General features: G+C 51.5%; 5 protein-coding genes and 1 long non-coding RNA gene across 12 annotated transcripts in view; all 6 read left to right on the top strand.

The window, feature by feature from the left end:
* Positions 1–39893, top strand: part of TARS3 (threonyl-tRNA synthetase 3) — a 43481-nt gene extending 3588 nt beyond the window's left edge. For 2 of the 3 annotated variants that reach the window (XM_037053759.1, XM_037053758.1), the window contains exons 4-19: positions 5687–5810; positions 8959–9080; positions 10742–10859; positions 13252–13316; positions 14730–14808; positions 15824–15970; positions 17058–17156; positions 23333–23499; positions 25622–25784; positions 29243–29380; positions 31453–31530; positions 31615–31715; positions 34584–34688; positions 36548–36620; positions 37307–37421; positions 38785–39893. In XM_037053759.1, coding sequence (XP_036909654.1) covers positions 5687–5810; positions 8959–9080; positions 10742–10859; positions 13252–13316; positions 14730–14808; positions 15824–15970; positions 17058–17156; positions 23333–23499; positions 25622–25784; positions 29243–29380; positions 31453–31530; positions 31615–31715; positions 34584–34688; positions 36548–36620; positions 37307–37421; positions 38785–38933 — 1843 coding nt within the window. In that variant the 3' untranslated portion in view covers positions 38934–39893. Of the gene's footprint in view, positions 1–5686; positions 5811–8958; positions 9081–10741; positions 10860–13251; positions 13317–14729; positions 14809–15823; positions 15971–17057; positions 17157–23332; positions 23500–25621; positions 25785–29242; positions 29381–31452; positions 31531–31614; positions 31716–34583; positions 34689–36547; positions 36621–37306; positions 37422–38784 lie in introns of those variants that run through there. The other variant, XR_005067529.1, reaches the window with a different exon arrangement.
* A 991-nt stretch (positions 39894–40884) lies between these two features.
* On the top strand, positions 40885–51705 carry TM2D3 (TM2 domain containing 3). Of its 2 annotated transcripts, XM_037053756.1 has the most exons (6): positions 40885–41010; positions 41471–41563; positions 43089–43246; positions 46907–47081; positions 48755–48830; positions 50953–51705. In XM_037053756.1, the coding sequence occupies exons 1-6, from the start codon at positions 40920–40922 to the stop codon at positions 51116–51118; spliced, it is 759 nt and encodes a 252-aa protein (XP_036909651.1). In that variant the 5' UTR covers positions 40885–40919; the 3' UTR covers positions 51119–51705. The 2 variants fall into 2 exon arrangements, with proteins under 2 accessions (XP_036909651.1, XP_036909652.1); XM_037053757.1 differs by lacking the exon at positions 41471–41563.
* Positions 51706–111477: 59772 nt separating this feature from the next.
* Positions 111478–243442, top strand: PCSK6 (proprotein convertase subtilisin/kexin type 6). Of its 3 annotated transcripts, XM_037053751.1 has the most exons (22): positions 111478–111768; positions 150353–150457; positions 158580–158690; positions 159216–159359; positions 161321–161397; positions 163586–163674; positions 184904–185076; positions 189977–190189; positions 193210–193310; positions 197508–197611; positions 199224–199341; positions 205755–205943; positions 208203–208339; positions 224624–224803; positions 224974–225015; positions 230041–230140; positions 231202–231398; positions 232846–232933; positions 236342–236445; positions 239539–239668; positions 240851–240960; positions 241992–243442. In XM_037053751.1, exons 1-22 carry the CDS (start codon positions 111493–111495, stop codon positions 242087–242089), a joined length of 2886 nt encoding a protein of 961 aa, XP_036909646.1. In that variant the 5' UTR covers positions 111478–111492; the 3' UTR covers positions 242090–243442. The 3 variants fall into 3 exon arrangements, with proteins under 3 accessions (XP_036909646.1, XP_036909648.1, XP_036909647.1); XM_037053753.1 differs by lacking the exon at positions 224974–225015 and having other exon boundaries at positions 230038–230140; XM_037053752.1 differs by lacking the exon at positions 224974–225015 and having other exon boundaries at positions 224624–224806.
* A 3789-nt stretch (positions 243443–247231) lies between these two features.
* Positions 247232–257363, top strand: SNRPA1 (small nuclear ribonucleoprotein polypeptide A'). 2 transcript variants are annotated; one of them, XM_037053755.1, is made up of 9 exons: positions 247234–247398; positions 249106–249253; positions 250169–250247; positions 252392–252438; positions 252880–252982; positions 253809–253888; positions 254297–254372; positions 254988–255081; positions 257094–257244. In XM_037053755.1, the coding sequence occupies exons 1-9, from the start codon at positions 247317–247319 to the stop codon at positions 257150–257152; spliced, it is 768 nt and encodes a 255-aa protein (XP_036909650.1). In that variant the 5' UTR covers positions 247234–247316; the 3' UTR covers positions 257153–257244. The 2 variants fall into 2 exon arrangements, with proteins under 2 accessions (XP_036909649.1, XP_036909650.1); XM_037053754.1 differs by lacking the exon at positions 254988–255081 and having other exon boundaries at positions 247232–247398; positions 257094–257363.
* A 3909-nt stretch (positions 257364–261272) lies between these two features.
* Positions 261273–267098, top strand: SELENOS (selenoprotein S). The gene is made up of 6 exons (XM_037053749.1): positions 261273–261406; positions 261866–262000; positions 264994–265100; positions 266228–266317; positions 266399–266477; positions 266905–267098. The coding sequence occupies exons 1-6, from the start codon at positions 261331–261333 to the stop codon at positions 266982–266984; spliced, it is 567 nt and encodes a 188-aa protein (XP_036909644.1). The 5' UTR covers positions 261273–261330; the 3' UTR covers positions 266985–267098.
* Positions 267099–267468: 370 nt separating this feature from the next.
* On the top strand, positions 267469–281487 carry LOC118992030 (uncharacterized). Its single transcript, XR_005067528.1, has 3 exons — positions 267469–267741; positions 280991–280995; positions 281477–281487. It is a non-coding gene; the product is annotated as an uncharacterized LOC118992030 (long non-coding RNA).
* The last annotated feature ends 732 nt before the right edge of the window (positions 281488–282219 follow it).

The raw sequence follows: 282219 nt of genomic DNA, 5'->3' as shown, positions 1-282219 counted from the left end.
GAGTGGGCATAGCAGTGGTCATCATTTTACTCTCAGACAGCAGAATTCTGGACCAAAATCATAGAATGGGATATCAAGGCTTATTTTAAGAATAGAGGAACATTATAACCTACTCTGATTATCTGTCACAAACCTTTATGAATTAAACAGTGTAGCATCAGATAAGAAACCCAAAGCAGTGGACTTTATTGTGCTTTTCCGAGTTGACAGATCAAACAAGCCAAACTTAAGATTATGCCTGTTTGAACAATAACACTGTAGAATAGACTTGGGGACCACTCACCAGTGGTCTCTGACTTGGGAGGGTCACCCCAAGATCTCTGTGCTCTGCAGGTAGAGATGGTACTTGTCTCTCAGCTCCTGCGGTCAGGCTTTCTGCTCCTCAGAATCTTTTTTTTTTTAGATTTTATTTACTTATCTTTAGAGGGGAAGGGAAAGAGAAAGGGAGAGAATATCAATGTATGGTTGCCTCTCGTTTGTCCCCTGCTCTGGGAACTGGCCCGCAACCCAGGCATGTGCCCTGACCGGGAATCAAACCGTGATCCTCTGGTTCACAAGCCCACGCTCAGTCCACCGTGCTACACTAGCCAGGGTGCTCCTCAGAATCTTAATAAAATGCAGAAACATACAGTTCACATCCTGTGAGGAAAATGAAATTGGGCACGTACTCAGTAACCAGATGAAATGATAGCAAAACAAATAGTAAAACTTGGACATTGAAAAAAAGCCTCCTCAAAATAACTGAGGTGGAAGGAAATAAAAACAAGTACAGGATTCTTAGGAAATACTTCTAATGAGGAGAATACATGTCCAGACGCTTGGACCGTATCCAAAGTGGTCATCAGACACAGATTTGTAGTGCAGAAGGCTTTTTATTTTAGAATAAAAAAGACTAAAAAGAAACAGACTAAGAATTCAACTCAGAGAAAGAACCACTTAAGGAGGAAACTCTAGGGAACAGTATTAACTGAAAAACAAGTGGCATAAATAAGGATCCAGTGTGGTGGCCGGATATAAAATAAAGTTTAGAAATAATAGCTTTATTCCAGTTTGCTGCTTGCCCCCTTGGCTAACTGAGAGTTGGTTGCACAGGTGATTATCCGTGCTCTGGGGGCACGCAGGCCGTGCCAAGTGTAACACGAGAGGTTGGAACCCTGTAGTTAAGGTTTGTCTGTGTCTAGGGGGAAAGCTGTGTTCCACCCATGGACTCACCAGCAGGCAGGAGGAAGAGCCGCTGAGTGATAATGGTGCTTTGAGGCCAAGGTCCCATAGTGGTGCACTTGAATTTCGACTTCCATCCTGTTAGCCCACCTTTAGTCATGTGGCCACCCCCAGCTGTAGGAGAGAATGGCACTGTGGCTCTTGCTGGGCAGCCAGCCACATGTTCAGCTAAAGCATCCTCACCATGGAAGAGAGGAAGGGTGGTTTAGGGGACCACCTCTGCCGCAGTGTGCCCCTCTGTCATCCAGAGACCTGTGAGCACACATCTTTCCTCATCCCACACCCTCGTTCCCCAACCAAGTGAGGCAAACAACTCCAGGTCCCACCAGCTGAAAGCCCTGAATTTTCAAGTGATGTGCACAGCGCCCCCATCAGGCTGGCTCCTTACACTTCGGCAACAAATACACTAACAGAGAAGGCTGCTCACGCCACACATGTATACACAGTGCTGGAACAATCACAGGGCAATCGCTGTGAAAGTGTCTCTCTGGAAAAAAGAAGGGGAAGTGCAGCGGACAGTGGTGTGCAGAAGCCATCGGGTCCTGCTGGCAGCGACTGTGACGCCCCAGCCTGGCAGTAGGTAGCACCTGTGTCAGTGTAGCCACCGGGCCGCTCTTTGTTCTGCAGGAGCAGCACTCCTGTCCAGTCCCCCGTGGGGCCTGCTTTTGCTCTTTGCCAGGTTCGTAGCTGTGCCTAATGCTTGACTGCCACATCTGTGGGGCAGTCTGCCCACCCGGAGGCTGCACAGTTTGCATGGCCCCATTCCTGCTGGTGCATTCCTGGGGGCTGAGGCCCCTTTAAGGATCCAGCAGTCAGAGGCGTAAGAAGCTGGGCGTGTAGCTTGTCCAGCCACACAGTTCTCACGAGGAGTTAGCTGTGGTAGGCTTCTGGTCTGGTGGCTTCTGATCAGTTCCAGGGAAGGATATCTCACGAACAGAGTTCTCCCAGACAAAGACTCTTCTCCCTTTCATCCCCTGGCTTTTGTACTTGGCTCACTCCTCTCTCTCTCCCCCTCTCTCTCTCTCTCTCTCTCTCTCACTCTCAATGTAATGGACGGAGATCATAGGAAATAAGAGGCTGTGGGAGGGCGGGACCCTCACTCCAATCCTCGGAGTCAGACCAGCCCTGTTGTCTCACTGTGTGCGGGGCCTTTGAGAAGGGCTGTCCGTGCCTGTCCCTCCTGCTGTTTGGGACCGAAGACTGTTCTTCCAGTCTCTTACAGCTTCACATTTCTGCATTTTTAGTTCAGATGATCGGCCATAGGTGGAGGGCGCCTCCCTTGTGGAAGCCCCATCCCTTCCATCTCTGCTCGCAAACTGGGCAAGTCTCGCCTGAGCTTGCCTCACTTGGGTGGTATTTTGCCAAAAGCCATAATGGTTACCCAGTGTGCTCCAGCATCCTGCCTCTCCACGGCTGCTGCTTCGTGTGTGGCGGGTATGTACGCACATCAGTTTGCGTGTGGCTTTGGTCCAGTAGTTTGTGAGGCCATAGCCACAGTTATTGGCTGTCCACATCTTCATATCTCTGTCCTGAAAACCCACCCCCAGTCTGCTAGGCCAGGGTCACAGGTTTTGTTTCTGTCACTCTGTATTGGTGTATTGGTGTATTGGTGAATTGGTGAATTGGTGAAGATACAGGCTAAGCTGCTGCATCAAAGAGTCCCCGAAACTCAGGGCTCAAATATGGTCAAAGTTCCTCCATAGCTGTCTGGAGGTGCGGGGACAGGGTTGTCAGGACCACACTTGTCCATATCGTTGTCTGAGGACCTACACTTCTCCCATCTGGTTGCTGAGCCGCCTGATACAGCGCTGCCCTCGTCTGCATGGTCCAAAGGGAAAAAATGATCAAGACTCAAAGAGCGCGTGTGTTCAGGCCCCAGAAGGTGGTGGGAGGTTGAGCTGCCCTCTGCTGGCTTAAGGCTGAGACCCAGAAGTGCCGCACACCCCTGCTGCCTTGTCCATCGCCTCCAGACGCAGTCACACAGCCACGTGTCGCTGCAAGGAGACCCCCTTCCTGTTGAGGGAGAATGGATCCGAGGAACCCTTAGCGGTCGGTCACTCCATTAATAACAGTATTGAACGTCCATTCAGTTCTTCTTGTGAGTGTGCCTTATTTAGCCCTCAGAATAAAGGTACGGGGAAGACCCGTAATCCCCATTTTACAGACGTGAAGAACGAGCCTGGAGAAGCCGAGGAAATTATTCAGTGTTTAAACCCAGCCTGGCCTGCCTTTCCTTAAACACAGCCCTACTCCGCTGCCCACGTTAGATATTCAGAAGAAAACATCGCATGTGAAGACGGCCCGATTGAGTAGTGCCTAAGAGTATGAGAGCATAGAGGAAAGGTACCCTTGCACTTTTCCTGGTAGGAAAATTTAGCAACGTATTCTGACAAAAGCCATTAAAAGTGCGTTTCCCTTGGCCCAGCAGTTTTACTTCTAGAATTTTTCCTGAAAAAAATTAGATAACTAACATGTATGTTCAAGAATGTCCACTGCAACATTATTTGTTGTTTAAAAAAAAACCCCACAAAGATATAACCAAAATGCCCAGCAGTGGTGGGTTTATCAAGCAAGTCATTGTCCTGCAGTTATGTAGCATGTTTTAGAAGTCTGTTGACTGTTAGGGAAAAGGTGGCTTATTTTAAGTTTAAGAACTAGGTTCCCTAATCAACAAAAGAAAAAAGCAAACAAAATATAACCAGAAACATTGAAATTAAGAACAATCTAACAATAACCAGAGGGGAGGGGAGACAGAACAGTGGGGACAAGGTTTTCAGGAACTACTGTAAAGGACACGGGGACAAAACCAGAGGGGAGGGAGGGAGGTGGGTTTGGATGGGGTCGGGGGGAGTGGTGGGGAGAAAATGCAGACAACAGTAATTGAACAACAATAAAGTAATTAAAATTAAAACATTATAAAAAAGTATGATGCGGAGACCCTGGCTGGCTGGATCTGTGTGTCATGGCTGTGAGAGACAAATTCACAGGGACTAAAGTCCTGTGGAGAAAAGGGATGGCAGGGCTGCTTTCCGAGGGAGAGAGCACCCGACCTTCGCCTGGACAGACTTTTATAGCTTTTCTGGGTTCATTACATCAAGGATGGTCCTCATTTACTATGCACAGGTTCCCTGTAGGTGATTACCTTTTACAGATAACAAAGGAGAGGATGTTGCTAATTACTTCAAAGAGAAGGATGTTGCAGATCAAGGGGAAAAGTGATTGAACTGGTTACTTACGTTCCATCCTTGGGAGGGTTAGCACAGATTTTAGGAAGTACTTTAGAGATACGCAGTAAACATTTTCTGCCTCAATTCAGGGTGAGGGAGTTATAGCAAAAGCAAGTCTCATAGCAGCCTAGGTGCAATGCAGCCCTATTCCCCACGAGAGAACCTATCCGTGGGTGTGGGTCCTGTGTGCCAGACCTCGCTCCTCACTGGCCTTTCTGAGTGGGGGCCAGTCTGCATTTCCCATGCTACTCGGAATAGTCCCCTATAGAAGTAGGTTCCCAAATAATACATAGAACGATACTGCTGAAAATGAATTTGTATTGGTATACGTAATTGACCAAAAGTTATAGAAGGACGTACAACAAGTGGGCATACAGTCGTTTCTGGGTGGAGGGGTTGAGGATGCTGTTCTTTTCTTTGTTCTTTTCTGTGCTTTCCAGATTTCTTAATGCATTAATTTTGTCCATTTTTAAACAGTAACTTTATTTAAAAGATACACACAAAAAAGTTTAACACCTCAATCGGAAATAGACAAAGGACATGGGCAGCTTGTAAAAGTAAAACTGGCCAGTAAACACTTCCTTGAGTTAATCAAATAAGTCATATTAAGACAATTTCCAACATGACATTGGCAACGATTTAAAAAATCTGCTGAGACGCGTGGCAGTGGTACACTCAGTCGGCTCAGAAACCTTTCAAACGCATGTGTCCTTTGACCTAGCGATTCCACGTCCGCGGGCTTGTCCCAGAAAACAGTCACAGAGGCCACAGAGCTGTGGTGTCTGTGCAGCAATGGAAGCTTTTGTAACGAATACACTGCTTCCTGGCTATACTGTAGCCTGTTTGCTGGCCCAGCTGGGAAAGAGTGGGTGCTAAAATTTCCATGGCAACTATGCTTTTTAAAAAGTGTGTAAGAGTGTGTGTGTGTGTGTGTAAAGGAGGAGTGGGGTATACCAAAATGTTATGAGTACTTATCTCTGGGTGAGAAGATGTGATTTGTTTTATTCTCTCTCTCTCTGTTTTCCAAGTTCTCTATGGCGAAGGCATATTCCTGTAGTACTTAAAATAAATGTTACAAAATAAGCTGATCTGTCCCAGTAGTTCGTGTTGGTACTTTCTATCTGCTTAAAAAGTAAAAGAAAAGAAACAAGCCCCTAGGAGTTATTTTAATCCTTTGTTACAGCAAATCATTATAGCCCAGAATAAGGTTAACTGCCGAGTGCCTTTTCTCTCACTAGTCAGGAACTGGCTGAAAGCACAGTAATAGCCAAGGTCAACGGTGAATTGTGGGACTTGGACCGTCCGCTGGAAGGGGACTGCACTCTAGAGCTGCTGACGTTTGATGAGGAGGAAGCTCAAGCTGTAAGTATGGGACACCTAGGCACCAAGCTTGGGCTGTTTTTGTTGTGAATAACATGTACAGAGCCCCTGTCTCAGTCAAGAATGGTGGGTTTGTGGCCCTGTAAGGTTTAAAATGTGTACATTGCTGTTCCATAGTATTTAATAAGTATTTATGGAATGAATATGCACAAATACATATATACCAGGTTTTTCAAGTAGCTTTTATTTATCATGTCTCAAGATAATTTTTTCCTTAAGTTAGAATGCTATATTATTAAATCAATGTGTATTTGAAATGGATTTAAATAGACTCTTAAAAATGGATCTACTGTATAGTTTAATATATGTAGGAGAATGGAAAAAATGATCAAGACTCAAATATCCTTGAATTACTTGTAATGGTCTAAAATAGATTCCACATTTTCATGGAGATCTCTGGTAAACATTGCCAGCTTAACCTGGGGTTCTCCCTTCAGGTGGTCCATGATCTGCGTAAGCCTAACCTGTGATTAGCTGAAGTTAAATGAACTATGATGCTCATGCTAAATTTCTTAATTTATTAATCCAAATTATAAGAATGATGTTATCATTACTTTTCTCTTTAAAACATGCAAAGCATAACCAATAATACATTATTAACAAAGCCACTTTCAAAAGTGATTCAGAAGTAGCTTGTATGTATTATTTTTTCTCAGTGATCCTTAGCAGCCGTCACCTAACTACATCCCAGATGTTGTCAAATGTTATCTGTTCCCTCAGTCAGCTGACCAGTATCCCAGGCACTGGGTGTGGGTGCTGGACCCTGTGGGGCCCCAGTAGACAAAGTGTGGAGCCCCACCTGGGGGTGGTTACACCCGGGGGAGGAGGTAGCAAACAGGATAACAAACAACCAGGTACTTTCAGAGAGTGACAGTTTTTGGAGAGAGTCCAGTAGGAGCTGGAACAGAGCAGGGGTGACAACTACTCTTGACCCTCTCCGAGGGCATCAGCCAGCCTTGCACTTGGCGGTGCTGGCCCACTCCTGGCTTGCCCAGGCCACTGCTCCATGCCCTCCTGCCCTCATTTTAATGGTGGCTCCTGAACTCTTTGGATCTGTCAGGTGTTTGATGGTGGGGGGATGGGGAACTCTGCCAAACCTCACGTTCCAGGGAGGCGCTGGCGTCTTTGGAGTTCTTTTCCTCTTTGCACTCAGTGACACTGTGAAAAATTCAGCGACATCATGAAAAACTCAGTGACACCGTGAAAAAGAAAACACTGCTTCTCACGGGGAGTCTCCAGAGGGAGCACCAGCACGCCCCCCCACCTGCCGTGACTCTGGCAGGGCGCCTGGTTCCCCGTTGTGGGGCTTCCATGAATACGTGTGGCCGTCAGTGACAGGGACAGTAAACCGAGCCCCTGGTGGGCATTGTCTCCTTAAGTCCCAGGTACCCTGGCAGAGATTTGAAAAATCTGCATTTTACAGTTGAAGCCATTGGGCCGTAGAATGGTTAAGTCGCTTCTCCAAGGCCCCGATGCTTCTGTGAGTGGAATTTAGCAACAGAGATTTTGTTGCTGCTGCTGGATTCTGTTTTCGTTGTGATGGGCCTGTTAGCAAGATTTTGACCATCAACCAAGTGATGAATATTGAGTGCATGTCCATGAGAGAGAAACCCTAGAGGAAAACAAACCAAGAAAGCCTAAATCTCCAAAGTGATGAATGAATGGCTTTGTAAAAGCATTTTCTGCTTTACTGAAAAATTCGTGTCTCTTGTATAGCAGACTCTTAGACTTTCATTTTAAGAGGTGACCCCATTTATAAGAATATTTAATGCATAATGCATTGTATGAAAGAAGTACTTCAGCCCTCTAGATAAATTCACGTACAAAATTGCAGCAAAAAATATTCCTGTAAGATTGATAAAGACGCACACGAGAAACAGGGGGTGTTTTATACAGTGATACAGCTTTCAAGTTTTATATAGAATAAGTATTCCCTTTTGTACTGTTCAGTGACAGACTACACGCGGGCACGTTTGACTTTAAACCTTCCGTGAAATCCCAGCGGCCATCAGTGTCACGGAGCTCTGATCTGCTCGAGGAAGCAGAAGATACGTACCTGGAAGTATAGACAACAAACACAAACTTACGTGAGAGCCGAAGCTGCCACTTCTGCGATGTGTGTGCGGTCATGGTCCGGGGCCTCTCCCCATGGGCAATGGCCAGAGCCTGGGCGCCCCCTCTGTTTTCTATGACGCCCCCATCTCCTCTCCCATCTGCATACTTTCTTAGCCAAGTTGACAGTTAAACATTGCCTTCTTTTAATGTTTCTCTGTGGCAGACCTCTTGTTCTTTCTGTCTTCTTGCTGGCTTTTTCTTCTCCACCCACCTCCCAACGTTAGGAACTCCGCGGTGCTCAGCACCAGCCCCTTTCCATCCTTCTACTCCTGTCCTGAGCTGTCACGTCCCCTTGTCTCAGCTCTTCTCTCTGTAGCGACACAGCCCTCTGTTTCTTGTACATTGCTCCCCACAGGGTATCTCCACCTATACCTTGTATAAGAAGTGTCACTTCAGGCCCTGGCTGGTATAGCTCAGTGGATTGAGTGTGGGCCTATGAACCAAAGGATTGTGGTTCGATTCCCTGTCAGGGCACACGCCTGGGTTGTGGGCCAGTTCCCAGCAGGGGACACACAAGAGGCAACCATACATTGATATTTCTCTCCCTCTCGCCTTCCCTTCCCATCTAAAGATAAATAAATAACATTTTTTTAAAAAGTGTCAGTTCGGTGGGGTTAAAATAAACTTTCAACTGCAGACTCCAGGCCCTCAGCCCAGGACCCTGGAGACCGTGTGTGACCACTCCCTGCCTCTCAGTCCCAGCCTCTGGTTCCTCGAGCCACCATTGCTGTCACAATGCCGACCAGGCCTGTCCACCTGTGTCCCTGCGGGCAGCATCTCCGTTCCACCAGAGACAAGCAGGCAGATGGTCCTGGTGGCCTCGCAGGGAGGGCTTAGAAAAACAGTCTCTTCTCCGTGGGCAACAGAGGTCCGTTTCTTTCCAAACAGACACAGCCCTGTGTCCTGTTGTCCATCCCCTTAAAAACACAGCCGCTTGCTAACTCGTTCTGCGAGCCCTTTCCCATGCTCTCGCTGTGACAGCCGGCGGCCTGTGCCCTGTGTCCTGTGTCCGCAGGTGTACTGGCACTCCAGTGCCCACGTCCTCGGGGAGGCCATGGAGCTGTACTACGGAGGCCACTTGTGTTACGGTCCACCCATCGAGAATGGATTTTATTATGACATGTTCATCGAAGACAGGTAACGCCCCTGAATAGTCCCTTCTGAACACACGTGTTTTTAGCTCCGTGTTTTATAGTGGTTCTCTGTTAGCTTAGTGACTGTGTATGTTCCCTAATACAATTATAGATTGGTTAATCGTTTTGAAAAACCAATTTTAATGTATTTAGAGTCAAGGGTGGCTTCTCAAATGTTTTTTTCTTTTCCTAGCAGGAAGTGATATGCTCTTTATCTAATCTGGGACTTGATAGAGTGGGGTACCAGTGAAGACCAGAATCTCAAGGTTAACCCCTAGGAAGGAGCTCAGGCTTTCTCCGTGATAACTGAGGGCGCTGTCCGCCTTGGGCAGACACCTCCCACGGGGGAATGTCAGGTGGGGCGGTTCACGGAGGCCTCACCTTCCGCAGATCGTGCTCAGGTGCCTCAGCATCAGAGCCCCTCCTTCCCCAGATTCCTCATAGGTAGCTCTTGGGGCACTGCCCGCAGCCAGAACTGAAGTCTGGGGGTCCTTTCAGTCCCTCTGCTCCCCGCCACCCCAGCACCCAGGCCGCAGTCCAGTTCTGCCAATTGGATCTTCTGAATAGTTGCCCCCACCCGCCTCTCCTTCTCTCTCCTCCTGCCTTCACGTACAGCCAGAACGTCTCTTGCCTGGACAACTAACAGTACATTTCGCCTCTCCCTTTCACCTCCATGCTGTTCAGCTCATCTCCCCAAGCGAGCCTTTAATCCTCTGTAGCTCCTTGTGACAGGCTCCTGTAGCGTCATCTCCTGTCACCACCACCCCAGGACTCATTCCACAAAACCTTGACTGCCTACTGTGTGCTCAGTGCTTGGTGCTGATGATGGAGCAGTGGGCAGATCAGTGTGTGCTGGAGGAGCCTACAGCCTGGTGGGGGAGACAGACAGTAAACTGACAGTCACCTCCCACCAGGTGGTGACGCGCGCTGTAATGTGAAGGACAACACCCCAGGGGTGGGCAGGTCCATGTGCCAGTCCATGTGCTGTGGCAGACAGGTGGCTGGGACACAGGACGTGACGCTTAAGCAGGGCCAGGACAAGGGAGGGAGTGAGCTCTTGAGGCTTTGGGGGGATATTTATGGGCCTCTGGGGAAAGAACATTCCAGGGCTCTGTGAGACAGCCCAAGTGTGGAGACGTGTGTGGCTTGTTTGAGGAGCGCCTGGGAAACCAGTGTGGCCGGCAGGGCTGAGCGTAAAACGGGATGAGTGAGAGAGCAGGTCAGTCGAGGCCTGGCAGGAGCCGATTGCCCCTGTGGGCTTCCTGCCCCTCACCTCACCCTCACTCTCACCGAGCTGCCTCCCACCCCAGACCCCACGGTCAGTGAGTGCGGGGACGTGGTGAGCACTGGAGACCACGCTTTTCCATTTGTACCAGATAGAACCGTGTGAAGGGTGACAAAGACGGTGCAGACGTGCAGGCCCCGCTGCAGACACCGAGGGCAGACGTTCCCTCTACTCACGCCCCTCTCCCTCTCCGAGAAATGGGAGTGCTGCCTTTGGCTGAGTGTTTTTGCCTTTCTGAAGTCCTGGTGCCCTAAACTCCAACTCCCTCCATCAAGGAAGCGCATCAGTGAGGGGTAGAGGCTGCAGGGCCAGGGTCCACGCAGCGGAGCCCGCCTGGTGTCTGAGGGTCGGTGGTGATTCTTGCCCGCTCTGCGTTTCAGAGCCGTGTCCAGCACAGAGCTGTCAGCACTGGAGGCCCTCTGTAAGGCGATCATCGGGGAGAAGCAGCCCTTCGAGAGGCTGGAAGTCAGCAAGGACATCCTCCTGGAAATGTTCAAGGTCATCTCCGGGAGCTGTTTGCAATCAGGAAACTTGGGGCTGGGAATATTAAAAATAATCAACATAGACATTTTTTTTGCAGATAATTGGCTGTTGCGCATCATATTGTTCCAAATAGTTGGTTGTCACCAGTCACTTGAAGTGTATTTTGTCATTATTTCTTGAAATTTTCAATGCAGGTGTAGAGAAGTAAAGGGCCAGATGAATAGTTTTCATGTGTGTGTTCATAAATTGGGGTAATTCTGGCCATTGTTACTATTTGGACTCCTGAATTCAATGACATTTAAATACCATGTAAATTTTTTGCTTTTTTTTCCTTGAAGATTTTCATTTTAGTTTTTCTTTTTCTTTGTTACATTTTAGTCTAGTGTAACCTGTGTAAAACTTCAACTTTTTTTTAATATTGTTTTGACCAATGTACTTAATATATTCTTTTTTGTGTAAATATAGTCTTAATTTTATCTTTTAAATCATACGTATCAGAGAAGTCACGGAATTTGAAAGCACAGTATTGTTAGTTTTGTGGGCTTGAATTAAAAAAATAGATTTTAGCTCTGGCTGGTGTAGCTCAGTGGGTTGAGCATCAGCCTGTGAACAGAAGGGTCGCCAGTTCAATTCCCAGTCAGGGCACAGGACTGGGATGTGGGCCAGGTCTCCAGTAGGGGGCGCATGAGAGGCAACCACACATTGATGTTTCTGTTCCTCTCTTTCTTCCTCCCTTCCCCTCTCTCTAAAAATAAATAAATCTTTTAAAAAAATAAAGAAAGAAATAAATAGATTTGGGGTTTGGTAAAAGCGATAACTACTCTTGTGTGTGTGTGTGTGGTAAAATATCCAAAATATACAATTTACCATTTTAACCAATTTTAAGTGTGCCATTCTGTGGCATTAAGTACATTCACACTGTTGTTCCACCATCTCCACCATGCACCTCCAGAGCCATTTTATCTTCCCCAGCTGAGACCCTAAACCCACCAAACACTAACTTTCCATTTTTTCACCTTCTCTTTTTGTCTCTATGAATTTTACTACGCTGAGAAGCTCGTATAAGTGGAATTGTAGAATATTTCTTATTTTTGTGGCTGGCTGTTTTACTCAGCTCCAGGTCCTCGAGGTTCACCCACATTGTAGCACCTGTCAGAACTTTTTCCTTTTTTAAGGCTGAGTAATAATTCCATCGATGTGTAAAACCACATTTTGCTTATTCATTTGTTAGTGGGCACCCGGGTGGCTCCCACCCTTTTCGTGTTGTGAAAAATGTTGCTGTAAACGTGGTGTACAAGTATCTGTTCAAGTCCCCGCTTTCTGTTCCTTTGGGTATATGCCCAGATATGCAATTGCTGAATTATATACAGATTCTGTTTTCTGTTTTGGGCAAACGTACTGCTTGCCGCAGCGCCGCGCCATTCCGCACTCCCACCGGCAGTGCACAGGGGTTCGGTCTCTCCGCATACTTGCCAATACTTTCTGTTTCTTTGTTTGTTTGCCAGTAGCCTTCCTAATGGGTGTGATGTACGGAGTATCTCATTGTGATTTTCCTCGGCGTCTCTGTAATGCCTACTGACGTTAAACATCTCTTCTTGTGCTTACTGACCGTTTACATACCTTGTTTGGGGAAGTGTCTGTTCAAGCCCTTCTCCCATTTTGAAATGGATGATGGTTTTTTGTTGCCGAGTTGCAGTTCTTTATGTATTTTGGATATTAGTTCTATATTAGATATGTTAGCATTTTTCTCCCATTCTCTCGGTTGGCAACTAAACTCAGTCAAACCTTTGCAAAGAAAAATGTTTGGATTTGAACATACCAGTATGAAACAGTTGAGTCCTGCAAATCTATTTTTTTTTCTTCCCAACAACTACCTTCTCTAGGTAGGTTTTTAATATAAGGTGCTGGCACCATGGTAATAGTGATGAAAGCAACAGAGAAAGGAAAAGTATCTGCTCACTGTTTAAATGGAATGATGGGATCATTTAATATGAACTTTGCTCTTATACAAATTAATAATGTAGCTGTTTCCACAGAATTGTATGTATTTCATGTAGTTAAAATTGGAATCTTCTAGAACACTGATGTGCAAATAGAAATATAATGTGACCCACAAATCTGAGCCACATGCATAATCTTAAATTTCCTGGTAGCCCATTTTAAAAGTAAAAGAAAGGTGAAATTGATTTCTATAACATTTTATTTAACCCAATATTATCAAAATATCACTTTAACATGTAACCGACATAAAAAAATAACAATACAGTTCTGGGCTGTGAACTCTTCGTATCCCCGGAACTTGGCACCTAAGACAGAATAAACACCCATTCAGTGTTTGTTGAAAAAGTAAATTTTTTTCCACTTAAACATTTTATGTGATAATATGTAAATCTATTTTTCTTTGCAGTACAACAAATTTAAATGCCGCATTTTGAATGAGAAGGTTAACACTCCAACTACCACCATTTACAGGTAAAGTGTGCATGAATGTTAAAGCTGCTCAGTGTATAAATTTTTTAAAGATGTTATTTATTATTTAAAAATGACTTAGGCTTTGGGGTAAAAAAAAGATGTTATTTATTTATTTTTAGAGAGAGGGGAAGGGAGGGAGAAAAAGAGGGAAACATCAATGTGTGGTTGTCTCTCACTCACCCCCTACTGAGGACCTGGCCTGCAACTGAGGCTTGTGCCATGACTGGGAATTGAACCAGCGATCCTTTGGTTCTCAGGCCGGTGCTCCATACACTGAGCCCCACCAGCTAGGGCTCAGTGTGTAAATTTTAAAACTGCTCACTTGAAGGTGTTAGCAGGACAAGCAGTTTATCTTCAGTTGGCTGTTTATTTGTAAATTTGCGTATTGATATACTACTTTAGTTAGGGGCTCTGAAATGTTATCACCAATGAGAAGTTATTTTCTCATTTGTATTCATCAGAATGATACTGAAACCCAAATTTTACTGAGTGTTAGCTGTTACACAGCATCTTGTTCTCTGTGGGTGAGTGAGAGAGTGTTCAGCCAGTGCCTTACATTTTGGGGGGCTGTTAAGAAAAGACTTCCTGTTTCAGCCCCCTACATTCTCACTGAGGTGGCACTAGGAGCTGGTAGGGGCCGCCTCCCCACACAGGGGCTCTCTGCCTCTTGCTATACTTACACCCCACTGCCCCACACCAAAAGCATCAGCCTTCCTGTGTTAGTGGGATGTTCACAGTGAAACTAACGGGAAGTGATGGGAAGCAAAGGCGAAGCAATGATACAAAGAGGCAAGTGAAAGCAGCGCCGCCGTGCCTGGGCTCTGGTCAACACTGGGCTCCTGAGCCCCTTTACATTCATCCACTTTTTCAGCTGCCTTGCAGGTTTGCCTCCCCCCTTCTGTGAGCTCAGGCCGTGTGGTTGCTGCTGTGAGCTGAGTCCGGGGTTCGCACTGGGGTTCACTCTCACGTTGTACATGTTGTGGGTTTGGCGAAGTGTGTTCTTAAGCTGAGGTGTCGAGTTGATGCACATTGTGTACATTTCAGGTGACTTTGGTTTTGGACGGGAGCAGAGAGCAGGGAAGTGGAGTTTTGATTATGCAACAACGGGTGGCTTTTAAGAGCCTGGGGACGTTATAGTTCAAAGTGGTGTCTCTGTATGGTTTTCTTTTTCCAGAAGAATCTGTAGCTTCTGAGTTTGGATAAAGGGAAAAGACTGACATCTGAGGCTAGATGAATTGTCTCTTTCCTATACAATAAATTAAAACTTAATTTAAGCTGCCCCTAAATGAAAAATTGCCCCACAATATACAATCAGGTGAAATCCTTCACTAAAACATATAAGAATGTGGTTCATAATGGGTAATCTGGAAAACCGTAACTGTGTGTGAGCGTGTCTTCACTGTTCCATTATAGGTGCGGTTCTCTAATTGACCTGTGTAAAGGCCCCCACGTGAGACACACTGGAAAAATTAAAACCATAAAAATTTTCAAGGTAAGGACTTACTACTTTTAATATAGCAAACTTAAGGTGAACTAAATAATTAGGGATTTCAATCATATCTTTTATAATGTGAACATCATGTTATTTTAGAAAACACTTTATTATTTGATTTTTACTTGGGCTCCTAAAAATAGTTTTTCAAACAATTTTGATAATTAGGATATTACATATAACATTTTAAAAAAGATTTTATCCAGTTTATTTTCAGAGAGAGAGGAAGGGAGAGAGAAAGAGAGGAAGAGAAACATCCATGTGTGATTGCCTCTCATGCGCCCCCTACTGGGGACCTGGCCCACAGCCCAGGCCTATGCCCTGACTGGGAATCAAACCAGCAACCCCTTGGTTCACAGGCCAGCATTCAGTTCACTGAGCCACACCAGCCACGGCATGTAGAGCCTTTGATTATCATTTAATCTGACCTTAAGTGTTATAATGCATTTCTTTTTTTATATGCTATTGTGGTTTTCTTGAATCACCCTAATGTGAGCAAGAACATTTATCTGCACGTAGAATATGCACTGTAGGAAAAAGCCAAAGCCAAAGCCAAAGGGCGCACGGTGGCAGAATGGAGAAAACATTGCCCTGGGAATCAAGAGGCATGAGGCTGACTTGTCCTGACCTTGACTTTCTCCCACATACATGAACGAATGCTGACGGCAGCTGTCGTTAACCATGAGCTGTGGCCCCGCACGGCCGAGCTTCCCTTCCTGTCTGCCCTTCCTCCACTGCCCCCCTCGAGGCCGTCAAGGCTGCTGTGCAGCCTTCCGTTCTTGCCGCCGTCTCTCACTCTTCATTCCGAGAACCCACCGCAGGCTCTCTCCCTAACTGACCGCTGCAATTGGACTGGGAAGGAGTCATTAGAACCAGTTCAGGCTCCTTTCCCACACATAAAAAGTCACTGTTAAGGAAGCTGTGCTGATGCTATATTGGAAAATGTGTACATATTTAAGACTGATTTGATAACAGGATGTCAGGTATGCTCAGTGAGATACGGTTTGATGTTTAGAATTCCTCCACGTACTGGGAGGGCAATCCTGAAATGGAAACCCTGCAGCGGATCTATGGGATTTCCTTTCCCGATAACAAGAGGATGAAAACTTGGGAAAAGTTGCAAGAGGAAGCCAAGAGCCGAGACCACAGGAAAATCGGGAAGGTAGGCCAGGCACCCCAAACCCTGCTGAGATACCATATGCCTCTGTTGGTTTACGATGATGTCTCCAAACTGAATTGTTTGAAAAATAATATTTCTTCTCCCATCTTCTATTTTGTTGGCACTCAGAGTTTGTTGTTGAGTTCTTTCCTGCTAACGCCGATGCCGTCTGACCTCTTTCCTTCCTGTGTCTTTTATCAGACTTAAACCATTACCCCCTTCTCTCATTCGTATATCATTTGTATCATGATATAAAAAATAACGTTTTTAAGGGTTTTATTTAGTTATTTTTAGAGAGGGGAAGGGAAGGAGAAAAAGAGGGAGAGAAACATTAATGTGGGGTTGCTTCTCGAGTCCCCTGCCAGGGGCCTGACCCACAAACCAGGCACGTGCCCTGACTGGGAATCGAACCAGCAACACTTTAGTTCGCAGGCTGGTGTTCAATCCACTGAGCCACACCAGCCAGGGCAAATGACATTGTTTTTCGAAACGTGTGAATACTTTGAGAACATGCTGTGTATTTGGGAGGCAGAGCAGAAGGAAAGAATGAGATTTGAAAGCAGGAAGACCTGGGTTTTAACCTCAGTCCTGCCACTGCTGAGTTGTGTCCTGTGATGGGCTGGCAGTCCCTGGTGGAATTCCACATGCCCATGTCTTGCTGAGTAGCCTGCCTGGTGGAAGAGAGGAGGACACTGGAGATGGTGGCCGCGTGGACTGGGCTCTCAGTATGTGGGGGTTGTGGTCATGGTCACCATTACTGAGAGTCCTCCTCCAGCATTGGACCTTTCTCATCTTTTTGTAATGTTTTCTCCCCACGAGACCCACCCTCCCAGATGCCAAGGAAGAAAGTAGCAGTGAATATAAGGGGAAATAAAAGCTAAGGGCAAAGCTTAGTAGCCATTAGTATGGATTGCAGTTTTCCACGTGCTATTACGTATAGTTAGAGAGAAGTATTGAGGACTTGGGGATGTCAATTATTAGAAAATGGAAATGATAGCTGAGTATATGTTTTACTTGTAGCATATCAAGTGCACAGTAAATATTAAGCACGGACAGTGAAGTTTGAAATCCAGTTATTGTTTTATTCTAGGATCAGGAACTTTTCTTTTTCCATGATCTGAGTCCTGGAAGCTGTTTTTTCCTGCCCAGAGGAGCCTTCATTTATAACACACTCATGGATTTCATGCGCGTAAGTTAATTGTGGAAGGATTTTATTCTTATTCAAGTGCATTTTGCGTTTCCGTTTTCTCTCATAGTAAAATAAAATGGTCAGCCGTTTCCATTAACTTTATTTTAGTAGCATTCAGAATTTTGAGCCTAACAGAGAAATACCAGATTGTACCTTTTCATAAAAACATTGAGATGAATTGTATTTTCCCCAAATTACGTGCGTTCTTGGACTTTATTAAATGCCTCTGTTATGCATGTAAGTTTCTAGGGCATGTACAATGCAAAGGTAAGCAGTAGACAGACACAGCGTGGGGCTCCTCGTGAAAGAGGAGAGGGGAGGGGGTCCTACCCACCTCAGAGTGCTGACCCTTCTCAGAGTGCGGGCCATGGAGCACCCCTGCTCCGGCCCTGTCTGGGCTGGTCCGGAGCAAAGAGTGAGAAGACAGCTCTGGAAAATACTAGCCTGTAGGCCAAGTTCATAGATTAGTAAGTCTCTGGTAGGACTGTGTGCTGTAGATACTGTTCAGATGTGATCCATCTGAACTACTAGGGTTACGTTTCCTTGCTTTTTAAAAAAAGATTCTATTTATTTATTTTGAGAGAGAAGGGAAGGGAGGGAGAAAGAGAGGGAGGAAGAAATGTCAATCTGAGAGAGAAATGTTGATCGATTACCTGTCACACGCGCCCTTACTGGGGACCAAACCTGAACCCAGGCCTGTACCCCGACCAGGAATCGAACCTGAGACCTCTTGGTTTTTGAGATGGTGCCCAACACCCTGAGCCACACCATCAAGGCTACATTTCCTTTCTTGTGCTCCTCTTGTCTGTCTCACAATCAGTGACCACCTAAACTTTTCACTGACCCCGCTTTCTAAGTGCCCGTCTCTGATTCATCCTTGCCTTCCTGTCCGGGCTCCTGAAACTCCTCGTGACGCCTTCTGCTGGTTTGGGTAATCTCTCAGTAATTTTTCCCCAAATTTGATCTTCTCACCGCAGAATTACGTCTTAAGACGTCTTTTCGCCACCATCCTGGCTTCTCCCCCCATCTCTTTTCTGTGTTGATTCTCTTCTTTCCTGGTCCCTCTTCTTGCTTCTCTTTCTCACTCGGGAAAGCACTTTACGTGCTGGTTCCTCCCTGAGTCACCCGTCTCTTCCCCTTCCTCTTCTCTTCTCTTCGACGCCCTGGGAAGCTGCGCTGTGTGGACTCTCCCCCCAGGCTCGTATCTTCCACAGGAGTTGGCCGATATGAAACCACAGTAGATCAGAGAGCAGAGCGGTGAGACTTGGAGAATCACTGAACATCATCAGAGACTCGAGCAGGTGGCAATGATGCACCGTCTCTGCTGGAAAGTCAGCGTAGCCCCCAGCACCTTGAACTCTAGGTGGGGGTGGAGTGTGTGGAAAGCAGACAGAAGCCTCCGTTGGCGGCCTTCAAGGGGTCTCTTCTCTCTTATAGATGCAGGACAGACATGGCTGATGGTCAGGCCCAAGGTCTGATCGCATGAGTTGCGGAGGTGTGCGGCCATTTAAGTCCACAGCCCCCAAGGTCTCTTACGCTAAGGTAAGGGTACAGGTAGGCAGGACGGGGCCCTGAGTCTTGGAATGAGAATATTTGGCAGACAGAGATGAGGCTGATAACTCTGAACTCCCAGATACCCTTGTCTGAAAAAATTGGCCCTTCTGTGCAAAACACACACACAGACACAAACGTTGTAGAGACGTGAACTGTTTCTTTCCTTGGCTTTCTGTTATGTGGTCTCGCCTCTTCCCATATGTAGTAATTTGTTATTAATATGCTGGGTGTTGTGTATAGAAATAACTAGAGATGCTCTTAGGTCAAAAAATGCAGGAAGGTTAGCATTCAGTTCTGTTCCCCCTGGGCTCTGGTTCTGCCCTTTGAATACCCTTTTCTTCTTAGAGGAAGTGGCCCAGGCACATCCCAAGTGGCTTTCTCGGCGTTCTCAGCACAGGGCTTCTGTGTGAGTATCAGCTTCCATTTTACTTGGATAAGCACCAAGGAGCGTGATCTTGGCGTCACAAGGTGAACTTGAGTTTCCAGGAAAATGCCAGCAGCCTTCTAAAGGGACTGTTCTTTCCTATTCCCACCAGCAGTGCGGCAGGGCTCCTTCGGGGAAGCTCCCCAGCCACACCATTTCACTTGCTGGAGTCTTGTCTGCCCGACACGTGGCTGCCCGGCTGGGACTGTGGGGCGGAGGGAACCATAGCTCCCCTCGAGCTTCCACTCGTAACCCACAGGGAGAGTGTTCGCCTCCTGCTCCCACACCTTCGGATTCAATGCCTTTCCAAAGCGAACTTGTCTTTGTTTTTTTTTAAATATATTTTATTGATTATACCATTACAGTTGTTCTGTTCCCCCCCTTCATTCCCTTCCACCCGCACACTCCCTCCCCCACCATTCTCCCCCCCCCTTAGTTTATAACCACGTGTCTCAAGTTCTTTAGATTCTATATTTCCCCCACTATTCTCGCCCTCCCCCCTATCTATTTTCTACCTACCATCTATGCTATTTTCTGTGCCTTCTCCCCCCTTCTCCTCCTCCCACCGCCCTGTGTTAGTGTTCGCTCATGGCGTCCAGCGTGGGGTTGTTGGCCAGCAGCCCACCATCCAGGAAGCGCCCAATAGGCCGGAAGTAGGTGGGGGCTGCCCCGCTGCTCCGGGCTGCCTGCCACACCAGCTGCTCTGGGGGTGGGGGAAGAGGGTGNGATGGGTACTCCTTTGTAGGTGACTGTCCCCTTATCCCTTGCTGCTTCTAGGATTCTCTCCTTCATTTTAGTCTTGGCTAATGTAATTATGATGTGCCTTGGTGTGTTCCTTCTTGGGTCCAACTTCTTTGGGACTCTCTGAGCTTCCTGGATTTCCTGGAAGTCTATTTCCTTTGCCAGACTGGGGAAGTTCTCCTTTATTATTTGTTCAAGTAAGTTTTCCACTCGTGGCTGTTTCTTTCCCCCTTCTGGTACCCCTATAATCCGGATGTTGGAACGTTTAAAGATGTCTTGGAGGTTCCTAAGCCTCTCCTCATTTTTTTGAATTCTCATTTCTTCATTCCTTTCTGGTCAGATGTTTCATTCTTCCTTCTGGTCCATTCCATTGATTTGAGTCCCAGTTTCCTTTCCATCGCTATTGGTTTCCTGGACATTTCCCTTCATTTCAATTAGTTTAGCCTTCATATGTTCCTCTAATTTGTGACTATAATCAACCAGTTCTGTGAGCATCCTGATAAACAGTGTCTTGAATTGTGTTTCTGAGAGGCTGGCAATTTCTCGGTCGCTGAGAATTATCGACTCTGGGACTTTGAGTTCTTCTTGTGCCATCTTTTGGGCTGTTCGTGCCTGTTCCGTAGCAGGATTGGAGCCCTAAGGTGTTCACTAGAGCAGGGTAACTCAGTCGCTGGGTTGTGACGTTGTATGTGGGGGCGGGGTCAAAGAGGAACAATTGTGTCCCGTTTGCCGCCTGCCGCTGTGTCCCCCACCGGCACTGCAGCCACCACCGTCACCAGACCCATGCGTTTCATTCCACTGCACTCGAATGTGCCACCGCCGTCAGCCCTCCACCACTGGGTTTGTCCCCTGGGGCCTGCGTGGTCCGTCTCACTGTGCGCAAATGTGCGACCGAGGTCAGTCTGCCCCACACCCCAGCTGGTTCCAGGCTGCCTGCACACCTAGGTCGGGGGATCTGTCCTGCCCGACCCTGCTCCGCTGCTGGCTCCGCCTCTCTTACTGTCCCCGTTGAACAGTTAGATGTAGTCGGACTTCCGTATAATTCCGTTTTCTGGTCTTTGGTTGTGTCCTTGTTCTCCAAACCTTTGTTGTATTCAAACTTGGCTGTGGGAGAAGGCACAGTGTTTCCACCTATGCCTCCATCTTGGCGGAAGTCCACATCCCAAAGCGAACTTGTCTTTGAAGATGTTTAGTATCTCAAAACCTTGACCTTCTGTGCAGGGACGATCCTGACAGGTGAGCTCAAGGGTTTAACTGAAGAGCGTCTGGTGAAGGAAGTATTTACAGAGGCGCGGGCCTGGTCAAGGTACCTCACAGGGGGTGTCCTGTACCTAGCGGTCACCAACCCAGGTCTCCCTCCCCCTTGGCCAGAGGAGGTAAGAAAGAATCATGTTGCCCGAACCCCGGGAGAGCTTGAAGCTGTGGGAGAGGCCACTTAACAGAAACTGTAAGAACTCACAGGCAGAATAAACCCAAAGCGAGGAAGGAGTGGGGGAGGGGCATAAATATCCTGACTTCTCTCTTCTGCCCCCCTCTGGATGCTTTTAGAACCTCTCATTGGTCAAACGCAACCAGACGTCAGAAGGCAGGGAAGCCTGGTGGTATCATCCGTAGAAATCATCTTGTGGGGACACAGCAGGGCACAGAGGACAGAAAAGCGGGTCACTACAGGGCAGGATAGGAGGTGGCCAATGAAAGGAACCAGCACAGCCCACCCCTTTGGTCACTCAGAGTCAGCTTTTGTCCTTTGCTTGGAGGAAGACATTTGTTTGTTCACCCAAAGTCCTGTCAGCCAATGTGTCACCATGTGGGGTGAGGTCAGCTCAATGCCATTGGAAACCTAAGTTGCGACATTAGCCACCACCGTGCTCTTTGTCTCAGCAGGCAGGAAAGAATATTTAATGCAGCGGGTCTAGCCTCAGCCTGTGGAAATGGATGCGAGTGGGCAAATCAGCGCCGCTGCCTCCCACCGCCCACTCCACATGCCCCTCTCCCTGCCAGCAACTCGGACGGACAGGGCTTTCCCTGGCGGGTCTGCTAGTTTCTCGGGCTGTCTAACAAAGTAATGGTACAACTGAGTGGCCCTGAGTCCCAGGGAGGTATCATTTTGCAGTTCTAAGGGCCAGATGTGGGGAATGAAGAGCCACACCCCGTCTGAAACCCAGAGGGGAATCAGTCCCTCTTTGCGAGTTTTTTGAGAGGGGTGGGAGGTCAGCCACGGTTGGTGCGCCCTGGCTTGTCAGGGCCTCGCTCCAGGCTTCTGCCTTCACACGGCCTTCTCCTCACTTCTCATGTGTCTTCACATCATCTTTCCTCCACATGTGTCATCTGTTTCTCTCTCTCTCTCCAAATTTCCTCTTTCTGTAGGGACACTGGTCCCCTTGGAGCGAGACCCATCTAACGACCTCCTCTTAACTCAGTCACCTCGCCAAAGCCTCTGTTTGCAAGCAAGGCCCCATTCTGAGGTCCTGTGGACTGGGACTCCAGCCTATCTTTTTGGGAGGGATACAATTCAACCCCTAATAGTGGGAGACCCACATCTTCTTCCCAAAGGATCCAAATTGTCAGTGATCCATCCTGGTGAGGGTTGCGAGGGTTCATGGAAATGCCTGAGCCCCACCCCCACCCCCCGCATTCCGGATGGGGGTCCTCGTCACTCCATTGTAACAGCGCACTGTCTGTCCTGTAACGGGGGTCCGTCATCCTGGCCAGGAGCAGAAGTCATTCTCTGCCTGTTGGTTCAGTAGTATAGGGGCCCCCAACCCCAAATGGGCTCAGCTTCCAACAGAGGTATGTCTGATTTTTTTTTGTTGTTGTTCCTTTGTTTGTAAAAGCATTCTTTCCTTGGCACCAAGGCACATTATTGAGAGATTCTAAAGCTTTAGAGATAAAGAAAGTAATATTCTAAAAGTTTCCAGAGAGAGAAAAAGCCAAAGACATAGTACTGGGTATCAGAATGGCAATTAAATTTTCAGTGAAAACCTAAAAAACAGAAGACAGGACCAGTGCCTTAAAAATGCGGGCCCTAGGAGCGCTGTCAGCCAGAGTCGGCCTGTTTCCCCATCCGCCTTCAGTTGCAGTCTCCCAGCTCTGCCAAGGCGGCGGTTCTGCTTTCCGGATTCAGGAATATGTCACCTTCCTCTCCTCTGCTTTTCTCTTTGGCCCTGTAGACATAGGCTTTTATAAATATTTCCATTACTAATTTCCAGAGAATTCAAGCATTCTATATTGTGTACTGTTGCACAGTGTAAAATAAATATACCTAACGTGAACATTCTACTGAGCATGCGCTAACCCTTCTTTCATGATGCTGGAAGTACCTGAAGCTGAGGGCACAGTCATCATAAATGGGTAGGAAATCGCCCTGAGTTTCAAAACCCGGCTCTCGGCGTGACTTTGCCTGGCTCTGTGGTCTGCCCTGGCAGGTATGGCGAACTTCAAGTGCGTTTTCTTGCAGGAGGAGTATCACCGCCGTCACTTCACGGAAGTGCTGTCCCCCACCATGTACAACAGCAAGCTCTGGGAAGTCTCGGGCCACTGGCAGCATTACCGTGAGAACATGTTCTCCTTCGATGTGGAGAAAGACACCTTCGCCCTGAAGCCCATGAACTGCCCAGGGCACTGGTGAGCACTGAATGTCACGCAGACCTTTGCACGGGAGCGCAGAGCCCGCTCCATCACAACGAACTTTCAGTGTTGTTAGGCGTTTTGGCTTGGGGAGCCAAGCGATTCCTTTAACCTGAAGGATGTTGGTTACTAGCCGTCTTTGCCAAGTTATTTCACTCCGGAGAATGAGTTTACTGTTTAAGAAATGATTGATCTTTGGCAGGTGTTAGCTGGAAAGCATTTAATTTTTTGTGCTCCTTAGAGATAATATTATGTACCCATCCTTTTTTTGTTTTAATTTTTTTTTATTGATTTATTTTAGAGAGAGGAGAAGGGAGGGAGAAAGAGGAGAGAAACATCATTATGTGGTTGCCCCTCGCACGCCCCCTACTGGGGGCCTGACCCACAACCCAGGCATGTGCCCTGACTGGGAATCAAACCAGCGACCCTTTGGTTTGCAGTCCAGTGCTCAATCCACTGAGCTACACCAGCTAGGACTATGTATGAATTTTTATAAATTATTACAGTTTTTCTGTTCATAGTCATAACACACTTCAAGTACATACATTTGCCAAACATTTTGTTCTCACATGTTGTTTGGATTGATTATAATAAGACCAGTGAGGTTGTAATGAATGGGCAACTGGGTTTCATCGATTCCAGATAACGTTTCCTCCGTCATTTCGACATCTTTGAAATTGAGATGCACCTACAATCGGCACATCCTAGCACTATGTCGTAATTTAATGAATGTGTTATTTTTATTCTTAGTGGTACGTAAGTAATGGCTCATCTTTCACTCAGCATTGTCTTAGACTCTGTGCAAGAATGTAATTATCATAAAGTTGGTATGCAAATTAAGCTTATAAGACACCCAGCTGGGTGTGAACAGACACAATTCTCCACACCAGAAACTAACTGTGTTTATTATAAAAGAGGAAAAGTCTCAAGGCAACAACCTAGGCTCCCACCTCAAGATCTAGGGGGCAAAAAGGCAAAAGAAACCCAAGACAATATGAAATCTGTAAATACCTCCAAAGAAGCTGTCCATTTCATCTAGGTCATTAAATTTATTGGCATAAAGTTGTTCATAGTAAGTTGGCTTTAGAAGGTACCTATTAAAACAAACCTCTGAACACTGAAGAAAACTTTGTCCTTTTGAGTAAATACTGAAAGAAGTTTAGCTTTATGCTGGCAGCATGTAAAGAATATATATGTACCTTTAGTTGCATGAAAATTGGCAGGTAAATAGTCTATAACCTGTCTTTTTAGTGCATGGTTGCCTCTCATGCGTCCTCTGCTGGGAACTGGCCTGCAACCCAGGCATGTGCCCTGACTGGGAATCGAACCGCGATCCTCTGGTTTGCAGGCCCACGCTCAATCCACTTAGCTACCAGCCAGGGCTTTATAACCTGTCTTTTTAAATGGGAGATGCAGGTCTGTTTAGCGCTTTGCATCCTCTAAAACACGCGTTAACTCAGTTTCCCACGAGGTGCCATTTGCAGCTGTAGCCTGTGATCTCAGCCCTAATTATGAGGAAGGCTGAGGGGAAGAAGAGAACGTAACTTTGTATTTTTATGCCTCTGAAAGTCACATATCAGTGGCTTGGTAGGGAGGGGACACAGGAGCCGCCGGAGTGATTTCTGCAGAAGAGAAGCCATGAACTTGACAGAGAGCCTTAGCCATAGTGCTTGGTGCTAGAAACACAGGGGATGAAGGCAGCCCACTCCCTCAGGGAGCAGAGTGGGGCAGGGACAGGTGTATAGAGAGCCAGTTTTTAAAAAGTAAGACCGATGTCAAAATAGTGGCCTGTTCCAGGTCCCCTTGGAGCTTGAGGGAAGCCTAGCCAGCCCTGTCTGGGGAAGGCCTCACTCACAAAGCAGCCCTTGAAATGAATTGTAAAGGGTGAGTGGAAATTCAATGGGGGAATGGCAGTAGGGGTTTCTGGTTCTTAGGACACTGTAGTGATGCAAGTTCAAGGTTCAGTGATTCATAGGAGAAGAAATGTTCCTAAAACTTGTGATCAGGGTAAAGGGTTTACAGATCTCGAGGCGTAACTGTAATTTGTTAATATTTTTACATAGTTATTTAATCTTTCCCATGCTAAGTGAAAGCTGTGTGTTTATTGCCTCTTCTCTAGCCTGATGTTTGCCCATCGTCCGCGGTCTTGGAGGGAAATGCCTGTTAGATTTGCCGATTTTGGAGTTCTTCACAGGAATGAACTGTCGGGAACTCTGAGTGGCTTGACCCGAGTCAGACGCTTCCAGCAGGATGACGCACACATCTTCTGCACGGTGGAGCAGGTGAACAGCCTTCGGTGCTGGGAGGCGTGGTCGGCACAGATTCCGTGCCTTGCTTCGGTCTCTGAGTCTTAGAGTGTCTCTCAGTCTCTCAGAGTCACTGTGAAATAAGAAGTTTGGTCTGGTCTCCGAGGCCTCATTCAGCTCTGCCACTCTGTCCCTCTCTAACTTGGATCCACAGATTAGTAATCTCTTCACGTGATACTTACTGTTTTTCTTACAAGCTTACTCCAGTTTTATTCACTTAAATGCATTCAGTCTAATATCTCAAGGACTTTGGATGTTTTTGTTTTTCAATATTGTGTAGAAATTAGACTTTACTTTTTTGCAGGTTTTCACATTAATTCAAATTTAAAATGTCACGTGAAGGGCCACTATCCAATAATTTGACCTAATCAACAATTATGGAATGCTCCAACCAATAACAGAGTACACATCCTTTGAATGTGCACAGAGAGCAGTTACTAAGACAGACAATATTCCACCCTGGCTGGTGTAGCTCAGTGGATTGAGTGTGGGCCTGTGAACCACACGATCACGGTTCGATTCCCAGTCAGGGCACATGCAGGGGTTGTGGGCCAGTTCCCAGCAAGGGATGCATAAGAGGCAACAATACATTGATATTTCTCTCCCTCTCTCCTTCTTTTCCCCTCCAAAGATAAGTAAATAAAATCTTTTAGAAAATATAGACAATATTCTGGGCCATAAAACAAGGCTGAATGAATTTAAAAGGATTCAGCGCATACAAAGTGTGTTTTCTGGCCACAGTGGAATTAAATTAGAAGTCAATAACAGAGAGTTAACTGGAAAATCCCCAAATATTTGGTGAGTAAATAACACACTTCTAAACAACCCATGTGTCCAAGAAGAAATCAAAAGAGAAATTGGAAAACATTACATGCTAAATGAAGGGGAGCGGAAAGATAGCACATCCAGATTTGTGGGTGTCATTAACATGGTCCTGCACAGACGTGTGTAGCGCTGCATTCCTACACTTGGACAGAAGAGTGTTCCAAATCAGAACCTAAGCTTCCACTTAATAAACTAAAAATACAAGAGCAAATTACATTAGAAGTAAGCAGAAGGAAGAAAATAATAACACCAGAAATAATGAAATCGAAAAAAGAAAAACAATATGCATTATCAGTAGAAAAACAAAAATTGATTCACTGAGACCGACAACATGCATAAACCTTTAATCAGACTGATCCGAGAAAAAAGAAAAGACATGAATTAAAAACATGAGGAATGAGAGAAGTGAGATCACTAGATAATCTATAAATATTGAAAGGATAATAAGCCCATACTATGAACAACTTTATGCCAATAAATTTAATGACCTAGATGAACTGGACAGCTTCTTTGGAGGTATTTACAGATTTCATATTGTCTTGGGTTTCTTTTGCCTTTTTGCCCCCTAGATCGTGAGATGGGAGCCTAGGTTGTTGCCTTGAGACTTTTCCTCTTTTATAATAAACACAGTTAGTGCTGTATCGTTAGCGTTTAGCACTGCTTTTGCTCCATGGCTTTTAATACGTTGTATTCTTATTTTCACTCTGCTCAGTGTATTTTCTCTTTAATTTCTCTTGCGATTTCCTCTTGAACCCATGGCTTATTTAGAAGTGTGTGTTCAGTTTCCAAGCATTTGGATATTTTCGTTTTAGCTTTCTGTTATTGATTTCTAGTTGAATTCCACTGCGGTAGAAAAAAACACTTTGTATGACTTCAACTTATAAAAATTTGGTCGAAGTATGTTTAGTGGCCCAGGATGCAGCCCACTTTGGTGTGCATGTTTTGTGGGCCCTTGAACAGCCGTGCGTTCTGCTGTTGTCAGGTGGAGTGTTTTCTTTTTTAAATTAATTAATTTATTTTTAGAGAGGGGAAGGGAGGGAGAGAGGGAGAGAAACATCAGTGTGTAGTTGCCTCTCATGCACCCCTTAATGGGGACCTGGCCCACAACCCAGGCATGTGCCCTGACTAGGAATTGAACCAGTGACCCTTTGGTTCGCAGACCATTGCTCAACCCACTGAGCCACACCAGCCAGGGCCGGGTGGATTGTTTTCTAAGTGACATTGAGAGCCTGGAGGTCAATGGGGATACGGGGTTCGCTCGTCTCCTCACTGGTTTTCTGTCTAGTTGTCCCATCAATTGGTGAGAGAAGGGTGATGAGGTCTCCACCTACACTGTGGATCTGTCTGTTTCCCCTTTCAATTCTATCCTTTCCTTCTGCCTGTATTTTGCAGCTCTGACATCGCAGGGCACAAGGTCTGCATGCAGAAGCCAATCATACTTCCTTCTTCTAGCAGTGAGCGCAGGGATGAAGAAATTAAAAATGCAGTGTCATTCATCATCACTTGAGATAAAAGTAATACTTAGGTGGAAATCTAACAAAATATGCAAAGGACTTACGTGATGCAAGCTGCGACATGCTGATGGAAGAAGCCCAAGCACCCTCTCTGTAGCCATTTCCGGAACTGGCTCCTCTTTCGCTTCCCACGCCACTTCTCCCTCCTCCTGGGGCCCCGGGCTCGCCCCGGTGGCCTTCACTTTTCACCCCTGTCCAGTTCATCACCAGCCCTATCGATAGCTCTCCCTAGACATGTGACTAATTCCTGAATAATTTTATGCATTCCTGTATGCCCCACATCCAGCACAGGGCTTAAGGGGGGTGATCACTGTCACTCAGTCACTGAAAGGACAGCTGACCTGCAAACGCATCAGATTCCCTCCATTTCCGATGCTTCTCACTGGTTCAGGCCACCATCACCGCGCATCTGAAATCCCACCAGCTTCGTTATGGGCCGCTCTCCTACCCTTGCCGATCCATTTCCCACACTCCGAAAGGACAAGTTGGGTCATGTTAGTCTCCTTAAAAAAACCCCACTGATTCTCCCATTGCTCTCAGGCTAAAAAGCGCAGACTTTACCCTGGCTTCAAAGGCAGTTTTCTCTGGCTCCCACCTGCCTCCTGCCTGGTCACTTCCCACTGCCCCCTTGCTGTCCCCCTTTTCCATCACACAGGGCTGAGCCCCAGGGCAGCTCCCCGTGGCTTCCCTGTCCTCTGAGCCCTTACACTCAGCATAACGCCCCGCCCCCTGCCCCGGAGCACCTGCCCTTGCTCTGTGTGGGGGACCGTGCCCTGCCCTCCTGCTGCAGCTTGGCGGCCACTTCCTCTGGGCAGGCGCCCTTCCCCCTTTGAGTGGCACTGTCAGGGTGAGGTGCCCTCCTTTGCCTGCTTCCTTGTCCACCCCCAGCACTGGACTGGGGCCCCTGGTGGCTTATGCATGCCTGGCACAGTGTGGGACACACAAGTAAGGATGGATGGACAACCCACACCATGCCATTAACTGTATCCACAGTGAGAATGGGCTTTATATCTATTTGATGTGAATGATTTTTTAATGCCATAATGTATTTTCTTTGGTGTCCTATTTAAAATATTTTCTTTGCTCCTATTTCAGATTGAAGAGGAAATAAAGGGCTGTTTGCAGTTTTTGCAATCTGTATACTCCACCTTTGGCTTCTCCTTCCAGTTGAACTTGTCCACGAGGCCTGAAAACTTCTTAGGAGAGATGGCTCTGTGGGATGAAGCTGAAAAGGTAGGAGGGACAAAGTGCTTCCCCTCCATATTTGTGACCAGGGACAGCGCCCGAGTGTCCTCAGTCAGCTTGTGTGAAGATGCAGTGGCATTCTGAATGGAAGCTCTGGGGTAAAGACACCAGTTGTAGAATGTGGTGACCTAGTTCTCTTCATGATAACGCCAGTACCATACATTTGTTTCACACTTTAAAGATTATATCAAGGTTTGCTTATACTCTTTTTTTAAAGGATTTTATTTATTTATTTTTAGACAGAGAAGAAGGGAGGGAGAAAGAGAGGGAGAGAAACATCAGTGTGTAGTTGCCTCTTGTGTGCCCCCTACTGGGGACCTGGCCCATAACCCAGGCATGTACCATGACTGGGAATTGAACCAGTGACCCTTCGCAGGCTGGCACTCAATCCACTAAGCTGCATGAGCCAGCGCTATTTATACTCTTTTCAGTGCCAGTCACCAATGATAACCAGTGTCATTGTTTTTAAAGAAACACTCTGGCTCCTTCTTCAGCAGCTCTGGTCTGTCCTGTCCCCCTAGAACCAGTGTAAATCCCTCAGCTCCCTGGAGCTGCATTAGCCCCACGGTTAGCCCTACCCCAAGCCTCCCCTGCGCCCCACCTTTGCAGAGTTGTGACGACTCATTAAGATCCCTAAGAACACTACAGCCACATAGCCACACCGGTCCAAGCAAATCAAAATGTCTGAGCCCAGCTCACACACACTCGAGGCCTCCAGTGCTGTTGGGGGCCAAAGCCTTGGTGTACCTGGGGAAGGAGGACAGACAGACAGCAGAGGAGGAATGAGCCCTTGATCTCTCCTTCACCAGGTGCCAGGCAGTATCCGCGGCCAAGGCCTGCGAAGTGGGTGGTTCAGGCTCCCCTCATACCTGCGCTTGCTGCCCCCTCACCCACCTAAACCAAGAGCTGTCTTAGCCTTCCCTGGCTACCCCTTTGGGGCTTGCTATCCCTGTGTCCTCAGAGGCCCCGTGACAAGCAGTGACCTCTGCTTATGCTCTTCCCCCAAACCTGGCCACTGTGGGGCCTTTAATTCCCTGAGAGCCCCCAGGTTCTTTCCATGACTGAGGTGTCTGTCATCGCAGGACTTAATGTCCCTGCGAACACGTGTACATGTCTCCTCTTCTTTCAGAGACAGAGTAAAGGGAGGATGTGCATCCATAGTGGTGGCCTTTGCTGTTCCTAAGCAGGAGGGAGGCTGCTTTCCCGGGCCCTGAGCCAAGGCCAGCTCCCAGCCCACCTTGACTGAGGTCCCTGGGACCCCAGGAGTCTGTGTGCTCCAACTCTGCTTCCGCCCAAGACACCACCACTGTCGGACTTCCCGTCGGGCCCTTGGCAGGGATGGCAGGGATTTGCATGGTGTTTTGGATGGCGTATCAGTGTTCTGGCCAGGGATGAGCGTCCCAAAGACTCTGTATTCATAGGGAGTAGCAGCAGATTCAAAGACCCTTTTATTCTGAATACTTCCGTGTACACCAGCCACCTTCAGGCACAAGCATCTTCAGAAAGCTTAACTGAAAAGAACGTATGTGGCTTAGGCCGAAGACCAGAGTGGGCCTCCTGCTCCCTCACCCTATCAGTCCCCCTCCCCATCTATGTGAGCAGAGGCGGAGGAAATGCAAGAGAGGCGCCCCACCCCCTTGGTTTTCTCATCCACCTAAAACAGAGCAGAGGTGGCAGCAAGATCAAGTATTTCTTGCCTTTGATGTGAGGAGGGCAACCGACAAGAGCTGTCTGGGAACTGTCACAGCAGGTGGGGGCTGAGAAGCCGGGCCTGCCTTGGCCCAAGGGCCGCATCGTCCCTCCGGAGCAGTTTAGTAAAGTATCTCCTTTTCCCACCAATGACAGTGTGTTTCCTGAAAGCAACTACCATCTTAATCATCTTTATGTAGTCGTCACTCAGTCGTTTACTGAATGCAAAAGGTGCTCACTAAATATATGTTAAGCTAAACTAGAATGTAGTTAAGATTTGTAAGAGCTCCCTTTTCTGAGCCAGTGACAAAAGAGATCAAACGTAGGCAGCAGTGGGTGTTTTCAACGTTCTCCTCTTTTTTAAAAAACAGCAACTGCAGAAGAGCCTCATGGACTTTGGAAAACCCTGGAAGGTGAACCCTGGGGATGGAGCCTTTTATGGCCCTAAAGTAAGTAGACCATCTGCTTCAAAAAGAGCACAGTTTAAGAGAAAAACGGCAACCGTGTCTAAGCCAATGTCACTAACTTTGCAGATTGATATAAAAATCAAGGACGCCATCGGCAGGTCGCATCAATGCGCTACCATCCAGCTGGACTTCCAACTGCCTATTCGATTTAACCTCACCTACGTTAGGTGAGTGGCTAGACGCCACACGTGGTGCGGAACTCATACCTGCCCCTGTCCCAGTTGAGTTTTGAGTCCGTTGTGTGTTCCACATACAAGCCCTTCGATGTGTACATGATGTGCAAATCTGTTCTCCTCATCTGTGGCTCCTTTATTTTTTTTTTCATTTTTTATAGTGCCTTCACGTTCCCTTTAAAAGTTTTTTATTTCAACGATGTCTAGTTTACATAGTTTTTCTTGTATGTACGGATCATGTGTTTGGCTCATGACTACAAACGCTTTGCCTAAGCACAGGTAATGAGGATTGCTTCAACCCTTTATCTTAGAAGTTTCCAAGTATTAAGCTCCAGGCTTCGATCTAAGGTCCATTTTGAGCTAACACTTGTCTGAGGTGAGAAGTTTAGGTCGGCATTCATGGGTGCCATCGAGATGCCCGATGGTCCTGTGTCCAATCACTGGTCGTAGAGGGCAGCCCTTCTTCACCGACTTGCCGCTGTGCCCTTACCAAGAACTGATGGGAATTTCTGCGGGTCTCTTCCTAGGTTTGCAGTTCTGTGTCACTGATCCACTGATACCGTTTTGTGAGCGTACCGTGCTGTTTTGAATACTGTAGCTTTATAGTCAGTCTTAAGATGCGGTGATACGAATCCTTTGTGCTTTTATAGAATTGTTCTTCTTCTTCCTTTNCATGGGTGCCATCGAGATGCCCGACGGTCCTGTGTCCAATCACTGGTCGTTGAGGGCAGCCCTTCTTCACCGACTTGCCGCTTTGCCCTTACCAAGAACTGATGGGAATTTCTGCGGGTCTCTTCCTAGGTTTGCAGTTCTGTGTCACTGATCCACTGATACCGTTTTGTGAGCGTACCGTGCTGTTTTGAATACTGTAGCTTTATAGTCAGTCTTAAGATGCGGTGATACGAATCCTTTGTGCTTTTATAGAATTGTTCTTCTTCTTCCTTTGCTTTTTTTTAAAGACTTTATTTATTTATCTTGAGAGAGGAAGAGAAGGAGAGAAGGAGAGTAGTATCAATGTATGGTTGCCTCTCGTGAGTCCCCTGCTGGGAACTGGCCTGCAACCCAGGCATGTGCCCCGACTGGGAATCGAACCGTGATCGTGTGGTTCGCAGGACCGCGCTCAATCCACTGAGCTACACCAGCCAGGGCCTTCCTTTGCTTTTAACCGATCTACAACAGCTCCTGGTGGGAATTTTTATTGGAATTTAATCGAATCTAGCAGTCAGTTTGGATAGATTTTAGCTAACTATATTTGCATCTTCCAATCCATGAACTTTTTAAATTTCTTTGATCAGTTTTTATAGATTTCAACATACAAGTCCTCCGTACATGTCTCGTTAGATTGATACCTAAGTATTTCATGTGGAGGAAGCAACTGTCCATCGTACTGTATTTTTAACTTCGGCAGTCATGTGTTCGCTGCTGCTGTTGCAATATACAACTGATGTTTGTATGTTGGCGTTGCATTCTGAGACTTTGCTGAACTTACTAGTTCCTAGGAGGTTTGGGGGAGGGGTGTTTTTTGGTCCTTATAATATTTTGAGGATTTTCTATGTAGACAGGTAAGCCATCTGTGAATAGGGATGTTTATTTCTTGTCTCTATGCCTCTTACTGCCTTCTCTTGCCCGTAGCCCTGGCTAGACCTTCCAGTGTCGTGTCGAATGAGCTGGATGAGAGCGGACATGGTTACCTTGTTCCCGATCTTAGGAAAACAGACAGGTGCTCACACCTGAGTACGGCGTTACCTGCAGGTCTTTGTTCACGCTGTGTGTCAGGTTGAGGCAGTCCTCCTCTCCCCCAGCCTTCCTGAGGGTTTTTGAAATCATGACCGGGTGTTGAATTTTGTCACATTCTTTTACTGCGTCTATTGCTATGACCGTGTGTTTTCTTCTCTGGCCTGTTCATCCATTGGGTCACACTGAGGATACTGCGCCTTGCATTGCTGGGGTGAAGTCGCACTTGGCCACGCACTGTCTGGATGCATAGTGGACTCAGTCTCCTGGCAGCTGGTTGAGAACTTTTGCGTGTGTGTTCACGGGGGATATTGGTTTGGAGTTTTCTTGTCTTTGTCTGGTTTTAGTGTCTGGATGATGCTGGCCTCATAAAATGAGTTGGGAACTGGTCCCCTCTCTCCTGTTTCTGGAAGGGATTGGCGCTGTTGGGTAGAAGGAGCTTCTGTCTGCATGTGCTGTTTGGAATTCTGGAAGGAAGATTCGACTCTTCTTCACGTTTGTTTTTATATTTATTTCTATTAGTATAGGCTTGTGAATATTAATTTCATACTTTGGGTTATAATAAAATACAACATTTTAAAGTTTTTCTCACCCAAATCCTGCCAGCCTTTGCCACTGGTAGTTCTTTTGCGTTGACTCCTGGGTCCCTTTTATATGCTCCACCCTTTCCCTTTCTTTGTTTAGAGTAAAAATTAGCATGCCTTCGCTCACTGGCACTGTAAGATGCCCCAGGCTCACAGGCATTCCTCCCCCCCCAGCTTTTGAGTCAGCCATTTTTTTTTTGTTTATTGATTTTAGAGAGAGAGGAAGGGAGAGAAAGAAACAGAGAGAGAAACAGTGATAAGTTGTTGTTCCACTTACTGATGCAGTCATTGGTTGATTCTTGTATGTGCCCTGACTGGGGGCCGAACCCACAACCTTGGTGTATTGGGACGACGTTCCAACCAACTGAGCTACCCAGCCAGGGCAGAAAAATTTACTTTTAATAAAGATCACATGGTACGCTGAAAGATTTAAGAGGAAGCCATTGCTTTACATAGTTTAGGAAAATAACTCTTTAAAGTAAGAAGATAAAGTCCTTCCTGAATCTGAAGAAAACACTGCAATGTGTAATTTTTATTTTTTCAGCAAGGAAGGGGATGATAAGAAGAACCCCGTGATCATTCATCGGGCCATTTTGGGCTCCGTGGAAAGAATGATGGCCATTCTGTCAGAAAACTATGGGGGGAAATGGTAAGTGATGTGGAAAAGAAAATCCATGTGTCTTTTTCTTAAAACTCATGCCTAAGAGATCAAATTAGTCAAATATGAAAAATTTGGGGGCTCCTGCCTTATACTTAGCAAGGGTCCAAACAGCAAGTAAAAAAATCTGTGACACACCAGCCTGCGAACCGAAGAGTCGCACGTTCGATTCCCAGTCAGGGCACGTGCCTGGGTTGCCGACCAAATCAGGCCCCCAGAACGGGGAACGTGAAAGGCAACCACACACTGATGTTTCCCTTTCTTTCTCCCTCTCTTCCCCTCTCTCTAAAAAGCAATAAAACAAAATAAAATCTTGCTACAGCTGCCAAACCAGAAAACAAGGGTAGGGAGGCACCAAACGCTCCCTCACCTCTGGGGAGCCAGCAGCGTTGTAGCCTCATCTTCTCCCATGTCCAGCCGCACAGTAGCTGCCTGGGAAACCCGAGGCCCGCGCTCCCAGGGTCCCGCCTCTCACCCACCTGCCCTCCCACCTTCAACCCATGTTGTTACCTCTTGGGGTACCAGGTGACCTTTGACCTTAGAGGAAACCCTAGTTCACAAGTGGCCCTGAACAGCACGTTGGCACAAATCCAGAGAGAACTGCTGCGTCGCCTGGCCCCTTTCAGGGATGAAGGGGGGAAGGCCAATGCCTGGAAGTGCAGGAGTTTGAGGGGTGTATCTTGCCGTCCGCTTGGCCTGGAGGGGAAGTGGCCGAGTGTGGAGGGATGCTGGAGCTCGGGCTCCGGTTGTTGCTGTGGCTACAAGGTCAGAGACTGGGAAGTAACTGGACTGGAAAATAGAGGACAAGTAGGTTTGTGGGAGAGGAATGGGGATGACGGCTCAGAATGGGCCACGAGTGGGTGGTATTGCCCACCCAGCAGCCCCCACTGAGAGGACGGTTTCCGTACTGCAGTGCCAGAGGCTGATTCTGTAATGGGCAGCTCCTCTCTCCCCCTAGTGGGCGCTCAGTGACCGACGACCAGTATGGCCCTCAGGGCAAGCATTATGCACTCAGCAACTCGGACCCCACCCAGTTCCACCGCTAGGCCCCTCCTGAAGGCTCCATGTGCCTTCATGTGTGATCGCCCCGATCCCTAACGTGCTACCATAACCCTGAGGGACAGCCACCTCTCCTGTGGCTGGTTAATGACTTTGTGTCCCTTTCGCCGTGTGAGGGCCAGTGACGTGTCCTCACTGGAAAAGACACCCACTCTGATTCCCTTTGATCTTCCTCTCTGCCACGCCTCCGCCAGGGCCCCACACAGATTCCACTGAGCCGCGCCCCTCTCAGAAGCACATGGTCCTTGTGACTGGGGAGATGATTTTGTAGCAAAAGGAGGGCACCGGGCTAACATGGTGGGGTTCACCAGAGTGCTTATGGGGCGATTAGCCTTCCCCCCCAGCTGCCAGCCCTGTCTTCCCTCCCCTTCCTAGCAAAATGCCCAGTTTCCCCTTTTGTCCACTCTATAGCCTTTTGCCTCTTAATGTAATCTGGTTTACTCCCACACTACTCTGTGGAAGCTGCTTTCTTATAGGCCTTACTTACTTTATTTATTTTTTTAAATATTTTATTTATTTATCTTTAGAGGGGAAGGGAACGAGAAAAGGAGAGAAGGAGAGAAATATCAATGTATGGTTGCCTCCCGTGAGTCCCCTGCTGGGGACCAGCCTGCAACCCAGGCATGTGCCCTGACTGGGAATCAAACCGTGATCCTTCGGTTCGAAGGCCCGTGCTCAATCCACTGAGCTACACCACCAGGGTAGGCCTTACTTTAAATAAATCTTGGGTTATTTTTTAATCATGTAATAAATGGTCATTCTGAGAAGATGTATTTTTACATATTTTTCAGGCCTTTCTGGCTGTCTCCTCGTCAAGTGATGGTCATCCCCGTGGGGCCAACTTGTGAAAAATACGCACTTCAGGTAAAATCAGATAAAGTACATAATCATCCTGGCACCTAGTGTGGGAAGGATATTGACTTGAAATGCATTCGTGCCTTGAAGCACAGCCCCCCTGACACGTGCACTCAGCAGCCGTATTTCCAGCGATTGGGAGTACCACCTGAGTCATGCCTGTATGCTGTGTCAGAACTACTGCCTTTCCTAATGCTTTTGAGAAATTGGTATTTTAAAATTTCTCACATTTATTTTTTTCCATGTGGCTCTATCAGGGAAAAATATTTATATTATCTATTGCAGTGTAACAAATGACCCCAAAACTTAGCAGCTTAGAACAACAAACATCTATTGGCTCAGAGTTTCTGGAAGTCAGAATCCGGGAGCAGCTTGGCTGCGTGGTCCTGGCTCAGGGTGCCCCTGAGGCTGCAGGGGCTGCCAGCTGCCTGGGCCGCAGCCCCCAGGCGCACTCCCATCTTGGAGGCCCCCGCAGAGGTGGCCTGAGCGTCCTCCCCACGTGGCAGCTGAGTGATCTGCCAGAGCGAGTAATCTGAAGGAGCTGGGGGATGAAGGTGCTTTCTTGTCTCAGGGGTGACTTGCTCTCACCCCCACCCGTCTCTGTGGTCACGCAGACCCAGCTGGTACAAGGTGGAGGGAACGACACCAGGGGTGGCTGCCATAATGTAACAGTGCGGCATTTTTTGTCCTTGTAGGTATCCCATGCCTTTTTTGAAGAAGGATTCATGGCCGACGTGGATTTAGATCACAGTTGTACGCTAAATAAGAAAATCCGAAATGCACAGCTGGCTCAGTATAACTTTATTTTGGGTAATTTAAATTTATATCTCTCCTCCTAAATGCTTACTGTTGGCACTTTAATTCCAAAAGCAGAAATAAAGAATATGGGGTGACTGACTATCTGATTATACCATATCAGTTTAAGTGTTGAATTACACAAGATTCCATGGTGGGAAGGCTGGCAATCCAGACTCTGAATTACTGACCCATGAAGCAGAGCACGTGTGGTCTGGGAAAGGCTGTCCCTCAGCACGCTTTGCTCTTTTCTGAAGGAAGAGTTCGAAGGTTTCCCAGGTATTGGTCTAACAATACCAGCACAAATTAATATCTCGGATGAACAATGGAAAAAATATGAAAATGATCTCATCAGTTGAATTATACTCTTCACATTTCAGCTATATTCCAGGCTGAAAAATCTTCTTTGCTTTTCTGGTTTACTAGAAATCTTGAGGATTAAACTAATGCATGGACAAGGGTCCAGCTTTACGATGATCCAAAGAAAAGAATCAAGTGAAAAAAAATGTCCTGTAGGCACATGACTAATTGAATGCAGAAACTAAAATTTTGACTTTAAAAATGATTTGAAATCAAGGGAAATTGATACTGATATGCCTGCAGGCATGAGATTAGCTCCTGTAAGTTGAAAGTTTCTGTAGAAGGCAAAGTAAACATGCATTGAATTTTCCTGTCAACAATTTGTCATCAAAAGGGTTTGACCCTGTAGTAGGCTTGGTGATGGTCCGATCAGGCTTCTGGTGGTGACAGATATTTCATACAGCTCAGACGAAGATGGAACTTACTGGGTGGGCACTGGAGTGTCCATTCACACAGAATGTAGAATTAAAGAGCCAAACCACTGGAAGAGTAATGGACAGAGGTGCGCAAACTCTTACCAGGACTCTCTCTTCCTGTTTCTGGTCCCTGCTCTGGTTCTGCTCTGGTTCATTGTGTTTCTCTTGGATTTTTACTTTATTCCCCTCACTTGATGATCAATTTCTTCCTTCCGGATGGCAAGGAACATGGTGGCAGATTCCTTTGTCATCTCACAATATGGATCACTAGAGAGAACACATTTTTTTTTTTAAGCTACATTGCAGAAAACTCTGGTTGGCTGGTGGGGCCACCCCTTGATGTACCAGGGGGTGGAGTCAGGGTGTCCATAAGAGCTCCCTGCCGCCCATGTGCACCCCAAGACCACAGTATACCATAGTAGTTCTCTCAAGTGGATGAGAAATGGGATTAGAAGCCAGTCCTTCCCTCAAGAAACTAATGGCCATCAGATAGATGTTTAGTGATTAATGAATACTGAAGAAACACTAAGAAAGATACCTGTCATGTGACTACTCAGTATTTCATAAATTGTTGACCTAAAATGTTATTCCCTTTTTCACAGTGGTTGGAGAAAAGGAAAAAGCAAATGATGCTGTAAATGTTCGAACAAGAGACAACAAAATTCATGGAGAGATTTCACTCACTTCTGCCATTGACAAACTGAAGAATCTCAAGAAGTCACGTACTCTTAATGCCGAGGAAGAATTTTGAAGTCCTTCCTTGTACCCACTTCTGTGTAACCCTGTTTTGATCCCTGAAAATGCTTTTTTCTTAATGGCTGTTAGTCCCTCTTCTGGGAACTTTAGGCCTGCTGACAGTTAGTTCCCTGTTGGGTGCAGTGAGACAAGAGACAGTGAATGCGTAGCTGATATGGATAGAATTTAATTCCGTAATGTGTTTGAGAACGATAAGAGGACAAGCTTGGGAAGTGTTTAATTCCCGAAGTGTCTTGAGAAACTTAAATGGGAAAAGGTTATTCACTGAAAAAGGGAAGTATTAGGAAATGAGGATTATGAGATGTTATTGCTAAGGTGTGTGATTTTTCAAAAGATAAGTTTCAAATTTAAGTCTGCAAAGCTTTTTGGAATATGGCAGGAAATCTTATTTCCTAATAACATGTTGTCAGTTGTTTTACCAAAGTTCACACTGAAACTTTATCTCCAAAATTGGAATCATTACTTAATTTGTTTTAACTAAGCAAGAGTCACAAAAGAAGAAGCCGTACTCAATATTGGATTATTGACAAAGGACTCAGCTCTTATTCAGCATCGTACAATCTACTGTAGTTTGCACTATAATTTAAGAGTCGCCGTTTTAATGATTCTAATGAACAATTAAGCCTTGTTCATCTTTAGAAAATACAAATTTCCGAATAAAATGCATCCTGGTGTTTCAGCTATGGGTTTATACCAAAATATCTGCCTCCCTATAGTTAAATTACCTTTTTGATGCGAAAATGACAGTCCACCGCTCTGTACACTCAAATGGATTTCTGGTTTTAATTAAGAGGACTACCTCCCTGCTCAGAACAGAATTAACAGGCTTTATGCCAATAGAGATTTAGCTGTCCATCATTAGTAGTAGTTTGTGTTTATATGGCTATGTGCTATGAAAGCAAAATAAATTTAGGACATGTTCTCTCAACACATATATCATTTAGATTCTTGAACAGTTAGTAAATAAAACAGCATTACATATCAGACCTTGTAGTGCTATAAGGTACAAACTATGTAACTTTCAAGCTAATATTTATTGAGGCCAAGCACTACTTGATATCGTCACTTTTTTCATTCACCAAACGGGCTAGTGAAGGAGTGGGGAATCAGAAGTCGCTCCACTCCTTAACGCCCTGCCCCCGTGATCTTGTGAGAGGTGGGGAGAACATGTCCATCGCTCAGGACGAAGAATGCTGCTAGAAACAATTGCAGACTTTTGTGTGAGTGTGCAGGAAGCCTGTGAAATGGGGTGCGTCTCCCCTCCCCACGGTTGGTCTTTAGGAGGAGGTCCCATGCTTGGACCCTCACTTTACAGCAGGGTTCTTGCCCCAGTGCCCAGGAGCCTGAAGACCCGCCGGCTATACTTAATGTCTGGTCTCTCCCGGTCTTAGATGAACTTTTGTAAGTAGCGTGTCCAAAAGGAGGCGGCCAGCGGAACCAGGGCAGGCTGCGGGGAGATGGGAACTAGGCACTGACTGGGCCAGCCCCGGACTTCAGGGCCACCTAGTACGCCTGGAAGATGCTTCCCACATAGTTTGGGCCAGTTTCTTCATATGTAAACAAGACCATTTTGGTATGAAATGTCATCAAAATCTTCGCACAAGACCTAGCACATTGTAGCGGTTTTTCTTCAAACATACATTATCTAGCCACTTGTAAATGGGGGCCAACTCTCCAATTTGCCCGTCTCTGTTTTCAGTCACTTCAGGTGTGCATCTCTAGCCGTGGAAGGCTGAGGTGAGCGCCACGTCCCGGGGCGTGGGCAGCGCTTGGAAACACAGCAACCAGGGTACGTCCCGGGGGCCCATCCGCACCCCAGCTCCTGGTGAGCTTCCCGACCGATGCCGCAAAGCGCTTGCGCCCTGGGTTTCCGGGGTACTAGGGGGCGGAAAATGTGCCTGGCTCCGCCCCGCTCCTTCGGGCACCTCCGCCCCTCGGAAGAACTCCAGCCCGCCGCCCGGAAGTGCATAGCGCCGGCAAGATGGCGGCTGAGGCTGGCCCTTTGGGGGCTGTGGCCCGCCTCTGCCGTGTGCTTCTCTTCCTCTCACAGTTCTATATCTTGTCAGGTGGTGGTGAGTTCAAGGCCGGGAGCCACGCCGGGTCTGGCTGGGTGGCAGGGGTTCCCGGGACCTGCAGGAAGCGTCCAAGAGGCTGGACGCTGTGAGCCGGGCGGAGGGGTGGCAGGGCGGTGCAGCTCAAGTCCGGCGCGTCTTGGTCGCGGGTCTGGGGCTGTCCCTCCACGCGGGTACACTGGAGCTGCAAGTTTAGCTACGGAGTCCAGGGGCTGCGGGTTCGGGGTGGGCGGGACGCCATGCTTTGTTCCCTAGTTACCCGGGATATCGACCCCTATCGATAACTTGGACACCCGGAGTATCCAAGTGGGTGTCGACTCTGTGGGCATTCCATTCTTCGGTTTTGGGGGCGGTGGAGCTGTGAGATTCTCACAAGTAGTCATTGCGTGGTGTCGATCCTGCTTGTTAAGCACACGCCAAGATGTTCATGTCCCAGGATAACATGTTTCTCTAATTGTAGGATCCTTAAATTTAGAGCATTCGCAGCCGCTGGCTCAGTCAATAAGGGACCCGGGCCCAACACGTACTTTCACAGTAGTTTCCAGGGCAGCAGGTACTAGACGTTTTCTATTCTAGTAAATGTGTACTTCTATCTAGTGGGTTAGCCCTCTCTTTTTTGGATTAAGGTTTTTTTTTAGTGTATGAAATTACTTTACATTTTTTGAATAGTTTATTTATTGTTACATGAACTAAGAGCAGAGAGGTATCTTCCGTAGGCAGTTGCTATTTTCGATACCTTTTGACAGTCCCACATTCTTCATTTCCATCTTTGTATTTCTATTATTTTTTCACTCCATCAAGGTAATAACCCTCAATCAGTACTTCTTTCCCTTCAGGAAATTTCTTCTACTTCTCAACCTTTGTTCCTGATGTTGGGGATTAAAGGTACCCTCAAGGCCATTTGGAATGGAAGGATCACAGAGGGACAGGTGGAGCCTTGGAATCTAGGTCCTGTTGTGCTCCTGGGAGTTTGAACAAATTATTCACACATTTGGGCTTTGGTTTTCTCACCTAGTTAAGGTGCTAGGGTTTTCCTGTCCCTCTGGGTCATCTTGGCTTTGTGATTATAAGTGTTCATCTTCCAGGTTCAATAGTCACAGGAACAAAAGAAAAGGAAAATGGTATTTTCTAGCGTTGCCCACCTGCTACAATGACTTAAAGACAGACCGGTTTACAATGCTTATTAGTATGTTTTGGTAAATTTAACATTTGTTTCTACAGCTTCATCCCTTTAGAGGTATTTGGTGGATTGTAATTTGAATGCAAGAGGCAAGGAGACAGCAGTGTACTTGAATTTAAAACATAGATTTTTTTATAGTGGAAGTGCAAGAATTTTTCTACCCTTTTGGACCTTTCTGAAAGTTTCTCAGAGCAAAACAAAAAGCTTCTCGTCCTCCTAAGAATACTTGCAATTTTGATTTTCTCAACTGATGGAAATACATTGTACTCCTGACTAGGTTGGCTGGGGACAAAACCTGCAACCCCTTGAACAGGTTGTTAACATAGGACACTATTTTGAACTTTTGGTAGTATAAAACTGTAAATGCAATTAGCAAATTACGGCTTATTGAATGGGCAGTGTGGAGTAATGGCGGCAAGTAAAGTTCAAGGGTCACTGGGTTCATTTCCAAATTAGGGAGTTCAAGTGAAAAGAACATCCAATTGGAAACTTGAGAGGCTGGGATTCTTGTTCCAGTTTGCCGCTCCTGCTGTGATCTTGAACAAACCCCATCATCCCTAAGTCTTAGTTTTTTCATCTGGTAGCATGGTAGATTTTTTGAGGCCCTAATTTACACCTAGCATTAGATATACACTATATATATATAATAGCACCTTTGAGTGTCCTGGTCATTTGGGGACAGCCGTTAAATGCTTTTTCCTCAGCTGCAGAGCTCTCCATGATGTCCACTCGCTGGTGCAGAGCTCTGTCCGAGCAGCGGGCGTGCGGCTCCAGCTCTGCTGTTGCTATTCCAGCGTCGTATCTCCTTGTTAGTGATCATACCCTCTGTGTATCTTAGAAAATTGTTTCTTTTTGTTCAGTATTATAAGAGAACGAGCTTCTCTCTCACTTCTCGCAGAGAGCACCGACATCCCCCCTTACATGATGAAGTGCCCCAGCAACGGTTTGTGCAGCAGACTCCCCGCAGACTGCATAGAGTGCAAGACGAACTCCTCCTGCGTCTATGGGAAGCCCGCCGCTTTCGACTGCACGGTCAAGCCGTTCGTTACCTGTGTTGTGAGTACCGCACCTTAACTTACTCTAAACCCCCTGGTAAACCTGGAGTTATCGGGAGCGCCTAGACTTGAGTGGGGGGGTGGGGATTCTGAAAGAAAGCGCCTGCATTTTATAAGTAATATTTTAGGATTCAAGTCAACTCTGTCCAAATACTGGAGCTTCCATTTCCAAGTGAGCTTTGGTCACAAGGGTTGAGATGGGAATTTTTTGGTGTATGGAGAAATCCAAGCAACTCAGCCTTCCTACACAAAGTCAGACATGGCAAAAGCTCGAGTGTATGGACTTTCCCTTTAGAGACGACCCTGCCGCAATCATCCTGCCTACGTCCCACCTCTGATGCTTTGGTGGAGAGGAAGGAGTGTGGGATGGCTTCCGTGATTGGCGTTTCTGACAGAGGGCCCTAGGAACGCCTGCTTTGGAGCTGCTCACCTTGGGTTCCTGGTGGAATAGCGGGCTCTGCAGGCAGCCCCCTCCTGATGGATGGGAACAGCCCAGGGAGACGTGGGCACCATGCTTTCCAGGTGGCTGTTGCACACGTGTTGAGTGAGGGCCCTGTCGGAGCACCTGTGTGAGGCAGATAGCAGTGAGTGATGGAGTCGTGTTTCCCTCGTGGCCCTGCCAGGCCAGGCCATGGGGTTTATTAATCTCTCTTGTTCCATGAGGAAAGGGGCCCAGAATGGTTTTTTCTGGTGTCTTCGTAGAACTCTCTTTTGGGGAAATGGTTGAGGAAGAAAAGTTTCCATACCGTGTCTTTTGCAGATTTGCTCTGACCAGCAACTCTAGTGTTTCCTTTGCCTATAAGAGCAAGGTCCCCCCACCCCTCCCATATTTTTTGGAACATGATCCACAAAGGCCTGGGTTGGAAAGTTCTCTCTGCCCCCAGGCCTTTGCTATAACTCTGCTGAAGTCTAGGATCAGAGGAGGGAGTGTGGAGGCTTCGCTCCAAAGAGGAAATGCTATTTCATGGGGTCAGTGTCCAAATGCAGTGTTTATGAACTTAAGGGTTTACTGTTTCCATATATTGATGTTACCCTTTGGTGCGCACTGTAACATCACACTAATTGCCAGGCAGGCTTCACGACCACCCAGGAATTACCAGGCCATCTTTGTAGCTGTGGCTTAAATAGACTTTTCTCCCCACCAGCCTAATGGCTAAACCCGTTGGAAGGCGTTTGCAGTGATGTGTGTTGTGAGACTGGCACTTGGAGGCACTTAGTGGAAATGGGAGAACTTGCTGCCTGAGGGGAAGGTTTCCAGAAATAGCTTCCTTTGTTATTTGCCTCAGCGTCTTTGACATTCGTCTCCCCAAACTGGCTATTGAGCAAGACAGGGTGCTCAGTTTCTTCCTTCTATAGGTGTTGCAAGCACTGGCTGTTTCTTTTAGTGGGAAATGGCAGAGGAGAAGACAAATAACAAAAGGTTGAGAGATGACAGGGTTTAGGGGGGTTTCTGAACTCCCAGGTCAAGGTCCCTGGTCGGAGTCCCTGCCCTGGGCTGCGATGGGCCCCAGATTGGATTCTTCCTCTCTAGCAGGTGCCCATCCTCGGGGGTGGGATTTGAATTCTGCCGCAGGAGAGTCTGGTGGATGTGCCTCCTTCAGAAAGGACAGCAGTGGAATATGTGAATTGAACGTCAAGGGCCAGAGGTCCCAGGACTGCTGTTGACAGGTGACCTGGGACAAGCCGAGCTTTCTTATGTGTCACGTGGCAGTCTCTAGGGTCCCTCTCAGTGAACGAGTTAGCCTTTCAGGAAGAAACAATCCACGGCCGTCACGTGCACACACGCAGATGCTCTCTCCCTCGTGCTGCACTTGGGCCCCTGTCCTCACCTCCCTCTCACTTTGAACTTCAGAATAACAGAAAGTAGTAAACTTTCCACTCCTTCTCCATGCACACTGCTGGGGACTCACAGACCAGGGGGCTCTCCCCCAGGGGACACCAGTCAAGGGCATATTGTATAAGGACCTTGTTACGTGTATAGGAGACATAAACGTGGAGATCTTGCAGCCCCTTCTGTGTCAGAGTGCTGCTGTTCCAGTGATAGTGGCTGATACCTGGCCAGTCGACGTCAGCTGGAACCGAGCTCGGCAGGACGGGTGCTCTGTGTGATTGCTAGTGTGCCCGCAGCAGGTGCAGTGCCTTCGGATGGGTCTGCATTTGTAGGCTGTGTCACAGAGGGGAGGTACCAGATCTTTTTCCTCTAGACAGGCTTTTGACAAGGGTTCTAGACAATGGGTCTGTGCTTCTCCGTGGTAAGAAGAAGGATTCTGTAAATGTTGGACTGCTTGGGTAGCTATTAGGAAGAACGTGGAATCCCTGTCTTGTCCAAAATAAATTACAGATAGGTCAAATAGTTAATGTGGAAAAAAATGAAGCTGCAAAGTACTAGAGCAAGCATGAGCTATGTCTTGTTTTAAATGTCAGGATAGGGCCCTGGCTGGTGTGGCTCAGTGAATTGAGTGTCGGCCTACAAACCAAAGGGTTGCTGGTTCGATTCCTAATTAAGGTACATGCCTGGGTTGCAGGCCAGGTCTCCAGTGGGGGGCGTGTGAGAGGCAACCCCCATTGATGTTTCTTTCCTTCTCCTTCTCTCTTTCTTCCCCCTCTAAAAATAAATAAATAAAGTCTTAAAAATTTTTCAGGGTAGAGAATATTTTTCTAAGCATAAAATAAAATTTAGAAGCCATAAAAGGAAGGAGATATTAGTAAAAACTAGAGATTTCTGCATGATCTAAAGAAGCGTAAAGGCAGAAGATAGAAGATGTACAAGGAGAAAGTACTTCTAACCTTCACAAATAATGCACTAATGCCTACAATATAAAAAGATTTCCTAGGAGCCAGTGAGAAAAGATGACAGTTCTCTAGAAAAACAGTGTTGAGACATGAGCACGTGGTTCATAAAAAGGAAGTGCAAATGGACTTCCAGCCCATGAAAAAAAATGTTTACTCTCTCATAATGAAAGGGACGAATGATGTGTTTTTTACCTGTTAGACTGGCCAAAAAAACAGAAGGTTTATGACACTGAGTTTGTGAGGGCGGAAGTGACACATCTCATTAGTTTGTGGGCAGAGGGGCTATTTGTGATTCTCTGGCTTTATAGAAGAAACTTAATTTTGTCCTGTACAAATGTACGAATGCTCTTCCAAAAAGATTTAAATTTTTTATTGTTGTTTTTAGAGCAGATAGGAGGGAGAAAGAGGGACAGAAACATCAGTGTATGGTTGCCTCTCATACGCCCCCTACTGGGAACCTGGCCCACAACCCAGGCATGTGCCCTGAGTGGGAATCAAACCAGCGACTCTTGAGTTAGCGGGCTGACACTCAATCCACTGAGCTGTACCAGCCAGGGCAGAAAGTACACGTGCTTAATGTTAGGTAATAATATTACAAATTTAGCAAGGTACAAGTGATAGCCTAATACCACCCTAAAATAACCTTTGTGATTTTGATATGAATTCCTAGAGGTATTTTTTTCCTTGGGTATCCATTTTCAGGTATAAATTCTTATGAGTATAGGATCACTCATTTGTTTCACATGTGTAATGGTTTGGTACCCATTTCCATGCCACTGCCTGCCAGATCATGAAGTATGTTTCAGGCTTGTGCCGTGTGAGCTGCCACTCACTGCAGCGGATGAGTACTGTGTCCTTTGCTCCATAGGATCAGGACTTCAGGTCCCAAAAGAACTTCGTCCTCAACATGACCTGCAGGTTCTGCTGGCAGCTCCCCGAAACCGAGTACGAGTGCTCCAACTCCACTGCCTGCATGACGGTGTCCTGTCCCCGGCAGCGCTACGCCGCCAACTGCACCGTGCGGGACCACGTGCACTGCCTGGGTGAGCCCCGCCGACTGGGCGGTTGGGCAGCGAGGCGGTTTATTGTCCGAGCTCGCTCACGGGGCTAGAGTCAGAAAGTCAAGAATTAAGTTTAAATTACGTCGTCAGGAGCGTTTATCAGCACTTTGTAGTTATGCCAAACCTCCATCATAAACTCAGTGACCGAAAAAAAATCCAGAAAATTTGCAGTGTGCTTATCGTTTCAAATGTTATATTAGGTAAAATGAAAAATCCGTCAGGTGTAAAGCCTGGCAGACTGTAATTGACTTTCACCTGCGTAATGACTAACACAGCGCTTTTCTTACGTCCTTCAGAGGTACCTGCCCTTTTGAATTGTGTTCTCATCCCACTTCTCTTTAAGTTACGGGGCTCTGTCACATTTGTGTCACCAATGTAGGATGATGTGTTACTCAGTGGTGCATGCTGGAGAATTGTATACAGTACTATCGAGTGTAGGGTTTTCGGGGACTTGCTCTTTCCCTCTCAGCATTCTGGCTCTAGGATCCATCCATTCACCTTCACTTACTTTTTTTTTTTAACTTCTCAATAATGATCATTTGTAAGAGTGTGTCACTGTTCATTCATTCTCCCGTGTGTTTGGATTAGTCGTATTTTTTGTTCTTACAGGTGGTGGGACTGGCTGCATGCACATGGGCAAGAGCTGGTCTGGCTCGTGCCGTCTGTCCGACATGCGTCATTTTCCAGACGGTTCCTCAACTCACACCCCACCGACTGCATAGCTCTTCCCGACGACCATACTTGCAGTCCCTGTTTCGTCTGTTTCTTAAAGGTTCTGCGGCATTCTTTTATATGTTGGATGCTAACATTTTGACATTCCTAAAATCCTCTTCCCAGTTTTTGTATTTTTTTTCCACTTTGTTTTTGGTATCTTTTGAAGATCAGAACTTGAACTTTGAACTGGTCAAAGGTTATTAATATTTCCTAGTTAGCCCCTTTTGGTTGTAAGAAATTTTTTCTTACTCCAGGCTCATGGAAATACTTTCTTGTCTTTTCTTTTTAAAGCTGTGAGTCGAGCCTTTCACACCTAGGGGTCTGTGATGCACCCGCAGCAGGCTGTGTCTCTGGGGTGAGGCGGGTCCGGGCTCCCTTTCTTCCCACACAGACGGCCATTTGTCTTGGGACCCTTTGCTCTGTGGATGTGCTTCCGTGCGTGTGGTCTGGGGTCCCTCCTGACTGCCTGACTCAGCAGCACGCTGGCGTCTTCACCCTCCTGCTTCCAGTCTGAGAGCTGGCAGGGCATTCCCCCGTCTCATGCTGCAGCCTTTACCTAACCGGTTTCCACATTCGGTCTCTGTTTTCACCCTCCACTCCAGGGAACATTGTTGTAAACAGGGTGTGCTTCGTAGATTTTTAATTACAAGGCCACTAGTTACAGTGAAGTCTCTGTGTCTGAGTATCTTTTTCAAGATTTTTGTTTGTTTATATTTAGAGAGAGGAGGAGGGAGAAAGAGGAGGAGAGAAACATCAATGTGTGGTCGCCTATAGCATGCCCCTCACTAGGGACCTGGCCTGCAACCAGGCATGCACCCCAACCGGGAATTGAACCTTTCGTTTGCAGGCCTGTACTCAGTCCCCTGAGCCACATCAACTGGGGCTGTGGAAGAATATTTTCACACCCACGTTTCTACTAGAGTGTTTTCCCTGTTTTAAAGGTAACCGGACTTTCCCGAAAATGCTGTACTGCAATTGGACCGGAGGTTATAAGTGGTCTACGGCCCTGGCTCTGAGGTGAGCTTTGTTACTGAGTAGCTAACGGTGCCGTGTGGATTTTGACGGGATGAGTGGCATCTTCCAGATGTTGGGCTCAGGCGAGCTCCTCCTCCACTCAGATCCTACCATGCGTCCGACAGACCCGAGGACACATAGCTGTGGGAGTCCTTAGGTAATCAGACCAGTACCTTCGTGGGGTTTAATGGCAGGAAGTTGGCTTTTCTCCGGAGAAGCCTGCCCATGGCTTAACTGAGTCATGATTACAGATCGTTAGAACCAGTCTGAGTTTCCCATTCTGAACATACCGTGAATCAGAAAATACTGTGTACTACTTAAAGTTCCGTGTTTTGCTGTGTATGATGCGTACCCACGGTTTTGTGCGCATTATGCACAGGGTTGTTACACCCATGGCGTGTAGTCATTATACACATGTATAGTGCACACCCTTATTTTCCCCTTAAAAATTTGGCCAAAAAAAGTGCATTATACACAGCAAAATATGGCAGGTAGATTTGTGATGTATATTTAAATTTTAGTAACTTTTTTATTTTAAAAAATAATACATTATAATACTAAACCCTGGAAAAAGTGAAAATGACCAAGAGACACATTAAAAGTCACCTAGAATTCCACCATCGAGAAATAATTATGGACTTAGAATTTTTACCTAGAAATGTGCTTGGACTTTTTTAACTTTTCAACAGTTTGGGGAGGGGAATTGTGCCCGTTTTTCCCAGGAGAGGGAAGCACAGGACAGGAGCTGGCGAAGCGGCTTCCTGACTAAAAGGCTGTGCCATCCACGGTGGAAGGGGTGGACTCAGAGTCCGAGGCCCCGTGGCCTGCAGCGTGCCCCGGGACAGGGCTTCTCAGCCTCGTCACTGTTGGCACTGGGGCCAAGGGATTCTTTGTTGGGGGGCGCACCCTGTGCACAGTAGGATGTGTAGCAGCATCTGCAGACTCGCCTTACTAGACGCCAGTAGCTTCTCCCCTGCAGGTATGGCCGGGTGTCCCCTTGTGAAGAATCTCTGTGTTGGGGCTCGGGGTGGGATAAGGAGACAGCTGCCTGGTGTAACTGGGAAGGAAAAGTGGAATCCAAGATGGGAGGTGACAGACAGTGACAACGTGATTTCATGACTGGCCACCTTCCTGGTCAGCCATGGTTCAGATGGACACTGACCATTTTTTTTAAATAAACTCTTTATTTTGGAATAATTTTAGACTTAGAACTGACAAAAATAGAGAGTTCCTGTCTGTCCCTCACCCAGTTTCCCCCACGTTGCTGACCTCTTAAAGGGCCACAGTACAGTTAACCACTGGCTTTCAAAAAGTAAGAATAGTTTGCCACCCAGGACTCATCATTGTTTCTTTCGGAATCTTCTGTGAACGTGCTAGTGCCCGGGGTTTGCTCCAGGCACTGCAGGTGCAGTGCGGGGGAAGGGATGCGCCAGGGCCAGCCGAGTGGTGATGTTGGAGCTGGCTCATGGGCCCTGTTCTCTTTACTTTTATGTGTTCTGAAGTTTCCCATCACAAAAGTTTAAAAGAAATCCAATGAGAAGTTACCCAAACAGCGTTAGATCTTAGCATTGGAAGGAACCTTAAAAGTCATTTATTCCTGACACTAAATTTTTGGACATGAGGCACTGAGGCAGTCCGCCAGTTTGACCTGGGGCGGCCTGATGCAGGGGCTGCCTTGTGATGCCTGCTCCTGCTCTGCTCGGAATTTGTCTCAGGGATGGGCCATGTTCAAGGTTAAAATGCAAGAGAGCTGTTACTCTTCTTTAAAAGAGAAACCTTAGCTTTCAGTCCAGCTAAAGAGTGTTCATTTACTTTTTACATTTAAAAAGTCTCCTTGCCCATGACTACAGTGGACCCTTGGACAACACTGAGGTCAGGGCACTGACCACCAGCACAGTTGAAAATCTGCATGTCACTTAAAGTTGTACCTTTGTGTACGGGGACCCCCACCAGGGATTGGAAATACGCATTTGGTGCTGTGACATGTGAAATAATCCTTGTCTCCTAACAGAGTTAGGGTCATTTGAGAGCCTTTCCGCGGTGTGACTGAGCAGTGTCACGGGGTCACCCCAGTGTGGGCGGTCAGGGGGTGCCTGGTGGATTCCAGTCCTGTTTGGTGTTACAGCATCACCCTCGGCGGGTTTGGAGCAGACCGCTTCTACCTGGGCCAGTGGAGAGAAGGCCTCGGCAAGCTCTTCAGCTTCGGCGGCCTGGGCATATGGACGCTGATAGACGTGCTGCTGATCGGGGTCGGCTACGTGGGCCCAGCGGACGGCTCTCTCTACATTTAGCTGCGGTCGTGCGCTTCAGAGAGGAGCAGTGCTGGGAGAATGTCCTTCTGCCTGTAGGGATTGATGTGCCGTGAGTGATACATTTGTGCGTTTTTAATGTACAGCATCTGTACTTTGCCTGCCTTGATGAAGGTCAAATTAAAAAACAAAAAGCAAAACTCTGAATGATGCTAATCTGGAATTTTGTTTTATTTGCCTTAAATGTATTTTTTTTCTGTGAAAAAATGGAAACTTAAACTAGAGGCACAAACTCTTTGAAAATTGATGTCATTCTTTTGACTTTAGTTTTATGTCACTTAAGTGTCTCCCTTGGATCTCAGCCTGGGTGTGGCCTAGCTCGAAAGCTTCCCAGCTGTGCCGCTGCCGGTGCAGAAGGTGGGCAGTGTGTTTAGCCTCCAGCTAAATAAACTTACCCACCTGCACTCGCTGCTCTGTGAGTCTTGCAGTGTCAAGTACGTAGTCTGGTCGTTATATGTGATTTTAAAGTAAACTGTCGTGTCTAGCTGCTGTGGTTTGAATTTTATTAGTAATATAAAAGGTTGTAAGAACACTGAAGAGTGAATAAAATTATAACTTGCTTTAAGAAACATCATAGACTTGTTTTCTGTGTTTAAAGATAATCTCGAGCAAGCGTAACAGCTGTTATTAAGGGTAAAGGGTTTATTTTTTAGGGCAGGACTCTGTGCTGACAGAGGCACACGTTGGCCCTCACAACATGGGGTTAGAGCGCCGATCCCCAAGTCATCGAAACCCACGTGTGAGTGAAGTCAGTGCCGTGGATGCAGGGGTTCCCAGCGTGGGCCTAACGTCCAGCTGACCTTGAACAGCACAAGTTTGAGCTGCGTGGTTTTACAATCTGCGCAGATGTGAACCTGCTGAGTCCAGGCCTTTGCTCAACAGTGTGCTGTGTTCAGAGCTGGCTGGTTCGTGGACATGCTGGGAAGTGTTCCATGGGTTTTGGTGTGAGGAGTGTTATTGAGTCTCTAGATCCTTTTTTGGAAAGAAAAAACATTATTAACCCAAAAAGGCTTTTGCAGAGGTTCCCCTTAAAACATGACAACGCTTAGCATTTTCCTCTCAAATTGGGCATCTGTTAATAGAGGATTTAACCAGCCTATCAGATATAGAAGCTATAAGGTACTTTTTTGAGAATATTTTCATAAATCTCATGGAGCAAAACCACACTTTCGTCACCTGATTACTAATTACAGTTTACCTGAAAGGGGACTTGATACCTTGCCGTTTGGGATCTGCTGAGATCGTTCAATATAGCTGAGTAGCAGTTCCAGCTCTGGCCACTAGGTGGCGCGTCCCCTTTACGTTGCTTTCCCATTATGTTTCCACACAGCCAATTCCGAAGTGCTTTTCCTCAGAGGGTGAGCAGGGCACCTGGCATGCCAGCGCTTCCGGCTGGGAGTAGCCCGGTTTGCAGGGCCCTCTCTTCTCTAGGGCAAACGCTTTCTTATCCTGCACGGGTACGTGACACTTGGTGCGGCAGGCATTGCTTTTGACGTGGACCTGTTCCTGCAAGGAAGCAGCCCCTTTGCTGCCTTTAGCAAAGTTTTCTCTGGACTCTGCTCCGTAGTTAGCCCTACGCAGAAGAGAGCCTGCGGCATGGCCCCACAGAGCTAGCGCTCGAGGAGGAGCCCGGGCAGCCGAGGGAGCTACTGGCTGTGCTCATGGAGGAAACAGATAGCAGCCTTGACAACCTACTGCCTTAATTGGGGCTTTGGGGTCTGAGTGCAATACTGAAGCCCCAGCGTTTGGAAGGAGAAAGCCAAAAGATTCTGAATCTGAGAAAGGAATGAGTGCATGAATTTGTTCCCCATTCCTAAGAACCCTTCACGAGGGGACACCAGCCTTTGAGATGTAAAGGGTGTGAGCGAATCAAGGATGCTTGCTGTTGAGGATTTGATGGAGCTGGTGGCCTCGGAGATTTCCAAATACCGTTCAAACGAATTTATAAATGATGAACTCCCACATGAGCCCCTAAGAGAAACAGTATTTAAGGACACCAGAAGGTGCATGTGATCTTTCTAGCAAACTCCATGGGCCTCTGCAGGCAGCAGAATGTCATGTGTGGGTCTGACCTTTGGGCTCCGTTCCTGTGAGCTATTAGCTCTGACAGGGGGCTGTTCACTAGGGGACTCTTCACCGGTGGGGGAGCGTGTCAGGCCCCAGCCTCCCTGGATCTGGAAATTCAGAATTGGTCGCTATAACGTACAATACGTCATTACTTCATCCTCAGAATCTGTGCCTTGCTTTGTCTGTGCTGTTCCACTTGCCCCGGTAATTCCTCCTGGGTTGGCGCGGTATTGTTTATTTCTAGCCCCCCTGCCCCCAGCATCCCCAGCGCACTGTCTCGTACACGGTGGCTCATCTATTTGCTGAGCGAGTTAATGTCATGGTGTCTTGGAAGGACGGAAGCACTCGAGTGGAACTCTGGGAGCACAGCAGAGGTGGCTGCAGGGATGTAATACAAAGAAATTGTCTTCAAGTCAGCATGGGCCGCAGCGCTGTGTCCATCGGATTCCCGCAAATTGCTGAGTAGCAACTCTGGTTCACCGTGCTTAGAAAAAGAGATTCTTAAAAGATCTTACGCTTCAAGGTGTAAAAATGCCTTCTCTATGCCACACAGCTTGGCTTCCCTGTACATTTTAAAAATACTTTTTGCTGGAATTGCATTTGTTTTTGGCACGGTATCCGCTGAGCATCCTACAAGGGATTTTGATTCACTCACAGCGATGGGTAGAAAGCAGACTGCGGCAGCTTTTCAAATGCGGTAGGAGAGCTTAAAGTGAGGGTTTCATTCACTCCCCTTAACCTTCCCCTCTGGCCAGGCCATAGCCGACGACAGCACCTTCGACAGTGAAGAGTTGCAGGGACGTTAGAAGGCATGTGAGTTCATGTTATAGGCAAATTTGGTATAAACTCAGATTTGAAGAATTGGAATTGTGTTCTATCACTTTTATGCAAACTAAGGAAGCTTTGATTGACACACTCACATGTAACTAAGGCTCCATGAGAGCAAAACTGGTTCACTGCAATAGCCCAGCTCTGAGAGCCCTGCCTGGCACACAGTAGCCATTTATTGAATGAATGAATGAATGAATGAATGAATGAATGATGGGGACTCTCCAGGCCTGAGCTAAACACCTAAAAGTACAGCTGGGAGTTTTGGGGTAAAATGGTAGAATACGGCTGAATCAAATCTTCCTTTCCAGATACTTAATAACATGAACCTAATATAGTCAAAATTGGCACCTCCTTCCCCCTCAAAGCAAACAAGAAAACTGAGCAGCAAACATGGAAAACGACCATCAAATGCCAAAAACATCCAAACATGGTAAGAGAAGAAAAATAGTGCTTGGGTGTGCAAGGCTATTCCTGGCAAATCAGCAAAATCCAGGAAAAACCCAGGAGCCCTCAGTGGCAAGAGAAACACAAGCAACTGGGAAAGGGCGTAGCTTCGTGCTTTCTGCAGGGGAAGAGGCCAGCGGACAGCAGCACCGATTCTTTGATGACATGTGTGGGAGGGGGAGGGCGGCCCCATGCTGAACCAGAAAAAGGGTCCAAAGCCCAGGATGACCCCCATGTGTTATGAGATCCACTCCCTAACCAGGGAAGGATGCGTTAGTTGTCATCGGGGGAAAATCTCAGTAAGGAGGCCAGATATTCTCGAAAAGATAGTCACATCTGAGTTCTTCCCTGCCTCATCCTTGGCTCTCAGGCTACTGAACATTGAATAGAACACAAAATGCAAATTTCAGACTGCTCAAGAGAGAAAAAAACAAATAGGAGGGTTATTCCCATGACTCTCACAAAGTTGCCCACACTGCACAGAACACAAAACATGGTACTTTGCACCCCCTAGAACAACTATGATAAAATGACGGGTGACAGCAAGCATCAGTGAGGAGGTGGAGAACTTGGGGCCCTTGCCCGGTAACATTCCTTGTTCTGAAGTCCACTTAGTCTGATGATAGTGTAGCCCCACTTTTGCTTTATGACTGTTTGCTTGGTATATCTTTTCCACCCTTCAGTTTTTTAAATCCTCACCTGAGGACATGCTCTTGATTTTTAGAGAGAGAGGGAGGGAAGAAGAGAGGTAGAGAACCATCAACGTGAGAGAGAACATTTATCGGTTGCCTCTGGACCGTGTGCCTCTGGTACAGTCCCTGACCAAGACTGAACCCATAACCTAGGCGTGTGTCCTGACTGGGGATCGAACCCATGACCTTTCAGTTTACAGGATGATGCTCCAACCATCTGAGCCACACCAGCCAGGGTTCTATGCTTTTAATTTTATAACCCTCTGTGTATTTATATTTAGACTGAATTTATTTTAGACGGCATATATTGGGCCTTGGTTTCTTATCTAATTTGATCATCTCTGTCTCTTCATTGGGAATTTTTCATTATTTACATTTAACGTCACTAGTGCTGTAGTTGGATTTAAATCTACTATCTTGTTAGTGGTTTTCTATATGTTGTATCTCTTCCTGTTCTTTTTCCTTTTTTCCTGCCTCCTTTAGGGTTAGTTGAATATTTAAAATGATTTTCAGTCATTTTTCTTCAGAAACTTTCAGCCCCACACCTTTTCCTTTCTTCTGAGTCTCAAATGATACAAATGTTAGATTTTGTTTTAAAATATTTTATTTGTTTATTTTTAGAGAGAGGGGAAGGGAAGGAGAAAAAGTGGGAGAGAAACGTCAATGTGTGGTTGCCTCTGATGTGCCTTCTGCTGGGGACCTGGCCTGCAACCCAGGCATGTGCCCTGACTGGAAATCGAGCCGGGGACCCATTGCTTCACAGGCCTGTGCTCAATCCACTGAGCTACACCAGCCAGGGCCAAATGTTAGATTTTTTATGTTAGTGTCCCACAGTTTCCTGATACACAATTTTTTTTTCGTTCTTTTTTCTCAGTCGTTCAGATTGGAAATGTCTATTGATTTCGCCTTGAGTTCACTGATTCTTTCCTCCTTTCCTCTCTCACCTCCAACTAACTATTATTGAGCCTGTCCACTGAGTTTTCAATGTCAATTCTTATGCTTTTAGTTATATTAGCTTCCCTTTGGTTCTTTTTTATCTTCCACTTATTTGCTGAGAGTTTAAAAATTATTTACTTATTTTTAGAGAAAGGGGAAGGGAGAGAGGGAGAGAAACATCAATGTGCGGTTGCCCCTCATGCGCTCCCTACTGGGGACCTGGCCTACAATCCAGGCATGTGCCCTGACTGGGAATCGAACCAGTCACCCTTTTCGCAGGTCCACGCTCAATCCACTGAGCCATACCGGTCACAGCAAAATTTTTAATTGTTTGAAGAGTATTCATCATTGCTCAGGGAAGCGTTTTTATGATTGCTGCTTTCAAATTCTGGTCAATCCATCACCTGAGTCACCGCACTGTTGGGGGATTGGCTTGTCTTTTCTCATTCAAGTTGTGGTTGCCCTAGTTCTTGGTATGACAACTGTTTTATTTATTTATTATTATTGTTGTTGTTATTAATTTTATCCTGGGCATTCGGGGTATTGTGTAGTGAGACCTGCTTGATCTTTTTTCTCCTTTTTAAATCCTTCTGTTCAGGAGTATTGTGCAGGTCTGTGTTATGTTAGCCCTGTGTGGGGAGGGATTTGGTGCCCCTCTCTGAGCGTCCTTGCCTTTTGCTTCGTGGGAGGCGTGGGTCCAGGGAAGGGGTGGGGCTTCGCATCTGTCCTCCAACCACAGCTGGTCTCTTCCGGCACATGCGCAGGCCTGTCCCTCCCCACTCCCGCGGCTGGTCCTGCTTTTTCTCTTCCGAGCTCTCAAGAGATCTCGTGAGTGCGCGCTGACTCCCTGCATCTCGATCCCTTGGCTATTCCCAACTTGCATCCTGGCCCACAGTTGACCTCTAATGATTCGCTAAAAAGCTCGCTGGCGCCTTCCTACCTCTCAGTGGCCACGTGTTTCTCCTAGTCCCTGCCAAAGGGCAGATAGGTTGTGTGTGGAGCCCTTCTCCGCAGAGGGTCTGCTTCTTCTTCGGAATTCAGCTTATGTGGCTACCCTGCAACCTCGCGTCCCTGGCAGACCCAGGGAAAATGATAGCTTTTCTCACTGTTCCGTGCAGCTTTCTACATCCTACATAGAAGCAGAAATGCGACATTTTAAATCACAATTACCAACTCACTTTCATTTGCCTGCTGCCATCCATCAAGAACATTACATGAACTTTTTTTCCAAATGACTTTAGAGTCTTCCAGACATATTTAAAAGCATAAAAGCAAAAAAGCTGTGAATGATCATCTTCTCATTTTGTAACCTAGTAACCAAGGTCATAAAGGAACATCACAGTTAAAGGTCTTGCCTTTGAAAAAAACGGAAGAGTCAACACATAATCAGAAAGTTAACATTTTTCTCTTTCCTTTGGAAGTTCTTGGATTAGCTTTCAAATGTGCATTCTGAGCCCTCTCCAACTGATTAGAGCGGCATCTGCTGTGGATTTTAAGAGACCAGAGAGTCTGATTTCTTTTTCCTGTGTGTTAGGTCTGTCTGTCTGGCCTTGTTAGTTCTGCAGCGTGGACGTAAAGAGAGAACGTTTTTGTGGTTACTCGTGTTCTGATGGCTGTGTAACAGACCACCTCAAAACTTAGTGGCATGAAATAATCCCTCTTTTCACAAGACGCTATGGGTCAGAAATTTAGACAGGGCACAGTAGGATGGGTTGTTCTTGGTGTGTAATGCCTGTGGTCACAGCTGGAAGACTCAGAGGACAGGGGCCAGAATCACCTGAAGGCTCCCCATGAGCCTCTCCATTGTGGTCTCCCTGCACCGGTCAGCTTGGGCTTCCACACAACATGGCGGTTGGCTGCCTGGGAGCGGCCCATTCTCACCTCGCTCCGGAAGTCATGCAGCGTCACCTCTACCGCAATCTACTAATCAAATCCGTTACAAAGGCCCAGTCAAGTTCAGGGGCAATGGACATGAGCTCTATCTCTCCGTGGGAGAGTAGGAAGATTCAGGAAGAGCATATAACACTAGAAACATTGCAGTGGCCACTTTTAGAAAACAGTCTACAGTTCATCTCCAAAGTCCTTCAAGAGATGGTGAAAGAGGGAATGGAGGGGAAAAGGAGACTCGAGGGAGGTGACTGCAATGTCCCTTGGAGCCCCTTCAGCGCACCCCAGAACTTTCTAGTTCCTGTGTCCTTAAGGCTAGGATGGGGCAGTTTTGAATTATTCTTTGGTTTGCAATATTCACGAGTGTCCTGTTAAAAAGTTTCTATACTTTGTGTTTTTAAGGATCTGTCAGGCCTGTATCTCTTTTAGGGTCATGGCAATTAGCTTTTTAAGAAGCTTTGCATGTCCTGGCCCCACTGCACGTGGGCTGGTGGAAGGAGGTCGGAAAAGCCCAGAATGTATCTACTGAGCACAAGTCGGAATTCATCCGTCACTCAGCTTTTTCCTTTCTGACCCGGGATTTGGGGAACCTTCTCTGCCGACGATGTGAGAATTCAAACTGAGTTTGGAGATCTCTTCGTGGCAAGCGAAGAGTGTTCAGGATTTCTTTTTCTGATCGTGTCCAGATGCCCAGCAAAATAGTAACCCTGTCCTGTGTCAGAAGTTACCCTAAGTGGCCACTTGAACCTGAAGTCGTCCCTGGTGAAATAAGGTCATATACATGAGTTAGATGTGTAACGTGGAAACAGGGAGTAAGCAGGCCTTTGGCCTGGTGGGGCGCAGACTCGGACCGGGGCGATCCCCCAGAAACTGTGGTGCCTGGGGGAACAGTGCGGCTGCAGCCCCTTGTCCCCAGAGCCCGCCCGGAGCCGGCTGTGCTCAACCGCGAAGCCTAGAGCCCTGCTCTTCTCTGCCTGTCTGCACCTGGGGCGTCGCTCATCTGTGAGAACTCTACAGGGGGAACTCGGCCATCACCCTGGCAGCCGGCTCCAGGGGGCACTGGCTGCATCTCTACCCACCCTCTCCCTGGAGGCAGCGTCTTACAGACGAAGAGCCTTCATTCACTTAAAGGGCTTTAGAGAAATATTCGGAGCTCAGACTCCGAGGCACACTTGTCATTGCAGGCACAGAGGCCTCCAATGGATGGTGACTCAAGGGGTGTCCGATGCGCACACGATCACCAAGTCAGGGGCTCGGTCTGCGGACCCAGAGTCTCCACTCACTCCTGGTGACCTAAGACTACCAGGAACACATCCTTTTCGGGAAAAGGTAAGCATATTCGCTGACTGCAGGGAAGGAGGAACTGCGTTCCTGATGCCTCTGAACCGTCCATGGTCCTGACACTTCGAGTTGCTGTAACTGTGCAGTAACTGCACGGGATTGTCGGCCGGCCGTGGGTTCTGATGCTCTGAGGACAGCCACAGCCTCTGCTCCTTGGGCAAAGCCGGCCTCGGCCATGCCGCTGGGTCTTCTGAGCTGCCGGCCGTGGCCACGCCTCCTCTTCCCCTGGGTCCCCAGCCCTGGGTCTTAATGCTGTTTTCTGCAGGTACACACCCCCGTTACCCGGGAGCTTGTGCTTTTCCCTCTCTCTCCGCCTTCCAGCTGCCCGTGTGTACCTCCTTTTGTCTGATATCCCGAGGAGGGGTTCTGGGTGTTGGGCTTTTTGGCCTGGACCCTGGGAAGCACTACGCCTGAAAAGGAGTTCCCCGTTCCTTCCTTACTCCGGCTGGAACGGGGAGGCAGCGGCCCCCACGACAGAGCCACTCACGGAGACCTGCAGGGCAGAAAGGTCCCCCCAGCTCTGCCCTCACGCATGGCCACACCTAGAGGCCACTGCCATTCCCAGCTGTCATGCCCCGGTGTCTGTTGGAGAGGGGACCAGGGGTGTCCTGGGTGCGCAAGGAATCCTTCAAGGAAGGAAGTAACTGAGCTCATTTTTTATCTAATAAATAATCACTTTGTGAACAGATAAGGAAGCCAGACAGTTAAAAGTCACTGCTGGTTTGTGGCACTCATGTGGGAGGCCACAGGTGGCAGACACGGTCCAGTGGACCTTGTCACTCTGCCCCCGATGGGACAGACGTGGTGGGACAGTGGGCCTGACGAGGAGGCTGGCAGCAAGCTGGTGACAAGCTTAGTCTCCAGAGCTCTGGACACATCAGCATGACCTTTGTCCATTCACGGCTTCAGTTTCTTCATCTGTAAAATGGGGGCATTATTAGTTGTTATGTCACTGGGTTGATGTGGGCACCGAATGAGACAATTTCTGTAAATCACCATAATACACCATCTCCTCTTACACATGTACTTATCACCGCTCTAATTTACACACAAAACCGTGAGCTTTGTGTTTTAGTGCTCTCCGTGGCAGCGGCTTGCACCTGTTCTCAGCAGCTTGTCACCTGGGGGTAACAGTCACCCCAGTGTTTGGGCTTCAGCTCTGCAGCTCCGGGCACTCAGTTCAAACACCAAAGCCGCTAACAGGGAAGCAGGGGCTGGACACCCAACCCAGGAGACTTGCAGAGAAGGAACAATGTTCAACGCTGGGGACGGTGGCCTGCCCACTGTGACAGGCTGCCTGGTGGGCAGGGGTCCGGACACAGGGTGGCGAGTCGGTGGCCCTCGAGCCGTTCAGGCAATAGGGCTGACCAGTAACTCTAAGAGGTGGGGGGTCTCGAGGGCCCCGGTGTGAAGATGGTGCCAGCGCTCAAAGGTCCGCCCCCACAACTCAGACCTGCTGCCAGGGTGCGCTGGGTTCTGACCCCCAACTCCCTGGGGTTACGAGATGAGTGCGTGTTCCAGTTTCCCTGAACCCCGACTCCTGCCCTCTGCCCCCCTTCTTCAGACTCTAAGTTTATTGGCTGGTGATGCCATTGATTATGTGTCAGCTCAGCCCAAGCATTTCAGTGGGTGATCATGGTGTTAACCTGGGCCATTTCACTGTAATCGATCCCCATGGGCCTTGTAAGTTGCCCCAGCCACGAGCTGGGTGGGAGGCCCTGAGATGCGGGGACCTGGGGCTGCTTCCTCTCGGGACCTCCTGGTCACGCTTCCTGCTGACGCCCTTCTGATGGCGGCCCGTGGGGCAACCCCTGTCCCGCAGGCAGGCCACAAGGTGCCGGAGGAAAAGGAAACTGCGCTTGGAACGCTGTGGTTAAGGACGAAATTGTTTCTGATGCGGCGTTAATTTGTGAGTCTGAGTGATCGCAGTTATCTGGGCAAATTAGATTCCGGCGTTTCCTGCCAGGGCTGGATTAATGAGACGTCACCTCGGTGAACTCCCTCTTTCATCAAGATCGCCTTGATGGTGTATAATCTGCGCCCGATGGACCCACGGTGCTCACAGCCGTTTATCTTGCAATTAGCACGTCTGTCTGTTTCTACAAATCACCAGTCCTCTTGTGGGCACGGGATTAGAGGCCACTGCCTCACCCTGTGTCATCCCTGAAACACACTCACACACTCAGTCACACACACTCACACTCACCACGCAACTCCCAGGTTGTGAGTTACATGTTATTATGTCTGCCTCGTAGTGACGGAGGGAGCGCACCAGTCTACGGTCGTGGTGTGCCCGCGCCGGCCACACACACTCCTTTTCCAGACCCTAATCGCCATGTGGACGCTGACAATGACGGAAGTTCACAAAGGGCAGGGAAGGAGCGGGCGGCATGTGGAGAAAGCCTTTAAATGAGAGCCGGTCGATGACGGGAGCGAGGTTCTGGTGTTCTTTTCTGAGTGGGTTGACATGACTTAAGGACACTCTGGTATCACACATGGGACATCTGATCCCATACTCTGACGGTAACTGGACAGGAATGGGGCCACCGAGTCTTGCCCAGGGGGGCTCTGGGAGGCACTTGCTGCACTGGGGTCCCCAGCTCACGTCTTTCTGTCAGGTGAGTGTCCCATGTGAGCCACGTCCTGCTCCTGTCCCGTGTCATCACTCAAAAACTTCCAGCGAGGAAGAGGCAGACAGCTGACGGACAATATTAGATTCGTTTCAGGTGTACAATGTCGTGGGTAGACATGGTAACTTCCCAAGTGACCCCCCCCCCAGTAAGTCTAGCCCCATCTGACACCATATACAGTTATCACGAGATTACTGACTACACTGACTTGTGAGACCAACACAAGGAGCAGGTGTGTGCCACCTGCCTGTGACTTAGAGATGCTTTGTAGATGCAAAGGGGGATGCAGGGCCAGCCACGTGGGTGGGGGACTGTGGACCAGGCTCCTTGGACACGGATGCATGTGTCCCGGGCCATCCTGCCTGTCAGTGGGAAGCTTTCTTGGACTGGGTCAGACTTCAGGAGCTGTTTGTGTGGGGGGAAGAGGTAACCGGAAGGAGGGATCTTTGGTGGAGGTCTGGGACAAAGGAGTGTAGAGCCCACGGGTGGAAATGAGCAAGTGAGGGAGAGAATGGGGGATGGGGAGAGGCCTGGTGGGTGTGGCTGATGAGGGTGTTGGAGTCATCGGGAAGAGCCTCTTCTGAAAGACCTGCCTCTGGGCACGTGTTTTGAGTTTGCCAGAGGAGCCAAGGCCTCCTTGCCTTGACCTGGGGTGCTGGCCTGGGCAAGAAGGCAGGCGTAGAGAAGGAATGAGCCTGTGGGTGACAGTCTGCTGGGGCAGGAAGGGAAGGACAGCGGGCTGGAGGAGACGGTCACGGTCATCTGCCCGGTGCCCTGGGGGCTGGATCCTGGGCCAGGGGAACCGCTGCCACTCATCCGTCCCTGTCGGCTCTTTGGTTCTTTGAGGTGCTCAGCATTGCCTCACACATTTATGTCCTCGAGTCACTCTTTGGGGACTTCCAGGTGGCACCTCGATCCTAGGGGACGTTGGTCCTCTGCACACTGCCCCATGAGGCTGTTCCTCATGCTGACCCCCACCCCTCATTGTCCCCGGAGCTGCAGTGAAGGGCCCCAAAGCAGAGCACAGTCCCGTTCTGTTGTTAGCATGGGCCCCAGGTGTCCAGGAGGCCCGGGGCCTTGCCCCAGCCTGTCCGTGAGGAGGGAGAGAGGGGACTCTCTCCCCAAACCTGCCCCTCGGGGAGAGCTCTCAGGGCTCCCCGTCAACACTCGGCATTGCCCCAGAAGGCCTCAGGAGAAGGCTTTTACCTGGGGGGGACTGTCCGCTCTGGATTTTCTTACACAGACTTTGGTCCCCAGAAGGGTAGCAAAGGCAGGTCTTCTGGCCTGGCTGTGTTTCGTTTTCTCTCAGCGAAGGCCACGCTGTCTGATGGCGGCCCACACAGACGCGCCGCCCTCTGGGCTTACCATGCCCTTTGCATCTCTTCCTCTGGCTGTTCACTGATATTCTTTAATATCCTTTGTGGTCTAGTAAGTGGTTTTCCTACATTTTGCGAGTTTTTTAAGCAAACAATCGAACACAAAGAGAAGGCCATCAGAACCCCCTGACTGTAGCCATTTGGCCAGAAGTACAGACGGCCTGGACCAGCAGCGGGTGTGTGAAGTGGGGGGTCTTGTGGGACTGTGGCCTCGGCCAGTGGGGCCTGATGCTGCTGTTTCCCAGGGACCGTCGGAAGTCACTGCAGCTCGCCCGGCTGGTTTCCGCCGGAGAGATGTGGAATTGCTTGGTGTGGAGAGCCCACAGATGTACTGACCAGGAGTGTCCGAGGTGAAGCACTGAGAGTAGAGGAAGGAAACTGAGGAGGCTTTTTTCTCTTGACAATTTCACGTAATAGAAAGAGAAGAAAGTCAAGTCTAGCCAGGGCGCGTCCTTCAGAGGCCTGAGCACTGGGGAGCCATGATCGCGGAGCCTGGGAGTGGCTGTGAGTTTGGGAGTCCACGGGACAGTGTTCACAGTGTAGGAGGGGGAACCAGCTGGGTCCCGTGTCCTGACAGGTCACACAAGGTGAGGACAGGGACTTGAGTTTGGGAGTGGCCAGGGGATCTCTAGCAGGGGTGGGGGCAGGGAAGCCAGCCAGCAGGAGCTCAGGACACCCTGCCTGAGAGGTTGGGTGGGCGCTGCTTGCTTTGTAGCGCTGGGCAGCTTTGCTGGCCCCGGGTGCAAAGAAGTGGCAGCGGGAGGGGACTAGGCACAGAGCTTTCTAAGTTCTGAGAAATAAGTTGGCGTGTGTGTCTGGTGGGAATGCCAGTAGAGAGGAAATGAAAGACGCAGGAGAGGAAGAGAAAGTGCCAGGTGTGTCCTCGCCCTGGGGTGCAGGCAGGGTCTGGCCCTGAGCAGACGGCGGGCTGCAGCAGGACAGATGGACAGAGGCTGGGGTTTGCGCAGAGGTGGGCGGGCGGGGTGTGGGGACAGGGACTTGCAGGAGCCCTTTTCTGACTGTCTGCTGACGCCTCGGACTGGGAAGCGGGCTGTCACTGCAGCTGCCGCCTCCCCAAAAAGCCCAGAGGACACCATGAGATGACTCATGAAAGGAGATGCCCAGGGCCCACATCGAGTCAGGACTCAGAACATACAGGTCACCTCCCTTACTTCCGCGTCACAGCAATTCCATGGGACACACCAGGCGTCCCAGCCTGCAATCCCACACGTGGACTTCAGGGGCCGACCGACAAGACTGATGGAAAGAACAGAATGCCTCTGAAACATCGGGTCTCGTCATTTCCAAACAGGGCGCAAGGTGGGCGTCCAGCCTCTGTCGTGGATGTTATACAGCAGGTGTCCGCTCCCTCAGAAGGGGATGACGCCATGTCACACGCACACCACTCTGACCTCCTGAGTCAGCCGCGTCGTTCCCACCTCCTCTGTCCACAGGAGTCTCTCGTTGTGGTCTTATGTGTGAAATGACCGCCATTATTGTCCATCCCTGGGACACGGTCCTTCCCATCCTGGCCTGAAGAACCAAAGCTGGAGGGTCGACTGCTCTGTGGGTGAGGGAAGAAGAGGCCGTTGGGTATAAATTGTATCTTCAGCTTTCTAAACTCCCTTCCTTTCTTCCCAAATGGGATGGGATGCAACAGTCACTGGCAGTCGAGATTTCCTGAGGCCACAGCCACATGGCCTCTAAGCTGGAGACGGCCTTTCACGGTGCCCGAGGTTGGCGCCAGCTCCGCCCCCTCCACATACACCAGCTGGGGGCCTGTCAAAGTCAGTGGCCCTCCCTCTTTAGCAAACGCAGCCTGAGGGCCACTGTGCCCCTTTTGGGGGGTCTGGACATGAGTGTGTCACCCCACGGCCCTGGGAGCCCCGCCTCATTACTGTCTGTACCCGGGACCCTGCGGATTCCTGTCGCGTGGTGGGCGTAGTGGACATTGGTCCCTGGGGATAGCTGTATCTTTACAACACCCTGCAGGCATGTCCACAGCCCCCCACATTGCGAACCCCAACTTCCTTCTACCCTAGGACACTTTTCCAGCTTTTTTTTCTTTTTGGCTGATAATTTCCTAATGGCTTTTTCTGTCGAGAGAAGCAAAAGATAAATGAAGCCTTCCCTTAGTGCTGTTGATTAAAATTTTATTTTCTTAGTTCATTTAGGAAAGTTATTTTCAGCCTCACAACTTGTCATTAATGAAACATCATGGAAAGTTCTGGATTCTCTCCCCTTTGGGGAAACGTTTGTCAAGGGCGTGTCATTGGTGAGCTGTAAGATTACAAGGCGTGTCAGGCTTCCCCGTGCAGGGGCCAATCTGAAATAGTCTCTCAGGCTGTGATGTTTGTTATCCAGTTAGTCACCAGTATCTTCTTATCACTTGCCAGGCGTGTCCACACAGTGGGCAGCGGGCACATTTTTGGAGGTCATTCCTATACCAGATAATGTCCATTGACTTGACTGTGTCCTGAAGTGGCTATGAATTGCAGGAGTGTATCCCACTCAACTCAGATGAAATATATCTCCAGCTCCCTTGTCCTCATCACATCTGCAGCCACCCTGGAAGTCCACAGCCATCCCAGAGTCACCTGCTACAAGGGGACCGATAGCAGAGGGACAGCAGAGTCGAAACACAGAGTCGTCATAACCAATTACAGTTCAAATCGCTTATTCTTGCACATCTCACACAAGGTGCAAGTGGCTAACCACTGGCAGGGACTCAGAAGGACCCACGCAAGTCGGGGAGGCGTCCAGATGTGCAGGATGGCTGAGCCTCCACTAATGTTGATGATGATGGTGGTGGTGGTGGTGGTGATGGTGACTTAGTCTCAGATGCATGTCAGGGCCGAGCCACAAAAATGGGTAATCAGGGTCCCCAAATCCTCGGTAAATTGCCTTAACATCCCCACAGGCTGCACACCATCGTGCCTCGTCCCAGCTCTACAACAGATTTAGGGCCGTTTCTGTCCCGTGGATNACTTTCCTAAATGAACTAAGAAAATAAAATTTTAATCAACAGCACTAAGGGAAGGCTTCATTTATCTTTTGCTTCTCTCGACAGAAAAAGCCATTAGGAAATTATCAGCCGCTCTTACCAACGGGCCAGGAAGGAAATAGCCTCGCAAGACAGAAAACTCACAGTCAGTAACTACTCTAATCCAGCCAATCACCCCAGAAAAGCCACAGCAGCACCCCTACCCATCCAAGAAGGGGAGCTTGGACTCCCGTTCCTGCAAACCGCGTGGCAAAGCACCCGTCTTCCCCGATAATATGGGGCCAGGGAAGGCGGAGTGGGCAGCTGGGACCACGGAGAGGGATTCTTCCCGACAATATCAGATGGCAATGGGACTGCAATGCAAATGCATACCAGTTATTTGGTGAATGCTCCACACCGGTGTAGAAAACCTTGAGAAGTGGGATTCCAAATAAGCAGGATGGGCACTGGCCTGGCCCCTTATTCTGGTTCGGTCACAAGCCAGTTGTGCAACTGTGAGCATCATTGTTGGCTGCTTTGGGCAGCGAGTAACAGAATACAGTACCGCCCCATGCAATACTCAAGTTATTGTCTAACCCCACAGAGAGCAGGGTGGCTGGGAGTGGCATGGTGGATCAGCGTCTCTAAGCTGGCCATACTGAGACTCTCTGGTCTGAGATGGGTGTGGCAACTCAAAGCAGCCCTACCTCATACCACACATCCAAAGTCTGAGCAAAGGGGACAGCAAAAAAGGGAACTTTTCCCTCCCGTGCCCCTCTCTGATTGGGGAGGAAAATGGTTCCACAGTTTCCTAGCTGGCTTCTCCTCATACCCCATTGGCTGGAACTGGTCCCATGACCATCTCTACCACCAATCACTGGCAGAGGAGCTCACGATTCATTCCTCATTGCTAGGTGAAGTGCCACCCAGAAATAACGGGCATTCTGTCAGTAGGAAAGCCTGCAGAAGAGCTGTCGGATGGGCAGGCAACAGGTCAGCCGTAGTTGGCCCCTGCCCCGTGGAATGTTCTGAGCCTTCTGGGTGAGGGGTCCAGGCTGCCTCTGGTCTTCTTCCTATGATCTTAGAGACACTCTCCGTGGAGCAGGGGTCTTGTTGGTGGCCCTAACCTTGCCCGGCTCCTTGTCCATTCAGCGGAAGGAGAATGGTTACCTCAAAAAGAACGGGACGTCCTAGGCAAGAGCATTCCAGTGTTTGCCGCACCACCTGCATCTCTAAGACAGACACACAGGTGTCCTCTGGCGTCCTCGGAACTTTTCTGTGGCGATAATGGCCTGCGAGGGGGCCTGAAGACCCTCTAATTGATGAGCCTCCATGAGATGAGCAGAAATAAGGAAGAGAGGAGCCAATTGTGGGGCAGTGTACCTTCGTTGTCTGTCTCAAGCGAGATCCTTAAGACATTCTTCATCCGTTCCCTGGGGAGCTGGGAAATGACCAGACTCCCCTGCTGCACGCGTGTGGTTAAATATAAGTGCCCAGTAAATTTCTCCTGCAATTTAGGGGACCATATCTGGTTGGCTGTCTTGGTCAGCTTTAGGATATTGGTTTGAAAAAGGGTCATAAATTTTATTTTCAATTTTGTTGCTGTGGCTTTTATACTTTAATATGCCCCTGCAGACTTGCTGAGCTTGACGGTCAGGTTAAGGAGAGAAATGGGTGGTGAAGAAGAGTCCTCCACCCCATGAGGGGATTTTCAACTTCGGAAAGAATCCCCTTCTCTCTTTGTGGTGGTCTGGCTATTTGGGGGCTTAAATTATGGTGCAGTGTTGAAGGTGCATGGGTTTTGTCTGACTAGCTCTTCAGAAGACTGGCATTTCTTCTTTCAGTTGGGGCTCACCCCCACTTCTGGCTACCCAAGTTGATGTATGACTCAGATACAACCAATCAGAGAACTCTATCCCTCTGGAATGGGGAGGGTCAACCGAAGCTGACCAGTGATAGCCTTCACTGGAGTGGCTGGGCATTCCCAGGATCCAGCTATGCCTGAAGCCAGATGCGCCCATGGAAACCCCTGTTACACAAGCCATGAGTTCCCCTCTTACTCCCCTTTTAAACAGAAGCTGTTTTGAGTTGGAATTCTGTCTCCTGCAACTGAAGGAGTCCTGAGTAATAATACATGGTCTTTGGGATAGCAGCCATTCCCTGGGACACCAACATTGTGCTGTCTGCTTCGGAGACACGTAGTGCTGCAATGAGAAGCCAGGGGTGGAACAAAAGTATAGCATCTGACCATTCCTAATCTGTAGGAATGAGGCCATAGAAAAGAGAGATAGCGAAGGGACAATGTCACAGCAGCCTCACCTGAGGAGACAGTCCGGCACGGGGAGCTGGGGAGATCTCAGTCTTGTTTAGATGAAAGAGGGGAAAGACACTTAGGAGAAAGGACCGAGGAGAGAAGGGAGATTACAGATCATAGAGGAGGACTTATTTAGGCCAAAGAGGAGGGGTGTGGACTCACAGAGGGCGAGCGGCTGAGGGGGGTCAGCTAGAGGCTGCAGCAGGCGAATGAAGTTGAGGGGCCCCATCTGTCCCTGGAATGAGACTCACCCTTCTGTCCTCGTTGCTGGCTCGCGACTCACTGTGGGGCCGGGACAAGCCCAGCCGTCCGTGGCTTGAATAAAGGAGCCCTCAAACAAATGGGAATGAAAACCGTCTCACTCACTGCGCTCCTATGATTCATTATAGATTATTAAGTGAGGCCATCTTTTTCCATTTGTTGTTAATTATTTTTTTCCCGATGACGTTCCAGTAGATGATTTTTGAGAAAGTCTTCAGCAGGGCAGGACGTGGCAGGCAGAAATGGCATTGTTCCTTGCTCGTCTTTCTTTTTCTCATGTGCGGCAGCCCCGGTGGAGGTATGGGGGTGGGGACAGGATCAGGGACCAGGAGAGTGAGGACGAGGACGCAGCTGGGACAGGGGCTGCTCTGCCTCTGAAGGGGGTGGCCAGAGGCTGTGTGGGGAGGGACCACAGCGGGGAAGACCAGGCTTCCCATCGTGTTAACCAGCCCTTGTCATCCATTTTGCAGGGCAGGGTCTTGGTCGGGAAGTCTTTCCCAGTCCCGGTATTACAAAAATATTCTTCTGTGCTTTCCTCCGAGGCTTCCCCACTTTTGGCCTTTCCATTTAGATCTTTATTTAATCTATCCATAATTTCCTTTTGGGCATGGTGTGTGAAGTTGGGATCCAAGATAATTTTTTTTTCTCCAAAACTTCCGAACACTACGTATGGATCCATTTTCCTCACTGTTATTATTCAGCATTGGAAATCTATGAGTGGGATTAACTCAGATGTATACACAATACAATGAACTTGCATCCATATGCAACGTAATTAACTTGCATCTGTTGAGATGAACTTACAAGGGGAAGATACATATTCATCTCCGTACATTTCTGAAGTTTAAAAGTGGACACCCAACCTGATAAAAGTCAAGACAATAACACAAGGGAACATTTTCAACCTAGAAAAACCAGCCGCAGCCACACTGGCTCAGCAGCTGTAATAAACGCCTCACACTAATGCGCAATATTAAAAATCGGGGGCATTGCTGGGACCGAGGGTTTATAGGAACTCCCTGGCCTTTCCACTCATTGTTTCCCCCTATAACCTTCAAACTGTTCAAAAACAAAAACAAAAAAATAACTAAGAACACAAGCCACAGCAAACATGCTAGGTATTGGTGGAATTTGTCAGCGTCTCCAGTAAAATCAGACCAGGACGTTTAGGTGTTGTCGGTGTCTCTCCTGTTTCCGTCCTCGCTCCAGCAGCTGGGGTCTGCGTCGCCCCATTCCTTCCTCTGGGGGATGGGAACCTGGCGCCTCATCTCTGCTGCTCTCCCACGGTCACACTGATAAAGCTTCTCTGTAGCTCGATGTTCAGATGGAGGCTCAAAGGTGGAAATCAGCAGATGAGAAAAAGCCAAGTTGATACGACTCTGTCACCAGCATCTCGAGTCAGGGAAAAACAGTTTCGTGTGGGTTGCGTTTCCTGCCTCCCCTAACTCAAAATCATGACTATATTTTGGTTTGTTTCATATTCGGATCATATCTTTTATGTCCAGTTTGTTTCTCTCTCGGAGGGAAGAAACATCTGCCTTGTTTAACAAATGCCTCCAATTTGCAGCTTCCTAGCAAATTCTCTTTTGCTTAGAATCCATTTCATTCTCCTTCTTGAATCTCACCCAGACCTTGCCCTAAGTTGAAGATTTTATTTATTTATTTTTGGAGCTAGGGGAAGGGAGGGACAAAGAGAAGGAGAGAAACATCGATGTGAGAGAGAGAGACATCAGTCAATTGCCTCTCATACGTGCCCCCAACCAGGGACTAAACCCAGGCACATGCCCTGACTGGGAATCGAACCCATAACCTTTTGATGAACAGGATGACACTCCAACCAACTGAGCCACACAGGCCAGGACATAGCTTCATTCCTGTTAATGGCAAAAAAAATATTCCGTTATATGGAAACAGCACGCCTTGATAGACATGCAGGTGGTTTCTACTTCTGGGCTATTTTGGAAGCGCTGCCCTTAAATCCACAGGCAGGTTCTCAGACGGACACTGAGCCTGCTGGCGGCAGACGGTCCAGTCCTCTAGGAGCAGCGCCTCGAGCTGCTGAGGGCGGAAGTCCAAACATGACCGTGCAGCTTCCCATTCATTGGCGAGAAACAGCCAGTGCTCCCAGCATCCACCTGAGAAAGGCCAGGCCAGGCCAAGCTCCCCGTTTCTGCAACCCCGGGCGTTTCTGGCAAAGACAAATAGGTGGGTAAGGCTTCGATGGAAGTATGAGAGCCGTTGCTTCCTCTATGTCCAGTTCCAAGACCTCTGTCCAAGGCCGCTGAACTCAAGGTCATTACTCAGCCCATGACAGAGAACTCACGTCTCCTGAATCCTGACATTGGGATGCTTCTCGAGTCCAGAGAGAACTGAGAAAAATCTTGTGCAGCTACGGTTACTTCAAACACTGATTCATTTCCCGTTTGGCTGATTCTGTGCGATACCATCCATCTCCCGAAGACGTGCCGGGAAGGAAGCAACTCCTCTCGGCTTTCCGCGATTTGCCCACGACAAAGTCCAGGCTCCTCTCTTCTTTGATGCCGATGAAAGCCTTTGACTCCCCTCTCAGGACATTTTCAGTAGCGTCTGCACCATGAATGACCACCCCTTCTGGGTAGTGGCCGATCTCCTTTTTTTCCCTCACCCAAAGACAATGTCTCATTTCCATTTAAGAGAGGGGAAGGGGGAGAGAGAGAAACATGGATGTGAGAAACAGCAGTCAGTCACCCTCTCGTATACACCCCGACTGGGGATCGAACTCACTACCTAGGCACGTGCCAAGACCAGAATGAAACCTGCAACCCTTTCAGTCTGCAGGACAAAGCTCCAGCCAACCGAGCCGCACTGGCCAGGGTGCTGACCTCCTTTTGTACTCAAGGTCCTGGGCGTCCGTCAGGGGCCCGGAGGCCAGCTTCTCCCTGTGTCTGCACCGCTTGCCAGAGGCACTGCGGGAGGCTGGGCCATGGCTCCAGCGGTCTGCCCCTCATTTCTGCAGCACCTCCTCTGTGGGAAGAATCTTCCCCCATGACAGTTGCTGCAGACTGTTCTCATGCATTGTTTAAAGAAATAAAATGTCTCTGCTGTCGTGTGTCTTTGGGGAAGAAGCAGAACTTTTTTCAACAGAAACTTCCCTGGCCTGTTTGATGTGTGCACCCAACCTGAGCAAAGGGCGGCGTGGAACGCCGAGGTGTGGGTGATGCAGAGATGCGGAAGAGTGAGGGTTCGGCCAAACACACCTTCCCCAGATCAGTTCTGTTAGCAGGGTCATACATTTTAAAAACTGGGATGAGGTCACGTTCTCTTTTCTCCCCCCATCCCCTCCCCCCGTTGTTTCTGGCCAAGTCATACACTCTGAAACCTTCGCCTCCAGAGAGGCTGCGCGGTGATGGCGGAAAAGACCAGTTAAGCGATGTGACTCCTAGTCCCCATCCTGTTATTATCTGTGTGAGTTTGAGGGACACTCCAGGCCGCACGTCCTCAGGACTCAAGGAGAGCATTAGAACTGATCTTCCAATTAAGAGGAGTATTTTTTTTTTTTTTTTGCCCTGGCTGGTGTAGCCCAGTGGACTGAGCACCAGCCTGCAAGCCAAAGGGTCGCTGGTTCAATTCCCAGTCAGGGCACATGCCTGGGTTACAGGCCAGGTCCCCAGGAGGGGGCAGGCAAGAGGCAACCACACATTGATGTTTCTCTCCCTCTCTTTTTCCTTCCCTTTCCTTTTCTCTGAAAATAAATAAATAAAAACTTTAAAACATAAAAAAATTTAAAAAGAGGAGTATTTTTATTTTGAATGTTTTTATCTTTGACCTCTTATCAGATGAAATGTCAACTATTTAATGTTCCCCACACTTCCTATTCTATAAAAACGAACTTTCAATTGTCTTCATAGAGTAGGGACTACCAAGGGCTGTTTGACAACAGAGACATCTATTATTTGGATTAAAAAAATTTTCAATTCATTTCAAAGTTGTTTTTGTTTTCAAATGGACAATTTGCATAATCAATTTGGCTATCATATGGATTAAAGCTGGGTTTTTTTTTTTTTTTTTTTTGCAAGTGAGTGACACCTAGTTAAAACTTCAGCAAAGGAATCTGTTATTTTTTTAAAGATTTTAGTTATTTTTCGAGAGCAGGGAACTGGCTGATGTGTGGAGAGAGAAAGAGGTACCAGCGTGAAGCTTATCTCCTGTGTTTCCATCTTCCCAGGACCCTGGCCCTTCCAGTGGCCCCTGCCCTGGGGTCACCCCAATGCCTTCAAGCAAGCGTGTCATAGATTCTTGTCTAGCTTTTCCGTTGCTCTGGATGGCAGGTTTGGAGACAAGCTGGCCCAGCGCTGTTGGAAGTATAAACTGGTTGGTCTGTCTTTGAGGCTTTGAAAATATCGCCCGAAGCCCCCCAGGGTGGCGGCAGCAACCTTTGCTCTTAGTTATGGACAAGAAAGCCTGTTTCTCCACATCTCGCTGAGCCTGGGGGTCGCCGTCCAGACCAGCGACCCCTTATCTTTGTGCCTTTTGCGACATGCTAGCTTTAGGATGGCATAGTCTTAAATGTTATTGTCCTTTTGGCCCCTAGTGAGGCCCCTATCTTCTGCTTATTGGCCCCTTGTATTTATGGAACAGACTGTTCCCAAGGGCAGCCCCGACCTGGGCCATCTGTAGTGCACACCAGCGACCAGACCCGATGGGTGGACATTGGAAAGCTGTCGATGTGTTAACAGACAACAGCCCCTCCATTGCCAGTCCCCCCACTGACTGGGTCAATGAACGCATCTCCTGGCCATCAGCGGCCACCACTTCCTGAGGACTCCACACCTTTGTAAGTGACGGCAGCCACCCCACACGTAAGCCTGGGGGACCCAGTGACATCCCCACCACAAAGATGGCTTCCTGACAGGGGGAAGGGCCAGACTGCAGGGCTGAGGACTCTGCAGTGAATGCAGTGGTTGAAGGGGCAGGATCAGCCCTCGGAACCCAGGAGGATGAGGAGTGAGCCGGCTCCGGGTGGGTGGCCCTCCACATTCCCACCATTCTTCTAACTTTCCCGGGACTGGGACCACCGGGGACAAAGTGGAGGGCTGCTCCTGTAAGCTCCCTCTGACCTGGATGGCATCATCTTCGCTGTGGGGAATAGTTCTCGCCTGGGCACATTTGACAGGTTTGCCTTCTAGATAATTCCCTCGGTGTCTGTCACCACGGCTGCATGTACGTGGGCATTTAATTAGCCCTTTTTAAAATAAGGGGGCAGGTCCAAGTTTTCTTCTTATAGGAGGGGAGAAAGAAATTTTCCTGTCTTCCTCAGTTCCCTGGCCAGTCGCTCTGGGCCCCCTTGCGGTCCCAGAGGGGCCAGTTCTGGGGCCACATTCCAGGCAGTGTGTCACTGGGGGACCCTGCTTGGGGACTGCAGACGGGCCCAGCCTCCCCTGGGTTCTGAATGGGCTTTTATGGCAGAGCCCAGATCCGGGGCTTTTTTCAAAGGCGTCCTGCAGCCATCCGTGGCTTTGAGCAAACACGCAAACCTCCGACCCTGACCCAGCGCCAGACGCTCTGTGGGGCAGGGTTTGGGGTGAGGGGGCTGTAACAGCAGCGTCAGTGAAGGGGCGCTAACTGGGGCATGTGCTGCATCCATAAATAACTGTGTTTCGGGGCGGAAGGGGGACAGGTGAGCCACAGGAAGGTATTTGTTTGGGAAGAGGAACAGTAAACTCATTATGCCTCCCGGTATTTCTGAGGATGCCCCATATAGTCATGCAGGAAATACCCTGTAGTTTTCCTCGCCTGTCCGCCGCGTGTCCTCACTTTCGATGTGAATGAAGGAGGCTCGCAGGGACCCTGCTCTGCGCGCGTCTCTTGAACACTTTCTCCATACTGTTGTTGGGAGACCGGCTTTCCCTGCCGACTCCTCCCCACCCACACCTACCCTCCCGGGTGGGCAGCTGTGACACAGTGGGTGGGGGTCGGGCCTCCAGCCTCCGTGGCCAAGACTCCTTCAAGCGGCACAGAAGCCCGGGTCACAGTCACCGGCACAGGTGTGGGGAGGTGGCTGAAGGTCACCACATCCTCAGAGTCTCCCTTCTTAAACCAGGCCCTCCTGTTACTGCGCTGGAGACGTGGAGAATGTCCCATGTCCACCGCAGTCACCCCACACGAGGGCCACTTAGAGCACAGGCTGTGCTGCGGTGGGGGGGCTACATGGATGGGGAGCCTTAAAGTGACCTTTGGTGTGAAGTGAGCACTCTACCCAAAGCCCTTCTGCCTTCCAGTACCACCTGGGAGGCCTCCAGAGCGGGCCTCGCCCTGTTTCCCAGGGAAACGGACGTGAACATGAGCTTGCCGGCCTGGTTAGGATGCTGACTGCTGTAAGCCCAGCACTGGGGCTCCAGGGGCACCCAGGGCCACGTGGAAATACAGGGGCCACCTGTCGTCCCCTCCAGACCTCTTCCTGTGTACAGAGGAGTGAGGCCTCGCGGCTCTGGCTCTAGGAGAACGGAGCTTGGCGTGGAGTGTGGGCTCAGGTCCCGCCTCTGTCTGCCACATCACCCCACCCCCCACCCCACCCCCTGTGCCCCCCACTCCTTGCGCCTCGGCTGTCTCGCCCCTCTAGGGACAACGGCACCCCGATCTTCCTGTGCGCACGCAGCAAACGTGAGGAAAGGGCCCAACCTGCGCGGCAGGTGCACAGTGGAGGTCAGCCATTGACTGCATTCGCCTTTTCCTGGTAAGCGTTGGGAACGTGGCGCTTGATTGGGTGCGTGCAGCAGAGGAGGGAAACTGAGGCAGAAAGGGGCGAGAGTTCGGGGCAGGCCCAGCACAGAGGGCTCACCCTCTCTCCAGAGGCCTGGTAACCCCAAGGGAGACTCCTCAGACGCCTCTGGGCCGCCTTCAGTAGGACTGTGTTTCTCATGGCGCTGTGTGGCTCCGTGCTGTTGGCCCACCCATCCCACACCCTGAGTCCCTCCCTTGCCCACCCTCCCCCGGAACAAGGGTGGCATGAGCCCTGCCAGGCAGCGGGCACTGAGCCGGGCTGGCAGACAGTGGCACTGGCCAGCAGGTCCCCATCCTCGCCAAGACACCCTAGAAGGGAGACACACGATAGCAGACAGGTGGACAGATAATTTCCGAGCGTGGGAAGAGCCGCGAGAATGATCAGCAGAATAGTAAAGAGGACACCAGGACTGGTGGGGGGACACTCTGGCCTGAGCGTTATTATTCTACGGCCAGGGATGTGCCGACCCCACTGTATTTGTGTCAAAGTCAGCTAGTCTCAACCTGGCCGTTTGCATTCCTAAAACTTAAAACGTGGGTGCTTGTATGAACACTTTAATACTATTCTCAGGCACAATGAGCAGTCGAGGCGGGGCCCCCTAATTAACTTGATTTGGGGGAGGTGTTTGAAGAGGAGAGGTTTGGGCAGGAATGCATTCTTGGCCCGAGAGGTGCCCTTCCCACCGCCTCCACGCACGCAGGCTTGCGCAGGCCCCTCCGTGGGAGGCTAACAGCCGTCCAACAAACACGGGTGCACACGCTGCTCCGCTGCAGCAGCCGCGCCGCCGCCCCTCTCGCCCTCCCACGGACCTGCCCCAGAGCTGGGGGGCAGCAGGGCTCTGGGGACCCGGCCCAGCACACTCGACTGTATGCCGCTGCCCCGTTCCCCTTTGAGAAGTTCACCCGTATTGTTTTAGCTTTATTTTCGTAACATGAAAGACACCAGTGTGCTGTAGAACGTTGGAAACGGTAGAAGAACAGCAACTCTGATCACCGTGCTCACATATGGCGAGATTCCCCATCACCCACACACAGCAGACGTGTCTGGTTCTGGCGGCCTTGGCTACAATCTGAGTGTCTGGGCCCCTCTGATTCGCACGCTGTAACCTAACCCAACCCCAGTGTGGTGTGTTAGGAGGTGGGGCTTTGGGGGGTGATTAGGCGGGGGATGCAGGCTTTAGGAATGGGATTCGAGCCCCCATCAAAGGTGTCTCAGGGCGCTCCCTCCCCCTCCCACCTTGCAAGGACAGCGAGCAGGCTCTGAAGGTGACCCGGGAAGCCTTCACTAGGTGCTGAATCTGCTGGCATCTTGGTCTCGGATTCCCCAGCCTCCAAAACTGTATGAAATGAACTGTTGTTTATAAGCCACGCAGTTTTGGTATTATTTGTTAAGTGGTATTATTTGTTACAGCAGCCTGAATAGACTAGAACTGCTGCGTAACAACACAGCCGTGTGGCTTAGTGGCATAAAACAACCATTTGTTATTCCATGGATCAATTCCATGGATCAGCCCCCGACTGGGGCCAGGCACAGCAGGGCGGCTCGTCTTTGCTCTGTGATGCCTGGGGCCTCAGCCACAAGGCCGGAAGGCTGGGAGCTGGAAGGCCATCTGAAATTTCCTTCCTCGAGGGGCAGGAGGTTGGTGCTGGCCATTGTCGGCTCCTTCAAGGACCGAGGCTTCCTCACAGTGTGGCGGCCGGGCTAGACGGCACGTGTCCTGAAAGACGGAGAGACCTCAGGTGACCTGCCAGCTGACTGCAGCTTCTCTGACCTGGCCTCAGGGGTCAGATGGCCTCACTTCCAGCGCCTACTTGGAGTGGAAACCATCAGAAGGGCCTGCCAAGTTCAAGGATGAGTGTGAGGGACTCCAACTCTGGATCCGTTCAGGAAGAGCATGCAGACCAGAAATACTGCTGTGGCCGCTTTCGGAAAAGGCAGCCTGCCACGTCACATTTAAAAACATATTTTCATGCTGCACGTACAGTTTAGCAGACGAGTTTGCTGCTCTTGAACTGAGAGGTAGCATTCTGGTGCTGAAGGGATCTAATTCCAGGGGTGCCGCTCAGTGGTTTAAGTGCAGGCTCCTAGGGACCCACTGCCCGGTCGGGTTGGAGCAGGAAGGTCCCAGCGTCCCTTGTCCTCTGTCCCGACATCTGTCACCAAAGGGGAGCCTTCGTAGCCTGCCTCTCTCCTAAACGTATTGTCCTTGGATTCCCACACCAGTCTTCACTTCGGATGGCTTCCTGGAAATTTATGGAATTTATGGAAATTTCTAGAAATACCGTAATTTGTTTAACCCATAGCCTGGCCCGGACTTGAGGGGTCCTCTGAGGGCCAATGAGGAAAATTGAGCCATCCTGGGCGAGGGCCTCCGTGCCAAGTGCGCCTTTAGGCCCCTGGCCTACCTCACAGGAGGAGCCGGTGCCTTCAGCCCAGCCCTGGACTTCTGGGGGGACCTTTATGGGGCAACCAGACAGTCCCGGTTAGGAGCAGAGAGGGGGACCCCTTGGCCATGTGGGTTGGCAGTCCTCAGTTGTCCCTCTCACCATCTGAACGTCCCTGACGTGTGAATGACGTGCCCCAGAGTGGGAGCACGTGGGGTGGGCAAATGTAGGTTTGCAGTTGTTCCTGTGGAAAACAATGCAGTAACTAATAATAAATAATAATGCAGGAGTAGATTCTGTGTTTGGTGTGCTCGTACCTGTAAACCTATTTCTGTCCCCCTCTGCCCCGTACGTCACATGGTGCCTCACTGTCCCGTTGCGTGTGTGCCCTGCTGCGCTCTGCCTGCTCTCCGCAGGTGGTGTTCCTGCTGCACATGTCACTTGCGGGACACCCAGGTTGAAACGTACTTTGCAACGAAGTAGCAGCATCAGCCCGCTTTACAGGCTCCCAGCGGTTCCTGCAAGGGGTCCTCTTGCTTGTCCACACTTTTCTGAGAAGGTGGGAGAGAGGGAAGGAGAAGGTGTGGAGTGGAGAGGGAGGAGGGGAGGCCGGCTGGAGGGAGAGCCGACCGCTGTTCAGATTCTGCCGGGAGGGGAGCTCGGGGGCGTGGGCTGGTATGTCAGCCCTTTAGGGTTACAAATAAGGACACCGGAGGCCCTGGTGCCAACACAGGATGCAGACTGTCTGCAAGTCATATTTTCTAAAGAAAAAGAAATTCCAAAAATATTTGCACTGACTTGGGGGAAAAAAAAGAGTTTCTCTTTTACATCTCCCGTTTGGAGCTACATTCCTCATTTGCACTCGAGTATGAATTCTTTTTTTTTAAAGTTTAACTAGGAGCGGATGCAATCCATGAAAGCCAAGGCCGAGGCTGGAGGAAACGTCGTAAATGTGGAACACTCTAAAGGAGAAGACAGAAAAAATAGAAAGACGGCCCCTTTCCTCAGGTAAAGGTGTTGAAGGCAGCCCCTCAGCAGTGCCCTTCCTGGTCACCTGGCTCCCCTGGGGGTGAGAACGGGGGAGTGCGGGCTGAGGGGCGCTGCCGTGGGACTCAGGTATGGCCAGCGTGAGGCGGGGCCCTGGTGGTGACCCCAGGAAGGAGGTGGGAGACTGACCCTGCGGATTTCCCCCCTGACCCGGCCCTGGCAGGTTGGCGAGAAGAGCACCAGCAGGCAGCCTGCTGGCAGCAGAGCAGCGGGTCCCAGTGGCCTTCTGGGGCTGGGAACACCAGCAGGAGGGAGCTCCTTGGGGGGCTCGGGACTGGAGCAGCCAACTTGCCAGGTGGGCTCGAGCTTTGGGCTGCCCGTGGGGCCACTGGGCTGTGTGGGGTCGAAGTACTGCCAGCAGACGGGACCCACCATCTCTCCTGCCACTGCTGCCACCAGGGGTGGTGACTGCACCTGGGTTCCTGCTGGACACTGAGGGCCACCGCCCTGAAGGAGACCAGGACCTGGGACACCTACCACTTCATCCTTGGCTCAGCACAGCAATGGTTCGCCCAGGAGCCCTCGAAGTCACCACTCTCTGCCCAGTTATGGGACATGGGACGGCTCCAGGAGGGGAGTGTGCGGGAGGGCGCACAGCTGGCCTGCCTGCCTGCAGGGCCTGGACCCTCCCCTGCAGAGCCAGCTCATAGCCTCTGCCTCTTCCCTGTCGCTGTCAAGGGGAAGGGGTGAGTCCCCTGTACGGTGGCAGGGGGGTACCGAGAGATACACACATGGGAGAGGAATTAATCTTAAATCACGGTGCTGAGTGAAAGAAAGAAACCAAACCAGGCCAATGGAGTAATGTTATTTATGCAGGTGAAACAGAGAACAGTGCATTGTGTCAATGGACGAGCGGACACCGAAGTGTGGTCTGTCCACACAAGGGGGTGTTATTCGGCCCCTAAGGGGCAGGAAACCCGACACAGGCTCCAGCAGGGATGGATCCTACGACATCATGCTCAGTGAACTAAGCCAGTCCCAGAAGGACAAGTCTTTGAGGCTCCTAAAGGAGTCAAGTTCACAGACACAGAAAGTAGAATGGCAGGTGTCAGGGGCTGGGGACAGGGACTTAGTGTTTGATGGGGACAGACTTTCCATTTTGGGAGATGCGAAAGTTCTGGAGGTGGGTGGTGGTGACGGTTGTATGACAATGTCACTGTACTTCATGCCACTGAAGTGTAAGCTTAGCAATGGTTAAGATGGACCCTGGCTGGTGTGGCTCAGTGGACTGAGCACCAGTCTGTAAACCAAAGGGTCACCAGTTCAATTCCCAGTCAGGGCACATGCCTGGGTTGTGGGCCAGGTCCCCAGTGGGGGTCACATGAGAGACAACCACACATTGATGTTTCTTTCCCTCTCTTTCTCCTTCCCTTCCCCTCTGTCTAAAAAATAAATGAATACAATCTTTTTTAAATGGTTAAAAAGGGCCCTTGCAGGGTAGCTCAGGTGGTTGGAGCGAGCGCCATCCTGCTGTGCCAGGGTTTGAGGCACGCACAGCAATCAACCAATGAATAAGTACAACAAAAAGTCAATGTCTTTCTCTCTCTTCCTCTCTCCAAAATCAATAAATTTTTAAAATGTTGGTTAATGGTTAAGATGGTAAATGTTATGTCAGGTATATGAGTATTTTGTCGTAAGAAAACACTTTAAAGATATAATATAGATAAACCATAAACCCCCCCAATAGTGGGTGTTATACATGGACACCCACAAGTAAGTGAACACACAGCAAACACACTGGGACTTTTGGGCATAAAAAGGAATAAACAGGCAGTGAGCCCAGGGCCACTACGCAGGGAGACAGTTGTCCTCTGTCCACTCGAGACGCACCCACATCCCCTCCAGGGAGTGCACAGCTGCGGGGTGGGGTGGTTCCCACGGGCCCCTTCTGAACTTCAGTTCCCACGGGTGCCTTTACTGCGGCCTGATGGTCTCCTTCGCCTCTGCCCGGAGCCAGGCGCCAGCCACACCCACAGCTCGTGCCAGCCTCGCAGGCCACGTGGCCACACCTGCTCCACGCCCAGGCCCACGGACAGCGTAGCCCCCTCCCGGCTGGCCAGGGGGCTGGATGTGCTCCGGGTGCTTCTGTGGAGTGAGAATGCGAGAGGGACCTAGAGAAGAGGGGACCTCTCTTCATCTGAAAAAGTGACTGCGTTTCCTATCCGGGAACCCCGAACCTGGCGGGATAAACCTCACCCCCAACGCCAGGCTCACTGTCATGTCCTTGCCTCCTCCGCAGGATGGGGCGTAGTGTTTCACCCTGAAGGTTCACTTTCGAGGCTCGGCAGCGGTGAGCCAGCACGGTGACAGGAGTATGACAAGTGACTGGGGAGACAAATGCAGAGACTTCTGGCCAAGATGGAGGCATAGGTACAAACACTGCGCCTCCTCCCACAACCAAGTTTAAAAACAACAAAGTTTTAGTAACAAGAACACAGCCAAAACACAGAAAATTGAACTGTACGGAAGTCTGGCAACAACAAACCGTTCAGCCAGACTGATAAGAGGGGCGGAGTCAGCAGCGGAGCCGGGTGGCACAGGAAAGATCCCCCGACCTAGGCACGCAGGCGGCGGTTGGCAGATCCCAGGTGTGGGGGTGGCAACGGGTGGACCCAGTGAGGGCGCAGGGCAGCTGGCTGACTGTGGTCACACATTCGCCCGCAGATAAACCAGGTGAAGGAGCGAGCAGTGAGACAGACCGCACAGGCCCCTGGGGCTTGCGGGAAGCTGCAGAGGGGACTGCCATTGCCCCTCTCTGGCCCCGCCCCCACATACAGCATCACAACCCAGCCACTGGGTTGCCCCACCCTGATGAACACCTAGGGCTCCACTCCTCATTCCTAACAGGCATGAACAGTCCAAAATATGGCTCAAGAAGAACTCAAAGCCCCAGAGCCAATAACGGTAAGCGAAAAAGAAATAGCGAACCTCTCAGATGCACAGTTCAAAATACTGGTGATCAGGATGCTCACAGAACTGGTTGATTATAGTCACAAATTAGAGGAACATATGAAGGCTAAACTAATTGAAATGAAGGGAAATGCACAGGAAACCAATAGCGATGGAAAGGAAACTGGGCCTCAAATCAATGGAGTGGACCAGAAGGAAGAATGAAACATCCAACCAGAGAAGAATGAAGAAACAAGAATTCACAAAAATGAGGAGAGGCTTAGGAACCTCCAGAACATCTTTAAATGTTCCAACATCCGAATTATAGGGGTACCAGAAGGGGAAGAGGAAGAGCGACAAGTGGAAAACTTATTTGAACAAATAATAAAGAAGAACTTCCCCAATCTGGCAAAGGAAATAGACTTCCGGGAAATCCAGGAAGCTCAGAGAGTCCCAAAGAAGTTGGACCCGAGAAGGAACACACCAAGGCACATCATAATTACATTAGCCGAGACTAAAATGAAGGAGAGAATCCTAGAAGCAGCAAGGGATAAGGGGACAGTCACCTACAAAGGAGTACCCATCAGACTGTCAGCGGATTTCTCAAAAGAGACCTTACAGGCAAGAAGGGGCTGGAAAGAAGTATTCCAAGTCATGAAATCCAAAGACCTACAGCCAAGATTGCTTTACCCAGCAAAACTTTCATTTAGAATGGAAGGACGGATAAAGTGCTTCTCAGATAAGGTCAAGTTCAAGGAGTTCATCATCACCAAGCCCTTATTATATGAAATGCTAAAGGGACTTATCTAAGAAAAAGAAGATGAAAAATATGAACAGTGAAAGGACAGCAAACTTATTAACAACCACACCTAAAACAAAAGCAAACCAAGAGGACAGCTAGATCAAGAGCGGAACCACAGAAATGGAGATCACACGGAGGGTTAGCAACAGGGGAGTGGGAGGAGGAGAAGGGGGGAAAAGGTGCAGAGAATAAGTAGCATAAATGGTAGGTAGAAAATAGACAGGAGGGAGGGCAAGAATAGTAGGGGAATTACAGAATCGAAAGAACTTGTGACACATGGACATAAACTAAAGGGGAGGATGGTGGGAGAGGGGTGTGCAGGGTGGAGGGGAATGAAAGGGGGGAAGTAGGACAACTGTAATGGCATAATCAGTAAAATATATTTTAAAAAAAAACCTCATCCCAAAACTCAGGAGCACAAGAATTGCCACTCCCTCAATTTGCCAAGGACGAAACTGGGTTTTTATTCTAAACCTTGATTATGCCTGGTGACAGTGGGGCTTCAGCTCAGCCGATGCAGGGCCTCAAGCTTTGGGGCTGACCCCTCTGGGTTGCCCCCGTCTTTGTCACAATTCTCTGTTATGCTGGGCTCAGCTGGGGACAGGGCTGCTCTGTGGGAACCACTCAGCTAAGCCCAAAGACCACTGCCCTGGGAGCTGTGTGCCCTGGCCTTCTGGCCCCGACTCAGCCTTCAGGAAAGGAAGGCGGAAAAACTGTTTGGCCCCGGCTGGGTGGGTCTGTTGGCTGGAGCATCAGCCTGTGCACCAAAAGGTTGTGGGTTCGATCCCTGGTCAGGGTGCCTATGGGAGACAACCAATCTAGGTTTCTCTCTCTCTCTCTCCCCCTTTCTCTCTCTCTCTCTAAAATGAATGTGAACATGTCTTTGGGTGAGGATTAAAAAGAAATGGAAGCAAAGTGGCTGGAGAATGACTTTGGGAAAATGGTCAGGAACCCAGAGTTGCTGGGTGGCTGTAACCTCAGCCCAAGCCCCGGGCCAGGACACATGGTTGGGACGCGGTTGTTAGTGAGGACCCTGCTGCTCCCTCAGGCCCAGGGCACTGGCTCAGCCACCCACACACACCTGGTGATGGAGGATGACATCCCTGACACCTGCTGGGCACCCGACGGCGGAGCCTTGCTCCTTCTCCCACGGGCCAGGGAAGCAGGTCTCACTTCCCACCCGGACGGCTGATTCCCCCGAGGAGAGAGGCCATTCACATGCTGAGTGAATCTGAAACAAGAATCGTCCACGAGAATGACCAAGGGACCCCTCGGTTTCCACGGGCATCTCTGGGCCCCGAGGCCTCGCTTCCTCCAGGATAGAAGAATTGCTGACTGCTGAAGTGTTGTGCTGTTTTTTTATTATCTTCAAGTGTCCTTTCAAGATGTCCCATTTTCAGAGCTAGGCTGGGAGCGCAAAAACAAGTTCTTCAAGCACCTTAGATAGCCCCGTGCTGCTTTCCTCAGAAGATAAAAACATACCTATGTTGTGAAACCCAGGGCTCCCTGTCTACCCAAATATTGGCTCTAGTGAACCAAAAATTATTTTTACCGAGGGTTGATGTGCCAGGCCCCAATTCAGGGACAGATTCCGCAGAGTGGGACACTGTTCGGCCCTCTTGTCCTTTATAACACACGGCCAGGTGTGCAGTCAGCTTTGGGAGAGCTGCCTGTGAGTCAAGGTCACCGGTGGGTTGGGCAGGATGGATGCTGACATGCCAGGGGCTGCCGGGCTTTTGGGCCTGTGGTCGGGCCACTGCACAATCCGTGTCTTGGACAGTGAAACAGAGAGAGAGAGTCTTAGGGTCACATTTGGTTTCCCCCTGTGGCACCTTGGAGACCAGTGTCTGAATTCAAGATGGCGGTGCACCCTGGTCTTGAACTAGAAAGGCACGTCCAGTGGAGCTACCAGTGCCCCGTGTTGGGGGAGGGGCTCCAGGAGACCCACGTGGGAGGGGGTGGAGGGAATAAGGTGAGGTTAGGGGGTCAGCCCTCACTCCCAGCCCGATTTAAGCAGACTAGGTAATACTGATCAGGGTCACCGAGTCCAGGCGCACGGCAAGTGGAAGCTGTCACGAAACAGACTCCAGCCTGACAGTCCCTGAAAATAGGCTTGCTCGCCTATTTTCTCCCTGTCTCTGGGGACCAGTCTGTCCCGGTATCCCTGCCTGCCCTCGTGTGAGCTGGAGGACTTTCAAACAAGCTTGTGACTCTTTCTACAAGTTAGAGCTGTCAGCAGCCCTCCCAGGACAGTGCCGGGGACCAGGAGGACACCCAGCCAGGGGCTGCAGGATGCAGCTGCCCCAGTGCGGGCCTGGCGGACTAGCCAGGAGCCACCTCCCAGGCCCAGCTGCAGGGCTGGGCTTCCTGCAAACCACAATTCCGATTCTGATTCCAGAGAGGGGCCGCCAAGCCTGTGACCCGTGTTTATAGTTTTCACTGAACCCCTGGGGATGGCTGGGATCCCCCCATCCCTGTGGCCTCGAGGTCTAGAGCGGCTGTGATCTGGAAACACCAGCAGCTGCTGGTCCCATAATGACCTCCCCCCCCACCTGCCGCCCCCGCCCCCAGCTTTGAGCAGTCTGGGATGTTTGCTAATCTGTCCGGTAAACAGTTGCTTTCCCAGTGTTAAATATTAACAACAAGCTGCCTCCACAGCCGCTCGCAGCACATCTGCTTTAAATATTTAAGTAATTGCCACTCTGTCCCTAAGCGACCGGCTCCAACTGCTCTGTGACTGTCCTCGCCTCCTGTCCCTCGCAGCGGGGACAGTGGTGACAAACCCAGGGGGTCCGAGCGCCTGCTCACAGTTGCGAGACACCTCCTCAGGCCCGGTCCGCGGAGCGTGGTGTCCCCACACAGTGTGCTGATGACAGGTGCCAGAGCGGCAGCCAGGCCACACGCTCTGGTCTGGGGACGGCGGGAGAGCTGCCAGCGTGCACGCAGGGGACAGTGGTGCGGGGCGGGGACGGGGGGCGGCCTTCTGTGCATGCCAGCTGGAGAGGGGGTCAAAGGACCTGGCCGTCACAAGACGTGAAAAACAATCGGCCAGCCCAAAGCAAACGGTGGGCGGGCAGGGAAGAGAAAGGCAGAGCTGCAGCTCAGAGCACTGGTGGGGGCTGGCTTTCTGGGGGCGAGCAGGGGTGGGGGGCAATCCTGCCCTGACCCCCGGAGGGGCACGGGCTGGCAGCTGGCAGGGTTGGGGGGTGGCGGGGGCAGTGTGACCATGGCAGGACCAGCTGGAAGTCAATCTGGCGTCCATCGGCCTCCCTGGCCCCTGAAGACACAGAGTGGTTACAACCTTGGGCCCAAAATAGACTTTTTTTGGTAGAGAAATTAAACACACTTTACCAAGAAGAATGAGACTAGCGATGTGGACTGATTTGCTCAAAAGGCGTGCTTCTCAAAGATGTGTTTCCCCACAAGCAGCATCGGCATCACCCAGAAAATGTATCAGAAAGGCAAATTCTGCCTTGGCTGGTGTGACTCAGTGCACTGAGCGCCGGCCTGCAAACCAAGGGGTCGCTGGTTCGATTCCCAGTCAGGGCACATGCCGTTGTGGGCCAGTTCCCCAGTAGGGGGCGCACAAGAGGCCACACATTGATGTTTAAAAAATAAAAAGAAATGCAAATTCTCAGGCCTACCTCAGACCTGAGTCAGGAACGCTTCCTACTCACGTGTCAGCAAGCCCCTGGAGGAGACTCGAGGCTGAGAGGAAGTGGGCTTAGGGCCCCTGAGTAAAATTCTTTCTCTCTCTCATCCTCAGCAAGGACACTTTTTCATTGCTTTTTTGGAGAGAGAGAAAGAGAGAGAAGTAGCCATGCAACAGAGAAGCTTCAACTGGTTGCCTCCTGTACACACCCCAGCAGGGATCAACCATCTCAGGCATGTGCCCTGACCTGGAATGGAACCCACAACCTTTCAGTTTGTGAGATGATGCACCAACCCACTGAGCCAACCCGGCCAGGGCAAAATTCTCATTTTTATTAATGCAGAATCCATAGGCATTGTTTAAAGATGCCAAGTGGAGTAAAGATATAAACATATCACCCCGAGTTGTGCTGGTGAATAAATGAATTGTTTCTGAGGATGGAAATTTTGCTCTAGGCATTTTACACAAGTTAACTTGTTTATTCCTCCTAAAAACTCAATTTTATCTCCTTTCTATAGATGAGGCAATTGAAGGACAAAGAGGTTAAGTGACTTGCCCAAGGTCGCACAGCAGGGAAGGGCAAAGAGTGGATTTGAATTCAGGCACCAGAGGCTGGGCTCTTAACTCCCAGACTCTACTGGCTGTCCTTGAGTGTTGCTGAAGACCTTGACATACAGTAAAGGCAAATTCCATTAGATGCTCTGAGGCCCAGAGTCCAGAGAATACAGACAATGCTTAGGCCTGGCTGCTTAAATTGTATCATCTGTATTCATTCCCTAGGGCCGCTGGAACCAAGGACCACAAACTGCGTTGCTTAGAACAACAGAGATTTGTCACCTCCCAGTTCTGCAGGCCAGAGGTGCAAAATGAAGTTGTCAGCACGGCTGCTCTCTTAGGAGCTACTTCTAACACTTGAATCTCTGCCTCCCTTTGCCCTGGCGTGCTCCCGGGGTGTGTCTCCATCTCCTCTTTTTCTTCCTTTCTCCTAGGAGTTTTATGGTTTCAGGTCTTACTTTGAAATCTCACTGCATTTATTTGTTTTAAGGTTTTATTGATTTATTTTTGGGGAGAGGGAAAAAAGGAGAGAGAAAGAGAGGGAGAGAAACACCTATTGGTTGCCTCTCCCACGCCCCCTACTGGGGAACCTGGCCCGAAACCCAGGCATGTGCCCTGACTGGGAATCCAACTGGCAACCCATTGGCTCGCTGGCCAGTGCTCAGTCCACTGAGCTACACCAGCCAGGGCTCTGTCTCCTCTTCTTATAAGAACAGGCGTCATCCGGCCCCTCAAGTGCACTATGGCTGCATCTTGCCCTGATCACATGTGCAAAGGCCCCACTTCCAAAGGAGGTCACGTTCACAGGACCGGGGGTGAGACTAACTTGCCACACAGTGCAGGCATCTCTGTCCCGTGGCTTCTGTGTGTGCTAACTGAGCATTTTCAGAAGGTGCAACAATAGGCCGCCTCCAGGGCATGGGCCACCTTCTTAGAGAAATCCTGTTTTTTCCCCAAGCTGTTCATGTTTGACACAAGCCAGCACAGTCCCACCATGGCACCTTGACTGGGAGCATGGAGCGGACAGACTCAGCGGAGACGTCACTGTCTGTTTTTGAGGCCCAGCTGCATCACCGAAACGAGGAGGAGACACATAACTGATGCTGCTGCTTCTGCCCAGCGTCCCCTCCCCTGCCCAGTCCTGACCACCGGGGTCTGCTCCCTCTCAGGCTCTGCTCTCCCCCACCCCACCTCCCATCTGAGCAGCTTTGCCTCGGCTCCCTGTTGCTTCTACCCTTTCCTCCCAGCAGGCTTTCTCTCCCCCGCCCCACCCTGCTCCTGGGGGGGGCAGTGAAAGGGGTCTTCCAAACGAGGCTCCTTGTCATGCGTGGGTCTTGCCTCCTCAATTCAAATACATCGGCCCAAAGTTGCACCTGGATGACTCCATTCAATTCTGGAATTTCAGTCCCCATTGGGAAAACAGGTAAGAAAGGACACCCAGGGAGGGGTCACCCCCTGGAGGCCGTGGGCAGCGGAGACTAATGGGACACCAGGGTGGGGCCAGGCTGCTAATGGGTCTGGGCCTGGGTGCTGTTCATAGGGTTGGAGTCGGTTTGGAAAAAGTCCTCAGACTGTGTTCAGTGGGTGCGTGTGCTGTTCGGGAAACGTGTAACAAACACATCAGCAAAAAACAGTCACGGTCGCCAGAGGTGGGGGTGGGGCAAATGGGTGGAGGGGGTCAGAAGGTGCCAACTCCCAGTTGTAAAATCAGTAAGTCACGGGGATGTAGTGTACGGCACAGCAGCGGCAGTCGGAACGCCATACTGCCAACGTGACAGTTGCTAAGACAATAGATTGTCGCCGTCCTCAGCCCAAGGACAAAGTCTGCGACTCCGTGTGGCGATGGCGTCAGGCAGACTTTGGTGCTGATCACGTTGCAATATATGCAGATGTGGAATTGTGACGTTGTACGCCTGTAACTAACACGATGGTGCGTGTCAGCCCGGTCTCCATTTTTAAGCAGTGTTCTGGTTTAAATAAAGGGAACACCCAGATGAGCGCCTGTGCTTTGGTGAACACAGAGAACAACACCTTACCCACCGTCCACTTTGTCCCTCTTGAGCATTTTCCTTGGAGTCCCCTATCCCAACCTCTCTCTGAAGTGTCCTCGCATCCATGTGCCAGCGAGGCCTGGTGGCAGTCACTGGAGAGACCTATGGACCTGGATGTCTGTGCCGTTGTCCTCTCCTCGCTTCCCTGAGCTGCCCTCCGGGACTGTCGCAGGACCCCCGTCCTGGCCTGTCCGTGGCTCCGGCACTCCCATTTGGATGGTGCGGTGGGCGCTTGCAGAGGCCCCCGGGCAGTGGGACGCTGGTCCCTCAAACACGGCGATGCTCGTGTCCATCCCCAGTTTAACGAAGAGCATTAAAACCACAGCGACTGCCGTGAGAAACATTCCTACCCTCATCTCCCGCCAGACACTGTTTGAACTGGAGCCTGGATCTGCTCCAAGAAGGACAAACTTACCATTAATGGTCATGATATTTTGTACTTGATCTAGTAAAAATATTTTGAATACAGGAGAGGCGAGGATATGAATGTTTGCTTGGTGCTATTTATCAGGAAATGCTTCTGCTTGTGTATTATGTTAGGGCTTTGTACACAGAAACTTTCCTCTCTCCCCTCTCACCGCCGGGGCCCATATTTCTTGCTGGTTGCTACATCCAGGGTTTCACAGGAAGTTGCCGCTCACATTGAACATGGGATACCTCTCGAACCTGTCTCTGAGTGGCGGGAGACAGAACCCCCGAAGGTGCGGGGTTGTGCAACGTTCTCTTTGACAGATTTTTGCCCTGGCAATTCTATCTCCATCGCTGTGAAACAGGAAATTGAAAAGCACCGAGTCCAGGGGCAATGGGGAGTGGGTATGGGGGGGGGGGTGAGAGGGGATGGCAAAAATACAATTTATAAAAAAGGCACAAATCCAGGAGATCGTCCTGTATCGATGCTTACCCATCTTCGCATCCGTGGGACTTCANGAAGTTGCCGCTCACATTGAACATGGGATACCTCTCGAACCTGTCTCTGAGTGGCGGGAGACAGAACCCCTGAAGGTGCGGGGTTGTGCAACGTTCCCTTTGACAGATTTTTGCCCTGGCAATTCCATCTCCATCGCTGTGAAACAGGAAATTGAAAAGCACCGAGTCCAGGGGCAATGGGAGTGGGTATGGGGGGGGTGAGAGGGGATGGCAAAAATACAATTTATAAAAAAGGCACAAATCCAGGAGATCGTCCTGTATCGATGCTTACCCATCTTCGCATCCGTGGGACTTCAGCGATATGCGGGGAATAAGGATATTTGAGTAACTGGAGGGTGGATCTGAGGAATGACTCTCAGCTCCATCTAGACATAATTTACGAGAGCAGGCGAGAGTCTGAGAGATGCGAAGAGAGCATCTGTATTCTCTCCTCGCTGACAGGGAGAGGAAGAGGACTTTTTCATGCGGCACGGGAGCCGTCTTCCCGCAGTAATTATGAAGAGTTTTCTCAAAGAGCTTTCATCTCCTCCGGGGGCCGTGCATCTGCTGCGTGATCCGTCACCGGAGAGGACTCTCCGGCACCAATAAAACAACAGCGCGGGAAGATGGGCCAGAGCGGCCCGCATGGGAGCAACAGGCCCCTCAGCTGGAGGTGGCGGCAGCGTGCGGACAGTGTGCGGTTCGCAGGGCAGGATCGCCCAAGGACCAATGTGCCCGGCCTCTAATTCAGTTTAATTCCAAGACTCGGCCTCAGGTTGCTTGTTGGGCCCGAGATGCGGTAACTCAGGATTCTGTTCGGAGTCACAAATCTTGCTGCAGCAAATTGGCCTCGCTCAGATCCCTCCCCAGGGTCCATGCCCGCCCCCCCCTCCCCCACCGCCCACACACAGGCTGCAGGTCCGCGGATGTGAGGGGTAGTGCAGCCCAGACGCGTGGCACCAACTGGCTCAGAAGCTTGAAAGGTTGGCTGATGCCTACTTGGATATTTTTCTAAGTTAAAAAAAAACAACAACAATTATGTGTTTATTCTGCGAAAGCTTAAGGGCTCAGAGAACTACGGGAAAACATACTTCTGGTTTAAGATGGTGGATTTTGCGAATGGATTTTCCCTTTTCCTCTAAATCCCAGTAAAGAGGTACAAAATGAAAAAGCCTTCCGAAACAGGAAGGAGGGGGAACAGAGCGGGTTATAGGCCAAAGAGGCACTGAGCCGGATCCAGGGAGATGCGGAACAGAGGGCAGAGGTAACAGACGGGACAGAGTCAGGGGCTCCCAGGGGGCCACAGGGATGATGAGTCACGCACAGCAGGGACCAACCCTCCCAACAGGAAGCCAGACGTGAAGGAGGGCACAAAACGGGATGTTTAACAAAAGCTTCATTAACATGCTGTTGTGCCCATCAGTCCCTTCCCTGAGTCCATCCCCACTTCACGGGGAGAGACCGACAATCTGACATTTACCTCCAGGCAAGCTGACGGGTGCACACACCAGTAGGGTCCCCCTGAACACGTGTGACCAAGGAGACTCAAGTTAGGGCCTCTCTCTGGAACAGGAGCAAACCAGCAAGGGTCACCCAGGAAAACCCGAGACAGGAAACATGCGGACCCAGCAAGCAGAAGCAGAGAGAGAGAGAGAGAGAGAGAGAGAGAGAGGAGGAACCCAGAAAATAAGAGAAACAGTGTGACAAGCAGAAGGAATCACAGTTGAAATCTCAGAAATAATTGTGTCCACCACACAGGACTACTGGACTTCCATGTCACTGAGAATGTAACCAAAAATATCATCCCCCCTGAAACAATGAAAATCTGGACAAAATGGATGAAAGTGACCTCCAGACACCAGAGGTCAGGCAAGGTGGGGATGGATGGCTGAGGGAGGGAAAACAGCAAAAGGGAACCCTCAGGGCGCCATCTGGTTGCAGCTCAGGGAGGAGATCCAGGCGGCCTGGTGGCCTCTCTGAGTGGAGGAGCCAGCAAGGCGAGGTGGGGGGGGGGCCTGGTTTCCAGGCAGAGAACCGGAGGAGAGAGCTCTGGGAATCCGTATATTCCCCTGGCACCTTCAGCTGGGCACAGACAAGTGCATGCTCGGGAGGCCAGAGAACAAACCACCCAAAAGAGCAGAGGGAGCAACTGCAGAGCTTGCTCGGGGCTGGGCACGGTTCATAGTGTCACCAACCGCAGGGAAAAACCTCCTGGTTCCTAGGCACTGGAGACCTCAAATGGATACAGCCTTAGTGAGCGGCCCACCAAGCCTCAGATTGAAGGTTGGCCTGCTGCGGCCTAGCAAGGCTGGGAGAAACCTTAAAAATATCGAAGCATTTCCAAGTAATTTAACCGCATCCAAGAGCACCATTTAGGAGTATTTATACACATAGAAAATGTCGATTAGCCAATAAAATAAAATGCACAGTCTCTGGAATCGAGTAAAATGTTACCAAGCATGCAAGGAAAAAATGAAAAGTCAGTACGAGGAAGCCCAGGAATGACCAGGAGGGCAGAATTAGACAATGGTTATTGCAACCATATTCCCTATGTTCACAGAGGTAATAATGGGTTCACGGGAGATATGGAAGGTGCAAGAGAGAACCAAACCAAAATTCTGGATGTGAAAAACACACTGCGTGGGACTAACAGCATATTAGACGCTGAAGAAGAATAGCTTAGAAACATAACAAAAGGAATAACTCAGCCCTGGCTGGTGTAGCTCAGTGGATTGAGCGCAGGCCTGCAAACCGAAGGATCGCAGTTCGAGTCCCAGTCAGGGCACATGCCTAGGTTGCAGGCCAGTTCCCAGCAAGGGACTCAGGAGAGGCAACCACACATTGATGTTTCTCTCCCTCTCTCCTTCCCTTCCCCTCTAAATATAAATAAATAAAATCTTTAAAAAAGAATTATTAAAAGAAATCATAGACATGGAAGGAAAACGACAGTAGATTTAAATCTGGATCTGCCCAGAGGAACAAAGCAGACCATATATGGTGATAGGTATGTGACTATATATGACTTCTTTTTTTTTTTTTTGCTTTGAAGACACTTTAATTTTCGCCCCAACTGGGTGGTTCAGTTGGTTGGAGCATTGTCCAGTTCACCGAAAGGCTGTGGGTTCCCGGTCAGGGCACTTACCTAGGTTGCCAGTTCCATCCCCAGTCAGGGGGCATACAGAAGGCAACCAATTGATGTTTCTCCCTCATAATGATGTTTCTTTCTCTCTTTCTCCCTCTCCCTCTCTCTCTAAAATAAACATTAACATATCCTGAGCTGAGGATTTAAAAAATTGGGGGGGAGGTGGTTAAATCTTTCTTTCCTGATCATTATAATATAACAGCGCTGAAAGGATGCCACTTGCACGGCCAGGTTCTAGAAGACTGTGACTGCGTCTTGTTAACAGACTCCCTCCCTCACTGGCGTTGATGAAGTGAGTCCCGGTGTTGGAGGGGCCCACCTGGCCACGAACTAATAGAGTCCCCGACCGTCAGGCAGCAAAGCACAGAGGCCCTCAGTCCAGATCCTTCTGACAGCCATAAGCGTGAGCCTGGCGGCGGATCCTTCCTCAGTGAGCCCTCCGGGCCGGCCCACACCTCGATTGCACGCACTCTGCGAAAGCGCGCGTGGCCTCGCGCCCACAGACATTCGGAGATGTGGAACGTGTTTTTGTAAGGCAGTAGTTCTGGGGTCGCTGGCTATGCTGTAATAGATCGTGAATGCCCGTGGTGTCTTAAAGAGTTAAACACATCTACCATATGGTGTGGCCATTCTTCTCTCAGGTATTTTTTAAAACATTTTACTTATTTGTTTGCTTTTAGAGAGAAGGGAAGGGAGGGAGAAAGAGAGAGGGAGAGAAACATCCATGTGTGAGAGATACGTGGATCGGTTGCCTCTCGTATGTGCCCCAACTGGGGACCTGCCCGTAACCCGGGGCATGTGCCCCGACCGGGAATCAAACCAGTGATCTTTTGCTTTGTGGGATGACACCCAACCAACTGAGTCACACTGGTCAGAGCTCCTAGGTATTTATTTGCCCAAGAGAAAGGACAGTATGCATTCAGGTAAAGTCTTGTGCCTCCCTGCTCAAGAGAAGCTTCTGGCAGCTTTTCTCTGTAATAGCTCCAAACCGGAAACGACCCAAAATACCTATCAGCAGATAAATGGATAAACAAATTGTACTGTAAGCCGTATACAATGGAACGCATGCAGCCGTGAAAAAGAATGAATTGCTGGTGCACGGGGCATGAGTGAATCTGAACATCGTTATGCCGAATGAAAGAAGCTAAACGAAACCAGAGCACGTTCTGTATGATTCCATTTACATAAAGTCCTAGGAAGTGCAAACTGGTCTGCAGTGACAGGGCTTTCCCCTCATCACGTGACCACTGTAGACCAGTGAAAGTGACCGCCGGTCTGTAGTCACCAGATGAGGGGAAGCAGGAAGGGAGGGTGGGAAGGATGATGAAGAAGCCTGATAAAATGTGGGCAGGGACCCTGGCTGGTGTAGCTCAGTGGATTGAGCACGGGCCTGCGAACCAAAGACTTGCAGGGAGGGAGAAAGAGAGGGAGAGAAACATCAGTGTGTGGTTGCCTCTCATGTGACCCCCACTGGGGACCTGGCCCACAACCCAGGCATGTGCCCTGACTGGGAATCGAACCGGCGACCCTTTGGTTTGCAGCCCACGCTCAATCTGCTGAGCCACACCAGCCAGGGTACACTGTACACTTTAAATGTGGATAATTACATCTCAATTATACTTCAATAAGTATAAAAGATTGATACAGAAAGACTGATAAGAGATTGATAAGAGACTAATAAAAGATTGCCACAGAAAGGAAAACTTAGAAAACAAACATACTTTTGGAACTTAAAAGAAAAAGTAGAAGTGAGTAATTTAGTAGCAGCCTAGAGAGAAAGCTGAGGAAATAGCGCGATAATTAGAACAATTCCAACAAAGGAAGGGAAAATAGAAGCTACAAAGTGAGAAAATTGAACTAGACAGACAGTGGAAGAGCTTACATAATAAAACTCACAAAAAAATAGAGGAGAACAAAAATGCAAGGGGAGCATTTTACCTCAGAAACAATTCAGGACAATTTCCCGGACACAAAGGACGTTGATTTCTAGACCCAGAGTTCCGCCAAGTGCCTAGCACAGTGGATGAAAACAAAGCCACAGAAAACACGCCAGGGAAAAGTTTCAAAACACTGGGGACAAAGAAAAGGTACCGAAGCTCCCCGAGAGAGAGTGTAGGTCACATAGAAAAGGTCTAGTGTTACATCCACTGTAGAATTCTTGACAGCAACGCTGAAAGTTCAATGATCGTGGAGCCGGGCACTCAAATTTCCATTGAAAATGATTCCCACCTCGAAATCCAATATCCTCACCAGACTCGCAACTGGCTGTTGGGATAGAATAAAGACGACTAGCCCTGGCTGGTGTAGCTCAGTAGATTGAGCGCGGGCCTGCGAACCAGAGGATCGTGGTTCCATTCCCAGTCAGGGCACATGCCTGGGTTGCAGACCGGTTCCCTGCAGGCCAACTCCCAGCAGGGGACGCATGAAAGCCAGCCATACATTGATGTTTCTCTCTCTCTCTCCTTCCCCTCTAAAGATAAGTAAATAAATAAAATTTAAAAAAAGAATAAAGATGACTAATTTTCAGATGTGCAGTGTCTCAGAAAATTTTTTTAAATGCTCATCTTTTCTTTCTTGGGAAGGATATTTTCTGTTGAAGAATGTGGGGATGTATTGGTGATAGATACATAAAAAAAAATAAAGCTAAACAAATGGAAAAAACCATTGACTCCAGTAGGGGGAAAAATGAATAAGAAAAGAAAAGGAATCATGATGTATATAATATTGACACAGTCATAATAGTATAAATGCTAAATATTGATTTGTCCAAAAATTATACCGTTCTATTAGAAGCATGGGAAGGAAAAGAAATATATTTAAGGGTGTGGAAGTAGAGTAAGAGAGCCGAAATTTTATTGTCCACTGACTGAAGTAAATATATTATATTCAAAACAAACAAAAAAGTCAATAAACAGGAGTATAAGCAGGCTACTTGGAAATATGGAGGCAAATACCAGAAAAATAAAATCCCTGAAAGTAGTTCCAGGAAATGGGAATGAAGCTGCTAACTTCACTGTAAGACTGCAAAACTATTTAATTCTTTACACCATGTGAACGTGCAACTTTGATCAAAACTAAAAGAATAAAGATAAGGCAGAGGAAAGTTTCACGGAACTGAAGGAAAACAGTTATCTCTAGACTAAAAGACCAAGCTCCAAGTAGGGCAAAGAAGAAAAGACTCACGTCTTGATACAGACTCAGGGTATTGCAGACCATCAACCTCCAAAGCTTCCAGGAGAAAAGAAAAGTTCCCCTTAAAAGAGCAAAACTAATACTGGCCTCGGACATCCCATCAGGACCATTGGATTCTAGAAGAAAAAAGTCTGGGAAACGTCATTTATAACCCAATATCCTATCCACAGAAAACTTATGCATGTGAGCAAAATAGAGTTTCACATTTATAAGTACTCAGAAAACTTATCTCCAAAGCACTATTTCTGTCAGTGTAAGATATCTTCCAGCAAAATGCTTCAAAAAATAATATGATGAACAGGTTTGATAATTACGAAGATCTTGCCAAGGTGCATTTCTTCTATTGACATGGGAAAAGTAAAGGCAGTTAACAATCCCAGGAAAAACATAAAGCAAGGTAAGAAACTCAATTCTGCATCAAATACGAAGGAGACAAAAATGGGACATGAATGTATTTATTGACCCTTCATGTGGCTTGTAGTTAATGACCCTGGACCCACAGAGAAGGAAATAAAATCCTAACATACCAATCAACCTGGAGGGATGAATATTTACAAAGTCATAAGGAAGAAATGGTACCTGGTGCTTTCTGGAGCCAACCTGTGGACAAAGCATGAAAGAATGACGTATGCAAAAGGATCAGCTCTGACCATGTAAAAAGACCTCAGGGTACAGTTGACAGAAATTGGTACATTATCTGAAAATAACAGAACAAGAAAGGAGATTGCGGTGTGAGATTGAAAGCTACCAAGGTAACCCGCAGAGAAACTACACAAAGTCACGGTCAGAATTGACGGGAGAGCAGTAGTGCTAGTTAGCTGCAGCTTTGTGTTTCCTCGACAGGAGTCCATAGTGGTGCAGAGGTTCAACCTTAAGACAGAGACACAAGCAGGCCATTGAGATTCAGGATGCAAAGCACCAGAAGAGCCAACTGCAGAAATGGATGGAGGCGCTTGCTCCCAGGCCTGCGGGTGGGCAGCTTGCTTTTCACTATATTGTATGCCTTCTTCTCCGGTGTACACTCAGAACAAGCATTTTGAAATGCTTTAAATGGGTAAAATAAAATGCAGAATTGTGAAGACAGCCCCGTCCTGAGAACTGGGTATGGAAATGGGTTGACAGGGAAAATTCTTGGACAGTCAGGGCACGAGGGTATTCTGCACCTGTCATCCATTTGTCATCAGGCTCCAGGGTGGTGGCCTTGCCGGGGGGAGAGGTGAGTCACCAGTGACTGTCCTTTCCTTATCACTACTTCCTGCCCCACAATTCTGGATAAGCTTACAATGGGCGTGACGTGCTGTTTTGAGGGCTGCAGGGCCTGTGCCGGAGGGAGAAAAGTGAAGGGTCAGAGTTACAAATCAAAACAGTCACATTATTTTTGTACAACTTGTCTCACAAAGCCAGCCGCCAGCTGGGACCCTCCATTCTGATGGGACTCTGCCGTAACCTTGGTCACAGTGAAAATCCCTGGGTTCCGGTCCTATCTGAGGGCCGTACTCGGGGAGCCAATTCAGCTCTTGGTGGTCGTCCTGGTCACACCACCACCTAGTTACCTCTGGGTCACAGCAGACGGGCCCCATACAGAGTTGGCCGGGACTGACCACGTGGCAGGTGCAAATGGAGTCCCATTCTCTGAGGTTGCCCAGCAAAACCTCCTGGAGACCATGTCTACCAGCCCTGATCTGAGCCCCGGGGGCCCCTGGTGTGTGGGCACAGGCCCCCAGAGTCATCCCCTACACTCACACCTGGCCCAGTAGCCTGGGGACGGCATGGGACAGCCTAGGGACCCCCACATTTCAGCATCAGTGAGCGCTCTGACCTTTACATCAAGTCTGGTGTTCCCGGCCCTGGCTGGTATAGCTCAGTGGATTGAGTGCGGGCCTGCGAACCACACGATGGCGGTTTAATTCCCAGTCAAGGGCACATGCCTGGGTTGCAGGCTAGTTCCTGGTTCCCGGCAGGGGACGCACGAGAGGCAACCATACATTGATATTTCTCTCCCTCTCTCCTTCCCTTCCCCTCTAAAGATAAATAAATAAAATCTTTAAAAAAAAATTTAAAAAAAGGCTGGTGTTCCCGGTGATGGCAGAACCCCATGACCACTACCGGTTTCACATGGAAAGGACCCTTACCTGGGCAGAAATGCAGGCCTTCAGGCCATTTTCAGTGCCATTGGCTTCTTCATGGACGCTTAGAATTCTACCACGATTGTGTGTTTCTTAGTCTTAATGACCATGTGGGTATCTGTCCCTTCGTGGCTGTGGGTCAAACCCTTCACCCAGCATTGGAAACGCTCCGAGGGAAGTGTATTTGCATGGAGGTCAAGTGTGTGGCTGCATCATAAATGAGAAGCCGCATCACCTTCACGCAAAGCATGCTGGGGAGGTAAGAGCTGAATCGGGGCCCCGTGAGAATTAGTGGGAACAAGATGGGCTGTAAACGCTCCATCCACCTGGTTCCTGGTCACTCACTGACACGACACTCCCGAACTGCTCCCGGGACACTTGGGATAACCCACCCTGCCTGAGTTTGGACCACGTCCCCGGTGCCAGTCAGTGGATAGCCGCCCCCCTAGCATGATGGAACTGGGGGCGGCGACGAGAACCTCACCACAAACAAGCTCAGCCGGAAAAGCGTTCCTATGACGAGCTGGTGGCAGAAGTCTGTGACATTTCGATACCTCTCTGCTTTTTCATGGGCTCATTTGGGGACAGCCTGCAACCCTCTTCTCTACCTCTACCCATGATTCTTCTCCGAGCCGAAGCGCAGAGCGGTCTGGAGCAACCAGAATTCTGGGCCGGCAGAATGCAGGTACAGCCAGCTTCCCTGTTAAGTCGACAAAACGCAGATCAGTCAAAACTTGCGGTTAGCAATATGTTACCCGGTATAGTGGATGCAGACGACCAATTAGGAGACAGTGTGATAAAATACTCTGTCCATTAACCCCTGGCTCAGACCGCGCTGGGACTGCTTACTGACATTCCGTTGGTGGTCTGGACAGTGTTATTACCCTGCGGCCCCTCAGAAGGGCTCATTAGCATAGAACTACAGTGAGTAACAGTCCGTAGCCCGGCCCTTCCCCCCTTCACCTTCACAAAGTGATATTTGGCACCAGAAGACAGCGCTGCCACTTTCCCCACTCTGCCAGGGGCGGTGTGCGTCCCCAAGGCCTCCAGCCTGGTGTCAGAGCTGCCCCACAATTGGAATTCTGCCCCCCTCCCCCACGCCCCCCACCGTGCTGAGCGTATCTCACCCTGGACGCTGCCGCACAGAGCTGTTCTTACCTGTTCCTACCTGTTCCCTCCACGTAGAGCTGGAGAAGTTCATGGGCATCTGGTCTCACCAGGCGGAAAGGCTGGGAACTCACATGGGGGACGGTTGTCAGGAAAGCATTCGTGGGGTTGGGGTTGGGGCCACGCAGTAACCAGAAAACAGAGGAAAAACAAAATTGAAGGCCAAGGAGGACAGATTCGACGTTAAGGCAAAGGCCAAAGGGGAAGAAATAAAAATGATTGCGGGGGAGGGGGGGACACCTCTGAGTTGGATAGTTGTCCATTTTGTTGAGGCATCTGGGGTGACAGGATGCATGAGGAGGGGTGAGATCAGCATAGCAAATCGTGGAGTGGATGTTGGGGCACCCCGGCCTGGCTCCTCTCATGCAACTTTGAAACCAAACCCTTAGCCCTGCACTTTTTAAAAATGTCAGCAACACACTGCCCTCCCCCGTTCCAGTAAGAGAGAGCTGTTGACCGCCCCCCCCACCCCGTCCCCCATGTAGAGTTTCCAGATTTAGCAAATCACAATATAGGACTGCCAGGTGAGTGTGAATTTCAGAAACATAACCAATCGTGTCACTCGAATCTCTTTCGTGTCAGAAAAGGGCATGAGTCCCAAAATGCGATTAGAGCCTAAAAAGCATCCATGTGTAGGTGTGTGAGGGTGCTGAGCTCAGGGTTGTGGAGTGGGGTGCCCCAGTAGGCAGTGGGTGCAGAGCTGGGGACCCTGCCGGCTCCCTGCAGCTGGCCAGCCTGCCCCAGGCAGGGCCCAGTGATTGACAGGAGGGTTCATCCTGCCAGGGAGAGAATGGCTCGTAAGTCACAGCCCGCTGAGCCGGTTTCCAGCACGTCTAATTTAGAGTTGCCTTTTTGTAGACAGTAATAAATCGACTTATCACCGGTGCTGACATAACATGCTCGTTTGTAAGTGCGCCATAATTTTTATCTCTAAGAGGATATTCATATTTGATGGAGGAGCTCACAGACACCTGAATGCCGCCCCAGAGAGAAGACTTTGTCTTTTTTTTTTTGTTTTTTAAGAAGGTATAATTCAATTTCCAAATGCCACTGGCCTGACTGCCAAACAGCCATTAGGGGCAGAGAGATGTTTCTAGACCCTTCATAGACAGACTGACTTTTCCGTCAGCAGGGAGATATCAAAAGGATGAAAGTGGGACCCTTTTAATTTTTTAATTCCTACCTGAGGACTTTTTTTTCTTTTAGAGAGAGAGGGACAGAGAGAGAGAGACATCGATGTGAGAAAGAAATATCAATTATTTGCCTCCTCTATAATACACCCTGACTGGGGATCAAACCTGCAACCTAGTATGTGCCCTGACCGGGAACTGAACCTGCAATCTTTTACTGTGTGGGATGACACTGCAGCCCACTGAGCCACCTGGCCAGGGTACAAGACACTTGTAATGGTTTGATTCCTGGCTCCGTCAGAAAGTGTCCTGAACTATTAAGCCAGAAGCTTAGTGTGGCGCGCCCTTTTGCAATATTAACGCTCCAGTGCCCTCCCCAGTCCCAGCTCGAGCCTTTGACCCCTGTGTAGGGGCTTCGGATTTAACAAATCCCAATATAGGGCAGCCAGGTGTGAGTTTTAGATAAATAACATGTCATTAGCATACGTACATCCCAACTTCAACCTGTTTTCAATGAGGCTCCTAGTATTTACCCAGCAGCCCTGCCCACCAGCCCATCAGCTGCCTGCGAAGGCCCTGGCCCCCAGCCTCACAGAGGCACACACCTGCAGGTGTGGGCACCTGACTGCCTCCGGAAGAAGGTAACCAGAGAGTTCTTGCATCCTTGGGCTTTTCATCCCAAAGGACCAGTTTTGCCACCACCCACGGGTCTCATTTGCCAGAGTCCCCCCCTGATAGGGAGGTCTAGGGAGGGATACAGGCAGAGAGTTGGGGCAGCGCCTGGGTTGGGAGCCTGCCTTGGAAGCTCAGGGGCCTCCCTGGGCTGGCAGGTCCAGGCGGTTCCTCTCCCTCCACCTGTCTCCTCTAGGGGGCAGCAGTGAGGCCTGCCCCTGTTCCTGTGGACCGGAGACTAGAACAGCGAGAGAGCTCTATCTCCCCTCACTTCAGGGCCTCTGCCACCTTGACTTCCCTCACCGTTTGGCAGGAAGAGCCAGGGACCTGCGGGCCCTGCTCGGCTTCCTCCCTCTGCCTTTTGTCCTCTGCCTTCGAGGCTGCCCCTCTGTCCCTGCTGGAGCCCTCATCCCACCCCACAGGGCTCAGGCGAGGCCCTTCTGCCCCCTGAGTCTTATCTCTTTCATCTGCAAAACAAGAAACATGATAGGCTCTGCTCAGCCTGGTTTGTTTTATTCCTTGACTTATTTTATTTAAGTGTAGCTGGTGTAGCTGGTATACAACATTACATGAGTTTCAGGCGTACCAAATAGTGGTTTGACGTTTTTATACCTTGCCGTGGGATCACCCCCACTGATGTTAGTCCTCATCTGTCACCATGGAAACTTGTCACGGCCACACACAGGTACAGGAAGGCCTTGCGGGGGTGGGGGGGCCTCAGTCACTGTGTTTCTCTTTCTCAGCTCCTTCCTCCCTCCCTTCCTTCCCTCCTCCCCTCCCTGATTTTCTCCATCTCATTAGGCACGCACCTAGGTCTGGGTCATTCAACCCAATTCCTTGGGTGGAATTGCAGGCTGACCCCAGGGGCCGGCCAGCCCAGGGCACACACACAGATGCTTCTAGCATCCTCTGTGCTTAGTAGTAACAGTCAGATATCGCTAAACCTCTGACCTCATAATAATAGCCTTTATAGGATACTGTCCGAGTGCAGGGCAGGAGTGCAGGGCAGGAGTCAGAGCGCTTACCTGTGACTCATGTAAGTGAGGGCCAGAGAGGTTAATTGACTTGCCTGAGGTCACACAGCTAGAAAGCTGCAGAGCCCGAAGGAGAATGCAGATGGTCATCCCACAGCTCTGCTCTGACCACAAGGCACTGCTGCCTCTGGTGACCCTGCCTGAGCCGTCCCAGTCCCCTTGGACCACGTCCTGCCTTCCTGCCCATTCAGGGCCTGGATCATCACTTCCCTTCCTGCTGCCTCGTGACCCGGCCCTCTGCTGTGGCCAGAGAGGCGCGGCTTCTCGGATGTGGGAAGAGGAGGCTCCCAGGGGGAGGGCCGAATTAGGTTTTCTTCTTAACAACACTGACCCCCTGTGACCCGTGAAGGCGATGTGCTGGGGGGGGGGGAGCAAGATGCTTTATTGGGCTGTGTTCTAATTAAAGATCAATTTTACAGGAGGCTGGGAGGAAGGGCCCAAGGAGAAGGCCAGAGAGCAAGGGAGCTGGCCCCTGTGCCCCTGAAGAGACCCAGACAGAAAATCACTGGAGCTGCAGAGATGGTCCTGGGTGACTGGATCAGCAACCTTTCACAAACGACAATATCACAAAGGGCGGAAGCCGTGCGGGAGCTCCGATGAGCAGGAGGAATCGGGCGTGACGCGGGCAACCCTGGGGCTTCCAGTGGGCCTGGTGCTTAGAGGAAAACGAGTGGGAGGAGTGGGGGGGCTTGTTGGGGCCCCGGATCATGCAGCCCGTCTCTGCCGCTGCAGGTGTTTTGGGTGGAGAGAAAACAGCAGGAAGGATTTGGACTGCGCTGGGGGTTTGGGCGCGTTTAGACTATAAATAGGGAGGCGAGTATAAAGAGCCTCAGGTGGAAGCATGCAGGCATGCTTCCAGGCAGCATTCAGGTTTGAGGGGCGTCTACTCGTACCTCGCTGGGCATGGTGCCCCGCTCACCCTGCTCGCCTGTCCCCACAGCCCCAGCGCACCTGCCAAACCAGGGACACCTGTGTCAGCACCACCCCTGTCCCATCAGGGTGACCTCCCTCTCTGTCCTCAAGGAGGTGAGTTTAAAGTCTCATCTATGGCGAAGGGAGCTGAGGCAGAGGGGGACGCGGGACCTCTCCAAAGCGACCAAAGTGACAGGCAGAAAGTGCTGGGCTGGATTCCACGCTCAGCCCAGAGCCCACGCCCCTAACCACTGCCCCACCCTGTCTCAGAGACCCCAGGGAGGCAACCTTGCGGGAAGTTCCTCGGAAAAATCACAGAAAATCGCCACCCACGTGCAAAGGGACTCAGAGGCTCCGGGGCCTTGCGGTGGGCCCCGTGGCAGGAACCCAGACCCAGGCCTTGCTGCCCCTGGGCCCTCTGTCTGCTCCTGGCTGCAAGATGTTTACCATAGGCTCTTCTATTTGTGGCTCTTTTAGGAAAACTGTCGCTTCCTATCAAGGGAAACATAACCCCCAAAGAGAAATATTTATGTTTATAGCTGGCTCTCACATTTATCAAAGAAAACAATCTAAGGCTCTGATGGATTTTTTTTTTTAACTGATTGGATTCCCTCCGTGGTCCTGCCTACCCACGCCGACCAGCCCACCCCCCTTCCAAGGTCCTGGGAGAGGCTGCTATAGGAAAATGTAGATCCCAGTTCTGTCTTGTTTAAACAGGGGGAGAGCAAGACCCCCGGGTCCAAAGCTTCATCTCACCAGCGAGGAAAGTGGGCCCAGGGAGCCCTGTGAGGTGAAGGGTCGGATGGGTGTCGGCCTCAGCGCTGGGCGTGAGAGACTCAAGACGGGACTTCAATGTGGAGCAACTCTGCCTCCAGGCAGAGAGGGAGAGGGTGTGGAAGGGAGGCTTTAGGGTCAGGAAGGCTTCCCAGAGGAGGCGCCCTGAGGCGTGGGCCTGCCAGGCGAATCTGAGCACGGGAGGGAGGAGTGGAGGGAGGGAGGAGTGGAGGAAGGCAAGCCAGGGAGGAAGTGGCGAAAGTCAAGCTGCCCAGGCCGGAATGGCCAGCACTTCTGGAAATGGCGTGCATGCATGTGTGCGTGCGGCCCCACGGTGGGACAAGACAAGCAAGAAAGACAGCCCAGGCTTGTTAAAGGCTGAGAGGGCTGTGCCCCCAAGCTCGGTCTCCGCCCTGTTGGCTGCAAGGACTCCGGGAGGTGGGTGAGGGGCGGTAGTTCACCATGTGAACTGCTAGGGACCTTGGCTGGGATGGCAGCTGCGGGGGATGGGGAGGGCCTGGTGGGTCAGTGAGGCAGCTGCCATCGGTCGCTCTGGGTTCAAGACGCCAGAGAGAGCTGAGGATGTGGAGCCAAGTGTGGCCTCCCTGAGACAGAGAAAGGCAGCAGGGACAGATTTGAGAGCCACTGAGGCCAGGCTGGCTGGAACAGTGGCCTGGGTGTGTCCCTCTTGGGGTCAAGTCCCAATTCCTGCCGAGGCTGAGGAAGCTGCCACAGCCCGGCCTCTGGCCATCCCTCCAGCCCCCTCTTCTGCTACCTTCCTTTCGCCGCCCCTGCGCCTCTGCCTCTCCTCCAGCTCTTCCAGCACACCACGTCCCTCCTGCCCCAGGGCCCTTGCACATGCTGGGCCCTCTGCTGGGCGCTCTGCAGGAGCCAGGGAACACCTTGGTAACCCACCCCAAGGTGGGGAAGTGGGCACGAGTCCCCGATCATTCCTTCATCTCCCATCTCAGCTCCTCCGTGGCCTGTGTCAGCAGCTCCCCACACTGTAAAGATTGGCTGTGGTCCCTGGGGGAGTGTGGTGGAGAGAAGAGAGAGGGGGCCTGGAGCCTCAGACGGAGCAGCCACTGAGATGGGACCAGCAGGAAACCGGGATGGGGTGTGTGTGTGTGCGTGTGCGTGCGTGTGTCCTGAGTCCACATGAGGACCTGCTTCATGGACAGGAGAGGCTCCTGAGAGGAGGACTGGCCCCCCGATTTAGCACCTCGGGGAAAGGGGGATGCTGCTGGTAACAGGGCTGAGAGCCCTGGGGGCAGTCAGGGGTGATGGGATTAAAGCCGGTTGAGGGGGAGCAGAGGGAAACCCAGTCGGTGAGTGGGGACAGGTGTGGGGAGGGTTTGTCTGGCCCCACAGGGAAGAAGGGAAAGGGGAGGGTGGCTGGAGGGAATGAAGGGGTCACGGTGAGGGCAGGGATGCTCTTGAGAGACTGAGGTAGCCTGGGGACCACAGGCCTGGGAAGGACGTCCCTGATAGAAGTGGGCCCACCCACCCACCCAGGGGGCCGGGGCTGGGCTCTCAGAGTGGGGGTGGGGTGGGGGAAGGGCGGGAGCAGAGAAAGAAGGGAGGAGACCGGCGACGAGAGACTGGGCTTCCAGGGGACCACAGAGGGGAATGGGGACGAGGGTCAAGGGGAACGCAGGGTGGTTTTGCTCCTTCAAGGCCAGGTGCCCAGTCGCTGGGGATTTGGGTCCAGAGCGACTGTCAGGTGAAGAGTGACATGATGCGACCTCTTCCAGGACCTTGGCGGTGAAGGTGCAGCGAAGGGGTGTAGGGGGTGTGCTCTGGTAGAAGTTCTGCTGAGGGGAGGGACTAGCGGGTGGGGTTGCGGGAAATCCCACAGCAAGATCCCGAGGAGTGAGGGACTCTCTGGGGACCCGAGCAACAGGGGAGGGGCTGCTTTGGAGAGGGACGGGGCAGCCCCCTCCCCCCAGGGGCAGACAGAGGAGTGAGGTGGTCGTGCCCCCCGGCCTCCGTTTCCCTGGGAGAAGGGAGAAATTGCAGGGGCGTGGCTGCGGGGACTTCCCAAGCAGAGCCCGGCAGCCCGCCCCTCCCCCGGCCCGGCCCGCCAAGCCGCGGAGACGCGCTTTCCCCATCACCGTCTCCACTATACTCGGTCTCCAAAGCGGTTCTGAGGCAGGACTGTCTCCCAGATCCTCTGCCCTCCAGCTTGTGACCGCCAAGCTCCCCGGAGCTTGTGACCGGCTGCCTCCCTCCACTCGCCCAGCTCATTTCTTCTCCCCTAGGAAGCCGGCTTTGGCAATGAGTCTGAAACTCATCCTGGGCAGTGATGTCTTCACACAGGAGTCAGACCCAGGTCCTGCCCAGGCCTTGGAGTGGGAGAGCAGGGGAGGGGGCGGTAGTCCAAGGCACCGCGGCTTAAGCCCGGGTTATCTCATTTATTTAAAATCTGTGTTGTTTAATTTCTACAATGTATTCCTTCTGAATATTTGTGCTTTCCTCCTCCTCCCTTCCTCTGGCCCTTTCTTCCTACCCTCCTTCCTTTCAATAATTCATTTGCAGCCTGCTGTGCACCTCACACACTCTACACACACTGTACTCGAAGGTGATACAATAGAAAGGGAGAGGAGATGCTCTGGGCCCATGTGGCTCAGTGGGTTGGGCGACCTACTGCAAATCAAAAGGTCACAGGTTCGATTCCTGGTCAGGGCACATGCCTGGGTTGCGGGGGGGCCCAGGCCTCGCTGGAGCATGTTCCTCTTGCAGACATTTCCCTCCCTCTCTCTCAAATAAATAAATAAAACTCCTAAAAAATGGGTGGGGGAGAGAAGGAGGTGGTAGACCTGCTGAGGACCTTCCCAGAGATGCCCCTTGCTAACACAACTCTGATTTTGCTCAATCTGGGGCAGTAACGTGCTTGGGGAATGTTTCCTGGGAGAAAACCCAGGACTGATAGAAACTTACCTGGGTGACCCTGGCGGTCAGTGATGACTTAGCAGAGGGGCCGGCCTGGGAGACCCAGTTCTGGCCAGTGGGGCCGAAGAGGAGATGGTCTGGGAGCTCTGCAAGTCCCTCCCCTGAGGAGACCAGATACCGTCATTCCTGCCCTCCCTCCCCCCCTCCCTGGGAAGCCTCCGTGCTGGCTAGGAGAGGCTCCAAGCTGTAGCAGCTCTCTGGGCTCGTGAGGAAACAGAGAGGCAGAGAGTGGGCGGGAGTGGAGTGGGCTCAGAGCTGCTCCGTGCCCTCCCCCGCCCCAGATGGTCAGACCTTCCCAACGCCTGGGAAAGGAGTGAGGCCTCATGTGGATCTGGGTCCACACTGAGGAGACAGGATGCATGAGCAGTCACGCAGCCTGGCAGGAGGGGCCCGGAGCTGCATGGGGAGGACCCCTGGCCCCCCAGTGCTGGAGGGGGCAGCTGTGGGTGGGCTTGGCAGAGAAAGGGAGAGAGGTGGGGACTCCTTGTTTGTAGAAGCCCCTAGCCCGGGGAAGTTTTCCCTGGAACCAGGTGGAAGGCCTTCTTCCCTCATCTCAGGTCCCTGGGTTACATGTGGCTTCTTTGCACCAGTGTCTCCAGTCCCCCAAGCTGTGGACCCTATGCTGGTGGGAGGGTCATCTCCTCTAAGGAATGTCCCTCCTGTGAGTCCCACAGGACACTGGGCCTCTGAACACTGCGTGGCCTGGAACATCCAGGTGTGTGCTTCCAATGGCAAGGTGGCGTTTGAAAATTCATGCTGACCAGGCCATGGGAGAAGCTTTCTTTGCCTCCCCAAGATTCATGCAGATTTTCATTAAAAACATCGAACTCTCTGCACCTTTGCCAGAGGGCAATAGACGCTACAAGAAAAAGGGTCAGCTACATTGGAAGGAGTTTAGCGGGCGTCTTTGCTGGAAGAGATGCCCTTCACTGGAAGACGTGTCAGGATTTTATGTATCACTGAGAAAAGGAAAAATGTCCAAGTTGGGAAGCTCAGAGGGGACCCCTCCATAAAGCCGCACCAGTGACAGGCTGCGCTGTCGGTGTAGGAAAGCGTGAGAGATGAACCTGCCACGCAGAGCCTGACTGCAGGGAACCTTCCGTCTCTACCTTGGCCCAGGTGGGAGGAGGGACAAGTGCCCGCACTGACTCTTTGCACCGTAAGCGGGGGCTCAGTCTGGGGCCGCACTGCCCAGGCGGCCCGATCGCACACTGCTCCTGGGACTCAGCCTCTGCCTAGACCCCTGGTGACCGCAAAATGTGCCGGCTGTGAGACGTCCCCCGGTTTCAGGCATGTGAGCGTGAAAACCTGTGCAAGTCGGCGTGGCTGGAGGACTGAACATTTGTATGTCCCATCTGTCGGGGGGTGGGCGGCAGAGGGAGCAGCCTTGCTCATTCCATCCCCCTGGAGGGCCCCCTGGGGTCCAGGGCCAGCCTTGGTCAGTGTTGTCCCCGTCATTGAGCACCCACTCAGCACCACGCTCTGGGCGAGGGCTTCTCACGCATCAGCTCCTGCCGACCTCACCATGCCCCTGACCCATCACCGCCACTGCCAGCAGAGGACACTGGGGTGACTTGCCCAAGGTGGTGTGCAATCAGGGGCGAAGCTGGGCTTTCACGCGGGCGCTTCTCCCAGACTCTGAAGGTGGTGCCCCTCAACATCCGGGGAGGGACGCGCCCGGCCCACCGAATGCAGCGCAGTTCCCCAAACACGTTTTTTTCAGTCATGTGCCCACACAGAAGCAGTTTCCGGATCAGATTCTGTGTCCACATGCCCCAAGGGGGTGGGTGACATCTTCTGCTGTCCGGCGGTCCTGGGCGGTCCTGGGCAAACCTGGGCCCCTGCTGCAGGATCCTGTCCTCACTGTAAAGGGACCCACTCTGGGCATGAGGACAGGAAATTCAGTAACATCTTCCCAGCTCATGATTCGGGAAGATGCTGGTAGAGATGGCACATCTCTGTATTCGTGTTTTCTGCAACTTCTGCCGAGTGAGCAAGCTCCTAGCACTTTTCTGGCCCTCTGACCTAGGGGTGCAGCCCACCCTACCCCCAAGGGCCATGCGGAAAGCTAGGACACGTGTGAGTAGCCGGCCCCTCCCTGCAGGAAGAGGAGTCAGGTTTTATTACAGATCCTATCTGGCACTTCCGTGATTGAGCTACTCCTGTCCAAGCGTGTAAATCAATGGCAACCCCCCCCCCCGGGGGGACGATTTGATGTAGGATGTTCATTTTGGGAAGCCAGGCTTTCTACAACATTAAAGCCAAGCTATTGCCTGGGTACCTCCGTGATAAATGGAAAGTTTAGCCCAAAAGGACCAGATCTGTTAATAAAGTAAATTCAGATCCCTCCCAATAAAAATGCGGATGCATTTTAGTCTTCTCTCAGGTCAGTGGGCTGAATCCCTTTATCTACTAAATTACCATAGAAAAACCCTTACCTGCCTGTCAAATTCGCTGCTGTCGGTCGGGGGGATACCCTCTTGGGAGGCAGAAGCTGCTTCATAATAACTCGGATGATATGCAGGGGAGCGTTCCCTTGAAGACGACCACACATCAGAAGGAGGGACAGGGCTGAGAGAGGGTCCAGCCAATGGAAAGGTGACAGGTGTTGCCCAGATGTGTTGCTGGTGACAGAGTGAGACCTCTGATCCAGTGTCCCCCTCCCCCACACTCAGCCCAGCGCCCCTCCTCCAGGGCATCCTGGTTTCTGTTAGGACCTCCCCTCTCTCAGGTGGGCAAGCAGGTGGGTGTCCAGGCTGCTGGCAGGAGGGACCCACAGGGCCTGCAGTCTGCAGGGTGGGACGGCGCTGGATTGTCTGCCCAGGGAGCTGACCCCGCTGGGCCAGGGGAGGTCAAGGGCAGAAGTCCAATCCAGTATGGAAAAGGGCAGGACGTTTGGGAAATCCGTCCCCACGTTCCAGGAGAGGCCCTGGGCAGGAGCCCAGGTGCAGGAGGATTTGGCCTGTCCCCAGGGCCTGCACCACGCCTCCCTCTCTCCCACCTGCGCCTCGGTGAGTCACGCCTGCTGAGGGAATGAATCATGTGGGTTATGAAACCACAGGGCTCCTGAGAGGGAGGTTGGAGGGGACCAGGGGAAGCCACCTGCACGGGCCCTGCTCTCTCCCAGGCCTGTCCCACCCCTCATCGCCCACCACCCCCTAGCAGGCTCAAGCAAGCTCTATACAGCACCCCAAACACTCCAGAAATGAAACCCCACATCAGCCCCCCTCTTTCCACCTTCAAGGCTTTCTCTGCCTGTGGGCATTCCCCGTTCCCTAGGAATCGGGGTAAAGGCCGACTTCCCACTTTCCACAGGGGGGCCGCGATGGGACCAGGATTTGGGAGGAACAGAGCCAAATCCTGAAATCCTGAAGCCAGCCTCGCCTCTCACCGTGTGCTTGTTCGCGTGGGAACATTGCTGCCATTCTCCGGGATGCAGCGAGTCATTATCTGCAGGCAGCCTCGCGGGAGCCACTCACCCTGCTTTTCCCAGCGACTGGCCGGGCGCAGGGGGTGTTTTTCAGAGTCTGGTCACCTTCGGACAACACCCACCATGGGGCAGGCCCTGGGTTCACAAACGCAAACATTTACCCACAGATTATGACATGCCAAGACCTCATGTCCCCTCCCAAACAGCCCTACGGGGCAGATACTGTTGTCACACGCACGTTCGCGGGTGGAGCGCTGCGCTCTCCAGGATCCCACAGACACGGAGGAGGAGGAGACGTGGCGTGGGATTCACCTGCCCCGCCGGCCTCCTGGGGTGGGCTGGCGCTTCCCGCTGGGCCGCTAGGTGTCTCCTGGACCCTCTCTGAACCCAGCAACGTGTCAGATGTCTTAGCTCCACTCCGCCTGCTCCTTCCCCTTCAGGTCTCCTTTGGGGTTGGGGAGCAGTGTCATGACCTCGTCCCTCCTGGTGGCTCCTGTGCCCTAGAACCTGGGCCCTCCGCAAATCCACTGAGTCGCGCTGAGATGACCAAGGCCACCGGTGAAGGAGATCAAACCGGCCCAGGAGGACAGGGCCTCCAGAATGCCACCCAACAGGTGTGAGGGCGCGGCCTGCCCCCAGCACGCAGGCGACGCACTCACCTGGGATGCCCCCAGGGCCCTCCCCCCAGGCTCCCGGTAGATCAGGCGGGGCCAAGGCCACCGCTCGGGAAGCCCTGTGTTGTGTCTGTGTCCCGAGAGCCCCAAAAGTCTGCCAGAAGTTCCCGGTTGGGGGCGTTTCGGGTCCCAGAGCTCGTGCGGTGGGCCGGGTGCGGGCGGCACGAGCGCGGGCCCAGGAGCGCCAGCGGGCCGCGCGGGCGGGAGCGCGCCGCGACCGCCTCCTCCTCCCTCGCTCCCGCCCGCTGCGGCGGCGTTTCCCCGGCGCAGAGCGGCTTTAAAAGGCGGCACCCCACCCCCCGGCGCACTCGCCGCTCGGGCGCCGCGCGAGCCTGCCGCTGCCATGCCTCCGCGCGCGCCGCCTGTGCCCGGGCCCCGGCCACCTCCCCGGGCCGCCGCCGCCGCCGCCGAGGACGCGTGGGGCCCCCGCGGGTTGGGGCTCTGGCCGCCGTTGCCGCGCCCCTGCCGCTGGCTGCTGCTGCTGCTCGCCTTGCCCGCCGCCTGCCCCGCGCGGCCGCCGCACCCCGTCTACACCAACCACTGGGCAGTTCAAGTGCTGGGCGGCCCGGCCGAGGCGGACCGCGTGGCCGCGGCGCACGGCTACCTCAACTTGGGCCAGGTGAGTGCGACCGGCCCCGCGCGCCCAAAACTTTCCCGGCCACCTGGGCAGGGGGCCCGGGCGCTCGGCCCGCGCGGTCGGGGATGGCCGAGGCGCCGTGTGGGGAGTCACCCGGGAGCGCGGCGCGCGGGACGCGGGCGGGGACGACCAGGTGGCCCGTGCGGATGCCCACGCAGGCCCGGCGCGCCGAGGGCAGCTCCCCGGGGCGGGGTGACGGGGCGCGGACACCTGCCCTGCCGGCCCGAAGTGGGAGCAGTGTAGGGCGCCGCGCTCTGTCCGCGGGCGCTGTCCTCCGTGACCCGCCCCCCCCCTAGTTCCCCACAAGCTCTCCTGGGCCCGAGACTCTTTGCCCTGGACCGGTGGTGCGGGGCACTGGGCCCTGAGAGCGCGTGCCGGGGTGGGGCGGGGTCGGGGGGCGGGTGGCCGCTTGTTGGGTGACAGCCTCGGAGCGAGGCCTGGCCTCCCTGGGACCCCTGCCCCCTCACTGCCTCCGGGTCCTGGAGGAAGGGCCTGGCCTCCTGGTGCCTGTGCTGGAGAATGCTATCAGGGAGGCCTTCTGGACAGCTTGGGACCCGGCAGCTGGGACGGGGCTGCAGGCTGTGACCTTGTGTTTACAACTCCTCGGGGCATGGCCTGGGGCGGGAGCAGTTTGCTTTGTTTCTGGGCTTCTGCTGCGGTTCAGAGGCAGCTCTGCACATACCAGCTAGGTGACCTTAGGCAAGTCATTTCCTGATCTTCTTCCTGAGAGTTGGGGACAGTGTGTAGCCAGTTAGCAAGTTGTTGGCAGATGCTGTGTTGGCTGGGAGCAAAGCCTCAGGCCAGGCCTGACCGGGTCAGTGAGCTGGAGCCTCCCTTGGTCTCAGCTGAGGCTGTCCCTTAGCAAGACAGGACAAAACCTGGGCAGGAAGGCCAAGTAACCCCAAAGAACCACCAAAGCCAGGTCCCTTTTTCCCGTGCCTCAGCCCTGCGTCATGACCGTGTGGGAGGGGGGCAGGGGCCAATCCTGACTTTTGTCCCGTGCAGTGTGAAGTCCCACCTGGGGGCCTCTTGGCGCAGTTAACAAATCTCCTACAAACTGCACGTTCGGTGGATCAAGGGAAGTGACAGGGACCTGTCAGCTCATAACTCAAACCCCAGTGCTTCATGTTAAATTTAGTTCCATCGTGTCTGTGACAGAAGCCAGCAAAGTGCAGCGAGGGCTAATCTGCGTGACATCCCTCCTGCATCCCAGGGCTTTCTCCAGCGCTGCCCCTGTCAGAGGGGCGGCCTTCCGGAAAAGTGGCCCCTGTCATCTGAACCACACTTTACACCGAGGGTCAGAGGGTGTCTGAAGGAACTCCACCTCATCGTTTGTGTGTATTTTTGTCTGTCTTGGCCAGTCAGGTCTCTTCGAACATGCTGTGATGGAAGAGTTTGCCTCTGAGTAGCATGGGCCCGGTGTCTGTAGTTCCTGAATCCCCCTGGCGGATGGCCCAGACTGAACGCGGTGATCCTCAGAGCTCCCTCCCATTCGCTGCTCCCTGTGCTTGCTCGGGGGTCCCCCCAGCTGCTGCCACACTTGGCTGCTCTGCCCAGGTGGCCCAGAGATTTATCTTCAGCTCAAAGTGGCTCTTCAACTGCACAGCAAGTTACAAAGCGCCTGGGTTTCTGGCAACTGTGATCGCACGGGGCAGAGGGGAGCTGAAGTTGAACTGGGAGCTCCCAGATGGAGGCCCAGGGACACCACCCCCTCCCCCCCAATACACACACACACACATACACACTCTGTCTGCAGAATGAGTAAAAAATGCTGGCTCTTCGGAACAAGCCCTGTCAGACTCCCCAAGTCTGCTGCCGCTCATTAAACCTGTGGGAGCGATGGTTCCTCTTGGCATGCACCTGGGACATTGTGGGGGTGGGTCTCTCAGGACCCCCCCCCAGCTCTGTCCAGTGGAGTCCACCCAGCCTGGTCACTCAGGTTGGTAGGCACGGTGCTGGAGGTGGCCCTGTGGCGACTTTCACAGACTGAGGGGCTAGCTGGTTGGGGACAGGCTCTGTCTCAGTGGCATGTGCGTGTGGGTACCTGTGGGTGATTGCTCAAGGAGGGCCCATTCCCCCTTATTCCCAAACCAGCTTTTCTCCCCTCCTCCCCGCAAGTGCGCTTCTAATGTGGAAAAGGCCCGGAGCGTTGCAGCCTCTACCGACTCAATAAGAACTCCTTAAAAACCTCCTTTGCCTTTCCAGCCAGGAGATTTTGTGACTCATAAATAAGAGGGAGATACTCTTAGCTTTGATTTATGGGTGAGTAAACTGAGGCGAGGCCAGGCATGGCCGCTCTTTGTTGGAGCTCACGCACAGTGAGCGTGTGTGTTACCTCTGACCACGATGGTCCCGGCTCTTGGTCTCTGGCCGTCTCCTCCCCTCTGAGGTCTCCTTTGGGTGACTTCCCTTAGACCCTTAACAGGCAATTAGTGTTACTGGCACCTACCTTGATTCGCAGCCCCGCTTTTGTCGTGGGTCCTAGCACGCCTGTGAGCTCTGGCCTGGCTGTTTTACTCTGTTCCTACATTCACCCGATAACCTGGCCCCGTCAATGTCACGCGGGTGCAAAGGGAATTTAGAGTGGCGGTTATTCACCTTGCTAGAGCCACGGATCCCTTTGGAAGTCTGATAAAAGCTCCGGGTCTTCCCCATGGGAAAATACGCGTCGTCAGGAAAGAGACAAACTAGCCTCTCCTTGCTCTCCCATTTGTCATTGTCATAGAGGTCTCCCCCACAATGCACCACAGCTTTAAGAAAAAGGATAAAACTTTGGAAGAGTCGGATGTCACCCTTGACAGGTGACGTAACTAACGGCACAGATAGTCAAATAGAAGTTAGGTGTTAGGTCTAACAGAGTTCAGCCGGTTGCTTGATCAACAGTGACTGTACAGCCCGGGTTGGTGGGGCTCAGTGGATTGAGTGCGGGCCTGTGAACCATCAGGGCACATGCCTGGGTTGCTGGCCAGGTTCCCCAGTAGGGGGCGCTCGAGAGGCAACGGATTGGTTTGTCTCCCTCTCGAAAATAAATAAATAAATAAATAAATAGAATCTCTTTTTTAAAGAGCTATAACTTTACAACAGCAACATCTGAGAAGATGAAAGAAATTATAATTCACTGAGGCATAAAGGCTATTAGATACTTAGGAATGAATCTTTTAAAAAGTGAGACTTTGGCCCTGGCTGGTGGGGTTCAGTGGATTGAGTGCCATCCTTCGAACCAGAGGGTCGCAGGCTCGATTCCCAGTCGGGGCACATGCCTGGGTTGTGGGCCAGGTCCCCAGTTTGGGGAGTGTGAGAGGCAACCACACCGATGTTTCTCTCCCTCCCTCTCTTCCCTTCTCTCTAAAAATAAATAAATAAATCCTCTTTTAAAAAATGAGATTTTGAGGGAGGGAATTCAAAACCAAAGGATTGATAACAGAAGGCCTGAATACTGGAGGGCGAGATTGTGTTCACAGATGGGAGGACCCACTATCCCAGGTGCCCCCGAGTTAATCTGCGCATTCAGTGTGATCTAGTTGAAGCAGTGGCGGGATTTTATATGGGCTGTGAAGCCACACAGATGAATTCTAAACTTCACACGGGAGAGCAAGGCCCCACAATACCCGAGACAAGTCCGAGGAGGAGGAGGAGGAATGGGCAGGGACGGGGGTGCACTCTGTCAGCGAAGGGGAACTTGCCATTCTCCTGTGATCATCACAGCCGGTTGACCTTGGCCCCTCGATGGTCCGGTCCGTCCCAGAATTGACCCAAACCCAAGGCAAACAGAGCAAGTCGTGGGTGTGAGCAGAAGCATTGCACACAGGGGCAGAAGGCCGGGCAACTAATAAATGGCACTGGAAGAACTGACTTTTCACAAGGAAGAAAACAATTGAATCTTTACTCACATACACGACGGTAAATTCCAGATAGGATGTAACCCTTTTAGAAATGACTGGAGTGGAGGAATGCCTTTATAACACAGGGAAAGGAAAGGATTTCTCAAAGTGCAAGAAGAATAAATAAAAGGCAAAGATCAATACGTTAGGAGGCCTGTATAACCAAGATGAAACAAGGGTAAAAAGCAGGGGTAGACCAGGAAAAGTGTAACACGCCGCGAACAGAGAAGTGCGTGGATTATCTTAAAAGCTATGCATCAAAAAATGTATGAATGATCAAGATCATTTTAACAATAAGAAAAAGATAAATCCCAGGTAGAGAGGGGGGAAGTACATAAATAGACACTTGGATGAAGAAGAAATCCAAGTGGCTGGTAAATGTGAGAAAGGGCATCCAGCCTTCCTCAGAGTTGTTGGGGTGATCCAGTTTTTTTTCATTTATTTTTTTAAAAGATTTTATTTATTTATTTTTAGAGAGGGGAAAGGGAGGGAGAAAGAGAGGGAAACATCCGTGTGTAGTTGCCTCTCGTGCGCCCCCTACTGGGGGCCTGGCCCGCAACCCAGGCATGTGCCCTGACTGGGAATCGAACCAGCGACCCTTTAGTTCTCAGGCCCGTGCTCAATCCGCTGAGCCACACCAGCCAGGGTGAAGTTGAAGGCAATAATCGTAACACTATTTCACACCCGTCAGATTGGCCATCGTGGCAGAGATGCAGGGCAATGGCAGGGTGCCAGTGCCTCTGGGAAAAGATGTGGCATCAGGTCGCGTCGTATCAGTGAGTTCACACCTAGGAGAGAAGTTCTTGCATGTGTGCCCAAAGAGACTTGTCTAGGAATGTCCACAGGCATTTTTTAAATGCGGGGAGACCCAATCTGAATACCCATCAGGAGAAAGATGGAAAAATAAATCACGCCATGAAATAGCACACTGTCATTAGAAAGGAATTAAGCAGATAGGGATTGGCACAGGTAAATCTGGAAAAGTAGGCGGATCGAAAAAGGCAAGGTGCAGATGAGCAATGTGATAGCGTACCTGCAAGCTTTTGGAATCACACTAAGCAGGTCTGTATTACTTACGAATGCCTGCATGTGTAGGAAGAATTCGCACCGAATTCTGGTTGGTGGTGGCCTGTACGGAGGGCGGGAGGGGACAGAAACTAGGGAGAGGAATGTGAAACTTTATCTGCAGAATGCTGACTCATAATACGCATATAGGTGTGCGTGTGTGTCTGCATATCATATACATGAACTATGTGCAAAAGAGTGTTAAAACATTTTGCACTTTTCTTTCTTGGCATCAGAATGTGTTACCTGTGGCTCTGACTGGTGTCGCTCAGTTGGGTGGAGCGTCATCCCGCAAAGCAAAAGGTCACAGGTTCGGTCCCCATTTGGGGGCGCTTATGGGAGGCAACCGATCAATGATTCTCTCTCATGTTGATATTTCTCTCTCTCTCTCTCTCTCTCTCTCTCTTCCTTCATCTCTAAAGCATCTCTAAAGCTCTTGGTGAAGATTAAAAGAAAAGAATGTTATTTCCTATGGTGGTGTATACAGGTATATACATGCATGCCTATGTGACACATGTATACACTGGCACACACAGATATACATGAAGTGTTAGAGGGGAGAAAGGAAAAATGAACAAGCACCTCATCTACACACACCATGCTGTTCCTGGACCATCGGAAGCGTATCCATGGCCGCACAGGGTAAGACTCCCAGGTGTTAGACCTCCCAGGTTGGGCTGGTCCACTTCTTCAGGAAGGCTTTGCCGATGGAGGGGCCCCGTGGACAGAGTGGGCCCCACAGCCCAGGAGCCCCAGCTCCCAGCTGCCAGCCTCTCCCTGGACTGGGCCATGGTCCTCACTCTCACTGACACGCATTGTTACCGGCAACACTGATGGCGCTCAGGACATGCAGGTTGTCTGTGTGAAAAGTGTGCCAACGAGACAGTCTCACCAACCAACTCACAACAGCTCGGGTGACTGCCGCTTTTTGGAAGTGATGTCTATCTTTTTTTATTTTTAGAGAGAGGGGAAGGGAGGGAGAAAGAGAGGGAAAGAAACATCAGTGCGTGGTTGCCTCTCGTGCGCCCCCTACTGGGGACTTGGCCCACAACCCAGGCATGTGCCCTGACTGGGAATTGAACCAGCCATCCTTTGGTTCGCAGGCTGGTGCTCAATCCACTGAACCACACCAACCAGGGTGATGTTTATCTAAGGGTGGCAGGTAGGCACCTCACCGTCCCTTGCTGTTTTTGCTTTGCCTGAGGTATTGAGCTAATTTGTTGGTTGTAAGCCTCGGCATAAAAAGGCAGGCTGACGGCCAGGGGCCTAAAAGAGGTAAGAGCCTTACATGGTTTTCAACTTGCCCAAAATAGTTCTCCTTAAAATAGCTGCGGAGCAGGACGTACCCGGCCCAGAATTTCAGGTGGGCCTGCCTCATTCCCTCGTCAGCACAAGTAAAATTACCGTGCTGCGGAGTTCGTCTCTACAAGCTGACGCTCAGCCAGGTGTTAAAATAAGGGGCTAGAACTTTTTCCAGTGGAGTGCTGGCAGTTTGGGAGGAACAAGGGGAAGCTGGGAATAGCCCTCACCTGTGACCTAGTTCTCTGGGGCTGATTTCTGGTCGGGGGCTGTCGTGCTTTTGTGCTGTGTGAGCCGGGAAGCACGGCTGGCCTGCAAAGAGAGGGGTCATGGGTGTGTGCTGGGGTGGGGGTGTGCAGATAGGAATGGAATTGCGATGCTATAGCATAAAGTATCACCCTTTTATTTTTTATTCTTCCCCAGGGATATCTTTATTGATTTTAGAAAGAGAGGAAGCGAGAGAGAGAGAGAGACAGACAGACAGAGAGAGAAAAACATTGATGTGAGAAACATCGATTCATTGCCTCTTGTACGCACCCTGACCTGGGCAGGCGTGTGTCCTGACCAGGGATCGAACTCTCAACCTTTTAGTGTACGAGACGACGCTCCGATAAACTGAGCCAGCCAGCCAGGGCACATCTCATTTGATATCTTTAAACAGAGGGTCAGATTTAAATGGACAGGGTTTTTCTTTTTTTTTTTTTTTGAGTGGACCACCCTTGTACGTCATTGGAGGTGTGGTGGACAGAGGTGACTGGAGCTGGGAAGGTACTCGAGGGCAGTCTTAGAGTTGGGCCAGTGGGGATGGCTCCACTGACTGGTCCACGAGAAAGGATGGAACGTCTCCAGGCAGAAACCAAGGGTGCAAATCAGAGACACAGAGTGGTTGACCCAGAAGACCCTGTCGGAGGCCTCCTGCCTGGCCTTGGACTTTGGGTGGTAAGGGAGCTCCAAGGGACTCTTCACCCACTGGGGGTCACCCCAGGCCTCTGCTGGGACCTCGCCTGCGAAAGGTCGTTTCTCTGATCTTCCAGAGCCCAGGCAGGTGGCAGGCCTGCCTCCCCCTGCTTCTCTCAGCCCCCTGCACGTGGAGGGGGCGGTTCTGGGTTGTACTTGGCCTTGGCACTGACGACAGGCCCTGCGTGTGCTTGTACCCAGCGGGTGTTTCCCACCCTGGTGGTCTCACTGATGGAGCCTCGTGCCGATCCTGCAAGCACAAGGAGACTTAGGGTCCAGTTCAGGGGGGCTTGCTGCAGGTCTCAAACTGTGACTGACAGGCCGGGGCTGAGCCCACACCCTGGCACTGGCTTTCTACCTTCATCCCCTTTGGCAGGTGGAGCTCGTCTCTGCTTCTCAGCCGTGGGCAGGCCATCGGGCTATAAGGCCCTTCGGCTCCCTGGCTGCTCTCATCTGCTTGAGACCTGAGTGCACACTTCTCTCCAGGTCGGAGGTGGGAGGGGGAAGACACTATGGCCCTTCCGGTCGTCCCAGAATGCCTCGCTCGGCAGGTCAAGCTCTGTACTTTAGCAACTGGACTGATCATTCTTTGCTGCAAACCTCCTCCTCTGCGTGGCCCCCAAAAGTCCCTGTCGTGTCCCTGGTGCCTGGGCTCAAGGTCTGGAATTCCCCGCCCCCCGCCTGCCTGTCCATTCTGTGACCAAGCCCATCCTGTGGCCTCCTTGTGGCTCTCAGGTCCCCACTGCCGCCTGCTGGGGCCTCCCCCACTCGTCTCCTTTCTGCCTACAACGGCTTTCCCCGTCCACCTGGTGAGCCCCTCACCCTGCCTGGCCATCTGCAGGCCTGACCCCCCCTTCTCCAGCCCCATGGGCGTGCCCGTCGCCTGATGGCCCTTCTGTTTCTGCCACTGCGCTCTGGGACGCTTGGGCGAGTCAGTCCATGGTGGGTCCTCCAGCTGCTCTCTGTGGTCAGTTTTCATGCTGCTGTTTCTCTGGAAGCTGATAAGTCACTCCCGGGGCAGCCTGGGGCCGGTGGACCCGGGCTCATTGATTTATCAATGTGTGGGCACATGACTGAGAGATAAGTCGGATGGGACAGGGCGCCTGCCTGCAAGAGCCTCCCATGCAGGGGAGCGAGCGAGGTCAGCCAGGTCCAGCTCCCGCTGCTGTCTGCGTCACGCTTTTATATCTGAGTCCCTTGCTTTTTGGAGGCACAGTCAGCAGGTCGGGCCCCTCCTGGGCTTGTGCCTGTGCATGGGGAGGACCCTCCCTGCGACACTCCAGTTTGCTTCCAGACCAGCTCAGCTGCACACAGGACACGGTGCAGCAGCTCCCCTCGCCCCACCACACCCCAGGTCTTTCCCGACGTCCTTGTGACTCTGCTCTCAGAGGGTCTGGAGGACCCGGGGCCGGATGCAAGCCCTCTGTCCTGTGCTGGGAAGAGCGGCCGGTGAACAGCTGTCAGATGTCAGGAGGGCTCCCCGGGACGGGATTGGCAGCTCGGGTTCCCATGGTAACCAGTCCATCAATGCCCTCAGTGTCAAGACAGGCGGCACCACACCAGGAAGAAACAATTGCATTGTTTTTCCCCTCCGCCTCTTGGGTGCAAACCAGCTGAGCTCCGAGTTGCCCGACAGACAGTCCCACCCCGCCTGCCATGCGGCAGGCGCCTGGCTGCTTCGAGACCAGACAGGAGCCGTCACCTTCAGCTTCCTGATCCTGCCGGTGGCCTCTTGAATTCCTGCCACTGGTGGGCATCAGTCACTCATGGGGGAGTCCTTGTTGGGTGGGCCCCTCTTTTCAATGGGAAGCAGCGGCCCAGCTGGGCCAGGCTCCCAAAGCTCCAAGTGATGAGCCAGACATCATTCGCCACAGGACTGGAGAAACCTGTGTCCGAGGTCACAGTCAGGTTTTTGAAAGAGAACTTGATTTCCAGACTTTCTCCCTTTTGTTTCGAAACTTCGTGCCCACGACTCACAGAGATGATCGCTTGGGTTCATTCAACCAGAACCTCCTTCTTGCCCATAAAGGGCCCCAGTCCACCCTGGGGGTCTTTGTCGGACACCCCCAGGCAGGCATCCAGGGAAGTGGAAGGTGGCTGAGGAGGCGGGCCGAGCTGCCCTCTCCTCGGGCAAGTGACTCGGAGAAGGCAAAGCCGTCCCTCTGCGGGCCTTGCTGATCCCTCATCCTCCAAGCTGGAGCCGGGGCCTCACCCCGGATTTTCTTCATTTTCTTCCTCCCCTCGAGTCCCGTTCACTCTGACTCCTGGTCTGTCCCCTGTGGCCCAGCCTGCTCCTCACACACTCCCACTGTCCCTGGCACTGCCCGGAGCTGCCCTTCCTCCCTCCCAGGCCGTTTCCCACGTGGCCAGGCGAACCCTAAACCTCGCACTTGCTCTCTCTGCTTTAAGATGGGCAGAGGCTCCCCGGCCCCGCCCCCACCCCATGCACCAGCCCTCGCTGTTGCAGCGTGCTCCAGCCACTGAAGCCCTTTGCCACTCTGGGAACTTCCCGGATGGTGCTTCTTCTCTCGCACCTGCTTTTGGTTGCTGTTGCTTTAACCTGAGTGCCCATCCCCCTGTGGCCCACCGGGCCAACCGGCTCTTCTTCAAGGTCACAAAGCGCTGCTGTTTCGGGTCTGCCTGCTGCCCAGTGGGGCCGAGCACAGCGACCCCCCAAGATCCAGAGCCACAGCATGGGGGGTGGTGTCTGTCTCCCGACCAGCCCACAGGGCCACGTGGTCAGACTTTCGTTCATTTTTGTTTCCTGGGACCCCGGTCCCCAGCATGGCTTCTCGTCGCCCAGTCCAGGTCCCCCCCCCCCACGCACCTTCTTTCATTCAAGGGGGGGCCATGGGGTTCTGGCGCTTCCACCTCCACTACCGCTTGCTGCTTGCTTCATGGTCCTTCCTGGTCCCCGAGGTCGGCTGTGGTCATCACCCCATTCCACAGATGAGCAAACTGAGGCACCGACAGGCTCACCAACTTAGTGCAGCTTAGTGCAAGTCAGAGCAAGACTTTCCGCCCGGACGCTGACGACTTTGATTCAGGCCTGACTCACCTGTGATGCCCGTGTCTCTGCCCCGCTGGCCACGTTAGACAGGCCGCAGAGGGGAGGTGGCAGCTGACCTGGCTGTGGACCTGGAGAGGGGCTTTCTACTTGGTAAGGCAGAGGGGCTTGGAGCGGGCAGAGGGAAGGTGGGGACAGAAAGGATGGCCTGAGAGGGCAGCTGTCCTGTAAGACGCTCACTTTGTAGCCAGCCTCTGGCCTGGGGTTTCACTCCAAAGACTTATTTGTGCAAGAATGAAGGCAGCCACCAGCATTCTTACTTATCTTATTTTACTGATTGATTCTTAAAGCGTGCGAGAGAAAATAACACCCATTTGTTGTGGCACTTACTGATGCATTCATTGGTTGATTCTTGTCTGTGCCTCTACCGGGGATCGAACCCACAACCTTGGCTCATCAGGACGACACTCTAACCAACTGAGCTACCTGACCGGGGTGCCAGCAGCATTCTTGACTTTGGAGTCTATGAGGCCCATGGGCAGGCAGCTTTCCCTGGGTGCCCCACCCCCACACAGTGTACCAGAGCCTGTGTGTTCCCCATCCCCAGAGAGAGCAGAACACCGTCCAACCAAACACCGAAGGAAGCTGGACCCTTGAGCGGAGACGAGGGGCTGAATGAGGGCTCAAGGGGGCCTTAGGGTGGCGCCGCCTAGTGATAAAATTACCTAGTTTTTCTTGGTATGATACAAACGGGATACATGTATGTAGGCAATTTAGAAAACACAGAAAAGAACAAAGTGAATGTTAACAATCATTTACACTCTTATCATCCAAAGCTAATCATTGTTATTTCTTTTTAAAAAAATTTAAAACATTTTATTTATTTCTTCTTAGAGAGAGGGGGAGGGAGGGAGAAAGGCAAGAAACATCAGTGTGTGGTTGACTCTCAAGTGACTCCTACTGGGGACCTGGCCCACAACCCAGACATGTGCCCTGACTGGGAATTGAACCCATGACCCTTTGGTTCACAGGCTCATACTCAATCCACTGAGTCACACCAGCCAGGGCGTTACTTGATTCTTTTAAAGCAGTTTTAAGCTGTTTTATGGATGTGACCTATTTCTTTACACCGTTACCTATTAGCAGTCATTGGATTTGCCTCCAGCGTTTTTGTATGATAAACGGCTTTTCGGATCATCCTTATCCAGGGCTCTCCGTGCACGAGTATGAGAATCTCTGCAGGCTACATAATAGCAAACACAAGGAAGCTATTAGCGTCAATACCACAGACACCTATTTGGCCCTTCGTAAGTGCCAGGCACTTTTCTGAGTGCTCTCCTGCTACTCACTCAGCCTCTCTTCCTAGGAAGCCTGTGGGGTAGGTGCTCGTGTGGTCCCCACTTTGCAGATGCACAAGTGCAGGTACAGAGAGGTCACACCGCTGCTGGTTGCACAGCACCTGTCAGGGCCGAGATTTGAACCAAGACGATTGGGCGCAGGGATTTGGGAGCTGCGGAGGCCAAGTGTATACGCGCATCATGTTGTGTTAGGTGGCTTTGTAGGTCAGAGCCCCAGTGGAGACGACCCCCGTCTTGGCTGGGGACTGTCCGTTGTTGTGGTGTTTGCTCATTTTTGCAGGCAGAAGTAAGATGGCACATTGTTTTTTTACTCATTTCGGTTTTTAATATCATGAGAGTTAAATGTCTCTTCATGAAGTAATTAGTCATTTTAATTCTCTAAATTGCTCTTTTATATTCTTTGCCCATTTTTCTTTTTTTTAAAGATTTTATTTATTTATTCTTAGAGAGAGGGGAAGGGAGGGAGAAAGAGAGGGAGAGAAACATTGATCAGCTTCCTCTTACATGCTCCAGTGAGGACCGGGACCTGCAACCCAGGCATGTGCCCTGACTGGGAATCAAACCAGCAACCTTTTGGTTTGTGGGACAGTGCCCAACCCTCTAAGCTACAAGGGCCATGGCTACCCTTTTTTTGTTGTTGTTTTTTTAAAAATTATATTATTTAAAAGATTTTATTTATTTATCTTTAGAAAGGAAGAGAAGGAGAGAAGGAGAGAAACATCAATGTATGGTTGCTTCTCGTGAGTCCCCCGCTGGGAACTGGCCTGCAACCCAGGCATGTGCCCTGACTGGGAATCGAACCGTGATCGTGTGGTTCGTAGGCCCGAACTCAATCCACTGAGCTATACCAGCCAGGGCTAAAAAATTATATTTTATTGACTATGCTATTATAGTTGTTCTGATTTCCTCCCCTTAGCCTCCCCTCACCCAGTACCCCCATTCCCTCAGGCAATCAATCTCCCCACCATTGTTCTTGTCCATGGGTCATGCAGGTAATTTCTTTGGCTGCTCCATTTCCTATGCTGCACTTCACCTTGCCCTGGCTATTCTGGAACTACCTATTTGTACTTCTTTTTTTTTTAAGATTTTATTTATTTATCTTTAGAGGGGAAGGGAAGGAGAGAAGGATCAATGTATGGTTGCCTCTCATGAGTCCCCCGCTGAGAACTGGCCTGCAAGCCAGGCATGTGCCCTGACTGGGAATCGAACCGCGATTGTGTGGTTCGCAGGCCTGCACTCAATCCACTGAGCTACGCCAGCCAGGGTTCTATTTGTACTTCTTAATCCCCTCACCTCTCACCCATTCTCCTACACCCACCCTGCCATCTCTTTCTCTTTAACCTTTGGCATTTTAATTATGGTGTGTCTTGGAGTGGTCCTCTTTGCGTCCATCTTGTTTGGGACTCTCTGTGCTTCCTGGACTTGCATGTCTATTTTCTTCACCAAATGAGGGAAGTTTTCTTTCATTTTTTTCAAATAGATTTCCAATTTCTTGCTCTTTCTCTTCCCCTTCTGGCACCCCTGTAATGGGAATGTTGGGCCTGTTCAAGTTGTCCCAGAGGCTGCTTACACTACCCTCATTTTTTTGGATTCTCTTTTCTTCTTGTTGTCCTGATTGGTTGTTTTTTGCTTCTTTATGTTCCAATTCATTGATTTGATTCTTGGCTTGATCCACTCTACTGTTGTTTCCCTGTAAATTGTTCTTTATTTCAATTAGTGTGGCCTTTGGTTCTGACTAAGTCTTTTTTTACGCTGCTGAGGTCCTCACTAAGTTCCTTGAGCATCCTTATCACCAGTGTTTTGAACTCGGCATCTGATAGATTGCTTATCTCCATTTTTTTTAGCACTTTTTCTGGAGTTTTGATCTGTTCTTTCATTTGGGCCACGTTTCTTTATCTCCTCGTTTTGGCAACCTCCCTGTGTTTGTTTCTATGTATTAGGTAGAGCTGCTTTGACTCTGTGTCTTTGTAGTGTGGCCTAATGTAGTAGGTGTCCTGGAGGGTCCAGTGGCACAGCCTCCCCTATCACCCAAGCTTGGTACTTGAGGTGCACCCTTCGTGTGGGCTGAGTACACCCTCCTCTCGCAGTTGAGCCTTGGTTGCTGTTGGCAGGTCAATGGGAGGGATTTATCCTGGCCAGTCCACTGCAAGGACTGACTGTGACCACTGACCACCGACCTCCATCCTCCGTGGAAGATCAGCTGTGCAGGGAAAGGGTGGTGGGGCTCCAACGTGGTCTGTAGCTGTCCCCTGGGTGCATTCACCCTGGGATTTCCCAGGTGGTATAAGCCAAGGTCAGCCCCCACCTGAGTTTTGCCCAGGACTATCCTGCCTGAGCTGTAGGGCAATCTGACATGGCTGCTCCTTGTGCTGGCCTTGGAGATTCCCAAGGGAAGCCAAGCTGTGAATCTGGGTTGCTAGTTCTTGGCCTGGGGCTTGCTGAGAGGCCAGCTGCTGTTTGAGATGATTTAGGAAGTTGTGAAGCTGGAGACGACACCATTCGTATGGAAAAGCAACTTGGATGGGCCCATAAGTTGGATGGAGCAGAGTCTGGGGATCTCCAAGGTGGGTCAAACAGTGTTACTCAGGTTGATGGAGTCTCAGGAAAGGCACCAGCTTGCCGGCCTGTGAGGGGAGTGTTTAGAAAAGGGACAACAGCCTCTGCTTGCCTCGATGCCAGATACTTCAGTTCCTCCCGGTATGTCACTGGTGCCTTTCAAGCTGCTACCTTGGTGCTGGAGCTCAGAGGGGGTGAGTCTGTGTAGGTGAGCCTGTGTGTGGGTTCTTTAAGAGGAACTGCTTGGGGTGCCAGTAGTTTCATCCACCAACTCAATCCCTGCTGGTTTTTGCAGCCAGAAGTTGTGGGGACTTATCTTCCTGGCACTGGAAGCCTGGGCTGGGGGTCTGGTGTGGGGCTGGGACTCCTCGCCCCTGGGATACCCCCCCAAATTTTTATCCACCACACGTGTATGCAGGACCAGCCCATTCTGCATCTGCACCCCCCCCACACACACACCAGTCTGGATGGATGTGGTTTCTTTAATTCCGTACTTGTCAGACTCCCATTCAACTTGATTGCTGTCGGTTCTGAGCGATGGTGGTCCTATATTTTAGTTGTAATTTAGTTGTGGCTGTGCAAAGAGGCGAGCCATGTCTGCCTATGCCGCCATCTTGACCAGAAGTCCCATTTTTCAATTGGGTTGTCTTTTATCGCAATCATTTGTAGGTGCTGTCTCTGTGCCGGCACAGTCATCTTTCCTTGTAAGTACATGGCATGCATCTCTCCTGTCACTTTTCTCTGGGCACCGTCCAGACAGCTTGTGTGCCTGCTTATTTTCTGAAGGAAAATTTGCATTTCTGTGTGTGTGCAAGGCTGCAGGCAAGCAGCACCTTTGTGATTCAGAGATGAAGAAGGCAGGGAACCTCCAGCCGACAAGAAAATTAAGTAACTATGGCAAGAGAAATAGAGATGGACTCCAAATGCTTTGGGAGAATGGAGGAGATTGGGGCTGACGCCTCCCACGGCGTTCAAGGAAGGCTTTGTGACCAGTGGCATCGGAGCCAGACCTTGAAGGGGCCACAGGACTTTTCACAGACAGAGGAACAAGAAGTGGGTGTCATGTGTCGGCAGGTGTGAGAGTGAGTGTAACAGTGTGCATCCCTTCAGGAGACGGCACCCCTTGATGGCTCGGGTAGGCAGACACCCATGAAAGGGCTACTTATGGACCTGTGAGTGGGGATAAAGGACCCCAAAAGGGCGTTGAGGCATCGGGGGACCCGCCGTGGGGGGAGCTGCTACCCATCTCGGGCTGAAGGGACAGAGGGAGAAAGTGGGGTTGGCCGAGCCCATGGGAGCTGGGATGGTAGAGGTTGCAGCCTGTCTCTGGTGTTTCCCATTGGACAAACCCTCCGGAAGTGTCGCCCAGGGAGGGTTGTCTGGAGGGGCACAGGGCAGGGCAGAGAAGGGAGAATAGCCAGCACAGAAAAGATAAGGGGAGACAGAAAAGTCCTGCGCATGTTAAGAGGTCAACCCTGGCCGGTGTGGCTTACTTGCTTAGAACATCGTCACGTGCACCAAAAGGTCGTAGGTTCGATTCCCGGGCAAGGCATGTGCCTGGGTGGTGGCTTTGATCCCTGGTAGGCGACCAGCCAGTGTGTCTCTCTCAAATTGATGTTTCTCTCCTCTACCCCTCTTTTGCTATCTCTATCTCAAATCAATTTTTTTTTGAAAAAGAGCTCAGCAAACTCCCTGTTGTCAATTAGAGGGTAAAGAAATGCATTTGCCACTTCCTTATTCAGCCAGCATTTATTGGTGCTGGTGCAAAGCCTGACACTATGCAAGGAATGAATTGCAAAGACGGATCAGGCTGGCTGTGAACCCGGTGACGTCTGCCCCCATGCCAATTTTAGTGTCCCGAGCGTCCTCTTGGCGGGTCACAGCAGAGGCGTGCGGTTTCGTCTCTGTCAGACTCCGCGTGTCTGGCTCTGTGCCTCCCTGTCCCACTCAGAGTTTATTTAGGCGCGTCTCTCTGGGGACAGATTTTTAACATGGAAAAACAAGTCCATTTCTGGCCGCCGTTGCACTCGGCTGGACGCACGTCTTCTTCCAGTCTCTTCAGCTTAAACAAAAACCCTGTCCGTGTTCCTCGTGATCAAACCTGATTTCCGTAAGAAGACGCCTTATTTCTATCCCCCTGTCAAAGTAACGGTGCGTGACTGAGCTCGTTACCAGTCTTCTTATGCACGTCCCTTAATTTCTCATTTGCGGGATGGGACGCGATGAGCCACGAGCCAGAAGCGAGATCTGCTTCAGGGGCTTAAACAAGTTTCCGTACCAAGGACTGCGCCCATTGAAGACCCACGTAGCCCTTCATTCCCCACAAACCCACACCTGTTTGTGGGGATGGCTGCTCTGTGTTCCTGTAGGGTTTTGTGTCCTTCTATAAAACAAACCTGTTAGTGCGCCCTTCCTCCTTCCCTTCCTCCGCCCCTCCGCTCCCTTCCCTTCTTTCTAAGGAACGTGGTTTTCTACTTTTCTGTGCTATCTGGCTGCACCAGGGACACTATAAAACCAAACTGATTCCTTCTCACACTAAACAGTCTTTAGACACAAGTGAAATGCTTTAGACCACCTTCACGGGGCACATGTTGGGGGGGGAGGGGGCAGGACTAACCACCCCACATAACAATAAGCTGTATCTTAGCAGCATCTGTATTCCAACTAAGCCCATTTTATTTTTGTTTTAGTCCACACTTAAGGCTGTGTTTATTGATTTTAGAGCGAGGAAGGGAGAGACAGAGAAACATTGATCAGTGGCCTCCTGTACGTGCCCCGACCTGGGATTGAACTTGCAACCCAGGTGTGTGCCCTGACCAGGGATCGAACACAGGACCCTTCTGCTGTACAGGGCGACGCTCCAACCAACTGAGCCACCGGCCAGGGCAGTTAAGTACATTTTCAAAACCAGGAGACTCTTTCCATTCCCGCTCTTGATTCTCATTGACCAAGAGCCCTCCCTGGCCGGGTTTCTGCTCACTCGAGTTGGGAGTTCAGTGAACTGCAGAGACCCTGTCTGCAAGCCAGTTGGTTTGCCCTGCTCAGGGTTGGTTTTACTTCCCAGCACTCGGTTCCTGTCCCGAGCTGGTCACTTACCGTGCGTTGTACTCGGTCAGTGCTGCCGGCCCTGCCTCCTCCCTGGGTCTCTTTGGCACACAGACCTCCTCGGGGACATCTTTCAGTGACACAGAGATCTTTGTCCCCACAAGGCCGAGGGACTTTGTGTATTTATTTGCTGCCGCTTTTTCCCCCTGGGTGCCTGTGTTTTATCTAAACCGCCTGGCCAGGCTGCGTACCAAGTCTCCAGGCAGAGCTGTGTTTCCGCACGTAGCCCAGGCGCGTGAAGATGCGCACAGACCGGGAGGGACAGCAGCTGCAGCCGGGAGGGAGGGGCCCTCTCACCAGACCTGCCCAGTCCACTCTAAATGACGGGCCTTTGTCCTGAGGTCTTTTCTGGGAGGTTCGTTAGCTTCAATCGCAGTTTGCCTTCCGCATCAGCCTTTCACAGCAAAAGACGACGCGTTGACTGCCTGGACCAGGCCTCCCTGTGGCTTCCCCAGGGGCCCAGGGCGCTCTGATGAGAGATTCAAACCCATGAGTGCTCCTGTCAATCAGAGCACGTCCCCTGTCCCCTGCTGGTTTCTCAGCAGCCTGGGGTTCACCTCTGTTTGGCCTTTTCTCCCCCAGAAGATGATGGAGGTTTTGGGCGGGGGGGTTGTTCAGCTGGTTGATGACCACTTTTGAAGTTTCTTAGGTTCATCCATGGGAGAATGAATGAACGGATGTGACGTATTCACTCGGTGAGCACGTCGGTTATTGGGCACCAAGGAGGAAGAGACACCGGTATGCACAACTGTGTGGCTGAATCTCACAGACATCAGTTATACAGGCTGAGAGGAGCCTGATGGAACAGAACTATTCATTTATAGAAAGTTCTAGAACAGGCACAACCAGCCTGTGGTCGAATAAAAAAAGCTCATCTTTTCTGTCTCACGTTGACGTTTCTCTCCCTCTCTTTCTCCCTCCCCACCCCCGTCTAAACATGAATAAATAAAGTCTTTTTTAAAGAAGGCTCTACAGGTGTATAATTAACATTTTCTCATTTTATCCTATGTAAATTCTCCTTCGGAAGGGGAAGCCTATAAGCAAATATCGAACTCTCCTTTTATAACGATAAGGGTATGTTGGAGCATTTAGAGGGAAACGCGCCGAAACTGACTTGGGAATGTTCCAGAAATAAGAAGGATTGACGGAGGGACAGAGGGAGGCGAATGTGCTAGGTCATCAGTGGCAGAGTTGAGGGGCGAGGTATGAGGGTGTCTGCCGTCCACGTCTTTCAACTTCGCTGTACGTTTGAAGATTTTTCATAGTAAAATCTTGGGAGAAAAAGCTTCTTAGGGTTGGGGTGGGGCTAGGAGAGACTTGGGAGGAACCCCCCCCCGCCCCCCCTCCCTGGCTGTCTCTGGAGACATAATCGTGCCCGTGTATCCAGAGATGGGGATTTGAAGCCCAGGGATTTAATGGGGCCGGTGATGTCATCAAAGAAGCCCCCCTGGAACCGGGGCTTGGGGGCATGTGCTTTTTATAAGGTGTGTTCTGGGGTCACTCGGCACCTGACGGGATTAGTGTGGCTCCCTGAGATCTGGCCCCGGGGAGAAACCTACCAGTAAATGTGAGCGAGTGGAGTCCCTCAGTGCCAGAACGGCCCTGCCCAGCACACAGAAGCCCTGCACCCGCACCCCTAAGTGGGGTGGGGTAGCGATCTGGCTTGCCTGCCTGCTAATTACCTGCTGGATCTTGCTGTGCCGTGGACTCCTAGTTCCAGATTTAAGTTTTTGACTTTTTATAGAATTTTCAGCCTCCCTGGCTTTGTGGAACGGGACTGTGGGACCAGCACGTGGCCTGTCCCAGGTCCTAACAGTTGGGCATCCCAGTCCAGAGGCAGGGAAGTCACAGCATCAGCCTCCGTGAGGGGGAACCTTGCCTCCTGGTAAATTTAGGGCATGTGCAAGAAGTGTAGGGGGTAGGGAGAGGGGAGAAGAATGAAAGCATTATTGTACGAAGCTGCTTTTCTTTATAGATTCTCCTAATTCTATTAAAATGAACGCCGGGGGGATCTGAAACTTGGAACACGGACCGCAGAATAGAAGTGAAAGGACGTGAGGCTAAAACAGGGAACAGTAGTTCAGAGATGAGTGGAGTCGATGCCGAGGGGAAGATGTGGCATTTTTCTGAAAATTGTCGTGGGACACACTGGATCGGGAAAGCCTGAACATAAGGGCTTGGTTCAGGAGAGAAACACAAACTATTTCGTAATGAAAAGGGGACAGAGTTACGCTGAGTCAAGGGGGAGGCGAAGCCAGCGATTATGCTAATTGCATTATGGAGACAAATAAATACAATGTCCTCATCGGAAAAGGAAATAAAACTAATTAAATGCTTAATGGGCTTTAAGAGGAGTTGGCCAAATAAAATGTGTTAAATATGATAAAATATGTAAATGGGCATAACTGGCCTGCCGTGTTCTGGCGGTTGGTGCAGCGCCTCACTTCCTGAAGGTGGAACTAGGGATTTCTTTTCTTTTTCATTTTCTAAGTAGTTTTTGTTGATTATGCTATTACAGCTTTCCCAATCCCCCCCCCCCCGCACCCGGTCTCCCGCCTCCGCCCTGCCAGCCCTCCAGCCCCCCCCCCCCCGCTTAGTTCATGTCCATGGGTTGTACATACAAGTTCTTTGAGTTCTCTGCTTCCCATACCATTTTTTAATCTCTTTCCGTCTGTTTTACACCTCCATTATGCTTCTTCTAAACTAGGGATTTCTGATCCCTGAGGTAACACGGTGATGGGACAAGATACAAAGTAAATAACCACTTTGATTAGAAAAGCTGGGTCCAAACGAATGCTCGTAAATGAACGAGTGGACCAATGCATGAGGATTTCTGGAAGAATTTAAAAACACGCTCCCAGGGAAAGCCGCAGAACGACCTTTGAAGATGAAGAAGTCTGATGAATTTACTGCCAGTAACTTAAGCTCGCTCTTGCCTCAGCTCTTTCTACGGAGGCATCGAAGTCACTGGCACTTCCAACCGTCAAACGCTTGGAATCATAGCAGGCCCAAAGTAGCTACTGGGTGCATATCAGTGATCACAATATTATTCTCATCATTATGCTGATTATTAGTACCAAACAGGAGGGAAATAGCTTGTCTTTTCAATGTCAAGCATTGCGGTCAGACGAGGTGAGCCTCATGCCCACCACCACCAAAGCAAAAGGGGACTCTCTTGCTTGGAATTAATTCGTTAAGGATCCTCCCTTAAGGATAAAAGAAAACAAACTCTGCATTCAATAAAACTTTGCATTTTGGTTAGCCTACGAGGGCCTCTGGGAGCCGAGAGAGACGCTTATAAAGGAATATTCTGTTGCCAGAACTCGGCCGAGAGGGGCCTGGGGCAGCTGGGTGCAATGTACTTTTGCCTGTGAATTATAATGGACAGCATGTCCGCCTGTATTCCCTGAAGAGAACCATGTGCCTAGATGCTGGGTGTTCCCTTCTTCCCACCCCCCAAACTTTTGTTGGTCTGGGCTCACACAGAACGCTGACTCTTAATTAAACGAGCAAGACTAGGAATGGGTGGGGCTCTCCGGGAACAGGCGGGGCAGGGGGAGGGTGGTTTTCTCCTTGTACACTCTTCCCAGAATGACCAGCGTTCCCCATGGCACGCCACCCATGTTCTCACTTTATAGGGCCCCTTCGATCGGGTGACTCTGACGGGCACAGCCAGTGCGGCAAAACACAGACTTCACAACCCCGAGAGCCTGGTCCTAATCTCGATGCCTTTGTGTTCCAGTTAGTCAACAGCTGGCAGGCCACTTAGCGTCTCTGGGTGTTTGCAGGGCGCATTCGTCGGCGAAGTAGGGGTGCGATAACCTCTGCCTCGAAAGTGTGCCCATCTGGCTGTTGTGTTACAGTGCAGATTTAAACTTCTCAGTAACTGCCAGGGCTGGTCATTACCCATGCAGATGTGAAGGGTCTCTGGGTGACAGACACTCCGTGCCGGCCCTCCGTGTGGACCCCTGACAATGGTCCACACCCTGACCACTGGCCCCGGGGCCCAGGAGGGCGGGGCGCAGGGCTGTACCCACTTACTACAACCTGCGGCAGCCCTCTTCCCTCCACTCTGCCCAGGCTGGTTCTGAACTGGATTCTGGGGAAGCCATGGAACGCTGGGCGTTTGTTTGCAAATTGATCAACTAGTCGGTGCAATCTCCCTGCTGGTGTGAGAGGTGAGCTTTGAAAGGATCAAATTGCTGCAATTCCATTTTAACCAGGCATCTGAAAGGTCCTCCTCTGAGAGTGGATGGTTTCTGTTTGGCTGGGGAATACACCCGGTGCCCCCAAATTTCAGAGCTTTGTCAGAGAGCATCCAGAAATGCATTCCCTTGCAAAACCAGGAGGTGGTGGCTTGAACAAAGCGGGGCTCATCGCTCTTGCATAGATGGGCCCTCCAGGGTTGATGCTGTGGCTGAGGTGTCTCTTCTCTCCACTCTGTCACGCTCAGAAGGGAGGTCTGTGCTTTCATTGCTGTTGTCTATGACAGCATGGTGCCTAGTGTACCTTCAGGCCTCATGTCCAAGTTCCAGAGCTAGGGGGCAAAAGGTTGGAGAGTGGAGGTCTTTCCCTTTGCATTCGGGAAGGGCCACCTTTCCCAGGGTATTATGCTGACTTCCCATAAGGCAGAACTATGTGGTTGTGCTAGCTGCAAGGGAGTCAGAGAAATCAAGACTTTTAGATTCTGTAACCTCCGTAGAAGAGGTGGGCAGAGGGGAAAAGGTTGGAAATAGAGGTCAGATTGGCCACCCACACATCACAATGACTGCAGTCTACTTCCACAGTCTGATGGGTGGATCAGGAAGGAGAGCGGGAAGGCAAAGTCCTATGCAATTAGAAGAGAGAAACTGTCTGTTAAAGCTGCTCAGATTAAGCCACAGGTCACGGTGGGTCAGGCTCTGACCTAGCTGCTGCAGGGAATGCAAAGGGCTTGTAGACAGGCCAGCTGATCTCGGGACTTGCTCTCCAGGAAGGGAGACGCCGGCACCAGTAACCACTTACCGGCAGAATGTGGCGGATTGTCCGGGAGGGTGACAGTGATGTTAGAAGGCTGGGCGGTGGGGGCCACTTTCACTTTCCAAAGGGATCCAACGAGGATGGTGGCGATAAAGGTGAGACGGGGATAGGGGGACTGTGATAAGGATGAGGATGGTGACGATGACGACAGTAACACTGACAAACTCAGCGAACTCTTCCTGGGCCACAAACTGGGCCAAGTCCCTGATCTCATTCACTCCTTACAGCCACCCTGTGAGGTAGAGACATCTGTCTGTCCCCATGTGACAGAGGGGGGAACTGAGGCCCAGAGCGGCCAGGTGACTTATTCCAGATCAGAAATGGCGAAACCAGAGCTGGCTCCACACGCATGTCTCCTCTATGTTCTTTAAAATGTGTTACGTTATACATATAAAGTATTACTTGTAACATACATGGTATCCCTAGTCATAAAAAGCATACTAATAGATCTTGGGGAGCCACCGCCCAGTCCAGAAACTAGACACGTGTCAATATTACCTTCTACCTTACCACCGTGAAAAGATAAACCGAAGCTTATTGAAAATTTTAAGCATTTGAGCAAAAATCGACTGCAGCGGGGCAGCGCCAGACAGGAAGTGGTTAGGAGAGCTGCCCCATGGAGCCGGTCTTTTATAGGGGAGACACAGAAGCAAGGCACAGAAGAGACCTGATTGGCTGAGGCTTCAGCAGTTGCCTTACTTGGGAACGCCAGGTTGGCTCTTTGTGATTGGTCAGGCTCAGGTTTTGATTTCCTAACCTCAAGGCATTTATAGGCTTAGGTGTGGGTTGCTCGCCTAGGCTGCTGAGCATGGGCTCCTCAGTCGCTTAATTACTTTTACGCCACCCTGCCGCCACCTCTCCAGCCCCACAAAGGAACCACTGTGCACACGGTGTGTGTGTGTGCGTGGAGACGATACATTGCTCCCTTTTGTCTTTGAGCTCTAGAAAAATGACACACTGTGCCATTGTGTTCTGGGGTTTGCTTCCCCCCGCCCCCCCCAATTCACATCATGTTTCCATGGGCCGGCCGCATTGTAGCTGCATCCACAGCCTAGCTGTGGTTTGTTTATTTTCACTGCTACATAGTATTCATTGGCCAAGACATCCCAACATATTTATTTATCTGTCCCTTCTCCTGACAGTGACCGCTTGTGATTTATACTGCTAACATGACTGCTAAGAACAGCCTGGGACGTAATACCTGGTGCACGTGCGCTGAAACTCCCCTTGGGAGGTGGGATGACTGGGTGTCCTTATCCTGGGCAGCAGCCTCTGTCCGTTACAAGTGTGGGAAGCAATATTTTTTAGTTTTCGAGTTATTTAACTTGCATAGTTGTCTGCTTCAACTGGGAGTGAACATTTACATCATTATACCCATCAATCTATTCCCTTTTCCAATAATCATTTTATTAAGATACAATTCACAGAGCAGATGATATGTCCATTTGAAGGGTACAATTCAGTGTTTTTTAACACGTTCATAGAGTTGTATAACCATCACTATAATCGATTTTAGAACATCTCATCACCCCAGACAGAAACCCCATACCCATTTGAGGTCACCCCCATTCTGCCCCAGGCCACCACTAATCTTCGTCCTGTCTCTACAGACCTGTCTTTTTGGGAAAATTCCTATAACAAAGTCATACACAGCATGTGGCCTTTTTGTGACTGGCTTCTTTCCCGTAGTGTGCTTTCAAGGTTTCTCCTTTCTGTAACATGTATCAGGAATTCACTCTATGTTTCCAAATACTACTCCACGGTGTGAGTACACCAGTATACGGATATTGTGTCTGTCTGTCCATTGGTGGACCTTGAAGTCGAGTCCGCGTTTTTTGGCCGCTATGACGTACGCTGCTGTGACCTCACGGGCACCAGTTTTTGTGCGGGCGTGTGTCTTCGCCCCTGTGGCATTCACTCTGGGATTGGAATTGCTGGCTCCAGAGAGAACTCTGTGTTCATCCTGTTCAGAAACCCCCCGCTGGGTTCCCAGAGTGGCTCTGCCATTTTACAGTTGCACCAGCCTTGTGCCAGGGCTCCCGCCTCTCTCCTCCTCCTCGCTTGTCATTGTCTTTTTTATGGTACCCACTTCAGCGATCATTCTGTGTGTGGGAGGGACAGGCCAGGCCGGGGGGTGCCCGGGGCCCCTCCAAACTCTTGGGTCTCCAGATACCGAGAGCCAGGTGGCAGTGGTTCCTTTGAGTCGGGGGCAGGGGAATCTGTCAAACAAGTTGAGTTTTAGTGTCGTTGTTTTTTCCAGTCTTCCATTCCAAAGCGTTTCATCCTTGGCTGAGAAAAGCCATACACACAACTACACTATTTGCAGGCGCCGTGCGCAGAACCCCAGGCCACAGAACTGTGGGTTGCAGAAGCCAGGAGCGTAGAATTCTGCAGGGATTACCTGGCCGGGAAGGGGAATCAAATGACGTGGAAGGCAATTTGGTTTATCTTCCAAGTGAGGCGGATAAGGAGGAATTCGGTAGAAGCTGGTAGGGATACACCCAGAGCTGCCAGCCTGAGCCTGGAGTCAGGGCAGAAAGAGGTCGGAGGCAAGGTGTGCTGAGATCAGGCTGGTCTCCGAGAATCCGAGCGACCACTTGACCGAGTTTGTGTCTGTGGGGGTCCCTGGGGAGAAATAGAATGGAAATCTTTGAAAGGAGCTGATCTCCTGAGAACTCGACAGCCTTGGGCGAAACAGACTCTGGGGTGCTGGGGTCAGTGCCCCAAAAAGGAGAGGTCAAGGGGGTATGCCTTAGGAAATTCAGAGCAGGGCATGGTCCCCGGAGGTGGGAGATGGTCCGAAGATGGGTGAACCGCCCAGAGCCTTGCTCACAGCTGTGCCCAGGCCCCCCAGTGGGGTCAGCTCACAGGGTGGCCCAGGCACCAAGCACAGCCCCAGGAAGTACCTTTATTGTGCCTTAGCATGTTTTCAGAAATCTGGGATCCTTATCAGCATTCCACCCTTAGGGGACCTTGGCTAGGAATTCGAATTCCTAGCTTCTCTTGAAAAACCAGAAAAACTGGCACCTTCCCTACAGGCAGGACAAAGGGGAAAGGGGCCACAGAGCCGCTGGTGTCCTGCTGGGTTTGTGACAGACAGACAGTCCCTTTGCCACAGCCTGCCTCCCCCACCCCCCCGCCCAGCAACATCTGGGAGAAACAGGGTGAAGGTGGAGGTGGGGTGGCATGACGTTGCCACTTATTGTCTGGGAGGGGACACACAGCAGCCCAGTCGCTGGTGGAGCCAGTGAGCCCCAGGAGAATGGCTGTGTCCCCATGGCATTGTCGGTCACCTCAAGAATTGCTGAGCCAATTCCTCTCTCAAGGGGGCACACTGTTGCGTAGCTGTGAGTGAGAGGGTTGGAAGCCTCTGCTCTCAGCTCCGATCAGCGGTGAGCATCGATCTGGATTTCTCCGAACCAAAGTGCGTCTCTCTCACTCGGGGGCCGACTTGTCTTTTCCCGACTTGCGAACGTGAACGATGCCATGAGGCGTGAATTCGTTTTCACAGAATCGGAAGTTGAGAGCTTCGAAAAATGTTTCCGTCCGGGATTAGTCGTCTCCTGCACCCTCATTTTAGGAGTGGATAAAAATGGAAGGGATGAGATGTGAGTGGGTCTCAGGGCCCTGGAAACACAAAGGGGGCAGTCAGGGAGGACAGAACCTGTGTGCCTGGGGTGGGTGTCGGGGGTGGGAAGGGCTGCCCACCCGGAGGCCTGCGTGCTCCTGAGGGTCCCCAGCAGAGGACGGCTCCTGTTCCCACACCCCCTGCCCCTGGGGACGGGCCTGGCCGTCGAGGTGACCCTGTTCACTCTGACCTTTTTGACTCTGTCTAGGTGGAATAATTTTCCCCAAAGAGACCACCAGTAAAGAAGTACACTTTTTAAAAATTAAAAGCAAAGGACAAAGGAGACTTGTTCTCTGATGTTGAGCTGGGCCTTATTGCAATTCTTTTTTTAAAATTAAGATGTTATTCATTTATTTCTAGACCTAGACAGAGGGGAGGGAAAAGAGAAAGGGAGGGAGAGAAACATCAATGTACAATTGCCTCTCGAGTGCCCCCTACTGGGGACCTGGCCTACAACCCAGGCATGTGCTCTGACTGGGAATTGAACCTGCGACCCTTTGCTTCATAGGCTTGCACTCAATCCACTGAGCCACATTAGCTGGGGTATAATCTTTGTTTCACCCAAAAGCAAGATGCATATCAATTCTTGAAGAAGTAACATTTTTTAAAAAACCTACCTGAAAATAAACAAAGCACCACCTTAGGCTAGACCCCATGCTGGCACCTCCCCAGGTGTCTTGCATCGTTTATCCTCCCAGCAACCGCTGGGCGGGGCGGGGGGGGGTGCTTTTTATCCCCATTGAGTGGGGAGGAAGATAGAGGCCTAGAGATTTTAAGGAAGTTGCCCAGAGCCTTTTCAGTTAAACGGGGGAGCTGGCATTTTGATCTCGCAGTTTGGCTCCGAGGCCCAAGACCGTACTTGGAGTGCCCGCGGAGGGTCCCCCTGGGGCCATGCCAGGCGATGACTGGGGTCCTTTGGTCGCCCCCTCCCCCCGCTCCCGTGCCCTTCCTCTCTCTGACGGGCCCCATCTTCCCTTGGAAGCCCGGCAGAGGACATGCTCTGTCCAGACTGGAACCCCAGTCCCTCAGAGTGTGGGTCTCGGTCATGTTTGGGGGCTTTCGTGTATATTGTTGCTTCTAGTTTACCATCGGCGCACCAGCTGGGCACAAGGGCTTCCGTCGGGGCTCCCCCGCCCCGGCTCTGTGCATCTCACTCCTACGAGTCTCCCCACCACCCCCGGAGGCAGGTCCTGGGCCTGCGTGAGCCTGGCTGGATGCCCCCTGCACCTACCATCATGCCTGGCTCAGAAAGCTGCTCAGATCCTCGTTGAGAGAGTGAAGGAGTGCGTAGTCTTGTGGGCACTGCTAGCAATAAACACACCAGAAAGAGACTGCAGGAGAACCGGGCCCTGGGGGTGGGCGTTCCTGTGGCCCCTCGTGCACGGGAGGCTGGCGTAGCATCATGTCAAGGAATCCCGGGCCGAGGGGAGAGGGCAGAGAATAAGATGATGTTCTCTCCAGCTCCTGTTTCAAACAATTACTCCTCGCCGACAAATGACTGCCTCTGAAGTTTTGCTTTGAATGTGAAGTTTCTGTTGGAGTGTTTTATGGCCAAACATTCCACACACCCTGATGTTAGCGCGAAAGGGTTGGAGAAAAACAGTTGCAGCTTCCCCCCTCGAGACAGTAGACAGGCCGGGAGGGGGCTCGGGATGGGTGCCCCCCCCCACTCCCCCCGAGCCCCCTGACTCCTTCACACAGCAAGCAGCAGCCTGCTCAGAAAGTGTCAAATGCCACCGGCCAAGGGCGAACAGGAAAACCATGGCACAAAACCCTGTTTTTCCTTTACAGACCAAGATGTGCTTTGTGGCCGGGAAAGGGTGTCCCTTGAGTTGCATTTTGGTGAAGTCATAGCAGCTGCCTCATCAGCGGCTTCTTCATTTTTCATTACTAGCTTGGGGTTGAGTCACAGAAGCCAGATGCCAGCGTGCGTGTCCCTTTCCGTCGTGTGTCATCGGCGTTATTCGGTGTGGGCACTGAGGCGGGAGGGCTGGTGTTTTCTGTAGTGTCACAAAATGCGAGCTGCCTGTCCCAGTCGGGCGAGCACCGCCCCCCCACACACACCAAGGTCAGCTGAGGCAGCTGGTCGGGGCAAGGGGGGCAGCCCCATCCAAGCCTGTCTGTCACTGGATGTTCATCAGGGTGAAAGGAAGCCAGGATGGGGGCGTCAGGTGAACTCAGGCCATTTTTAAAGGGGACAGTCATATCCTTGCTGGTGTCCTTTTTCTCTGTGAGAGAAACCACATCACAGAGAAGGGCACAGGAACGGGACAAGCTGCCTGGAGCCAGGAGCCCTTGGTAATTACAGCCGGGCAGCATGGCTTGCTCTGGTTCCTGTCTTCTCCTCCTCGGGGCTCCGGCCTCCCGAAGCCACCATCCCTGGAGCTGGGAACGCCACACCCTGGCTGACGCGGGAGAGAAGAGTCAGTTCAGGGAAAGGCGGCAAGAGAGAGAATGTGGAGGAGATAGACTTTGTATTTCGTGTGGCAAAATATACCGAACCACATTGGCTGTCCTCACTGTGTTTTCAGTATGTATTTCAGTGACAATAAACACCTTCTCGCTGTTGGGAAACAGCCACCGTCCGCCTCCACAAAGTCTTCATCTCCCCACACCAACACTCTGCGCCTGCTCCCTCCTCCCCCACCCCCATCCCCCACCTCTGTCTCCGTGAACGTGGCCTCTACAGTGACCTCCCGTCAGGGCAGCCACGCAGTACTAGTCCTCTGCTGATTGGCTCTTTCACGCAGCACAAGGTCCTCGAGGTTCATCCATTCGCAGCTCGTGTCAGAATTTCCTTCCCTTTTAAGGCTGAATGAGGGTTCATTGCATGAATGGACCTCGTTTGCGTATCCATTCATCCGTTGACGGGCGCTTGGGTTGCTTCCACCCTTTGGCCGTTGTGAGTAATGGTGCCGTGAACATTGGGTGTGCAAGGATCTGGGTGAGTCCCTGCTCTGATTTCTTTTGGGTATAAAAGCTATTTATTTTTTGAAAGGGAAAAATTTGAAGCTTAATTTCTAAAGCACATTTTAATTTCCCTTAGGAGAGCGGCTTTGAAGTCAGAACCTTTTAGATATGAAAGCTTGCACTTTAAACGTTCCGCTCTCTGGGACAATAATCACGTTCATGTTTTTCAGACCTTGTAGCCTCCCGACCTCCCTCAGTCAGGCAGCCCTGAACTGCAGTCTGTCCGTCCGTCCTTCCTTCCTTTCTCTTTTAAAGATTTTACTTATTTTTAGAGAGAAAGGAAGGGAGGGAGAAAGAGAGAGAAACATCCGTGTGTGGGTGCCTCTAGCATGCCCCCTACCGGGGACCTGGCCCTCAACCCTGGCATGTGCCGTGACTGGGAATCAAACCGGCGACCCTTTGGTTCACAGACCAGTGCTCAATCCACTGAGCTACACCAGCCAGGAGCCTGGCCCCTCTTTCTGGGGAGTCCTGGAAGGGGCCAGCAGGAACAAAGTGCCCCCCCACCCTGCCCCTCGACCTGGTTTCTTAAGTGCTCAGTTCCTGGATCCACGGTGTAACTGCCCTGCCCTGGTTTTCAGTGCCCGGCCATTGGTGCCCAAGGTCACGGTCATGCTTCACTCCATGCACAAACTGACATGCTCATTGCTCAGAGCAGATCTTTTAGGTGTGCCCTACAGCGGTCTTCCCGTTTTCCAGGTGAGGCTTTCTGAGGAGAAGGCTGGCCCCCCAGAGGCATGTTTTGGGCAGGCCCCACACTGGGGTTAATGTGTTCAAATTAGTCGCCATCATTGAAAGCTTGGGACCGCTCATGTGGAGCTGGCGTGCGGGCTTCTCTAGAAGAGTTCCAGAGATCCGCAGGCCTCCCCATCGTGGAGTGCCTCCCGGGGCCCTGTCGACGTTGGGGGCGTCTTTTGCAACTAGAGATCAAACATATCACAGAGCAGTTAGTGGGCAGCAGGGTCACATGGTGCGAACCCATCCCCGTTATCCAACCCGCTGCTCGTTGCGTAGGGTGTAGTCCAGGGGTGGGGCGGGGCCGGCCTGGCCTCAAGCGGCCTCTGACCGGAGTCATCTGCCCTCAAAATGCACCCTGGGGGCTTCCTGTCTCTTTTACAAAGACCTCATGGGTCCTGCTTATGTGACAGGAAGGAATGGCACCGTGACTCAGAACCAACGTGCAGCTCCAATATTTTCAACGTGGAGTTAGGGGGGTGTTCCCATGGAGGTGGAGGGGGTTTTGTGTTCGGTTCTAGACCACACGTGTTTGAGCTTTATTTGGGTAATGGTAGTGGTGAGGATTCTGGTTACTTTCTTGTATAATAATTAAAACATTATTTTTCTTAGAAATGTTTGGGCCAGTGTGGCTCCCTTGGTTGGAGCATTGTCCTATAAACCAAAATGTCATGGGTTCGATTCCTGGTCAGGGCGCATGTCTGGGTTGTGGGTTCAGTCCCCATTGTGGGTGCGCAGGAGAGGCAACTGATCAATGTGTCTCTTTCATATTGATGTTTTTCTCTCTCTCTCTCCCCCTCCCTCTTTTCCCCCTCTCTAAAATCAACAAGGATAAAAAAATAAAATAAAATAAGTGAATTCCTAAAATCCACGATGAACAAAATATCAGAAATTTAACCTAAGTCAGGTTCCAACATGGCTTCAGCAAGCACTGTCCTCTAGTCCCGTTTCGCCCCCTCCCCTCCCCTGGTCTGGAACAGGTCCCCACTGTCCTGCTGACTTTGGTGACCTCGGCACCTGACAGGACCCGCCAGTCGTTTTGTGACACGGCCCTCCATGTGGGTGTGTCCACTGTTTGCAGGGATGTGGTCCAGGCTCTGTCACAGATGTGACAGATTCTCCCAGGAGTGATGCTGAGCGTGACTGCATCTGACCGTGTGGCCCACACTTTGTGCCCCTGTGGCTGGTGACATTCCTGCCGATCCCTCGACTAAGGGGTTTTTTTTGGCCTGGATTCACACTGTAAAGCTGCTTTTTTGCCCCTTTATAATTAGTAAATATTTTGTGGAGAGGTACTTCGAAACTGTGTCAAAATAGCTTATTCCCATGAAACTTGGAGTTTATTACTGATTATATCTGTATGGACTCATGGTTTCCTGTTTCACTCATGGATTATAAGCTCCTCGAGCAAACTGTCTATTTTGATGAGCGACTTGTCCCAGTTTGGCCCGTGGGTGGGTGCCCTTCAGGCTGCCTCCTGTGTCCTGTGTTGCAAGAATTTTTGAGCTGTTTCTTGCTCTCTGCCCAGACATGGAATCGAGGTCTCTCTGGCACGAGTCTGCCCTAACCCAGAGGCCAGCCCTTTCTCCCAGGAGCCCCAGGTCCTTTCAGCGGGCCCACGGTATTTAGGAGCCACGCCCTGGGCTCTGGGTGGGCTAGCTGCTGCTGGGGTGTCCCTGCCCACAGACCTGCCGGGTGGGGGGCAGCGGGGCCATCTGTCTGTGTGCACACACATTTATTTCTCTACCTATACTGGAAACTGAATTCACTAGGAAATCTAATTCCAGTCCAATGCTGCAGAGTTCTTCCTTAATGTCCCCCTTCCACGGGCCACTTTCTTGTCTGACAGTGAGAAATCGGATTCCCGTTGCCCTAATGTATCAGATGATGTCACCCCGTGTGATCAGTCCTGCCGTGGGTGGCCAGTCTGCCGTGTATCTTGTTGTATGTCCCCATATGGATACCCTTCTGGCCCTGCCTGGGCGCTGACGCCCAGAGGGGGCTGCCCTCACACAGGACCCCACCCCAGCAGAGACACCCCCAGCTGCTCTCGGTCACACCAGACCTCCATTTTGCTCCCCGTCTAACACTCCTGAAGCCAGGCTCTGCCCCACGTGGTGGCCTTCGTACTGATTTCTTTTTTTCCACAAGGAGTCTTTACTGTTCAATCATAATGAAACAAAAATGAATACAGAACGGCCCCGGCTGGCATAGCTCAGTGGGTTGAGTGCAGGCCTGTGAACTAGAGGATCGTGGTTCGATTCCCAGTCAGGGCACATGCCTGGGTTGTGGGTCAGGTCCCAGCAGGGGATGCACGAGAGGCAACCACACATTGATATTTCTCTCCCTCTCTCCTTCCCTTCCCCTCTAAAGAGAAATAAATAAAAATCTTTTTAAAAAATGAGTACAAAACGGATCGGGTTTAGAAACCTGGCAAAGTGACTGAATCCAGACAGCCGTAGAGGAACTTTTAACCAGGAAACGGTTTAAAATGAAGATCTTCCAAGTAAAGATCGAGACTTTTCTGTAGGACTCTTTGTGGCTGTAGAAGGTATAGGCTGAGCCCAGGCAGATAAATTAGCTGTCCCCATCTGAAGCTAGACCATTTGGCTTCCGGGAAGAGAAAATGAAGTTTACAAAGTGAAAAAATAAAGTTTTTTTTCTTTTTTTCAGCACTCTGTAGGACTTGGAGCAGCTTAATTGCATGCTTTGGGTGACTACGTGTTGAGGAAAGAAAATTTAGGAGACTAGGAAATTGTGCAATAATCTCAACTCGGGTCAGAATGATAATTATTGCAATAACAGAATGTTGTTATGTGTATATGTGACCAAAATGGGAAGCAGGGTTTAAAATTTTTTTTAACGCTTTAAAAAATAACGACAAGCTGTCCATTCTCTCTCTCTCTGGACTTTCTTAATTATAAATACCAAGTAACCCAGCGCTGGCTAAATATAGGCTCAGTGGCCATGCACCATATATTTATAACCTTCTTCAGGCGGAAGTCACCAGAGCAAGACAGAATTAATTTGGTGTGTAGGTTTTTTATAGGCTCTAATTAGTTGTGTTTTTCTTAAGCAGACCCACTGGGATCAATAATGTTATATAAGTGAACTCTGACGCCCGTGGCGTTTGCTCAGAGACTTGTCCCCAAAAGCTGTGGCCCTCAGACCGAAAGGTGTGGAGGCTGCCGGCAGACAGCGCTCCAACGTGTTCCTGCCTCGGGTGGGCTGGGGAGGGGGGTGATAAAGCAGAGGGTTTTTTGCAGTCAGATGCCTCATCCGCGGCCCATTCGTTTCTGAGACTTTGAACTGTGACCGTCGGAGCCCTGAGGCAGGTTTCACTGTGCTGGCCCCGGAGGTAGGGGAGACACTTTTGTGGGCTGTTCCAAGTGTGGGCTGAGCCCCACGCCCTGCCTCCCGCCCCCCCTCCCCCACAGCCCAGCTTGCTGACACGGGGCTTACAGACTCACACCCGCCTCTGAGGTCCAGACCCTTGGAGGGTTGAGCGGGACAGGGTGGGGACCCTTGGAACGATCGCGTGTCCTTTGGGGTGGGTTCGGCCTGCTCACCGGTGACTTTGCTACAGATCAAACGTGATCAATGAGTTGGGGCTTTCCTCCCCCGTTCCCTGGGATCTGCAGAAACAGAACGCCATGTCATCTCTTTTTTTCCCCTCGGGAAGGCGGGGGTGTGACCTCTCCAACCTCACACCTGACCTGCATGAGCAGAGGGGTGGTTCAATAATGTTATATAAGTGAACTCTGACGCCCGTGGCGTTTGCTCAGAGACTTGTCCCCAAAAGCTGTGGCCCTCAGACCGAAAGGTGTGGAGGCTGCTGGCAGACAGCGCTCCAACGTGTTCCTGCCGCGGGTGGGCTGGGGGGGGTGATAAAGCGGAGGGTTTTTTGCAGTCAGATGCCTCATCCGCGGCCCATTCGTTTCTGGGACTTTGAACTGTGACCGTCGGAGCCCTGAGGCAGGTTTCGCTGTGCTGGCCCCGGAGGTAGGGGAGACACTTTTGTGGGCTGTTCCAAGTGTGAGCTGAGCCCCACGCCCTGCCTCCCCACCGCAGCCCAGCTTGCTGACACGGGGCTTACAGACTCACACCCGCCTCTGAGGTCCAGACCCTTGGAGGGTTGAGCAGGACAGGGTGGGGACCCTTGGAACGATCGCGTGTCCTTTGGGGTGGGTTCGGCCTGCTCACCGGTGACTTTGCTACAGATCAAACGTGATCAATGAGTTGGGGCTTTCCTCCCCCGTTCCCTGGGATCTGCAGAAACAAAACGCGATGTCATCTCTTTTTTTCCCCTCGGGAAGGCGGGGGTGTGACCTCTCCAACCTCACACCTGACCTGCATGAGCAGAGGGGTGGTTTGAAGCTGACTGCACTCATATTTACTGGAAAAGGAAACCCGACCCGACCAGGCAGATTCTTCCCATAAACACCCCAGCCCAGGCTTCTCCCCGCCACACTTGGCTTCGGCCCCTTCCGGGTTGGGCGTTGCAGCGTTTTTATACTCAACCCCACTCGACCCCGGAGAGGCGTCCTCACCAAGGCCTATTGGCTGCCACGAATGAAGGGTTCTGGGCCCTTTGGATGGAGCGTAGAAGCCGCAAGCTGTCATTGCCATGTGTGGGCAGAACTGAGCCTGGGAAGTCCAGGAGGGCTTCCTGGAGGCAGTGATGGCCAAGGTGATGGTTTAAAAGGAAGTGGGAGGTTGTCTTGTTGGTGGGAGGGGGCCGACATGAACAAGCTCAGGGGTGTGGGTCCCTCATACACAGCAGCGTCCTTGGAGGACAGAGACGATGCAGATGGGGAGGGGCCTGGCTTGGGGACCTCCGAGTGTGCTGTTGAGGCACGCAACTGGGCTGGGCAGGGCAGTGCGGTGGTGCAGAGGAGACGAGGAGGCCGGCAAGAGTCCTGTCATGATCTAAGCAGGGCGATGGGGCTGCCTGCACTGGGCGGGGGCGATGGGGTGCAGCCAGCTTTGGAGACCATGCAAGAGGCCACTTCCAGAGGGTCTGGTGGTGCTGGATGCACACGGATGCTGTGGTGCTGTTCACCAAGATGAGCGACTCCTCCGGAGGAAGGACAGGCTGGGGAGCAGGTGAGGGTAGCGAAGCGACGTTGACCCAGGGGTGGTGAGGTCACGTGGGGACATGCCCACAGGTGCTGTTGCCCCCCCAAGGTCATGTCCAGGAATAAGGAGGCAAAGGCAGGGTATGGCCCAGCCCCGAAGGCCTCAGCAGTGTGCGTGGGACCCGCTCCCAGAGCAGCTGGGGCTGCTGGGAGCCTGAACGGCAAGTGCCGACCGGCCGGGCAGGAGAGGGAGGGGCAGCCTCTTGGCAAGGGCCTGCCCCCTCGGAGTCTGACGTGATCTCGGGGAACAGCTCAGTGTCTCCGGGGCAGAGGTTTCTAGAAGCCACACGCCCAGCAGCAGCCCAGCTCTCTGGAGCCAGCAGGACGAGGAGGCGGCCAGGGCCCTCAGACTGAGGGGGGGGGGGCGGGGGCAGCCCAGCCTGTCAGGTGGTTCTAACCAAGGCCCTGAGCCTTGGACCCAGAGGTTCCCACCCGGGAGTGCCCCCGGGATGGGAGAGAAAGCCAGAGACTTGCCTGGGTGCCTGGCAGAGCCGCTTAATTGTGACTCACACACACACACACACACACACACACACACACACACAGCTGTGTGCAGGCACACATCCATGTACTCGCATCTGAACACAGACATAGACACACGCTCGGGCATCCACACATATGTAAATACACACACCTGTCCGACGCTAGCAGACACGGCGGTGTAGGTAAGTGCTCAAGACGCAGTAAATGTCGCTCACGGTCTCTGCTCTGGAACGAAGGTGAGCGCGCCCCTGTTGAGACCCGTGGCTGTGTGGGCAGCACCTGCCGCTGAGCTCCCCCGAGCTGATTACCAGAGGGGTGGGAGCCCCCACGGCCACGAGTGCCGTCAGTGCGTCAGAGAGGCAGGTGCGATGGCTAAGAATGGGAGCACTGGCCCAGACCTGCCCGGCTAAGGGGGTTGGGCAGAGTCCCGCAGAGCGAAAGGCCGCCAGTTCGATTCCCAGTAGGGGCACATGCCTGGGTAGTGGGTTCGGTCCCCAGTTGGGGCGTGTGTGGCAGGCAACCCATCTGTTCCCCTCTGACATCGATGTTTCTCTCCCTCCCTTCCCCCTCTCTAAAAATAAATGCATAAATAAATGAAGTAATCTCCAAGTTCAAATCCAGGCTGTGCCACGGACAATAAAGGAGATCTTGGACAAGTGACTTAACCACCCCGTGCCCCAGTTTCCCCATCTTGCGAGATGAGGCTAACCCTGACATCGCCCCCGGAAGGCCATGGCGAGGTGGGAACTCTTGGCCTGCCACCTGGGATGGGGTGTGCAGCTCCTGATCTCGGGAAGCGGGAGCGCCCCGTGGAAGTCGGGGACCCCAGTGGCCGGGAGACGGGGGTACGGGGCAGGGCTCTTTCCCGATTATCTCTACCCTTTCATACCGTCCATCCGGGGTGGGGCAAAAGTAGGTGTGCAGTTGCTGGTATGGAAAAACAATACAATAATTGATAAATAATACTACAAGAGTCAACTCCGTTTCGCGTACAACTCTAAATGTACTTTTGCCCTGCCCTGTATGCTGCCCTGTGTGGCTGTGTTCCCTAGATATTTAGCGAATCCCTCACAGCGCTCACCACTGTGGGTTCTCGGGTGTCTCTCCTTCCAACCCGCAGGCAGAGAATACTTAGCGAGGCTTCTCGTGGTGTTTTAATGGCATTGCCAAGTTTCATGAACCTATCAGTGGGGAGTAAAGAGACAGGAGCATCACACATTTGGCCGACCGTTCCCCCTCTTGGAGGATGTACCGAGATGTGGGCTCTAACTCCAAAAATGCCACGGGTGAGAAAGAGGAGCAAGCACTTGTGAAATTGTGCGCGGTGACTTAATAAGACCACCTCTCCGTCCAGGGGTCAGCTTCCCTGATGAATTGCCATCACAGATCAGCTTCACCGATGAACCGCAGCATGAGGTTCCGGAAGGCTGCAGAGCTGTGCAGGGAGGGGGGCGAGGGGGAGCGTGTCTGACGTTGTCAAGGACAGGAAGGACGAGGAGGTGGCCAGGGCCCTCAGACTGCAGGGGCCTGTTGAAGTCACTGCTTCCGAGTGCATAAAGGCAGGCTGCTCAGAGACTGGCGTGAGAGGTGGTGGGCAGAGCCCATGGACGATGACCACAGTGATGACCACAGCGATGTGTTGAGAACTGTCGTGAATGCTACCCGGGCTGTGGCCAACGGGCAGCAGCCCCGGATGGCCAGGACTAGGAGTGACTTTAACATCAATGCAGATGTCAAATCAGGACATGAATGTTTCCTCACTTACAAGAGTGCCTTGAAGTTAAAAAGTCCTGAATCTGTCCTCACTTTTCTCTCTACTCCTGTGATCCCGGCACTCATCAGTCTGACCCGGAAGTGTACCAAAACACGGCGATAATCCCAAATCCTACTTTGGGTACCTGCATGTCGTTCCGCGTCAGAGGCTGCCTATGGGCAGCGTGGGGAGATTGCTGGTTTGGAATTGGGAGCTCTGAGTGTAACATTGGGCAAGACCTCCTCCCCGGGCCTCAGTTTTCCCATCTGTAAATGGGGCTGCCTCTGTGCTTCTCTCTCAACCTCCAATTTGTGAGTCAGGGCCACAGGGCAGTCGTGAGTGGGGGCCCCCGAACCTGCCATCTTGCCCTGTTACCTCAGGAAGTCACTTGGGGATCTGGAGGCTGGCGGGCCCTCTCTGGGCACACCTGCTTTATCTTCTCATGGAAAGAGGTGCAAAGGGCCGCCCAGAGCATCCCCTTCCCCCCAGGTCTCTGCCTGGCCCGGTCAGCTCTACTGCGGTCTGGTCATAGCAAACAGAATGGCTGTGAGTGAATTGAAGGCAGCAAAGCGTGTGCTGAGTTATTTAGATTTGGCTTCTCCTCACCTCCGAGGGGCAAGTTGAGATTGGACAGGTGAAACGTTCTCACCTGAGAGGGCACGTCCACTGGTCCTGAAGGGGCCGGCCAGGGTTCCAGCCCGCCTCATCGGACTCAAAACCCACGCTCTCGATCGCCACATAGACCTGCTGTGCAAGACAGCTTGCCCCGAATTCACCCACTGGTCAGAAGGTGGAAAAAAACATTAGGAGGGTTGGAGCCGAAAAGGCCCACTTGAAAGTCTAGGTAACATTTGGTCCCTCTTCATTTGAAAATCCCTGTGTGCTGGGACGGTGACCCACTGGCTACTTTCGACCACCTGTGACTGAGCAAGCACTGGTTCAAGGGCCATCCAACCCGGGGGCAAGTTGCTGGGATCGGGAGGGGCCGCCCATCCCGGGGGCCAGGTGACTTCCCTATGTGTCCTACAGCCCTCACGCTGCCCCGGGTCCCGAGAAAGGCCGACACCCCGGGGGTCTGACTGTTCTCATCTGACCTCCGCACGATTCTCGAGCAGATGGCTCCGCATGTTTTCTTTGGCTCCCGCCTCGCCCTGGCGTGCGACTCTTCATTCTTAGATATTCCAGTTTCCCCGTGGGGTGGAGAGCACAGGGGTTTGTTTACAAGTGAATATTTTGGGGTAGACCTGACATGACTCTGACTGAGCTCCTTGAAGGCTGCGTGACCCGAAATGAACACTTCTTCCTGCCTAAAAAATCTGGCCACCCTGGTCCAGACGGGAAGCTTTGGTCAAGCGTGTGATTCATTGGCCTGCCTAGTGTTGTTTACCCAAAAAGGAGCGTGTAAATCCACCTGCAGGTTCATAAACACAGGGCAGGGGCGGGAGATAGCACGGGGTGGCGGGGGGGGGGGGGCGTGCTGGAGAGGGTGCTTTCTCTGGCAGCAGAGTGGCCCTCTCAGAGAAGGTTCCAGAAGGTGGCCGTGGGATGGAGGGTTTTTGCAGCTGTTTGAGGGACTGTGCTAACAAACGGCATCCTGCCTCTTGTTTTGCAGATTGGAAGCCTGGAAAATTACTACCACTTTTATCATAGCAAGACCTTTAAAAGATCAACCTTGAGCAGCAGAGGCCCTCACACCTTCCTCAGAATGGACCCCCAGGTACAGTTTGCTCCCAGTGCAGGACACGTCCGCAGGGCGTCGTCGGCTCTTCCCTTTGGGTCCGTGGCTCTGAGAAAGGCTGGGTGCGGGTTGTCATGCGATTCTAGGCAGCTGTCGGTGTTCTGGTTTTTACATGACAAGACCGATGTGTAGCTGCGTGTCAGACCATCCGAGTGCTCCAGTGTGTGCGTCCCTCATCGGACTGGAGGATTTAAAGTCTCGATTTTAGGTTGAGGCAACAGTTGAGTGAATAGAGGTTAGTTGATGTTTTAAATGTTTCAACGTCAACAGCATACCCATGAGTCACGAGAGATGAAGTATGGGACTCTTCACCCATCAAGGCAGGAAGATTAGGCAATTCAAGCACGTGTTTTCGTAACAAATTAGAAGTTGGGCAGATGGATGTTATTGTGGTTGTGAGGATGGATATCTAAACATTTAAAGGAATTTTAAAATTTGGGCAGTAAACTATTTCTTTTCCTTAAAGAGTTCATGCGGCTCCCTGACCTGCATAGCTCAGTGGGTTGGGCATCGTCACACACACCAGACGGTTGCAGGTTCGATTCCCAGTCAGGGCGCATACGTGGGTTGCAGGTTCAGTCCCCAGTTGGGTGCGTATGAGAGGCAACCAATTGGTATTTCTCTCTCACGTTGATGATTCTCTCCCCGCCTGTCTCCCTCCCTTCCCTATTTCAGCTGTTCCCAGAGAAAGGGTATAAATCAAGTATCCACGGAGAAATGAGTTCTTGGGTCCACCCCGAGTCACCCCCAACAACCGTGGCTCCTTTTGTATCCACTGAGCTGGGGGCGGGTGGGAGAGACAGTTTGTCCTTGGCCACTGTTCTGGAATCCCCCTTCTCCGGCGTGTCACTCTGCGTGGTTCTGCTTTGAACACACAAGGCAGTGGTCCCGGGAAGCACGTTCATGTAAGGCCTTGTATGTTCCTGAGTTCATTCGGTGGGTGGTGGGTGGGTGGAAGGATGGGGGGTGGGGCGAAGACAGACAGAAGGAGACAGATCTCAAACACGAAGCCAATCCCTGTATTAGCTCAGAGCAGGGAAAGGAATTTAACATTGATTGAGGCGTCACAACGTGATAGGGCCCTTTGAACACACCTTGTCTGCCCTGATCACACGGGGCTCTGGTTCTCCCCACATGTGTTCATCGTGCAACTTGAGGGAGTGTTTTCCAAAGGGACTGGAATCTCTTTTTGCCTTGGAAGCAAAGCCAGGTTGTCACCGGTCATCCCCTCAGGACAGGGTCCCACAGGGAGAAGAGCAAGCAAGACCTGGTGCCTGGACCCCTGTCGCCAAGAGGAAGAGGGATGCCGTGCAGGGAGCAAAGGCTGAGCCCCACAGAATTTGGGTTCTGTGAAGCTGCAAGGCCTCCCAGTGGGCCACTGTCTGTCAAAGTATGGAGAAACTTCCAGAAGGGAGTCGATGTCCCTGCCCCCTTTCATTTTAAGCAAGGATGGTCTGTCTGCTAAAGAGACACGCGTGTCCTTCATCTGAAGTCTGTGGAGTTGTTACATTGTCACCACACAGACAAGGGCAAGCCGTTCATGTGGGGAGTCCCCATCCCCCAACACAGGCACAAGAAAGGGACAGTGGCTCTCCTGGTCCCGTTGGCCTGGGGGTTCTGAGAGCTAAGTCCTTTCTTGACCATTAGAGCCAAGGCAAAGTTGAAGTGGAGGCTTAATGCGCGTTCTGCGGTCACACGCTTAGTTTTAGTGACTCAGTTTTAGAAACTTGAAAACGATTCAACTCCAACGTTCTTTCCTCCCTTCCAAAAATATCAATTATTGCCCTGGTTGGGTGGGTCAGGGGGTTGGGCGTCATCCTGTAAACTGAAAGGTCACTGGTTCTATTCCCGGTCAGGGCACAGGCCTGGCTGGCCGGCCAGTTCCCCGGTCGGGGGTGGGGGTGTGAGAGGCAACCAATCAATGTTCCTCTCACACATCAATGTTTCTCAAAAAAAAAAAAGTGCTTGTGCACCTGCCGGGGATGTGGCCCTGGGCCGGGGGCCGGGGGCTGGGGGATGTGGAGATGCCCATCAGTGGGAGCGGGACCTGAGAGGCGGGCGGGGCAAGAAGCATCCGGGTGGGAAGGAAGGGGCCCAGACTTGCCTCTGAGCCTCCGGGTTTATTCATTTTGAGTGCGTTTAAAGTGCCCTATTCCTGGCCCTGGCTGGTGTAGCTCAGTGGATTGAGCATGGGCCTGTGAACCAGACAATCGTGGTTCGATTTCCAGTCAGGGCCCATGCTTGGGTTGCAGGCCAGTTTCTGGCAGGAGCCAGTTCCCTGCAGGGGATGCACGAGAAGCAACCATACATTGATATTTCCTTCCTCTCTCCTTCCCTTCCCCTCTAAAGATAAATAAATAAAATATTTAAAAAAAAATAAAGTGCCCTATTCCTATGTGAGTCTGCGGGCAGAATGTGCCCCGTAACCCCTGCCTCCTGGAAGGACGGAGATGAAAGCGAGGACAGACTTCCTAGGCAACGGCTACAGCAGTTATGTTTTCTCTAATAAAAGTCCCCCTTTTGACAGGGCTTCCTAATAAGCTCTTGGCAGGGTCCCTATCAAAGCATCCCACCAATAAGGAAGCGGGGGAAAGAGAACAGTGTGTTCGTTCCAGGCTGCCCGCGACTTCCCCGGAACTGGCCTGGGTGTCTCGAGGTTCTAATTAAACGTGTCACCCCCGGGACAGGGCAATAGACAACCGAATACCTCTGCTTAAATCTGCCTGGTGTTAATGCTGACCAGGTCAGTTCAAGGCCAGTTTGACTATAGTTCCTCCGCCTCCTTGTTCGGATTAAATATTGGGCAAAATTAGCTCTTTTGAAGAAGTACTTACTGTTATATTCTCTCTCTCTCTCTCTTCGGTGTTAAATATATTTAACCCTGGTTGGGTAGCTCAGTTGGTTGGAGCATTGCCTCGGACACCTAGAGGTTGAGGGTTCGATCCCCGGTCAGGGCACATATCTAGGTTATGGGTTCAATCCCTGGTCAGGGCACATTCAGGAGGCAACTGATCAACTTTTCTCTCTCACATCTATGTCTCTCTTTCCCTCTCTCTCTAAAATCAGTAAACATATCCTCAGGCGAGGATTTTTTAAAAATGTGTTTATTGATTGTTTTAAACAGTGTTACCTTTTCTTAGTCCAGGACATTTTCCTACGTTAGCCAAGCCTTTTTTGCAACAAGTTAGCGTTGGGACAGCCATGTCGTAAGTAGGATTATGAAAAAGAGAAGATGATTTAATATCATGGGGAGCCTTGGGAAGGCCAAGCTGCTAATAAGTTTGGAATGACCCAACTGGAAATGAATGTGGTAGGGCTCAGGATAAAGTTCAGCCGAAGGCAGATAGTATTTCATTTTAATTAGCTCCAGTCCGCCTGGTCTGAAAGGGCCCTGATAAGCGGTGGAATTTACAGCCCACCCGTATCTCCCATAAATGCTGGTAGAATGTCCATTTGTGCAAACAAAGCGCAAGAGGAAAAGGAAGACTTCAGGTGGCCAGTCACACAAACATCTCTGTGCTGATCTGCCCCAGAGTCGTGCACTGGTTTTCCTTACATTCTTAGTCACCTTCGCGTGGGTTTTTTGGTTGTTGTTTGTTTGTTTCCGCCATTTTGCTACAAGTGCTTTTTGTTCACCAGCCCTTGCCTTTGGAGAAGAGCCCGGAGGTTCTGCAGGCATCATATCAGTCTCTGAGTTTTTCCGAGGGCTGTCACTGAAGCAAACGGAAAGCATTTGTTTTTCACGTGTTCTGGGGCCAAAAGTCGGGAGAAGGGTGGATGTGACAGGAGCTCCAGCCAATAGCTTGCAACGGCTCACACATTTTTTTTCAATGACTCGTTCCGATTACCGTCCAAGCTGGCTTATAGTTCGACAGCGTTGCTGCCTGCGTCTTCCAACCTTTGCATTTTTCGGATGATGACTCTGGTCCAGCCCTTCCCCGCCCTTTGCTTCTCAGCCAGATCGATGACGGAAATAGAAAGATAAAGATGTTATAAGAGGCTGGCCCTCAGTAGCTCCTTCGGGGCCTCGGCCTTCGGTCTGAGGCTCTGTGTTTGCGCGTCCGTTCTCAAAAGTTGGAGAAGGGTTTGCAGCCCCGGCTTCACGGCGTTCTGTTTGGGAGGCTGGGACTTCGCCCCCAGAGTGTGATCAGAGCTCAGGTTTCTGTCCAGCAGTGATGCAACGTTGAGGCCGATGTTTCCACTGACCGCAGATGGGGTTTGATCGGACAGTTGTGTGTGCTAGAATCCTGGGGAGTGCAAACAGACAAGACGTTCCTGGCAAGTACAGGCCCAGAGACTGTGAGTGACCAGGCTGATCTTGTGGTTCATGAACTGTGTCCCGGGCCGGGGGGCAGGCGAGAGCTGCCTCCCAGAGACCCATGGGCTCCCCCACGTGGGGACGGGAGAGACTCCGAGCTCCCTCTTCACACCGTCAGCACCACTGAACGGGGTCTAGTAGAATCATGGCTATTAGGAAGGGGTAATGAGTTTCAGTTTAGACTATGCTTTGAACGCCAACGCGTTCCTGTTTCCTCAGCCTGATTGGCACTTCCACCTGCACGCCGTCTCAAAGTCAGCACGTCCTAGGCCAGACGCACCGTCTCTGACCCCAACTCTGCACACTGTGACCGGAGCCGCAGCCCCCCTGCCCCCACACTTGTCCCACCACTGGTCAGCTTCCCCTGACCCGAGCTCCTGCCCTCCCTCACCGGTGTGCTGTGGGCTTCCTTGGCCCCCAGATGGACTCTCCGCTCTCCTTAGGGACACTGTGCAATACGAGTGTGATGGCGTCATTGTCCCTTGGGGTGTCCTACCCCGCCTCCCAGTCCCTCCTTGGTCCGGCTCCCCTGTGTCTCCTCCTCCTTTGGGTGATGTTTGCTCCTTCCCCTTCCCCATTCCCCTCCCCCTCCTGACTGGGCTCATCCAGCCCTGCTACCTGGCACCTGGCTGAGTGTCCTCCACTTAACACCCTCTTTCTAGCAGCTGTATGTTTCTGCTCTGGATGTGTGAGATGATTAGCATCCATCTTCCCCCCTGGACTCCAGGAGCAGCAGGGTCCTGTCTACGTCCCTCTCGCTGCTCCTGTCCCAGCCTAGCGCTTGGTGTGTGGGAGTGACAAGGGCAGAGTGTCCAGGACAAGGCGCCGGGTTTGGCACCCGTTCCGAGCAGACCACAACCGCAGGAGACACCGTCTCAAAGGGTGTCGTGGTCACACAAGCCATTTGAAACCTCGGCCCTGGTTAAGGCTGTGATTTAAACCTATATTCGTCTCCTAGGCTGCCGTAGCAAACGGCCACAGGCTGGGTGGCTTCGACGGCAGAGACACGTTGTCTGACCATTCTGGACTCCAGACGTCTGAACTGAAGGCTTATAGGACACTGGCCTCTCTGAGGGTTCTGGGGAGGGTCCTTCCCTGCCTCCTGTGGCTTCTGGTGGTCCTGGACATTCCTTGGCCTGTGGCTGCATCCCTCCAATTCCTGTTTCTCTGTCCACGGGGAGAGCTTCTCCTTCAGCATCTCAGCTGTCCATCTGCCTTTCTTTTGTGGGGACACTGTCATTAGACTTAAGCCACACTGAGATGGTCCAGGATGATCTCATCTCAAGATGCTTAATTGAGCCCCAGCTGGCATGGCTCAGTGGTTTGAGCATTGTCCTTCAAAGTGAAAGGTCGCCGGTTCAATTCCTGCTCAGGGCACATGCCTGGGTTGTGGGTTCGGTCCCCAGCTGGGCCACATGCAAGAGGCAACCGATCAATATTTTCTTTCTCGTTCTCTCCCTCCCTTCCCTACTAAGAACAAATAAGTAAAATCTCTTTTAAAATTGTCAAGTCTTTTTAAAAAAGTCTTTAGCTGTCGGTCACAGGGAGCAGACTGCCCGAGCCTCCGCCAGAGGGGGAGCCCCAAACTGTGCTGGGGACCCCACACTGTCGCCTGCTCAGAACCATGTGTCCATGTTGAGTGTCACCCTACAGCCCAGCTATGGGGGGGCACAGGGAGGCCCACACTCCTTCATCCCCCTCGAGGATGAGTTTGTGACGTCTGGCAACACGCTTCCCCCCATCACTTGACTGAATTGACTGAGTTCCCCGCCTTCTCCGAACGGGAAGTGTCGCCTCTCTGGCGGAGCAGTCGGAAGGCCTGGGTGTTAGGCAGACAGGCGGTGAGTCTCACGGGGCAGAAGGGACGGGAGCGTGCCGGGAGCGTGGCGCCGTTAGCGATAGACGCGCTGCTCTGAGCTATCACCGCGTGTTTAGCAGATGCAGAAATGCCGTCCTGGGTGTTTAAGGCCAAGGAAAGCTTTCTAGTTCAGACAGCAGTATACGGGGAACTCGCAAAGCACCATCAGAGGGTGTGAGGCGCGAAACATCCCATTGAATACTTTTCTTCTCCATGGACCTACCTATCGATCAATGGGGATTATAAATGGACGAGGGCTTGGGGCCGAGGCTTGTTCGGGGGCCGAATCCGAAACTGCTTTTGAGCCCTTTGCGGTGTGTCTGAGGCACTGATCTGCTGGTGTTTCCTAGACACGCGGGTGGTGGGACAGGCGGCCACACTTCTTTCTAAGCCTTTCGTCCTGTGGAAGAGCAAAGGTGTTGTCCAGGTCGGTCCCCACCCGAGGTCAGTCCCCACCCAGGGCCGTGTCTGGGGCTGCCCTCCCTCAGGACAGAGTGGGGAAGATGAGACGGGGGTGGGGGGGGCGCGAGCAGCTGCTTGCCCCTCAGCCCTGGCTGTGCCTTTGTTTTCTGCATGTGTTGCCTCAGGCGCCCCCCCCCCCCGCACTGGCTGCGATGGCCGTGGGGCGTGGTCTTGGGGTCACCATCCTTGGGCCACCTCCAGGTCACTCTGGCCCTCACTGCCCCAGCTCTGCAGGTTCCCACCCCCCCCCTTCACCTGCCCCAGGACAGTGGAATTATTAACCCACCCCTCACCTTTTTAAACTGGAAAAATACTCTCCCAGCTTGAAATTCTCTTTCGCACACACCCGCAATTAATACAGCTGTGTACCCGGCACTGATGTGAGCGTGTAATAGGTGCCGGTCTCTGTACCAGTGCCCTCCTATGACAACCCACGGTGACCCATTGTACAGGTGGGCAAACTGAGGCCAACCAGGGAGACGAGCTGCTTGAGTCACAGCTGGTCGGTGTGAAGCTGGTGTCAAATCCTGACAGCTCGGCCCATGGGTTCCTGCCCTTAAATATCCCTTATCCTGCCCCTCACATGTTTTTCTGTGGTTCTGAAGGCAGATATTCTGATTTACAGAAATGGATAAACCCCTGCAAGTGATTTTCACGTTTTTCAATTCACAATAATGTCACCAGTAAGGAATTGCTGCTCCTGGTATTTTGCTGTTTCCCTTTCTAGAATGTTTTCTATGCATGTCTTGGTATCATGTTTCCAGTGGCTGCTAAAAAACCGCAATACGTGGGTCATCAAACTTTACTTATTCGTGTCCTCACTGGAAAACACCTTGCTTCTGACTTCTGGTATCTCTTTGACCAGTTTCTCTCCTCTCTCATCATTCCTTTCAGTTCTGGTGACCAGGGTTCGCAGGCAGTGGACAAAGCCCCAAGGTCTTTATTCTTTCTCTTTTCGTGGCGTTATCTCACAGACCCGAGGGGCACTGTTGTCCCCGCCACACACACGGACAGGTTCTCATCTTTCCACTGTGGCGGCTTTGAAGTGAAAATGTCCCCTGGGAACTTCTGCTCGCAGACATCTAATAGGACACGGGCATTCATGAAAAGGCCAGCTCCTAAAACCAGGAGAGCTCTTTTAGAATAGGTCGTGGGGTGGGGGGCTGTGGCGCTGGGCAGAAAAAGGTGACGGGATTAAGGAAACAAAGAAACTCACTGACACAGACGACAACGTTGCTGAGGGCGGTGATGACCATTAGGGAGGGTGAAGTGGGGATGCACGGTGATGGAGGGAGACCGGACTTGGGGGGCGAACCCACAATACAACCTACAGGTGACGTGTTACAGGGTGGTGCACCTGAAACCCATGCAATTTAATGAACCAGTGTCACACCCAATACATTCAATAAAAACGAATAAGCAAGTAAAATAAAATAAACCGTAACTGCATTTCTCCCTGACAGGTGAAATGGCTCCAACAGCAAGAAGTCAAACGCAGGGTGAAGAGACAGGCGCAGAGTGACCCCCACACCCTGAATTTCATCGACCCCCTTTGGTCCAACATGTGGTACATGGTGAGTAGGGCGTGGCCTGTCTGGCCTCCGACCCCCAGCTGCAGGGCGCGTATCTGGGGCAGGTTAATCCCCACCCCACCCCCCACCACACTCCAAACAGACTCACGCACTCACTGCACCTTGGGTGTAAACCTCCGCTTTCACGCTGGGCGGCACCTGCTTTCTTGTGGATTTTTAAAAATTATGTGCAAATCCCTGGGGGGGCCTGTTCCCATCAAAGCTGGGAAGCACTTTGATGAAGGCCATGAGGCTCATTCAGTGGTGACCATGAGCCCCTGGACGAGACCCCCAAAGAGAGATGATGTCCTAGGAAAACGATAGATTGGCAGGCACAGAACATGCATGAGGAGAGAAGCTCCCCACCCCACACACGCAACCCTTGGGCTCTTCTGGAACTAGGGGAGAAGGGGCGGCGCTCTCGCCCACCCGCTCCCGCTCCCGAGCATCAGAGGGCCTCTGCTTGGCCGCGCCTGGGGTCAGCTCTGGGTCAAGAGCGCCCCTGTGTCTCTCTCTCTGTGCCCCCAGCACTGCGGGCCCAAGGGTACTCGCTGCCGGTCGGAAATGAACGTGCAGGCGGCGTGGAATCGAGGCTACACGGGGAAGAACGTGGTGGTTACCATCCTGGATGACGGCATAGAGAAGAACCATCCTGACCTGGCCGGCAATTACGTGAGTCCCCCGTGGGAAGGGGCCTGCTGGTCCTTAAGTAAACATGGCACAGGTTGGCACAGCGTGGGTCCCCTTATACGCGGATTTTATTTTGGGGGGAAGTACTGTGATTGTGTTTTCTCTGTGATTGTCCAAAGCACTTTCTTTTCTCTAGCTCACTTTATTGTAAGAATACAGTATATACCGTATTTTTCAGACTACAAGACGCACTCCCCCCCATCTTTCTTCCCCTCCCCTCCCAAATTTGGGAGGAAGAATAGTTGTTAATGCTGCTGTTGAGTTCTGTTCACATTTACATTGGTGAAATATTGTTATTTATGTTATTAAATATTTTACCACATTTTTTGCTTCAAAATTTGTTTTCCTATTTTTCTCCTCTAAAACCTACATGCGTCTTATGGTCCGAAAAATACGATAATACGCTTGTGTACAAAATGTGTGTTAATCGGCTATTTATGGAATTGGGAAGGTGTCTGGTCATTGGGAAGCTGTTAGCAGTTACGTTCTGGGGGAGGTCAGAAGTTATACATGGAGGGGAGGGAGGACAGCTTGAGCAGAAAAAGAACAAAAAAGAAAGACGGGGAACTCATGGACCCAGACAACAGCATGGTGATTGCGGGGGGCATGGGGAGTGGAGGGAGGTGGAGGAGGGCTTGGGGGGTAAATGGTGATGGATGGAGACTAAACTAATACAGAAATAAAATAAAGCAAGCTTAAAAAATAAAGTTATACGTGGATTTTCGACCACGTCGGGGGTCAGTGACTCCAGCCCCCACCTTGTGTAATGATCAACGGCACAGTGAGTTTTCCCCCTTATCGGGCAGTGCGGAAAATCATACAGGGAGGCGGGGAGTGTGGCCACGTGTTGGAGGAGTCACACGTACTTGCAGGACTGGATTGTAAAAAGGTCAGAAGCGCAGCCGACCAGGGTTAAGACACAGGCTCCGGACCCTAAACCAGCCGGGTGCCCGTGCTGGCCCTGAGGCTTAGCAGCTCGGGGACCTGGGGCAGGTGGCCTCGCTTCTCAGCATCTCAGTGCCACCATCTGTCACATGAGGTTCCCCCTGGGGCTGCTATCTTGTGGGGTCATTGCGAGGGTTAAGTGGGTTCTTCAGCGGTAAGAAGACCTCCTGGCACATAATGAGCGTGGTAGGTGCCTTCCATAGTCTCGGGAAGCTGGGTGCTTGTGTCTCATCCGTGTGATAGGCAGCAAGGCAGCCCTTGAAAATGCCGGCGTTGAAGGCTCTGCCGATAACACCAGAGAGCTTCGGTCAGATGTTTTCAGCGGAAGATACAAAGTTACAGGAATTCTCTGATAAGTGTATACACCAAAACACACAACTTAGAGATACAAGACCCAGGAAACTCTGATGCGTGCTAGGGCGTGGATGAGCCTGGGAGACGCTGTGTGAAGTGCAACAGCCAGTCACAAAGGACAAGTCTGTGTGATCCCACTTATCTGAGGCTCCAGAGACTCGAGGTCGTAGAGAGAGACAGGACTGAGAACGGTGGTCGCCAGGGGCTGGGGGAGGGGAGGACCAGGAGTTAGTGCTTCACAGGTGTGGAGTGTCAGTTCCGCACGGTGCCCTGCGGATGGACCGTGGGGGCGGCCACACAGCGGAGTGAATGCCGGGAGGTCCCAGGACTATACACTTGACCGCAGTTAGGGTGGCCAGTTTTGCTCTGTGCATATTTTACCACAACGAAGACATAATACAAGATGCAGTATACAGATGACGCATCACCGACTTGTACACCTGAAACCCATATAATTTTGTTAACCAATGTCAGCCCCACACATTCCACAAACAAGGAAAAAGGAAGAAAGCCTATAGGAGGCGACGGGTGCTGTGACACGGGAGCAAGTGGGTGTGTTTCTGTTTTCCGATCGAGCTGTGGCCACAGTTTAGAACCGGTCTGTGGTGCCCGTGCCTCTTTGCTCACCGAGTTTCATCCCTTAGGACCCCTACGCGAGTTACGACGTCAACGGGAATGATCACGACCCATCTCCACGATACGACGCCAGCAACGAAAACAAGTATGTCCCAGGGTCCCCCCTCTCCTGGCTTCCCCACGCCCTGCAGAACCTCTCTGCGGACATGGCCTGGCCCGTGTCTGGGACTTACCCAGGGGCCAGGAGCCAGACTGGCACAACCCCCAGGGTCAAGGCAGCCTCTGGGACCTCAGCCTCCTCCTCAGGGGTGTCACTTCTGCTGCTCATCTGCACCTGGACGCTGGGTCCGCGTTAACTCTGCTTCCCACCTCGCCGGGGTATTTTAAAAGAAACACCTTTGCATCTAACGTTCTCCATGAGCAGCTGAGGCAAACATCCATTTGGTGGGTTGGGGGACACAGGGTCACGTGACCTGGTGAGGGCGGCAGAAGGGGCCTGAGTGATGTCGGAGAAATTGGAGTTCAAATCCCAGACCTGCGATCCCTGGCTGTGTTGCTCGGTGGGAGCAGGGCCTCTGTATGGGGTGTCTGGGTGCTGGAGACTGTCCTGGGGACAGGATGCTCCTGACCTCCCAGGGTTGGGAGTGGGGACAGTGAGGTGACAGGTGAAGACCACACTGCAGGGGTCAGTCCCCACGAGCTGTCACGGTCACTTTGCAGATGCAGGCAGTGGGGTCAGTGAGATTAGGTGACCTGCACACTGCCCCTGGCAGCCCTGGGGGAGGAATCCAGTTTTTGTAACCTGGTTCTGGGGCTTGATTTGCTGTGTCCTTGTCTCTCTCTGTTGGCATGCCCTACACCCTGAGCACTTAGCATTCTTCCAAAAACATTTAGACACCAAGAATAAAAAGCCCTTTTTTCTCCCCCATTGTCAACATGATGCTGGCTGAGATGCGTCCGGTCAGTGCCATTTTCAGTGGATTCAATTCTGAGGCTCAGATACCGGTGCCCACACGGCCCTACGCAGGGAGGCTTGGCCAGCCGATGTGGTCCACACCACAGGCTGCAGAGCTCCGGGACCGGCAGAGGCCTGGCCCGGGGCTGCCGTGCCTGCCTCACGCCCCGAGGTGCCCTTCCTGCTCGGCAGGGAGCACCCCTGGGGTACAGGGAGCACGCCTGGGGTGCAGGGTGCCTGGTGTCCCAGCCACACGGCTGCAGGGCAGCAACAAATGATCCAGAAACCAGGAGCCAGGCGTTGACCCTTGAAGGGCAGGATTAATCCTGGGTGAGACGCGGAGCTCCGTGCCTTCGTGACCGGCCCTGGCCGTGTGCCTGCGAGGCCCCGAGGAGGACAGATGAGTCCCTGCCAGGGGTGCACACACAGGCCAGGGCTATTTTTAAAGGTGGTTTTAGATTTATATCAATGAGGGAAATCCCCTGGGGCTGCTTCTCAAAGAGGCGCTGTTTAAACCTGCCGGTGTGTTGGCCTCCGCTGGAGGAATTGACCTGCCGCTGCTCACTGGAAAATGGGGTTGTTCCCGAGGAAAGCAGTTTGTTTTTCTGGCAATTTCTTCAGAGTCCCTTTGCCGCTGTTGGGCGGTCGACTTAAGAGCATTTTTCTTCAGCTCCAGTGTAAATGGCGCGCAGACGATGGGAGGGCCGTCCGAGGGGAGCAGGGGCGCGGAAGGTGCACCTGGCACGAGGCAGGAGAAGTGTGTTCTTTCTTCCACCCTGTCTGCCAGGCAGGTGTTGGTGCTGCACCTGTTCGTGCCAGGCAAGGTGTTGTTAGTCAGAGGGATGCAGAGTTTGGGAGTCGGAGCCCCTGGTCCGACGTGGAGGATATAGGAAGAGATGACCTGAGCAAGCGCTCACCGTTTTCTTTCTTTTCTTTCCTCAAGATTTTATTTATTTAGTTTCAGAAAGAGGGGAAGGGAGGGAGAAAGAGAGAGAAGCATCCATTGGTTGCCTCCGGCACGTACCCCAACCAGGGACCAAACCTGCCACCCAGGCCTGTGCTCTGACCGGGAACCGAACCGGTGACCTTTCCCATCACAAGATGACTCTCAACTGACTGAGCTATTTTCAAGGTGGCAGGGAGGCCTCGCCAGCCTGCAAGTGTGGAAGGGTCAGGGCTGCCCAGGGCTGTGCAAAGCCTGGCATGAAGCTCCCTCCTGGGGTCGTGGGGCCAGGAGAGGCAGGAAACGGGCTTTTGTGTCACTCCTGGGCGCAGGGATAACAGAGGCTTCGCGCGGCAGACCCGAGCAAGGAGCAACGCGCTGCATTCCCTGGAGCGGCTGGGCGGAGCCCTCACTTCCTCTTCCCCTCCGTTTCAGGCACGGTACTCGCTGCGCAGGGGAAGTCGCCGCCTCGGCCAACAACTCCTGCTGCATCGTGGGCATAGCGTACAACGCGAAGATAGGAGGTAAGGCCTGGGGCAGGGTGCACAGCCTGGAAGCTGGGGGCTTGGGGGGCGGGGGCGGGGGTGGGGGGTGCGTCTTTCTGCACGTTCCAGCCGCTGCACCCTCATGGGCCCTGGCCTGCTGTGTCAGACCCCAGGGTGCGAATCCCTTCACCCACAGCGACGGGACCTGGAGGCAGAGGACTTGCTCCTGGTTTTGCCTGAGAAGCCAGCACGGTCCCATGAGTAAGGCACCCTCTCTTATACTTGGGGTCCTGCTAGTCTGGCCGCCGAGGCCCCTCTGTCTCCCAGACCACTTCTAAAAGGCCTCATCGGCTCCCTCCTCCTTACTCTCTGGCTGTGGTTCTGCCATTCTCCCCCCAGAGTTTACAGACCGAGGCCTTTCCTAGGTCCCAGCTCCTGCTCAGGCCTGCTGGCCCCCCTGTCCTGCCCCCGCCCCTCAGCAAAGGTCACAGGAATTCCGTCATCATGTCCACCACACATGCCAGGGCTTGTCCCATGTTCATGATCCCCAGAGCCTCTCCCCACCTCTCCGTTTGGCTCAGTGCACCCATGACCGTGGCCAGCTGCGCCCCCACCCAGCCACTGTGCTTCATGAAGCGCTGCCCAAATCTAGTTGCTCCTGTCCCCACCTTTTCCTTCGTGTCTCAGTCCCCATTCCCCCATTCTCCAGGGAGGGTCAGGCCTTCCAGACCCCTGACCCTGGCAGTCTCCGGCTCTGTTGTACAGCTTCTCTGTCTGCGAGTCAAGCTTCCCTTGCCTGGAGGGGGCTCACAGCAGAGCCCCCGACATCTCCCTGTCCCCAGCCTGGGCCTGGCAGTGTGATAGCTCACACTGTCAGACTGAGCCCGTTCGGTGCACCAGGCTGATCTGGGGACTGAGCAGGTGCGCGCTGGGGTGTGAGCAGTCCTCCGCGGGCCCACCTGACCTTGGGCCACTGCCGTGCTTCCCTAGGACCGTCTCTCAGCTGGAAATTGCTCGTGTGCACTCTGGTGGCCATGCCCGGGGGCCACCTGCCCAGGACACGGCCTTCACTGCCACTCTGCCCTCCTGGGCTGGCGGGAGCCCCTCCTCCTAATGGGAGCAGTACAAGCTGGGGAGGTGGGGCCAGGGGCTCCCCGGGCCAGCCACTCCGTAGGAAACTTGAGTTCTGCAAAGCAGATCTTCAGCTTGGGTTTCACTAGAACCCTGCCTGCCCTTTCCCTTAGAAATCTCCGAGGTGGCTGGGATTTGTCATTCTATGGCAGCGTGAACTGCTTGGGTGTATCTGTCCCACAGAGCAAATGAGGAGAGCCTGTCACCTGGCCTTGCTCTCTCAGTAAAGTTCTTTTCCACGGAGATGTGTACGTTCTCCCTGGGGCTTCCCGTGAATGAAGGTGCCCGCGAGAAGTCTCCCTGTGAGCTGCAGGGCCAGGCTGACCTGAGGACCCGTCTCATTCCCACCACCTGCTGACTGTGTGTCCTTGCACAACCAACATGACCTCTCTGAGCCTAGGTTCCTTCCCCCATTGGGGAAGGATGGTAATGATGCCGCTGCCTCCCCAGATCTGTTGTGATGACGAACTCATTCATTTGTGAAAGCGTGAACTCAGGGCTACGTCTGCAGGGGCCTCTGAGCCACTCTGTCCCTGCTGCTGAAACTCACAGAGGCAAACCACACATGACGTTGCTCTGAGTGAGAAGTAGAACCCCACTTCAGGGTTGTCTGAGCCTTGATCCCCAAAGTCTCCAGGGGGCTGGGCAGTGGTGACATCACCTGGGAGCTGTTAGAAAGGCAGGCTCCCCAAACCCACTGAGCCAGAATCTCCTTTATAACAAGATCCCCAGGGGGTGTGGCAACCGATGGCAGTGTCACAGTGCTGGTGTGGAGGGGGTCACAGAGCTGCAGAGCCACCTGAGAAGGCGCATGGTGAACATGGCGTGTTCTCACCGGATCTGCTCCACACTCACTACAGGATTGTCCACCCACGTTTCCCAGGTCCCTGGAATAGGAATCTTTTTTAAAATGAATGCATTGCATATATTTGAGCATGAACTGTGCACTCCGTACTGTGCTGGCCACAGAGGGGGAGAATGAAGGGACAACGGGCGCTGTTTGGGACCTCTGGAGGCTCAGCATGTCTTTGGAGGGTGCCGATGTAAGACAGTGCTGAACTGACAGAGGCAGATGGGGAGTGGCAGGTTGGACAGGCCCACGGTGAGGGCACGCGATTTTGACATGGGAAGGTGCAGCTGGGGATGGAGGAGGGGCCAGACAAACAACAGCAGCCTGCCGCACAAGGACAAAGGCCGTGGGTGGGGCTGGCCATGGACGGGCAAGTGTGTAGGTTGAGTCTGGCTTGACCCAGGGAACCTGTGACAGCCACATCCCCAAAGCTGGTGTGTCTAGCTGGTGTGTCCCTCCACAGAGGGAGTCACCCCTCTGAGCACCTCAGGGCAGGATGACCTTCAGTGTAATACAGCACACCGTGGAGAATTTCTCTGACGAATTCTTGGACCTGACCAGGAGCCAACCCTTGGTATATTTATCGTTAAGTAGTTGTTCAGGAGATTGAGTGCATATCCTCACTCACCCAGTCTGTCTGGGTAATAGATGCGTGTGTGATGCATGAACCTAAAACAGAGTATTTGAGTCCACCCTCATGCTCATCCTTTGTGCTGTTGTGTTTACAGGGTTACCTCATGTGTCGTAAACCCACAATGCATTGCTATTCTTGCTTTAAACAGTGGACTTTTTAAATGAAGAGAAATAGTCTTGCCTGCACAGTTCCTATTCCCAGTGCTCTTGGGTACTTTCCTGCTTCAATTTCCATCTGCTTTCAATTTCTCTCCCATCTGAAAAATCTCTTTTAGTGTTTCTTGAAGTGTAAGTATGCTGGTGAGAAATGATCTCAGCTTTAATATCAGCGTGCCTTTATTTTGTCTTCATTGTGAGAGAAGTTTCGCTGGACATAGAATTTGAGTGTGGCATGTTGTTTCTTTCAGCACCTTAAAAATGTTTTCCATTGTCTCCTGGCGTCCATTGTTTCTGGTGACAAGCCAGCTGTCCTTCTTACTTGTTCCCCTTTATATCATGTGACCATCTCTCTGCCTGCTCTACTAACGTGTTTTTAAAATCTGTTCTTTGGTTGTCTTTCTTCATACTTATCCAGCTTGAGGTTTGCTGTGCCTCCTGCTGTGTTGTTCTTTTTTTTGTTTCTCTAAATCGAATTTGGAGATGTTTCTGTCACTATCTCTTCAAATGTTTTTTTCTCTCTTTGGGCACCAATTACAATTGTTAGCTACTGAGGCTGTAATGGTTTTTTTTTTTAATCCTTTTTTCTCTGTGCAATTTGTATTGCACTTCAGGCTCACTGGCCCTTTATTATTGTGTTGTTTCCACTCTGCTAATTTCATCCATTGATTTTTTAAAACTTCCAGATACTGTGATTTTTTTTTGTCCTATGATTTCCATTTGGTTCTTTTCTACTGTTTCCAAATCTTTCCCGAGATTCCCTTTCTCTTCACTCTATATGTGTGTCTTTCATTTTAGGCTCCATAACATATTTATGAGTTATGTTAAAATATTTTGCACTAGTTCTAATATCTATATCATTTGTAGGTATGTTTCTAAATTTTTCTTCTTTTTACAGTGGGTCACATATTCTTTTTTCTTTGCATACGTCTAGTAATTTTTTATTGTACACTAGCCATTCTTATGCTACATTGTAGAGACTCTGGATTCTGTTATCTGTGAGTACTGTCGAGTTTTGTTCTAGCAGTCGGTTCAATTTTGAACTTTCAGAGGCTTGATTTTTTGTCTTTAATGATCTCTTTCTGGCTGTCCTTTGCCTTAGGGAAAATCCATTAGTGCAAGCACATAGTCTTTATTCTTAGGTCATCACCCTACTGTCATTTCAATGGAAAGAACGACGTGTTCACCAAGATCTCTAGGTTGGTGAGATTCAGACTCTGAATTGACTGAAATACCTGCTCAGCTCACTCAGCCTCCAGCAATTCTTTTCCTCCTGGACTTCTTAGAGCCTTGCCCAAACTCGTTTAGTTCACGGGTCAACCAAGTGTTTGGGGGAGTGTTTCTGTCCTCTTCTGTAGCTCTCTCCCTCCTGGGATTTCCCTCCCTTTCCAGCTGCTCTGCCAGCCCTGAAACCCAACCCGTGCCTCCCCTGGAGAACGTGACTGCATGTACCTACTTGAGTTCTAGCCTCTCAGTACCAAGCAAAACGGGGAGTTCCCTCAGAGGAAAACCACTGGTTCTCAGATCCTACCCAGTGCGGTTCCCCTCTTTCGAGAACTGAATCCCCTGCCTGCTTCTGCTTTCTTCCAGTTGCTTCCCAAAGATCTTACAAAGATGTGTTTTTTTTTTTAACTTTTTAAAAATCAATATTTTGTCCAGAGTTAATCACCATCTTTAGAAGAGTTAGCATGATAGAAACCACTCTGCGGTTATCAGGACTAAAACTCGTGGCTTGTATGCCTTTGCCAAATAGTTGGTGTGTTCATTATCTATTCCTGCAGGACTGTTATTCCAAAACACAGCTGCTAAAAACAAGAAGCATTTGTCATCTGGCCCCGAAAGTGACTCAGCTGAGGGGTTGTGGCTCGGGGTCACTGACGAGGCAGCCGTCAAGCTGTTGGGCGTGGCTGTCATCTGACACAGCCTGAGTGGGGCAGCGGATCAGCTTCCAGGATGGGTCACCTGTTTGGCTGTTGGCTGGAGGCCTTGGTTCCTCACCATGGGTGCGTAGGGGGTCCCCATAACCTGGTAGCTAATTTCCCTCATGACAGCCAAATGCAAGAGCAAGAACAGGAGCATGTAGCAATGTTTTTATGACCTGGTTTGAGAAGTCACACACCATCACCCCAGTCAGACTCCATTTTCTCAGGAACAGGTGATTCCGTCTAACAGGCACTCAAGAGAAAGAGAAGTTAGGCTGTACCTTTTGAATGGAAGGGTTTCAGAGAAGTTGCAGAAGTGGTTTAAAACCCACCACCATGGGCTGTAAAAAATCCGACTGCCTATCTATGCAACGGGAGTATCCATTTTCTACTGACCTTTCTTTGTACAATTGCACATTTTGTATGTTCTAACACATGAAATAATGATATCCGATGAAAGAAGTGCTGACTCTGCTCTAGTTACCAAATTGGAGGTTTAAGGGAACTCTAAAGTATACATAATGTTTTTTTATCGAAGTTCAGAGAGTGCAAGGAAGAATGTAGAACCATCTAGGTCCTGGTGAAAATAGGACTGACCGGTTCTGACTGTCTGTTAGAAAACACCTCACCTGAGGCCTCTGTGGCTTCCCCAAGCTCTATGTCACGGGGGCGTCCAACCCGCAGCCTGCGGACCACATGCAGCCCAGGATGGCTATGAATGCCACCCAACACAAAATCATAAATTTACTTAAAATAGTATAAGATTTTTGGGGGGCGAGTACATGTCGCAGTGTATTTAATGTGTGGCCCAAGACAACTCTTCTTCCAGTGTGGCCCAGAGACGCCCCAAGGTTGGACACCCAGGCACCCCGCTGTTATCTCCATGTTGCAAATGAGGACCAGAGGTGAAGTAACCTGCCCAGCATCGAACCAGACTGACGCCAGGCCCCATTTCCTAACCTTTGCTTTTGCAGAAACCTTTAAACCATATACACAGATGGATGACTGGATGGATGGATGGATGGGTATTATTGTATTAACATTGGATTATACTCAACTTGTGTTCTGTAAAAACACACTGTTTAGTTCTAGGAAAACTTACGAGGAACTCACTGCGACTGAATAATTGCTGAACGTCAGATGTAATTTCGTGTTTCATTTTATTTACGGGTTTCATGTTTCATTTCTGTCTCAGTTTGCTTGATTTATGTGCGTCCAACAGAGGAAACATCCATTGAAAGGGATGCATTGCTGAATCTCACTCACATAAATATTTCATTATAATGAGGTGGGTTTTTTTTTTTCAAGTATTCTCTTAACATCATTTTTAAAATAAAAGTCCCGAGCTTATAAAAAACCTTGAGGAGGCCAGGGTGACTGTTTTGTTCAGTTTTGCTTTGAGGACGTTTCCCATGTTAGGTCATTGGCACCTCAGTGTCCTCTCACCCCTTCATGCCCAGACCTCAGTTCCAGCCACTCCCTCTGTTTACTTGTTGTCACCTTGTCGGGGTTCAGGATGGACCGTGGGCCGCAGTGACTTTCAGACTTGTCCTATCTTTGGCTCTCCATCACGGCAGCACACCCTTTTCGTCCCCAGACCATTTATTTTGACTCACCCCTTCACTCGCTGGATCATATCCCTCAGTAACTTTTTCAAGGAAGGCTAACGGGCCCTGTATTTCCTGAGTTCTTTCCGAAAGTCCAAAGGCTGCCTTTATATCTGAAGTACACCTGTGTCGTGTGCTAAAGTCTTAGAGAGCTGGGTAAGCCTTGGCCCTCTGCCCTCTGGATTCAGTGCTGCTGGGAAAAGCCTGAGGCCAGCCTGATTTCAGTCCCCTATTGGTGACGTGACTTTTTGGCTCAAATAGAATCCTCCCTCTATTTTTCAAGTCCAGTAGCTTTGCTGGGCCACCTCTGGGGGCGGCTTCTTTTGGAGCCGCTGTTCTTGGGATTCAGTACATTTGAAATTATTTTTTTAATTTTGGGCAAACCTTCTTCTGTTGTGCTTTTGAATAGTTATAATTCCATATGCCCCATTCTATTCTTCATGGGTACCACTGAGAGATATATTGAATTTCTAGTTCATGATTTCTAGAACCATTTCTAATCCTATTTAACTTTGGGGTTGGTTTGTTTGTTTTTCCATTTTATTTTTCCTCAATTCTTCTCAAGCCTGCCCTCCATGTCTCTGACAACTTGTCCAATGTGGCTTTTATTCCTAGAATTGTTTGATTGTTTTTCCCCGTAGGAAGAACACAACTTGTTTCTCTCTTCATTGAACCCTGTACCTTTCCTTAGCTCTTCCTTCAGAGAGAAATCATATCTTCAATGAATTGGGGGCTTTATGGATTAACATTTGTTTATACTTCTCACCATTTCCTAGCCCTGGTTAGCCCCCTTTCCCCCCTTATTTCTTGCAGCATCGCTGGAGAGGGTATCATGCTAGTCACTCTCTGGTTATGATCAGTGACTGGCCCGAGAAGAGGCAGACACTTGCTTCTCTAAGACAGTCAGATGCCGAGATCCACAGGACGGAGGTGCCGGCAAGTGAGCTGGGCCGAAGGCACCATGAACTTGGTGCGTGGGCCTGGATTTTTCTTTTCTGCCAGTTCACCGGCTCTGAGAGATTTCCTCCGCCCGACCCGGTGAATTAGCGCTCACTCATTGTACACTGACCACATGGGACTGGGCAGAGATGACCGTCCTTCACTTGGTCTCCTCCGACAAACCCTGCCATAAAAAACTGCGTGTTCTTAGAAAGGCGGTGCGTCTGCATAATTCCTGGTGGGAACTCCCGTTTCTAAAATAATGGACACTTAGACAGCTTTTCTTTTCATTTTTTTTGTCTGTGCATTTGCTGTAAAAGCAATGGAGCGCGACAAAGAAATAAACTCTCCCAAACACAGGTCCCTGGGGCACACGACCTGCTTTGGGGGGGAATCATTGCAGAAACCTGGGCCACCCTCGTTATTTTCGGAGAGGACACACCTATGGGTGGCACACACCTATTGTGGGGCACACCTATGTGTTATAATGCAAGTCCCGTTCATTTTAGGGAACTTTTATTTTTTTGTAAGTTTTCGAGCTGTCCGTTGTTGATTTCTGCCCCTTTTCTAGGCAGTTCAATAAAAATCTGTTTAAAATTGTTGATGCTGACAGCTGCGTGAACCTGTCTTTATGCCTCCGGGGGTTCAGGGCCTGGCTTAGAAAAGCCCAAGATCATACATTCTCTCTCATTTCCTCTGAAAACTCGGTTTTAGAAGCAAAGTCCGTCTTGAAACTTTTACGGTTTTGTCTTCTGTGTTTAGCTATTTAATCCACACGGAATTTATTGCTGTGAAGGATGTGAAGGAGAAATCTAAGTTTATCTTCCCCCCAAAGGACTGGTGGTTCCCACAGGCCACCTATCGCATACTGATCCCCTGTGTGTGCTGGGTCCTCCATCACGTCTCATTAGTCACTGGTTTTTCAGCCCTCAGCAATAACTCACTCTTAGATATGACAGCTTAAGAGGATTTTTGTTGTTGTTGTTTGGATAAGAGATAGGACACATTTCCTCCTATGGTTCTTTTTCAAAAATCTCTTGGCTCTTGCACATTCTCTCTTTCAGATGAACTTGAGAACCTGCTTGTCAAGTTCCGTAAAGATTCCCTTTGGGATTTTAATGGATGTTGCATGGAAATTATAGATTAACTGGGGTGAATTGACACCTTTACAATATTGAGGCTTCTCACCCAGGAACACGGTATATTTTTATTTCTTAAGGTCTTCTCTGACATCGTTTCCAGAAGTTTTATTACTGTCTTCATACCGATCTAATACATTTCTTCTTCGGTTTGTACCTAGCTTGATTTTTTTTTAAACCTTAGATTTCTAATTGATTGTTGTTGACATGGATGTGGGAAAACTATTGATTTTTGTGTGTTGGTGTATTTTGTGGGTTTTTTTTTTTATCTAGACACCTGAATGGACTCTGTAGGTGCTATTTTTTTTTAGCTCCTGCCTTTTCTAGACAGGTGTAAATAAAAGCTGTCTGTAAATATAATGGTGGGTTTTATCTCTTTCATCTTAATAACTCTCTTTTCTTTGCCATAACTATTTCTGTTTCGAGGGATTCTTGATGGATATGAAGTAGTGGTGATTAATGGGTGTTGTTCTTTTTTCCTGACTTCTGCAGTAACGTTTCCATGCCATTGGCTGATGTCTTTCATAGGTTTCCTGTATTTTTAGCCTTTATTAAATTAAAGGCCTTTTTATATTCCTAGATCGATAAGAGGTTTGATGTTGAATTGTATTACATGCTTTTTTAAAAGATTTTTATTTATTTTTCTTTAGAGGGGAAGGGAAGGAGAGAAAGAGAGAAACATCAATGTGTGGCTGCCTCTCGTGAGTCCCCTGCTGGGAACTGGCCTGCAACCCAGGCATGTGACCTGACTGGGAATCGAACCGCGATCATGTGGTTCGCAGGCCCGTGCTCAATCCACTGAGCCACACCAGCCAGGGCTTACATGCTTTTTAAAAACATCTGTGGAGGTGAGGATATTATTTTTCAATTTTACTATTTAATCTGTTCCATGTAGTAAATCACAGTAATAGTTTCCTAGCATTTGAAATTGTAGTCTTCCATTCTTGGAACACGTTCTGTTTGATTAAGAGTTTTGTTCTTTCAATACCTTGCTGCCTTCAATTGGTAATAGTTGATGTATGGTTTTGCATCTTTTTATAAGAAGATGGATGGAACTATAGTTCCTGTGTTTTTGTGCTGTCTGGGTTCTGTTTGGGTATCGGAATTATGCTGGTTTTTAGACTAAGGTGGGAAACTGTCTGTCTTTTACTGTGCTCTGAAACAGTTCCTGTTTTTCAAAATATTGGTAGAGCCCTGGCTGGTGTAGCTCAGTCGATTGAGCGTGGGCCTGCGAACCAAAGGATCGAGGTTCAATTCCCAGTCAGGGCACGTGCCTGGGTTGCAGGCCAGGTCCCCAATAGGGGGCACACAAGAGGCAACCACACATTGATATTTCTCTCCCTCTCTCCTTCCCTTCCCCTCTAAAGATACATAAATAAAAATCTTTTAAAAATATTGTAAGAATATATTGGTAGAGCTGATTAAGCAAACTGACCAGATATGGTGACCCTTTAAAAGGTTCAATCATTTCAGGTTTTATATTTCTCCTGGAGTGAATTTTGGTAGTTTAATTTTCCTATAAAATCATCCATGTGTCCAGGTTTTCAAATACATAACATAGGAATTTCACATCACATTCTACTAGTTAAAAATATCTATCTTCCATATTTAAACTTATAATTGCTCATAATCTTATTTGTGGTATCTTTTCTTTTGACCTTGAGCAGACTAATGAAAAGTTGGCTCTTTCCTACAAAATTGGTTTTTAAAAGAAGTATATTTTTATTATGGTTTGGAGGGTTCTTTTATTTTCTAATTCATGCATTTCTACTTTTCTTTATTAATTCCTTCAGCTTTTAAATGTCTATTATTGTTGTTCTTTTATAGCTCCTTGAATAGAGTGCTTAGTTCTTTATTTTCAGCCTTTGATGTTCTCTACTAAGAAAATAAATGTTTTATAAATTTTCCTCTCATCACTCATCTCTGACTTAATTATAGTGTTCTTATTGTTAGTCACTTCTGGATAATTATTTTCAGCCTTGATTTTTCTCTTTATACGGAATTGAAAATTTGTTCCAACTGGATCAATTTTTTTTTTTTTGGCATTCCTTTGGTTGCTCATTTTTAACTTATTGCATCAGGACCAGAGTTTATGTTCTGTGTAATATCTGTCTTTTCAGATCTGGTGAGAGTTTCTTTGTGGTCCAACTCGTGTTCCTTGTTGGTGATCATTCCAATGCGTGTGTGAAGAGTCTTTTGGTTCTATGCTTGTTGAGAACCAAAACCCAACATAAATGCCATCAGAGGCCGCTGCTCGGGGCGTGCAGGCCACGTGTGTGATCCGTGTGATCCACACAAGTGTTATTTAAAAAAAAAAAAAAACTTGAGCAAACGTTTTCAAAGGATGAGATTTTTATGTAAAAGTATGGCTTTGGAGTTTCTCTTGAAACCTTTGTGTTGATAAACAGCGTCCCATGGTCTGGACTCGCCCCTGTTGATTTTAACCATCCACCGCCCATGGAAGGGCCTCTGGGTTGTTCCTCTTTGGGGACTCTTACAAGGAGAGCACCTAGAAGCATTCTTGAATAGGTTTTCATGGGACTGTAAATCCTTGTTTCTTTGGGATGAATGTCCAGGAGTGTCGTGGCTGGGCTGTATAATCACCACATTTATTTTTTAAGAAAATGGCCAGTTGTTTTTCAGAGCAGCTTTATACTCTCATTAGCAATGTCTGGGTGATCCATTTTCTTTGCATACTCACCAGCATTTGGTATTATCACTGTTGTTGTTTCTTCTTTTTTTTTCCTTTTTTTTTTTAGCTATTTGATACATATGTAGTCATAGGCCACTAACTGGCATTCCCTGAAGGTCAGTGATGTTTGATATCTGCTCACGGGCTTATTTGCCTTCTATATACCCTCTTCCATGAACTGTCTCATCATGTCTTTTGCTTCCTAAACGAGGTGTTTGATTTTTAACAGTTGGGTGTTGAGAGTTCAGTATATATTCTAGCTGCTCGTCCTTCGATGAGTATCTTGCTTGTGAATATTGCCTCCCACTCTGTAGCTGGTCTTTTCATCCCCTGTAACAGGGTCTTTTGCAAAGTAATAGAGTTTAATTTTTTTAAAGATTTTATTTATTTATCTTTAGAGGGGAAGGGAAGGAGAGAACTATCAATGTATGGTTGCCTCTCATGAGTCCCCTGCTGGGAACTGGCCTGCAACCCAGGCACGTGCCCTGACTGGGAATCGAACCCCGATCGTGTGGTTCACAGGCCCATGCTCAATCCGCTGAGCTACACCAGCCAGGGCTAAAAGAGTTTAATTTTGATGAAATCCAATTTATCAGTTTTTCCTTTCATGGATCTTGTTTTTTGTTTGTTTCAATCTAAGAATTTTTGCCTTGTCTTAGATTCTAAAGATATTTTATTTTTTTAAAGTTCTATAATTTTGTTTTACATTTTGAGAGATCCACTTTGAGTTAATTTGTTGATTTGAGAGAGAAACAGAGAAAGAGAGAGACAGAGAGAAACATTGATATGAGAGAGAAACATCCACTGGTTGCCTCCCATATGTGCCCCGATGGGGGACTAAACTTGCACACTTGGTATGTGCCCTGACCGGGAATCGAACTCACAACCTTTTGATGCATGGGATGACACTCAAACCAACTTGGCCACCCGGCCAAGGCAAATATTACAATTTTGGCTTCCATTGTCAAACATAATTCAGAAAATTCAAGGGGAGAAGGAAAGCCCCTTGCAGCTGTAGGTCTGGGTGTCTCGCCAACTTTGGACAGAGTATAGCCATTATTTCTTCTAGTCCTTCTCGAGTCCTCTCCTGTGTCCCCTCTCCTTCTGGGACTTGGTGACACGATCTCTCATCCGCGTCCCACAAGTCTCTGAGACCCACTTCCTTTCTACTGAGATGTTGCTGTCGTCGTTTGAGTTATTTTCAGTCTCTTTTTTCCCTGGTGTTGAGAGCGGGCAGTTTCTGCTGTTCTGTCTCCCAGCTCACTCTTCCTTCCCTCTGTTCCCTGCATCCTGTTGTCCTTGTGACCTGTTGCCTGGACTGTCCCTCCGCAGTCTGGTGCTAGGACATAGCAGTGACAGATGGGGACGGGGGCCATAGAGCCCATGAGTAGAAACAGAAGCAAAAAGGAAGGTCCTGTGGGTGCACATGTGTTCTCTTCCTTGACCAAACTCATACTCCTTCCGAACGTGATTTGTCCTTGCTTCTCTCTCTCAGCCACCGATCACGGGAATGACACAGGAAGGCAGAGAGAAAGGATAGTGGTCGTCCCTCCTGGCCTGTCTTCTCCCTTAACTTTTCTTTTCTTACTCTGTTAACTATTTTTTTTTTAAATCCTCACCTGAGGACATGCTTATTGACTTTAGAAAGAGAGGAAGGGAAGCCCTAGATGGTGTGGCTCAGTGGATTGAGCGCCGGCCTGTGAACCAAAGAGTCGCCAGTTTGATTCCCAGTCAGGGCACATGCCTGGGTTGCGGGCCACATCCCCAGTAGGGGTGCACAAGAGGCAAGCACACACTGAGTTTCTCTCCCTCTCTGGCTCCCTCCCTTCTCCTCTGTCTAAAAATAAATAAATAAAATCTTTAAATAAAAGGGAGGCAGGTCTGTTAACCTTTTAAAAAAAATGTAATGCCCTGTGATGCATCTTTCCTCTGACCCATCTGCTTCTAGTTGGCACTGGTGGGGGATGGCTCTCCAACTTGGCTTCGTCCACCAAGCCGTCAGCTCACTATCGTCATCATAATCAGACTCACCGGGACATGGCCCTTCCTTCATGGCGCCTCCCGAAGTGTTCAGGCCCCTGTCACACTGCAGGCTGCGGGTGTGAGCCTGGCTGCCACCTCCAGTCCTGCCAGCTTCCGGCCCCCGCCCGCATCCCGTGAGGTGGACTCTCTGGGAAGCCAGGCGTCCGTCCACGTGACCCGAACAGAACGTGCTGTGTCTAGCCCCCTGGGCCAGACAGCCCGCCGCCCGCAGGGCAGGCGAGTGAGGCCCTCNCACTATCGTCATCATAATCAGACTCACCGGGACTCACCCTTCCTTCATGGTGCCTCCCGAAGTGTTCAGGCCCCTGTCACACTGCAGGCTGCGGGTGTGAGCCTGGCTGCCACCTCCAGTCCTGCCAGCTTCCGGCCCCCGCCCGCATCCCGTGAGGTGGACTCTCTGGGAAGCCAGGCGTCCGTCCACGTGACCCGAACAGAACGTGCTGTGTCTAGCCCCCTGGGCCAGACAGCCCGCCGCCCGCAGGGCAGGCGAGTGAGGCCCTCTCCCCTCTAGCTTCAGAAGATGCCTAGTTTTTGACAACTCCCTCAGCCCTGCAGGGGCTTAGCAAGCTTCAGACATCTTCCTATGGCGGGACAGGTGTCACCTAGCTTCTTCCAGTGGCACGCCCCGAGGCTGCTGGGAGCAGGCGGCCGAGCAGCGGGGCTGCTGAAGGCTTCCAGGACCCACCGTCCCTGGGCCTGGCAGGCGCTTTGAGACAGAAAAGCCCCCTCGCTCAGGCCACACGAAGTCCGTGCTTCTTTGCGGCCTGTTGTTTGTTCTGTTTCTGGGAAGGAAACCCGGGACCCCGTCAGGCAGCCATCGCTGCAGGGTTTTGCTTCACATTTTGACGGGGCCGCCGAATCAGGTGTCCCCTTTCATCAGCATGACGCTCTTCAGCACATCCCAGAGAAACTCATCCGGGCCCACAGACGAGCTCATCATGCTAATTCAGAGTCCCAGGCGTCAGTCCGGTGTGCGTTTCCGGTCAGCAGCGGAGGCCTGTGAGCATTTTCAGAGGAGAGGTCAAGCCACAGATTCATCTTCCCAGGCCTCGGGTGCATCTGTGGCTGCGGTGGGAGTTCAATGCGCCAGGAAGTTTGGGGGGATTGAGTGAGTGTGGGCAGCTACAGAATTAGGAGCCCAGCACTCTCAGGGCACTGGGGTTCCCCTTCCACCCCCACATAATCCTCAAAGGCTTCCACTTACTGGGTCGGAGCTCCCCCGGGTTTAGCAGGAACCCTGGGGAAGAGAAGATGAAGAAGCCTCAGCCACAGCCCCCCCCCTGTCCCCCGTCCCCCCCCCCCCCCGTGTCTCCCGGTGGCCACGCCCTCCCCAGGTCCCCTGCTGCAGCCACGCCCAGAAGATGAGAGACACTGGCTCTCACATGCCACAGGGCTGCATGCCTGAGATTGTCCTCACCAACACTGAATGGGGAGCGGCCTTACCCCCGGTCTGATGGGCAGAGAGCACATTCAAGGTTAAGTAACACGCTCTCAGGTGGGCTTTATTCGCAACAAGGCTGTTGTCTTCCTTTCCTGGTGGTGTGGTCGTTCTTTCTACCATCTTCTCGTCTCCTTCAGGGGCCAGCTCGGGCATGTGCTCGTCCAGTCTGTCTCAAGGGCACGTCCTCTTGGAGTCCCTGCTGTGCCCACATGCGGGGTGTACATATAGGTGTCTCATTGGGCTCAGAAGCTGCCCGCTGTCACTGACCCCTGGGTGACTCACTGCTGTTCCCCAGCCCCTGTTGCCTGGCAGCGGGGGACTGTGGCATATCAGTCTGGACTTCAAAACACCAGATCCTTCTTCCTGAGGCTCTCTCAGGCTTTACCATTCTGTGCCAAATCGGCAGCACCCACTCGGGAAGCAGTGTCCTGGTTGAAAATGCACTTTCCATTATTGTTTATTTAGTTCTGGCAAGGCCAACCGATCAGGAGACCATGGTGTGGAATGGAGTTTGTGACAGCGTTCCCATGGAGGGGCCACGCCACGCCATGCCCCGGGGGCAGCTGGGAGGCAGAGGGAGTGAGGAGAGAACTGGTGGGCTGAAGCCTTCGTGTGGTTTCTGTAGGAAGGACCCGGCAGGGCAGGTTGGGCAGGTTTGGGTTGGTCCTCAGGGCTCTGGCTGTAGGCCCTGCCCCTCTCTGTCTGGCGCCCCAGCGTGGTGAGCACAGAGAGATGGTGGTCCTGGGCATGAGAGCCCCATGAAGGAATTGCTTGGGGTGTGGGCTTTGGATTGGTTGGTTTGCATGTGAAAAAAGCAAAGATAGGAGTTGTTTGGGAATTGGCCGACTCTGGGGGTGGGGGGTGTCCGTCCCCCCAGAATGAGCCAGTCCCCACGATGTCAAAGCACCAGAAAACAGAAAGTAAAAGACATGGTCCATGCAAGACCCTCCCTGGAACGGGCCTCGTCCCGTGGACCCAGGGTCCACAGCAGGACACACCCGGGAGCTCACAGGCCACCCCTGGCCCCGGCCACACCCCCGGGTTGCAGGGATGTGGAATGGCTCCAGCAGGACAGTGGGAGCAGAGCAGGAGACCAGGACAGGCTCGACCGTCCCCGAGCCTCTCAGTGCTGGTCCCCGAGCCCTGCGTGTGACCATGGGGACTGGTGCATGCCCTGACACCTTGCAGACCACTGCTGCCCAGCGTGCGAAGACTGAGCTTGTCCTGCGCGCACATTTTTAGACACCCGGGAGCCCTGCCACTGTCCTTCCCAGGAATGAGTGATGTCGTCCCCAGTAATGAGGAACCTTTGAGGTCTGGTCGCATTTCTCAGCAACTGCTGAGACCTCCCTTGGCCCCAAGTGGCTGCTGGTAGAATGGAGCATACTGTACAGTTTTAGTGGAGGAAAAAAGAAAGCAAACAGAACAGCCCAATCCTCTGTGGATTTACTGCAGTAAACTCAGGATTAATGAGCAGAATGTGTTGGGAGGACCTATCTGTCACACTCAGGAAGCTACAATCTAATTCCACTTGCCACCGTTCACTGCTCTCGCATTGCCGTTCATTTGCTGACGGCAAAACACATTACTTCTCAATAAACAAAAGTGGGCCCTGCTGGGCGCCTCCCCTGCCTGCCTTCCTCCATACGCCAGCGACCCAGCTGCTAGCGGACTCCTATATCGGTGTGTGCACGCACATGCACACATGTGTGGACATGCATGTGCACACACGTGAGTGCACATGCATGTGTGCCCACATGTCCCTGGCTGTGCACGTGTGTGTTTTTGTGTGGGCATGCATGCTCCCAGTTGTGTCCCCACATACATGTGCACACATGTTTTGCATGTGTGAGTGCATGCACACACACATACATGTGTGCATCATCTTCTCATTGCCTTTTTTTTTTTGCTTGCCCAATAGAAATTTATTTTCTCTCACTTCTGGAGTCTAGAAGTCCAAGATCAAGGTGTCATCAGGTTTGGTTTCTTCAGCGGCCTCTGCCCTTGGCTTGTGGATGGCTGCCTCTCACTGTGTCCTCACGTGGTCGCCCCTTGAGCTGTGATTTTTCTGCATCTGAATTTCCTCTTCTTACAAAGACAACAGTCATAGAGGATTAGGGCTCATCTATGTGGACTCATTTTAGCTTAATTACCTCTGTTCAGAGCACATGTCCCCAAGCAGTGACTCTAGCAATTCCCCATTGCCCCTTACCATGGCGCTTCCACGGGGTATTTGGTGTGTCTTGTGTCACCTCATGGGGCTGAGTGCATGAGACAGGCCTTCCTTGCCACATACAAGCTTGTCACTGGGAAGTCACACTCCAAATTAGGAGCAGGGGGAGGGGCGGAGACACAGTCAGTGTGAGAAAAGTGTTGGCAGGTTTCTGAACTTTACTTGGAGACTTGTAAAATCGTTCATTTCAGCAAGTCTTCCAAGCATTTAAAATATGATTGGGGCCCTGGCAAGGTAGCTCAGCTGGTTAGAGCATTGTCCCAGTAATACGCCAAGGTTGTGGGTTCGATCCCTAGTCAGGGCACTTAGAGGAATCAGCCGATGAATGCATCAGTAAGTGGGACAGCAAATCCATCTCTCTCCCTCCCCTTTCCTCTTTCTCTAAAATCGGTGAATAAAAAAATTAAAAATTGAAAATAAATAGAGTTGGCTTCAGGCCATTTTATAGAAAAGCATCTGTGGTTTAACGTGAGACAGGTCTGGGTCAGCTCCCGTCCGCAAGCAGAAAGGCCTGTTGGGGCTGGGAGTGCCGATGGCACCCCTGAGTTATTTGCCCAAAGACAGATCCATCAGGTCCTACAAAGCTTCACCGTCTTTCTGCTTATAACACCTTTTACCGTGTGTCCACAGGCCGGTCTGCAGAGTGGAGACCGGCCACCGTGAGCCCCGATCCCAGCCTGCTGCGGCCACCGAGAGCATGCTGACGACTGGCCATTCAATTGCCATCCAAATGATTTGTCCCAATTATTTCTGTACCTCATCATTGGTGATAAATGGGTCTTTTTTTTTATTAGAAAAATTACTGTTTTTCTTCAATTTGGCATTTCCAGGGAGCCATTCATGTTTAAAGCTAATATTGGAACAGCAGGTTTCTACTGAAAATATTTGCCTTTTCTTTGTTGGCACCCTGTCAGTATGGGGAAAATTAGATGGCTCATGAAAACCTAAATCCATTAGGCTTTTTTTTCTCACACATCAGTCACTCTTTTTCCAAGAGGAAGGCATTGTGAGAGGTGTCGGGAAATTGTTGTGGTCATGTTTTTACGTATTTGGGGGATGGCTTCTGGCATCACATTCTTCTTTTCTAAAATGGGCAATCCAGCCCTGGCCGGGTGGTTCAGTGGGTTGGAGCATCACCCCGTACATCAAGAGATTACGGGTTCGATTCCCTGTCAGGGCACTTGCCTAGGTTGTGGATTCAATCCCCAGTTGGGGTGCATATGGGAGGCGACCCATGGACGTTTCTCTCTCTCTCTCTCCCTTCTTCTCTCTAAAATCAATAAACATGTCCTCGGGAGGATTGAGAAAGAAGAATAAGCCTTAGCACCTATGATACAGAGTGACTGTTACGTGGAGGAGACCTAGAATAGTGGGTTGCATGTCCCCACCAGAAGACCAAAGTTGATTTTGGCTGCCTGGACCTCCTGCCTCAGAAAGTCCTTTGTCCAAAATAAGGCCCAAACGAAGCCTGTTTCTCAAACAGCACCAGGGCCAGGGCCTCAACGCCCATGGAATCCTCTCAGCTACCCTGCCAGGTAGTTTGAAAAACTACCCGTGAAAAACAGGGCTTGGAGAGTTTGAGACCCTGCCCCAAAGTCACACAGTGGATCCGCCACTCAGCACTCTCTGTCCCCTGCCCTCTTTTAACCCACTGCAAGCTGCTCTTTATCTTGTCAGAGATAAGACATCTTTGCCACGCCATGCTGCTGCTGTCCCGTACTCGTCGTGACCCCCCTCTGGGGGTTCAGAGGCCGAGAGAAGTCCAGGACACAGCAGGGACCAGGCAAGGAGGCCTCCCGGGCTGCCTGATCCCTCCTTTCCCCCCGCCCCCCAAGTCAGGAAGCAGTCGGAGGAGGCTCGGCCCTTCCCGTGGAAAGGAGAAGGGGGCCCTACGAGAGCTGCCGACAAGCCAGAAAAGATTCGGCCCCTGGTCTAACTCCCTTGACCTTCAAAGGGACATCGGTTCTGATTCTGTCCATCAAAGGACTCAATGAGCAAAGTGGGGAGGCAGAAACCATCAATGAGGAGACAGTATTCACCTCCTGTCACCGACAGGGGGTTGATTCCAAACGCAAGCAAAACTAAGTACTAGATTGTTTGAGTACGCACACAGCCGATGGTATTAAAGTGCTATCGTTTTTAAAAGGTGATAAAAGGACAACCCAGAATTCCGAGCGCTTTGCTCTGTGCGGGGCAGGGCGTGGATAGAGGGTCATGTTCTCGTTTGCATTCGGTGGGGAGTGTACAATGACTATTATTTTATTAGGCATTGTAGCGAACATCTATGTGATGCACCATCCGTCCTACACATCATATAGCGTATTTTTTAAAGGTAAAAATAGTTATTTTTAACAACTCCTGGAGGTAGGTGTCATTACCCCTATTTTTGTCAATGGGGGAACGGGGGATCAGCAGGGTCAAACTAGCCTCTAACACAGGGGTGTCAAACTCATTTTCACTGGGGGCCACATCAGCCTCACAGTTGCCTTCAAAGGGCCGAATATAATTTCAACTCCTCAACTCCTCAAGAGTAGTTACATTTATGCAGTCCTAAAATTATTTCGGCCATTTGAAGGCAACCTCGAGGCTGATGTGGCCCCCAGTGACAATGAGTGTGACACCCCTGTTCTAACAGGTACCTCGAGTGCCTGCTGGGTGCCAGGCACTTCCTGGGAACCCTGTTTTTGAGTTGAGAGGGGGCTGTCTGTGAGGCATGAAGTGGATGGGCCGGCACCTTGACCTTGAACTTCCCAGCCTCCAGAACTGGGAGAAATCAATGCCTGTTGTTTATGGCATCTGCTCTGTGGCATTTATTTTGCTGCTGCTGCAGCCCCGTGTCATGGAGATGGGACCTCAGGTTGCGGGACAGCCCAGGGAAGCTGCCATAGAGTCTGACATGGTGCCACATGGCCAGAGCAAATGAGCACCTGGTCACCTGCTCCTGAGGAGAGGACTGTGGGGCAGACATGGGAAAGGACAGCAGAGCGTCCCACACCTAGAGTTTTGAACAGACAACCCAGGAGGATTTAACTTACATGGAACTTTGGTCCCCAAGCACCTGGAGCAGTGTCTGTTCACAGGATCTCCTCCGGGTGGCTCGACCTGCTTCAGCCTGCACCACCTCGAGGGGGAAAAATCACTGCTTTGTGTTTGAAAATCAATGCTATCCAGAGTTTCTGTGTTTGGGGTGCCTGCTATACTGAGGTAGATTCTGGGATAGAGAGTGAATAGTTCCAGTCCAGTCTGGCGGGGAAGGGGGCCCTCTGCTTGGTGAGATGAGCCTCCAGTGCTGCCCACCGTGGGGGTGCAAGGGGGCGCTGCCCCCACGAACACCCACGTCTTGAACAGTCTTGAGTGGCGGTGGGAAATGCTCTGTAGAACGTCAGTGGGCGGCGGCGGCGGACCCAAACAGAATGTGATATGCCGCAGGCAAAGAAAAATACTAGAAGAAAATAATCCAAGTATCATCACGAGCAATTCCTCTATTGCTTAGACTTTCTTTCTGCAAAGAGCATAAATTAGTCTTATAACCAGAAAAAGTCCCCTTTTCCATTATGTCTAAGGAGCTCTAAGATTTCAAGTTTGTTTTGATGGAGGGTACGGGCACCCACTGCATGGATCTGGGCCTGGTGTGGGAGGTGTTCTGGGGGGCAGGGGAGACCCCAATGGGGTGTCGGTGGGTGTCGGAGCAGCTACCCAGAGTGTCGATCCAGGGTCGGGGGAGCAGATCTTTTCTGAGACTCAGGTCTTGTTTTACATATTTACGGAAATCCAAGCCAGAGGAGCTGGTGGCTGCCATTACCTCTGCTTCCCGGTGACCGTCACTGAGCCTCCCTCTGCAGGCCAGGCCCTGGGGCAGGAGTGGGGGGCCACAGCTGCTGAATACAGAGCGTGGTTAGTCATAGAGGCAAACACTGAGCACGGGGGCCAAGTGGAGAGTCCCCTGGCTGGGAGGCGGGCACTGGGGGAGGCTCATAGGACCCCATTCACCCCTTGCCTTTTGGAGTACTCCCCAGAAAGCCATACACCCCGAGCTCCTAAAGACCCCTTCGGGGAGCACAGGCAGAGATGAGACAACCCCTCTTCCATCGGCTGAGGCATCGCCTCTGTCTTCTAGGTTAGTGGCTCCTAATTATAGATCAGGGGTGGAATAATATTTTTAAAAAGAGAGAGAAGTAAGCGTAAACTCTGAACAGCTAGGGCAGCTGGAAACGGCTCCGAGCTCTGTTATCAGAATGTCAATTTTTTAATACCAGCGTGGCATCGCAGCGTGGAGAGGACCGTTTGAACCCTCTCTTTTCCGAGGAGCGTCGTTCTCTTTGTTGCCGGCGTGCGTGGGTCCGGGAGAGAGGTGTCCAGGAGGCCATCGGGCAAACCCCCAAGCGGCCTGGGGCCTCTGTGGCTGAGCCCCGACTCCTGGCTCGCTGGTTCGCCGTCTCTGCGGGCTCAAGCACGCAGCCACCGAGCCCTCTCCACTTCCAGGCATCCGCATGCTGGATGGGGACGTGACCGACGTGGTGGAGGCCAAGTCGCTGGGCATCCGCCCCAACTACATCGCCATCTACAGCGCCAGCTGGGGTCCGGACGATGACGGCAAGACGGTGGACGGGCCGGGCCAGCTGGCGAAGCAGGCCTTCGAGTACGGCATTAAAAAGGTGTGAGTGACCCAGGGCTCCAGGGGGAGCTCTTGAGGGAGTGGGAATAGTAAAAAAATAAATAAAATAAAATAACAATGGAACATCAGAGCGACACAGGCCAGAGCCCCAAAATGGTAGCGGGTAGTCCTGGCTGTGCCAGGACCAAGCTCGGGGAGAAGTCAGTCCCTCAGGGGCTCAGGGAAGGAGTTGAGCACCTAAGCGGGTGCCAGCTGGGCACCCCTCAGCCCGGACTCCGTGCCTTGGACCCTGGCTGCTCCGGCTGAGGGCGGTGAGCAGGTGGGTGGCCTGCTATTTGCACTGTGCAGGTGGCAGGAAGGGTGTCCCGGCCTCGGCTCAGCTGCCCAAGGAAACACCCAGTGTGGAGCTTTCTGCACCTGTTGTGGGGGGTGCCCAGGAGTGGGAAGCCTTGGTCTTGCTTGCTCCCCTCCCAGCTAGGATTTGAGGGGTCTCACAGAGCGGACCTCCTAGTGCTGATTCTCCAGGGACAGGCTCCAGGGACGCAGCGGAGGCTGGCGGCTCCTCCCAGGAGGCCTGCTGGCCCGCAGGCCCAGCCCCAGTCTCTCTGTGGTGTGATCCATTCCAGGTCCTTGTGAGTCAGAGGCTGGGCGAGCCGGAGGCGGCTGGCCGTGACCCAGCTATAACAAGCAGGGTGGCGAGGCCCATCTCTGGGTGAGGACAGCTTCTTGGACCAGACAGGCGGAGCTGTGGTCAGCATCTAGGTGGCCCTGGGTGGCCCAACCAGCCCCAGCCCAGAGCACAAGGTGGGGCCCAGTGATGCTGGCAGGGGTTCGAGCAGGAAATCCAGGCATCCATGGGCAGCACCTCTGACTTTCTCCTATTGCACAGGGCAGAGGGACCAGGGAGGGGAGGAGCGGGTGGGCCCATTTTATTACGTATAGATTTTTAGACTTTAAAAAAAAATCTTACTGTGATCCATGCAACATGATTAAAATGTGGCTAATGTAGAGTTAATGAATAAACCAAATAGTACGAGGGCATTAGATTGAAGGCTGCCTTTCTCTCCCCTGCCTGTCCTCCAGTCCTGCCCTGCCCGGGAGAAATCTTTTAAGATTTTATTCATTTATTTATTTTTAGAGGGAAGGAAGGGAGGGAGAAAGAGATAGAAACATCGATGTGTGAGAGAAACGTCAATCAGTTGTCTCTAGCACGCCCCCTACTGGGGACCTGGCCCACAACCGAGGCACTTGCCCTGACTGGGAATCGAACCTGCGACCTTTAGCTTTGCGGGACGATGCCCAACCCACTGAGCCACATCAGTCAGGACAGAGGAGCAATGTTTTAAAAATCTATTTATGATTTCTGTTTTCTAAATGGTACGATTTGACTGCTTTTCTGGGTGTACTGAGTTTGGTCATTTTGTATTCATTTCCTGGTACAAAGGTTGAGCACTTAGCTCTCAGAATGGCCCCAACCTAGTGACACCCCCACCCTTCCAGGCTCAGGCCTCACCCCTGCGTCCTTCACCTCCGGGTGGCCCTGGGACGCTGTAGGATCAAGCATCACCAAGTCAGCTGCTGCCCCCCAGGGGCTGCCAAACCCACACGTCGCATCTTCCCCAGCCTTGGCTCCCGCCACCCACTACATCACTGGGATCTCATGCTTGATGACAAGCGCAACCTCCCGCAAATGGGGCTAACTGCAGCTGTGAATTAGAGATTCTGTTTTCCGCGTGGAAGTCGTTGCTCCAGATGGTGTTGATCGTGCATGTCTGTCGCTAATACGAAAGGATGTCACGAGACTTGAGGGCTCAGGACAGGTCTCCCTCCCCACCCCACCCCCATGTCCAGTCGGGGAGAGGTGATGATCGGCCTCACTAGCTTTGTGTAGACGGGGCTTTGGGAAGTCGAGGGTGCGGCGAGGGGCTCTTTGCACTCAGAATTCTGAGCAACACCAGCTTCGTCAAGCTGTCAGGGGACAGAGGAAGTTGCAGAGGGGACCCTGCGGCTCCCTGTCATTCTTGTCACTTTTTTTTTTAATTACTGAGGTTCTTTTCTTCTTTTTCCTTTTCTTTCCTTTCTTCTCTTTTCCTTTCCTTTCCTCCTCTCACCCCCCTTTGCCCCTCCCCTCCCCTCCCCTCCCCTCCCATCTTCTCCCTTCTCCTCTCCTCTTTTCTTTTTTTTTTTCCTCTTTTCTTTTTTGAGTTATCCTGAAGTCAAGTATGTCACATAGGAAGCCTTCCATCACAGCTGTCAGAAGTTGTTGCGGAAAAATCCTCCTGGAAATTCGATGATCTCTACCCAAAGCCCCTCCTTCCATCTGGTTTTTCTTCGCAACGACCCATTTGTCACCTGTAGTCTTTTTCTAGAACACTTGACTTCATCTCAGGGACGTGGTGTCCTTTGGCGGCCGGAGACTGCAGAGCCATAATTTGGCCGAAGGATCTGTTTCACGTTGGTCTTTAGGAATCTCGGAAACAGCGACCCTTCAAGTATCAACCAGAAGGGAAGATGGGCACCGCGGTGGCCTTTGGCATTTTAGAACCTGGATATGCAGAGTGGGGTCCAGAAGCAGCAGCCCCAGCATCCCCTGGGAGCTCGATAGAAATGCAGAATTTCAGACCCACCAAGAATGAGAGCCCCAGCAATTCCTATGCATGCTCAACAACTGGGGTGCTGCTCTGGCTGGGTGGCTCAGGTGGCTGGAGCGTCGTCCTTACATCAGAAGGTTGCGGGTTCGATCCCCAGTCAGGGCACATATCTAGGTTGTGGGTTCGGTCCCTGGTCAAGGTGCATACAGGAGGCAAACCAATCGATGTTTCTCTCCCACATCAATGTTTCTCTCTCTCCCTTTCTCTCTCTCTAAAAGCCAATGGACATATCCTCAGGTGAGGATTTAAAAAAGAAAAAAAGAACGAGGGTGTTATTTGAGTCTGTTCTCTGTGCTGCCGGGCAATCAGCTTGCATACCCCATTCTGCAAAGTGACAGCCTTCTATAAGTAGTTTGAAGTGGGGTGGGGACTTGGGGGTGACAGTGTCTTAGAGACAATTGTCATGGAAGAAAGACAGGCTCTGATGGGTTAAATACCTTTTCATTTGGATTTTAGTGACTTTGAGCTTCGGATTACTCTCTTTAATCAGAAGGTAGTTAAATACCCAGACACACCCATTTCCTTAGCAACTGGGGCCTTTCTTCCAGGGCGTTGTTGATCTTTTTTGCTAACTGTGACTAACCTTTCTGTCTGTGGCGCGCTGGGCTTGTAGTTAGGTCAGGTCCTCGCTGGCGATGGGGACAGCAGGGCCCGTGCGCAGCGGGACTGGGCAAGCACGAGGAACCTTCCTGTGGGCTCCGCGGGGGCCGGAGGAAATGTCAGATCACAACAAATAGGCACAGAAGGGCGGAAAACTGTGGTCACTTGTTCTGCAAAGGGGAGCCGTGTGGAGCTCCCAAAGCGGGCGGGTCCTCTCAGCCCAGGGTGGCCTTGCGTGCTAAGGGACAGCGTGACGCGTCCCGTCAGCAGCAGGGCTCCCCATGGACTCCGGAGGCATTACAGAATGTTGTTGACAGTTTCCTTTAAATTGGCCAGTTGCCGGGCGTAAGTATCAATTTCCTGCTGCGTGTTTGGGAAGGAGGGTCGTTGGCAAGGGCGCCGGAGTCACCAGCCCTGCAGGGCTTGTTCCATGCGCAGACGGGTGTTGGCCGCACGCTCCGGAGTTGGCTGCACCCACCAGTCGGTCCAGCCACTTGAACTGAGTGGGTCTTGGGTGAACTCAACTTCAGCGGGAGCCTGTGGCCGGGGTGACCCCTTGATTTGGGCACTAATCATTAACTCTGTGGGTGTGGGATGGAACGGGCACCCACCTGGGCCCACCACTGTCTTTCAAAGACTCGCTTTCATGGGGACGTTCTTAAAAATGAGCTTTGCACGCAAGGGAAGCCACTGGCCTTGGCTGGCATGGAGGGCCTGACCACTTCCGTGCATGCTCAAGTGCCGCCGTGGGCACTCACCACCTGGCATCCCAGAGATCAGGGCCGCGCCCCTGTTGTGAAATGCAGCTCGTTCTCCAAGAAGAGGGCTTCTCGCCCTGGCCACTGTGGCTCGCTTGGAGTGTCCTCTATAACCGAAAGGTTGTGGCTTCGATTTTCAGTCAGGGCACATGCCTAGGTTGTGGGTTTGTTCCTCCATCTGGGCTTGGTCTGGGTGCATGCAGGAGGCCACCAATTGAGGCTTCTCTCTCACAGCCTTGTCTTCTCTCTCTAAGAGCAGTGAAAAAAAGCAGGGTGCTTCCTCAGCTGGGTTTTTGAGAAACACACCCCCCTCCCCAGAGGACCAGGTCTTTCAATCTAGGAAAAGTAATGTTACAATCCTGGCTGGCGTGGCTCAGTGGATGGAGCACTGGCCTGGGAACCCAGGGGTCACCGGTTCGATCCCCAGTCAGGGCACATGCCTGGATCGTGGGCCAGGTCCCCAGTAGGGGGCATGCAAGAGGCCACCACATATTGGTGGTTCCCTCCCTCTCTTTCTTCCTCCTTTCCCCTCTCTCTCTAAAAATAAAATATTTTTTTTTAAAGAAAAAGTCACGGTATAAATTCAGCCATCATCTTTCCTCTCAGCATTACCTATGGCATTGTTTGGTCTTTTTGACATCAGTCTCATATAAAGGAAATCCTAGGCAGAGCTCTGAATCAGGACAGCACGTACGAGGGCCCTTGGCTGTTCCCAGGAGAACACAGGGGTCCCTCTGGGTCTTGTCCTCGGGACAGTCCTGTGAGTCTGAAGTTCTAAGTTGTTTCTAGTTTCTAGGTGAAGCTTCTAGTTTCTCCACTGTTAGAAGCGCTCTGCAAAAATCCCGCCCTGTGGCCTCCACCCCGCGGGCAAGTTCCACCCCGCCAAGTCCGGGCTGCCCGCTGACGCCTGGCAGTGTTCTCTCCTGCACAGGGCCGGCAGGGCTTGGGCTCCATTTTCGTCTGGGCCTCCGGGAACGGCGGCAGGGAGGGCGATCACTGCTCCTGCGACGGCTACACCAACAGCATCTACACCATCTCCGTGAGCAGCACCACCGAGAGCGGCCAGAAGCCGTGGTACCTGGAGGAGTGCGCCTCCACCCTGGCCACCACCTACAGCAGCGGGGCCTTCTACGATCGGAAAATCGTGAGTGCCCCCGACGCACCGGACAGTGGGCGGTGTAGGGACACGTTCCCTTCCCGCTTAACGGAGTGATGAGCCAGATCTGGGCCAGTGTGTGTCTGGCCCCCAGGGACGCCTCACCCTCCCGTGAACCAGCTGTGCCTCTGGGTAATAACCCTAGTCCTGTGGCGACCTCCCTCAGACCCTGCCTTGCTAATTTTTGCACAGAATGCCAATTAAAACCCTGCCTGGCTCTAGAGGTCTAAAAATACCCTTTAAGAACGGGGTGCCTTCTTGCCACGAGTCTCCTTTTGGCTGCCTCACATTCTGTGGTCACAGCACTGGGGATCCAAGTGCCCGGCTCAGTTTCAACGTGCAGAGTTGAAAGTAAGAGTAAGAGAAAGCTCCAGCTTCGTCCTGAAAGAGCGTAGAAACCCAAGCGTTCCTCTGGGCATTCCTCCCCAACAAAAGGACTTTTTCTAGACACAGAGGAGCAGAGGTTTCTGCCCGCTCAGCTCACTTCGATGGACATAGGGCGTTTTGTCTTGGACAAAGCAACTGTTTCTGTTTGGTATATACATGGACTTTGTGTTTTTTCCCTCTCTGACGTTCAGAGAAGGACGAGGGGTGGGTGTGACATGGAACGTAATGCACAGTTCAAATGTGCAGTCATTACGTTGGGCTTTAGACGTTTGAAACCCAGGACCACAGAAGCAGGCAGACACGGCTTCGTTTTAAAGCTCACTGGCGTCTTCTCACTTCTCCTGCTGCTTGGCTGCCTCTTTAGAAATGGGTTATTTCTGGGTTATTTTTTGCCTTCCTCGGTGGCAGAATATACAGGCTCCCTGTTGCCCGCCGCGCACTCCACGCCGGCGGAAAGGTCAGCCCCGATCGTTCGGCCGCCAGCCTGGCAGAGGGCCCCGGGCCAGTGAGCGAAGGTACTAATTTAAGTTATTTTTCTTTTCCACTGGAGCACGCGCCCCTGGGACGGGCGGCCGAGATGCTGAATGGTGTCCTGTTCATTTAGGAATTGCACTCACTGGAACACGGGCTGGCTGGAGTCTCGTAAAAACAGTCGCCTGTCCCGAAAACCCCTGGCTGGAGGGGAGCGAGGTGGAGACGGTCATTGGACACTTTGTACTGGGGGCTTCATTCGTGCTGAGAGGCCAGTTCTTCCCATCCCTGGGAGCAGGGCCTGCAGCGTTATCGGCTTCATTAATCAAGCTGCATGTGCGTGCTTGTACGTGTGCACGGGTGGGTGCACACGCCTTAGCCATAAAATGCCAACCTATGTGTGGAAGGGGGTAGCGTGGACGAGGTCACAAAAGCAAATGTACTGTGTTGCACTTTCGGCCCTGAGACTTTCTTCCGGGAACACGGACGGCCCTTCCGGGTTCAGCTCCTCTGGGTCCTCATCTCCCGCTCTGAGTCCCCTTAGGGATCCGGCAAGGGGATCGGCAGCCCTTGCGGATGGTTGACAGCCTTCCGGCAGGTGTCTGAGGGAAGTCGAGGCCTCCCTTGGGACGCTGTCACTTGGGACTTGCCCTTCGCTCTGTTCAGTGAGTACAGAGCAGCGTTCTCCTGGAGGGAAGCATCACCCGGTGCGGGGACCCGATGTCTTGACAAAAGGCGCAACGTCTGAAATGAGCATCCCTGGCTCACTCCTGGGCTTTGCACACACTCCCTGAGCACGAGGCGTGCTCCATGCACGGGGCTCGGTCTCAGGAGAGGGGCGAGTCCGTGCCAGGTGCCCGCTGTGACTTTCACGCAGGCCAGGGAAGGACATGTCACTGGGCCCACTCACGGATAGAGATGCCGGGGTCAGGGGTGGTGCATCCTCGCCCGTCTCTCTTCTCAGCCGCCCTCCTCAAAGACACCTGGACGCAGGTGTCAGCTGGGCCACCTTCTGTTCAGGAGGCTCCAGGGAAGAATCCGTTCCTTGCTCATTCAGGTTGCCAGCAGAATGAAGTTTACTTGTGGTTATAGGATGGAGATGCGTGTCCTTGTGGGCTGTCCGCCAGGGCTGTTCTCAGCTTGTGCAGGCCACCCACACCCCTGGGCTTGTGTCCCCAACTCCCTCTTCAAAGCCAGCCGTGATAGGTCAGGTCCCTCTTATGCCTCATCTCTTGGACGGACTTCCTGCCTCGTTTCATTTCAGAAGGCCCTGTGATTACCTTGGACCCACTGGATGACCCATGGCACTCTCCCCGATTTCAGTGAGGCTGGTTAGCAACCTTAATTCCATCTGCAAAATGCACGGGGGGAGAGTGCTAGGGAGCAAAACACTGTCTAGCGTAGTAGGTGCTGCACAGCTGTAGCTCCACGTGCTGATTGGGGGGCGACTGCTCGCCACGTCGGGTGAAAGGCAGGGCACACATCAGGCCGTGCAGCCGTGCAGTCCAGAGTCGGCCCCTGGGTCGGCACAGCCAGCCCCGCCTTCCCACAGAGGGTGGTCCGTTTCACGGCCTCACCCTGTGGGCCCTCTGAGCTCAGGAGCGCTCCAGGGCTCCCTGCTGCTGTCGTTGGAACTCGGTGCTTGGGGACAGTGTCCGCTCTCTGAGGAGGACATCCTGGGGGCAGAATGATCTGGGACCTTTGGCTAAAGACAGAAATGCGTTCTGGGCCACCTGGGCACGTCTACTTGTCTCCAGCTGCTCTGAAGTCTCGTGGTGACTTGGGGGCTGTTGCAGTGGACGCTGGCCGGTGGTCTTGCCACGGACACACTGCAGGGAGGGCCCCCTTTGTTCCATTTTGTCCCACCTTTGTGTCTCTGCCTGCACCTCGTCTTCCCTCAGCTTTGTCCCCCGCCTTGTCCCCGCCCCGCGATTAGCTTGTTCTTGTAATGGGTGCCTTTATCACACATGAGAGCCAAGCAGTTTGGGAGGGGACCCTGGACACAGCGAGCGCCTTGGTGGCTGAGATGTGTCCGAGTCGTGCCTGTCCCCTCCCTGGGACCCAGGTTCCCAGGACCAGGCTCCTAAGTGTCCTCTGACTTCTCCTGAGACCTGAGCTCACCTCCTGTCCCCCCTCTGCTTTCCCCCCAGTTCACCACGGACCTGCGTCACCATTGCACCGACGGTCACACGGGGACCTCGGTCTCAGCCCCCATGGTGGCGGGGGTCATCGCCTTGGCGTTAGAAGCAAAGTAAGTGCCCACTTGCTTTCCCTTCCTTTTCTTCATGTCTTTATCGAGTGTGTGTGGTGGCGCAGGAACGTGCCCCTCACGTACACGGGCCCATGTTAACCTTCCGTAAGTGCACCCTGGGTCACGAAGTCCATTCATGCTGTTGAGTCGCTATCACCTGCCGGCCACCTCCCGACTGTCTCATCGTCCCGGCCTGGAACCCCAAACCCACTGAACAGCCCCCCGTCCTCACCAGCCTGGGTGGTGCTCACCAGACACCACAGACTGTGGGGGGCCAGAAATCTGTTTCTCCCTCGCTGGAGGCCAGAAGCTGAAGCCCGAGGTGTTGGCAGGGTGGCTTGCTCCTGAGGCCTCTCTCTTTGGGGTGTAAATGGCTGTGTCTCCCTGTTGCCTACCTGGGCTCCCGTCTGTGGGCATCCAGGTCCTGGATCATCGGGGTTCCCCCGGGTGATCCCACCTAATTCCCCTGCCGAGACCTGTCTCCAGATACTGTCACATTCCAAGGCATTGGGGGTTAGGGCTTCAACATATGAATGGGAGGGTACAAAACTGAGCCCATAACCCCCTATTCCCACTCCTCCAGGCCCCTAACAACCATCATTTTGTTGTTATGTCTCTTCAACTTTGATGACTGTAGATCTCGAATAAGAGTGGAATCACACAGTATTTGTCTTTTTGTGGCTGGCTTCTTTTTCATTTTTTTAAAGATAATTATCAATATGTCTTTTTTAAAAAAAGATTTTATTTATTTTTAGAGGGAAAGGAAGAGAGACAGAGAGGGAGAGAAACATCAATGTGTGGTTGCCTCTCGTGCGCCCCCTGCTGGGGACCTGGCCCTCAACTCAGGTCTGTGCTCTGACTGGGGATCGAACCGGTGACCCTTTGGTTCACAGGCCTGTGCTCAATCCACTGAGCCACACCAGCCAGGGTGTGTCTGGCTTCTTTCACACAGCCCAACGTCCTCGAGACTCATCTGTGTTGAAGCAGGTGTCAGATTTCTTTTCCAAGGCCATCCCTAAGGGGCATGAAGTGTTCCTTCCCTTTTTCCTTTTTCAAGACCCTGTGGGACCACGAGGTGGGCCATACCCCAAGCCTCCCGGCCCCTCGGCATCACACAGCAAAATCACCGCTTCGGCTGCTGCAGCCAGCCTTTCTGAACGTTAGTTCATAAACCAACAATGCAAGGGTGATGCTTTATCTGTCATGAGGCGATACAAAAAGGCTATAGTTACAAGTATATATAGTTATTAGTACGTACAGCAAAAGCAAGCTGGGGCATCAAAAGCAAATTTTTCTTTATACATCAAAAGCGCCCCAAACCTCCCAGCTATGTGAAGTAGTCATTTGTTCTGGATGGGATTTTAAATGAGTCAAAAATCATGTTCAGATTGCTCAAATCCTTGTAATTATGTCTGTTTGCGTGCCGACACGCACCAGGCCAAAGAGCAGGCAAGGCGCACGCTACCCGTTTAACAAAGGAGCGGTGAAATCATCGAGTGTTTCAGGCCAACGCGTTAGCGGCTGTGTCCCGAGGCTCTTTCGTATAAAACTCTAAATAATTAGTTACTGGTGTGGAAAGTCGCTCCCACGCACTTCGCAGTTCATTATTTTACGCTTTCTTCCATTCCTGATTGGAAACATGCGAGGGATTCTGTTCATCAGGACGAGGTACAAAACAAACCCTGTTTTGTGCCAGATTTTTCCATTAACTTGGCCCATGGGCGGCCCCAGGGACACGCCCATCGTGTCTCTCGTCAGTCTCGCTCATCCTCAGAAGTTTTCGGGGAGACACTCCAGGGAACTTCACGGAGAACTGCCGCACCTGAGAGCTTGGGCACAGACAGACAGGGCCGGTGGAGGAAGGAAAAGGTTTTCACCAGGGGCCCGCCGCCTGGGTTGCGATTTGGAGACCCGGGGAAGCTCAGGCGTCTGGACAGCAGGCCTGCCGACCAGCTGGGCAGCTTGCCTGTGCTCACTCCTGCCGCAGAGGGAAGCAGGGAGAACCAGACTGTCCCGGGGAGAGAGGGCCCAGGGCCCAGGGCCCAGGGCCCAGGGAGGGCCTGTGAGCGGGAAGGAACAAGAATGAAGAGAGACCGACCTTCCTGTGTGAGAATTGTCCTGCTCAGGTCGGTCCAGGGCTTCCCATCGATCCCTTCTTTACTGAAAAATATTTCCAACGTGTTATTTCTTAGACCTGTTTTCCTGACAAACTCTATCTGGGATGTTATTGCCAGAGTCAAAAGTAAAATGGATTTCCTCAGTCTGAGATGGGTTTGGACATTCTCTCTTTTCTGGACGCATTCCCTGGCGTGTTGTACCAGACTTCCAGGCCCAGCTTCAGCCATCCTTGAGGCGGCCCCACTGACATGCGAGGTCACTCCATAGGTCACTCAGGTCACGAGGGGCACAGCCACGTCTGTTCTGTCTGCACTCCTGAGACTGTGCCCACTTTGCCAGAATGCAAGGCCGAGGGCCACTCGGGCCGTCAGAGCCCTCCTCTGACAGTGAGGCTGACCGTGGGCCCCCAGGAGGAGCAGCGGGCCAGGGGAGGGGAGCGGGTCAGCCTGTGCCCAGCAAAGGTTTGGAAAATGGACCAGTGGGCGTGGTTGGGGTGCAGCAGCCAGGAGGCCAGTAACCGGCCTGGTGGAAGGAACATGATGGAAAAATCAGGGAAGGCGGAGCCAGAGCCTGGAGACCCTGAACCTCAAGCAGGAGGACCAGGAGCCCAAGACCCTGAACCCCAAGCAGGAGGACCAGGAGCCCAAGACCCTGAACCCCAAGCAGGAGGACCAGGAGCCCAAGACCCTGAACCCCAAGCAGGAGGACCAGGAGCCCAAGACCCAAGCCACAGGTGCCTGCTCCTAGGAAGACAGGCGAAGAGGGAAGGATGGGCGGGAATGTAAAGTGGCGTTGCCACTGTGGAAAACCGTGTGGTGGGGCCTCAGAAATCACTCCGAATTCCCATAAGATCCAGCAGCTCCCCTTGTGAGGAGAGACCTCAAAGGAGTAAAGGCAGAAACTTGAAGAGATATTTGCATGCCCGTGTTCACGGCAGCATCACCCCCAACAGCCCAAAAGGGGAAGGCACCCCTGCGTGCATCAGCGGGTGAATGGGTGGGCACAGCATGGCCTGGCCACACAGCGGAATACCATCCAGCCTTAAAAAGGGATAAAATGCTGACACAAGTGACAATGTGGACGCACCGTGAGGACAGGGTGCCCAGGGAGAGAAGCCAGTCACAAAAGGACACGCGATTCCCCTCGTATGAGACACCGGGAAACATCGATTCCGTAGAGACAGGGTTAGAAGGGCAGTCGCCAGGGGCTGGGGTGGGCGGGGAGGGGGTGTTGACGGTGTGAGAGTTTCAGTTTGGGAAGATGAGAAGTTCTGTGGGTGGATGGTGGAGACGGTGGTACAAATGTGAGTTCAGTTAAGACGGTAGATTTATGTTACGTGTGTTTTTTAACAAAGACCATTGTGATGACTGGGTGGGGACAGGCACCGGTCGGGGGCAAGGGCAAAGGCCGCGTCATCGAGGGAGCGCCTGGCATTTGTCCACATCCTGGTCCTGACCCTGTGAACAGAGGGTGTTACCCGAGCGTCATCCTAACTTGAATCCTGACGTCGGGGGTGTAGAGAAGACAGGAAAATGTATGTGAGACTCGTAGAAAAATGACCTGTGCCTTTTTATTAGCGGCCACACATTCTTTTAATGAAATCTCTCTCCTCTGCACCAAAATGAACGTGTTGTAAATGCAGAATGACTAAAACCTCAAATTGTGGTCTGCAAGCGGTGGGCCCACCTGGGTGGGAGGGTCCAGGCAGCTGAGGGCTTGGGCATGGTGCCCGGCCACCTCACGAATCCCACCAACACTTGCCATCCACGTGAGGACATCCCTCTCTCTACTGCCACATGCCCCGTGTCACCCTGCGCAAACTCGAGCAGAGCTGGACAGCGAGGCCAGGCTTTGCACACTGTGGATCTCAGGTCGCCCACTGTGCTATGTTATTTCAGGGTTTACTTGCTGGACACTGTTCTTTACAGAGAGGTTGTGAACTAGTCCCTTGCCTGGGGAATGGAGCCCCTGGGGCTGCCTCCAGTCCAGGCTCCGGGCTGGCTCCTGACCCCCCAGCTCTGAATGCGCCTGTGCAGCCATCAGCACTGGTGACAGCGGTCTTTCCTTGTGTCTTTGCAGCAGCCAGTTAACCTGGAGGGATGTGCAGCACCTGCTGGTGAAGACCTGCAGGCCAGCGCACCTGAAAGCGAACGACTGGAAAACCAACGGCGCCGGGCATAAAGGTGCGGGGCTCCCAGTGTGCTGGCCGAGGGCCTGTCGCCCTGTCCTGGTGGACCCCCTGGGCCACCTGCTGGAATCGGTAGGAGGGGTGACCCAGATTCTCAGAAAGAATCCCCAGGTAACACTAACTGTGTGTCACAAGAATGGAAAGTATGTGTGCCTGGCGAATTCAGAAAAGTATCCTGGAACCTCAAACTGGTGTTATAGAAGAGACCTAAGGTCACTAGGGTTCAAGGTTGCCTAAAGTTCATGACTGTTGCCATAGCCAGGTGCCATTCTACCACTATGGACTTATTGGTTTTCTTTAAATCAACTTGCCTCTTTTTTTTCTACATCAAGAAACATACTTTAAAAGGAAACTTTATTACATCTAGTTAATCACGGGCTTGATGTGTACTCATATTTTTTCTAATGAACATTAAAACATATCCATAATTATTATGATAAAAAATGTTTGTTTGTGTGCCCCTGAAGAGCAACTTGCATTCTTAGCCCTCAATTTCCTCATCTATACAATGAGGACATGGAGATAGCTATGGAAGTTACTTTCTAACTGTAAAACTTCTGAGCTAGTTATGGAAGTTACTTTCTAACTATAAAACTTTCTCAGCAAGCCCCCATGTTATAAAAGTAACTCCTAGAACCCTAAGGTCTCTACCCCCAGAACAGCCTGTAACAGACCCAGGTACCATGAAATCAACCCATGGTCAAGACTCGTAACCCACATATTTGGAGCCTCTCCCAGGCAGGTAATTATAGGACTATGCTACTGGCTTTTTTTCCTCTGGCTTCTTACCAGAGATACTTGAAAAAGATTTGCATTCAGCCACGGTATGTTAGGGAAAGCTTCCCCTCCCCCTTTTCTGACATCCAGCTATTTCAACACCAAGCCCCGATGCTTCTACCTGTAAAATATAGGTCAAGCATTGTCACCAAGAGTTCCAGGAGACATTCCTTTCAATAAGGGAGCCATTGATTAGGCCTAATGTATCTTTGTTTTGTAGGAATGTGGGTGGCAGGGTATGCTGTAACCAGAGCTGACCTACATTTCAATTTGGCCTAATTAAATAGGAAAATAGATTGTATCTGGTTCTCGACCTTGCCTCTTAAATTAAACTTTGAAACTCTCTTGCACTGGCCAAGTTCAACCCCGGGCCGGGCCAGTTCACAGGGACCCGTGCTCTGTGCTCATGTGTCCCCGCATGCCCTGGAATTCAGCAGGGGAAGAAAATGGCCAAAGAGATGTAGTGATGGGTCAACTGGGGTTGGGGGGTCTCAGGTTGTCCCCCTCTGGTTTAAGATCCAGGGAGCACAGATGCCGACGTGTCCCTTTAATTAAGGCACAGAAACCTGTCTTCTCACCAACAGAAATTTCCAGGCCTCCCACTCTGCACCCGAAGGAGCGTAGCTCAGATTGAGTTGAGCAGCGGGGACTTTGGAGGGTTGTCCCGCCGGCCGAGGCTCTCGGGAGGCGGTTTGGCTCCTTCCAGCCCTTGAGGGACACCAGTGGTCTGTCCCAGGGCCGTGGAGGTCACCAGTCTGGTGCCCTCTGCGGGCCTTGCTCCCGCGCTGGGGCCCGGGGAGCAGCCTGGTCTGATGGCCCGGTCTTTCCAGTTAGCCATCTGTACGGATTCGGCTTGGTGGACGCAGAGGCTCTGGTCCTGGCCGCGAAGAAGTGGACAGCGGTTCCCGTCCAGCACACGTGTGTCGCTGTCACCGACAAGAGGCCCAGGTGAGGCTTGGCTGCGGCAGCGAGTGGAGCTGCAGGCACCTCGGGGTGGCCTGGACTCCGCCGTCCCGCACTTCGGGGTGGGTGTTCACACTTGCGTTCTTGTGCACATCAGCAGGGGACACACGCTTTTCCTTAGGGTCTGTGAAGCTGGGGGGGAAATCGTTTCTCTCTTTCTTTTTTTTTTTAAGATTTGACTTATATATCTTATTTATTTTTGGAGAGAGGGGAAGGGAAGGAGAAAGAGAGGGAGGGCAATGTTGATGTGAGAGGGAGACATCAATCCATTGCCTCCTGAAGCCACCCAAATGGGAATCGAACCTGTGACCTCTTGGTGCCCAGGACGATGCTCCAACCAACTGAGCCGTCAGGCCAGGGCCCAGTCTTGAGATTGTAAAGCATCCTTCTCTCTGGGGAAGGATCAAATACAAAAGAAAGTGGGGGGGGGTCTCTTTGCTCAGCTTTTTTGTTGTTATTGTTGGGACATGCGTGGCACATGGATATCAAAGTCAAGGAGAGGTGGCACTGAGCCCCCAGAGTGGGTGGGTCGGCCCCATGGCCGTGACCTTCCTACCCGCATCCCATCCAGGCAGCTCCTGAATGAAGCCTTTTTCTCCTGCAGGAAATAGTTCTAAGATGGCAGAGTGGTGCCTGGGTGGCGAAGGGTTGTTTTTATTTTTATTTTATTTTGTTTTGAAAGTGAAAGCACCCCGAGGTCAGACAGCTCAGGCCCCGGAACCCCGCAGTCACACACAGTGTGACACTGTTCCTATCTTCTTCAGGGCAGAGAGAGGACTCGGCAGGGTCAGAGAGGGGGGAGAAGTGGACTTCTTGTTCAAAGAAAAGCCATCTTCCTGTTTCACAGTTTCAGACTCTTTCTGGAATAGTCGGCCCACCTGCTGTTTCAAACCACTTGCTTAATCGCACACTCAGAGGTCTCTAAGGACAAGGGAGCTTCCAGGGAGAAGGGGGCAGAGGAAGGGAAGGGAGAGGGGGAGAGACAGCAAGGGGGGGTACCGGATGGAAGGTAGATGCCTCCCGTCACACTTTTGGGCTCCGCCTCCCAGCAAAACGCTCCAGCCCAGTGGCCTGTCCTGGTCATTCGAACCAGGGCTGCTGAACACGCCGAGTGCCGGTGGCCAAGCTCCTTCCTCAGGGTCCTTGTCTCGCTGCGCCGAAGCTGCTGGGACCGGTTGGCTCAGAAATGGAAACGAGTTCGCTCGCACAGGCTTGTGGTTCCCTGTCCTTCTCGCTGGGCCCTCCCCAGATGTGTTTCCTGGTCCTGCTCAGGAGGAAGCCATTGTTGATCCTCTTAACCTGAAGAAAGGCCCCACGGAGACCCCAAGCCCTCTGTCGACCATTCCAGTCTGGACAGTGGGATTCGGATCCCCTTCGGAGGGAGAATGAGAAGTTTCTAGGAGAAGGTTGAGCAGGGAAGGGCAGTAAAGGTGGGGCTGCCAAGGAACAAGAGGGCCCAGGGCCCCCTGCTCCAAGGCCAATGTCACTGAGCCATCTCTTTGTAGCTTGTCACCCACCCCTACCCCAGAACAGACTGAGCCCCCCAGAACAGAGGCCCTGGTGTCTGGACCACCTCTCTGATGCCCACATGGAGCAAAGCTCATCCTAGGCAGCTTTCAGGGAGTGCTGAGTCTACACGCCAAGGGCGACACGCTGGCTGGAGTGGCTCAGTGGATTGGAGCATCGTCCTGCAAACCAAAAGGTTGCTGGTTCGATTCCCAGTCGCCGCACAGGCCTGGGTTGTGGACCAGGTCCCCGGTAGGAGGTGCACAAGAGGCAACCTCTCCTTCTCTTTCTCCCTCCCCTCTCCTCTCTCTATAAGAAAAAAATAAGAATCTATATGCAGGGGCGAGGGGACAGTCACTTGAATTCAACATGTCCTTTGGTGAAGGAGAATGATTCATTAGAGCCCTCGCAGATGACACCCGATGACAGTATAAGTTGGACCTGGGTCTCAGTTGTGACATTCACAAATGTGTCAGTGATACGCCTGCCTAGTCTTGGGCCCAAGTGGTTTTCCTTCAACTCAGGACTTCTCTTCAATTAAAGGAAGATAAAGAGGATCATGACCGGTGCTGTCTGCCTGTGGAAAATTATTTTAAAGTCTGTGTGTGTCAGAGAGCGAGAGGGAGATAAAATTGATATGCTTATAACCTTTCTAAGCATAAAAAAAAGAAAGTCAAGCTTAGGATAATCTCTGTAAATGAAAAGTAGGCCCAGGTATTAAACTCTCTTATTTGATCCTTAGGATTTTTCTAGCCAACACTTCCTTGTACCTTTAAAATTCCAGGCCACCGAGACACAGCCGATGATATCCACTCCATATGATATTACAGCTCTCCACTCAGCACTAGAAAAACACCAACTTTTCTTAAAAGAATATGTGTATTGATTTTAGAGATGAAGGGGGAGAGCAAAAAACATCGATGTGAGAGACAGACATGGATCGACTATCTCCCATAGGCGCCCTGAAGGAGGATCAAACCGCAGCCTAGGTGTGTGCCCTGACCTGGGAATCGAACCCACAGCCTTCTCGTGTATGGGATGATGCTCCAACCAACCGAGCCACCCAGCCAGGGTGAAAGACACCCACTTTAAAAACAGGAAGGGAGGGAGAAAGAGAGGGAGAGACACATCGATGTGTGGTTGCCTCTCATGTGCCCCCCTACCAGGGACCTGGCCCACAACTCAGGCATGTGTCCTGATTAGGAATCGAACTGGCAACCTTTTGGTTCACAAGCCAGCATGCAATCAATATGTTAAGCTATACTAACCAGGGCAAGACACCCACTTTTAAAGCAACAAAAATTTGCCTGTTCATCTGTAGTTTTAGCAGGTTTGGAAAAGCACTCACACAGACAGATACTTCAATTCTAAAACTTTTGACTGTTAAGGATGTGTTGCTTTGAATAAGGGTTTTCTGTGGAGCAGACAACCTATTTATAGGTGTTTAAGAATGAACTACGGGTGAATCACGTACTGCTTATTCCGCTGGTATTTCATTACCCATGTGATACTCACTCCGTAACAACTCTATAAATACACAGATAAGGATGATGGGTAACAGTTACCAGGCACTTACTGCGCCGCCTGCATCGTTCCAAGCACTTGATGTGTAATCGGTCACGTACTAAAAGCCCCCAACAAGACTATGAGTTTGGGGCACTATTATTATCCCCCTTTTACAGAGGAAGAAACTGAGGCACAAAGGAATTAAGAAACAGCCGGGGACTGGGGTGTGGTGGGGCTGAGCTGCCCCCGCAGACCACCTGTCTCCAGAGTTTGCATTGTCCCTCTGAAAGGAAACACGTCACAGGAACTCAGGCGGCACTGGACCAAGTAGAGTGGCCTGCCTGTCCCCAGGAGATGTTTCCTCCTTTCCCTGCTGTCCCTGGCCAGCTGGGAGCCGACAACAAGAAAGCGCCTTGGTCCTGGTGACCCGGAAGCGCCTCCAGCCTTGGCCACCTGCCGGCACCCAAGGGGTCAGACCCTGGGGGCTCACCTGCAGCAGGTTAGCTAGGCCACCAGGTGAGGCCCTGTGGCCACCTCGTCCTGTGTTGCTGGGACCCATGTCGGCCTAACTCCAGCACGCAGCCTGGTTTTACATCTGATTGGGAAGCTAAAAGCCCCTCTCTCCTTCCGGCTGTCTCTGGATGGTACAGGTTCAGGCCCCCGCACCACCCAAAACCTCCCTCCTGGGCTTTTAAAAAAATTGATTTGAGAGAGAGAGAGAAACATTGACTTGTTGTTCCACATATTGGTGTATTCATTGGTTGTTTCCTGTATGTGCCCTGAACGGGAATCAAACCCTTAACCTTGGCTTATCAAGGCGATGCTCTAACCCACTGAGCTACCCAGGCAGGACTGTATGAGGTTCTTGCTTCTGGTTTCTTCTGTGGTGCCCTCCTTCCACAGGGCATGGCAGGGCCTGCTGAGAAAACGCGTGGGGTGCTCCGCAGTCCTGCCCCGCGGGGGACCACACCTGGGCCCGAGATATTTGTCCTACTTTCTGATATTCCCTGAGCGTGGCCTTCTCTCCTGCAGCCCTTGCCTCCCCTCTCATCTTTTTGATGCTAACTCATCTTCCCCAAATAGTAAACGCTACTGTCTTCTAAAATTAGGACTGGAATCTGAATAACACAGCTGACGCTCATGTTTCCCGGTAGTTATGTTCTGTGACGTCACCGCAAAGGCTGAATTCTCAAGGACGGCGTCATCGCTTGGGGGAGCGTGACGGGGTTTGTTAGGTTCCTGGTAGCGAGCCTCTGGTCACACGTTTGTCCACCGATCAATACAGAACCTTGTAGGACACGCGCTTCTGTTCAAAGACACCTTGTCTGCCGTATGTTGTTGATTCAGTAACATTGATCTCGCTGTCAGGAGCTCTCTAACTCAGGCCTGAACGAAGCTTGTCACACACGGGTTTTCTCCATAAGGCACATCACAGCCTTCTTGCCCTTGGGGACAGAGGAAGGCAAGTTAGCACTAGGCTTGGCCTCAGTTTGAACGGCGAAACCACCAACGAGCAGCACAAAAAATGTGAGGAACCTGCCACTAAATTGGTCACAAAAGTGCGCACTTATTTAAAGACTCAGAGAGGCCACGCTCCACCTCAACTGGAAACGTGGATTGGACAATGCAAATGTTTTTCTACTCCGTGGACATCCACAGGTGATCACCAGCTCTCCTCAAGTATTGATTTGGGGGTGCAAATAAATTTCAGTGAGCAGGGGACTTGGTAGACACGGAGCCATGAATAATAAGAATTGACTGTATGTTTTATTGTCTTTTTCCTCCCCGTGAAATTGAATCTTAAAGTTGTAAGGAATGTCGAAAGCCAGCTAACTCAGCCCCTCCTGTCACAGAGAAGAAAAATATATGCCATAAATCTAAACATTGTGTGGTAAACAGCTTAGAACTGGATCCTGGGCAGCACTGTCTGTATTAATGTACTGAATAAGCTTCTTCTTTTTTTTTTAGTTAACATTTATTTTCAGCCAAAATGGTGTGCAATGGTTTGATAATCAAAAGTAATTTGATCTAAGGAAAACTCTAAATGTGTGGGCTAGGGGGGTAGTCTTTAGCTAGGGGCCTCTCTGGCCCCGGCAGGACTAGAACCCTCCAGAACTCTCCAGAAGTTTCTCTTCGGCTCCACCTCTGCCACCATGGGGGCGGCCTGCTGACCCGCACAGCAGACAGTGAAATTTGGGAGCAGGCAATGAAAGAGCTCCTCCTCTCTAGATCAATTTATGATGCATGCAAATCATGTTTTCAGATTTTTACAGTCTCCGAGGGAATTACATCACTGCCTGTAACTGTTTGGGGTGTTTCGTATGACTCAGGGCACGGTAGGGCCAAGCGATGTCATTCCTGAGAGACACTGGACCTCGGCCTGGAGCCTTCCCTCCGAAGGGGACAGTCGGGCATAATGGGAAATGCGCTCCCCATGATAGGCCGAGTGCTGGCCGAGCAGGGGGCCTCGCCGGGCGGCCAGAGGAAGCTTCTTCCATCTCACAAGTCCATGGCCCAGCCGCGGGGGCCCCATACCCTCAGGACGGCCCGGGAGCGGCATCCAGGTGCAGCCTGTGCCTGCCTCCTCTGGGCGTGTGTTAGAACATTCTGGTGGAGCTGACTGGTGACTGACTGGGGCTGGTGTTTGTCCTCAGATTCCCTCCCACGTGGTGAAACTGCGTTCCCATCTGAGGGCAGGAGAGGGAAGGGACCCCAGGCTTGAGGCGGACAGCCGGAAGCCGACCAGCTTCTGTTCCTCTCCAGGACTCTGGTCCAGTCATTACGGCTTCAGCATGGGCACTTAGCCCAAGAGGCCAGCTCTGGCCCCGGGTCACTTGGCCATCTCCTCTTTCCTGGGCACTTGAAGACACGCGTGGGCCCACACGAGCATCCCTGTGGGCCAGCGAGGCCCAGAGGTGGAGTGTGAAACCCCAGCTCTGCTTCTCAGTAGCCGTGACCTTGGGCCCGATCCTCGACCTCTCTGGATTAAATGGCTTAATCCTTGTAACTTCTCAGACCAGAACCCAGTGTCCAGTGCCCGGCCTGCGGTCAGCTCAGAAAATCTTCGCTGTGTTATTATATTACTCAGCACCGTGACCTGGATTTTCAAGCCAGTGTTCGACATGAAGTTGTGGGATTTGAAGGCCTTGCCGAGCCCAGGCCTTTGGGGGGGCCGATCCCTGGGTATGTTAGCTGAGTCTGCCCACGGAGGAGCCATCCTTTCAATCTCTCTGAGCCGATTCCAGAACGACACATGTCCTCTGGGCCTGCGAGGTAACTCAAACTGGGACAGCTCAGCGTGAGGAGGAGGGGCCAAGGCTCACCCTAGGTCCCGCCCCCCCGGCACCCAGAGGCCACACCTCCTGAACTGCCCCCTCCCCTCCCAGGAGCATCCCTTTGATGCAGACGCTGCGGATCACCACCCTGACCACCGCCTGTGCCAACCGCTCCGACCAGCGCGTGGGCTACCTGGAGCACGTGGTGGCCCGCATCTCCATCTCCCACCCGCGCCGAGGGGACCTACAGATCCACCTGATCTCTCCCTCGGGGACCAAGTCCCAGCTATTGGCAAAGAGGTAAGGCCCGGGCTGGCCTAGCGGGTGAGGGGCAGGGAGCAGGTAGCGGGGTGGCCTGCCTGTAGGCAACGATGACCGGAGCCCAGTCGCCCCTGCTGGCACCGGGACTCCTTCCCTGGGCTCCCCTGGACTCCCCTGAGCCGGCCACCTCTCCTCCCTTTCTCCCTCACCTCTGGGAGTGTCATTTTAGTCCTCAGTCACCACCAGGAAAGACACAAGAACCGAAGGTGATCGTGTACATGAACATGCGGGGCACCATCCTTGGCCCAGGTGCTGGTTGCCCTTCCCGTCCTGCTTACATCGTCTGTCTGACCTTCCAGAACCTTCCAGAACTTTCCATCACCCCAACATCCTCCACTCTGCCCTTTCCCTCGAATTATTCTTCTATTCAGTCCCTGCGTTTGAGCCCCCAGATTCTTAGAGAGCAGCAGGCCATCCGGGTTCACTGGTTCTTCGCTACCCATTTGCCAGGTAGCTGAACCTGTGCCACCAACCACTCTAAACCTGCCCCGAGGCCACTTGGCCGTCACCTGAGCCTTGGGAATTTGCATAGATTCTGTGATTACAGGATCCATTCCCTTCGGCCGGGTTTCTCTTCTTGCTTAATGGGGCAGCTTTTTCAGCCTGCCAGGTTTTGGGTTTTTTTTTTTTTTCCACCAAGAGCAAGTGTATATTCATAAGTACTCCAGCCCTTAAAAAACGGTCTGTTCTGTCCCTAGTGCGTTGGGTTCTGTTTGGCATCGTGCGCGAAAATCAGCCTTGACCTTTGCAGTTTCGCGGAAAAAAGTGCGGGGTGTCCCCCTGACCTCACTGCCCTTGCAGGGAAAACAAGGGCCCCTTGATATACATTTTCCCCACTGGATGTTCAGAGAACCCCCAAAGGAGCATCGAATGTTATGCCATAGAAAATATCGATATCTGGGATTGCTGATGAAGGGCTCTTCTGAGCCCTGATGTTAAAAACAAAATTGTTCCAGAGTAGAGTAGGAAAGTTAGACTCAGAAGAAAGAGTAAGACAGGAGAAGCTGGAATTGTTTCCTCTGAAGAGGGAAGACTGGAGCCCCCCCCGCCCGCCGAAACCCGCTCCTGTGTTGGAAGGAGGGAGGGCGGGTTGGGCTGGGAGAAGCTCCTCGTTTCTGCTCAAACCCGCATGAGAAAATGGCCCAGAGCTGAAGGCCCAGTCAGGGAGGACCACCGGACGCTCATCAGAACCGGTGGGGAGGCTGGCTGAGGGGAGGGACCTCCCAGCCCCCCCGACATTGCACCCAGGGGTGCCTCCGCCCACTCTGGGAAACCCCTGGGCCTGTTCGGGCACCTCCCCAAATAGGGCTGTTGAGGCCTGTGAAGCCCAGGGGAGGAAGGGGCCGCCCTCTCCCCACGTGAGCTTGGGCCCTTGTGTGCTTTTCCTTCTGGGGAGCGGCACACCAGGGCTGGCTCGGAGACAAGCGGGAAGCTTTCTGTTTGTTCCTGAACCAGCATTTTGGAAAGACCCCCTTGGGGCTGAAAGGGAAGTTCCCCGGCCCAACCTCTGTCTGCTTCGCTGCCTTTGGGCACCGGGGTCCTGGGCTCTGGGGGGTTGTGCCTGGGGTGTGACCCCTGGGGTGTGGCTCAGAAGGCCTCCTGAAGGAACCTGGCAGATTGAGGGACTTTGCTGGTAGCCTGCTGGTGCTGGGAAGATCAGGGGCAGGAGTCACTGTGCCCTCCAGTGAGTGTGCAGGCAATCAGTGCACCCAGGACCTCTCCGTAAAATAGGTAGGCGACCACCATGGCAGAGTCCCTGTCTCACACAGGGCACCTGGGAAGCCTGTCTGTCTCTCAATATTTTTTAAATGTTTTATTTATTTATTTTTAGAGAGAGGGGAAGGGAGAGAGAAAGGGAGAGAAACATCCATGTGTGGCTGCCTCTCTTGTGCCCCCTACTGGGGACCCAGCCCACAACCTGGGCTTGTGCCCTGACCAGGAATCGAACCGGTGGCCTTTCCATTTGTCAGTCAACGCTGAGCCACACCAGTCAAGACTGTGCCTCAGTGTTTAGAGACCCCATGAGATCATGGAGGGAAGATGGCCTTGCAGGGCTGTGTCGTAAATGAGGGCGTGAAAGCAGTCAACGTCTTACCCACACCTTCACCTCAGTCGAGGGCCAGGTTCCCCTGGCTTGACCAGTGGTCTCGGGGCACAGCCTCCATGGACTGGCCCGCCACCCCCAGCCACCACCCTGTCGGGCCCCTTCACATTCTGACGCCGAGTCTCCCATTGCAGATTGCTGGACCATTCCAACGAAGGGTTTTCAAACTGGGAGTTCATGACCGTGCACTGCTGGGGAGAAAAGGCGGAGGGGGAGTGGACCTTGGAAATCCGAGACATCCCGTCCCAGGTGCGCCCCCCGGACAGACAAGGTCAGAGGCGCCCGGGGACTCCGTGACGTTCGCATTTCAGCCCTTTCGCCACCCTCTAGGACTTGAATTTCACTCTGATGTCTGCGGTCGGTTATGTTTTGTTTTGTTTTTGAATGGAGGTAAAATTCGCCTAGTAGAAGCCTCACCCTTTTCATCATTTTAAGGTACACTCACCAGGTTGTACGACCGTCACCGCTGTCTCATTCCAGAACTTTCTCATCACTCCAGAAGTGTCCCCTCGAACCCATGAAGCAGTCACCCCTCACTCTGCAGCCCCTCCCAGCCCCTGGAGGTCCTGATCTACTATTGTCTTTTCTCTGTGGATTTGCCTCTTCTGGGCATTTTATGTGAATGGAATCAGGCAGTATGCGGGCTTTTGTCTCTGGCTTCTTAGGCTTGGCATAATGTTTCCAGGGTTCCTTTGTGCTCTGAACCCCATTCATTTACTCTTCCACCCACCAGCGGCTGATGTCTGGGGTGCTTCTCCGTCGCAGCTGTTAATGAGCGACGCTGCTTTGAACATCTGTCCACACAGGTGTCCCTGGGACATGTCTCCCATTCTCTCAAGTGTGTCCCTGCGAGGAGAATGGCTGAGCCACGTGGTAATTCTACGTTTAACTTTCTGGGAAACTTGTGGAACTGTTTTCCACAGCAGCTGCCTCATTGGACATTCTTACCAGCAGTGGATGGTCCGTATTTTTCGGACCATGAGACGCACGTAGGTTTTAGAGGAAAATAGGAAAAAAACTTGGAAGCAAAAAATGTGGTAAAATATTTAATAACATAAATAACATCATATTTCACCAGTGTAAATATAAACAGAACTCAACAGCGGCATTAACAACCATTACTCCTCCCAAATTTAGGAGGGGGGAAGAAAAAGAAAAGTGTGTCTCATAGTCTGAAATATACAGTAGTTTGACGACATCCTGGTCGGCACTTGTTTTATTTGCATTTTCTGTGGCCAGTCCTGCTGGTGTGAGGTGGTGTCTCTCTGGGGGTTGGGTCTGCATTTCCCTGGTGACTAATGATGCTGAGAATCTTTTATCATCCGAAGTCTTCTTTGGGGGAATGTCTATGCAAGTCTCTTTGCCCATCTGAAAACTGGGTTGTCTGTCTTTTCGTGTTGAATCATATGAGTTTTTTAAATAGTCTGGATACTAGGTCATTACCAGAAAAGCCATTTAAAAATTTTTTTTCCTTCCATTCTGTGGGTTTGATATAGGGGATGCTGTTTAGAGCCAGCCCCGAATTAAGTCCTGAACAGGCTGGTGCCCATCCGTGGGCGTGGTTGGAATCGGGGCCTGTGGCTGGTTAAGACAGGAATGAAATAGACACCTCTGGTAGCTGCTGGCTCTTACTCTCTGTGACTTGTTGGAATGTGAGGGACCGGGACACAGTCTTCGACGTTGTCACAGAGCCGACACGTACCTGCATTGCTTTCTGGAGGGGGGTGGTTCATGCAAGCTGTACCCTGGGGAGCGCTGTCGCCCCTGAGGCCCTCTTTGCAGAAACAAGCGTAGGCAGGTGGCGAGGATGGTGCCCTCCTCTGGGCTGCACGCTCAGCACATCCCAGCATTAGCGCTTCCTCCTCGAGCACAAGATGGAGTCAGCACTGGTCCCATCAGCGCTGAGGGAGGGAGGCAGGAAAAGAACAGTGAGAACTCTCTGGCAGTGGCCCTCGATAACCGAGGTGACCTCCGACCCTGGCAATCTGGAACCCAGGAGGAAGGAGGCCTGCCTGCCGCCCTGCCAAAGCAGTCAATGCAGAGGGTCGGATGGGTCCCACTAGTCAGGGTGGCTTGGTGCCCTGTCACTGCTGCCCTTGGGATTGGAACAATGCAGCACACACAAACTAGCGTCCAGGGAGAGTGGCAGCGCTCTCGTGTCCCCAGGGGGGTTCTGAGAACCGGTGGAGTAAAATACTTCAAAATCTCAGATACGACCTGGGGTTTATTAAGGAACTCAGGCCTCTGAATGATATGCTAGCTCAAACAGTACTCATCCTCATCACACTGAACGTGGTTTATGTCTGTGTTTTTTAAAAACCCGAATCGTCTGTTAGTCATCTGTTTTCCTCTTCGGGGCCCTTTCTGGGCCAGGGAAAGGTGCGTCTTCTCTCAGCGTCACTTCCCTCTGTCCTCTGGGGGGCAAGTTAGGGATGGAACTGGGGGCAAACCGTGCTCCACAGCACGCTGGGTTTCCGGGTGGCTCTCACCAGTGCACAGCAGTGATCAGATAAGTACACTGCGAAGGAGATGCGTTCAGTGTAGTACGAAGACTTAGACCTTATAATGGCTCTGTTTCCCGACCACCCCCACCCTCTTTACCCCAAATGAGCCATCCCCTCTCTGAGGAGGGCTTTGGTCCCATTACTGGGTGGTGTTGTCTTTTATTTTTTTATTTTTAAGAGGAAGGAAGGGAGAAAGAGGGGGAGAGAAACATCGATGTGTGGTTGCCTCTCGCATGCCTCCTACTGGGGATCTGGCCCACAACCCAGGCATGTGCCCCGACTGGGAATCGAACCTACGACCCTTTGGCTCACAGGCTGGCACTCAGTCCACAGAGCCACACCAGCCAGAGCTGGATGGTGATGTCTTCATTCACTACTTCATTTCTTTCTTTCCAAGGCCCACTCACAGGAGTAAAGGGCTAATAGGCATGGGCTTCACCACTTATTTCATATATCAAACAATTTTCCTAACTATATGTTGCTAATCAGTAAGCAGTTATCATTGAATTCTCTATATGTTAAAAAGTCCTTTTTCCAAGGGGGGAAAAATTAGAAAATAGTATTTTGTGTTAAAATAGTCCAAATCACAGGCCAGCACCTTCTCAGACATCTGTAACTTCTCAACCCCCTGTAGTTACATGATCTCAAACAGGGCTCTATACTATGTTGTAGCCTTAATATATAAAGAGTGCTTATAAATCACTAAGAACTATGAAAATCACCACACTAAAAAAATAGGCAAAAGGCCTGAAAGGGCCATTCCTATAGACAAATATATAAACCAATAAACAAAAGAAATGTAATCTTTATAGTAATCAAAGAAAATATGACTTAAAACACCAGGTAAATAGGATAGGAAGCCAACAAGCAGAACTTCCCGGGGCCGAAAAACCAATGCTTTGGTGAGAAGAACATGAATGTCCAGGTAGACAGGCATGGCTCCACCAGTGACTACCTGGGAAACCTTGTGTGTGGGCAGCACTGGATGGGAGTGAACCTTCCTGGCACAGCTGGGCACATAGTAGGTTGTCATGGAAGCAGGTGTCTCATGCCCCCTCTTCTTTCCTGCCCACTGCCAGCATTGGCTCCAACCACAGTCTTAAAGAACTGGTCCACATTCCTTCTGGGAACATCCCAGCTCCGAGGTGACTGGTAGAGGGCCTTGGAGGAAGTGTAAATGGGCCATGATTCTGGAGGACCCAGAACCTTGGAAGCAGCAGAATCCAGGGTTGCCGCGCTCAGGGCGAGCTAGATTGCTATCTCTTCAATGGACTGAAATGAAAAACTCAAGTCTTGAACTCATAGGCACATGTCTGTTCTTTCTTCCTCTTATACAACATCTTGCAAAACCCAAGGAACAGAGAATCGCTAGCCAGCGTCTTGGTTTGGAAATGCCGTGAGAAGGGTCAGATGCTGAGCTGCGCCGGCCTTTCAAGGGCTCTTGTGTACATGCCAGTGTGCCCTGGGGCCACAGCCACTGAAGTTCCCACACGTCTCAGCTTTCTCTGGAGCTCAGCCTGGCACACCTGAGTCCACCCACTCCCTTCCGTGGAATCCCATCTTCCAGTCTCTGCTTCTCAGGAACCTGAACGATGAGGCTGGGGCAAGTTCAAAGAGGTCTGGGGCGGAATTCACCAGAGCCTGCGGGGCAAAGGCTAGGGGCGAAGATTAGCAATGAAGGTCAGACCGGAACCACACTCAGATCACCTTGACCAGGAAGAGGAAGTGGCTGTGGGAAGGTGAGTGATGAGGGACGACCGGGTCACCACATTAGAGTCGTCGTTGGGACACGAGATTAAGACCTTAGGTGAGGCTGGAGCAGAGCGCCCTGGAGGTGGGGACTGAGTTCCCCCTGGGCCACTTTCTGGCCTGGGCACGGGACGTCTCCCAGTCTTTCTGCGCATGACTGATGGGAATAATAGTATCTACATCACAGGCCTGGGTGAGGTTCAAATGTCGGGAGGTTTTCTACGAACACACCCTTGATGAGGACTCTGAAAAGTTTCAAAATTACGCTCAGTGACAGGAGCCCGTCTGACATGTCATTTCTCTATGGAATTCTGCGCTTCTGCCTTAAACGATTAAATCGTGTCTCACTAAGTGGCCGCACTCACTTGAATGGAAGACGAAGAAATGATGATGATGAAGCTCAGAGAATTAGGTTCATTTCAGAGAGTGCTTTTGACGGTTCAGACAACGGGTGCCGCTGACCCCCAGTCACATGCACTGATTGCGTTTCACTCCGTGAATATCCACAGGTAGCTCCCAGACCGCTCCACGCCCCGCCCTTGGGCGTCCCCTGGTCCCTCGCAGGTAGGACTGGCGCGGCCCCAGGGGGAGCTGAGCCCAGGGCAAGGCAGCAGAACTTGTGAAGCCTGTGGCTATTCACTCCACTTCCCATGATGCAAGGCCGCCCAGCCTCCCCGGCTTCTAGCTGCCTTGGCGGGGCGAGGGGGCGAAGGGCGGGGTAGGTAACATAACCCAGAAGTGCACCAGGTTTTGCCCAATGACAAAGGGGAGGTCGAGTTCGCATCCTTTCTGACAGTCCCTACAGGGCCTATTTGGAAGATGTCCCCTGCCAATCTCACTGCTGTTTTGTTCTGAAGCTTGGCCTGCTTGATATTCATCTCTCGCTCTCTCTGTCCCAGGGCAGCCCCTCCCAATGGAGCCTCAGGGTGTGGGCTTTGCCTTGAGCCTCATTGTCCAGGAAGCTGAGGCCACAGCTCATGACCTGGTCTCGGACTGACCACCGGCTTCGATAACCTCTGTGTAACATTACAGAGTGACAGATAAGCACAGGCTCATATTCAGAACTGATCCAGCGTGTCTCTGTTGACAGGCAAAGCTTGCCTTTGGAAGCGCAGGACTTTGAACTTGGAGGAGGGGGTGGTCATAGAATCGTTGAGTGAATGAACGACTGAATGAATGAATGAATGAATGGGTATGCCACTGAGAACCTTGTTAAAATCAGGAACGCGTATAATTTTACTCAACTCTGTTTTCAGTTTCGTGTCCTCAGTAAAATGCTTAACAATCAGTTAAAACCAGGAAAAATTAGTCTCTCCTGGGTGACTGCTTTTTCCCCCTTTTTCATGATAAGTTCCGTGATACCCTGGTTTCCTTTCGGTCACTCTTCCACACATTTCTTTCTTCCTAGAAGTGTGGCTGTTTTCATCATATTGTTAGCTTTACTGGTCTGTTTCACTGACCTCTGTCTTGAGCCAATCTTTATCTCTCAGGAAAAGTTGACATTTTGCTGCGTTCCGTGATTCAGTCTGTCTTGTCCTGGCGGCTGGAAAGAAAGCCGGTGCAAAGCCTGTGCCCTCTCTTCCAGCTTTCAGGTTTGTCGCTGAGCGAACAAGGAGGGAAAATGGAACGTCGCTCCCGCCTGCCTGGAGACAGAACTGAGAGCTTGGCGAGGTTTCCCATCCGCTCACACATGCTTGCCCGAAAGTTTCTTTCTGAACCTTCTTCGCTTCCACCTCTCTCAGTGTCTCCTCCCATTGGTCTCTGTGCCTCCCTTAGATTCTTACGAAGGAACCATTATAGTGACACTATTCCTCAAAGTCTCCTAGTTGAAGAGAAAAAGCTCAGTGTCCCCACTCACCTAGGTCCAGGTTCAAGGTCACCGTGTGGATGAAGCACAGCATTGTTGCCTCGGTTCTGTGTCTCCTGATTGGGAATGTAATGAACTGGTAAAATAAAACCCGAAATGTGAATGGGAATGAAAAGTAAAAGGACATGGCCCTGGCTGAGTGGCTCAGGTGGTTGGAATATTGTCCCATACACCAAAAGGTTATGGGTTCAATTCCCGGTCAGGGTACATGCCTAGGTTGTAGGCTTGATTCCCGGTCAGGGTGCATATCGGAGGCAACCAACTGATGTTTCCCTCTCACATCGATCTTTCTCTTGCTTTCTTTCTCCCTTTCCCCCCTCTCTCTAAAATCAGTGAATATACCCTTGGGTAAAGACACACACAAAAAATGATATGGAGAGAGAAAGAATTCTCCTGAAACCCCTTCTCAGGTAGACTTTATTACTTTCAGAAACACGTCACGATCAGAAATATATCTCCATTTTCGCGTCTTTCCTTCCCCGACACTTTACAGAGTTCCAGCCCTGCCACAGACATCACTTCATATTTCTGCTACTTGCATATCAAGCACTTTTTAATGTCATTGTACATTCTTTGTGAGCAGCATTTTATATCTTTTTTATAATGCGTCGCCAAGGAGAAATGCCGTCATTTATTTAAGCATCCGTCTTAACCATTGAACATGTAGATTGCTTTCTGGGTTCTTGTGAGGTTATAAACAGACAGCTTAATGCCAAAAGCCCTCTCCTAAATTTCCGATTAGTTCCCTGGGTTCGTTCACTAGAAGTCCAATTACTGGGCCAAATAAGAGGTGGAAACCACAAAAACATCTGCTTTTGATACATGGGACCAATTTGCTTTTCAAAACAGTTGAACCCATTTACAGTCTCAGAGGGGTGGGTTGGCGTGTTCACTCACCAGGTCCGCAGGAGAAAAGGGCCGTGTTTTTCGGACCATGAGGCGCACCTAGGTTTTAGAGAAGGAAAATAGGAAGAAAAATTGGAAGCAAAAAACAAGGTAACATATTTAATAACATAAATGACATCATATTTCACCAATGTAAATGTAAACAGAACTCAACAGCAGCATTAACAACCATTACTCCTCCCTAATGGAAGGGGGGTGCATCTTATAGTCTGAAAAGCACTGTGATTTTTCCCCCTTCTTTTGTGTTGTGATAATTACTAAACAGGGTGAACACTTTTCCAAGTGTTCATCCATAAACCATATTTTCTCTTTTGAAAATTGCCCTTTTTGGTTTTGTCCTCAGACATCTGTATTGCTGCTATAATCATTCTAAGTAAAATACAGGTGTAATAACCCTTTCTGCGTCAGAGTGCCTGTAAATATTATTTTGGTCTGCTTTTTGACTTATATTTTATTTTTTTAAGATTTTATTTGTTTATTTTAAGAGGGAGGAGTGGGAGGGAGAAAGAGAGGGAGAGAAACATCAATGTGTGGTTGCCTCTCGCACGCCTCCTACTGGGGACCTGGCCCACAACCCAGGCATGTGCCCTGAGTGGGAATCCAACTGGGGACCCTTTGGTTCACAGACCTGACTCAATCCATTGAGCCACACCAGCTAGGGCTGACTTATATTTTTTAAAAGATAATCTTAAATTTCCCCATTCGAGTTTAGATCATTTGGCTCCCAGCTTAAGATTGGATTTTCTTCATAACCTGCTTGATTATTTTCTAGTACAAGGTAAATTTTTTTTTCTAAATTGCTAACAAATTACCCCCAAGCAAAGATAACATTGAGACGTTAAAAGATGTCATGGACTTCTGTGGAAGACCAGGAGCAGAACAACTAGCAGAAATGGAGCACAAAACAACTTGTTGAAAAGAAGTCCTATTATATTGATGATTTCCATAAAGGCAAATAGCTTTGATTAGAAGCTATATAGTTCTATATAATATAGAATTGCTTCGATTAGAAGACCAAGAGTGTTGTATTAGGTTTTTGCAATATATCTTTACTGCTGTGCCAGGCATATGTTATGCATGCACCAGACGCCGTCTTTACTCTCCTCTGCCTCCCTCTGCCTCGGGGGGCTGATCCCCAAAGAGGGCTTGCCTGTGCCTTATGGTTGAGTCCAGCCGAGATCTTCAGCAGGAGCTGTCAGCATCCTACCATGCCCCCAAGGGCTTCACACCCTTTCTTTGACTCTCTCCCGGGAACTCCTCCACCCACGGTGGCTCTCAGTGCTCTGCCCACAGCTTCATAAGCAGTCCCTTTACTTCACCCTCCTTGAGTACCCCAGTTTATTTATGCTGTCTGCTTCCTGCTGGGACTGACGGATGGAAGTACATCCAAGAGTGATATTTAAATTTAAGAAAATGGAAACGTTAATAATCAAGTGGATGGGAAAAGAGACACCAGGCAAGTGCTCACCAAGAGAAACCTGGTGTCGTTATCTTAATGCCAGACACACAGAAATTTCATGGAGAACACATTACTAGACCTAGAGGGTCTCTGCATATTGAAAAAAGGTTTGGTGCAATTTTTAAAAAGATTTTTTATTTATTTTTAGAGAGAGGGGAAAGGAGGGAGGCAGAGAAACATTAATGTATGGTTGCCTCATGTGCGCCCCCTATTGGGGACCTGGCCTGCAACCCAGGCATGTGCCCTGACTGGGAATCGAACCTGGGACCCTTTGGTTCATAGGCCAGCACTCAATCCACTGACCTACAGGAGCCAGGGTGATTTGGTTCAATTTTAACATGAACTCAAAACATATAAAGCAAAAACTTGTTGACACAAGACAGACACAGAGACAGGATGGGCAATTTAGCGTACCTCAAGTGTAATGGATGGGTAAAACAGCAGAAACCAGTAAGACAGGAAGATTTGCATAGAGCAGTTGATGGGTGAGCTTCGATGTGCGTATTGGAACACAGCACCCAGCAACTGAAGAATAAACACATTTTCCTTTGAAGCACAAATGAGAATCGGCTGCCTGGCAGGATCCTTGGCAAGCTTCCAGGTATTTTTCAGGATTGTGGCATACAAACCCTGCTCTCTAACACAGCACTGAAGAAATCAAAATTTTAAAAGATAAGTAGAAAAGACTCATGCATTTGAAAGTTGAAAAAAACCCACTTCTAAATAGCTCATGTGTCCAAGGAGAAAAAGTCGTAATTGAAACTAGGAAATAGAAGTGGATGGTGATCAAAATACTACATCTCCAGCCCTGACTGGTGTGGCTCCACTGGTTGGAGTGCTGTCCTGCGCACCCGAAGGTTCCGGGTTCAATTCCCAGTCAAGAGCACATGCCTAGGTTGCAGGTTTGGTCCCCAGTCAGGGTGCCTATGGGGGGCAACTAATTGATGTTTCAACACTTCACCCAAATAAACCCTGGAGCTTAAGATTCCTAGACCATTTTTTCTGGCATTGAAAATACCCTCTTTTTTTAAAAAAATTAACTTTCTTGGGGTGATGTTGGTTAATGACATTACACAAGTTTCCGTGTATACTCTGTAATAATATACATCACCTGTATAAAAGTCAAGTCTCGCCCTGGCTGGTGTAGCTCAATGGATTGGGCACGGGCCTACGAACCAGAGGATCGCGGTTCGATCCCGGGTCAGGGCACATGTGTGGGTTGCAGGCCAATTCCCAGCAGGGGGTGCAGTTCCTGGCAGGGGGTGCATGAGAGGCAACCATACATTGATATTTCGCTCCCTCTCCCCTTCCCCTCTAAAGATAAATAAATAAAATCTTAAAAAAAAAGTCAAGTCTCCTTTAGTCTCCATAGATTCGACCCCTTTACCTTCCTCATCCTCCCCACCTCTTCCCCTCTGGTAACCTCCATATTGTTGTCCGTGTCTTGGAGTTTTTGTTTGTTTGTTTTGTCTGTTCTTTTGTTGCTTTCTGCTTTCTACCCCACCTGAGTAAAATCATATGGTTCTTTTTATTCCACCTGATTTATTTTGCTTGGCGCAATGCTCTCAGCATCCACCCATTCGACACAAATGGCAGGATTTCACCCTTCCTTACGGCTGAATAGTATTCCGTTGTGTGTATGTGAACCGCATCTTCTTTATCCAACCATCCATCGGAGGGTGAACACTTAGGTTGTTTCCATGTCTCGGCTACCATAAATAATTCTGCAATGAACATAGCTACAGCTATCCTCACGAATAAAGGTTTTCAGGTTTTTTTCAGGCAGGTGCCCAGAACAGGGGTTGCTGGGTCATACAACAGATATTTTGAGGAAACTCCATGCTGTTTTCCAAAGTGGCCACACCAGTCTGCATTCCCACGGCAGTCTACCCGGGTGCCCTTTTCTCCACATTCTCTCTAGCACCTGTTATGAAATTACCATCTTTAAAGGGTTTTATGGCTACAAGATTCTCCCATCTCCCCTGCTTTATTCATTTTAATTTGTTGATTTGAGGGGGGGGGGAGAGAAACATCTGTTTGTTGCTCCACTCATGGATACAATCATTGGTTGCTGACTGGGGATCAAACCCCCAACCTTAGGGTATCTGGATGATGCTCTAACCAACTGAGCAAGCCGACCCAGCCAGGGCCCCTGTTTTATATCTGGCTCTGAGGATGTGTATGTGCCCATGTGTGCATGCACATATGTATGGAGGCTGGGCACACACGTGTGTGTGCACTTCCCATCCTTTCCAGGCCATTTCTACATTCCCTTTATCTTCCTCCCTCTTGCTTGCCATTTTTTAAAAAAATATTTTATTGATTTATCTTTTTAGAGGGGAAGGGAAGGAGAGAGGAAAGAAACATCAATGTATGGTTGCTTCTCGTGCATCCCCTGCAGGGAACTGGCCCCTGCGGGAAACTGGCCTGCAACCCAGGCATGTGCCCTGACTGGGAATCGAACCACGATCGTCTGGTTTGCAGGCCCGCGCTCAATCCACTGAGCTACACCAGCCAGGGTCTTGCTTGCCATTTTTAACTATGTGTTAAATTTATTGAGTAAAGGTTGGCATTTCTGTGTGTGTGTGTGTGTGTGTCTGTGTGTGTGTGTGTAGTATTTCATATAACAGCTTCATGGGAATACAGGTCACATACTACAAAACTCACTCTTTTAAAGTGTTCTTGTATATTTGTATATTTTTATAAGCAACCGAAGCCTTTTTAATTCCTTCCACCCAAACCTCTGGGTTCAACTTTGTCATCTTTGTAACTCAGGTTCACTGAACACCAGAAGGAAAATCTTCCACCGGAGTGTTAGACTAAAACAGATTTCTTGATTTTTTGAGGCCTCCTCTCTTTACTGTGTTTCATCTAAAGAACCTCTCCCTGCTGTTTGACGTATGGAGGTGGGGGAGAATTAATAAATCCTTTATTGGTAATAACTTCTCTAATTGCCAAAGGCTTCCCAAAGTATAGAGTTTTTCATCTAACAGGACCCTTCCCTCAGTTCTATCTGCTGTCTCTAATTGCAAATTCCTCTCTCTAGGACATTTTTTAAAGATTTAATTTATTTATCTTTGGAGAGAGGAGAAGGGAGGGAGAAAGAGAGGGAGAGAAACATCGATTGGTTGCCTCTCATGCTGGGAACCCAGGCCGGCAACCCAGGCTTGTGCCCCGATCAGGAATCGAACCAGTGACCTTTCGCTTTGTGGGATGACGCCTAACCCACTGGGCCACACCAGTCAGGGCCTTCTCCAGGATTTTTGGTGCTTAATTCAAAATGCCAAGGAATGAAAGAGCTTCGTTACTGCTGGGACTCTCCTTCCTATTGGTGAATTCATCCCTAATGCTGGTTCTGCCTGTGTGTGATAGGAACGGTTTTGTTTATCCATCGTGAATTCAGTTCACTGAGGGGACGCTGCGTTAAAGACAGTGTGTGACGCTAAAGCCATTCTTGGCAGCCCCCGAGGGCCTTCGCTGTGGGTCCCCCCCTGCATGTCCCGGTCGCAGTTGCTGGGGCCTTGCTGGTGACACCTTGAGACGGAGTCCCGGCGGGGCCCTCCCCAAGTGTTCTTTCTTGGACAGGCCCTCCAAAGAGTTTGGGTTTGGACCCCTTTTAAGAGCCCCTCCTCCTGGAAGTGGAGGAATGAATGGTACTCGTTGAGTTTTCATAAGGGAGACGTGAACAGGCGTGCTGCGTGGCTTGAATAGTAAAGAATACACATTTGTCAAATGCGCGGCCCAGAGCAGACAGGCATTCTGACGTCCTGCTTCTGCCCTGGCTGGGTGGCTCAGCTGGTTGGAGCATCGTTCCCACACCAAAAGGTTGCAGGTTTGATTCCTGGTCAGGGCACATACTTGGGTTGCAGGTTTGATCCCTGGTTGGGATGTGCTCAGGAGACAGCTGATCAATGTTTCTCTCTCTCTTGTCTGTCTCTCTCTCTCTCTCTCTAAAAGCAATAAACACATCCTTGGGTGAGGATTATAAAAATAAAAATAAAGACCTCCTGCCTCCGATAGCAGTTCTGCTCCGTGGGGACTCGGGCCCGGGTCTGGGGCAGCCCTCCACATGTTCTGTCCGCTTCTCCCTCGATTTCTCCACACCCACCTTCCATGCCCACCTGTGTTGTCTCCTCTGTGCTGCCATCTCCCTGGTATCTGATCCTTCTGGCTCCTTTCAGCTGGGACTGCAGGTCGGGGCAGGTACGAAGTGAGGTGCCCATTAGATGTCGTTCACACCGAGTAGCAGGCACCTATATGCCCATGGCTGTGCCCAGCATCTTACTCTCATTAAATCATTTAATGCCCCAAATGACTCTGTAAAGTCAGTGGTATTAATACTAGCCCCACTGTACAGATGAAGAAGCTGAAGATCAGAGAGGTGAAGTCATCGCCCAAGGTCACACAGCTCGTAGGCGGCTGAGCCGGGAGTCAAGGCCAGGTCATGAGCCTCCAGGGTCCTTTCTTTGCTTTCTGGGCCAGGTCCCCCCCTTGTCTGACCACGAGGTTACAAAAAACACTTGCGATTGCAAATGTTTGCAAACAACCTCAGTGCCCCTCAGTAGGGGACTTTCCACCTCTCTGACGCAGCAATGGGAAGACCACCCAGATGCCTGTCAGTGGGAGAGGCAAGAATTCGGGGTGCACTGACGAAGCGGACAGGGCCAGGCGTACGCCCCTGCTTGCTTGGGGAAAAAACACCTCGGGAAGGATGCACGGAGACACGGGCTAGCGGGTTGCCTGTGGGGACAAAGGAGGTGGCCAGGGGGTGGGGCCGGAGGCACACTTCCTCTGCATTCCCTTTACTTTTGGATTTTGAGCCGTTTATATTTATAGTTTATTCCGATAGGAATCAGAAGCCCTGAGTACCACAGCTTTCTTTTTAGTCCTCACCTGAAGATGTTTTTATTGATTTGAGAGAGAGAGAGAGGAAGAGGTGGGAAGAGAGAAAGAGAGTGGAATGTGAAAAACATCGATCCGTTGTCCCCTATACACACCCCAACCAGGGATTGAACCTGAAACGTAGGCATGTGCCCTGACCGGGAATTGAACCCACACCACTTTGGTTCACAGGCTGGTGCTCCATCCAGTTGAGCCACCCAATCAGGACCTGAGGACCACAGGTTTTTAGTGTTTTTTTCCCTTGACCCATTCAAGCACTTTGTTCATAGCTTTTATAAACTAAATATACTTTCTAAAAAACGTATGCATGTGGAAGGTAATAGATGCTCTGGGTTTTGTAAATAAAAATGAAGCCTCTTTCCTCCTGAATTCCTGCCTTCCCTCAGTCCCCTCTTTCTGGTTTCTTCGAATTCATTCTTTCCCCGGTTTTATTGAGGTATAATTGACATATGGCACTGAATAGTTTTTTAAAGATTTTATTTATTTATTTTTAGAGAGAGGGGAAGGGAGGGAGAAAAATATCAATGTGTGGTTGCCTCTTGAGCGGCCCCTACTGGGGACCTGGCCTATAACCCAGGCATGTGCCCAAACCGGGAATCAAACCCGGGACCCTTTGGCTCATAGGCCAGAGCTCTGTCCACTGAGCCACACCAGCCATAGTTTTAAGGGGTACATTGTAACGACTTGACTTATGCGTGTGGTGAGATAAGCGGCATGGTTAGTTGAGTGACATCGGCCATCTCATGTAGACACACACACACACACACACACACACACAAGAAGGTTTTTTTTCCTTACAGTGAGAAATCTTAGGATCCTCAAATTTGGTTTCTTGGCGCTCTTTCTGCTCTCTCTTCCTCCAGACAGGGTGTGTGCTGATCCTGAGCTCGGAGCAGCCCCTCTGGTTTGTCCTGCCAAAACTACATCTAAAAATAAGACTCCAGTTTTAGTGACCGAGCCCTGAGTGGGGGTTTTCGGTGACATCACATAAGCCTGAAATAAATCTCAACTCCAGTTATAGCTCACAGAGCGCTTGGTCCCTCTTGTGTAGCCATCGCGTGCCCGCTTTAATTATGGGTCCGCCACTGGGTTGTTAAGGTGCCCAGATTCCGTGGTGGGTTTGAAGTGTAGCTTTGTCTGACCCTGAGGGACGGAGGATGGACAATCACTCCTGACCAGGGGCTGGGACGCTGCACCTGTGCCTGTGGGAACTGCTTCCTGGGTCACATCGTTAACTGTGCAGCCTCTGTGAGCAATGTGTTAGGGGAATGGCCTCAGAGCGGCGGAGAGAACCCTTTGGAAGGCTGTACGCTAGGACGTAGCAGGCTCACGAGTGTTTTTTCAAGTTCATGGATCTACATCCTCCAGGGCTTGACCCAGCAGCCAGGAGAGGCCTGGGCCATCTGGGGCCTGACTTAGGGAGGTTTGGGAGCTGCCGGCGGTCGGGACTGGGGATTTGTGTTGGCCGAGGCCATGGTTAAGAAGAAACAGTGCCACTACGTGCCACGTCGGGTGACAGGATCACTATCAAACACCGTTCAGAGCAGCATCCGCGAGCTGCCTGGTGAGCTCCAGGCCAGCGACGCCTCTGTCCGCCCCGGACCCAGCTAGGACAGGAGGGACGAGAGCTGACCGCTGACAGGGCACGTGGACAAGCAGGAGCCCCCTGTGCTGGGACTTGAGACCCCCGAGAGATTCCAGGAGATGGAACAAAATGCGGTTATACTCACGGAGTTGTCCACGTGGCAAAAATAGTGTAAAGACAGCGCAAGACCGTGGGCCTGCCATGCAGAGCAAAGAAGTGCAGTGGCAGGGGCGGAGGGGGCTATAACATCCCAGCAGAGATGCAGGCACGGGTCCCCCTTTGCCTAAAGTGGGGGGTCCAACCTTTGGGTGTCGCTGGGCTATACTGGAAGGAGAGGTGTTGTATTGCAACCCGTAATCACACACACAAGAAAATCTCGTCATGTTTTAAGTAGATTTACGGTTTCGTGTTGGGCCATGTTCGTAGCCACCCTGGGCTGCAGGCAGCCTGCGGGCCACAGGTTGGACACCCCTGGTGAGGCATTCGGAGGGGCAAGACACCCACGATGGAAAGTGAAGGGGAAGCCAGGCATTTTCCAAAGCAACACAGACACGAAGCTGGCAAAGTCACCGTCCCCAGTGTGGGTTGTGGTGGCATCACAAGGGGTTGTGGGGGTGCCTGTCAGCTGGTGTGACTGTGTGTGGTGGTGGCCCAGTTGTAAAGAAAGCCTGGGAGGCGGGAGCGGCAGTGAGTCCATCGGCGTGAACAGCGTGTTCTCGGGCAGGTCATGCTAGGCCTGAGCCCCTTAATTTCTCTGAGAAGGACAGCAGTGACCTCCCCTCAACATGGTCCCACTGTCGCCAATGCTGGTGGCACTGCAGTAAGAATGGGGGACCCAGGCCGTGGCCTGCAGTGGGGCCAGCCCATAGGCACATCCGATTTGGCCGCTTACACGTTTTATAACATCTGGGTGTTGCCTGGAAATTGCAGGCCAGGTTTTCCACTTCTCTGTACACCTGAGAAGACCCAACATCCATCCCATCCCACGTAGAAGCTGGTGGTGGGGTGGGGTCCTTGCTGTCTGCCTCTTCCCACCCCCTGGGACTTTCTTTATGGCCGGTGCTCTCCCATCAGCCACCGCCCTCTCCACACTGATCCCTCATTTCCCCCGAACCCGGCTGCCATTGATCCTCCCTCTTTGGGGATGCCCTGTACCCAGCCTCTGGGAACACCTGGGCTGCACTGCCACTGCCATTGCACCAAATGTCCCCAGCTGCCCAGGCTGGCTGTGAAGGGAGGAGCCCGAGATCAGTCTTCCTGTGATCCAGGGTTAAGGACTAAAATAACAGGATTCCTCAGGGTAGCCCAGGTGTCACACATGGAGGCACATGGGCCGAGGCTCCTGGCCCCAGCTTGGCCCACTGGATATTTCAAGAGCGGAAGAGGCTGTTGTTGCTGGTGATGGGTGTGGGGCCATCGAGGGGGCTATGGTGAGACCCGTGGGCAGAGAACATGGCTTGGGCGATAGGTGTGTCCCTGGTCCTTGAGTGACGAGGGGGTAAAGGCAGGGACCACGTAGCCTTGCTGGGGGACAGGGACTTGAGGGGCCAGTTTGTTGACTCTGTGGACCGGGTGCCTTGCAGGGAAGTTGAAAGAATGGAGCCTCATCCTGTACGGCACGGCGGAGCACCCATATAACACCTTCACTTCCCACCAGTCACGCTCCCGGATGCTGGAGCTGTCCACCCCGGTGCTGGGGCCACCCAAGGCCTCTCTGTCGCCGCCCCAGGCCGAAGCTCCCGAGGACGAAGAAGACTACACAGGTAAGGGGCCTGAATCCCGGGGACACAGCTTGCCGGCTTCTGGGAGTTCTGCTTTCCCGCCACGGCCCTTAAAATGTGGGGCCGCTCCTGGTTGAATGGGGGGGTTAGGACTATACATCTTCTCGCTGTCCCGGAAGTTGTAATACCGATGCCAGTTTGCACTCACACAGCTCCTCCCTCCCACAGCTGCCCTAATACTTTACAGACCAGTAAGTATGCTTCAGACTAGTAAGTATCTCCAACCTTTGCAGACCGGGAAAGCGAGGTCCTCTAGGCCCAACCAGAACTGGGGCTTGCCCTGTGCTCAGTGAGACTCCTAAGGCGGTCCCCCCTTTTCTTTCAGGGGGTCCCATCTCATATCTCTCAGCCAGGGACCTAATGGGATGGGGGGTCCAGGTGGCTGGGTCGAATAAACACAGACAGACAAGGAGCTGGGCTGGAGATCTTGACCAGCCTCAAGGGCTTTGATAAAGACCCAGGATTCGGTCTCAAGTCCTTATGTCAGTGGATATGAATGGGACATGAAAGGGCTTCCGTAAAGGGGCCACTGCAGGTCCCTTGCCCCCAGCTGTTCCGTGCGCTGCCCGGGCTCTGGGCCTCTAGCTCTCTCAGCTCAGGGAAAGGGCTTCAGGCGATGCCTGTCGTGATCGGCACTTTATGTAGAAAGCTGTTCCTTCCCCGCCCCCCCTGAACTGTCTCACAGAAATTTGTGAGAAACGGAGCGTTTCTGGTTGGGCATACGCTCCGTAGCTAAATGTTCTGGCTCTGTGATACATGGTGGGGACTATCCAGGCCACTGATGCTTTGAGTTATCTAATAGCGTCTGGGGGAGAAGAAAGGGAAGGATGCAGCATTCCACCCGTACAGCTCAGGTATAAATTACGGTCGATTCCATTTTACACGTCTTCTACCTTTCCTTTAAAATGGGCCATTGAATTATGTATGGACTAATCTGCTCTGTTCCCCCTGGTGATTTATAAACCATGGCAAGACTCAGTAATTATTAATAAATGACTAGGCTTTTTTTCCCCCGCCTTAAATCTGCCACTGCCTCTAACCTCACACTGTCCTGGAGTCTCACTGTGAGACTGGCCTGCAGCCCGGATCCCCGACGGCTCGCTCTTCCCGGGAGTGTGGTTTAGATGGAAGGAGTGGGATGGGGGGCAGGGCTCTGTGGGATCAAGGTGTGGTTCTGATGCTCTGGGAGTCTCCTGCGTTCTCGGGGCAAGTGGGACAGGTGGGCAGGTAACAGCTAAATGTGTCAGGATGCCGCCTGAAAGGCAAAGGGGAGGGCGCTTTGGGGAGGAAGGAGTAGGAGAGGGAAAAGGGAGATGAGGAAGAGAGAGAGAGAGAAGGGGAAGAGAGGAGGAGAGAGAGAGGAAGGGAAGAGGCAGGGAAGAGGTGGAAGCAGCCAGGTGAGATCCAAGGCACAGTCAAGAGGTGCATAGGGTGGGACATCTCCTAGGTGCCCCTTGGGGAAGCATCTCCATCTCAGACAAACCCAGGGAGAAAGGGAGGGTCAGGGCTTATTTTGAAGTGGGGCGATGATTCTTAACAACTTTCTGCAGAGCTCAGCACAGAGGTGAGAGGGATGGAGGCGGGAGCTTGCAGGGGTGACTGAGTGAGGGAGCGAGGAGGCTTTCTGGGGAGTGCAGAGAGCTGGTCCTGGGCTGCAGGGGCATGGTGGTGATGGGCACAGTTCCAGAGTCAGCCAGCAGGGGGCGCCTGAGATGGCGAGGGGAGCCCAGCCACCCACGAAGGTAAGGATCTCAGGACATTAGGGGGCTTAGCGGGCAAGAGTCTGCCAAGAGGGTCTGGGCTCCAAGGAGGGTGTCAGGCGCTTTGCAGGAGAACTGCCGAGGGGCGGGGGCAGCCACGAGGCTGGCAGGCAGTGGTTGGCCTCTCAGCCACCCTGATCCCTGAGCATGGGGCAAAGGGGGTGGCCAGAGTTATTCTCTGGGCCAAGGAGGCTGGAAGGCCAAGGTCGTGGTGGAGTGCAAGGTTCCCGAAGTGAATGAGGACGTGAAAATCCAGCGGAGGGGCGTGTTGCTAATGGGCGGGAAGGCCCCAGGGGTCTGGCAACAGCCACACTTTCCTTCAGGCGAGGTGCCAGGGAACCCCCAGTGGCCACGAGGCTGAAGGTGCAGAGCTTGGTGGTGATGGCCAGGCTGCTGGGGCAGAGGTATCTGGTGGCTGATGAGCACCTGGCATGGCTATCTGTGAGGCCACCCCAGTGGTCCCCCAGGCCACCGAGTGCAGAGCTGCCTTCAGTAGGTCTGGGGGTGACACGGCACCGAATGGGCGAGGGAGCGAGGATGGTGCAGGACCCGGGGCAGTAGGTGCCCAGGCTGCTAAAGAGCGTGGCCGGGAGGGAAGGACGGAGTTGTCCTGAGAACACAGGTAGCCTGGGCTCCAGGAAGCAAGTTGTGGGCTGAGGGTGGCTGGGGACATGTGGTCAGCCCTATGGGACCATGCAGCCTCTCCCTGGAGACATCTAGGATGGCCGGCAGGGACAGGGGCTCAATTCATAAGACACATGAGCTCTCACTCTACAGTTTAAGGTCAGAAACCTGACGTCGCCTGCCCAGGTCATGAGCCATCAAGAAAGAGACCAGACGGGCCCCGAGAGGGGTCTCTGATCCTTGTCGGTGTCTGGTCTGCAGCCAGCCCCCCACCCCCAGGCCTGGTAGCGTCACCTGACCATCCAGCACACTCTGCCGGGAGGGCATGAATGGGGAAACACACAGGGAGACTCAGAAAATCCCCCTGTTCCTTCAGAAACTGCTCTGAGCAGGAAGGACAAGCCATGGCGAACCCCTTGGGAAGTTAGAGGCCCCTGGGTCCGTGAGACGCTTGCACGCTGGGCGCAGAGAGAGGAGCAGGAGATGTGAGGGCCCATGGCCGCAGGAAGGACATAGGCTGGCCCAAGGGACAAGCTGCCACGAAGCACGGGGATTCGCAGGCGCAGGGAGAGATGGGGCCGGGACAGCCATCTGGGTGGGTTTGAGTCCGAAGGCTTCACAGAGAGCTGAGTTCTTGATGCTGGGCTGTGGGAGATGCTTCGCATCGAGAGCTGGCTGGGGGAGGGTGCTCACAAACGTTTAGTTGAGCAGCCTCGGAGCCTTACTGGCCTGTCCCGTGTGGGGGATGCTGTTGGGGGCACCCCAGCCTTGTGCGGGCTTCCCTCGGTGTCCCTGACTGACCCCTCCTCTGTGGAGAGGCCCCAGCAGGGAGCAGGAGGGGGCAAAGTCCACACGCTCGAACCCACCGTCAGAAGCTCCGCTGCAGGCCTTTCCCCAGGGCCAACCCTTCCTGGGACATTCTAGAATATTCTATGTGGGGGTGGGGATGGGGAGGACACCTGCACTTTCCCAGTTTCTACCCACTCTCCTTTCATCCTTTCTCTCACCCTCGTTCAGCCACTCTGTGGATTTTTATTGGTCATCTCCCATGACAAACGGCTTTGTAGGGGCCGGGAATATGGTAGTTAATGTTCCAGACTGAATCCTGCCTGCCTTCTCCCGTGCCAGGAAAGGGATGGAATGGTCTCTCTTCTCCCTGTCCCCTCACATCTCCTTAAGATTGAGGACAATTAACTTTATCCAGCAAGACCGACCTGGAGAAGTCACTGTGGAAGGAGGCGGCATGTCCTCGAGGCCGTGTCGGCTGGCGGGCTGGGACGGCTGGAGCCCGATAGCCAAGTTCATGTGCTTTCAGCACAAACGGTGCAGGGAGGCAGGATTCCTGCCTGTGGATATCGCCATGAGTGAGCTGGGCCGCCATGGACAGAGTCAAGTCAAATGAGACTGGGCTTCAAATAGCAAGCAGTCTGGAGCTTGGGAAAGTGGCGGGCCCGTGCACCGGGCTGCTCCCTCTCCCTTCCTACCCCAGACCGGGAGGCGCAGCCCAGTGCGTCCCCGGGGACGAACGCTGCTTAGAAAGGGGGCTCACAGCGGGATCCACAATGAAAACTTTGGAAATAGCAACAACAACATCAAACCTTCAGGGAGGGAAGCAAAATAAACCAGCCTAACACTGGGAAGGTCTGAAGGCCCTTTGGTGGGGAATGAAGAGGGCTTTGTACGTCTCAGCAAAGACCCATTGTGGGTGGCAGAGAATGGGGACTTTTGTCTTCCCCTCCCGTCCCCAGGAAATGCTGGTGGCCAGAAAATCACCTCCTCTTTGCTTCTGAACTCACCCCGACCCCCTCCAATAACGGGAACCTTATAGAAGGGTGTTTTTTTCCCCTTTTCTAAAGACTCAGAAGTCTTTCATAATGGCCCTGCACGGGCCGGCTTTCCTGAGCCATTTCTGAGGGCAGGAGAGACGGGCCGGGGATAGGATGGGGCTGTCCCAACCACAGTGGTCACGTTTGTCAGGCGGGGGAGGAGGACACGTGTGGATGGACATGCCCCACCCCAGCCTGAGGCTGAGTGTGACTGAAGTCTCACACTAGGCTGTTCCCTGTGGGGGACCCAGAGAGAAGCCCCTGGAAGAGCAAGACTTGCTGGTGTTCACTAAGCTCCCTGTCCTTTGCTTTTGCAACAAGACACAGGCCCCCTTGAGTTAAACGAGGGGGGGGGGATGTAGGGGACTGCTGAGGGCTCGAGGGAGGGAAGCCAAAACAGGGGGACTGTTTAGGGGGCAGTCCCCGCCCGCCGCAGGCCCACCAGCGTCAGCCAGACCCCGGGTCCCGAGCCCATGGAAACCTATCCAGTCTCCAGTTCCTGCTGCTTGTTTCCCAGGGGATCATCACTGTGTGTCAGCAGCTGCTCCCATGCCCCCCGCCACCTCACCCCTGACGTTGCTTCATCCTTTGGGACAGGAAGTAACACGACTGGCCGGTCCCAGCATCGTGCTGCAGGGGCCGCACTGAGAAGGTGGTTCCCTGCCTCGCCATCCCCATCCCCGCTTCTCTTCTCTCTCACAGTGTCCCTCTCCACGCAGGTCTGGGTCCCCACCCATCGCTGGCCCTCCTGCCTCGGGCTGCCCCTGTCTGGAGCCTCGGACCCTGTGACACTCGCCCCGACCAGGGCCACTGCTCCCCTGTGGCCGATGGTGCCCATGGGGGTGGACGCCCAGGCCTGTGGTCCGGCCAGGCAGACGTGCAGGGCCCCCCACCCCGCACCCCGCTCTCTAGGGAGGCTCCTCCTGACCCCAACGCAGGGTGGCGGAGACAGGATGTGACCGGGGAAGTGTCTGGGTGGCTGAAAGGAAGTGCTTGTTTCTTTAAGGCTCGTGCCACCCAGAGTGCGGGAGCAAGGGCTGCGAGGGCCCCGGGGCAGACCAGTGCTGGAGCTGCGCCCACTTCAGCCTGGGGAACGCCAAGCCCGGCAGGTAACCGGTGGGACACCCCCCACACACACCATGGGGGGCGGGGGTGCTGATCTGAGCTGTGTCGGGAGCCCCGCACACCTGGCTCCCCTCCTGAGGAATTCACGGGACGCCCCACAAAGGAAACCCCACCGAGGTTCACTGCTCTGGGATTTCGTCAGTTTCAGTGACTGTTTTGTGCTGGTCCCACAAGTAATTTGTGTCCCTGACAGAGACTGGAAGCTGTGGCATTGTGGCATCTGCCCATAGAAGCTTTTTCTGTCCATGTTGTTCAAAGGAAATGGGTCTTGAGCATCCCTAAGGCTGACCCCTTGGGAACCAGAGACGGATGTCATTTTAGGGGCTGATACTGTTCCATTTTTTTAAAAAGATTTTATTTATTTTTAGACAGAGGGGAAGGGAGGGAGAAAGAGAGGGAGAGGAACATCAGTGTGGTTGCCTCTCGTGCGCCCCCTACTGGGGACCTGGCTCACAACCCAGGCATGTGCCCTGACTGGGAATTGAACCAACGACCCTTTAGTTCACAGGCTGGCACTCAACCACCAAACCACACCAGCCAGGGCGGGATACTGTTCTAAAAGTCATGCTGCGGGCCTCACATGGGAGCTCCCACCCCTGAGAGCTGGGGCAGGGCAGGGGTGCAGATGTGACTCTCAGGTACCCTAAGGGTCCCAGATGCAGCCATACTCTGCCCTGCCCCCCACACTGTGCAGACTTGGGTCACTGCCGGGGAGACCCACTGCCTGAGGACGTGGGGTGGGTGGGGAGCGGGTTACGGCTGGAGCTGAAGGCTCCAAAATTCACCACCTCCCTGGGGGCAACTTGGAAAGCAGAGGGTTCCCAGGTTCTCGTCCTGTGCCCTCTCCTGGGCACTTGGGAGCCTCCCAACTGTTTAGTAAGACAAAGGGCACCAATGGTTTAACCTTCACCCCTGGGGCCTTGGTATCCTTGGCCTGACCTTGGCCTGACCTTGGCGGGGTGCTTGGGCTGCCAGTGCTGAGCTGAGCAGGGATGCCCAGGGCTTGGCTGACTCCAAAAGGACCTCTCTGCTCCCGCTCCCCCAGGAAGTGCGTGAGCGAGTGCCCCTTGGGCTACTTCGGGGACACCGCAGGGAGACGCTGTCGCAGGTGCCACCGGGGGTGCGAGACCTGCAAGGGCAAGAGCCCGCTCCAGTGCCTGTCCTGCCGCCCCGGGTTCTACCACCACCAGGACATGAACGCCTGCATGACGCACTGCCCGGCTGGGTCTTATGCCTACGAAAGTAAGTGCTTGTTGCCGGGCCCCCTCTCCTGGTTGAATGTCTCCTTCCCTCTGCTTCCTGTTCACTCCATCCTGAGAAAAGATGAGGAACGGGGGAGAGAGGGGGAGGGAGGGAGAGGCAGTGATATTGGAGCCTTTGGGCCTGTCAGTTAACAGCCAGTCACACACAGACTCGGCCAGAACAGTTCCAAGTGATGCTGGAAGGAACCCCGGCCGTAGTTTGGGGCATCTCAGGTCTGCAAGTCCATGTCCATTGCTGACAGTGGGCAGAGAGGTGGCTCGAGCTGGTGGCTGTAGGGTCAGTAGGATGTCGGACATCGAAAGGGGAAGGCCTCCAAGGATGTCCTGCTGTGGGTCCTGCACATCCCCTTCCGGGAAGGACCTGCCATCCCGCCACGCCCCAGGAAGGAGGGTGGGTGGGGACGCCCTGCTGTGGGGCCCTGGATGCGGGCCAGCGCTTCATCAGCTCGGCTCCTGCCACAGGCAAGAGGCAAAGAGAGGGTTTGGGTTACATTGAAGCTGCCATTTTGTTGCTGCTGACCGTGCAGGTCGAAGGCCCCCTGCAGGCCCACTGCTGTCCCAGCATGGTGGTGGGTCTGTGGACAAGGAGCCGGGGGTCCCAAAGGGCAGACAAAGCCAATGGATTAGCCAGATTCCAGAAAGGAAACCAATTGTCATCCAAGATGCACTTCTCAGCCTTCGTGACACCTCCCTGAGCTGCCACCAGACCTGTTCTCCGGGTGGAGGCTCCTTCAGCCCCACCTGGGTCCCAAAGCATGACCCTCAGTGACCCCCATATCCTCATGAGCCCCTGTGACGTGTGCGTAATGCCACCTGGGGGCCCCGAGGGAGAGGCAGGAGGCGTGGCGAGCAGCCCTGAGCGTCCAGGCTCCGAACGCAAGTGGCAGTGATGCGGGGTCCGAGGGAATGGCCTCCATGCAGACTTTGCCAACGCAGGTGAGGGCGTGGCAGCCCAGAATTTCCCCAGGGGCAGGATGGGTGTCACAGATTCGAGTCTCTGCGCACAGCCACCAGGCCTTCAGTGGGGACACCTGGAGGGTGCTGGGGGGAGGTGAGAGGCACTTCGGGCTCCACCCTGGCATGTGCATTGAGGCACCCAAGTCAGCTGCTCAGTCAGCCAGGAACTGGCTTCCGTCCTGTGGAAATAAGCAAACCCCAAGCCCATCTCCCTTGGGTGGGGAGGGCCCCCCCGAGGTTGTTTGAGGACTTTACTCCAGAAAAAAAGCGGTAGGAGACCTGTCATCTGACTCCCAGGCAGGTGGTCCCCTCGCGGCCTCTGGCTGTCTCATTTCCACATCACCCATTCAGAACACTCGGTGACAAGCTACCCGGCTAGCCCCACTTTGGAATGACGCTGGAGTCTCCTCGGCCCGACCTGATTCTCATCCGCGCTCCCCCTTCTCTTCTCCTCCTCTTCTTCCCTCCAGGTGAGAGAACTTGCCGGAAGTGCCACCCGAGCTGTAAAAAGTGCGTGGATGAACCGGAGAAATGCACCGTCTGTAAAGCAGGGTTCAGGTAAAGCCCTCCCTTCCCACCTCAAGCCCGGCAAGGTGTGTCTGCTAGTTTTTTGTTTTGGCTGTTGATTTGCCCCATTTCTGCAGATTTCTACCGAAAGCTAAAAATTTCCAGAAGCCTTTCGGTGTGAAGGTTAAGAGGCTGCCTCAGTCTGACTCTGGCTTTCTCTCTTCCATCAAGCTCTGCCCAGGTCTCCTTTTAAAACGTTCCACTCCGTTAGCGGTTTGTAGTGGGTTGTGCTAACACCTTTGTTTGCCTGGTTCATGCAACCAAACTGCGTTTATTTTATTTTTTATTTTATTTATTTATTTTTAGAGAGGGGGGAAGGGAGAGAGAAAGAGGAGAGAAACATCCATGTTTGGTTGCCTCTCTCAGGCCCCCTACTGGGGACCTGGCTCACAACCCAGGCAAGTGCCCTGACTGGGAATTGAACCAGCGACCCTTTGGTTCACAGGCTGGTGCTCAATCCACTGAGCTACACCAGCCAAGGCCCAAACTGCATTTAATGTAACCAGATGGGGATTACCTGTTCCTCCGAGTTACACTCTGGAAGCTTAGATGACGTTCTGTTTGAAATGATTCTATGAACCCTCCTGCCTTCTAGGACCAGGATCTGAGGGTTTTGTTTTTTTTTTTTTAACCTTCACCCTACAACATATTTCTTGATTTTTTTGAGAAGGAAACATCGATCTGAGAAACGTTGATCCGTGGCCTCTCCTACGCACCCTGACTGGGGATCGGACCTGCGGCCCAGGCATGTGCCCCGAACAGGATCAAACCCGGCAGCGTTTGGTGTACAGGGCAGCACGTCAACCCACAGAGCCGCCCTGCCAGGGTGGGTCTGCAGTTCAGAGCATGGAAGGGCCAACCTCCTGGCCCTGCTCCTGTGGGAAAGTTCCTTGAAGTCGTGCCTCTTCACTTCCTCATTTGTAAAATGGGGGCATGGTATCAACACTCCTTGTGAGGATGAAATGAGATGCGATGTGATGGGTATAGGGCCCAGAACAGTGCCCGACCCACGGCAGCTTCTCCAGAAGTGATTAGTTTAAGTCTGACAGGGCAGTCTGTGGGGGACACAGGGCAAGGAACATGCACGGATGGAGAGGTTTCACGCATGTAGTCAAAGGCAGCTAGGCAACGGAAGAATCGGGGTGAGGGCGTGGTGGAAAGGAGGGTCAGAAGAACTGGCTGGTGTGTCTCAGTTGGTTGGGCATCGCTCTGCAAACCAAAAGGTCATGGGTTCGATTCCCGGTCAGGGCCCAGGCCTGGGTTTCGGGTTTGGTCCCTGGTGTAGGCGCGTATGAGAGGCAACCAATCAATGTTTCTCTGTCAGATAGATGTTTCTCTCCCTTTCTTTTCCCCTCCCACTATGTATCTCTCTCTCTCTCTCTCTCTCTCTCTCACTTGTGCCCAGGTGAGGATGCTGCCGGCAGGGATACTTGGGAATTTTGCACCACCGCCCCATCCCTCCCCGACCTCCCTTTCCTCCAAACACCCCCAGGACGGACAGGGCCCACAGGGCCGATTTTTTGGGAGTGGGCTGTGAAGGAAGAACTCTTGGCAAGCACTCTCTTGCAGGGGCTCCCGCTGGTGCTGCCTTGTTGAATCTTCACAGTGACCTCGGGCACAGATATTAAAATGACTCACGTTTTTCTAACAGGGGCGAGGAACACTTTCCCCTGGAAGGCAGGTGGTTGCTGCCTTCGTGGGGTTCCCCTTCACCTGCCCTCGGTCCCAGATGAGGCTGAAAATCAGGAGAGAAGCGTGTCTAATGCTTCAGTACACAGAGTCTGGGGGAAGGAAGGGGACATTTGCTGGCCAAGGCAGGGTCAGTTGTGAAAGGATGTAGTGGAGGAAGCAGTTCTTTAAATGACAAAGGGGACAGAGAGCTGGCCGTAGCAGGGGGCCCGGGACCCTTGGCTATCTAATGCCTGCCCCGACCAGGGTTCCTCAACGCCAGGCTGGGAACTGAAGGTGTCAGCGGGGAGCTCCATGATTCCAGCTCGCTGGAACCTGCCTGCCAGCGGGAAAGTGCTGGGGGGTCCCGGGGGCCCCCTTTTCTGTGTCCTGTGGGTCCCGTGGGCCAGAGGAAGCCAGGCGCCCACACGGGAATGGTGTGGAAGGGAGAAAATACAGCAGCCACACCAACAGGAGCAGGGGTTTTATCATCAGCCATAATCCACAGAAAGCTTCCTTTTATTGCCCAATATCCCCTTAAATTGTGGCTTCAAATCATCACTATCACATTCAAGTTGTGTGAGCGGCGAGCTGCTGCCTCCCGCCCCCCATCTCTTTCAGGGGACAAATGCAGGAAGAATTTGCATGCAAAGACTTGATGTAACTGCCAGTTGCAGCTGCCCCTGGGTGCACGGTGGGGATGAGCCCTGGGCACCCATTCTCCACGGGGACCCACCGCCCTCTCCCCCTAAATGCAGGACCCTGGGGGTCTCACACCCACCCTGGGCCCTTGTCCCGTGTCACTAGTGACAGACCCAGCCTGGTACAATGAAAGCATCACACCTAGTATGATCTTGGAAACTGAAGAAGTCGTCGAGGCTGGCATTTATTTACGCTGCTTTGTGCCAGACACCTTACCCAGATTTTACGGGTATTTGCTCATTTAGACCTCGACAGTGCCCTGTGGGGCGGGGTTGTCCCAATGAACAGGGGAGGAGATGGAAGTTCAGAGAGGATGGCTGGCTTGTCCAGGGTCTGGTTGCGCAGCTAGGAGGTGGCCGAGACGGGATTCCGGAGTAGGCGGGCCAGGGCCAGTCTCCTCCCGAGTCTGAGTCTGTGGAATCTGAGTCTGTGCAACCAGGAGCTGAGAGAGGAAGGCAGGAGCCACATTAGGCAGGGCCTGCTAGATCCCAGGAGTGCATTTGATCTCAAGTTCATTGTGAAGGGCAGCGGCAGGAGCCAGTCCAGGTTTCAGGAGCAGTCTTGCTAACACTTGGCAGAGCGCTCAGAGGCAGTGAGTCTGAGCCAGCCTGCCCCCAGGGGTAACCCACACATGCTGACATTCTCCTCTTGGGGTTCAGGTTCAAGTTGGATTAATGTCAGTGAAGAGAAGCCATGGCAGGCCAGGAGACAGTGGGAGGACTTGACCATCTGCACCAGGACCCAGGCCACAGGGCTTTGGAGGTGGAGCCAGGTCCCGCTGGCCACCTGCAGGTGCAGGGTCTGCTTTAAGGCCCTGGATGACCCCTCGAGCCCGAACTCCAGCTGGCCTCACAGCGGCTTCTCCTGCTTTCATTTCACTCAGAACCTTAATAGACACCAAGAGCTGCGCTTTGGCGGCTTTCGTTTCCTCTCCTGAAAGCATTTGAGGGCAGATTACAGTTTAATTAGAACGTGGAAGGGATATATTAAAAATGTGCCTGTCTCCCCCCCCCCACCCCCTTTCAACAGATTTGCACAGGGCCGCTGCTTTCCAGACTGTGAACAGGGCACCTACTTTGATTCCGAGCAGATGAAATGTGGCCAATGCCACCCCACCTGCAGGTCCTGTGTGGGTGAGTTCATCGCCTGCACAGGCTGAGGTTCCATTGAGTCACGCAGTCCTGCAGCCTGGGTGACCCAGGTGCCTGGCTTCCCGCCCTTGAAACTGAGAATGCCTGAGGACTTCTTGGGCCACCGTGGGTTTTGTAGGATGACGTCACACAGGCCCCACCAAGGGGCCAGGGGCAGAGGGAGGGTGGCTTACTGTTTATGGGTGTGAAGTTGGAGTTTGGGAAGGTGAAAAAATGTGGGTGGATGGATGGTGGTGACGGCTGCACAGCAATGCAAAGGTACCTAATGCCACTGAATTGAACATTTAAAAGTGGTTGGCCCTGGCCCGGTGGCTCAGTTGGTTGGAACATCATTCTATACACTAAAACGTTGTGGGTTCGATCCCCAATTGGGGCACGTACGAGAGGCAGCCGATCTGAATGTCTCTCTCTCTCCTCGTTCCCTTCCTGTCTCTCTAAAAACAGTAAACATATCCTTGGGTGAGGATTTTTTTTAAAAAATTGGTGCACATAGTAAATTTTACATTCTAGACACTTTTTCACAATTTTACAAATTTAAAAAAAAAGCCACAAAGGCACACTTTGGCTAGGCAACCTGGGTTTCCCGGCTGAGCCGTCAGTCTCTCTGGTCTGGAGGTGTGGTCCCCTCTCCCGAAGGCACGGTCCTGGCTGCAGAGCCCTAAAGGGGACTTTTTAAGGCGTCCCCTTCACTCTCCGTGCCCGTCTTCCCTTATTGTGAGCCATTTATGCAGACGGGAACGAACGTCCATCGGCAGTTTTATGTGGATTATAATTCCCCGCCAGGACTGCGTGCAGATGTCTCCCAGACACGCGTTTCATGCCGCAGGCATCCGCTTTATGGGGTTTCGTGCGGGAGTCATTTGCACTCGGCTGGGAGAGAGGCATGGCAAGTCGGTGGACGCAGATGCTTTGCAAGTGGAGCCTTCCCACGACTCTCCTTCTCTACCCAGCATTTTGGCCCTTATTCTAAGAAACCCACGTTAGAACTGAGGTTTTTTTGCTGCAGTAACCATTTAGGAATTCTGTCTCTGCTTAATCTCAGGGGCCCTGAGCCGGGTCCTGGAAAAGGGGGCCTGCGGGCACCCCCTCCTGGCGTGACTGCGTGGCTCTGCCTCCGTCCTCGTGGTCTGTGGGAGACGCGCCTGCTTGGACCACCCCCCTCCTGGGGCAGCCCCCCCCCCAGGAGCTGGGCGCGGCATTCAGAAGTGTCCTCAGCTGCTGATGTCACCGCTGCTCCTCCCAGCTGTCTGCCCCGTTGCCTTTTCATCTATCGTTTCTTTTCTTCTTTGTTTCCTGGGCTCACTATGTGGCCCAGGTGAGTTCAGGGGCACGGCTTCTGCCCCGCATTTAAATTTCATAGGCAGGCAAGCCCATTCAATGGGCATGTGTGGCTTTCTGGCACTTTCATATTGACATTATTGTCGATAACGTAATTCACTAATTTATTTTAATAGTTCGTTTCTCACTGTGTTTTTGGCATTGCCATATATCTACCCCCCACCTGCTATCTCCCCCACCCCCCGACAATCACCACACTGTTGTCAGTGTCCAAGCTTCAGGGAGAGGGACCCCCATTTCCCTGCTCTGAGTCTCTGGGAGGAAGCACTGGGGCTTCCCCACCCCACCCCCACTCAGCGACCACTGCTGCCCCCCATCCAGGGCCAACAGTGCTCCTGGGGCCTCTAGCTGGTAGGTGACTTTTGGGGGGCAAGCCTCTTGCCCATCCTCAGTCCAGAGACCCAGCAGGTCCTGGCAGGGAGGAGGTGATCACTCAGAGTCACCCAGCTGCCACAGGTTGAGGCAGGGGACCCATGGGACGGGGAGGTCCCTGGCTCCACCCACCCACTTCTGACTGGCACCTACATGCCAAGTCTCAGTGTTCAGAATCTTTAGTAATTTTGAGAACAGTTCGTCCAGAGAACCTGTACCGAATCAGCTGTTTTTATCCCTGAAATAAAACCTACCATCTTAACCATTTATGAGCATACCATTCACGGCATTGAGTACATTTTCGCACTGTTGTGCAGCCGTCACCAACAGGCATCCGCAGAACTTCCTCGTCTTCCCCAACTGGACTTGCTTCACCAGCCTTAAAGTGCAGTAAACCGAACACTGAACTAAGTACAAACAAGATTGCATGTTCTTTGCCATCATGGAAGCTCCTCAGGCATGAAGGACCCTAAGGACCCCCGTGGGCCAGGCAGGACAGTTCGGGGGGTGGGGTTCAGCAGGGGAGGCCCAAGGAAGGGGACAGCTCCTGAAGCATCCGCGGCCGCGATCCCGGCGCCAGGTGCTCCCTGGAGACAAGTGATAGGGCCTGGGGAGTGTTGGCTGAAGTACGGCCAGGTCACCACCCCCCACCCCATAAGCTCTTACTCCTTTCTTCTCTTTGCCGAACACATCCTGCTCATCTGTGCCAAACACCTGTCAGCACCATTCCCACCAAGTCTCTTTTCATTCTCCCCCTGCCCGTCATCCTGTACAAGGGTCTGGCCAATAGAAATAGGATACAAGCCACTGACATGACCACAATTCTGAATTTCCTAGGAAAGCAGGTGAAAGTGATCATAAGTATCTTATTTAACCCAACATATCCAAAACACTATTGTTTCAACACATCATCAATATAAAAATGGCTATTTCACATTCTTCTTTATGCTAAGACTTTGAAGGCCAGCATGTGTGTGAATTTTAAACTCATGACCCACTTCCCTTTGATGCGGCCACGGGTCAAGTGCACAGGTGGCTGGCTCTAGTGGAGGCAGGGCCTAGGCCTGTTGGGAAAGGGAGCATTGTGAGTCAGGGCCCGTGAACTTGACCTGGGCAGTGGGGTGCTGTGCTGAGCTTGGCTCCTGCCTCCGTGTCCCCATCTGTGAAATGGGGTGGTATGCCCACCTCCCACAGTGGGTGAGGATGGCCCAGTGGGGACACATGGGGGGCACCTGGAAGTCCAGCAGTGGTGGTGGCCTTGGCACATTAGAACAGCCCCCCGGCTCTCACGGTCACTGCAGCAGGCCTGGGACACGGGATGGGCAGGCAGCCCCTGATACCTGCTTCTTTCCCCACGCCCCGCAGGACCCAGCAGAGAAGAATGTATTCACTGCGCTGCGAACTTCCACTTCCAAGACTGGAAATGCGTGCCAGACTGTGGCGAGGGCTACTACCCAGAGGAGATGCGGGGTTTGCTCCACAAAGTGTGCCGGAGGTATGCTCCCGTCAGGCGGTCTTCCTGGCTCACACCGACACAGCCGGCACGCTGGAAGGGTTGGCAGAGGGCCTGAGTCTGGCAGCCCTTCCCCAGCAGCCGGGGGACAGGTACATAGCATCTCACCACTGCGGTGGGTGCGCACACCAGAACCCCTTTGCAGTGGAACCCCTTTACACCGGGACCCCTTTGCAGAGGAACCCCTTTACACCGGAACCTTTTTGTAGAGGATCCCCTTTGCAGAGGAACTCCTTTACACTGGGACCCCTTTGCAGAGGACAGCTTGCCAAGGGTACAAGTTAGCAGGTGGCTTTCATTCCTTGGTTCACTTACAGAGTATTTGTGGAACACCTACTGTGTGCCAGGCACTGTGTAGCTGGGACAGGGCAGGAAACAGATCCCGGGGGACCTGCCTGGCAGGGCTCACACCCCCGTAGGAGACTCCACAGGGGCTCCCACCTGCGCCACAAGTGAGAGCGCAGGTACTCTGTTGGCAAAGAAGGAGGCGGGCAGCAGACTGGGGCGCTGCACAGAGCCACTTGCTGGGAGGACAGGTTGGATTCGAGCCTCAGGGCAGTGTGGGCCAGCTCCTCTGCTAAAGGGCCTGATGGTCCACAGTCAACTTGCAGCAGACACAGACAACTTGCACATACACAAATGTGAGGTGGCCTGAGAACCTGAGGGTGCCAACCCTCCCCTGGGGTCACCGTGCCCTGAGTCCCATCTCTGGGCCAGGACTGGAAGCGTGCCTCCTTCCCCTGCCCTGGGGGACAGGCCAGTGTCACCATAGAGGAGGCTTAGCCTGGTGGACACAGCAGCAGTCCCCAGGCAGGTCCAGGACCAGGGGTGTCACATCCCTGGGTGGAGCCTTGGCCTGAGCCCCAACGTTGCATGAGGGTGTCCAGGGGAGACCAGGGGAGTCTCCGAGATGCAGCCTCCTCCGCTCCCAGCAGGCTCCTGCTCTGGGCGCGCTCCTCCCGCCCACACTCCTCCCTCTATCGGGCTGTGAGCATCTTCCCCCTCCCAGCAAGCACCACAGTGCAGTCAGACAGGTGGTGGGACATGCAGCCACTTGGCCAGGGTTTCAGGCCACCGTGGGGGACACAGTCCAGCGAGGGGACGCAGGTCAAGAAGGGAGGGCCTCTGCCACAGGCAGCAATGGGAAGCTGTGTCCCCACGCAGGTGTGACGAGAGCTGCCTGAGCTGCGAAGGCTCCAGCAGGAACTGCAGCCGGTGTAAGACGGGCTTCACGCAGCTGGGGACCTCGTGCGTCAACCACACCTGCAGCAATGGTGAGCTCCAGCTGCGGGACGGGTGCGCCATGTCTGGTTGAAAGGGAAAGGGAAGAACACGCGGGGAAGGCAGCCCTGCCCCGCCTGGGGCTGACCATCCCGGGTCCCCTGTAGCCTTCCTCCCTTCCTGTGAGGCCTCTCACGTCGATCAGACACACATCCCAGCCACAACCCAGCCGCTGCGGGTCAGTTTGTTGAGTGACTCTTAAAAATGATCTTGTTTTTGTGCTGTTTCTGCACTCAAGACGTCACCCCCACGTGGCCTGTGTGCCCTGACTTCGGTTAGGGGAGGCCTGACTTTGGGGGTCAAGTCAGGAAACCCGAAGGGTCTCTGACTTGAGAGATGGGTCTCTCAAGGGCCCATGGGTCTCCCAGGGATGACCCATATTGGTGCCATGGGGGGAGCCCCCCTCTCTCACTGGACTGGGGGATGGGGGCGGGGTGTGAAAACGGGAGCTCAGAGAAGACCGAGGACCAATCTGGGGCGTCCTGCCCTGGCCCAAAAGTTCCCTCTGTAGGGGTCATGTGCTCAGGTTATGTGTCCAGCCCAGGAAAATGAGGTGGCCACAGGAGGCTCTCCCATGGTGGGGGGCGGTCCCACGAATGGCAACGAATTCTCAAAAGCCAAGGGGAGGGCGGCTCCGGCTCCGCGTGGCTCTGCTCTGTCCCTGCCCCCATCTCCCAGGTTGGCCTCCGTAGCGCTGCTGTCTGGACAGAGGCCCACTGAGGCCGTGCTGGCGCAGCCCAGGTGTGGTGCTCCCAGGCCGGCTCCTCCCTCCCACCCCCTCACCTCGTCCCCTTTATCATCTGTCTTCCAAACTCAGCGGGAGCCCCTGTGTGAGCCTACCACAGTGGGCTCACCACATGTCACCAGGATGGTCCTGAGGGCTGCCCGGGACCCTGTCCCCCCACCTCTGTGTCCCCTGTCCCCTCACACCATCGGGGCCGGCATAGTGGGATGGTTGGAACAGTTACACAGGCCCCCAAGCCTGATGCGTGCGCCTTTTCTCTTCCCCCGGTTGGTGTCCCAGCTGACGAGACGTTCTGCGAGATGGTGAAGTCCAACCGCCTCTGCGAACGAAAGCTCTTCATTCAGTTCTGCTGCCGCACGTGCCTCCTGGCCGGGTAGGGGCGCCTGGCTGCCCGCAGAGGGCAGGGCCGCTCCCGCCCGTCCACCTGTCCGTCCACCTGTCTCCAGACTGGGGGCCAGAGCCTGTTTCCAGGGCAGAGCCCTGCACCCGACAGCTTTATCTCCCCAGGAGCGAGGTCCTTCAGTCCGCATCTCTGGGCACGCAGAGCCCGTGGTGGGTGGGCCTGCAGGGGCTGTCCCTGGCACAGCACTCTGTCCTCTCCCACTCTGCTTGCTGACTGCATTCTTCCCGCCAACTGCACACGGGAACCATGTGAATCCCGGGAGTCCATGGCTCCAGCTGCTGGGACCGTGAGTTTACTGAATCTTCAAGACCAAAGCAGGAAGTCGCCCCACTTGGCCTCCCATGTCACCCTTTCCCCGCCCCCGGGCTTTCAGCAGCTCCGTGGTCAGTCTCACCACCAGGCCCAGCCCCCAGAACCTGGCTGTCCCCTCGCACGCTCAATGCAGGGCCGGGCCCGCAGCTGCTCCCCCAGAGCAGTCTGGGGGACAGTTTGGTCAGACTAGAAATAAGACAGATTTGGGGGCATACAGTATCTGACCACCAGGCATAGGGCATCTATTTCTACATAGTCAGTGACTTCCAAAACAGCTGCGATCACTTGGAGTCAGATTCTGAACCTCGGGGACAGGGGTAGAATCTTCCTTCCCTGGAGCACTCTCCTGTGAGTGAGCCAAGTGCCCTCATCACGCCTTCGGTCTGTGTTTGTAGGAGTCTCATGGCCCCAGTCAATGCCCGCCTCCACCCTGATGCACAGCCTTCTGAGGAGGGTCCCCAGCAGGCGTCCCAGGGGCCAGCCAAAAAGGTGCCCCAATGACCAAGCAGTTCCTCTGACCGAGACGACATGCGCCCAGCCCCTGGGTTGTTCATCATTCACGTCCCGGGTGGTGGGATTGCTTTTAAAATCCACTTGGCCCCCTGCTCCTCAGGAGACCCGTTTTCAAGGTGGAGGTGCCTGCGTCTGCGTGTGCCCCGAGCCTGGTGGCACGGCGGGCCCTCTTGCTGCCAAACCTGTGTAGGCATTTTATAAGCTACATGTGTCTGATTTTTACCGATGTTAATTATTTTGACAAATATTTCATATATTTTCATTGAAATGCACAGGTTGGCTTGATCGGCTCCCCATCACGTGGGAGTGACATTTGCCTTAAATTCTCCCGAGCTTGTACTTCTCTCCATTGTGGCCCGCACCCCCTCTGACTGTAACTGGTTCCGCGACTTGCCTGGGGGAACCCCCGCAGGTGTCCATTGAGTCCACGCCTCCGAAGAAGAGATCCGCAAAGCAAACACAGTGTTAACCCTAAATTAATAAAACAGTTAACCTCCCACAACGAAGGAAGCTCTGTTTCTCTCCAAGGCACAGACACTAAACACGGGTGCTGACCGGGGTGGGAAATGGCTTTCTTCAGGGTTTCTGGATCTGCGAGAAGTCTTCATCGGGGAGGTCTTTGAGCTTCAGTGAATGTTGAGGTACCAAGGTCATGGGAAGGTCACAGAGTTCCAGCCCAAGGGGGTCCTTGGGCAAACAGACCCTCCTCAGGCCACGAAAGCCTGGTTGGGCACAGGGCTGCGCCTTTCTGTCCCAGAAGGCAGGCTCTTCGCCTAAAGCTGCCAGGTGTGACTTAATTAGGTTGCAGCTTGTCTTTTTGTACAGAGACCGAAATCCCTGCGTGTGCTTTTTTCCTGTGGCCTCTCTGCAGTGGCAGAAGCTCGTACTGGCTGGGAATCTTTTGGCTGCAAATACAGGAAATGCAGCAACAAGAACTGACTGAGGAAAGAAACAAAAGTGGGGCCCTGACCAGTGTGGCTCCCTGGGTTGGGCATTGTCCCGCAGAGCGCAAGGTCGCCAGTTTGATTCTGGTCAGGACACATGCCTGGGCTGAGGGTTCCATCCCTGGTGGGGGACACACACAAGAGACAACCAATCAATGTTTCTCTCATCGATCTTTCCCTCCATCCTTGCCTCTCTCTAAAAGCCATGAAAAAAAATGTCCTCGGGTAAGAATAAATTATTTTTAAAAGACGGCCCAAATAAAACGCCTGTTTACAAATGGCTCAACCTTTAAGTGCATTCATCTGGACTCAGTTGGGGCAGGACATGTTTATGGAGTTTGTTTTATGTGATGGAATCATGGAGCACGTTCTCTAAATCTGTTGTGTCACGGACTGAGGCTCACAGGCACGACGTGACTTGCTTGGGCTGCAACTGGCCAGGCTGCCCCCGTCCGTGTGCCCAGGGAGAGAAGCTGGCTGGCTGTAGGAGAGTCATTTCTGCTTGCCGGCCAAGCAAGCCACTGTGCATTTGGGTTCGACTAGTTTTATTTCCAGGGCGGGACATTTTTCTAACAGGGTCCCCAGGTTCATATCCCTGTCCCTCCCAGGCCGCTGCTCACATTCTGCCTTGTCAGTCCGCGAAGGGCTGGGCAGAATCAGACTCTTTACAGAAAAGACACATTTGGGGGACGGGGCTGAACAGAACGTTAAAAAAAGCAAAAGGGCAACATGGTGAAATATGGCCAGCAGTATGGTTCCCCTGAAGTTGAGACTGGACGCTATCATCCATTGCTTTTTTAAAAAGATTTATTTATTTTTAGAGAGAGGGGAAAGGAGGCAGAAAGAGAGAGGGAAACATCGGTGTGAGAGGAACATTGATTGATTGTCTCTCGCACGCCCCCTACTGGGGATTTATGGGCCCTGACGGAATCCAACTGGGAACCTTTGGGTCTGCAGACCCGTGCTCAGTCAACTGAGCCACACCAGCCAGGGCATCCACTGCTTTTAGACTATTTGATGAACAAGCAGGGCTAGGGAGGGCGATATAAGGGGACTAAATGGTAGTGGGAAGAAATACAATAAAGATACAAATAAAATAAAAGAAAGAACAAGCAGGGCTAATACACAAGAACTATTCCCTAGCATCTTTGGGTTCTGCCCAGCCAGGTGGGAGGCAGCTGAGCTCTGGCTGCCATGGGAAAGAGGGGCCTGCCCCGGCCTTCTCTGCTCCTTTCCTTCCTTGAACCCAGTTCTTATCCTTCCTGGCTGGCTGTCTAAGGCCTTCCCTGACACCCCAGGCCCTGTGGTTTGTTCGTGCAGAGAACAGCACCCCTAGATGGTGCGACATTGAACACCCATCTATCTCATGCCCTGGGGTTCAGTTCCCACCACCCAAAGCTCCCTTCCTCTTAGTGTGTAATGGCTGTACTATGGGCGATCAGGTACCTCCTAGGCTCCCTGGTGAGCACACAGAAACTCCACTACCCAGAGCAGAGAACATCTTGTTGCCCCCAAACTGGTTCTCAACTTGGAGCGACTTTTGTCTCTGTGGGGACATTTGGCAATGTCTGGAGGTGTTTCGGGGTCACAGCTGGAGGAATGTACTGACATCTATCCAGTGGGCTGAGTCCGGAGATGCTGCTAAGCATCCTGAAATGCATGGCACAGCTTCACAAGAAAGAATTATCCAGCCCCCAAATGCCGACCGTACCAAGTGGAGAAACCCTAGCCCAAAGAAATTAAGTTTAAAAAATCTTTTCTCAACTTCATAGAGATACCCTAAAATTAATAAAACTTTCTAAGTTTGATGCATCTCTCAGTTTATGTACTGAAGCAACAGAAACCCATACAAATTTCCTTTCTAAAAGTAAAGAAACCTTTTTTTGAAAAAAATCCAGCAAGCGAAATGGCAAGTAAAACCAGCTCTGTGGTCTAAGCCCACCACCTGGTGGATTTCTCTGGAATTACGTGAAGTTTCGATTTTTTAAAACTTTTTTTGAAACAATCGCAAACAAAATTATAGAAAGGTTGCATAGCACAAAGAAATTTTCTCATGAACAATTTGAAAAAAATTACTGATATGATACCCTGTCAACCCCTAAATATTTTAGAGGCTATTTCCTATGAACAAGGACCTTCTCCTGCATAACCAATGGAATCAGGAAATTCACTTTGATATATTACTACTGTCCAATCTTGACTGGATTCAAATTTTGCTAGTTGTCTCAGCAGTGCCCTCAGCAAAAGGATCCAGCTTAGACCACACTTCACATTTAGAATCACACTCTGCATTTAGTTTTCATGTCTCGGGTCTTCTTCAATCTAGAACCGTTCCCCTGGCCTTTCTTTGACTTGCATGACCTTGAACCCTTTAAAGACTGAGGCTGTTATTGGCAGTTATCTGTAGATTGTCCCTCGGTGTGTTTGTCTGAGGTTTCCTGGAATTTCTAACTAAGTTCATATGTCCTTACTTCTGTAAGGAATCTTACAGAAGTAGAAGCAGTCCAGGCCCTAGCAGGGTAACTCAGCTGGTTAGAGCGTCATCCCCACACGCCAAGGTTGCAGGTTTGATCCCTGGTCAGGGCACGTACAAGAAGCAACCAATGAGTGCATGAATAAGTGAACAACAAACGGATGTTTCTCTCCCCGCCCCCAACCAATAACTAAAGTTTAAAAAAAAACAGTAGTATAAAAATTATTAAAGAAGAAGTAAAATTATCCTCCGATGGGAGGCTTTTGGAATAGTGTTCCTTTTCTGAACCGTGGCGGTGACTAGCAGGTGAGCTCACTCTGTGATCATTCGTTACGGTTCAGACTTCTGATCTGCGCAGTTTTCTGTAAATCCTGAGTCAAAATAAATATTTACTTGTCAGAACAGGTCTAACCAAAAACTCGACCATGGCCGGTGCTTGGTCTGACGTGCGAGCCGGTAGGGCGGTCCCGGAGGTCTGGCCGCGAGCGGGCGATCCACCCCCGGTTCTCACGTTGCAGCCCGATGCCAAAGATCAGAACCCGGACAAGAATCTGAAGTCCTGGACCCACGGGTTGCCCCCTCTCCCGGGTGGAGTGAGAACTGTCACAGCTTTCCGTTCACCTCCAGGTGCACTGGCACGTGAGAATGTCCCACTCGTCGAGAATATTTTGCTTAACTAGCGGATACACACATGTGGAATCTGGGTTTCTTCTGATACTGATTCCAGGCACGCCCCAGGGAAAGGAACTAAAACCCGGGACGTGGCCCAGGTGCGCCAGGACTTCAGAGAAGAATGAGATCGGAGGGCGTGGCTCTTCGATTGCTTCGGCCTGGACGTTGAGCTGCGGGCGCGTGCGTAGTGCGATTAGTGCGGCCTGGCGGCAGGCGCGGGGCACGCCGGGACTTCTGGCTGGCGGGAGGCAGCCCGCGCGACGCGCACCACGGGTAGGGGTTGCAGGATGGTGAAGCTGACGGCGGAGTTGATTGAGCAGGCCGCGCAGTACACCAACGCTGTGCGGGACCGCGAGCTGGACCTCCGTGGTGAGTCTGGGGAAGGGGCGGTCCGTCCCCGGGCCTCGCCGCTGGTCCGCGCCTTGCCGCGTGCGCGCAAGGCCGGAGCTTGGCCCGCGGGCCTGTATCGTGGGCCCCAAAGTGGCGGGCTGTGCCCGGACCGCCTAGGATCGTGTCTTGTGTGTGTTAGCAAATGACCATCCCTTAGGCTCATCACGCGGCAGAGTAGGTTAAAAGGGACTTTGGCATCCTTATCCATGGGGCCTCTGTTCGGCTTTGCTTCGGCTGAACCTTAGTTTGAACCGTTTAAGGGCGGAATTATAGAGGGGTGGGCAAAAGGAGGTTTACCGTTGTGAGTACTCGAAACACAGTTTATTTTTGAATTTTTTACTTTTTAATTACTGTAAACCTGCTTTTGCCCACCCTTGTACTTTATGTTTGTAAGCCTAGTGCAGAGCGAGCGATGAGTTCTCTGTAAATACGTTCAAGTGATACCGTGAGAGTGTAAATAAGACACGTATTAATTCTAATTGGTGTGGGAGTCCGGGAACAAAAGCGGTCGTTTCACCTGTATTTCCTTCTTATTAGCTTCAATTGTCCCGTATTTATATTTCATGAGAACATTTTATGGAGCGAACGGCTTCATCAAGGTTGCCTTGTGTCGGCGGTGAAAGCTCCCCGGGCTATTCAGACTTCTGTAGCAATTTCAACCGTAGGGAGCTTGGCGAGAAATCGGGGACTGCGGTGATTGAATCAGCGTATCAGAAGATGGCTTTAGGAAGGGCGTGAAGAGCAGTTTCTCTGGGGATAAGATAATACAGCTTTGGCCTGAAATTTGCTCCAGTGGGGACTGCAGGGTCTCAGGAGACAGCACTATTTTCTTCTTAGATTCCTTACTGACAAAACCCAGGACTTTTATTTTGGTGAAATTAAGCGCCTTGGAGAAAGATTCAATTCAAGAGTAACTGACCAGTCTCGCTGCCTTGGCACAGGGTGCTCTCTTGGTTCTCCCAGCATCTTCAGTGCATGGAGTGTTGCGGGTCCTGGTTTGGGTCCTTGACTTGGATGTAGCCCTTCTGGCTCTGATTTGTGTACTTTAGCCTTGGCTGGGTTCATTTCTTTTCTTCTAGCAAGGAGCACAAATATGTGCACCTTAGACACGCTGGTGAGAACTTGAGTGCACTGTGCATAGTGATTTACCATTGTGTTTAAACTGTTGACCTTCAAGTATGGATTGGAGCCAGGGGAGGTGAAGTAAAGGGAAAGTCATTATATGGTGATGCTACCCTATTAGTTCCATGAATTTCAAACTGTTGTCCACCATGTATGAAAAAAATGTGGACACTTTCTGTAAGCAGATCATCGTGTAAATTCCTGTTATGCCACTTAACCAGCTCCGGGGCTGTACAGAACCGTGTGAGGCACCTTGCAGATACTCTTACAAGCATTAGCTGCCACTATCACTGCTGGTAAGTATTGCCATCAGCACTGCCCTTGACCTGGTTGTAATCATCGTCTTCGTGACCACCGCTGGTCCTTAGGTATCATGGCATCCAGGATTTGAGCCTCCGTTCCTCACTTTATAGGCAGTATCTTGCAGTGTTTGGTGTAGGTGCTAGTAAACCCTTTCTGAGTGCATAATAGCTTTGAGTCAGATTACCAAGAAGTACTGCTAATGTGTTAAGACTCCCTTTAAGTCTATCAGTACTCAATGGATTTACTTTTTCTCCTTCACAGGGTATAAAATCCCTGTCATTGAAAATCTGGGTGCGACCTTAGACCAGTTTGATGCTATTGATTTTTCGGACAATGAAATCAGGAAACTGGATGGATTTCCTTTGTTGAGGAGACTGAAAACATTACTGGTGAACAACAACAGAATATGGTAAGTGTCTGCTAGTGGGAAGTGTTTTTCCCCCCATAATGTAAACGTCACAGTTCTCTGAAGAAGTTGTAGTGCCTCCTGCTGGCCACACATGCTCATTTCCTCTTAAAATGAGAAAAGAGCTGCATTTCTCTTGTACAGATCAGAGCTTGACTTGGCATTGGTCTGGACTGGTATCTCTCCACAAATCTAGTCTGTATATGCGTTCATGGTAAGCTTCTAATTTAAATTGAACACATGTGCTGCCCTGACTGATGTTGCTTGGTGGATTGGGTTCCAGCCTGCAAACCAAAGGGTTGCCAGTTCTGTCCTAGTCGGGGCACCTGCCTGGGTCATGGTCTGGGTCCCCAGTAGGGGGTACACGAGAGGCAAGCACACATTGATGTTTCTCTCCCTCTTTCTCCCTCCCTTTCCCTCTCTCTAAAAATAAATAAGTAAAATCTTCAAAAATCAATCAATTAATTAAACACATGCCGGTTTGCACACATTTGGCACTAGGCATGTTTCTCGGGCATTAACCATTCCCTGTGCGGTAGGTGTTGTATGTCTTGCATTTACACTGTGAGTACAGAGTCACTGGGGTTTCTGTGCCGCCTGTGCAGAAGTCGGGCAGGGAGTCAGTTCTACGCAGGACCTGCTCCTTTCCTTAGGTGTCACTGGACACTGGTGGCAGGGAAGGGCCCAGCCCACTTTTAGAAGGCATGGTCTCTAAAGTCAGGCTGCTTCCATCACTCAGCCTGTGACCTTGGACAGGTTTCCTCGTTGTGCTTCTGTTACATGGGGGGGGGGGGGGACGGTTGGGAGAAAACTCTGAAGGTCTCCCCACTTGGGGGTCTGAGATCCTCTGAGCAAGGACTTAGCCACTAGCTAACTTCCTTGTCGCTTTCACTAAGGGCCTGTGTGTTCTTCTTTTAGCCGTGTGGGAGAGGGGCTGGATCAGGCCCTGCCCTGCCTGACGGAACTCGTTCTCACCAACAACAGCCTCGTGGAGCTGGTAAGTGGATTGAATGGGGCGGAAGTGGATCTAGAGGGAGGAGCTAAAGGTTCCTCATTCCTGCAGAAAGCCTGTTAATTCTGGAAGATTATCTCATCATCCTTTTTCTTTTTCTTTTTTTCAGTTCATTCAGATGTGGGCTTTCCTCAGTTGCAGGTGTGCTTTCCCACTCTGTAGGTTGCCTTTTGACTTTCTCAGGGTGTCTTGAGGAGTATTTCCTAGTTTCGATGTAGTTCACTTTATTCGTCTTTGTTGCTATTGTTGTTTCTAGCGCTTTCGATGCTCTGTTAAGCATCCCCCACCCCAGGGTTATGAAGAAACTGGCCCGTGGAATTGCAGTGCGAGTGGGCGGCCCCTGGCCCCGGTGGCTGCCGAGGCGGCGCATCTGCCGAGGCGGCGCGTCAGGGCTGCCAGCCACACGCCAGCTTTCAGCTTGTGCCACAGAGAAGCAGGAAAGGGTGGCACCTGCCAGTGCTTTTGTTGTATGGATGTTGAAATGATCGTAATTTGGAAAATAGGTTAAATAATATTAAAATTAATTTCATTTGATTTTTTTTTCTTATTTTAGTGTAGTTATTAGGAAATGTGAAATTACGTATGTGACAGGCGTTAAATTTTGTTGGACAGGTCTGTCCTAGAACCTCGTGTTTTGCTCTTCCCACTTAGATCAACAATCCACAATGCTCAGATTTGGTTTTTCTGTGAGATAAGGGGCAAACTTTGTTTTCCCTACTTGAATCTGAATATTTTGACCTATTTCTTTTTATGCTTTTTAAATTTCTTCTCTGCTTCTCTCATATCTAAAGCATTTATTTATGCTTTAAGTATGTGTAGGTTTTAACAAAAGTGAGTCCATACTATGTATTGTTTTGTGACCAAAATTTTCCACTGAAATACCAGATGTTTAGGTCCCTCTTACATAACCTGACTTGGGGGTTGTTTTCCCCTCACCTCCCTTCCCTAGTTCTCTGACTGCTCCTTTCCAGGTTGGCTAGGTTTGCGACTCTTCAGATTCCCAGCGGGGTGCTGGGCTCCAGGGTAAGAAAGCCCGGGCCCATCTGAGGCCCCGTCCTTTCTGAAATGACGTGAGGGATTCAGCCCAGAGTGCACGCTCACAGGGAAAATGGGGCGTGCCAGGGGCTGCTTGCGTGGTTCTGGGCCTTGCAACGGCGTTTAAAGCATTTGCAATGAGGAAGGCTGAGTCTGTCCTCTCCGTTCCTGAAAGGGGCAGTAAATCTCGCGCAATTGTGGACTGGACTGTCTCCCTGGAGTTCCGTCAGTTTTATTTTTTTTGTATCCTCAGGTTATCGTCTTTGACATATACCGAGTTTAAATTGTTAGTGCCTTCCTGGGGAGCTGAACCACGTTATCATCATGTGTGACCCTCTTCATGTCCTATTAGCACTGTTGTGTGTCGCTGCTGTGTCTGCCATCGTGCACCGAAACCAGCTTCCTGTCCATACTCGGTGATCAGTCTTTCCCCATCCGAAATAGACCCCCAGTGTTGATTTCTTTTCTGTTTCAGGTTTGTCTCTTGAGAACAGCATATGATAGGGTATTTTAAAGTATGACCGGAAACCTGTCTCTGAAATAATCAGCCTGTTGATGTTGATGTGATTACTGGTGTGTCTGTGTTTGTCCCTTTTCTGGAACTCGTCCTGCTCATTCTTTACTTTTTTCTCTCCCTTATTTCTCCCTACACTGTTTTGCACTCACTCTTTTTGTTCGTTCTATTTTTTCTTTAATAGTTTAGAGATTTGTCACTAAACATTCTCTATTCTTAGCACTCTAAGAAGGAAAACATATGTATTTACCAAAGCTTAAAGTTAACCAATACCTTTCCCCTCCTAGCAGTACAGGGTCCTTAAACATTTTAAACCTCTACCCAACTTATTAATACATATTATATTTTTTTAAAAACCCACCTGGACAGCATCACTGTTGAGACAGAAGCTAGTATGGCCAAGATGTTCAATGTACAAGGTTCAAGTCTATGGACTAGTTCACTTGGTAGAAATGTGTCAGGTCCTGGAGCAGAAAGGAAGTAAACGACAAGATGAGCCCTCACTCCAAAGGCATCGCCATTTCAGAGTGTGGAACAGGGTGCGGCGCCTGCGTTCTCACCTGCGGCTGTTGTCTTGCAGGGCGACCTGGACCCTTTGGCATCGCTCAAGTCACTGACTTACCTAAGGTACGGGGCTCGTTCGTGGTGGAGACATGGAAGCCCTTCAGCATAACACCCTTCCAACCTTGACCTTAGAGCTTCCAGTTCATAAAAAGTACCTTTGACTTTGCTGTACACCTGCCCCTGAAACGAATACAAATAACGTTGAATGTAAGCTATAATGGAGGAGGCAATTTTTTTAATTTAAAATTTTTATTCTAAAATTCATACATGAATCTTAATATTTTATACCACAAAAAGGTATCCTTTAAAAACAAATATTGAAAATATTTTTTTAGCTCAGTGCTCTATTAAAATGACCCAAATGTTACTTAAGTTACTATGACACTGAAATTAAATGATAGTGGACTTTTCCTTGACTTACGGACTCATTAGATTTTATTAAAAGGGACCCTTGAATGCTATGCTGCGAACAAGGTTGGCATGACAGTATCCCTTTTCTCGTAGTCTTCTGAGAAATCCTGTAACAAATAAGAAGCATTACAGACTGTATGTAATTTATAAAGTTCCACAAGTCAGAGTCCTGGATTTCCAGAAGGTGAAACTAAAAGTGAGTAGTATTTTGTTGATCGTAAGTCATTGATTGGGGGCAGGGGGTTAAAGATTTTATTTATTTTTGGGGGGGGGAAGGGAGGGAGAAAGAGGAAAAAGTCTGTGTGAGAGAGAAACATGGATTGGTTGCCTCCTGCATGTGCCCCCCAGTCTGGGACTTGACCTGCAGCCCAGGCCTGTGCCCTGACCGGGAATCGAACCTGCAACCTTTCATTTTGTGAGACAACACCCAATCCACTGAGCCACACGGGCCAGGGCTAATTTGCGTTTTTGATATTTGATACTTGTCGACACATTTTTTTAAATTGCCTAATGAGTTTTACTGTCGGTTTTGAATAAAAACGTGGGAAAGAAAATGTCGGATTTTTCTCACAGCAGAGCATGTGGTAGGGCCCTGAGTTAAACCTGTCGTGTGTGGTGTTGGGCACCCCAGGGGTGGCACCAGCTCAGAGCCCCAGTGAGCGCTGGCGACAAGAGACTGTTCCCGCTGGGGAACGTAATGCTATCCTTTTTTTGGCATCTCCAATCATTAGAATGATTCCCCTTAGTTGTTTTTTTTCCCCCTCCTTCCTTTTAAAGCTACTTAGTTCTTTGGGAGCTGCTCCCAGAAACAAGGAGAGGGCTTTTCTTCAGGGAGCTTCACCAGAGAAAGCAAGGCCACGGTGTCTCCTTTGAACTTGGAATTGGCTTTTTTTTTTTTTTTTTTGGCATTTTTACCAGCCCCAAATATTCCAGAAGATTTTCCTTCCCTGTTTTCTGAGGGATGCATCTAAATGCACGTGGTATTCCTACTTCCATTAACTCTGTGTGTGGTGTCGCTGTAGGAGCGTCAGGAAGCAGAGAAAATGTTCAAGGGCAAGAGGGGTGCACAGCTTGCAAAGGATATTGCCAGGAGAAGCAAAACGTAAGATACGGACATCCGACTTCACTCTACTTCCCCTTCAGAAACACTCTCTGTCTGGCATTGTGCCTCCTACAAAGCAAACAAAACACCTGTCACTGATCTGGTATTAAATTGGCGTGATGCTAGTCCCCGACCATCAGCGGTCCCTGCGTCACATGAGGCTTTGGCCAGGTTAGCAGAGCAAACGTTTCAGTATTCAGTCTTAACGACCTCTTACACACGCCCTGCTTTGTCCAGGCAGATGAACAATGTGGTGTTTCTGAAGGAGACAGTTGCTTGTATCAGTTTGTTAACAAAGATAAGATACTACACTGGTTGAGTTTTACTTTCAAAAGCTTTTTGAAAGTAAAAGAGAAGCAGATTCCATCAGTCTGGGCTTGACAGTTATGTCCTTCCCTCCCCCCCAAGGTTCAATCCAGGTGCCGGTTTGCCGACTGACAAAAAGAAAGGTGGCCCGTCCCCGGGGGATGTGGAAGCCATCAAGGTAATAACAGTGCATTAGAACTCGGGCTCAAGAGCGCTGCCAAGGGTGTAAGACACACGGATACGTAATGCATCGATGTCCCCCGCCGTTGATAGGATCCAGCTGTATTTGTGTGTAAGGAGAAACGAGCCTGAAGCTGTTACTTGACCAGGCTTCGACCTGAGCCGGGGAAGTGGAGGCAGCTCTGGTCTCCCTCGTTTCCCCGGGACATGTGCTTTTGAACAGTCAGTACCTTTGGACACTGTGCAGATGTTTGCCGTAGTTTTTGCTTCAAGAGATTTACTGTCTCGAAGATCCTGCTTGATAATTGCACAATAATGCCTGCTTAATTATCCAGTAACATAATCCCAGCAGGTAACTCAGTTTGCTGGCGTTTTAGGACATATGGAATTACTTTTTTTCCTCCTATCGGAGGGTCTGCATCTCTTTATCAATTTTGGAAATGTAATGATTTGGTTTTTTGAGTGATTTCAACATGCCAGTCAAATTCTTCCCCCAACACAGACCTGTTTAATGTTCCAACGCAGAAAGGTGCTGTGCGTTTCTGTGGGTGTCATTGGGGTGGTTGGTGCACCGAGGTGAAACTGACTGCCCTTGCCTGCTGTGTGTCCCCAGAACGCCATCGCGAACGCGTCCACGCTGGCCGAAGTGGAGAGGCTGAAGGGCTTGCTGCAGTCGGGCCAGGTACCCGGCAGGGAGCGCAGATCAGGTCGGTAACACGCACTCTGCCTTTGCACTTGCGGGTCGAGTTCCACCAGCATTGATGCCGGAACATAGCACCTCGTCACCTCTGATCCGATGTTCACGAGATCCCGTTAAATGCTTTTTCAGGAGAAATGATCTGATAGACAATACCACATTGCAGGGCTCTGGGGCTTTTCTGTGTGAATGTGGGTGCAGGCACCATTGCACAGCCATGGCCTGAGACCGAACACGAGGGGACCCCGTGTGGACTCACACCCGAGTGTGGCCAGGCTGGCTGAGCCGTCTGAACACAGGCCCAAGGGGCGCCCAGCCGGAGGCTCGGGTTGTAGCCTTGCCGGCTCTGTCCTTGGGTGAATGGCCTGGTCCCCGCCTACTCTTCAATGCATTTCTTCGTCTTGAAATCTAAGCTAGTAGTGTACATCCTCAGAGGTTGCTGGGAAGACTAAGACACGTCCGAGGTGCCACACAGCACAGGGTCCGACACAATGCCAGCTTTGTGTCCGGCAGCTTGGGCACTGGGGGTGCGAATTTAAAACCACTCAGAAGAATGCATATGGCTGGCTTTGCTCTGAATGTTACGGGGGCCTCTGGCTAGATCGGCAGCTGGGGAAACAGTGTTTGCAGTGAGGCTGCAGATGGGAAGGCACTGAGCAGGCCCGCGGTTCTCACTCTGTGGTCCTTGGGCCCCTGGCAGGTTGTGAGGTCAAAATTTGCTGTAACAGCACCAAGGAGTTATTCACTGGTGTTTTGCTTAGGACTGTCCTTCAGGAAGCAATGAAAATTACTCATTTTATGAAACATCACCCTTGAGTGCGCATCTTTCAGATGCTCTGGGTGACAGAGCCGGGGGCCTTGCGTCAAGCACTTCTTGAATATTCTGAAGCACTTCTTCAATCTTCTGGAATATTCTCCCTACCTAAGTCGGATTTTTCTCTGCAGCTGGTTTCAGGGTGTGTGTGTGTGTGTGTGTATTGGGGCGACGTCGGTTACTAAAATTACACAGGTTTTAGGTGTACAAGCCTATGATGAGTTGTCTGCAGCTGTTCAGTTGAAAGGCAGGTGTCTCCTCAAAGATGAGGGTAGCCTATTGCTTCAAGCAAGACAACACAGCATTTGTTACCAGCAACAAAATTCAAACTTTCCAGCGGAGTTAAATGCTAGAAAACTTTTACCTACAACTGTAGCCATGGCAACCTCGCATCATTTGCAGGCTTTTCTGAGGAAATCAGTGATGTTCACGAATGTGATTTTAAAAAATATATATTTTATTTATTTATTGTTAGAGCAAGGGGAAGAGAGGGAGAAAGAAGAGAAACATCAGTGTGTGGTTGCCCCTTGCACACCCCCTACTGGGGACCTGGCCCGCAACCCAGGCACGTGCCCTGAATGGGAATTGAACCTGCTTCCCTCTGGTTCGCAGGCCAGCACTCAGTCCACTGAGCCACACCAGCTGGGGCATGAATGTGATTTTTTTTCTGCTGGGCAGTGACATTGGTCAGCATCTGCAGAGCTCAGGGAACCAGGGCTTCCCAGGGTTCTAAGCTCATGTGTGGCAAATGGTACAAGATGGACCAGTGGGTTTTCAAGTAAAGTATGAACCATTCATCCAGAAGGTTTCCAGCTTTGCACTGGCAAAAGGCAGCCCCGCACATTTGAATGGAAAGAGGCCTGTGGGCGCAGCTCCGGGTGGCAGAGGTGGGGCTGGCAGACGAGGAAGGACATGAGCGCCCGGCAGGGTGACGGGTACATGAGTGAGTTGGGGTGGTGGGCAGTGAGCTTGACTTCCATCCATACAACGTCTGTGTGATCTTTTCCTTTGGGAACTGACCGTCCCTTTGTGTACCTGCCAGAGCTTGAGGGCCGCCGGGCCATGAGCATCTGGAGGGCCGAGGCTGCTGTTGGGCTCTCATGCCTCGCGCGGGGCCTGGCATGCAGGAGCCTCAGAACGGGCACCCGCGTGCTGAGAGAGCACATTCCCTGACACGGACGTGACTCTGGCTTTGTGTTTTCCTCCAGGCCCCACCGATGATGGTGAAGAGGAGATGGAGGAGGACACAGTCACAAATGGGTCCTGAGCAGCAAGGCCTGGGTATCCACAGGCCGTGCGGCATCGGCCGGGGACAAGTCCTGCGTTTCGAATGTGGAACAGTAGCCTTGTTTGTGTCGGCAGAGAGTTCCTGAGCATTGTTGAAATGCTGCAAGCTGCTGCTGGTCATTTTTTAATATAAAATTGGAAGTTCAGATGCCTGTTTTCTACAGAGTGACAATAAAGGGCACTCACTGTGCTGCGAAGTTGTGTGTCCTTGGGCTGGGTGTGCGGGGAGGTGTGTGGGCGCCTTTAAGTTGAAAGGAGAGTGTCGTCTCTAACTAGGCTTCCTGGTCCTCAAGAAAACATTTAGATTGGGGCGTCAGACTCACTGTTCCCGTGGGCGACATCAGCCTCGCGGTTGGCTTCAAAGGGCCAAAATAACTTTTAGACTGTAGAAATGTAACTACTCCTTAACTGTAAAGGACTTGAAATCACATTCCACCCTTGGAAGGCAACCTCGAGGCTGATGTGTCCCCTGGTGAAAATGAGTGTCACGCCCTTGGCTTAGATCTTTGGATCCTGAGTAAAACTCAGGAGTGTGTGTTGCCAGTGATTGATTGTGAGTACCTGCCATCCCTGGAACATTTTCTTCTGCCTAAAGAATAGGGAGCTTCATTCCAGGCAGCGGGCTTTAGGGCTTTACCAGAATCATCCTTTGGAGTTTTTCTTTCATAAACATGCAAGTGAATTACTGATTTGAAGAACTGGAGGGGGGCGCAGCTTTCCCCAGTCAGCTGAGGGACTGCAGAGTGGCATGTACCAATGTTCAAGAAGTCACGGGGGAGTCATGGCTGCCCCCATGGGCCAACCAGGGCAAGTGTCCTCACAATGCCACGCTTTATCACAGTTCTCACCCTTTTAGAGCCCATTGATGCTCCTCTAAAAACTGGTGGAGGTGAGGGCCTCCACCCCGGAACTTGGGTTTTAGTTGGCAACCACTGCTTGCTCACACAGCTGGCTCTGCTTTTCCCCGCCGGTCTGTGGACCAGCTGATTAACTGGGCAAAGGTGCAAGAGGGAAGGAACACTAGAGGTTTCTTAGGCCTGGGTATTGACACAATTACTTCCGCCTACTCGCCATTGGCCAGAGCGAGACACCTGGCTGAATCCCAAGTCAAAGCCTGGGGAAATACACGCCTCTCACCTGGAGGCTGTGGTGAGGATATGGTTGTAAAGTGATGAATTGGGGCAAGTCAGTCTGTTTTTTTAAATATTTCTTTTCAGAGAGGAAGAGAAACATCAAACGCCCCCGCCGCCTCTCACACGCCCCCTACTGGGGACCGACCAGGCACGTGCCCTGACTGGGGAATGGAACTGGCAACCCTTTGGTTCCCAGGCCAGCACTCAATCCGCTGAGCGGCACCAGCCAGGGCAAAGCAATCTTAACATGGTCAGTCAGTGATGGAATTCTGGATACTACCTCAGACCTGTTTCGGCAAACAACGCCTGAGCAGCTGTGCTGAGCACTTGTTTGCTGAAATAACTGGTTCTTGGCAAGATAGGGGAGAACACGCCCTGATTAAAAGGACAAAGGTTAGAAAGAATGGGACCACAGAACAACATGTGAGGGGTTGAAAGGGGAGACCATCATTCATGCATTCTAATAACTCAAGATCTATTAAGTTCAAGTTGAATAAGCCTGTCACATTGTGTGTATATGCATACACAGATGCACTGTGCTGCAGTTCACAATACAGTGGAACCCTGGTTCTTGAACTGAATTCATTCCGAAAGACTTTTTGAGAAGCAGTTTGTTAAAAAAACAAATTAGTCATACTCATGCATCCTCTCCTTTGTCACCCAAGAGATATGTGACTCTGATCACACACATTTTTTCCGTCAATGACCTCATTGAAAACAATTGTTCAAAATGAGAGACAGTGGCCTTGATTGGTGTGGCTTGGTGGGTTGAGCACTGGCCTGAGAACCAAAAGGTTGATTGGGTTCGATTCCCAATCAGGGCACATGCCTGGGGTGCTGGCCAAGTCAGTACTAGGGGTGTGTAAGAGGCAACCACACACTGATGTTTCTTTTCCTCTTCCTCCCTTCCCCTATAAAATAAATAAACAAAATTTCAACAACAACAACAACAAAAAGGGAGTCCTGGTGGGTATGGCTCAGTGGATTGAGTGCTGACCTGCAGACAAAGGCAAAGCACAGGTTTGATTCCCAGTCAGGACACATGCTTGAGTTGCAGGCCGGGTCCCCAGATGGGGGCGTGCAAGAGAACAGAAACATCGATGTTTTTCTCACTTCCTCCCCCTCGCTCTAAAATTAAGTAAAATTTGGGGGCGCAGGAAAGAGGCTGTTTTATTAAAAAGAAAGAAAGAGGTGGGAGACATTTGAGAATCAGGGTTTGACTGTATATTTAAAGCTGCTCCCAGACCAAGTATTACAACTGAAAACCCAAGAAATCATTCAGTTTTAGCACAGGTTCTTCAAGATGTCAGAATAAATGAAAACCCACCTTAAACCAATGAGCGATGGTTCACCTTTTACAAGTGAGAGGAAAACTTTGAGAAGTAGGTGTTAGCCCTGGCCAGATAGCTCAGCTAGCTATAGCTTTGTCCCGATACACCGAGGTTGTGGGTTCGATCCTCAGTCTAGAGCACACCCGATAATTCAATTGAGTGCATAAAGAATTCAACCAATGAGTGCATAAACAACAAATTGATAGTTCTGTGAGTCAATAAATAACACTTTTTAAAGAGGTGTCGCCCTGGCTGGTGTAGCTCAGTGGATTGAGCATGGGCCTGTGAAGCAAAGGGTCGGTCACTGGTTTGATTCCCAGTCAGGGCACATGCCTGGGTTGTGGGCCAGGTCCCCAGTAGGGGACATGTGAGGCAACCACACATTGATGTTTCTCTCCCACTCTTTCTCCTCTTCCCCTCTCTCTAAAAATAAATACATAAAATGTGTTTTTAAAAGACATGTCAAAAAATTCAACCTAATAAATGTGAAGATCTAATTGGCTTTATTAAGAGAGTCATGAATCAGGCAGCATCTTATCTAGCAACTAGAAGGGCACTTAGAGGGGTTATTAAAAAAGTAGAAGGTTTTAGAGGAAGAAAGGTGGGGCGAGGAAGCTATTGAAAATGAAAGGAAAGGGGAGTATTTGAGATCTTGCTCCCCTGGTATATGTTGCCAGCTTGGTTCAAATTTAAAATAAGAAAGAGAGAGAGAAAGAAGGAAAGAAAGGAAAAGAAAGAGAGAAAGAAAGAAAGAAGAAAGAATGAAAGAAAGAAAGAGAAAGAAAGAAAGAGAAAGAAAAGAAGGGAGGGAGGGAGGGAAAGGAAGGAAGGAAGGAAGGAAAGGAAGGAAGGAAGGAAGGAAGGAAGGAAGGAAGGAAGGAAGGAAGGAAAGATTGTTAGATGGGGGAGCATCTTTGGGGGGAGGGAATGGCAAGAGTTTTCATCATGCAGATTGCCTCTTCTTCCTGGGTTGGGGATGCAAGAGGGATTGTGACAGATGCTTTACCAGTGCCTAACCAGAAAGTTCCAGAGTAGTTAACCATGTTTCTGGGAGAGACTGAAACAGCAATTGGGTCAGGTATTAAAACTAGGTTAAGTATCATGGGAGCCTATGGTTTTCTCTTTAAAAATTTGTCAGCTTTTGAGACTACTAGGCATGTTCACTTCAAAACCTTTCCCCCGCAAAAACCCCTCCAAGTCAAATTGCCCATAGGCTAGGATAAGGTCGGCCTCGGAGAGGTGGTGAGTGACAGGTGAGGAGTGGAAATGGGTGGAGGGCATTGCAGGCGGCGGCAACCGTATGGCACCTATAACTACGAGTGTTTTGTGACAGTGAAATTGAGAATTAGAGCCATTGCTATAATTCATCTCAAGAGGTTTTGATTCTGGAGAGGAGGAGAAACATGAGGATCGACGGCACTTTCTTAGACTAAAAGGTAACACCGGCAGCAGGAGCAGGCTGCCCTGCTTGGGCACAAAAGTGAATACTGGCTAAATCCGCAAGTAGGTCAGTGACGGATCCCCTGGGAGGACGCACCGCTCCCGGGTCCGGGCCGGCTCCCTGGCCCCGCCCACTAATATGTGATTGGCCAGATCTCGAAGCCACGCCCCTATTACGTATACGTTGGGGGCGTGGCGGAAAAAAGCAAAGGCCAGAGGCTGACGCGGCGGAACCTGGCTGGACTCCTGCGGCCATGGAGCGGGATGGGGAACAGCTGTCCGCGCGCCCGGCTCTCGAGACAGAGGGGCTGCGTTTCTTGCACGTCACTGGTGAGTTGCCACGGGCCACGGGGAAGCGGGGTGGCGCCGCCATGTTCGGTTTGTCTTCCTCCGAGGCGCGCCGGGCCGGGCGGGGCCGGGCCGCGCCCGGATCGAGCCTAGGGAAGCCTTTGCCTTCCTGGAGCATCCTTGGCCTTCCTGGACTGGCAGTTCCCTGGGCGGCGCCGTCCGGCTTTTATATTTACTTTTTGCGAAGCAAGCGCTTAGGCTGCGGTTTCTGGGATCGCTGGCCCTTCGGCGTTTGTCTCCAGGCCTGGTTGCCCAGTCTTCCCCTGCCTGCCCACGCTTGTAACACCCTGCGCCGCACCAAACCCCCACGCCCACCCCTTTCTTTCCATTCCCGGGGTCTGAGAAGCCTCTGCCCTCCTGAGTTACAGGAAATCCTCTCTTTATCCACAGCATCATTTTTTTTAACATCTTGCAAACGGTTTTCTTCTTTTTTTTTTTCAGTGGCCTCCCTGCTGGCCACCTACGGCTGGTACATCGTCTTCAGCTGCATCCTTTTGTACCTGCTCTTTCAGAAGCTCTCCACCCGCCTGCGGGCCTTGAGGCAGAGGCAGCTGGACCGAGCCGCGGCTGCTGTGGGTTAGTAACTGTTTGAAAATCCGGGATGTTGTTAGGAGTAAGAAGTACATGATTCTCATTAGTATGGGAAGGAAACCTTTGTGCGCTTCTGAAATCGATTTTGGAGAACGTGCAACAGATTCTCTCTCGTCAGAGATTTTAATTGAGGCGGGAAACCTACCTGGCGATGCATATCTTGTTGGAGGGTTTTTCATTTATAGGATGGGTTAAATTGAAAACTTCACTCAGGGGTCTGCCTGCCAACTCAGCTGTCTTTCAGACGTTTGTCAGTGAGGAGAAACTCAGGTTTAGTTCTTCATATTCATTACATTTTGATTTATCACAACTTACTCATCAGACCTGACTTCGAATTATACTTGGTTATTTTAAAATCATTCTCTCTGAAATGGTAGCCTTTTCACCACTTAGAAACTGTAGTTTGAAGCTATATTTTTGAAGCCATCCCAAAGAAATGTTAAGTGCTTTGAGAATAGCTGCATAATTAAATACAAATGTTGCGCATCTGAGTCACCATGGTTATGGAGGTTGGGATGAAAAGCAGGTGTAGTAACAAAAATAGTCATTCATTCCAACGTGCCTCTCTCCACTCCCCCAAAACCCTGTGGTCCTGCCATTCTCAGTCTTTTTGACTATTGGCTACATGCAACAAAGTACAGAATACAATTATAAATCTTTCATAAGATGCAGGATTTCATGAAGTGCCAGGTGGTGGTGGTGGGATGGCACGTCAAAGAGGATTGTTTTTAGGAAACACTACAGAACGTAACTGCAGCGAAAGGTGGTGCTTTGTGCTACCCAATTTTGTGAGAACAAGATTAAAAAACTACACTTCATTGATTTTATTCTAAGAATGGGCCAACAGAAATGGCACTGAAACTCTCATTTCTATAAAATGGGAGTTTCATTTTGTTTTTTTTAAGATTTTATTTTTAGAGAGAAGAGAAGGGATGGGGAGAGAGAAACATCAATGTGTGGTTGCCTCTTGCACGCCCCCTCCTGGAGACCTGGCCTGAAACCCAGGCAGGTACCCTCACTGGGAATCAGGCCAGCAACCCTTTGGTTTGCAGGCCGATGCTCAATCCACTAAGCAAAACCAGCCAGGGTTGTTTTCTTTTTAAAGTTTCAGTCAGCTCTACTGCCACCACCAACACACGCACACGTGTGTGCTTTTTTTTAATTATGATATTTTTGGCCCCTTTTTTATGTGGACTCAGTTTAATGGCCTTGTTTCTCTACTACCTATAGGTAATGTAGTTCAGGTGATACTGGTGTGAATATATAAATTCTAATTTTTCCTTAAAAAATTACAGTGGAACCTCAGTTCTGGAATGTCTTGGTTTTTTAACAAAACTTTGCTTCTTGACCTGACAACCCTGTTCATGCCGACACCGGTATAATCAGCAAATCACCTGTAATACTCAGTTTTCAAACAGGTTGCTTCTCAAACAGCCTTCTGGAACAAATTAAGTTGGAACCTCGGTTCCATTTTCCCCCCATTAGAAATAATGTCAATTGAAGTAACTTGTTCCAGACCCCTAAATGATTCCGTTTCCATCTTTCTTATATACAGTACATGTCTAATGTACTGTTTAGTCTGTAAGACACCTTAAAAACAAAGAGGACATGGACTGTAAAGGAAAATGAAATGTCCAGTACAACATGAACACCTACACACGCTAGAACTTAACCTTTAATGCTGAAAGCTGTTGGTGACTGAAGACGGGGAGGCGAGATGGGGGAATGTTACGTTATTGGGTGGACGGGGAATCATCCGCTTCCATAAAGAACATCAGGTAGCTGCTCTTCTGGGTTCTTCCTGTCTCTTTGCTCCTCTAGAACTTGCTTCAGGGTCACTGGGCCTCTCTTGTGATGTTCACTTTCACCTACTTTTTTTTCCTTTTAAAGATTTTATTTCTAGAGAGGGGAAGGGTAGGAGAAAGGGAGAGAAACATCAGTGTGTGGTTGCCTCAAGTGAGCCCCGTGCTGGGAACTGGCCCACAACCCAGGCATGTGCCTTGACTTGGAATCTAACCAGTGACCCTTTGGTTCGAAGGCTGGCACTCAGTCCACGGAGCCACACCAGCCAGGGCTTCACCTGTGTTTTGACGCTTGCCTGAAGTGAAACACTTGTCATTGAACAAGTTTATCACAGGGTTTGCTACTTCTTTGTCAGGGCGATTCCTCCATAAAACTTTGTGCTTCCCTGTTTAGTGAAGTAGGAATATCCTTATTATTTCTCTTTTTCTACCTCCTCAAATGCAAAGGAACAAATTAAATCCAGAGCCTAGGTTCCACTGTATGGAATGGTTGTCCAGTCAAGAACTGAAGTTTTTGTTGACGAACGAGACATTTTTTTCTGGGAACAACTCGGTCAAGAACTGAATTGAGATGGGAGATGTTTGAGAACAGGTGTGGCTGTAGTTGCCCCTCAGGGGTCCTTAACATGGTGATCAGTGTGAATAGGTGAGCTGGTAGAGACTTCATGGTGTAGTCATGTAACTTTACCACAGACCATGTAAAAACTACTGTCTGGCGGGAATTTTTTCTGCATTGACAGGGATAGAATACCTAAATCTTTCCCTGTTCTAAATCTGGACTAATTAAGTGATGGGTAATGATTAGGAAAGTTTCCTTGACTGTCTTCTAGAATTCTGGTTTACCCAGAGACTGGAGTCGGTGGTGTCCAGGTCATGGAAGGAAATCTCAGTGTGCCCAGTCGGAGCACTGCCATGTCAGCCACGGGCCTCCCTCCAGACGTTCTGAATTGGAGTTGCCGAGGGGGAGGTTTCTGGTGCCAAGAACTCTGGCTGTGTACAGTCTGCCCTGTGAGCAGCCAAGTTCTATGCAGAAGAGGAGACTTCTTCATGCAGAATTGTTTTTGTACTGCCTAACATCTGTGCTTTTATATATTTCTAATAATACTGTAGACTCAAGAATTTCCACTTTATACGAATTGCTTTTTTAAGCTTAATTTTTTCTTCTTTTCATGGCAGAACCCGATGTTGTTGTGAAACGACAAGAGGCCTTAGCAGCTGCTCGCCTGAAAATGCAGGAAGAACTCAATGCACAGGTGGAAAAGCATAAGGAAAAACTCAGACAGGTATGAAGCGCTTTGTGTAGGTGGCCCTAACGGTGTGAGGCTGAGTGGGTAAAATCCACGTGCACGCACTCCGGTGGGTCCTGGGACCAGTTCGTCGTCAGCACCATCTCCGGTAGAACTGGTGAGCTGCCTGGGGCAGGTACTCCTGGCTCCCTCACAGCAGCACCTTGCGTAATGGAGGTCTGTGTGCGTGTGCACGTGCCACACTGCCGGACACACACAGCACATGATCTGTGTGCAGCTGTGTGCCGCATGGGGTTTGACCTCGTGGGGCCACATTGCCGTGGATTGAAGGGTTCAGTGGGAGTTTTGGAAGATTTTTGTAAAAGCACACAGTGTGGTTTGAGGGGCATCCGTGGGAAGTGGGAAGGGGAGAACTAAGGGTGAGTGTTGGAAATGACCTGCACTGTTCACACACCACCCCTGAGAAGCATAGGCTCTCTTTTTCAACCCAGATATTTACTTCTGGGCTCCTCTGTCCCCTCACAGGAAGCCCCTAAGGCAGCAGCAGAGCTGGGGTCTGTCCCGGTCCTGTGTCCTCCTCCCTTTTGTTGTTTCTGTGTGGTCATCCAGCCTGCAGCTGCTCTCTCCTGCCTGCTAACCACATTTGACCCCTTCTCATCACACTCTTCCAGCAGCCTTTTTCCTGGGTCACTTCCTTGCTCATCTTCTGCTAACCCAGGATGCACGTTTCCTTTGATCCTTTCAAAGCACGGGCTTGGTCTCTGTGTGCTGCTGGAGGTCACACACAGACCTCTGTGAGGAAGGGCCGGGGGCAGAGGCCTTGCTCTCTCTTTCAGGATGCTCATTTACAGGGACATCTGGTCGACCTACTGGGGCCACTGCTATTTCTTCTATTTTCATTCACTCCTTCCTCACAGAGTGATGATACACCTGCCGATATACTGGTCTCCGAGTGGCTTTCTTCTGTTTGCCTGCACACCACACCGCAGATGCTGTCTTCAGCTTGATTGGTCCCTAACTTCTATTCCACTTTCAAGTGCATAGGACCCAGAAGGTTCTGTGGGTGACTTGAGCTCATCACTAGGGGGACAACAGTTTCATTACAATGCCCCTCAAGTCAGATGTAAGAAAAATGAGATGATTCTTTCTCAATTCTTTCTCAGCTTGAAGAAGAAAAAAGGAGACAGAAGATTGAAATGTGGGACAGCATGCAAGAAGGAAAAAGCTACAAAGGAAATGCCAGAAAGCCTCAGGTGAGGAAGTATAGACCTGGCCTGAGCTGATACACTCTTTTTCTGTCAAACAGAAGGTTTTGAGCCTCTGCCTTTAAACAGGAAGAAGACAGGCCTGGACCTTCTACCTCCTCAGGTATTCCAAAACGAAAGCCAGACAGAAAGCCTTTGCGAGGAGGTGGTAAGTACCCCCATCTTTAGAAAAAAGCACAAGACTCTGCTTTCATGTTTTGCTTGCTTGGGTCTCCCTCTACCTGTAAACTGAGACTAGCCCTTAAAAAGGGTGCACACGAGGGTTAGAAATAAAGGCCAGGGGACCTTTAATAACATCTGGGGGTGGGGGGTCCAGTTTGCTCTGCAGGGTAAGGGTGTGGCCACAACTCCTGTCCTTCCAAGAGGCCTGTAACCTTTGATTCACAAGTCACCCAACAGCGGGGGAAGTGGCAGGTTCAGCAATACATTGATTTGGTAACTTGTCACTCGACACCCCACCTCACCATGGCAAAGACCAGGGGCAGGGTGTTCACATTCAGAGCAAACTACATACATACACTCACCTCTGTTTGGTGGGAATCATTCCCTCTTCTGCTGTCTCTGCTTCCTCTCAGGTTACAACCCTTTGTCTGGGGAAGGAGGTGGAGCCTGCTCCTGGAGGCCTGGACGGAGAGGCCCCACGTCTGGTGGATGAGGCTAAGAAACCTTGCTGGTGTCCACTGTGGCACTGAGCAAGGTGAACCCTTCAACCTCCCGCCTTCGCTTGCCTTAACGCACACTTTTTCACAGTGACTAAAAAGCCCAGGGGACATCAGGCTTATTTCTGTTAACACCTCCAGCTGCATCTTTAAGAGTTGAAGTCAGCATTGCCTATTGCCCACTAGGGGGCAGCAAGTCACTTCAGTTACCACTGACTCGGTCCTTAACATGGGTAAGCTAGTCAGTAGATAACAAAAGAAACCTAAAGTAATGATCCTTACTACAGATGTTTGAAGTCCTTATTGTGACAAGGACAGTCTCTGTGACAGGTGGCGTTGAATGACGTCTTCCTTGTAAATGGTGAGCCCACCAGCAAGGATTACTGAGGCTGACAGGTAATGGGGTTGGGGTTTTTTTCTGTATATTTATTTCCATGTACAGAAAACTTTGTGAAATAAAAACTTTTAAATTGCAAAAAAGCATTTTTAACATCCTTCCCTCAATTAAAGGAAACTCTATGTAAAGAATGGATTTCCATAAGTCAGGCATTTATAAGAAGGGGCCTTATTATCAACATTTCATCTCCCTTCTTTTCATTGTTTCAGAAGAGTCACATTTCACAGTTACACTTCTTTTCTCCGCTCGTTGTGCCTGCCCTGCAGCAACCACAGCTGGCACACAGTGGCAGTGGCATCCAGGGTTGGCACACTCCTGAGCACTTGGCTTAGTTCAGACTCAGGTTGAGCTGCTCGGTGGGCTGAAGAAACATGTNTCCCCCCCCCCCCCCCCCCCCCCCCCCCGCCAAAGGATGGGAAAGTAGGGCCAGAGCCTCTCAGACCATGTCACACCTGGCAGCAGACAACTTTCACAGCCAGGGGTTGCAGCGGGGGCCTCCTGACTTACCCCAACCTACACTGCCAGCTGCTTGGGCACGCATGCTCTAAAGAGACCTGGAAGAGGGCTAGGTTGACTTTGCTTTATATAACTGCATGTTAAGGGTTGAACTATGTCCCCCCTCCCCTCAAAAGGGGATCCAGAGCTGTTAACCTCAGCAGATGTGACTCTACTTGGAAAATGGGTCACTGCCAAGGTCAGGCTGAGGAAATACTGGTCTGGCCCTGATCTAACTTGACAGGTGTCCTTCCCCAAGTGGAATGCTGGAGATGGATTGAGCTACCGTCTGCTAACAAGCAGCCAAGCTGATTGACAGCCACCGCCAAGACCAGAGACAGCCTGTCCAGTCTCAGAGCACACCATGTAATCCTCTACAGTCTGGGAGACGAAGTTCCAATCATTGTAAACCACTTCAGGGGACACATGTCACAGCAGAGCAGGCCCCCTGCAGCCTAGACACACAGCGGGCTAGAAGCAGTGCTTCCCAGTGTGGGGAGAAAGTGAGATTCAGGCTCATACAGTGTGGGGGCTAAGTGAGCCCCAGCCCTAGAGCTGAACAGAGGGAAGCCCAGGGCACCAACATACCTCCACCCTTGGCTTCCAGCCCAGGTCACCCCATACACTGACCTCCTGTGCTGATCAGCCACTGGCTTGTCTCCTGGGCCACCCTTTCGGATCTGGGGCACTTCACCCCTGGACCCTCACACACTGAGGCCAATTTCAATCCAGGAGGTCAGTAGGGATGAAAGTAAGGCAGACAGGTGAAGCCATTGGCAGGGTTCCAGGAAGGGTCTTCAGCTCCAGAAGACACGATGGGATCCACGCTCACCAACCTGCGGGCAGCTCCATCATGACACCTGTTGCGACACAGGCCTCAGCACCTCCCATGCCAGCCATAGGCCGAATGTTCCACTCACAATCCCATCACTCTCAGAAATGCTCCCACACACCAACCTGCGCACTCAGGATGGTGCAGGAAAGGGAGCTGTCTGCACAGCAGGGGTTTGGAGGGTGAGGCCCTGGACACAAAGAAGAGCACAAAGCAGCCTGAGGCAAAGAGCAGGCTTGGCCTGGCCCAGACCCAGCCCGCAGAAAAGCATGGGCCCCGCTCACACATTTCCATGCCAGTGACTGGAAGCCAACTAGGTGTTAAATGTCCTGTCACCAGGGCCGTCACTTCCCAGGCTGGCCCATGCGGAAGCCAGAGTATCAGATGCGGGGATCAGGGAGGCTTCAGCACCTGCAGCAGCATCAGGAGCTTAACAGAGCACTCAGTTCCCCTCACACAAGCCACTCCTTTTTCTAACTTGTGTTTTCCATTAAGAAAACCCAAGGGGACTTTGGGTTGTTGGCCAAGACCTGGTAGACCCAGATCAGCTGCTGGCAACAGAGCATACATGATAAAACACACAACCCACTATTCTCTGAGATGGGATGGTGGGCCTCCCTCACACCAAGTGGGCCCACCCACTCACCAGAAACTGCAGCAGTGGCCTGAGATACCACCCCCCGACTCAGCCTTAGGGACCTGGGTGATGACTCAGTGTCTCCTAGCATCCCAGATGGCTTGGTGATGGAGCTCTTTCCGAAGAGGCTCCCACCACAGGCCACGGAAGAGCAACCATTGAAGGCTTGACACCAAACACTAACCTGGTCAGGAAGAGCCCATGTGGAGAGAGCAGCACTGGACGGAGATGGCGGTGAGGGGAGACAGAGCACGCATGGTCAGGACTCAGAGGACCAGTGCACCCCCCCAAGCATGCACTGGGACACAGGATGCTGTTCTTTACTCAGCATCTGTACATATCACCAGACAAGGGGGGTCACAAACCCCAGTCCCAAAGGTCCAGACCAGGGAGGCAAAGCCAGGCAGTCAACATCTTGCAAGGAAGAGAGGAAGAGGATCCCAGCAAATCCTTTCCCCAAGGTGGAACGTGTAGGACCATCTGTAGGTGACACTCTCCAGACACATCGTCCTTGGTCTGAAGGCCTCTGCTCTTAGTGCTCTTACGATGTGACACCCATTGTTGTCTTGCACAGCACAGAAGGGCTAAATCAGCGGGGTCCCCTTCTGCTGCTTCCCATGCATCGATTCTGCCAGGGCAGACTCGACAGCACAAAAGGGCCCAGTCAGCAGGGTCCCATCCACTGCTTCCCACTCGGCAGTCCTGGGCAGATCTGCACTCACCACCTTCAGGCACAGGAGCGTGAAAGCACCAGAATGAAGACACAGAACTCCCCTCCAGCAGAGCCAATCTGGCACATCTGTCGCTGGGGCAGAGCCATGCTTCTGGTGATAGTCAAACCCAGAGGCCTGTTCTCAGAACAGACTTTCTCAGCCACCCACTGTGGGGTGACCACTAATCTGGTGATACAAACCACTCATTTCTGACTAAATAAAAAACCTTGCCGGTTAGCGGGGCTGAGCCACAGTCCATGCGGCCATCCTGGAACCATGGCCCAGTTACTAATCCTCTCTAGCACCCCATGGCCTCAGCCTCAGAGCTGCCACGGCCATCTGGTCGACCCCATGGATGTGGCAATAGAGCAGGTAGGAACAGTCCCTTCAAGTCGTCAGAGATGGAAGCAAATTCCCCTGGAGGTGCCCCCGATGATGGAACCCTTGTGAGGTTCCGTCCCACCTCAGAGCTCCCCCCCATGGCCTGTGCCAGCCCCCACCTGCACAGTGAGCTGGGTCCTGCTGAGGGGCACTTCTGGTGAGGGGCACTTCTGGTGAGGGCCACCTTCTGACATCCGAAGCCACAGGAACCGGACAAATCCTGCTAGTGCCCACGGGCTCCTGGAACTCTGCCCGGTTCACTGAGGCCAAGTCCTGTGCTCCCCAAAGAGGAGACGATGTAAGAGTGTCCACCACATAGCGCCTGAGACAACCAACACAAATGTCCGGTGGACGGGTCCACATCGCAGGATGGCGAGGCTGTACCCACAGCTGCTGAACTGATATATCCAACCTTGGAGCACATCTCTGACCTGACCGATGAGTACAGGCCCCATGAGCAGAGTGCCACGTTGGTCACAAATACAGGCCCAGCCCGGGGCAGAGCGAGCAGAGAGTGTCTGGTTCTGCTCTGCGCGGGTTGGGCCCGTCTGAGGAGAGCAGCCAGGAAGAGTTGCATCCGCCTCGCAGCCCTTTTTAGGTAAAGCATATGAAGGCACGAAACATGACGACCTGCAAGGCAGGGTCACCGCAGCCCCTGCTGCTCTCAGGCACCAGAGGCCAGAGACCATTAACAAGGTGGAAGGGCACCGGCTGTTTGCTGGTCACCTGGCCCCGACACGTTAGCCAGAAGTTGCAGCACACCGCAAGCCCCAGAAACCATGCAGATACAACCTCCAGAGAACAGCAGCACGGGCCCCTGAGCACTACCGGGGGTGAGCCTGAAAGTTCTGCCCCCCTCCTGGAACCCTCCCCCTAGGCACTATGGCCAAATCCCATCCCTTACCTACTACCAAGTTCCATTGGGCCAAGGAAGTGAAATCCAAATAGTGCATTGTTCCAGGGACTTACCTCTCTACCACCCACTTACAAACTGCACTGTCCTGGGAGAGCCCCCATAATTTTGAGAAAAGTCTAAGTAGTGGGCCCCCACGTGTATGTGTCCACAGCCTAGTCCGTCTCACCAGCCCAGGGCCATTTCCCACCTCTGATCCAGATCCAGGCACCTCAGGCATCTCGGTGGGGAGCACTGTCTTCTCTGGTTTCCCGTGGAGCCTCAGTGGGGTCCCACAAGCAGAGAGGCACCATCTGTTTGCTGGTTAGCCAGTCCTGGCGCACCCCCACCCCTAAGCCAGAAGTGTCAGCAATGGCCACACTACGTCCCCACAAACCTGCAGATACGATCTCCAGAGAACACATGAAGTGAGGACCCCTGGGCGCTACCGGAGTGAGCCTGAAAGTGCCACCAGCCTCCTGGAACTCTCGCCTGGGCACTGTGACCAAATCCCATCCCTTACCCACTACCGTGTTTATTCCTACCAAGAAATTAACCAAAGAGCACTGCCTTCCCAGGCACCCAAACCTCTCTACCACCCGTGGCTCCTACTGCCCACCCCCTCCCACCCCCTCCCACCCCCTCCCACCCCCTCCCACCCCCTCCCACCCCCTCCCACCCCCCATCAGGAGGGAGCCCCGGAAGATTTTAGAAAAGCTCCACCTGGTGAGCACCTCCCCCTGCCTGTCTGCAGCTGAGCCCGACTTGCCTGCCCCCAAACCAGTTCTCACCTGGAGCGGAAGCCTCCCGTGTCCCGATGGGAAGCACTCTCTTCTCCCATTTTCCGTGGGGCCCCAGTGGGCTCTGGTGGTGGAAGGGCACCAGCTGTTTGCTGGTCAGCTGGCCCCGACACGTTAGCCAGAAGTTGCAGCACACCGCAAGCCCCTAAAACCCTGCAGATACAATCTCCAGAGAACAGATGAAGCGCGGACCCCTGGACGCTACCGGAGTGAGCTTGAAAGCAGTGCCGACCTCCTGGAACTCTCCCTCGGTCATTGAGATCAATTCTCTTCCCTTACGGATTTCCCCGGAGCTCGGGAGGAAGGGAACAATATAAAAGTGGCCACCAGGTGGCGCCCGAACACCGGCACCGAGGTCAGCGGGAGCGAAGGGCGCTGGCTGGGGCGCACCGCCGGCCTCCCCGCTCCACCCCCCGCCCCGCCCTGCCTCATCTCGCTCACCTCGGAGCTCGTCCTTGCGGGTTCCGAGCCCGCGCAGGGCGTCCACCTCGGAGCTCACCACCGGAATGGCGCGACCCTGGCTGCAGCGGGGGCATTTGGAAATATGGGGTTTTTTTTGGCGGCTGCAGGGATGGGGATAGACTCCCCACGCGATTTCCCCGGCGGCCGACACGGACGAATAAACTCCCCGGGACGCGGGGAACGGGTTTCCCAGGGGCGCACGAACGGTTCTTGGGCTCCCGGGAGGACTTACCGGCAGCCGGGTGTGGACTGTAAAACGGAAACCATGCAAGTCCCCAAAGGACAGCAACGGACGGAGGAGTCGTTTTTGTTCCACGATAGCAACCGGGCGTAACTGGATACCAGACCCTAATAGTGTTTTTGTTTTTTTTCTCCCCAGGTTTTTGCTGTTCTGCCTTTTGGGAGATAACAGCAGGCCTTCTCTCCGCACCTCTGAGATCACCAGACCCAGCCGGATCAGATGTGCCCCCAAAGACTTATGCAGGTGCAGAAAACCAACCAATGAACCACCAACCGGGACAGGTGGTCAGATGTGCGCAGACCACGTCCTTGTGGACAGTTTTCAGAAGCCAGGGGTGCCCGGTGATTTGCGCTTGGTGGGGCACCTGGATGGCACCCCATCTGACCCTGACAACCCCGAATTCCTCTATGCTTTCCTTCACCTTTTCTATTTCTACCTTAGCTGACTTAGTTCCAAGACTGTCCAGTTAAGGCTCCCAGATTAAAAGTAGTGAATGTGTCTAATTTCTCCTCTTAAAAGTAGCATTGATATTTTTACTGGATTCATTTGTATCTCTCAAAAGTAATTTTGTATCAGCATTTTTATACTGGGAGTGTTTATGTGTAGGGACAAAAATTGATAAATGGAACCACATAAGAGTGAAACATTTCTTCTTTGCCGAAAAACCACCATCAAGCTAAACAACAAACTGGCAAAGAATATTTGCAAACCAGTACAAAGAAGACATACAAGTCAATAGAAAAATGTACTAAGAATGCAAATAGTAAATGTTGCAGAAAAGAAAGTTTACATGAGTTCTAAACCTATGAAAAGATGTTCAGCCTCATCTATATAAAAGGGACACCATGCAGTATCGTCCTTCCCCTTAGCCCCTGCTTTGGCCTATAAAGGTGGCAAATGTAAAAAAAAAACAAAACCAACAAACAAACCCTTAATAACATTGACAAGAATATGGGGAACCATACAGTCTCAAATATCAAACATTGTTGAGGGGAGTGTAAGTACCACTGCTACAGAAAGCAATTTGGATACAGCAGAGTTTGAAAGGCACACACTCTTTACCTCACCAGCTGCACTTCCAGACACACAAAAGGTGTGCAAAAGAATATTTGTGGATGCACACCATAAAAGGTAGCTAGATCTTATACTACCACACACATTATGGACGATTCCTATAACAGAATACTAGAAATAGATCACGCAAATATGCAAAACTGATTTTGACAAAGTTGCAAATAAATTTAGTGGACAGTCTTTGTCAATAATTGGTGCTGGAAAAAATGAGATGTCCATATGGCAAAACATAAACTTTGGTCCAACTCTCTCAGAAAAATTAACTCAAAATAGTTCATGGACCTTAGTTATAAAACCCAAAACTGTGGAACTTCTGAAAGAAAGCATAAAATAACAATCTTTGTAAATCTTGATTTAGGCAGAGATTTCTTAACTATGGCAGGAAGAACACAGTCTCTAAGCCTCTGCTTTCTGACAGACACGTGCCGTTAAGGGAAAGCGTGCGTTTCTTCCACCTGCATCTGGCACAGGACATCCTGGGGGCAGGTCATCCTGAATCCATCCGGAATCCATCCCCCCATCTGTGGTGTCTGAGTTGGTTCAGGTTTTCCTACCGAAGTGCTATTGGCCGTGCAGCTTCTAAACAACAGGAATTTAGATCCCACGGCTCCGGAGGGTGGAAGTCCGAGGCAGGTGGCCAGTGTGGTGCGGTCCTGGGGAAGAAGCCCCTTCTGGTTGCAGAGGGCCACTTTCTGCTTGTACGCATCCCCCCGTGGCAGATAGAGAGCAAGCCTGCTTTTTGGGGTCTCCTTTATAAGAGCATTAATCGCATTCATTAGGGCTCTACCCTGATGACCTAATCAGCCCCCCAAAGCCCTGCCTCCTAATCCCATGTTATGGTTGAGACTTCCATTCCATTTGCTAGGTGGGAGGGCACACTTTCAGAATGACCTCTGAGTTCAGATGTGGGTGGAGACTGGGCTTTTCCTTTTTCTGTTCTTAACTTAAAATTTTTCTTATTTATTGATTTTTAGAACGAGAGAGAATGAGAAAGAGAGAAAAAAAACATCGGTTTGTTGCTCCGCCCATCCATGCATTCATTGGTGGCCTCTTGTGTTTGCCCAGCCTGGATTTGAACCTGCAATCCTGGCACATCAGGATGATGCTGCAGTCAACTGAGCTACACCCGTCCAGGGCGGGACTGGGTTCTTGGGGGGGGGGGGGGAGGCGGGGCATAAGCAAGGCAAACATTGTATGTAGACACCCTTGCCGCCGACACTTCACATGAGCGCAAACAGATTAAAGTAACGTTTTGAAGAGAATTGCAAAGAAAACATGTGAACCCCAAACTTCTGCCCCAAGGGCTTTAGCCTCCCCAGTGTGAACTCTGCAGCTGTGATCCTGGGCAGATGCAAGCGGACAAAGCATTCTCGGTTAGCATCCGTGACGGTTTGCGATCAGTTTACACCGGCTGATATTTTTCATCTGTTGGGGAAGTGGACCTATTTCCCACCTCAGAGCAGGGATCCATGGCTCGTAAACCTACCTGGCTGTCAGAATCACCTGGAGTGCTTGTTAAACCTCCAAACTCCAGCCCCACCTCCTCCAGTTTCTCATTCAGCTTCAAGATTCTTGCAGACCATTTTTTTAGTTCAAGTCCTCTCATCTAAGAGTGTTACCAGCTAGTTAATCAAAAATCCAGGATCATGATGTCATCTTGGAAAATCCTGGTAAAGGCGGTTATTAGAAATAGGTTATTATTAACCGGAAAATAAAATATCTGATCATTACCCTCTTTGGGTCCAAGAAGAGACCTCGATGAAAGAGGAATAGCTAAACACCACAAGAGGGCGCCATTGTCACAAAGTTCTAGCCCTTGGAGCCCTGTGTTGGATTTAAAACTGTAATAGTCTAAGAAAATGTTAAAAACATTCTTTTGCTTATATGTTTAAGGGTTTAACAAAATGGCACGATGCCCTAAGATTATGGAAGCTCCAAGAATGAGGTGCAGGGAGGAGCAAGTATAAAACGGAGAAATTGAGAATCAATTTCTCGGCTGCCATTTGAAGGCTTCAACTTGTGGGAAATCGCTACTTTTTTTTGGAGGGTTAGATACAATCACATAATTAAAAAAATCAGGTGGATATTTTAAATTACTCACTGGAAAATTTTGCTCCCATCTTTCCTTTCGACCAACCTCCCAAAGGTTTCACTTTTATTTCATGTGCATCCTTGGAGTGTTTTGTTGTAAAAACACTAACAAAATTCTTACTCTCTCCGCTCTTGTCCTGCACCTTGCAGTACCCTTTCTATCCAGTGGAGGGAGTGCTTCCTGCTCACTGTATCACCTCTGCAGAGTATTTCTTTCTTTGACGGACGCTCCGTCATTCTTGTCTCTATTCTCCAACAAACGGACACCCGGGTCTAATCTGTTACTGTCACAAACAACACGGCAAAGAACAACCTTGTCCAGGTGTCATTTGGTACTGGAGGGAAAATTCTCAGAAGAGGGGTTGCTGGATCAGAAGTAAATGTACCTGCAATTTGCAATGTTGACAAAGTTGCCTTTCAAGTGGGTTGCAGGAATTTGCAGCCAGCTGAGGCCATGGGAAGTGGCAACAGTAGCATCAGAGGGCACGGGGGATGCTGGTGTTATCGCTGCCTATTTTCCTTCTTGTGAAATTCAGAGCATAAACAACACTATTGCAACCACAACAGGCACGTTTGAGTCACTTATTGTCTTGGTGACATTGTGACACTGTTTATGCAATTTTTAAAAATTGGCTGTGTTGCTTCTAGGAGAAGTCAGGAGTTGAAGCACTCGCCACAGTCCAAGAAAATACTATTGGGGGGCTGGGTAACTAGAGGTCTGGCTGCTTCATAAAGTAGCTGGAGAGCACGTTGTATTTCCCAGACTCCAGCAACCACCAGGGCTTGGAGAGCATGTCCAGCTAATTTTTCTTTCTTCCTTTCCTTCCTTCCTACCCAGAACTTTTCAAAATCCCTCTCAGAAAAAATAATTCACATCAGTAAACATCTTGAAAAGCCAAGCCCTGGCATTCAAAGGCCTCATCTCTGCCAACTGGTACCCAGGCGGTTCTTCACTCTGAATCACCCCTGCACAATTCATGAAACAGCCTTTCAGTACAGCTCGCAGGCCCTGGGGAGCCGGCTCCCTCTCGGCCAGGTGCAGCCCAGGAACAAAGGCCAGAGATCCACCCAGCCCGTGTGGCCCAGGCTGGCCAGGTGCTGTGGCCCCAGGGACACGTATTCTGTGGTTGGCTGTCTTTGGTCCTGGCTGAGATCTCTGAACGATAGCCAGGGCCGGCAGGAACAGCTTGGGAGCATCCGGAGCTGGGAGGGGAGGCTCCCGGCTCGGCAGCAGCTGCTCGGACGGGAGGTGCTGCTGCGCAGAGCCCAGGGGCCCAGCTTGCTCTCGGGATGCTGAAGGTGGTGGCTGTTTATAAGAACTGGCTGGCCGGGGCTGCACCTGGTCATTTGCAGGGGCCTGGCTGCAGAGGATAGGGTCACCTGTAATTATTGATCTGCAGCCTAAAATTCCAGCTCCCTAATGCAGTGTTCAAGGCTCCCCTGGTGTGCTGCCTCCCCCAGAGATTCTCCCCGGATATATTCTGCCTCTGACTTCTACACTTTCAGCAGTATTTCTTCGTGCCTACCTAGGACGCAGCCTGCTCCCTTCCAGAACCTTCCAGCTCAGCTCAATCCCCATCGCCCATCAGGACTTGCCCAAGCCCAGCTCAGCCATCCTTAGGGGTCTCTCCTCCTTCATGACATTTATGTTTATCAGGGGATCACCAGACACCCTAACTTTGCTGAGATAAACCTGATTCCACGAACTGCATCCTCCTGTCCCCACGCACCATCAGAATGTTCTAGACATCTCACAGCTTTGAGACAGGCGCTGAATCACCCCCACGATGGTCAGGATGAAAATGTGCTGACATCATCTCAGTCCCTAGGGACATAGCTGCTCCCTGTAAGGTCACCGAGGCTGGGTGCTCCTGCAGGGGCTGATGTCGCTGGTGGGACATGGCGCTGGGCACTGAGGCAGGGGGCCTGGGGAGCTCGGAGAACCCCCGACACCCAGGCCAAACCCCAGTCAGTGCATTAGAGTCCCTGGGGCCCAAACCCGGACGTGAGCTCCTCAGGGGACACTTAATGCACAGACGAGGGCTTTGGGGGAGGCCACGCATAAAGAGACCCCCTGCAGGGGTAGAGTGGATGAGACCATTGCCCCCCGCCTGGCCCTGTGCTTTGTGAACCTCAGTTTCCCCGGCTGTAAAATGGGGAGAATAGCAGCACCTCTCCCCCTGCGTTGAGTCTCGGGTGGCAGGGACCCACAGTGGCCACCCCAGTGGCAACCTTTCCGTTGCTGTGGAAGTGTCACTGTAGAAATAGCTGCTTTCTTGTACAACGAGGCTTATGAGGGTTACGTGTGGAGGTCGCCCCCGCACTGAGGTTTTAGCGGGGTGCCTCTTGCCTGCAGGGCACAAGTGCCTGATGACTCAACTCTCAGAGCCAAGGGCGATCAGGCAGCTCGCTGCCCTCCAGCCCCCGCCCGGACCCCAGGACTCACCCGCACCCCACAGGAAGCACTGCTTCTGAAAAGCCCCAGTCCAGGCTGGGGCCTCTGTGGTGCCTTCCATGTGGGCCTGGCCCCTGCCCTGCAGTGCCTGGAGACCAGCGATGCTCTCTCTGGAAGGACCTGGAATCCGGGAGCCAGGTGGGGCAGGCCTCTGAGGGACTCTCGCCCCACCCCTCCCCTCCACACCTCTCTCCTTCTTAGGGGGCTGGAGGGAGAGAGTAGGTATTGTTCTCCGAGCCCCTCCCACTGGGCCTTCTGTTTCCCCGGCCCTAACCCAGCAATGCCCTCAGGGGGCAGAGGCATCTCCCGCCTCCACATGAGGCTCTGGCTCCTGCAAAGTGGAGGGCAGGTGGCCCCCGCTCCCAACAGCCCCCTTTCCCACATGGATTGAGATGAGCCCACCCTCCAATTCCTAGGCTAGATGCAAAGTGGGTGGTTAGGGGACCCAGGGGTCTGGGGCTGAGGCCTGCAGGGGCTCCATGGTGAAGGAAGAGGCCAGGCAGGCTCCAGGGAGCTGCCCAGGCCAAGGCCACTGCCTCGGGGTCCCAGGGCAGCTAAGGAAGCCAGCCATCCTCCCTGAGGGCCCTCCAGGGGGGCCCGCTGTGACCTGGCCTTCGATGATGCTGGCAACCAAGGTCCCCATGGGGTCCCTCACCTTGGGGCCACCATGGTGAGGGCCACCGCACTTTGCTGAGGTTCTGGGGTGCTGACTGCTCCATATTTCCTGCAGGGTGCTGGCAGCGGGCCCCCCACTGCAGGGTGATCTGAGCTGGGGCGTCCCCCATGGCTAGAGCCAGAGTCATGGCCTGAAGCTCAGGGTGCTGGGTCCCAGTGGCTCCTGCTCATAGTGACAGGGACACCTTGGGAATGGGTCTGTGTTCAGCAAGGGGTCCCGGGCACCATGGGCAAGCGCCCCAACCTGTGCAAGGCTGGTTTCTCTGAGCAGCAGGCGTCCCCCAGCCCGGCGCTCAGCTCCCACCAGGCAGTGACTCCGGTTTCCCAAGGGACAGAGGAGGCTTGGGAAGGCCAGCCATCCTGCACCCTGAGTCTCCTGGACCTTTAAGGGCATCGGGTCAGCCCTTTGCAAACTCCCACTGAAAAACCTTTTTCCTTAAACCACATCAGACCTGGACATTCATTCAATCAGCGGAACCTTGAGAAGGGTGAGCGAGAGTGAGTAGGGGTGCTCCAGGGCCTGCCCACCCTAATCTGAGACCCCCAGTGCAGCCTCTGAGTTCCGAGGAACAGAGCTGAATCCTCTGATCTGGTGCTGTGTACGGATGGCCTGTTCTCTGAGGGCACCCAGCGGAGCGGCTGACTGGGCTGCAGGCCCCCACCCAGCCTCATCTCACCCTGGAAATCCCTTCACACCAGCCTCCTTCTCAGCCTGCAAACTGCACGCCGGCTGCTCCCTCCGGAGCCCTGATGTGCCTGGTGTTCCTGGTCAGATGGCCACTGAAACTCGGCCTCCTCCTCCTCCTCGAGGCTGATCCATTTCCATTGGAGGAGCTGACTCTGATTGAACTTATGGAGAACAAAGACCCCTTTGTGGATTGCTTTTGGGAAGGGAGATGCAGGGGAGAATTGCCTTAATAATATGAGAAACAGCAACGCTAATTTTGTGTTTTGTAACTTGTCTGGTGAATATGAAACAAAAACCACTTCATTTTTGAAAGCCTGTCATGGAGCCAAGTTTCTCTGGCCTGGACAAGGAGGCCAGGGGCCCAGGGCCCGAGGCCAGGCCAAGGGGACTGTCACTGCTCTCATGGGCAGCCGGGCCATCTGGGTGCACCCTGGGCTGCTCTGGCCCCGCTCTGCCCAGACAAGGCATCGAGGAACATGGTGTTAGTGTGTTTTCTTTTCCAGCTGCAGGAAGTCTGGTTTGTGCTGCAAAGAAGAGGCTTGATCCTCTCCTTTCCCTGCTGTTCCCACCATGTATGTCTTTCCAAGTCCCTTCCTGCCACCACTCCAGGCAGGGACAGAGTCACAGGGACCGGCCTGGAGCCCGCACAGGAGCTGGGGTGGGGGCTGCAGCTGGGGCCCCGCTCCCACTTGCCCGCCGCTCGGGGAACGCCAGGCTGCCAGCTCCTCGCTTGTGGTTTCTTCACATACTCCATGTCCTGTCAGCTGCTTGGCCTGTGCCGGTGCCCTTTTCTCTCTCAAGGCACGTGTCACCACCCCCGGAGAGCCCTCCCTGATTCAGTTTGCTCCCCGCGCACACCCAACACTCAGCACAGGGCATCATGACTTTCTCTTATAACTGCCCCCTCAGTCGACTAAGACCCTGACTGAGGACTTAACACATCCTTGTGCCCCCAGAACCCATGCAAGGGCCTCAATGAGCCAGGGCCTCAACAGGCCAGGACCTGAGGGGAGATGAATGAGCGGGTCCACATGCCTTCCTCCATGACGGTACTGGTAGTGGCCCAGACTCTCATAGCTGAGAACCGCCCTCTGTAAGAAGGTGAGTGGGGTGAGGAAGGACCTTAACTTACAGATTCATGTAATGAGATGCCTCAGGTGCAGCTTCAGGTACAGTTCGATCTAGGGTCTTGCTCTTCATCACTCCATCTTGGCCTTATCACAGGCAGAATTCCCCCCATGAGGGGAGCTGGAAATGTCCATCCTGCCAGCTTACAAGCCTGTGGAAGGACAAGCCCTCCATTCCCATGGCGTAGCCAGGTCTCCACCTAGACTGGGGTTCCAAAGACAGGATCTTCCCCGGGAAAGGAAATGCTCTGGCCATTCTTGTGAAGCAGGGAGCTGAAGGGTAGGCCGGGGAGGAGAGGAGCTCACTGCGCTATCCCCGATGATGCTGGGCATGAAAAGTCTAATACGATACTTTGCATTTCCTTTATTAATCATTTGCACAACATCTACTTCCAAAAGAGACCGGGGGCCACCAAATGACTTTGGCCTTGCACCATACCTTCTACTGGGTGCCTGCAGTGAAGAACTGGGGCTGAGGCCACCAGCCAGCGAGGCGTCCCGGCCAAGGTGTGCCGTTGCCGCACCAAGGTTGCCCTCCCAAACTGGAAGGGCTGCTTGGCTTCCTGCTCTCCCAGGAGAACCAAGAACACGCAAAGTGGAAGTGTTGCCGCGTCCCTGCTGAGGCTGTCTTCTGCCCATGACCTTCATTTCCCTCCCGTTCGTCTCCCTGTGGGGTCCCGTGGCTGCGGTCTCCATGCCAGGCAGACCCTGGAGCCCCAGGCGCTTGGGGAGAAGCGCGTGGTTATTACTGCTGCTCTGGTTTCCGTTGCTAATCAGATTACATCGGTATCTGCACGTATCTGTGCGTATGTGTGTGTAGACATAAGAATTACAGATACAGGAATGTCAGCTGGGCTCTGTGGCAGGAGAGCCACGTTACCTCGTGGCAGCCACACGTGGGTCCACTTCACAGGCTGGGAAACTGCTCCCCAGAGAGGCCCATTCACAAGCCCAGGGACGATCAGCAAGTGAGCAAAGAGGCTCTGAATGAAAAGTCCAAGGGACAAAAGGCCCCGCACTTCTTGGTGGCCCCATTCAGTCTGAGAGGAAGCTGGACAGGGGAACCAGGAACAGAGGCAGGAATAGCTCTTTCCTCACTGTGTGGGGCTCCCAACCATCAGCCGGCCATGGGAGGCGGGGTTAGTGCTCCTGACCTGTCAATCATTCTCATGTCCAGATGGAGAGCCCTTTGGGGTCTGGTCTGGGAGACATTTCTTGAGGCCTGGCTGCCCAGCTGCCCTGACCTTTGCCCCTGGGGGCCCAGGGGGCTA

The sequence above is a fragment of the Sturnira hondurensis genome, unplaced genomic scaffold (assembly GCF_014824575.4).
Source record: "Sturnira hondurensis isolate 20B ecotype Veracruz unplaced genomic scaffold, ASM1482457v3 Scaffold0007865, whole genome shotgun sequence".
NCBI classification, from domain to species: domain Eukaryota; kingdom Metazoa; phylum Chordata; class Mammalia; order Chiroptera; family Phyllostomidae; genus Sturnira; species Sturnira hondurensis.
Note: the sequence above shows the minus strand (reverse complement) of the source record. Positions and strands in the feature narration are given on the sequence as shown.

Coding starts and splice junctions, on each gene's coding strand:
- TM2D3 (XM_037053756.1), top strand. CDS start 40,920: ATGGCGGCTGAGGCTGGCCCTTTGGGGGCTGTGGCCCGCCTCTGCCGT. Junction 43,247..46,906: donor AGCCGTTCGTTACCTGTGTT/GTGAGTACCGCA, acceptor TTTGCTCCATAG/GATCAGGACTTCAGGTCCCA. Junction 48,831..50,952: donor TCTACGGCCCTGGCTCTGAG/GTGAGCTTTGTT, acceptor TTGGTGTTACAG/CATCACCCTCGGCGGGTTTG.
- PCSK6 (XM_037053751.1), top strand. CDS start 111,493: ATGCCTCCGCGCGCGCCGCCTGTGCCCGGGCCCCGGCCACCTCCCCGG. Junction 150,458..158,579: donor TCCTCAGAATGGACCCCCAG/GTACAGTTTGCT, acceptor TCTCCCTGACAG/GTGAAATGGCTCCAACAGCA. Junction 193,311..197,507: donor GCCTTGGCGTTAGAAGCAAA/GTAAGTGCCCAC, acceptor GTGTCTTTGCAG/CAGCCAGTTAACCTGGAGGG.
- SNRPA1 (XM_037053754.1), top strand. CDS start 247,317: ATGGTGAAGCTGACGGCGGAGTTGATTGAGCAGGCCGCGCAGTACACC. Junction 250,248..252,391: donor ACAACAGCCTCGTGGAGCTG/GTAAGTGGATTG, acceptor GTTGTCTTGCAG/GGCGACCTGGACCCTTTGGC. Junction 252,983..253,808: donor TCCAGAAGGTGAAACTAAAA/GTGAGTAGTATT, acceptor GTGTCGCTGTAG/GAGCGTCAGGAAGCAGAGAA.
- SELENOS (XM_037053749.1), top strand. CDS start 261,331: ATGGAGCGGGATGGGGAACAGCTGTCCGCGCGCCCGGCTCTCGAGACA. Junction 266,318..266,398: donor GAAATGCCAGAAAGCCTCAG/GTGAGGAAGTAT, acceptor GCCTTTAAACAG/GAAGAAGACAGGCCTGGACC. Junction 266,478..266,904: donor AAAGCCTTTGCGAGGAGGTG/GTAAGTACCCCC, acceptor GCTTCCTCTCAG/GTTACAACCCTTTGTCTGGG.